Source organism: Onychostoma macrolepis, chromosome 04 (assembly GCF_012432095.1).
Source record: "Onychostoma macrolepis isolate SWU-2019 chromosome 04, ASM1243209v1, whole genome shotgun sequence".
NCBI lineage: Eukaryota > Metazoa > Chordata > Actinopteri > Cypriniformes > Cyprinidae > Onychostoma > Onychostoma macrolepis.
Genome location: NC_081158.1, coordinates 25874472 through 26145983, shown reverse-complemented (window position 1 = coordinate 26145983; position 271512 = coordinate 25874472). Strand labels below are relative to the sequence as shown.

At 36.5% G+C, this 271512-nt stretch overlaps 5 protein-coding genes across 9 annotated transcripts; 2 read left to right on the top strand and 3 right to left on the bottom strand.

Moving 5' to 3' along the window:
• Positions 1-1576: 1576 nt before the first annotated feature.
• nell2b (neural EGFL like 2b) lies at positions 1577-50537 on the bottom strand. The gene is made up of 20 exons (XM_058774213.1): positions 50231-50537; positions 49462-49590; positions 39220-39370; positions 38523-38696; positions 38325-38421; positions 38146-38218; positions 37970-38052; positions 37140-37268; positions 32423-32525; positions 31783-31874; positions 30731-30833; positions 29412-29546; positions 25520-25645; positions 19680-19802; positions 18749-18844; positions 9053-9193; positions 8710-8903; positions 8448-8624; positions 4586-4813; positions 1577-2277 (listed from the first exon to the last, which is right to left on the bottom strand). The coding sequence occupies exons 1-20, from the start codon at positions 50280-50282 to the stop codon at positions 2236-2238; spliced, it is 2448 nt and encodes an 815-aa protein (XP_058630196.1). The 5' UTR covers positions 50283-50537; the 3' UTR covers positions 1577-2235.
• A 19331-nt stretch (positions 50538-69868) lies between these two features.
• Positions 69869-73559, top strand: prl2 (prolactin 2). 2 transcript variants are annotated; one of them, XM_058773865.1, is made up of 5 exons: positions 69869-69918; positions 70121-70299; positions 71245-71346; positions 71716-71895; positions 72928-73559. In XM_058773865.1, the coding sequence occupies exons 1-5, from the start codon at positions 69897-69899 to the stop codon at positions 73117-73119; spliced, it is 675 nt and encodes a 224-aa protein (XP_058629848.1). In that variant the 5' UTR covers positions 69869-69896; the 3' UTR covers positions 73120-73559. The 2 variants fall into 2 exon arrangements, with proteins under 2 accessions (XP_058629848.1, XP_058629847.1); XM_058773864.1 differs by having other exon boundaries at positions 71239-71346.
• Positions 73560-77100: 3541 nt separating this feature from the next.
• nuak1a (NUAK family, SNF1-like kinase, 1a) lies at positions 77101-90103 on the top strand. Its single transcript, XM_058774196.1, has 7 exons — positions 77101-77625; positions 81910-82030; positions 83420-83571; positions 85249-85314; positions 85386-85505; positions 86902-87034; positions 87127-90103. The coding sequence occupies exons 1-7, from the start codon at positions 77392-77394 to the stop codon at positions 88161-88163; spliced, it is 1863 nt and encodes a 620-aa protein (XP_058630179.1). The 5' UTR covers positions 77101-77391; the 3' UTR covers positions 88164-90103.
• Positions 90104-124912: 34809 nt separating this feature from the next.
• Positions 124913-144841, bottom strand: si:dkey-261e22.4 (overexpressed in colon carcinoma 1 protein homolog). Of its 4 annotated transcripts, none has more exons than XR_009270538.1 (7): positions 144770-144841; positions 134684-134764; positions 133181-133205; positions 130039-130154; positions 128773-128807; positions 128182-128220; positions 124913-127620 (listed from the first exon to the last, which is right to left on the bottom strand). XR_009270538.1 is itself a non-coding variant. In XM_058772148.1 (6 exons), exons 2-5 carry the CDS (start codon positions 134721-134723, stop codon positions 128803-128805), a joined length of 186 nt encoding a protein of 61 aa, XP_058628131.1. In that variant the 5' UTR covers positions 134724-134764; positions 140709-140797; the 3' UTR covers positions 124913-127620; positions 128773-128802. The 4 variants fall into 4 exon arrangements, 1 of the variants encoding a protein (XP_058628131.1); XR_009270537.1 differs by lacking the exon at positions 144770-144841 and adding an exon at positions 140709-140797 and having other exon boundaries at positions 128182-128223; XR_009270536.1 differs by lacking the exon at positions 144770-144841 and adding an exon at positions 140709-140797.
• A 106-nt stretch (positions 144842-144947) lies between these two features.
• plxnb2a.1 (plexin b2a, tandem duplicate 1) lies at positions 144948-253831 on the bottom strand. The gene is made up of 37 exons (XM_058772146.1): positions 253464-253831; positions 198787-198862; positions 168510-169636; positions 168233-168421; positions 167807-167935; positions 167068-167168; positions 166566-166698; positions 165615-165771; positions 164753-164864; positions 164554-164665; positions 164309-164410; positions 163680-163775; positions 163285-163372; positions 162370-162530; positions 161711-161859; positions 161443-161578; positions 160539-160675; positions 160278-160457; positions 159978-160089; positions 158481-158690; positions 158198-158377; positions 157978-158114; positions 157322-157422; positions 156743-156972; positions 156440-156621; positions 153682-153748; positions 153457-153603; positions 152829-152985; positions 152319-152419; positions 151357-151441; positions 150922-151073; positions 150666-150826; positions 148357-148504; positions 148198-148262; positions 148040-148115; positions 146953-147027; positions 144948-146859 (listed from the first exon to the last, which is right to left on the bottom strand). Exons 3-37 carry the CDS (start codon positions 169632-169634, stop codon positions 146755-146757), a joined length of 5598 nt encoding a protein of 1865 aa, XP_058628129.1. The 5' UTR covers positions 169635-169636; positions 198787-198862; positions 253464-253831; the 3' UTR covers positions 144948-146754.
• Positions 253832-271512: the final 17681 nt, after the last annotated feature.

The window sequence follows — 271512 nt, the reverse complement described above, 5'->3', positions numbered from 1 at the left end:
AATTATTTGTAATTCATTTTTAAATTAATATAAATTAATTTTAAATGAAAAAATGAAAAATAAAATAACACCAAAAATAAATACAATAAATAGTAAAAGTTTAGCGTGTGACACTGCAGCACATCAATTTTCCGAAAGTATTTCATCCCAAGATCCCAAATGCTGATTCTATAGCTACTTACATTAGACATGTATTTCACCAAGAGAAAACAGAGCCATACCCACACCCATATGTCCACACATACAAGCATACACTATAGGTCAGATAAAGGTTGGCACATGGCGAGGCTCTCAGAAGGCGAGGGCTGGCACAGTGACATCAGATCTGCAGTATGGTCCCTAATCTGTGGGATCAGTAAAATCACGGAAATGAGAGGCATCACACTGCAGTAATCTCCTGCATCGGGAAAACTGTGTGTGTGTGTGAAAGAGATGAGAGAGGCTGTAGAGGCCAGGAAAACAGAACCAGCCACTATCAACCAACTATTAAAACCAAGAGTAATTGCATAGGATTACTGGCACTGAAATAAACCCAAGTTCAGCCTGCATGAGGAGAATCCAGACACCAGACTGATGAAAAGTGACAGAAAGCTCTATTAAATAGAGACTTGAAAGGGAAAAGATACATGGAAGATGACACTGAATCAGCAAGGATGGAAACAAGTGGACAAAATAATGATGTTGAAAAGAAAACAACATTATTCTGATGTTCCGTTGTCTATTTCAAACCCTCAGCGGCCTCAAAGATCCCAAAGCCTGTCAAAAAATATCCTTAAAGTCAAGATGAAATCAAAATCTTATCTAGTCTTATTGTGAAAGATTTATCTGTGCATGTTATTCCAAAGAAAATAAATCTTTGTAATCTGTAATCTTTAATCAAAATCTAATCTAAGTCAAACTATAATAACACTCTGAAATACTTGAAATACTCTGAAGTAAAATAGGTTGCAAACTGCAAGTCATATAAAATAAATTATACTTTGACTTTTACAAATTGTATTACTTACTATAGACAAAATTTCAACTTGCATCAAACACGTGTGATCTCTATTGAAGTCTAATGTGTAAAACATTAATAAATGTATTTATACATACTAACATTTTCTGATATACAGCTAAATAAAAAATAAATAAAATAATTAGTAAATGGCAACAAAAATGTTTCAGATGGAGTTCAGCATGTGAGATTTTCTGATAAACAAATGCCAACTGTTCAATTAGAGTTGTTATACTTGTGTGTGTTAAAGGGGTCATATGACGTTGCTAAAAAGAACATTATTTTGTGTATTTGGTGTAATGCAATTTGTTTATGCGGTTTAAGGTTCAAAAAACACATTATTTAGCAACAACAAGAATAAAAGTCCCGCCCTCTTTCTTTGCGTATACATTTGGGCGGTGTTTTGCGTGGTCGAGTCTTAACTTTTATAAAGAATATCTCTTTGGTTTTGAGACTTTAGTCTTTGCAGCTTCAGGGATCTTATCTATAACAGCTTGTAACACTCCAAAGAGAAAGGAAAACTTGAAATCGATATATGACCCCTTTAAATAAATAAAAAAGAACAACAATGCATCTGCATATTTTTCAATGGAAACCTTTTATTTCACCATGACACAATAGTGCACCGAGCCATTTAAGGAAACAAAACATCAATTTGGCAAGAGGTGCAACATAAAACATCAAAGTAAAAACAGAATTCAAAAGACGTGAGAAACAAACACATTAAATAAACTATTCACAACATCAAGATCATATTTGCCCTGGAAGGGAGCGGAACAACCATTAATACTGAAAGAAGTAAACACTGTAAGGTAATTTACAAAGGATTTTACCATGTCTGCAGTCTGTTGAACCCATCAAGCACAAAACACTGCGATCACTGACAAGTTAACCTTTATTTTTTCAACATAGTTTTGATATTGAAACCTGAAAATTGAATGGAATTCGCAAAACTTGATCTGAATATTGCATCATGGTTTCCGATGATTGATAAATGCCAAACATCTTATCAAATGCATCAAGCAAATCTGAAACACCGTTCAAAGCTAAAACGATTGGTTGCTTTATCTTTTGTTATGTATGATTGACCTATCTGTATATCGTTTATGTTTATAATACATGTGAGGATTTGGTATAAAATGATCTTCTGAAGGGGATGAAACTGTACAGAGAGACGAGAACAGACAAAAGGAGAGCGAGAAAAGGAAAGTAGTCAGACATTTTGTCTTTCAATAGGACTAGAGGCACAAAGGGTCCACAGAGCAACAGATGTGACCATTCTGTAGAGAAAAAAGAGGGAGGGAGGGAAGGAAAAGGAAGGAGACATTAGTCAAAAAAGGAAAGTAGCCAATTTGACACTCACTCAAGAATTTCCATACTGTATGTGTGTAACGCATTGAAAAAGCATCAGAACAGCCTCTCATGATTCATCGCTCAGCTCAAATGATGCTGATGACCTTGGCCAGTCACATAAGGTGCTTTAATAAGTAGATGAATTCTCTCCTGTCCCTGAGCTCTGTACTTTATTCCTGCATTCATCTCACACAGACAAACCTCACAGCATCCGGGACCGTTTTCTGTGTACTGTCTATGTTTCTTAGCTATTTATCTATAAATGACTTGACACATCATTTAGAGAGGGGTCCAAATGTCAGAGACCACTAGTGAAAATATATCTTATTTATTCATTATAAAATTCAATTATTAATACATTTTTTTCATTACAATTTATAAGAAGCCCCAATCATGGCATGCTAAAAAATATGTATAGAAGGCCATTTCTCCAATAGAACACTGTAAAAAAAAAAAAAAAAGTTGGGAGAACTTAAAAAAAAAAAAATGTTTTACCAGCTTCAGCAGATTTTTGAGTTTTCTCAACTTGTCGTTTTAAGTTTATACAACAAAAATGTGAGAATCTCCCACAAAAATAAGTTGAGCAAACTCAAAAATCTGCTGAAGCTGGTAAAACATTTTTTTTTTTTTTTTAAGTTCGCGCAACTTTTTTTTTTTTTTCTATTGGAGAAATGGCCTTCTATACATATTTCTTAGCATGCCATGATTGGGGCTTCTTATAAATTGTAATGAAAAAAATGTATTAATAATTGAATTTTATAATAAATAAATAAGATATATTTTCACTGTTTCACTAATTTTAAGTTGGCTCAACTTTTTTTCTTTTTTTTTTTTTTTACAGTGAATGAAAAAAAGTTCTAACTTTCTAGAAAGTTCTAAGAAGTGTGACTTTAAGCTTTTTTCTCACAGTTCTGACTTCTGAGTTTATATTAAAAAACAGAATTTTAAGATATAAACTCAGAATTGCGAGATATAGAAAAAAGGTCCAAATTGTGAGCTAAAAAGTCGCAAATACCTTTTTATGATTTTTTTATTCAGTGGCAGAAAAAAATTCTGTTCCGAAAAAAAGATGTGAATTTGGAACTGCAAGAAAGTCAATCAGAAATCTAAGATTATATCTCACAATTCTGAGTTAACATCTTAAAATTCTAAAACTCAGAACTGTGAGGAAAAATTATGAATTATGAGATAAAGTCACAATTATCTTTTTTTTCCCATTCCATGGGAGAAATGGGTTTCTATACATAATTTTTTAATTGTCATGAGTGGGCCTTTGTAGAAAATATAAACTGTAATGAATAATATATTAATAATTTCATAATTTATAAATTAACAAGATGTATTTTCACAACTGTGCAAAGCTGTGAGAATCTCACAATTCAAGATTTTTTTTTTCTCACAACTGCAAATTTTTCATCTCACAGTCAGAACTGTGAGTTATAAACTCGCAATCGTGAGTTAACATTTCGCAATTTTGGCTTTTTCACAATTCTGACTTTTTTCCTGCAATTCTGAGAAAAAAAAAAAGAATTGCAAGAAATAAACTCCGAATTGTGAGATATAAATGCTGAATTGTGAGAAAAAAGGTTGCAATTAATAATAATAAAAAAAAAATAATAATAATAATCCCGTGGTGGAAACAAGCTTCTATAATGATAGTTTAGTTTTATATAATTTAATTCTAAGACATGAAAAAACTAAGTATAGTGTTATAAATGTGTATTTAATTTTTAAATAAAAATATAAAAACTTTGCTAGATTTATAATGCTAATAACCGTGGAAACATCTCAAAGTCTGTGAAAATGATCCATTAATGCTAACTTATCATAAAGTTCCTTTGATTTCTTTGATCTTTGTTTTTTTCAAGGTTTAAATTACGTTCTAAAGGTCTCTATTCGATGGGGTCTCAGATTTTTGGATCTCACTGTTAGTGTTTTATGAATAATATTTATATGCACCAAAACAATAAAATCAAAGCTGTGACTGGGCGCACCACCAAAAGCCTTTGCCTTTGACTGAATTGGCATTAAAATGTTTAAAAATAAATTAGCCAGATGTCCATGAAACCCTTAGTGGGCCTGTGGAAGCTGCCTTTGTTTTATGTGAAAGGATCCAGCTTAAAAATAATGACAAGCACAGGGGTTTGCATCTAAATACTCAATAATAAATAAACTGCTTGATCTTGGTGATTTGCAACATGTGTGTCTGTGGGTGGTTACGTAAGTGTTAAGTACCTTGCACTGGCAGAGGGAACACTCCGTGCCGTGTTTGGTCCAAGCAGAGCCGCTGAAGCGAGTGATCCCGTATTCATCCACACAGGTCTTGGTAATGTCATTCCGCACAGTATCGGCCAGACAGGGGTCCGTGACGCAGCGTGGACAGCACTCGCCCTCCGGAACCACTGTAAACTCACAGTCAGCCACCGGCGCACAGGATATCGGCCAGCAGTCCACTTCACCCCTCTGAGAAACACACATACAGAAACATATTTCAATCCTATACAGAAAAGAATCAATATTTTCACAATTGCGTTTGGTGAGGCTAGTAGTATATAAATTACACACTTCCGCTTTAACATGCTGCAAATCACAAATAGTGTGTTTGCGCTCACTGATCCAGAGAGGAGCGTGTAATGAAGGATCGATACGACACTCCTAGGTCAGAGCTGGTTTAATATAGTCACACATGGGGCTCTGATTCCTCCAGCATTCTTTAAAACTTCGTGTAACATCTGCTGGACTGCAGGTGAGGTGTCAAAATATATCAAAGCTTTGATCCTGTCTGGATGCTTTCCACAGGTGCAAGGATAAAGTGATGGTGTACTTAGAATGACAAACATAAAAGCGTGTGAAGGTCAGTCCGAACAAACACTGCACGGTAAAAGTGTGAGTAAGACAGACAGAGAAGAAACTCTTGTGTGTGTATCTAGGGAGAGTATGAGGAGATCATTTGCTTAATATGGAGGCAGGAAGTCCAACCACTTTGTGAGGTATCACTCACACACACATATATATATATATATATATATATATATATATATATATATATATTAGTGCTGTCAAACGATTAATCGCATTCAAAATAAAAGTTTTCATAATATATGTGTGTATACTGTGTATATTAATTATGTATATATAATACAAACACATGCATGTATATATTTAAGAAAGATATGTTAAGTTTATATATTAAATATACTTATATATAATACAAAAATATAAGAATATAAATATATAAATGTATATACATGTAAATATTTTTAAAATACATTCATGTATGTGTTTGTATTTATATATACATAATAAATATACACAGTACACACATATATATATATATATAATGTAAACAAAAACATTTATTTTGAATGCGATTAATCGCGATTAATTGTTTGACAGCACCAATATATATATAAGAATATATATATATAAGAATATGTTTTCGATCAAATATATTTATTTGATCGAAAACACAGCAAAACAGTAATATATTATTACAATTCAAAATTACTATTTTCTATTTCGATACATTTTAAAATGCAATTTATTCCTGTGATATTCCTGCAATTTATTGTATCCTTGCTCAATAAATGTATTAATTTCTTTCAAAAAACAACCATCCAATCAAAACAACAACCAAACACATACTTCCAAGATGGCCTGCAATTTTATTAGAGTTCATGAATCAAGTAGTCAATCAAGGATGAATAATTCTACTGAGTCAAATCATTTTAATGAATCTGTTGATCAGTTGTTCTGGTCTAAATGATTCGGTTACAGATTGGATGAACCCCATTCTCGAGTTCTACTCAATGACTCAATGTTTTGGTCAGTAAATAATGACTTAAATTTTGACTTATGACCATTTAATGGACACTTTTTTTGGTTTTGAATCATTAAAGTCTTTATATTATTTTACAGTTGATCTGTGCATTATTAAAATCTTAATTCCTTTTGTGTTTCAGAGAAGATACAAGTTCAAAACCACATGAGGGTGAATAAATGATTCATTTTTGGTGAACCGATTGTTGTATTTCGCTGCAAGACAACATATTTTTCAGATTGCATCCTTAATCAGACTGAGCAGGTTACGTAGTCCTTGATTACAAAGGGAATGCAGATATTTCTCTGAATGTCTCTCTCTCCCCTCCTGGAGTTTTCCGTTCCGGAAACATTCTTTGTTCTTTCACTCCTCACACTTTTGTATTTTTAAAACACAAAGCATTCTTTCCTGCCCCATTCTCTCTTTTTCGGTGTCTCTTCCTCTCTTTCAAGTTCTGTGTTCTTTTTACTTCACAGGGAACAAGGGAAAAAACTGATGAGAAGAGGGATTCGAAGAGTAAAGGGGGTTGAAAACGGCTAAAAGAAAGCACTGACTGAAAGAGAATGTGATAACAGTATAAGAATCACATAAAAGAGACAAACAAAAAGCAGCTGTACTGAAACCTAATAAAATTTCAATATGGCCATGTAAAACTGGCTCTGTTTGATCATGTTCCTTTCTCAGACCCTGATTACACTTATTGAAAAGTAAGTTATTGAGTAATTAATCCAGAGCCGGGCTTTAGCATTAGCCTGGAAAACAAGCCTTTCGTTTGTTAAACCATCCACAACTGTCCAGAAGTCTTTAACAGAATTCATTACAGACCTACAGCAGTCCTAAACTCTGAGGAAAAGGTTTCATTCTCTGTGAGCTAAAAAAAACCAAACTCTCAAACATAGAAAATGTGAGCTGGGAGCCTGGCATGTCATATGAAGATCCTCTGACAAGTTTAGGAGCCCTGTTTGAACCCATTGTCAGCTCAGCAAATACTGTAGTAAGGATTTTCACTAGAGAGAAAGATAGAGTTAGCTGGACTTTATAATTCAATTCTTCACAGAGTGAAAGAAGTTCTGCATGAAGAAAGAAAAATGGCTTCTAGATGAAAGTTCAGTGCTGAACCACAGCACACAGGAGGGAAAAACACCAGAGGGGCTGAAAACTGCATTGTTCAAGGTTTTGGCACAAGGCTTCCTGACTGAGATATTGCAGAAAGTTCCACTGTGACCAGCAGTTTCTCTGAATCTGAATCTAATACACAGGGAACAGAATGACAGAGGAGTTTATTCTGAGCGTTGTGCATGTGTGAATGCATATACTGTTTGCTAAAGGGGACATATTTCACACTTTTGCATCATATTCCTTCCCTCGAGTCCAGTTATAACGGTAGTCAAGGTTGCTTGAACCAAAAAAGCTGCAGTTCAGTTTTACGTGACCATTTTCACTCTGACTCTCGGGCTGTTTTTGCCAATGTACTTGAAAGACTATGACAAGTTATGCTATGATTAGCATGAGGTTCATACAATTTTTCCTGTATGAAAGTCCTGCTGAATACTGAACAGCTGTTGATATATTAATGTGGGTGGTCATCAGTTAAAGTGCTTTAATTTCACTGATGTTAAAATGTTTTTATATTTACCTCATATTAAATAATTCAATTATAATTAAATAACATACAAATATATTCATATCTAAAAGTCTAAGAATATAATTTTTTTGACATCTTTTTTAAATTTAGATTTTGAAAAACAAAGCAAAAGTATGATTAAATATTTAATCATTTTAAAGTTTTTCTTTTATTATTAAAAAATACATTATTTTAAATATTTAAAAATGTGTATATACTTGTGTAGATTTTTGGCATTTAATATATATAAAATAATACTAAATATAAAATATGACATTTAATAAATTTCATTTGTTGATACTTCCATTGAAATACACAAGATGCTATTTCACATCATTTTAAGATCATACTGTATGAACCACTAGGTTATGAGGTTCATTAACATATTTTATAATGACAAACAAATATATAGAAATGTATGCAAAATAATTTTTTTTAAATAGATTTTTACTAGTGGTTTTTAGTTATATGGGCCCCACTGTTTATCTCTAAATGCTGAGATATTTCAATAATCATTTAACAGAATCTTTTGTCATGTTCTTTAGCAACAGCTCTTTCTAATGTCAACCATATACCACATACTAGTTTATAAATAAATACTGGCAATCATAATGCATTACCACATCGAGTTGGCGTAACATGCTGCCACTCACCATGCACTGGCACTGCTGGCAGTTCTCCACCCAGGTCTCTCCGTTACTGTACGCCAGCAGACCGTTCTGATGCAAACACTGAGAACTCAGACGAGGATCGCATTCAGGACAGCACAACACATCCACCGTGGGATTCTCACAGTCACACACCATCCGTCTACACATCACCAACCCCGACTGAAAAGGAGAGAAAGACAAGATTCTGAGTTTAAAAAAATCATGTTTCCTTTGACTACAATTCCCATCAGCCTCTTCGGCTCACCTGACAAGAGCAGACCGAGCACCTGTCGTCATCCAGCACCCAAATCTGCCCGTTGTGTTTCACCTTCCCATCATGGGCGCAGTCGCCCGTGCAGTTCCTACCGTGCGGACAGCGGCAGTCATAACCTCCGTCCACGTTAAAGCACACGGTGTCATTAGCACAGCTGTGCCGCCCCATCTCACATTCATCAATGTCTACCAACCAGAAACAAAGAAGACACCAATTAAGTCACTTGTTAAATCCAAGGGGTCAAGGTTTAGCTGGTTAGCATGATCTAGTTAACTACAGCAAAATACATCTTTCTGCATTCAAAAGAAGCACAGTTTCATTCGAAACAAGTTACCTTCACATGACTCTCCATTGGCTGAGAACATTCCGTTGTCATGGTAGCCATCGCGACACTCGCAGTGATACCAGCCAGGTAGGTTGACGCAAGTGGCTCGACTGTCACACTCCACAAATCCATCGGAGCATTCGTCGATGTCTGAAGAGATAAGGTGGAAACATGCATGAGAAAACTCAAGAAGTGTATGGAAAAAGCACAGTGTCACTCTAGGTGAGCACAACTGTACCTGAATGATGCCAAAAGTTGTCACATATCATGAAAAAAATTGGTAGCACTTTATTTAACAGTCCTGTTACTCCTGTACATACTATGTTCTTATTTTAGTACAAATAGCACAAAGTTTCCTGTAAAGTGTAGGGTTAGGTGTAGGGTTGGTGTAGGGCAATAGCACATGCAGTTTGTACAGAATGAAAACCATTACGCCTATGGGATGTCCCCACTTTTCACAAAAACAAACGTGTGTGTGTGTATGTATGTGTGTGTGAAATATGCTCACAAATAAGAATTACAAAGCAGAAAATGTTCAATTACTATGTTAATCTATCACCATAATTTCATTTTAAAAAATGCCATAAAGTGCATATTCCAATGTTGAGCATATTCCAATTCTAGAGTGTATTATCCTGTTTCCACAACCTTTTCAAATTCCTAAATGGATACAAATCTACATAAGTATATTTGATGTCTGTCCTCACACCAGGCACAAAGAAAGGGAGACAAATAGAGCTTCTGCCATGGGTGTCTTGAAAGGAGCGTATCAACAGCTGTTGATAATGATGCTCTTCACAATCTATTCAACTTTCAGTGCTTGTCCTTGGATTACACTCTCGTAGAAAGCTACACTGAGCATCCCTCAGACCCAGTCAGTTCAATGACAACTTCAACCACAATGGCATACTGGGAGAGAAATGATTTTGTGACTTTAACCTTAGGTTACCAAATGTGTTTCACCTCACCCATCTCATTATATTGTGTATTATATTGAGTTTCAATACCAATTGCAATGTCTGAAGTGAAGGCAAGGCTGAGTAGAAAGGGTAAAACAAAAACTGACGAATACTGTGTGTTTGGGGGTGTGCAAGCGAGACAGAAAAAATGTATGTAGCCTTGAGAGTCTTTGTGAAAGAGCACACAATATGAGAAACCGCCTAAAGGAGCTTGTGAATTAGGTTTGCAAGTGTTGCATGTTAGTATTGCATGGGCTGAGAAATCTTTAAAGGGATAGTTCCCTTAAAAATGAAAATTTCGACATCACTTACTCACCTTCATGTTGTTCTAAACGAACAAAACACAGTACAAAACAAGCAATAAAATAGTCAGAAAAGTACAAAATACAGTAAAAACAATAATATTGTAAAATACTGAAGATAAATGTGAAATTTTAAAAGATTTTTAAATGTAATTTATTCCTGTGGTGGCAAAGCTGAATTTTCAGTCTTCAGTGTCACATTATCCTGCAGAAATCATTCTAATATGCTGTGCTGTTTACTTATTATAATAAATGCTGAAAACATAATATTTTTGATGAAATCCAAGAGCTTCTTGTAGCTTCATAACATTACAGTTGAACCACCGATGTCACATTAACTATTTTAACAATGTCCTTTCTAGGTTTCTGGGCCTTGAACATGGTAGTTACTTTGCTGTATATGGAGGGTCAGAAAGCTCTCGGATTTCATTAAAAATATCTTAATTTGTGTTTTCCGAAGATGAACGAAGGTCTTACGGGTTTGAAACGACATGAGGGTGAGTAATTAATGAAAGAATGTTCATTTTTGGGTGAACTATACCTTTAATGCATCCTTGCTTAATAAAAGCATTACATTTTTTCAAAAAAATACGGATATTAAAACGTTTAACCTTGACTGTCACATTTATTCAAATGTTGCACATTAAAATGCTTAACACTGAACATTTGCACATGTTACAAAATTCATGTTATATTAATTAAATTTGTCGTATAGGGTAATTGTTAATTTGGGTGTATAAATGATAACAGAACATTCTTTTTTGGGTGAACTGTCCCTTTAAGAGAACCTTCTGCGGAACATTTGATCAGAAGCGGAATGTCTGATGTGAGAATTTTTCATGCAAGGATTCTGAATATTTTTCACTCCTCTGACTAAGATTTCCACACTTTTTCTAAAGATTTCACTTGCCTAACACTAAATCCCCCATCCCTCCAAAACAAAGAGCGGCGAAAATAACACAAACAGTGCTGAATAATACATAGATGTAGGCAGTGCTGATGACATTTATTCATTTTCTTCCTTGAGCACAAACACACACTGCACTCATCTCCCTCAGAGGAACGGCTGGCATTTGTGCTGTCAGTAAGCAGTAGCAAGTATTGATTGACTGTGTATTCACGGGCAAACCCCCAGGGTTCCCGCTGTCCTGCAGCCTTGCCACTAATTTGTCACGGAATGTCACAAGTCAGCGGCACAACACACAGTCTCCATCTCATTTGTTCCATCTTCAACATTTGGGATCCTCATATATTTCCATTTGTTTGCAGCAGTGAGTTTTGGTCAAGGTCAGTTTAAAAGGAATAATTCACTCAGAAATGAACATTTGCAGAAAATGTACTCACCCTTGGACAGTCCAAGATGTAAATGAGTTTGTTTCTTCATCGGAATAGATCTGGAGAAATTTAGCATTATCACTTGCTCATCAATGGATCCTCTGTAGTGAATGGGTGCCGTCAGAATGAGAGCTCAAACTGCTGATAAAAAACATCACAATAATCCACAAGTAAACTCCAGTTCATCAATTAATGTCTTGTGATGGAAAAAGCTGTGTGCTTATGAGAAACAAATCCATGGTCAAGGCCTTTTAACATTAAACCATCAAGTTCATATTTCATAATATTGCTTCCTCCAGTGACAAAGTCCATTCCCTGTTGTTCTCTCACTCCAAAATCCAACAACATATTAGATTTGATCTGTTTTGGATGGTTATAAATGGTGCGTGACCTGTGCATATTTCTCTCCTGATTCAGATAAGACTCATAATTATTAATATTATGGTTGTATTTGAGTGGGAAACAATGGTTTGAAGATAAAAACGCCTTAATGATGGATTTGTTTCTTTCAAACACACAACTGTTCACCTCACATGACATTTATGAACTGGAGTCGTAAGGATTACTTGTGGGTTATTGTAATGTTTTTATCAACCATCTGGACTCTCATTCTGACGGCACCCATTCACGTCAGTCAGCAAGTGATGTAATGCTAATTTTCATATGTTTTTCATTTTAGGGCGAACTATTTCTTTAAGGGCGCAATTTCTTTTGAGATAATCAAGAGGATCAGGTTGTATAATATACTACTTAAACAGGCCGAACACTTCCCGAGTCAAAGTGCCAAGTAAAACAGATTATCCAATCCCATGAGTGCAGACGGGAATAGTTATGGGTCCACAGTGGAATCCTCAAGTCAATTTCATCAGGGACGATTCTTCAAACGGTAAGTCATCAATTCACTCAGTCCCTTAACGTCCCGGCTGTTCCCACCCCAGCTATCTCCTTCATCTGCCCTGCCCTTGTTTTTTTCCTCCTTCCCTTCATCCTCCCCCTCCATCCTCACACTAATGAACAGATTCACACCCACTGCTGGTTCTCACTGGGGAGCTCAGTACTGTAGAAGGGCCTCAATGCAAACGAGAGTGTGTGCATAAAAGCCTGGTCCCATTCTCAAACAAAGTCTGGCCCTTTTTTTGAACAGGAAGTTCAAACGCACACCTTTTCTTACTGAGAAGGCAGATAGCAGATTCTCAGAGCTTCCCCAATAAAAGTGGCAATTCAGAGGAAAGTATTATCTTTAAAGTCCATGTGAATTGCTGTTCGCACCCCATTTTATTGGAGATGGTGATGCATTTTAGAGATATTCAGTGAGAAAAAAAAGTTTCTTTGGAACAATACAAACCCTGTTCCTGTTTATTTTCCTGACCCCATTACCAATTTTTAGTTTTTTTTAATAAATTAAAATATATAATAAAATTTGACAAAAAATATAAAATAAAAACTTTTAAATTTACATTTCAATTTATTATACATTTTCATTTTAAATACTGTGTATATAAAACTATATAAAATATCAAATTCAAAATGAAAATATATTATTATAAAAGCTGAAAAAATAAATAATACAAATTATATAAAATAAAAAACGATATATATAATATTTTAAAATTTTAATAATCAAAGTACATTTATAAAAAATATAGGTCTTGTCAGGAATAAATACTTATCCATTACATATGGATTTAATAACATTTAATAACAAATATAATAATTCTGAAAAATATATAAACGATAAAATAAATAAATTAGAATATATATAAGAAAATATGAGATAATAAATACATTTAACAATGTAAAAATATAAATATATATAATAATTATAATGGAAATATTAAATATACTATATTGTAAATTAAAACAATACAAAATAAATACATAATACATATAAATATATAAAAAGTAAAAATAAATTAAAATTATTATTTTACATTCTACATAATATTATACATTCATTTTTCAGTGTTACGCAGGATAAATAAAAGAAAGATGCTCAACAACTAAACATATATTTGTTCAACCTATTTAGAGAATTAATTATTTTATTTAATAAACTCATTAAAAAAAGAAAATGTTGTATTATAAATTCAAATGCACAATAATATATGACGATATAATATGTCTAAAAATATAAGAGAAAAGTCTACATATTTTATTTCATATTATATACAACATTACATATTAGTTTTTCAGTGTTACTCTGATTGTGCTTAAACTGAGGTCTGTGTTGCACAGTAAGGGAAGACGCTCAACAGCTAAACACTAATTAGCTCCACCTCATTAGACAAGATGAGTAACGCCTTGGAATACACGAACCCAATGAAGCAGACATAATCAGAGCGCTTAAATAAACATGGAGGAGTTTTATCGGAAGACCCAACCAGCAGTTGTTTTGAATCTCTTTGTACACACAATGTTACGCTCCTCCCTGTGGGACTGTCTCACTAGAGCTTCTGAAGATATTCTCATTAAAATTTGATAGGGGTAGGGCTCCGTTCTAGCTTTATGAGTAAAGACTTCTCGAGAATCCCATCCAGGTGCAAAGACACAGTTAAAGTGTTCAGAGACAGACCGCAGCCATTTTTTCGCAAGACTGTAAGTTTACGCCCCCTTGCTATGCACCCATCACATAAAGAATTAACAAGTATAGCCTGCAGAAACGTCTTGTTTAAGAGGAAGGACTCCCGAGCCCAAGGCGTTTAACCCCTGAGGACCTGCTGTAATTGGGTTTCCTTTATGAACAGAGCATGTGTGAAGCATCTGAGCCAATCCGATGGATAATACACGCTGCCAATCTTCTAAGAGGTAAGAGCTGGAATATGAAAGGAAATGTGACTCCCTACAGCTTCCTTTTCAGAGGAAGATAAAAAGAGAGCGAGAGAGAGAGCTTCCCTCACAGCATTTTTATTCAGAAAGCATCTCTGCGACAGGATATTTGATGGAGAAGATAATTCTGAGTCTTTGTGCTTCAGTCGATTACTCTCATTAAAGAACAGAATAACAATAAAAACACAAAGCTCTTATCAAATCATTTCTCTATTTTACCAGGAGAACAATATCCCCTGAACTAATGGATTGCTTTGTATTTACAGAACTGGTGGGGAGTGTTACCGAAGTTGGCCATATGTGCCAACGTCAAGCTGGCATAGATTAAAAAAAATTTAAAAAGAGAGAGAGAGAGAGAGATGCTTACTGACAAAGACGGAGAGTTTAATAATGCAGTTCTTTTAGTGGAGGGATAGGAGGTTTCAAAGGGACGGAGAACAGACGTTTCTTTGCCTCTCATGTTTGTTTGTGCAATATTTATCCTCTTTGCGCTTTTGTCATAACATTATATTTCCCCTCAGAGGAAGACAGAAAACATGAGGGAGAAACCGTGAGGGATTACAGACGGCTGAGCGCACAAAACAGGCATAAAGCGCATAATCTATCGCTCATATAAACAGGAAAATACCACAACACACAAAAATTATGAGACCTCTTTAACATACAGTACAAGGTGTCCAAAAGGCAAAGCACTCAATAAAAATGTGGGTTTCTGAAAAGAAAAGAAAAAGAAGAAGAAGAAATTTTATGATGTAAAATTAATAGGAAATATTTATGATTTTTTTTTTTTCTAAAATAAATAAATTATTTTCTGAATTATTTTGGTTTACTCTTTTTCTTTGTAAAAATCTTCTTTTGGTAGTTTATCTCTGTAATTCACGATTTCATGAACAAATTAATGTTGTATGTACAAACAAACAAATGAAAACAAACAAACAAACAAAAATATTTGTCATTGTTGTTGTTTTTGATTTTGTTGATTTTTCTGAAATAAATAAATCGGTATAAATAAATTGGTGGTTTATTTTCACTGAATTATTTTGTCAATTTTGTCTTTGTAAAAAACTTTTTTGTCCTTTTTCTTTTGGTAATTGCTTTCTGTATATCACGATTAAATAAACGAATGAACAAATGAACATGCGTACAACCAAACAAATAAACAAATAGAAAAAATAGTCTGAAATTGCAATAAAAAAGCAATTTGGGTTTCAAAATCTTTATAAATATTTATAGATTTTATAAAATATAAAAATAAAAATAAAAAGCTGGGTTTCACAATCTAATTTAAATGTGAAAATATAGATTAGGATTAAATAAATAGGAAATTAATAATAAATATATATAATTTTTTATCATATTGATGTATTGATTTTTTTATTTTTATATATATGTTTTTTGTTTTGGTTTTAAATTGTTTCTCTCAATATTTTGTCTTTATTTCTCTGTAAAATATTTGTATTTATCTTTGTCATTTTCTTTTTCAAATTTAGCTCTGTAATTCACAATAAATAAAACAACCAAAAAACAAACAAACAAACAAACAAATAAATAAATAAATAAAGCTGAACATTTGAAATAACATGTTTATTAAGCTGTTTTCCTATGTAGATATTTTAAGCTTTTTTCATTCTTGTGGAGACATTTGGTCCCCGCAATGTAGGCAAAACCTGACCCATGTAACATAGCTGTGAGTTTGTCTGTGTGTCAGCCAGTTCTGCCTCCAAGAACGGTGAGTCAGGCGTTCAGCACACACACAGTGTCTCGCAAACCACACCTCACTCTATCTTCTCTCTATCTCTCCACCAGCTGTCTCCTTTAGTCCCCATGCCTCCTCATTTCCTCTCTCCTCACTCCTCTTTTTCTCTTTCCCTTCATCATATCTCTGTCACTCACACATAGGAGCGAGTGGGTGTTGGAACGGTTTGTAAAAAACCACCGGCAGATGCCCTGCTGGGTAACGTTGAGCAAAAGGTTCTGAGGTCTCTGACTTTCTATCTCTCACTCACACACACACACACACACACACACACACACACACAGACGCACTGATCCCCAGAGCCATAAAAAAGCTTCATGTCCATCTCTTTTCTGCTGTTCCAGAGTTTAGAGGCTCGCTTGAAATTGTACCTGCCAACAGAAGCCTGCACTGCGAAACATCAATCTCTTAATCAGTATTTTGGGTTGTTTTTGCCTCAAATTTTAAACATCCTTTGAACTACATAGAAATAAAGTCGGTGAAGAAACAATTTTCAATCAGAAATTGCTAGTAAATTTCACAGATAATTACAAAGAAACTTTAGTAAAATTTGTAAAACCTAAGTAAAATTAGGTTGTCAAATTGGAAGTGTGTATTCTCAGAGAAAAAGTCTTATTATCTTACACAGATATGCTTCTCAAGTAAATGTTTTAAGTTTTTTTTTTTTTTGCTCCAGTGTTCATTTCTGCATGCACCAATCCAGGGACATGACAAGTTTTCAATGTCAAGTCATTTTCCTGTTAACACTAAGAATGCAATACCGTGTGAAGCCACAAAATCACAGTCCTGCAGAACATATTTAATGTTTAATATAAAGCTATGAGGTGTGGGCAGAGCTTGTTGTGCAGCATGACAAAACACCAACAAGATGTCTTGGCGTGTGTCACTTGTTATGACTGATTAGGACACAAACTGAAATTACACGGAAGAGATGTGATCTATATATCTTCACACTCTAATGTCGCATTTGGTTAAAACATGGTGTCGGAGAAACAGGTGACATCTATCTTCAGAATCAGACATGTATTTAAACTGCAATGACACTTGGTTCACTTGTGTATACAGTATGTGGGGTTTCATGAATAAAAGTTGCACTGATGACAGAATATAGCACATATATGAGGATAAGCTGCATTGGATAATGTATCACATGCTTGAAATTGACCACTGAATTTTGCTGATAAATAAATAAATAAATAAATAAATATTTTTGGTCTTTTTCTCTGATTTTGTCGTCTTATTTCTCTGTCACTTTTTGTCTTTGTCTGTATTTTTGTTTATTTAGTTCATTAACAACATAAAACAACCAACAAATAAATAAGCATACAAAATATTCAAAAACATGAAGCTCATTGTCATTACAATGAATAAACAGCACAACAGACTGAAGATGATTAGTTTTGTCAATTTCAACATTCTATCTATAAAATAATAATAAATATTAGTAACAAGCAAACGTTATTCATATTCATATTAAATATTCATATTCATAAATATTACATTGTATCATATTATTAATCAGCATATAACAATTATTAATATTTATGATAATTAACTAATTAACTAATTGTCATGAATAATTTCTATTAATATTTAACTTAAATTTGAGGTTTACATTGTTATCAGAAATCTAAGAATTTCACTAGCATAGCAACTACTGAAAAGCGTCTGCTAAATGACTCAATGTAAATGTAAACGTAAAATATTTTAATATTGAACTTTTATTATCATTTGAATTTTTATATCCATCACTATTATTACATTATTATATTTTTATTTTTATATTAATATTACAATATATTTAAAAAGTAAAATATAATAATATTTAACTTTACTATAATTCAAATGAATTATTTTTCTATAATTTACACGATTATAAAAAGTAGTTATACCAAGTAATTATATTTTTCTTTTTAAATAATTTATAAAATGACTATAATTTATCATCAAATTTGTTACATTTAATTATTAATTTGTTGTTATCGAGAGTAAGGTTTCAACTAATGAAAATAACATTTTGATAATAATCTGTATTCTAACTATAATAAAATAAATAAATTTAATTAGTTTATATTTTGTATTGTAACACAGAACTATATTCTTCTGTTATGCAAACAGCAAAATATAGAGAATAATCTTATAGCAACACTTAAGTGAATAAGTTTAGCAGCACTTTATATTATTCTTAAACATTAATCATCAAATTTATAGCAAACATGCATATCCGCAGTGTCATGAAATATCGCAGAGTCCACAGAGAGATATCGTCGATCATGTTCACATTCTTGGAAATAATCTGAGACAAGTATCTCACTCGCCTGGAAAATATCAAAAATAAATCACCTCACGGCTTCTGCAGCACTACATTTCTACCAACTCACTCCATCACTATAATATGAAAACACTTGAGGGGCAACATCACAGTATGAGAATGTGTTGTACACTTTTCTCCACTCCCAATTTCTTGCCCTGACATCTGCTGAAAGGTTACAGGAAATGTCCTTCCACTGGCCTAATTGCGTCTTACCTGTCTCACATCTCTTTCCAGTGAAGCCCTGCTGGCAGACACAGGTATCTGGAGAGACACAGGAGCCTGCGTTGAGACACTGGCCCTCACACAGCGCTGCATATCAAAAACAAGACACAGGGGTCAACACACATTTCAGCAGGATTACAGCATAGCAATAAAAAACTGCATGTGTGAGGTAATGCATGTGTGCAGTATAGCCACGTACACCGTAAAACAAATATTTTTCATCAATAAAATAAAGATTATTAGAGTATGCTTCACAAGAAAATACCATTTCAGCCTTTTTACTTCAACATTTCAAGTTTATTTGTTACTTGCCATTTCTTTAATTGTGAAATTTACTAGCAATTGAGAGAAAAAGTGAAAAACGATGAAATTTTTTTATATGCATATATATATATATGCTGTAATTGTTCCATTTGCTGTATGCATCTATATGTGAGAGTGAATGGTCAAGCACACTTCTCTGTCAAAATGTTGGTCTTGGCAAGAAAATGTAACATTCTGGTTCATGCATTAGGTCAAGCAGCTCAAATGCTGATTATTGTTCTCATTAGTTGCTTATTAGCATGCCTATTATTAACATATTGGCTGTTTAGTATTACTTATAAAGCACATATTCTGCATAATCATATTCTACATCCCTAATCCTATCCAACTTAACCTTACTAACTATTAATAAGCAGCAAATTAGGAGTTTATTGAGGGAAAAAGTCGTAGTTAATGGTTTGTTAATAGCGAGAATTAAACCTTCAAATAAAGTGACCCAATTTTCTATTTTAACCTTACAAAAACATCCATATTATTATTTACTCTGACATTAATTAAATTATTATTATTTATTTTTTTTATAGAAAATCCCAAATTTTTACTGTAATTTTGGTACCAAGACTAATGTGTAGTGTAGAGTTCAGATGTTTGCGCTTACCTCTGCAGACGGTTCCGTTACCGACGTACCCTGGTTTACAGGAGCAACTGTGCCCGCCTACCGTATTGAAGCAAAGAGCGTTTTCGTCACAGGTATTCAGTCCATGCACACACTCATCATGCTCTGAAATCACAAGAGGAGTGTGCATCAGTGTGTGTTGCACACTTTCCTCAAACTTTTTGCACATTCGGCACTTTCCATCTTCCTTGCTGCTGTTTTTCTCGGAGGGCATGCAATTCCGTCTCAAAGATGAAAAACAGGCAGTAGGAAAGTGAAAGAGACAGAAAGAAAGAATAAAACAGGGAAAGGAGTAGGAGTCAGATGCGCATGAGCACGGTGCTTAGGGAATAACTGACACTACTGTACAAAAATAATATGCCACAGTCTTTGTTGAAGGTTGTCTGCACTTTTGAGATGCTGTCAAAGAGTTTTTTGCACTTAGACATGCTCTATCTGGGAAGCAAAGTCTCAAAAAACGGTAAAAGGGCTATAGTTTATGATGTTCAGATAAATAAATAATAAATAAATATCTAAATAAATTCAGGATTCTTTGATTAAGTAATTCAAAAGAACAGCATGTGTTTGAAGTAGAAACATTTGTAATATTAAAAATGTCTTTACTGTGACTTTTGATCAGTGTAATGCATCCATATTGAATAAAGATATTCATTTATTTCTTTTTTTTAATGACTTATTCCAAAATTCTGAATGGTACTGCTTTACGGCTTCCAAAAAATATTAATTTATAATATTAATATTAATTAATTAATAACAATTAATTGTTTTCAACAATGATAATAATAAATAAATGTTTTGAGCACCATATAAACATATCAGAATGATTTCTGAAGGATCATGTGACACTAATGGCTGGAGTAATGATTTATTTATTTATTTGGTCACACTTTATTTTAAGGCGCAATAACAAACCATCTTGCTAATAACAAACCATTATTAACTATGATTTTTGCCTCAATAAACTCATAATTTGCTGCTTATTAATAGATAGTAAGATAGTTGTTAAGTTTAGGTATTGGGTAGGATTAGGGATGTAGAATATGGTCATGCAGAATATGTGCTTTATAAGTACTAAAAAACGGCCAATATGTTAATAATAGGCATGCTAATGAGAAACTGGTTAATAGTGAGAATTTGGTCCCTATACTGAAGTGTTAACTTTTATTTATTTTTTAAATTTAATTGAACATAAACTATCCATTTTCTGTTTTTTGAGCCTTTGCCTTTTTATTTCCCCCCGATTTCGCTTAAAAATCAAATTTTTATTTCTTTCTTTTTTTTTTGTCACAAACACTCAAACTTTAATTTTTAATAGTCATTTTTCATTTTCTCATAAATTACTAAATGAAATAACTAAATTATTGGATTGAAACATATGATTTATAATAAAGACAGCAAACCAGACCATATGTTGTTTACAATATAACAACAACAATAATCAATTTTGCATTGAAATTTCTCGTGAAGCGTTCAGAAATTATCTCACAATGTTAGTCTTACAATGACCTCCAGATGACCCCCATACTAAAAGAAAGGCTTCACTCAGCCTGCAAGAAATGTCAAAGAAAGGTCCTCCGCTGCAGAGCCTCTGTCATTAATATTTCTCTTTGGGGAAAAATGTTCCCACAGCAGCCAGGAGTTAAGGAGAACTGGACAGACACTCACAGAGAATAGTGAAGTTACTGTGAAAATGTTGGTGAAACTTCAGTGAACTTTTTAAAATATATCATACCGACCAATCAAAAGAGAGAGATCTGTGTAAAACAAAACTTAAAAATCTAGCCTTATATTTGGTATCAGGGATGCACAAATGATGCTGATACCATATCGGTTATCTGCCGATATTAGAGTTTTTTTTTTTTTTTATCGGTTTTGGTCAATGCATATGTTGGTCTATATTAGATATTTAACAGTTCATGCGCAACTTCCCTATTTAATATTAAACTCATTAAATATAAATTTTTTTTTAAAAACACCAATGACTGCAATGCAATTTTTAGCTAATCTAAGACTGAATATTCATTTTTCATGCACATTATAATGCCGTGATGCCCAAATTCAACTGTAGCATTTAAAATGATTGATTTAGTATTTTTTTTTTATCTCATGTGAAGTTCCAAAACAGAAGGATGAAATCAAAGCCAATAAACAATTTGGTCCAATATCAGCTCCATTGGCTCCCTTGACGCAAACTCTGTTTACCTCAGTCAGTGATATTACAGTCATGCCAAGCAGCGTTTGACTGAGATGAATCCCTCACAGTGGACGTGTTTGTATGGTCTGATTTCTCATCTGCGTTGACTCATCTGCCCATGACAGCTAAAGCGACACCAATTATCCTGCTAATTACTCATATTAACAAAGCTTTTCTCTCCTTGCCTCACACATATTCATTTACCTTCTATCTTCCAGATGGGCAGATCTATCAGTTTCCACCAGGTGAAAAATGTTTTCTCTACTTCTCAGAGCAATGCAAGCAACAACAGACTCATATTGTGCTTCTATATATATATATATATATATATATATATATATATATATATAGAAGAGAAGTTCCTCCTCATGTTTTCCTTCTCTTCCGATTTATCTCTCCAAATCCCAGTGTTTACACCTGTCTGGTGTCTTTTTCTTAAACGCGTCACTTTCCGGCTCCTCAAACCCATCCTCCAGTGAAGCGAAACTGCCTAATCAACTTTAGTCATAAATCTTGCAACACACATCTTTAAATCACTCTCATTAAAATGTCATTAAATCATCTCATTAAAACACACTTTAACTGATAAATGATACTGATTGGTTGTGTTTTTATGCTGCGGTTCCTCATCTATGAACACCTCAGGATGCATTTGCAGCTGAATTAAGGAACCTTCACCAGTGCAATGCAGATCACATATTCAGTCCGCATGCTTTAATATGGTGTCAAAAATCATATTCGTTCTTACTGACAGAAATGCTATTTCGAAATCACATTTGCAATAGATGATGGTTTGTGTTTGTGCATAAAAAGGATAGTTCAACCAAAAATTTTAATCATTTACAAATCCTTGTGTCTTTTGAAATGTGCATGACTTCTTTATTCTGTGGAACATAAAAGACGATGTTTAGCAGAATGTCCAAGCTGCTCTTTTCCACAATGTAAGTGAATGGTGACCATGGTTGCGGAAAGGCTTTAAAATTTCAGTCAGTTTCTCACGCAAATATATCACGTGGCTTTAGAAAACTTTGCATATAGTGAATGATGCATTTTTGGATCACTTGTAGAACAACATGAATGCTCTTCAAAGCTCCTTCAAAATTTCCTTTGGATCAAAGAAAATCACAGAGAATTGAAACGGCATGAGTGTGAGTAAATGAAGACAATTTTGCGATGAGCTATTCCTTGAAAAATAGAAACCTAATGAAGTGAAATCTCTCTGATCTTTGAAATAACATTTACATGGACAGCTCGGTCCAGAAGAGCACATAAATGAACTGATAGGAGACTAACATCATTTTAGGCTTAACATCTGCTGACTGCTCAAGGGGAACTAATGAAGTATTCTGTGAGAGACACAGAAAGAAAGGAGAAATAGAAACCCCATAATGTCCATAATTAACGCCATATATTCTTTTCTTCGTTTGACAACAAACACTACCTAATGACTGGTACTGTTCATGTAACTGACAAAACCTCTTGTGCCTACAAGTTTGTTCATTGCTGAGTAAAGGATGTAATTAGGAAATATCAGTGAGCCGATCATGAAGGCAAGACAGAGCTTTAATGAACAGATATGGGAACAGTGGAGCGCAATTAAAATAATTACAGTAATTCCAATAACTTCTGATGTTTTAAATTAAAATAAGATCGGCTGATTAAAAGTGCTCTCGTTTTAAATCAGGTAACGTCTATTGCAGCTTCATATGAAATGAATTCCAGTTTCGACTGATGTGACTGCAGCCTGCAGATTATCTCATAATAATCCCACAGGCAAAATACGCCATATTTTCCTCTGTGTGACTGCACACATGAATAATTGAAAATAATAATGTTTTGCCATCAGAAAGCCAGCCTCAGTAATTACAGAAGCAGACACACAGCTTTGAGCCAATCAACAACAGACGCAAAGCTTTCAACCAATCATCAATGGGGAACAGATCCAGAGGGAAGAACGAGAGATTAAACACATATAATTAACCTGATAACTGCTGCAAGTAATAGTTTCATTAAATGGATATGAAAGCAGCATGACTTGCATTTAAATGAAACGACATCTCTTACCTTTACATTTCAAGAAAAAGACACACACTTTGAGGATTGACTTTAAAAATGACAAACAAAATCAGATTCTGAACCATTTCTGGGATTCTAGAATAGAATTTCAGCCATTTATGGATCAGTTTCTAAAATAATTATCTAGATATGCAAATGTAACCATAGAATAATTGTCTCCGTACCTCTACATAAGTTTGGGGCTCAATTCTGTTCAATTTATACAAGCTTTTTCATCAACCACTGAGCATAATCATATTACTATGTCATTAAAAGTTCGCTTTCAGTCCAGCCCTTTCCATTTGAAAACAACCACATGCAGCATTGCAGACTACTTGAAAAATAATGAAAATAAATAATAAAAATGCAGCTGGCCTTGAGCACACATGGCTTTCTAAGTGATCAGCAGAAAGAAAAAAAAACCTTGAATAGTTTCCAAAATAAAAGCTGAATTGTTGTTGCCCATGATTGCACCTTGCAGCCCAGGTGCAGTTTTTTTGTGCTTTTGTGTATTTATTGAGACAGAAACCTTCCTGGCCTCTTCATTGTAATTAATTCACTTTTAAAGTAGGTCACAGAAGGACTAAGGCTCATTTATCGCGTAGCTGTTCCCTTGCGTTGTGTTTTGCTTCCTTATCCTGCACTCCTGAAGAGATTTAATTGCTTTTTTAAGTTAAAGATCAGGAGCATGTACCATCTGTACTTTCCATCAGTGAAAACTTTCACATATGCTGTCTTTCTTTTTTTCGCCAATTCACTTTCTCAAATTGTTCTCTCCTGTGTGTAATTATTATTCCACTAAAGTTGTATATATATATATATATATATATATATATATATATATATATATATATATATATATATATAAAATAACATTTTATTTGTTCAAATATTAATAATTAAATGAAATCTTACAACACAAATGAAATATTAATAATTAAATGAACTTCCATTTTTACTGATATTAAAATTATACAATAAATAATAAAACAGCAAAGATTAAACTAAACACTACAGAGAAACCAGTGGCTCCTAGGTTTACTTTTATGTTTCAGATAAAAGTATATCAGAATGTAACTGTAATAATATTTTACAATATTACTGTTTTACTGTGTTTTTCATCAAATAAATACAGCCTTGATGTGCTTAAGAGAAGGAAAAAAAAATGGGGAATATTAAATATTAAAATATGTATTATAATAAAATATTAAATATAGTGTATCCATAAAATATGAATTAACATATAACATTATTAAAATAATTGAATTTATTTCTATGATTTATTGTGTTTTTTAAATTCTATCTATCTACTTATTAACAAATGTGAATCATTTTTAATGAGTGAAAAAAAAAAAAGTTTATTTGAGGGAACAAAATCTGATAATAGAAAATATGCCAAACGTAGCACATTAGATTAATTTATGGGGTCTTTAAACATATTGGAGCTATTGTACGTTGACCTAATTATAAACACTTCAGACACATTAAGCCATGGTGCTCATCTGAGAGATTCGGGTTTGAATCCTGCCTGCATTATGGCCCAAAAGCACATTTTAATGACTTCTTTACTCACCTGTGCAGGAGTAATCATCAATCCGGACATAGCCGGTGTTGCAGACACACATAAAGGAGCCGGGTGTGTTCATACACATCGTGTTCTCCCTGCAGTAGTGTTTCCCCTCCGCGCACTCATCGATATCTGCAACCACAGCAGAACACAAGACACACTCTGTACTGTGACCCGAACACAACACGGTTTTCAAAACATTTGGGAAGAAGCAGTGCCGAAAACCACCATTCACACTGCAGCTGTGATCAATTAGCAGCATTTGTCAAGGGTGCTGGAAGATCCAGTCATTACATCATAAGCGTTCTGTTGTACGAAGAACATTACTGTTCACACTGCTGCAGGAAACTGTTAAGACTGCAAAATAGCAGGAACACCAACACCATGTTTGAAAGTTTCAATGAATTTTTTAACTATTTAATCATACATTTGTCGCCTCAAAACTCATATGACTCCCTGTCTTCAAAAAAAAAAACTTGAAACTTTTTGTACATCTACCTGAAACTTTAGCAGCCTTGATAATTTAAAGACTACAAATACATCTATAATAAAGAGAAAGAGGTTTGAATATCTTATACAGTACTGTACGTGTGACTCAATTCAGTCCTTAAACTGCATTAACTAAACACAGAGCACTTCTAGACCTTTCACTTTCTGTCCCTTTCCTCCACCCCCTTCACTTTCTCAGCCTCCAGCTTTTTCTCTTACACTTTTCATAGATACACACTTGTCCTTCGGTCCTCCCACACTCTCCTCCTCAAGAACACTTTATATAATCTTCCTCACATTTCTTTTCTCTGTTTAAATCTATACAGCACAAACTCATGTTTTTAATCAGCATTTTGTCGTATTTCCAACAAAAAATATCTTTTTATTATTCTTAGAAGATATAATTGGTAAAGAAACAAAAGTTGCTTACAACTTGTTCTAAAAAAAATATTTTGAGGTTCATCTTTATTTACCCCATTAGCAAATGTAGGCATAAAACTGATTTTTGTGAGGTTCAGGCTTAAAGCAAAAATCCATCCATCCATCCATCTTGTCCTATGTAGGGTCGACAAAACAAAACAAAAAACAAGTTGTCCTAAGGGCGCAAAGGGTAAAAAAAAAATAAAATAAAAAAAAAAAAAAAAATAAAATAAAATAAAATAAAATAAAATAAAATAAAATAAAATAAAATAAAATAAAATAAAATAAAATAAAATAAAATAAAATAAAATAATAAAATAAAATAATAAAATAAAATAAAATAAAATAAAATAAAATAAAATAAAATAAAATAAAATAAAATAAAATAAAATAAAATAAAAATAAATTAAATTAAATAATTTACAATATACTCTCCAAAAATAATTCTTATTAACTTATGCAGAGGCATGACAACCACTTTTTTGAGAAGTAATAATTATAATAATAGCCTTTGCCCACCACTTGCTTTAGCAATGAACTGATAAAGCCAAGTTTTCTTTTTAAGATGGTGTAAACATAATATAAATTCATCAGAGCAGTGTGTTTGGTTCAAAACTAAATAGTGGAGAGAATGTCTGCAAAGTCTTATCTGTCCCAATATGTCTTCTGTGGAGGATTCAGCGCTTAAAATAAGGAGAAAAAACTCACTCATCACTTCTGTAATTGAAAATGTAATGCCTTTTTCAGCTGCTTTTGTTCTAGAAGATATGAATCCCAAATTAATAATTTAAAGTTTATTTCAGAGCTGCACTGGCACTGGTATTATTCATAACCCTGAGGCTGCTACAAACTATCGACTGCACAGTACATGCAAACATACAGAATTTTTCACAAGCTAACAAGGCTTTCACTAACACAACTTTCATATAGAGGCCACTGTCAGTTATTTAAAGCTGATTTTTGATGTTCAACTATAAGTGAACTAAAATTAATTGGTTAATTGCAGCAAGAAGCATAAACACATAAACAAAGAGTTTCCCCCGTTTCTGTGGCTCTTTCCTAACTGTTATCAAAACAGGGAAAATCAACATACTGTATTTCCAAATGCTAAAAGAGTCCAACAGTGCTTGATAAAGAGTGCTATTATGACCCAGCAGGTCCTCTCAGATGTGTCTCAGATTTTATCAAGTCATACTGAGTCTTGGAGCCACATTACTGTAACAACTGTGTTCTTTCAGACACTCACAGAAGCTTTCAGGGCATTTCAGGTGAGTAAAAGTCCTTCTGTCACTTCCCCCCAAATTTTCTATTGATTGTCTATGCTGGAGGCGTCCTACTGTGACTCACAGTGATAAAGGTGAGAGTCACATTAAGACAAAGCAAGTTGTTCACCTCCACATCACTTTAAAGCACAGCCATCACAATTCATTGTTCACAGTTTAAGGTTTTCAATTAAGATGTTTTCAGATAACTGCCTTCAGAGGGAAGTTCAAAACTGTTAATACATTTTACTGCAGGGCAAAATATGTTTTTGACCCCATTGTATGGGCAAAACAACTTTCAATATATCTTCTTGTCCATTTCACGGAAGAAGGAAGGTTTGGAACAACATGAGGATGAGTAAATGACAACAGAATTTTCATTTTGGGGAATTAATTTAAACAAATAGTACACCCAAGATGTATTTAAGATATAAATGAGTTTTTGAGATTTTGAGAAATTTATCATAACATCACTTGTTCAAGCAATGAATCCTCTGCAGTGAATGGGTGCCTTGATCAAAATGAGAGCTCAAACAGCTGATAAAAACATCACAATAATCCACAAGTAATCTACATAACTCCTGTCCATCAATTAACATGCTGTTAAGTGAAAATCTGCATGCTGCATGAAACAAATCCATCATTAAGGTGTTTAAAATTTAATTAGTCACTTTTGACCATAGTACGAGTCTATAATCCATAATAATGCTTCCTCTGGTGAAAAAGTCCATCCTCTGTTGTCCTCTCACATCAAAATCCACTGACAAACACGGCTGTTTGTTTAGAACTGTTTTGTAGTGTTTTTGTTTGTAAATGGTACTTGATCTATGCATATTTCTCTCAACTTTTTCATTAGAGAAAGCAATATTATGGCCGAAGTGATGGTTTGAAGGTAAAAAAAAAAAAATCTTGATGAATTATACAAACATGAAGCTTTTTGCTTCACAAGACAGTTATTGATGGACTGGAGTCGTGTGCATTACTTGTAGATTATTGTGATGTTATTATCAGCTGTTTGAACTCTTATTCTGACGGCACCCATTCACTGCAGAGGATCCATTGGTGAGCAAGTGATGTAATGCTAAATTGCTTCAAATCGGTTCTGATGAAGAAACAAACTCATCTACATCTTGGATGGCCTGAAGGTAAGGTACATTTTCAGCAATTTTTCATATTTTTGGGTGAACTATTCCTTTAATAGGACGTAAAAACCAAAAGAAAACCACAGAAGCACGTTTGCAGGTAAAAATATATAGTCATTGGACTTATGTGTGAAAAGAGATATCTATCACATTCTCACTGGGCTGCCGTGTATGTTTTGTTTAGACAAGGGTACAGCCTATTAAAAGCCAGCGAGCCACAGGAACCCTCCTTCACATCTGTACACACACTCGCACAGCATGAACTCTAGGGTTTACAATGCATTAATTACAGCTGTAAGGATAATAGCGGTGCTGAAATATTCATTCAGCGAGACACTAAGTAATCACCAGTCAACAGCTTTCGTTGGCACCTCCTCCATCTGTGATTGCGGGCAATTTGGTGATTTGTGAAAGCCCAGTTATTTGCTTATACAAAACAGAAATTTCTAGCGAACAAATCTGTGGGGGGTCAAATAACAGGTGCTACGGAGGGTTTGATGGATTTAGAGTTTCATTTGTTTGTATAGTATTTAGAAACATACATACATCAACGATTGGCATGTTTGCCAACGGTAATTTTAATACCTTGGCAGTAGGCGCTGTCGTCCCTGAGCGCATGGTAGCCTTCCTTACAGCTGCAGAAAGCTCCTGCTTCTAGGTTAATGCAGTCCGAATTCTCCACACAATTGCGGCTGTGACCCTCAGCACAGAAATCATGCCCTGGGAGTGAGACAGATAGAGTAGAAGTACGATGCAATGCATAAATCTTGCATTTAAAATTAATGCATTATATTTACGCAATTTTCCCAATGTGGACAAATTTCCAGCTTGCACTAATAGTTGAAAGACACTTTACTTTGAATTGGGAGGATTTCTTGTACACCTACGCCTGGCTAGTCGATGTGAAATACTTGAGGGACATTGCATATCCTGCGGTGTGACAGGCTATACACCATCTAAAATAATTTTAAATAGCATTTTACTAATTATTTTATAATTGTTAAATAAATGAGTTCTTAATGAGTTTTTAATTGTTTTTTTTTACTTCTTTTCCAAAAAATCTCCCTTAAACAAGCTCAGTTTACTTGAGAAGCAACTTTGGATAAGGTATTAAGATTTGTTTTCATATATTATATCTTGATTATCAGTGCATTTTGTCCTACTTGGCTTGTTTTTTTTTTTGTCTTTTTTTTGTTTTTGACTTGTTTATACTTAAAACAAGTGCAAATAATTGATTATGCAGTGCTGTTTGTACAAAACTGATCTTATTTCAATGATTTAAATGAGAAAGACCTTTATCTTTAATCTTTCTTAAAAGAGTACAAATAGGCTGTTTGTGGTTTTAAAAATGTGTCACACCACAGGACCCTTCAAAAAACAGTGAAGGCAAAAAGGTTAATAAAATGTTCCCAAGGAACCAAGATGTATTGTTTTAACTTATATATTCATGTAATTAAACAAAACAATTAAATTAAAGACACAATTAAAAAACAAAACAAATCAAAAACAAAAAGTCAAACAAAACAAAACAAAGCAAGCAAAACCAAACAAAGCAAAGCAAAAAAACAAAACAAACAAACAACAACAACAAAAACAAACAGCAAAACAACCCTAATAAAAAACACAAAAAAATGCTGTGGCTCAACTACAGTATGAGGTGCGAAAAAGTTGAGCATATGTTGCCCTTTAAATTATCACTGTTAAACTGGGTGTTATGTGTGTGCAGTTATATGTGTGAAGGCGGCAAAAATAGATGAGTGCTGTCATGCACAGTCATGGCTTGGTGTTGAGCACAAATCTAGTTTGTGTGTGCAGTGGTCAAAGGTGGCTGCCCTTAATATGACTCCAATCAGCGGAGTGTAGAGGGTGTGTGTTGTTTCTGCGTGTGTCTGAGTGTGTCACACCTCTGCACACTTTGCAGCAGCGGTCTGTGAGCGTGATCTGTTCTGACTCCGGGCAGTTTAACTCTGGACAAGAAGTGATCTCAACCCTACGCATACTTCGATCCTGCAAACATAAAAACACGTTTTTATTCAATTTATCCTGCAAGTAAAACATATGATTTTGAAACATGGTAGCTGCTTTAAAACTGGTCTAAGCTGGTTCAAGCAACAAAACAACTTCCATGATGGTCTAGATGGTTTTTGGAACATTTGGACAAACCAGTTAATGACCAGCTTGGATGAGCTAGAAACCAGCTATCATGTTCCAGAACACTGTTAGGAGTTTAGGATGGATTTTCAAAATCAAATGTTGCTTGGAATTCAAATTTATAGATGGGCTCAATTCAAATTTTGCCTGGAAATCTGTCTGAATTCATAACCAGGCCATATTCTGCCTGAACTTCAAATTCATAACCAGGCACAGAATTTAAATTCAAAATTAGCTTGGAATTTAATCGCTTGCTTGGAATTCTAAAATTCATAACAAGGCCGAGAGATAATTCATATTCTGCCTCAAATTCAAATTCATAAAAAGGCACAGACAGAATTTGAATTCTAATTCTTCTTGTAGAAAGAATTCAAATTCTGCCTGGAAATTAAATTCATAACCAGGCCCATACAGAATTTAAATTCAAAATTTGCTTGGAATTCAACCCTTGTTTGGAATTCAAATTTGTAACCAGGCCAAGAGAGAATTCTTATTCTGCCTGAAAATCAAATTCATAACAAGGCCCAGACAGAATTCTAATTCAGGTTCAAATGCTGCTTGGGACTGAAACTCATAACCAGGCCCAGGCACAATCTTCATCAGTAGAATTCAGATTTCCGCAGAATTACCATCATACATCATTCAGACTTCCATCATTCAAGGGAATCCAATTAAAACATCCACCCAACAGACTTCAGAAGATTTTCTCCAAAAATAATTGCAAAACGAAAATGCGGAAAAAGTCAGATTCTGTCTGGGTCTGTTGAAAATCGTCAGACCACTGGCCTGCAGTTACACTACTTACCCTGCATTCAAACAGCAGACAGTTTCCCTCAGAATCGTGTACGCTTTTACGATCACCTTCTACATACACTCTTCCTCTGAACAGACACACGGCTAAAGCCGAAAAGATATAAAGAGAAAAAGAAGCAAAAATTAGATCCAGACAAGAAATTAATAGGACAGAGCCAAAACAAAGCACTTTGGAATGTGAACCAGTAAAGCATCGATCGGACAAGCATGTTAGATTAAGCCTACCAGAGCACAGTGTTAAATAAAGCCCTGGTCATCAGTCAAACTGCTATTAGCTTCTGCACATTAGCTCTGCTCACTCAAACACAACACGCTGCACACTGCCCTTGAATTATTAATGATACCAGAGAAAGCGTGTGACTGCGTTGTATGTGTGTTGACATTCACATTTGTGGCAGCGGTAACCTAGCAACAAAGGGATGTGGTCAGTTTGTCATCAAGACCGCGGCACGATTATATAAAAGATTTTAGTGGAAAGGAAGATAGCGAAAAGAGATGCTGGAGATATGAGGGAGCAAGCATGAGACAAAGGGAGAGAGAAGAAAAGTTGACAAATATATGCACCTCTATAGACGCATGGCCTCATTTGTGTGTGTGTGTGTGTGTGAGTGTGTGTTTGTGTGTATACTCACGCTGGCACTCTTTACAGCAAGCTCCAGGCATGTAGATTGGAGCTGTATCAGGGGGACACTGAGGTGGTGGGCAGAAAATACTCTCGCACTCCACCGTACCATTCTGTAGGTGGAACACACATACACCATCATCATCAATAAAAGACCTTCACAATTACACCGATTCTGCAACATAAACTGACAGAATCAGAAAGTGACTGTCATGAATGCTGATGGCAAATCAGATTGTCACCTTCAAAACATCTTCAACATATTCACAACTAAAACAAAGCCCAACAAATACTCTGGTGTGATGCAACTGATCTTGAGGGTGCATTCCCACACTGACAGCGACAAAACAGCTTGACTTGCCAACTTTATGTACTGTTAATTACTACAAAATTAGTATTTTTGTTTTCTACAAAAATGCAAAAATATCTACAAAAATGCAAATGGACTAAGACAAATAATAATAAAAAATAAATAAACATTACTATAAATAATATTAATACATATAGATATTAATATCAATGCATATTACTGTCAAAATTCAAAAATTAAAAAATCTAATTATAAACTGAATTTTTAGCTTATATTCTGGGGAACATAAATGATTTCACAAGAGAATGCAAATGTTTTGCACACAAACACAAAGTTTCTCAGGGGAACACAATACTTTTGTGACAGAATACAAGAGTTTTGCAAACAAATGCAAAGTTTCTCTGGGGAACATAATAGTTTTGTGAGCGAATGCAAAGTTTTAAAGGGGAACGTAATAATTTTGCAAGATAACAAAGTTTCACAGGGAAATTCAATACTTTTGCATGAGAATACAAATGTTTTGCGAGCGCATGCAAAGTTTCTCTGGGGAATATAATAGTTTTGTGAAAGAATGCAAATGTTTCGTGAGAGAACACAGTTTCTGGGGGGAATGTAATAGTTTTGCGAAAGAATTCAAATGTTTTGCGAGAGAATGCAAATGTTTTGTGAGCAAACAAAGTTTTTTGGGGGAACGTAATAGTTTTGAGAGAATTCAAATGGTTTGCGAGAGAATGCAAATGTTTTGTGAGTGAACACAAAGTTTATCTGAGGAACATAATAGTTTTGCAAGAGAATGCAAATGTTTTGCGAGAGAATGCAAATGTTTTGTGAGCGAACACAAAGTTTCTTGGGGGAACGTAATAGTTTTGTGAGAGAAAACAAATGTTTTGTGAGTAAACAAAGTTTTTGGGGAATGTAATAGTTTTGCAAGAGAATTCAAATGTTTTGTGAGTGAACACAAAGTTTCTGGAGGGAATGTAATAGTTTTGCGAGAGAATTCAAATTTTTGTGAGTGAACACAAAGATATTTCAGGGAACATAGTAGTTTTGCAAGAGAATGCAAATGTTTTGCGAGAGAATACAAATGTTTTGTGAGCGAACAAAGTTTTTGGGGAATGTAATAGTTTTATGAAAGAATTCAAATGTTTTATGAGAGAATGCAAATGTTTTGTGAGCAAACAAAGTTTTTGGGGAACGTAATAGTTTTGAGAGAATTCAAATGGTTTGAGAGAATGCAAATGTTTTGTGAGTGAACACAAAGTTTATCTGAGGAACATAATAGTTTTGCAAGAGAATGCAAATGTTTTGCGAGAGAATGCAAATGTTTTGTGAGCGAACACAAAGTTTATCTGAGGAACATAATAGTTTTGTGAGAGAAAACAAATGTTTTGTGAGTAAACAAAGTTTTTGGGGAATGTAATAGTTTTGCAAGAGAATTCAAATGTTTTGTGAGAGAACACAAAGTTTCTGGAGGGAATGTAATAGTTTTGCGAGAGAATTCAAATTTTTGTGAGTGAACACAAAGATATTTCAGGAACATAGTAGTTTTGCAAGAGAACGCAAATGTTTTGCGAGAGAATACAAATGTTTTGTGAACAAACACAAAGTTTCTTGGGGAACGTAATAGTTTTGCAAGAGAATTCAAATGTTTTGTGAGAGAATGCAATTGTTTTGTGAGCGAACACAAAGTTATTTCGGGAACGTAATAGTTTTGTGAGAGAATACAAATGTTTTGTGAGAGAACGCAAATGTTTTGTGAGAGAACACAGTTTCTGGGGAATGTAATAGTTTTGAGAGAATGCAATTGTTTTGTGAGAGAATACAAATTGTTTTGTGAGAGAACGCAAATGTTTTGTGAGAGAATACAAATTGTTTTGTGAGAGAATACAGTTTTTGGGGAATGTAATAGTTTTGCAAGAGAATGTAAATGTTTTGCGAGAGAATTCAAATGTTTTGTGAGAGAATGCAATTGTTTTGTGAGCGAACACAAAGTTATTTCGGGGAACGTAATAGTTTTGCAAGAGAATTCAAATGGTTTGCGAGAGAATGCAAATGTTTTGTGAGAGAACACAAAGTTTTTGGGGAATGTAATAGTTTTGTGAGAGAATGCAATTGTTTTGTGAGAGAATACAAATGTTTTGTGAGAGAATGCAATTGTTTTGTGAGAGAATACAAATGTTTTGCAAGAGAATTCAAATGGTTTGCGAGAGAATGCAAATGTTTTGTGAGAGAACACAAAGTTTTTGGGGAATGTAATAGTTTTATGAGAGAATACAAATGTTTTGAGAGAATACAAATGTTTTGTGAGAGAATACAAATGTTTTGCGAGAGAATACAGTTTTTGGGGAATGTAATAGTTTTGCAAGAGAATTCAAATGTTTTATGAGAGAATGCAATTGTTTTGTGAGAACACAAAGTTTTTGGGGAACGTAATAGTTTTGAGAGAATTCAAATGGTTTGCGAGAGAATGCAAATGTTTTGTGAGAGAACACAAAGTTTTTGGGGAATGTAATAGTTTTGCGAGAGAGAATGCAAATGTTTTGCGAGAGAGAATGCAAATGTTTTGTGAGCGAACACAAAGTTTATCTGAGGAACATAATAGTTTTGAGAGAATACAAATGTTTTGCAAGAGAATGCAAATGTTTTGAGAGAATGCAAATGTTTTGTGAGAGAATGCAATTGTTTTGTGAGCAAACATAATAGTTTTGAGAGAGAATTCAAATGTTTTGTGAGAGAACACAAAGTTTTTTGGGGGAATGTAATAGTTTTGCGAGAGAATTCAAATGTTTTGTGAGAGAACGCAATTGTTTTGTGAGAGAACACAAAGTTTCTTGGGGGAACGTAATAGTTTTGTGAAAGAATGCTAATGTTTTGCGAGAGAATACAAATGTTTTGTGAGAGAATGCAAATGTTTTGTGAGCAAACATAATAGTTTTGAGAGAATTCAAATGTTTTGTGAGAGAACACAAAGTTTTTGGGGAATGTAATAGTTTTGCAAGAGAATTCAAATGTTTTCTGAGAGAACGCAATTGTTTTGTGAGCGAACATAATAGTTTTGAGAGAGAATTCAAATGGTTTGCGAGAGAATACAAATGTTTTGTGAGTGAACACAAATGTTTTGCGAGAGAATGCAAATGTTTTGCGAGAGAATACAAATGTTTTGCGAGAGAATACAAATGTTTTGTGAGAGAATACAAATGTTTTCTTGAGAGAATACAAATGTTTTGTGAGAGAAAACAAATGTTTTGTGAGAGAATGCAATTGTTTTGTGAGAGAATACAAATGTTTTGTGAGAGAATGCAATTGTTTTGTGAGCGAACACAAAGTTATTTCGGGGAACGTAATAGTTTTGCAAGAGAATTCAAATGGTTTGCGAGAGAATGCAAATGTTTTGTGAGAGAACACAAAGTTTTTTGGGGGAATGTAATAGTTTTGCGAGAGAATTCAAATGTTTTCTGAGAGAACATAATTGTTTTGTGAGCGAACACAAAGTTATTTCGGGAATGTAGTAGTTTTGCAAGAGAATGTAAATGTTTTGCGAGAGAGAATGCAAATGTTTTGCGAGAGAATACAGTTTTTTGGGGGAATGTAATAGTTTTGCGAGAGAATTCAAATGTTTTCTGAGAGAACGCAATTGTTTTGTGAGCGAACACAAAGTTCTTTCGGGGAATGTAGTAGTTTTGCAAGAGAATGTAAATGTTTTGCGAGAGAATGCAAATGTTTTGTGAACAAACACAAAGTTCTTTCGGGGAACGTAGTAGTTTTGCAAGAGAACGCAAATGTTTTGCGAGAGAATACAAATGTTTTGCGAGCGAACATAATAGTTTTGAGAGAGAATTCAAATGGTTTGCGAGAGAATACAAATGTTTTGTGAGTGAACACAAAGTTTCTTGGGGGAACGTAATAGTTTTGCAAGACAGCGCAAATGTTTTGTGAGAAAATGCAAATGTTTTGTGAGAGAACACAAAGTTTCTTGAGGGAACGTAATAGTTTTGAGAGAGAATGCAAAGTTTCTTAGGGGAACGTAATACTTTTGCAAGAAAGCACAAATGTTTCGCAAAGAAATGCAATATTTTCATGAAAGAATGCAAAGGCACTGAAATATAATTCTTCCTCCCGTCTCATATTTCATCCCCATGTCCCCTTAGAGGCTCTGAAGGATATTGTGGAAACAAGCTCCCACAGCAGCAGTAGTAGTAGTAGTAGTCACATCACATCATTGCTCATTTGCATAATTTGTACTGTCACTCATGTCTTCTCAGCTTTTACTGAAAAGAATGACTTCCAGTTGCTTTGTCGCTGAAAATTGCTGTCACTGTGAATGGCCCTTGAGCTTGTAGTTCGAAAAGCCATCTCTTGTTTGAATTCCTACCCCAAAAAAACTAAGTCATTCCGTCCTGGCAATACATAAACTTACTGAACACGTGCAGTTTCTGCATCCATCTATCCAAGCATCATCGTCCCTGTATATCTCTCCATTCAGGGAGCATGTCCTCTCACAGTAACAACCATCCAAGTACTTCATCTTCTCTTCGGCAAGTGCCAACTACAGCGCAATGAAGACATGAGGAAGAAGAGAGGGTGAGACTGAATGATGAATCAATATAGAGGGAAGCGATAAAAAAAAATGAAGAGCAAGCAAAAACAATAAATGTCAGAAAGAGAGGGAAATAAAAGATTTACGATGAAGGCAGCATTTGTGGTATTCACTATTAAGGCCATTAAATAGACCTACTGACATCCAACACAAACACTATAAACTTTGTGTACTGGAGAGAGAATTGAGTAAGTCTCAATAAAATGAGACACATCAAATTAACGGTTTTACTTGAGTATGGCTTTCAGGTACTTTATACACCACTGCTAACAGTTAATAATAGCAACATTAGCATGCTAAAAGCAATATTTTTTCACCACACAGGTAACCCGAAAATTTAAAAACTAACTACTTAAAATCTAACAAAATTTTGTCATTTTGCTCAAAACACATAAAATGACACTTCATTCAACATTTAACTTCTCATCATGCTAAACATGGTGGGAACTGAAAATTCTCTGCTCAAATGATTTATTTATTATTCATGTAGCCCAAATGCAAATGGATTTAAAAACCTTCAATATTACACATTTCATTGAACAGATTGAAATTAATGAAACTGTGACAAAATTCAACAGCTGTTCTGCATTAAAGCAAAATAATTTTTAAACACAGGATACCACAATGCTAAACATTTTCTATGTACTTACCTTGCTTGATGTTTTAGCCAAAATATCTTGAAGTTCCATGATTTTCTGAACCAGCCCATGGAAATCATTACAAGTGGGACAAGCTGAAAATTGGTGGATGTACATTAATGCCATTTCCAGACCAGTAAGTAAACAAAGTGCAAAGGTTTTTTTTTTTTCTGAAAGTATGCACTTACTACGGTTGAGATCTGGACATTGGATGACATATCCATGGGGTATGACAACCAACTGAACATCTTGCATCACTCCCTGACAGAAAGACATGACAGAAAGAAAGTCACAGAGATGTAGAAAGACAAACATGCAATTTTACATGTTTTATGGGCTATTTTTAATGTACAAGATTATGTTGTACCTTGAAGAACCCATGGGCATCATTTCTTTGACCAAGCCAGATGTTTGTTCCTTTGGGAAAGTCCATAGATGGCATCTCCACAATCCTTTCGTAAATTCTGAAAGCAAGTATAAAATAAAAAGCAACACGTGAGTGAACATTGATACGGACTACTACATGGCATTAAAATCTATCTCTGGTGGTTCTCAAGCCATTCACCTGTTGCAGTCAATATGGAGCACCACTTGGGTGGCACTGAATGCCAGGGAGACTTTGTGCCAATGTCCATCTGCTAGACTATAGGGGAAGACCTCTCTCTGCTGCCGTTGGTCTGAGGTTTGGAAGAAGAGACGAATCTCATTACGCAGACCGCTGCTTTCTACCTCCAGAAACCTGAGGAGAAAGCCAAAAAAACAGATTTATCCTTGTGAAAAGTCATAATCATGCTTGAAATCTAAGAACTGCAGGAAATAACTGCTGCCAAAATGTTTTCTGTTAGTTCTAATGTTCCCGTGCACAAGACTTCTGCAGGTTAAGCTGCCAAGCGGTCGTTATTAAATTCTGGTATGTGCCAAAGCAGCAGGGAATAATGCGGCTCAAGGGAATGTAGGAGTTTTGAATGAATGTGAAGAGGAGCAGTGATCCGTGAATCTCTTGGCCTGGACTCCGAGTGCTGACCTTAAAGAGATGGTAGAATCAATACTGTGTGTGTTTAAGAAATGTCAGTGGACACCCCAATCAGAAGTGTTACAGACATTCCATCAGGAGAACTGATTATGTGTTCCTCTGAGGAACAGTGAATTAAACAGAAAAAAATAGAAAGAAGGTTCTACTGGAGCAAAAGCCTACTGGAAGAATGGATGCACAGACAGCCCAATAGATAGGCAAGCTGACAGACAGACAGACAGACAGATACCTCTGTTCTCCATAGTGGATGGACAGCAGCACTCCGGAGCTGAATTTCTCCTGTTTGAGGGTCAGTAAAAGAGTGAACTCAGTTCTTCCTCTCAGCTTCTGAAGAATTCTCTCTGCTGCCTTGAGGGAAGCTCTTGCATTCCTTGATGTGCCTGATGGAAAGAGTGACAAAATCAGTGAAGGAGAAATTCTGAGGCATTTGCTTATTTAACTTGGATCAACTGAATATATGATCTTATAAGCTTTGTATATTAAAAGGATCCCAGAACAGGTCACAATGATGTATTTGATCCATCCATCACTGTGTGTTCAAGCTATGTATTCAACACAATCATCAGCTTTTTCAGTAATTGATTTTGTTAAACATTTACACTACTGGTACCAAGCAAAAGTGGCTTTGAGGCAGAAACAGTCTTTAGCTTCCAGACCATGATGTAGCTATGGAACTATTATGGCCGTTTTGAGCCAACGGGAGCATCTGGTGATATTTATGTTTAAATATCCACTCTGAAGCCGGTGTGAATACTGAACTAAGCAGAATAAATGAGCATGATAAATATCAAGGGGTCAAAGTTTGACTAGCTAGCATAAACCAATTAGCCTCGGCAGGTAAACTACACCATCTGTAATCAAAAAGCTTCTCTTTTTTTTGCCATTAATGCAATTTTGTGCATAAAAACAACATATAAATTACATATACTTTATTGAATTGCTGCCTTGTGACATCAAAGAAGGATAGTTGCTAAAGCGTTTAGGAATAAAGAGCAAAGAAGGCAGTCGCTGAGCAACAACCATTGAAATGAATGGGAATTCATTTAAGTATTAAAGATATCATTGGAGCATACAAAGAACAATTTTAAGGAAATGAGGATGGTAGACTGACATGCAGGTCATGTCGTGATATTGATGTGAGTGGCATTGAACAGATATTAAAAAAAGAGACAGAAGGAAGGAGGAAACACACTGCGAGAGCTGATGAGTTGGAGGAGGACACAGGAAGTTGACTGTCTCCTCAGGGATGATTGTTTAAATCAGTCCTGTCAAAACATAAGAAATGTCTGGGTCTGGTCCTCTCACAGGGTAAAAATCATACAACACACACACACACTCACACACACACACACACACACACACACACACACACACACACACACACACACATAAAGCCAACCGGGGAACACTAATGTTCTGTAGCTATTGTCAAGTAAAGCTCAGGGGAGCTGTAAGCTACAGCCGTGAGCCTATTGTACGCCAGGAATGAGGCGGAGTTTCAGCACCTTCATTAATCAAATACACTGTATGACAGTGAGCTGAAGCTAACCTGGTAACCTCAACAATCCGCAGAGGACACCGCAGCTGATCTAATGGATTCCAGGACAGTTCACAAGTATCAGCATTAAAGTCCTCTGGGGAAGTGCTAGGAAAACATGTTTTTTTCCTGGACACCTCTCCAATTAATTCCCATTGGATCGACACTTCGTCTCAGATGTGCTATTCTTCAATCCATCTCATCATTGAGGGTTGTATTAACGTGCTGTAAATCAAAGGCTAGTCGTAAGATGGCAGCATTTAAAGGTCAGAGAGCAACTAAGGACTGCTGGTGGCTATCGTCTTGGAAATTATGCAGATTACCATTAATGACTCTTTAAATAAATACATTTAAAAATATACAAAGTAAATAAAAAATAGTTACAAATCTGTACTGATAAATAGTTAGCTATACATAAATAAATATGTGCAGAGAGTTAACAAAATATTAAATATATATAAATAAATAAATCTGAACAGAAAAGGATTTATCTAAATATTGAAATATAAATAAATAGTTAGCTAAATAAATAAAAGGTTAAAAATCCGTAAAGCAAATCATTAAATTTAAACAAACAAACAAGTAAATTACAAATCTGTGGAGACAGTTAGCAAAATATTAAACATAAAAAACTACAGAAAAAAAGTAAAAAAATAATAAAAGAGCCAAATAAAAAAAAATGGTTACAAATCTGTACAGATAGAGTCAGCTAATCATTAAATATAAAGAAACAAATAAATAAGTAAATTACAAATATCTGCAGACAGTTAGCAAAATATACAGAAAAAAATGTTACACATAATAAAAGAGCTAAATAAATAAATAAATAGTTACAAATCTATACAGAAAATAGTCAGCAAAATATTGAAATTTAATAAATAAGAAAACAATTTTGTTAGCTAAATATATAAATCATAAATAAAAAATGTAAAACACATATCAAATATATTTAATAATATAATATAAACATTATATATCAGTTTTTAAATAAACATAAAAAATGCTACTATTCATCTCATTTAAGGAACATTTAAGTTCCTTATTTCCAGGCCATGAGGACACAATCACCACCGAGCAAGGAGGTAATCAGTAATCTGAATCTGTAATCAATCGCTCCAAGTTATCAAACACCACAGCCCTGCTACGCCTCAAGAGAACCAATAACTTCAATAACGATAAACGAGAACTGGGCTCCTGGGAGCGAGAAACTCAGTGTGATGCAAATTATGTAACTCGGGTGACACTATTCTGGCAGAATTGAAATTAAAAACCTTCAAGAAGATTGCTGGTGAGTTTTCCTAATGATGCTGAGTATCAATGCCACCAATAATATGAGCAATTACATGTAAAAAAGCACTTAAATTGATCACGAGTCAGGCTACTTATGATGCAAGTGCTTAAAAGTGTGTCCTAACGTACCTTAATGAAAATTTAAAGCCAATGTAAAAAAACTCATTTACAACTGATGAATTATTCAAGGCCTATTATAATGACAAAACGAACAAGTGTCTCTCCTCAAGTTAACATCGCATTAATCAGAAGACATAGGTCCATTATTCAGTGCCTCAAAGCAGTGGTTTGGTTGGTAGAAATGTCACAGATGCATGTATTAAAGGAACAGTTTGCATTTTTTGGTCACATTTTATATTAGGTGGCCTTAACTACTATGTACCTACATCAAAAAAATAAGTACAATGTACTTATTGTATTGCAAAACACTTTTACTGCTATTGAGGTGGGACACAGGTAAGGTTAGGGACAGGTTTGGTGGTATGGGTAGGTTTAAGGGTGGGTTAAGATGTAAGGGATGGGTCAACAGAGTAATTATAAATGTAATTACAGAAATGAATTACAGATGTAACTACATACAGGTATTTTTAAAAATATAAGTACAATGTAAAAACCAGCATGTACTCAATAAGTGCATTGTATCAAATTATTAATTCAAATGTAAGTACATTGTAGTTAAGGCCACCTAATATAAAGTGGGACCCATTTTTTCCCCACATTTGTCTTTGCAGAGACTTAAAGGGTTAGAGACTTAAATAGTTCACCCAAAAATGAAATCTCCATTTGTGTTTTCCATAAGAAAGAAAGTTAGGTTTGAAATGACATGAGGGTGAGTAAATGATTTCTGAGTGAACTATCCCTTTAAGCCTCTGCAAAAAAATGTCATCGTACTGGAGACACGAAGTCGAGACATGGAATCTCAGCTGGGGAATGTGGGATACGAGCGACGTAGAGTATTTGTCTCGTCCAGACGGCATCAGTGTGCACAGGAGAAACACTTAGCTGATGTCCCTCTTGGCAGCTGCATGCTCAAATAGCTGATGAATGAGCAGGAATCTGATCCTGGCATTTAAAAGATCCAGTCTGCACCAGGTCTGGCAGAAGAGGTACAATTGTGCCAAACTTCTTTCTTTTATTGTTTGCTTCCACCCTGCTCCATCCCTTTGCTCATTAATTCATTCAGTCAGAACAAGTTATTCAGCGAAACACACTCACACTCAGACTTACAGATGCATATTAGGCATTTTGATGTTTAACGTCATGTTAAAGGGTAGAGATTCAGCTATAGGTTATTTTTGCGCTTTTGTCCATCAGATTAAAATTAAAAGAGGAAACAATTAAATAGAAATAACAAAGTAATCTTAATAAAGTATCTATCCAAAAATTGTAATGTGAATCATAATATTCTGTGGGACATAAAAGGAGACATTTTGAATGCAAAATCACTATATAAGTAAGTATATTAACAGTGGACCAAACATCTCATGAGGCCAAAATTTAAGTCATTATTCACTGATAATCTTCCAATCCAGTGGGCTGTAACTGATTCAGTCAGTGAGCTAAAAATGATTACCTGATTAGTTTAATTCATGAATGAATCATTCAGGATTTGTGAACTGAATCAACAGATTCATTGAAAAGAATCTCATCATTCTTTCATATGATTCTACAATGTATATGGACCACTTTTATGATAGTTTTGGTGCTTAATTTGACATTTTGGAGTTTGACAGCCTAGGTCCTCATTTACTTTCATTATATTGAAAACAATGTACAGGATATTTCAAAATTCACATTTTGTGTTCCAAAAAAGTCTTATTGGTTAATAATACTGATAAGTAAAAATTGACAGAATGGGTTTATTTTTTGGTCTATACCTTTAAATTTGACCTAAAATATAAACTATTTTTGCTGAATTCCCAACAAATATGACTACACTCCCAGAAAAAAGGTGTGAAGCTGTCTTTGGAGTACAAAGCTAAAAATGTACATCTTTGTACCTTATTTACTTATTAGTACCAATTTAGTACTTTACAAGTACAAATAGAAAAGGTCGTAGCGCCAAACACTCGTCCAAAAATCCAGTAGGCAAATAACATACTGTAGGGTGCGTAGATCCAAAAAAAAACATGATACAAAGATGAAAAAGATCTGCACTCATCCAGATTCAGCCCAAAAGGCTTATTTCGATTATTGCTCAGAGGTCACAAAAATATGTGCAAAAATGTGCAAAAGTGCAGAACCAGGGGCGTAGCGTCTGGATATGCAGAGTATGCAGGTGCATAAGGGCCCGGGCAGATTGGGGGCCCACTGAGCTGAGGAGGAACTTTTATTGAAACAAGGAAACGAATATAGATCCCTGCACGGACCCGGCCCTTGTCTGACAGCTTATCAGAATTCTCCGCCCGAGTCCGACCCGAGCCCGTGTCTTTTCTCTCTCTCTCTCTCTCTCTCTCTCTCTCTCTCTTCCCCTTTACACAGCTGCTGTTGCAGCCATGAAAAAAGTTCAGTTTTGGTTCTTAAAACCAAAAGTGGTTGTATTTCATAAAGTGGTTATATTTAGTTTGGTTCTTTAAGTTAATTTAGAAACATGATTGGAGCATTTTCAAATGTTTGTTAAATTCAATTTTTTTTTTTTTTTTTTAAATACCAAGCAGCCAGTGCCAGACAGTGAGTTGAGCATATGTTTGATCAGTTTAGCCTTCTCAAATAAACACGATTTGAGACATAAAAAACTTCATGCATTTCACAATATAAATTAAAAAATGTAAGATAAATGTGTGATACATATCAAATCGTTTGTGCTAAAAGTGGAAGCTTTAGCGCTTTGAAGGACATGGAGGCGCTAGCGAGATCACTTGCATTTTTTTTTCTTAATAAGATTGGAGAATTAAAATACGCCGTAATTTTTCCTAATAAAGGTAAGAGTGTATATACATCATTCGAAGCTGCAAATAGTTAGTTTCATTTGTGTGCAAGAAAACGTTTTGCTATTGTAAAATAAAGAAAGCAAACAGGGTGGTCTTGATCTTAAGCAGGAACACTTCACAAAAACTGAACTGAAACTCAGCAAATACTTGCTTCACTGACATGATAAATATATTTATAGAATGCTATAAATTACATTTACTTTACAACTAAATAATTCAAATCAAAATTAAAAACTCTTTCATTAGCCTATATAATCCTAAATATGCATTTCTCTCTAAAGGCGCGTCCAAATGAGGAGATATGGGGAGTCAGGGTCGTCAACTTCATACTATTTTATTTTTATTTATTTATTTTTTTGTTTTGTTTTTTGGGGCTTTGTGCCAAGATTGTGTTTGCAGACAGTACAAATACCCTACAACGGCATTTTAACTAAATAAGATTAACGTCATACTATTTTAAGAATAAAGTCAAAATTACAATAATAATATCATGTTATTTTGTTTGAAGTTAATGTGAAAATTACACTCTGCAAAAAAAAAAGAAAAAGAAAAGTCTGTAGCATCCAACCTATCATTCTTAACATGAAAAACAGCAATAAAACGTAGGCTTATAGATGGTTTTGAAACTCTAATTGATCGATTTCATGAGACATTCGTTTTTAATCAATTGTTCTGATTTTTTTTTCAATGTGCATTCAAATATTTATTCATTTATTTCGTGCTGCAAATATTAAAGAGGTAAATATAATTGATTCACATGCCGCTTGAACTGAGGCGAAGTTACCTCACTACAAATAAAAGAGCGTAAACACATTTATTGTTTATCTGATCTTAAAATTTACAGAAGGATGAGACTTCGTATTATAATAAAAAAGCACAAAGCTTATTGGGGGGGGGGCCTACAAATTTTTTGCATATGGGCCAAGGGCTGACTTGCTACGCCACTGGTGCAGAACGTTTTCGGGTATTAACCCTTCCTCAGTGCCATGTGCTACCAAGCAGGAGTAGAAAGAAACATAGAAATATATACCAATAAAAATCTCATGACTCCAGCAAAAATACATGGCACTGAGGAAGGGTTAATACCGGAAAACGTTCTGCACTTTTGCACCTTTTTGCACATATTTTTGTGACCTCTGAAAAATAAATGAAATAAGCCTTTTGGGCTGAATCTGGACGAGTGCGGATCTCTTTCATCTTTGTATCATAGTACTTTACAAGTACAAATTAGTACCTTTTGAGGTACCACCTCAGTGACAGGTCTGTACTCTTTTTTTCTGTGAGCATACTGTGATAAATATGTAACTGTGATTACTCATACCAAGATATAAGATTTTGTTCATACCGCCCACCCGCACTTACTCAATAGCACAATGTCTGGCTACAGTGGCACTATAACATGTTTAGCCTTGAATTATCTTTAATATCTCCCCCTCCTCCTCCTCCTCCTCCTCCTCCTCCTCCTCCTCTCCTCTTCTCTTTTCTCCTCTCCTCTCCTGTATAAACAGCACAGCATGGATGTCATTGACGGACATTGATAGGTCTCTCATCTGCATTCTGCACATTTATGACCTTGTCTCGAAGCCTGTCTGTTAGATCCCAATTCCGCAATCCCACTGGCATTTACTGGAGCGCCAATCAATACTGTGGAGGTGCCATCTTCCCAAATTAGAACAAGACTATTGCCTCCACAGATATCAAATGCTTCTGCTTATCATAAAATGTCAGACTTTTTTCCCCCTACCAAATATGCATGCATCCCTAAGTCTGTCTAATGCAATGTGGATGTGGTTATGGGTGTACAGTTGCACACGTACAATGTATACAGTATGAATACATTCCCCAGAGCAGCAATGTCTCATACACCATTCATACTGCAGTGCGGAACAGAAGTGATGACACAGATGCTGGCTAACTGCAAACCTAGAACGTTACTGCACGCATAAAAATCTGTCATCATCAGAGGTCATGGGAGTGGTGACAGCATAGCGCTTAAGTAACTAAAAGGTTGGTGGTTTTGTCCTAAGGTGCCGAAGAGCAGTTGAGCCAGAAAGCAGAGAATGACCATCACCATTGTGCCCTTGAGCAAGACACTTAACCCCAAACTGCTCAAAGCGGGATGTCAATCTGGATAAACAACCAGCTATAAATCACCAGAGGGACACCGATGCTATAGACAGATCTGCTAAAACAGCCTTCCAAATACACAGAATGGAATGAAATAGAACAGAACAAAGAACAGAAACAGTATAATAGAGTGAGAGAGAAAAACGAGAAAAAGAATTGAATAGAAGAGAACAGAACAGAACAGAACAGAACAGAACAGAACAGAACAGAATAGAATAGAATAGAATAGAAAAAATGCAGCAGACAGGATAGTGTAGAATAGAACAGACAAAGACAGACAAATGGAACAGGATACAGTAGACCAGACATATAATAAAACAGAATAGAACAGAGTAGAGTAGATGTAGAAATGGAATAGAATGAACAGAATAGAATAGAACCAAACAGAACAGAATACAAGAGAAGACTAGAATAGAATGGAATAGAATAGAAGAGAATAAATATTCAATAGCATAGAATACACAAATAATACAAAAATAGATTCATAAAGTAGAGAGAACAGAACAGAACAGAACAGAAAGGAATAGAGAAGAAATAGAATAGACCAGGTGGAGAGCAGGTACAGACTACACAACGAATAGAGAATAAAACAATATAATACAGCAGATCAAACAGAAGAGAAGAGAAGAGAAGAGAAGAGAAGAGAAGAGAAGAGAAGAGAGAAGAGAAGAGAAGAGAAGAGAAGAGAAGAGAAGAGAAGAGAAGAGAAGAGAAGAGAAGAGAAGAGAAGAGAAGAGAAGAGAAGAGAAGAGAAGAGAAGAGAAAACAATGAAGAAGAGCAGATATAGAAAAGACAAAGAATGGAACAAAACAGAACAGAATACACTAGAACAGGAATAGAATAGAATAGAATAGAATAGAATAGAATAGAATAGAATATATATATATATATATATATATATATATATATATATATATATACACACAGTGTATATATATATATATATATATAGAATAGACAAGGCATAGAATAGATCAGAGTAGAACAGAATACACTAAAGCAAGTACAGACTACACAAAGAATAAAGAAAAAAATTATAGAACGCAGTAGATCGCATATAGAACAGAACAAAACAAAACAGAATAGGATAGGATAGAATAGAACAGAGAAGATATAGAATAGACAAGGCGTAGAATACATCAGAATAGAAAAGAAAACACTAGAGCAAGTACAGACTACACAAAGAATAGAGAAAAAAGGGTAACACTTTAGAATATAGAACACTAATTCACTATTAACTATGACTTTCCCCTCAATAAAGTCCTAATTTGCTGCTTATTAATAGTAAGGTAGTTGTTAAATTTAGGTGTTGGGTAGGATTAGAGATTTAGAATAAAGTCATGTAGAATAAGGCATTAATGTGTGTTTAATTAGTACTAATAAATGGCTAATATTATAGTAATATGCATGCTAATAAGCAATTACCGAAAAAAGAATAGAATACAGTAGATCACACATAGAAAAGGACAGAACAGAAAAGACAGAATAGAATAGAATGCAGTAAAGCATATATAGAAAAGACAAAGAATAGAACAAAATAGAACAGAATACACTAGAGCAGTAATAGAATACAGTAGATCACACAAAGAACAGAACAGAATAGAATTGATTGCAGTAGAGCAGATATAGAAAAGAGAAAGAATGGAACAAAATAGAACAGAATACACTAGAGCAAGAATAGAATAGAAAAGAAAAGAATAGAATAGAATAGAATAGAATAGAATAGAATAGAATAGAATAGAATAGAATAGAATGCAGCAGAGCATATATAGAAAAGACAAAGAATAGAACAAAATAGGACAGAATACACTAGAGCAGGAATAGAATAGAATAGAATACAATAGAATGCAGTAGAGCATATATAGAAAATACAAAGAATAGAACAACATAGGACAGAATACACTAGAGCAGGAATAGAACAGAACAGAATAGTGACCAGCAATCAATAACAAAAAAATTCTGCAAAATTTAGCAGAATACTTTAGTTGGTAACTAATACTTTAGTAATACTTTAGAAAGAGTACAGTAGAAGAGAGAAGAAAAGAGTATACAATACTGGAAAGAAGAGGAGTCAATGACATGAAAAACTTAATTTTAAAAGCCCTAGAAACCGACTTCTTTGGTAACTGGTTCTATTTATCATACTGTAACTCTAGAGCCATAAACAGCATCATCCTGGCATTCAGAGTGAGCCATGGAGCCAGATGTTATTCCCTTCTCTACTCGCTGTCCTCATTAACTATATCTCTTGAATGGGATGACAGTTCTTTGATGGGCAAGAACTTGCTGCTTAACACAGGAGCCTGTTTACTCCTGGGATTGATGCTTCACTGTTGGGTTGATCCATTTTTCATGAGAGATTAAGTGGGATCTGGAATTATGCCATTCTAAACCAGCTGTCTGCTTGGCTGTTTCCTCTCACCAGATGTTGACAATGGATTCCAATTTCTCTAAATTGATGAAGCTCACAGTGAATGCGTTTTTTTCTGAAAAGCTTCTGTGATGTCAGTTACACTCTGATACTAAAACAAAAGTAAAGAATCACGTGCCAGCTCGATTGACTTGTTAAATGCCAGTTACACGCACCTTCGAACAGATACGCTCTGCTCTCATTGTGGAACCCCTGGACCTGGGAAACTCCAGCACTTGACCTCACAAGATCAAACTCCTGGAAGATATCCACATGTAATGCTGGATCAACCCCCAAACCTGAAGCTAAAGACAATAAACATAAGGAATCATTTACAAACAGAATCGAATAAAAGCAATTAAATATAGTCAGTCATTGACTATAAAGACACTTTAATATAAATATCTGCTTTTGTATATTTACACATAGAGATGACCACCATAATAATACATCTGGTCAAATAAAAGACCGCATAATATATTAATATACTTTTTTTTTTTTTACTTACAGAAAATATTAATTTAATACATTTTAAATATTTTAATATATACAGTATATTAAAATATGCAGTCTTGGTTAAATGATGAATAAAATAGGCTACTAATTAAAAACTAAAGTTTTACAGTATCTGACAGTATTACATGCATAACTTTTTTAACATTTATGGTAAGCTAACTTACAGTTAACAGGTATTCACAGTTGCATTTTTATTCTTTTTTTATTTTTATTATACGTTAAATATACACATTTTAAATAACCTAGAATACATTTATATATAATATTTTCATATTTATACAAAAAAAATTTCACATCTCAAAATTTCGGTTGCTCAAACACTAAGTGTAACCACCCACTATACAAAATATAAGCATCCCATAACCATATAAGCACCCATCCCGTTGCCGAAATTCACCGGCAATAAGACGTCTGCAAATACAAGCTTACCGCAGAAAAGTCCGAGAGTGCAAAGCGCAAAATAAAGTTTGAATAATCCCATTGTGAAGGAGGTGAGAGATACGCCTATTCCATCATGCTGATGTTCTGCTGGATACTGAGCGAGATGCGCATCAGTGATACATCTCCAATAAACGCATCCTCAAATCTTCATTACACTTGGCCAAAACTTTAGCAAATTAACACGGAGATTTAAAGCAAGAATGAAAACTCCATCAGACGAAAATTCAGCTTCTGGAGATGTAGAGTACTCTAGTGAATGAACGGTCAGTGGAGAGATGCAGGTGCGTCTGTCCTCCCTTACGACCAGAGAGAGAGGGCGAGCGAGCGAGAGAGACAGAGAGAGAGAGAGAGCGACTGAACAAGCGTACCTGCAGCTCAAAAATCCTGCCATCTGCTGGTCATGCACATGAACATGTTTAGCCTATAAAAATTCACACAAAATTTGAAGTTTGCAGATACAGTACGCATACAATACCACAATAATAGCTTTTATTAAAGACGTTAACATTATTACATGCTCAAGTAGCTCAAATAACCTTCATTCACAATCATTCATGAATTTTCCTATGGGAGACAGCTCGTTGGCTTTAAATGTGTATTTCAGTTTCATTCATTTTATGGTTCTTACAGATTGTTTAAGTGTTTATATTTCGCTAAAAAGCATTTAAAAAATCTTATTTTGTCTGAAATGTATGAAATCATCCACCTTTTTTCTTAACGCTTAAGTAGGTTAAATTATTTCCTTTGAATGTGCGAGACTTCCGATTCATTAGCTGTTAAAGAAGAATAACAAATAAACGGTAAAACTATCTGCGCTACAAACCAGTGTGTTTCTGATTACGATAATAAATTACAGTAATATGATAACAAATACCAGTTTGCAATATCAAGCAGCAGCATAATGTACTGTTCACCTGTCTTTGCCTAAAATAAATGGAAGCCAATGACACCGGAAGTCTCGCACATTAAAGATAATGGCCGCGTAACACAGGTAAGAACAAAGTTATAAGATATCAAGGATTCTTAAAATTACTCTGATAATTTTATCAAATTTATAATAAGATAGCACACGTACGTCTGCAAGATGTCTCTTAAAGATTGAATGATCTGGAAAGCATCTGCTGTCTACAAACATCTGATCTGACAGACGCCTGTAAGATGTCAGTGTTACACATTCTAAATCATAAACTCATTAAAGACATCTAATAAACGCCTATTTGACATATAAAAAGGAAACGTCTTATAGATGTATTGCAGATGAGCAAACACTTTAATAAATTCGTCTTGCAGATGTAAATTCAGACGTCAAATAGAGGTCTTCGTGATGTAGGCCTACGTGTGCCATCAAGATCTTGACTTAGTTAAAAATGTGCTGCTTTGATGATTTAACTCCTCCCCAACATGTTAATAAACTAAAAGAACTAATGTAAACCAGTGGCAGTGAACTGATTAAATATTCATCCACTAAAGGCATATGGACAATATTTTGTTGCTTGGATATCCAGAATTATGGTGCTCAGATAACTAAGACACGTTGCCATGGCATCTGCAGTGCATTTGCATATGGAAAAGGGTCAAAGAAGAAGGTCATGTGAGGCAGAATTAATAATTGCTCGACCAATCAAACAGATCATGCATCCAACGTGCATTTTACGATGCGTGTGGCAGACTTGCAGCAGTCATACATGTAGCTCAGCACTGTATTAAAATGGCTGGCTTTCCGAAAATGTTAGTTGCATCTGTTAGCTGTCCATGTGAATTCGGCTCCAACACATTGCATTAAAAAAGAAAAAAGCAGGGAGTTTGTGTGTGCATGCCTATGCTGTGATAGCTCATGCATTATTAATGAATCATTTGGATGCCGAACCTATAAATCTGATTACACGATCCTACCATCACTTATTATTTATTAGAACACTGTAGCTATATGCATTATAGTAATCTAAATGCATATAAACCAGAAACCAGTGGAGAAAACAGAGAGAAAGAGAGCGAGAAACTGCTGGATGTCGTTGCACACACCTTTCAGTTTCCACAATGACAGCTCAAGGCATCAGTTAGACAGAAGGCAGCCTAAAAAGCGATGCACAGGGAGGTAGCTGTCCTCCATATCAGTTCAGTCACTACATAACAACAAGTGTTTCAGACAACAGCCTGTCTGCATGACAATTTTTGTGGCCTCCAATAAAAGCAGCAGTTGGGGACTGCAGTATGAGTTCTGTGATCATTCTCTTAACTAGAGAGAAGAATACAAACCACATAGGACTTTATTCGATTAAGGGAGTGCTTTTTAAATATATTTCTTATTAATATCCCCAATGGTTAGGGCTTGTAAATGCTTTATATTTTATTTTGATCCTTTCAACCTCTTCAGTCCCCTTTGGATGGTGGTGGTGGTGGTGATGTTAGCTAGTCACTCTGTAGCCTTCCTGATACTCAGCTAACAGGGAATGTTCTGGCAAGGTTCTCTCAAAGTTATGAGCACACATTCTTCCAGTAACTTATCAGGTCTTTAATAATAAGGTTCTAAAAAAACTTTAGCACAAAAATGTGATTTCTACATTGTTCAGGGAATGTTTTGTCTACAATGTTTTAGTTTTGAATCATTTTTTGTAATGTTAATACTTAATGTTAGTTAATGTTATTTTAATGTTAGTGTTTCAGAATGTTCTAAGAACATTCAGAAGTAACGTTCTTAAGTTTGAAAAAAGACTTTATATAAAAATACAAAATTATATATATATATATATATATATATATATATATATATATATATATATATATATATATATATATATATATATATATATATATATATATATATATAAACGGGACATTTTGAACATTCAGAGAATATTTGAGAACACTTATGAGAGTGCCAATAAAATGGTTTTAGAAAATATATTTGTCAGCTGAGTAGAAAAAAGTTTAAACCAGTCTAAGGTGGTTTGCTGGTCTCTTGACCTGGTCAGGCTGGTCTTTTAGTGGATTTTATAGTGGCAGCTTAAACCATCTAAAATCATCTTAAACCAAGACCAGTTTAGGACGTCTTTTTTCTCCCAGATGGTTAGTAATTTGTCTTGGTGACAGAAACAACAACAGTCAGACAGTAAAAGAGTAAATAAAAAAAGTATCAAAAAAGATAGCACAATATACCCTATGTAAAAAAAAAAAAAAAATCCACACCTCATAAAAATGACTAAAATGCAAAAATTCAGTCTTATATGTTGCTAAGAGCTCGATAGGTCATGTCTGTGTTTTTAATTAATCAGCACAAAGCCACCTAACTTAATCAACCACTCAAAAACGACTGCAGATCCAACATGACTACTCTTCACCCAAACAACCACTCGCTGCTGTCTCCACTTCACTAAAGAACGAGACTCTCTAAACCTGTGAGAGGCACACACGGCTCTGCAAGTGCAGCATGAAAACACTTATCTGATGCACAAGTACAATCACAGAGGATGGAGTGTTATCCTGATATCACAGGGTGGAGTATTTCTCATCTTCTAAAGCTTAGTGCGTGTTCCTCAGCAGTTTGTGTCATTATGATACAAAGACAAATTGCACTGCGACTATTAATGACTTAGAATGCAGGCATTCATAAAGAGTACAGCATAAGAACATAAAAGTGCTTGAACTGTATACTATTTAGGGTTCAGACATTATCATACACTGCAATAAATTATAAAACATTCTGAATGTACCCTAGTGCAAAATAAATATACTTAAATGTATTTCTAATATACAACAAATACATATTCATATTTTTGTACTTAATAAAATACCCTGCAATTGTACTTTTAGTATACTGATTTGTATACTTAAAGTGTGCTAAATTGGAACAACTAATTTTGTACTTAATGCATTTTATTTGAGTGGAAATAGTGCTGAAGTCCAATTAAAGATATACTTTATATATTTTATTGTGCTAAAGTGGAACTACTGCAGGTATGCTTCAGGTACACTTTAAATATTTTGCTTTAAAGGCCGATATTATTCAAAAATCATACAATCCACATCAATAGTGACATTAAAACACATTTTAGACTTAATATTAAGAAAGTAGTTTGCCAAATAAAGTTTAATAATAATTTTTGTATCATTAAGTCTCGGCCTATCTGTCAGTAAATATGTTAATAGATTATGTTAGAATATGTTAATAGAACTATACTTAGTATGAAATAAATGTATTTTAAAGGTATTACTTTTTTACTAGGGTAAGTTACTACCCATATAATAAGATAACAACAAAACCAATCATTTTAATTTTAAGATCAAAAGATAATATCAAACAATACTGTATATAGAATAAGGGACAAATATTCAAAACGATTTGTTTGTTTAATGCTTGATAAGCAACACCTAAATAAGAAGCAAAGTTGGCTGTGCAACAATAAAAAGACATACAATGCTGACATCTAGTGGAACAAACACAGACACACAATTTCTTATATATCTAACTGTATATTTATGGGACTAAATGGGAACACACACACACACACGTTTGTTTTTGTGAATTGTGGGGACTTTCTATAGTCTTCTATTACTTATATACTGACCAAACTATATTTTATATCCCCTAACCCAACCTTAACCCTAAACCTACCCCTTACAGAAAACATGTTTGCATTGTTACACTTTCAGGTAAACATCATTTACTATTTCAAGCTAGAACCACCAAACTCGGCCCAGACCTTCAGACTAGTCTGACTCGGGTTGCTATATCTCTTCAGACTGATCCGACTTACGGTTTTCCTAAAAGTGAGGATTAAAACTGCAAAAAATCCCATAGACTTACATTGACGGAATGTTCAAATGAGCCAAGACCTTGCCAGCTCCAACAGACAAACATTCAAATGTAAACACACTGAAGCCCATTAGACTCAATCAAGCTTCCCTTCTATGTACTATTTCTAATCTATCTAAATCATGCTATGTACTATTCTAACCCATTCAAACTCATATAAGCTTCCACTCTATCTAATCATGCTAGCAACATGCTAGTAACATGCTAATCATGCTTGAAACATGCTAACATCATGCTAGTAACTTGCTAATCATGCTTGAAACATGCTTGAAACATGTTAACATCATGCTAGTAACTTGCTAATCATGCTTGAAACATGTTAACATAATGCTAGTAACTTGCTAATCATGCTAGTAACATGCTAGTAACATGTTAATCATGGTAACAACATACTAGTAGCTTGCTAATCATGCTAGAATCATGTAAGAAACATGCTAGCATCATGCAAGATACCTGCTGTAACTTGCTAATCATGATAAGAACATGCTAGTAACATGCTAATCATGCTAGAATCATGTTAGTAACTTGCTAATTATGCTAGAATAATGCTAGTAACATGCTAATCATGTTAAAGACATGATGGTAACTTTGCTAATCATGCTAGAAACATGCTAGCAACATGCTAGTAACTTGCTAATCATGCCCCTCCCTGCTGTGTGCACCGTGACAAGATTGACACTGAGTTGGTTGCTCTCTAAGTTCTCTCTCTGAGTTCGATTGCTTCAGTCTGTTGTGCTGCTGAGAGGTTTGTGTTTGTAGCTCCGTGTACCTTCGCTTTTTATTGAATCTCTACCTTACTTTCAATCCCTTTTGTCTAAAGTGATAATATATAACTTAATTCCCACCATATTTCTGGTGTTATATTTCACAAAAGACTGCTTTATAAATAATCTTCCTGACTTATCTCAGTTCCTCGGCATATCCAATAGCTCAGAACAACTTGATGATGTAACAGGAACTATGGACTCTCTCTTTTCTAGCACTTTAGATGCGGTTGCTCCTTTACGCTTAAGGAAGATTAAGGATAAGAGTCCAACACCGTGGTATAATGAGCACACTCGCGCCCTAAAGAGAGCAGCCCGGAAAATGGAGCGCAGCTGGAGGAAAACTAAATTAGAGGTATTTCGTTTAGCTTGGCGGAAAGTACCCTATCCTACAGAAAAGCATTAAAACTGCTAGATCTGATTACTTTTCGTCTCTTCTAGAAGAAAACAAACATAACCCTCGGTATTTATTCAATACAGTAACTAAATTAACGAAAAATTAAGTATCAACAGGTGTTGGCATTTCCCAAGAGCATAGCAGTAATGACTTTATGAACTACTTCACTTCCAAGATCGATACTATCAGAGATAAAATTGTATCCCTGCAGCCGTCAGCTACAGTATCGCATCAGATAGCGCACTATAGATCCCCTGAGGAACAATTCCATTCATTCTCTACTGTGGGAGAGGAAGAATTGTATAAACTTGTTAAATCATCTAAACCAACAACATGTATGTTAGACCCGATTCCATCTAAACTACTAAAAGAGCTGCTTCCAGAAGTCATAGATCCTCTTTTGGCTATTATTAATTCATCATTGTCATTAGGATATGTCCCCAAAACCTTCAAATTGGCTGTTATTAAGCCTCTCATTAAAAAACCACAACTTGACCCCAAAGATCTAGTTAATTACAGACCGAGATACTAGAAAAGGTAGTATCCTCACAATTATATTCCTTCCTAGAGAAAAATGATATCTGTGAGGAATTCCAGTCAGGATTTAGATCGTATCATAGTACTGAGACTGCTCTCATTAGAGTTACAAATGACCTGCTTCTATCATCTGATCGTGGTTATATCTCTTTATTAGTTCTACTGGATCTTAGCGCCATGCTCAACACTATCGACCACAACATTCTTTTGAATAGACTACAAAACTTTGTTGGCATTAGTGGAAGTGCCTTAGCATGGTTCAAATCGTACTTATCTGACCGCCATCAGTTCGTAGCAGTGAATGAAGAGGTATCATATCGATCACAAGTGCAATTTGGAGTACCTCAAGGCTCAGTACTAGGGCCGTTACTTTTCACGCTCTATATGTTACCCTTGGGAGATATTATCAGGAGACATGGTGTTAGCTTTCACTGTTATGCTGATGATACTCAGCTCTATATTTCTTCGCAGCCCGGTGAAACACACCAAATTGAGAAACTAACGGAATGCATAGTCGATATAAAAAACTGGATGACGAGTAATTTTTTACTGCTAAATTCTGAAAAAACAGAGGTGTTAATTATCGGACCTAAAAACCCCACATGTAATAACCTAGAACATTATCTAACACTTGACGGCTGCTCTGTCAATTCTTCTTCATCAGTCAGGAACCTAGGTGTGCTGTTCGATAGCAATCTGTCATTTGAAAGTGTAGAGGATTTTTATTGATATTAATCAGAACTATTCAGACATAATCAAGGTGAATTTTGCCTATAAGGTATCTGTTGAATCTTCCAATATATTCTGAAGGCCTTTGTGTCAAAATGTGTACGTGGCAAAGCAAGGCCTTTGTGTCAAAGTGTGTACGTGGCAAAGCACATCTGGAAGAAATGAGGAGGGGACTTTCTCCCCCATACCAAAAAGTCTAGAGGGTCTCTTCTCCTCTGGGACAGATAGAATTACATACACAAGTGAAATGTATGCAAATGACTTAACATTAGAATCCGCCTTAAATGGCTTGTATATAAACCAGAGACAAAGAACAGTCGAGAAGCTTTTCTGAAGAGAGAGCTTCGGTTTTATTTCGGCCGAATAAAATCTAATTTTTCTGGCATCAAAACTCAAAGTCTTTGTTTCATTCTTCGAACTGCGGGGCGCGACACTTCATTTGGCGTCACGAACAGGATCTGGAAAAGAGCCACAAAGTGTACTGCCGCTTGGAGCAGATTTCAAACAACACGTAAAGGTGGCCACCTTTTTTAATCAGGTAAGCATTTTTGCTTATATAAGATTGTGTTGTTTGCTAAATCTGTTCTTGGTGGTAAGGTCACTTAAATTTTGCTCTTCCAAAATACTAAATTTAAAGATGAGAAGATTTAAAAAGAGGAGTTTTTATTCCAGAAAAAATAACTGCATGCATTATCTGGTTTATTGTTTGAGGTCTTGATGAGTAACTTAAACTGAACTGAGATGATGCAGGTAAAAATACATTGCTAGCAATGGTCTGTGTTTATTTGGGCTGGGCCTGAAGAGACGGAGATAGACGTGAAGCAGATATAGTATAGAGAGCACGCAAGACCTACGATACCGCCCTGATTAAATTAAAAAAGACAAAAAAAATTGTAAGGTCACAGGGGTCAGCTTGGGTGGGTTAAAATTCCTGACAGAATCTTGTTCTTTTACTGCGAAGAGAGATTAAGGAGAGGTTACAGTAACAGAACCAGTATTTTGGAGCAGGTGGTAACTCGAGAGAAAAAAGCTTTGTTTTGTTGTTTTGTTTTGGAGAATGTTTGAAACTGTGTCCGTGTCCGTGTCCGAATGCATGTGTGTGTGAAAGACTGGGAGTGAAGAGAAAACACATAAATTCCGATTGGGTTTGGGGAGAGAAGTGTGCCTTTTTCTAAATGGAGAACGGCCGCAGCTCTTGTCACACTCAAGAGGGACTTAGAGGTGTGCATGTTTCTAGGGAAATAGGGTCAATAAAGATTGAATTGTAACAAGATCCTATGTTGGGTGTCTGTGTGAGAAAAAAAGCAAGAGGGAGAGAAAAATTTCTGAGAGCAGCGCTGTGGAGAAGAGATATTAAGTGAGGAAGTTCAATAAAGAACATTAAAAATAATAAGTGCGCACTAAATAAAACGATAGAGATGAGAGATAATTAAGAAATGAATAAATAAAAATCATTATTAAAGATTTTATGAATACTATGTGATCATAAAATAAAGAAAAAGCATATAGAAAGTGTACATGCATCAGATATAATAAAAAGGAATAAAAAATTAATTGAAAAATAGTGGCAACATTATTATAAAAAATTAATAGATTAATAAAAATATTACACATGCTTATAACTGAAGACTTCCAAAATTTGTATCTTGTTGTCCCTGGGAGACAGTATGAAGGTTAATCCATTACAGAATATGACCATATTAGCCCGGTTCTGTCAACACTGCACTGGCTCCCTATCAAGCATCGGATAGATTTTAAAATCTTGTTAATTAATTATAAAACCCTGAATGGTTTAGCTCCTCAGTACTTGAGCGAGCTCTTATCGCATTATAGTCCTCCACGTCCGCTGCGTTCTCAAAACTCCGGCCGTTTGATAATACCTAGAATATCAAAATCGACTGCGGGCGGCAGATCCTTTTCCTATTTAGCACCCAAACTCTGGAACAGTCTACCTAACACTGTTCGGGAGGCAGACACACTCTGTCAGTTTAAATCTAGATTAAAGACCCATCTCTTTAGCCTGGCTTACACATAACACATTAATACGCTTCTATTATTCAAATCCGTTAAAGGATTGTTAGGCTGCATTAATTAGATCAACCGAACCGAACACTCCCCATAACACACGATGTACTGTTACATCGCACGTAGAATGGCATCTACGCTAATATTTGTCTGTTTTTTCCTAGTCTGTTTCTCAGTCCGTATCCGATCAGATGGTGAATCAGCACCAAGAGATGATGTCTACAGCCCTGATCGTCAGCGGAGACCAGGACACCCAGATGACCCCCAGAGATATATCCCCAGATATATCAACCAAAATAACAAAATAACTAAAATATAATAAAATACCTAACTACATAATACTACTATTGTTAGAAATTGCAACAAAATTAAAATAGAAATATAAACTTTTGAACTGCGGGTTTCGTCTGGTCAGAGGAGAACTGGCCCCTGACTGAGCCTGGTTTCTCCCAAGGTTTTTTCTCCATTCTGTCACAGAGGAGTTTTGGTTCCTTGCCGCTGTCGCCTCTGGCTTGCTCAGTTGGGGACACTTAATTTCTAGCGATTATCGCCGATTTGATTGCACAGATACTATTTAAACTAAACTGAGCTAGACAATGACATCTCTGAACTCAATAATGAAATGCCTTTAACTGAAAATTGAAAATTGAGTGTTTAATCTTATCATTATACATTACTGACACTCCAATTTGATACTGTTAAGTGCTTTGACACAATCTGTATTGTAAAAACGCTATATAAATAAAGGTGACTTGACTTGACTTGCTAATCATGCTAACAACCTGCTAGTAACATGCTAATCATGCTAGCAACGTACTAGCAACTTGCTAATCATGCTAGCAACACACTAGTAACTTGCTAATCATGCTAACAACACGCTAGTAACTTGCTAATCATGCTAGAAACATGCTAGCATCATGCTAGATACCTGCTGTAACTTGCTAATCATGCTAAGAACATGCTAATCATGCTAGAATCATGTTAGAATCATGCTAACAACATGCTAGTATCATGCTAATCATGTTAGAGACATGCTGGTAACTTGCTAATAATGCTAACAACAAGCTAGTAACACCTTAGCAACCACCCCGAGTACCATAGCAACCACCTAGCAAACCACCCCGAGTGCCATAGCAACTGCATAGCAACACCCTAGCAACCGCCCCGGGTACCTTAGCAACCGCATAGCAACACTCTAGCAACCACCCCGGGTACCTTAGCAACCACATTGCAACACCCTAGCAACCACCCCAAGTACCCTAGCAACCGCATAGCAACACCTTAGCAACAACCCCGGGTACCCTAGCAACCACATAGCGACACCCTAGCAACCACCCAGAGTACCCTAGCAACCGCCTAGCAACACCCTAGCAACCACCCGGTACCTTAGCAACCGCATAGCAACACTCTAGCAACCACCCGGTGCCTTAGCAACCACATTGCAACACCCTAGCAACCACCCCAAGTACCCTAGCAACCGCATAGCAACACCTTAGCAACAACCCCGGGTACCCTAGCAACCACATAGCGACACCCTAGCAACCACCCAGAGTACCCTAGCAACCGCCTAGCAACACCCTAGCAACCACCCCGGGTACCTTAGCAACCGCATAGCAACACCTTTACAACCACCCCAAGTACCCTAGCAACCGCATAGCAACCACCCTGGGTACCTTAGCAACTGCATAGCAACACCTTAACAACCACCCCAAGTACCCTAGCAACCACATAACAACACCCTAACAACTACCACAGGTACCCCAGCGATCTGTTCTTCTGATAGACTGTATTGCCTTTGAAACATTCAAACTTTAATCTTTAAAACTATTTTACGTATTTCAAACTACTTCAAACTTAAAACCTTCAAACTTAAAGCTTTTAAAACTTTTACAAACTTTCTGGCTAGGCTTTTTCAAGCCAACTTAAAGTTTGTATCCAAACTTTACTATCTAGTTATAGGATATAATCATAAGACCAGCTGTGTTGCACAACTGACCAAGACACACACACACACACACACACACACACACAGACAGACAGATATGCCAGTACAAAGTGTTATACTGCTGGAACAAAAACAAAAACAAAACAAAAACTGTGAAATGTCAACAAAAACGCCTCAATTTATTTATTGCAAAATAATTCAGTTGCAAAGCATAAAGTTTTCATAATTTTCCTTGTTGCTAAAAAGTAAATAAGAAACAAAAAGCATAATTAGGCGCTCAAAGCCCAAAATGATTCACATGCACATAACCTCAGCAATGACTGCTCATCTGAAAATCACTGCACAAAATCCACAACTCGACTCTGTAATGAATGTCCAGCTGTTGCGAACACTGTCTCTAATATTTTTCCTGTCCATGTTTGTTTACATCAGTTCACTGTACGCCATCATGATGAGCCATGTGAGCCAGTGCGAGCGGTCAAAGGTGAGTCTCATTGCTGCCACAACATTAGCGTGATTCAGTGATTCAGCAGCATGCTGCACACTACATGAACATGCGGCCAAATGTGAAGACCTCTGCCACCCTGTGTCATGTCATATTAACTAACTGCTTTGCTATAATACATTTTCCAATCACTTCGGAGGCATCCCCTGTGGGCAGGTTCTACGTAAGATCACATATGCAGCCTGCCAGATCAGCTGTATGCATATATATGCATATTTTTTTGGCCCACCAGCAGTGTTTTCACTGCAGACCCTGTAAAAAGCAATGTTGCCTAATAAATCTGAACTGTGTACAGAATGCTATGCTGGACTGTCCACCCACAACCTTTCTGGGTGATGGAAATGTCAGACAAAGGCCACGCTTGTCTGCTGAGACATTTCTAATAGTATTTGGACACTATTAAATACGAATTTAATATTTTGTAAAATGTCATCACATTAGCTAAATTATCAAAGTGACTGGCATTTATTTACAAGAATTATAGCCTTTCAAACAAAAGATTTCACCAAAAATAAAGATAAAAAAGTATTTTAACTAGAGATTCACAGATATTAAAATTCTAAAATTAAAATTCAGAAACTGTCCATTACATCCATTATTTTCATGTTACAGTATTGCTGATAACATTATAATGTTTGTTACCGTGATGTTTTTTTTAAATAAAATGTTTTCAAACCCTAATGTACATAACTAATAAGAAAAAAATGAAATAAAAAAAAAAGAACACAGGGAATTCTAGGAATGTCAATTTACAGTTTTTCACTGAAAAAATTATAAGAATTTGATATTTTACTTCCAAATACTGTAATTTTAATTGTATTTTACTGTAAAATTACAACCCAAATTCCGGAAATGTTGGGACATTTTTTAAATTTGAATAAAATGAAAACTAAAAGAATTTGAAATCACATGAGCCAATATTTTATTCACAGTAGAACATAGATGACATATCAAATGTTTAAACTGAGAAATTTTACAATTTTATGCACAAAATGAGCTCATTTCAATTTTGATGCGGACGGGGGCGTGTTTACCGTGGTGTAGCATCTACTCTTCATTTCAAAACAGTTTGAAGACGTCTGGGCATCAAGGTTATGAGTTTCAGGAGTTTTGGTGTTGGAATTTGGTCCCATTCTTGCCTGATATAGGTTTCCAGCTGCTGAAGAGTTCGTGGTCGTCTTTGACGTATATTTTGTTTAATGATGCGCCAAATGTTCTTTATAGGTGAAAGATCTGGACTGCAGGCAGGTCAATTCAGCACCTGGACTCTTCTACAACGAAGCCATGCTGTTGTAATAGCTGCAGTATGTAGTTTTGCATTGTCCTGCTTAAATACACAAGGCCATCCCTGAAATAGACGTCGTCTGGAGGGGAGAATATGTTGCTCTAAAACCTTCATATACCTTTCAGCATTCATAGTGCCTTCCAAAACATGCAAGCTGCCCATACCGTATGCACTTACGCACCCCCATACCATCAGAGATGCTGGCTTTTGAACTGAACACTGATAACACGCTGGAAGATTGTCAAATTTGGACTCGTCTGACCATAGAACACTTTTCCACTTTGAAACAGGCCAATTTAAATGAGCCTTGGCCCACATGATACGACAGCGCTTCTGGACCATGTTCATATATGGCTTCCTTTTTGCATGATAGAGCTTTAGTTGGCATCTGCATATGACACGGCGGATTGTGTTTACTGACAGTGGTTTCTGGAAGTATTCCTGGGCCCATTTAGTAATGTTAAGGACAGAATTATGCTGATGAGTGATGCAGTATTGTCTGAAGGCCCGAAGACCACGGGCATCCAACAAAGGTCTTCGGCCTTGTCCCTTACGCACAGAGATTTCTCCAGTTTCTCTTAATCTTTTGATGATGTTATGCACTGTAGATGATGAGATTTGCAAAGCCTTTTCAATTTGACGTTGAGGAACGTTGTTTTTAAAGTATTCCACAATCTTTTTACACACTCTTTCACAGATTGGAGAGCCTCTGCCTCTCTAAGACATCCCTTTTATAGCTAATCCTTTTACAGACCTGATGTCAATTAACTTAATTAGTTGCTAGATGTTCTCCTAGCTGAATCTTTTCAAAATGTCTTGCTTTTTCAGCCCTTTGTTGCCCCTGTGCCAAGTTTTGAGATCTGTAGCAGGCATCAAATTTGAAATGAGCTCATTTAGTGGATAAAAGTGTAAAATCTCATGTGATTTTAAAGTCTTTTAGTTTTCATTTTATTCAAATTTTAAAAAACGTCCAAACATTTCCGGAATTCAGGTTGTACTTTAAATGTCTCATTCGATATATTTTTTTTTTTTTTTTTTACCATATGTAGTAAGTATACTTATTGTTAACCAATTAACGGGTTTTTAACACAGCATTTTTATAGTTTTTACTGTTAAAATGATGATCTTTTTTACACTGTACAGTATTAAATGGGAGTGAATTATTACTTATTATTAAAAGCATGATGAAAGAAAAATTAAAATAAAATTGGTGTAGAAACAATTTTCACATGTAAAGATAATTAAATGTGATAGGTTTTTTTTGAGTGCATTAGAATTAGATACAATTAATTAGTTTTCATATTTTATAAACACACTGTAGTTCCAAATATGCATCTGCTCTAGCCATTCATTTTCATTTAAAGGTTTTAATAGAACACAATTACACCATGGTGTCATACCCAATTTATTGTAATATTAAACCTGACTCATCATTTTTGGATAGATATATAACTTTTAGAACTTACAGCTACTGCCTATGAAAGACGGCAAAGGAGGCATATAGGCGAGGATGTTGATCTATTATGAGCCGGACATGAGCCTGGCCTTCAGTACATGTGCAGTTTTCAAGAGGTCGGGAAACAACATTGTGTAATTAGCCGGATAATTCTAAGAAATCGTTCCAAGTAGTTTTTGGAATGTTCTCATGTCCTTCAAAATGCACTGATGCTATTTATGTGCATATATGGACTATACTGAGAGTCAACAGTATACTTCAAAGTACATTTGTCCATCTTTTTGCGTGTTAATGGGTGGAAATATTACTCTGGCATTTAGCCACTCAATGTATGATTCATAATGACTTTTTTAAAGTACTTTCTTTGTGATTGAATCATGACTGAAGTTCCCATTTAGACTTCTGCAAAGTATGAACGTTTGTCGTATTAAATGCTTCATAATTATCATTAGGTCATTGGTAAAGCATATGATGGCACTGACTTGGCACATATTTACATTCACTTCAAATGGACATCAAGCAATGATGTTCACGTTTTCAAGAGAAGGGTCCACATGTACTGTCTCGAAGAAGTTTACCAAAACAAATTGGATATGGACATACAGTTGCTGTCCATGGTGCTGGATCCTCTTAGCCTTCTGCATTTCATTAGAACAGAAAAACCTGAAAAATATTCCTTAATCAACCCATTTATTCTATTTTTACGGTGACAGCGCTAATGACCTTTGGGAATATAAGAAAGGTTTGTGTTCAGTTTGTCATTATATCAGAACTGAATCCAACAATCTCTGTTTTGTAGCATTTGATTTCCCTGTTGAAGTGTTATTTTAAATACAATAATAAATAAATACTCCAGTAATTCTAAATGGGACTTGTCTGGTTAATTTGCCAAACCCTTTCTTTGCTTTTCAACCTCCAAACCATTTGTCCTATGTAGGGTCATGGGTAAAATAAAGAAATAAAATACTGCTAAAATGAACACACAAGTAATGCTAAAAGGGAATTTCTGTTTGTAAGTTAAACAATTTGCTAAATAACTAAATAATAATATATTCTTTTCACTTCTGCTTTTGTGATGTTTTTTATTTTTTTTTATTTTAACAAATGTACAACTTTTAGTGCTTCTACATAATCAAATGCTAAAACATTCATACTTGCAGGATTAATCGTTAACTAATGATGAAAAGGGACTGAGAGAAACAGACAATATGTGGAATGTTGTCTTGCATTAAACAAACGTTGCATAACATGAATAGACCGTGTGGAGCCCCGCCGGGTGTTTGGGTCTGATTTTACAGCCACGTTGTGTTGTGTGTGAACAGAGACTGACTCATTACTTCTGCTTAACCTCACGTGGAGACAAAATACCTGAAATATACACTGCTTTGACCCCTATAACTTCCACCAAACCCAACAACAGTCAGCATAAAAAAGACTGGGTAGGACTTTTCAGCATAAAAAAAACAGATCTTTTATGAAGTTGTCATCAACCTAATTAAGAGATTTTTTTTTCTCCCACAGGCAAAAATCGTGTTTTGTGGATCAATTAATGAAACACATTAATGATGGCAGAGCTCATTTCTTTCATAATGTTCTTGAACAGCATTGAAAAACACTATATAGTTTGGGGTCAGAGAGATAGTTTTATTCAGCAAAGATGCATTAAATAGCTCTAAAATAAATGCTGTTCTTTTGAACTTAAATCTACCCCTTCCTGCAAAAATATTTATCAACACAAACATTATCAACACTGATAATAATAATAAATGTTTAAATCAGCATATTAAAGTGATTTCTGAAGGATCACTGAAGATTGGAGTAATGACGGCTGACAATTCAGCTTTGCCATCACAGCAATAAATTATGTTGTAAAATACATTAATGTAGAATATTTCACAATATTACTGTTTTTTGTTTTTATTTTATTTTTACTGTATTTTGGATCAAATTAATGAGACTTCTTTTAAAAACATGAAAAATTAAATTTTTTTCAATGGAAGAGAAAATACTTTAGCAACAAAAGAAAACTATTTTTAGTTGTAGATAGAGTTTTATCCAGTCACCTGATCTCTATCGCTTCTGTCAGCATGTTTCACGCATATCATCATATAAAGTGGCATTCTGTCCACATACTATTTTCATCCCTGAACATTTGAGAGAACAACTCACTGTTTTATGACAGTTTGTAAGATTTGGTATCTAATAATAGTCCCCCTGTCTGTGTTTGACCCATATCCAGCTGTCTGACGTCAAAGTTCCATCCAGTTTAATGTCGACTTGTCATAGCCACACATATCGTGCCTTGAGGGTCGGGTGGCGTATGATGGTCGTCACAGTGGTACTGAACATTCAACCACACTAACACAAATGTCTGAGGTCAAATGTCTCTTATCGAGCACATGCAGCAAGACATGCTGAATTCAAACACAAAGGGATAAAGGGGAAAAAAAGCAAGATCATATTTGCCCCATCAAACATCAAATTCCAATGGTTGTTGGCTTTTGTCAGATCAGTGTGTTCACCCCAAGTGCACTGGGCCTTAAAAAACAGAAAAGGTGTTCACTGTGACTCAAAACTACGTTGCCCGCTAGGTGACATGGCCGGTTCACTTAGTTTTGTCGTGGGAACGTGATATTAAGTCGTGGCCACGAGATCATATTGTCGAGGTAACGACATCCTTATGCCGTGGCCTCCAGATATTATGCTGAGGGAATGACATCCATTTCTTGTGGCCACGACTTCTTATGTTAAGGGAACGACATATTTTTCTCGTGGCCATGAGTTCAATGCGTAAACAAACCTGCGTGACCATAGCAACCCGGGATTATCAGATATTATCATAAAACATTTGTATTAACATTAAACATTTAATTTAATATTTGTATAGGCTATTATTATTATTATTATTATTATTACTACTACTACATTAACTTATAGGGTTATATATATTTTTTTGATTTGTTATATATGCTTATTTCCCTTTTCAATTTGTGTATCGCTTTACCTAGTTAACGTTTTGTGTAATTATGCTATATTTGCTAGCCTACCATATATTTTGCAAATACTGTGAACGCTTGACAATTATGCCAATAAAGTTAAGACTTTATGATTGTATTTATGCCCATGTGCCCATAGAATTAGATTTAGCAGAAATAAAATGAAGTATAGCCTATGTTAAATTTGAACTGCATTCCAGTAAAAATTCCAGTCAGCATAATCAAAACTTTATTGCATGTCGAGCATTTACAGTAGGCTGTTATTTACAATTCAAGAATGCTAAGTAAAGAGATCGAAATGAAGGGGGAAAACGAACATAAATATCAAAATATAACCAATAATAATAGGCTAATAATAATAATAATAATAATAATAATATACAAATATTACGGGAAAAAGACGATCAGTTAATGGATTTACAAGACTGTGGGATGGATAAAAATGTTTTCTTGTGGACCTATTTTATGCACTTTATGTAACATTTCATGATAAACTGTAATAATCATAATCAAGTGTAATCATAAACTGATAATGCTGACTATGGCACATAATACAGTCCGGTAGCCATGGTAATAATTTAATAATGTAATTTCTATAATAATTAATATAATAATTTCTTAATTCTAAATAAAATATTAATGAATCCATCTCTGATAATCCTGGGTTGCTATGGTCACTCGTGGTCACTCATTGAACTCGTGGCCACAATAAAAATATGTCGTTCCCTTAACATAAGAAGTCATGGCCACGAGAAATGGATGTCGTTCCCTCAGCATAATATCTCGAGGCCACAACATAAGGATGTCGTTACCTCGACAAAATGATCTCGTGGCCACGACATAATATCACGTTCCCACAAATTAATATCTCGTGGCCACTACATATTATCACGTTCCCACGAGTTATGATGTCGTGGCCACGACAAAACTAAGTGAACTGATCATGTCACCTCGCGGGCAACGTACAAAACAACACTCAAAACAATTCTATTTTCACTCTCTTCCTATTTCATACCTCATGAACATTCTCTATTTTTTTGTCAGCATATACATAGTTAACATAGTTTATATACTGTAGTTCTCTTATCCTCTTCTCCAAAAATTTTTATAGAATGCTCATCAATATAATATAATATAATACAGTATAATATAATAACATGTATATGTATAAATGTATAAAATATTTAATTTTCCCCCCTAACTACTTCATTTAATGGTAAAACACAAAATATGCAATAATTTATAATAATGTCATCTAATGAATAATATAATATATATTATTATATACACATATATATACATATATATAAAATAAGTTTTAAATACGTTTTTCTAAGTACTTCATTTAATGTTACAATGCAAGAAAAATGCATCTATTTTATTTACTATATATTATATATTTTATTTTTCTCCCAATAACTTTTTATTTTTATTGTTTTAATTAATTAATGTAATTATAATATTTAATATAATATTTAATTAATATTTTGTATTTTACAGTTATTGTTTTAATTGCAAAATACAAAATATGCAAAAGATAATATAATGCAGTAATAATAATAATATAATTAATAATACAATAAATATAATATAATATAATAATTTTAATTATGTATATAAATCTATATATCTATCTATCTATATATCAATATTTAAAAAATTCTAACTAATTCATTTAAAGTTACAATGCATTTATTTTCATGCATAACATTTTCCAGTGTTTGGAAGTACACCAATGCTTCACTGAACACTGACAGGGCAGAATTAATTGAAAACTCTAAAAGCAACTCAGTCCATTTCTGTAAAGCACTTATTCCTTACGATGATTATTTAAAGTGCACGACTTACCGGCATTTCGGGTCATGTTGGGTCAGAAGTCAAGAGCACCAATCACCCAGGCTACTCTGGTGGGGCAGATGACAGGACAGAGAGAGGGCTAAAAAGGTAATGTAAAATCGAAGCGGGCAGCCTGCAGGGACTTGGGTGGGGGGGTAGAGGCATTAGTCACCACCTGATTGAAGGAACGGACACAATGGACTACGACAATCACGCCATCATCACGCACGCACAATTTTCATGCCCACCCCCTCCGTTCTTCCCTTCGCTTTAATGGGCAGATTCGTCCCTCAGCACCTAAACTCTGGGCACTTTAAATAGCAGTCCGACCCCTTGCTTTTCCACAACCTCTCCTCTCCTCTCAGAATGTCCAGGAGCCTGAAGCAAGGTATTTCTATGAACTGACAGAGGCTCTAATTCAAGGAGACCCGCTAGCTTTTGAAGCCCATGTGGCTGTCTACAGTTAGAAATCAAATCTCTTTCTCCATCTGTGGATGTACTCTCCTGTTTTTCTCGGAGGAACTCAGATTTTCTCTAACCCTCTGCTCCTTTATTTCTCTCTCTGTCTTTGGGTTTGTCTCTGCCGGCAGTGGCTGTGCTGCTTGTGGCACTTCTGTGCCTGGATCCTCATGGTCGGGTCGGCTCCGCACCCATCTGTGCACACGGGCCATCAGGATGCCACATCCCGTCCCTGGCAGATCTCTTCGACAGGGTCATTCAACACTCTGCCAGAATGCACAGCCTCTCCAACGATCTGCACTCAGAGTTTGTGAGTCACGTCTGTCTCTTCTTCTAATTGTGCTAATGCAACTGTCTTTGTAAAGTGAGGAGGTTCTGCATGAGCTACAATATTTCTAATGAATGCATTAAAGAATGTATTTTTTTGGCTAGATAAATCATATATAAATAAAAAAAATTTTTTATATGAATTGCAAATATGTATAACTATTACCTAAAGCTATTATCTGAAGTAATCTACTTATCTCAAAAGAGGGGAAAAAATTACCAACTCGATACTTACACGAAAAATGCATAAATTGCATAAACTAAACTTTTTTCTTGATAATACAGATAAAATCATCTCTTTTTGCTAATATCATGTGTGAATTCTGAGATATTTATTTACATATTTAGCATACTAAAAATGCATAGAAACAAAATTCATTCTTTTTAATGAATATTAATTCATTAAAATAATAGACTATTTATGTTTAAAAATGCATAATAAAAGTGCATAGAAGCATAACAGTATGAATTTAAATAATAATAGACATTTTTAGAAATATTTTAAAAGTGCATCAGATCATTTTTAGATATTGTATAGTGCATAAAAATGTCTAGTATGAATAAAAATAATATGAATATCTTTTCAGATATTTAAAATGCAAAATAAAAGGCATAAATTTGAAATGATCTACTTTTGCTAATATAAAGCATGATTTAAATACTAATAGAAATAGATATTTAGATATTTTAAAAGTGCATCAGATTATTTTTAAATATTGTAACTGCATAACAGCATTTAACTAAATGTTAAATTATTTAAATGTAAAATCTATATGATTAATACATACGATTTAAAAGTCGACTAAATTATGATTTTATTCTAACATTTAAAATTGCAAAAGTAATAAACTCTCTGCAAACTGAATGTGGCTTCAATTTCAGGTTTTTCCCTCTCATCTTCTCTTTTTCTTTTTGTTTGAAGGAACAGTATTTCCTGCCCAGCAAAAACCATATTGGAAAGATCTACCGCAAGTGTCACACCTCCAACATTTTGACTCCAAACGGCAAAGAGAATGCACAGAAACTAGCTGTGAGTATAACATCCTAATCAGCCAACAACCCCTTCCTAAAAAAACATCCCCAAGTTCAGCTCTATTCATCACATCGAGCATCTGTGATTCTGCTGCCATTGCTTGTCATTAATGGACTGTATTCTCTGATCCCACTGCTGTCTTATCACCTCTGTGCCCTTGAGCAAAGCACTTAACCGCAGCCCGTCCCCAGAGAACTGTCCCATCAATTAATGCACTTAAAGTCACATCTGCTAAATTAAGTAACCCAGCAACCATCTCCTCAAACTCTCAAACCTCATTAGTAAATTATATATAGTGTCAGACAAATCAACACTACTGTTCCTGCATACCTGTAGCTTTTAACTCTTTAAACTCTTGTGTGTCAGCGTGAAGAGTTAACGGAGGTGATTCTTAAACTGCTGATGGCCTGGAGGGACCCCCTGTTCCAGCTGCACCAGAGCATGGCTCACCAACAGGACTTCAACAGCTTCAGCAGTAACAAAGCCCTGGAGATGGGGGACATGGCCCATGAGCTGAGGAAAGGGGTGGAGAAAGTAGCTGAGAAGGTGAGTCACATCAAAGCAGCGAATAAGAAAAGGTGTGAGACACCTGTGTGATTGTATTAATGAGTTACTGCAGGCACTATCCACAAAGATCTTTGGTTTTAAAACTATTCTAAGCGTTAGAGATGTTTTGAGTATTATCTATTTGCATATGTTTTGAGATTGTTGGAGTATTAGATTGGATCAACTATCACTGAACATAACATTATAAATAGTAGCTGGCAACACATTTTATCTGTTATTATGTTCATGCAGCAACAGTAAAAGTGATAAATGAAAGTGAAAAAAAAAAAAATTATAGCTGAATTTTGTAATGCAAATATACATTTCCACATATTTTTCATATATCATAATAAGTATGATCACATTGCAAAATGAATGAAATATGACTTGCAAATTATAACTATTACCAGAATCTTAAGGGGAGAGAAAAGTGCATTTCTCAAAATATTTCATTATAGTAAAAATTACATTAAAATTGTAATATGTATGTATGTATATAGATATGTGTGTGTGTATATATATATATATATATATATATATATATATATATATATATATATATGCCACCTGACTTATTTTTTTTTTTTTTATGTAATTTTAATTACTAAAAACTTGTGGCATGAATGTGACAAAAATGCGACATGGAGAAGAAAATAATTAAATATTTTGCCTATTGCATTTTCAAAATTTTAACACAAATTGTAGTGTTTGCTGCATTTCCCAAGCTTAACCGTTCCGCTTTACTCAAGTTATGGCAAGGACTTATGAATATAATAAATAGTTTCTTTAAGTAATGGGAAATGTATAGTTTATCCAGTAACAAAAGCAGCACTTGACCTCAAACTATTAGGTTCCTACTAAGTGATATTTTTAGGAGAAACATTGGAACAGGGTTGCAAAAAGTAAAGTAAAATATTCCATTAGACCTGCTGTGGTTGACGATAAACTGTTTGTGAACCTTCTGTACCCTGTTTGTGGAAAATGCCTGAAACGCTGTGATTCATTCATTGTTTCTCTCTTGTCCTCTGTCAGATGCGAGTACTGGGAATGCTTGGCAACTCTGTGACAGGTCTGTCAGCAGCAGAAGCCATGCTGCCTCTCTCTGACAGCGGAGAGGCCATGAGCGACTACGAGCTCCTGTACTGCTTTCGCCGTGATTCGAACAAAGTCCAGAACTATCTAAAGATCCTTAAGTGCAGAATTGTACCTGAGCATGACTGTTAGGAAAAGAAAAAAAACAAAAAACATTGGCCTTTCACCTGCACTACTGGACAGCACAAAGGACACATGCTGGTCCACACTTATCAAGCATGTTTGACTCTGCACCATCAGTTAAGACTTCACCAGATCCCAGTAAATAAACCTGACTTTTTGCATCTTTTTGCTTCATACTCTAGCACTCCAAACCAATTCATTGCTGTAATTATCAAAAACATACATATAGTATGAGAGCGGGAAACTGTTTCGCCTTTAAATACCTTAAAAGTCAATTCATTCTTTAAAATATTTTTCTATGTACCAAGTGCTTACTATTTATAATTCCACATAAGTTAAACTCCTCTGAATCATATTTTCATTTTATGCTTTCAAATTTTTGCAGTGGCAAAGCAAATTTTCGCTGAATGAACTGAGCTGACAAAACAAAATTACAATAAAACTGTAGATTCTTCAGCACAGATGCAATGTTTGCTGTATTTATTAAAGAATTTGAATGAACAACTACAATTCCCACCACACAACATATGCAATATTTTTAATACAAATATATTCTGATTTCATAATCTCTTATTTTTCTGATTTCATATCTTTATGTGATTTCATTATCGCTGTTTTGCCCATAAAACAAAAAACAAAAAAACAATGTGCTGAGCAAACATTTCACTCATGACTAATTTGGGCTGGGCAAAACTACACGTGTTTTGGGATAAATAATTATATTCTTAAATGAAATTTGAATGGGAGTTGTGTGTGTTTCTATCTTGCTCCCTGCATGTAATGACAGCTTAATCTTCATACAGTAGGACAGAAAGGCATTCAGTTACGCTAGAGTTCAGTCTCAGCCTGGGGCCAATGCTTCCGCCTGAACTTTACCATTTTACCAGACCGTGTGTCACAGAATCAGGTGCGCTGTCATGTTCAAGGAGGAAAAAGCTTTGAAACAACAGAATAGTTCTTCCTTGAAAAACAGTATTATTTGTAAAACACAGTAAAGACTATGAGAACCCAAAACTGGACTTTTGTGGCTTTTAGTCCATGTCTTTTAGTTTTAAGATCATGTACTGTTGTATATGCATGACACTTTTAGCAGATTTTAGATATTCGCTTCTGGGATCATTTTGTCATATAAAATGCTTTTTAATACCATCTAACAGCTAGTAGCATATCATGGTTTGTGGCTGTGACGTAACTTGAGCCTATTGGCCATCTATAAAAAACAGCTTTTTGACATGCACATTTCAAAAGGAAATACGTCACACACAGGCAAGAAAAATTGCATTTGACAAGTCATTTCAAGTGGAATTTAAAGCGAGATGCAAGATTGCTGACGTATGTGAATGATGTATGAGCGATGTTAGAAATTGTTTTAAATCTAAGGACAGAAAAATGTAGATCAGCACATCTGGATATTGCTGTGTGTCTGGAGGGTGTGTGAGTGTGTTTGGTGCCTGTGCGTGTGTATTGCGCAATGTTCATCCATTCGTCTAGAAGATGGCAGACTGCTCAGTGACTCAAGGGTCTGTGGGTCAAAGGGCAAAACACAGCTTCCTTTTAAGGGTGAGGACACTTCCTACAGTAACACTACAATACTGATGCTGTTATACAGTATGACAATTTTGTACTGATCAATTTGATTATTTCATATCTGAAAATGTGAGAAAAACTTTCTCATAAAACTTAATGTATATATGTATATATATATATAATGATGTATAATAAAATAAAATAAAATGATGTATATATATATATATATAGATGTATAATATAATAATATATTATAGCTAATATTTCATACATTCTTGACCATTTTTCAGAATTTTTCATTCATTCAAGTACAGTATGTCCAGTTTTTTTGACTGGTAGTGAAGGAAATCTGATAATTACTACTATAGAGGGCATTCCCATTCATAACACTGTCAGAGATAATATATGGTTATACTGTATATATGCAATCATGTAATTTACACTAATATGCAACTGAATACTTCGGCTTTCATGTCACGTCAAATAAAATGACGCAACTCCCGATTGCCTGATTGTGTGGCTAGTGTGTATGACACAAACCACTAATCTAGGATGACGGAAATGAAAATATAAAGGAAAATCAAGAATGTCATAGTAATGTACAGTACAACACATGCCACTACACAGGCAAGACAGTATCCGACAGTCACAGTACATTCAGAAACCATGATTATTCATTTCCTGTACACCAGGATTGACTCATGCAGATCTGACTAATGTCATATGAGCTAATGACCCCAAAGACTTTTAACCAAGGACTTTTCACTAACCTTTTTAGGGTAGAAAAGATTTTACATACTCGTCTTTTTGCTGTTGGCTATCTGACTGTCAATCCCAGAATGCTAAACTCTCAGATTGACTCTGGTGGTTAACATCAGCTGCACATCTCCATCATATCTGATTTTAGGGCCTGTCCATCAAAACATAGCCCAGAATACCAGAGAACAATGATACACTTCTATGGCAGAGTAAAGACTGCAAGCATTTACAATATAAAAACGGCCCTAAAGGATTGCTTTTTCAGATCTGATATTTATCTTTAATGCAAATTATAAATAATTGACAAATGAAATTCCCTGAAAATCTATGGCTATTGTACTACTCTAAATATTGCTGAAGCATATAGTACGGTATGTATATACTATTGCATGCATATAATATCAAGGTGACTTACTTGTTAACATGAACAATCCTTGAGCTAAACTTGACCTTCCATTTAGTATGATGGACGATGGTCATAATATCATGTGACAAATACAGTAAGATCATATGACAACAAATACTTTTTTGTACAATGTCTTCATTTACACTTGCTTTTTTTAAATAACAGGGCAGAAAACAGTATATACATGCAATACTACTGTTTTGTGTAAAATGTCTAACAGAAGGCCAATTAAGATCAGTTTGAACTGTTGCATACTGAACGTTTGGCCAAATGTGAGTATGCAGTACAGGCTACATACTTCAGAAACAGAATGAGTGGTATAGCGTTATGTTATGAAAACACAGCCTATTTTAGTGCTACTTTAAATTCTCCATATGGTGGCAGTACATCCCAATGATCTCAGTATTTGACAGCCGCAGAAATATCGTGCTGTTGCTAGAGGGCGCTGTTGAGCCATATTTTGCTACTGTCCTGTTTAGGATCACAACGCAAACAAAAACAAGCCTAGTGGATTTCAAGGAAATAGGAAATAAAAAACAGAGATTCTTCATTAGAAAAGCCATTACTGCACCTGCCCAATGCAGTACACAAAATATCTATCTACACAGAGCTTGATTACATAGAAATAAATATAGTACAATGTGCTTAAGTTCATTAATGTATTTTTATTTGTTTGTTTGGGCTATTTATTAATTTATGCTATATTATATTTTATTTGTTTATTTATGCAATAAATCCATTATTATTATTATCATTATTTTGATTGTTTGTTTGTTTTAAAAATCCATTAGATGACATTATTATTAGCCTAATAATAATTTGCTTTGAAGCTTACTCTTTTCACTCGTTTTTTTTTTTTCTATGTTGTCTATTTTTGTACTTTAGCACTTAAATACTTAAAATACTTTCATGTCAATGACATCAAGCTTTTAACAGAGATAATAAGCAATACTCAGCTGAATCATATTTTTAATTATTGTTATATTGTAATCATTTTAACTATAAATTGCTGCAAAACGCATGTATGGGCTATTACATGCAACTGGAAATGCTTTAGTCCTTGAAATGTACAGTTATTCGTCATGCCAATAAAGCACATTAAATTGAAGAATAATTGAGAGAGAGTGATGAAGGGAAAGCACTGACCAAACCTAATAAAATACAATTAAGTGTTCTCCATTACGCCATTATGCCATTATTCCATTAGGAGAGAGACAGAGAGAGGGAGCGAGCGAGAGACCCGCACTTATAACTCCGCCTCCGGCTTCATCCGGGCTGCATTCTTTATTCCTGTAGTCTTTACTCTGGAGAAAAGGGAAGAGGAGGGGAGGAGGAACACGCGCCGGTAGTGGGATGGACGGGTAAAGCATGGAGTCGCGCATATTTGAGCTGCCAGAGGCGAGACGAGCACTTCACAGATGAATGACTGACGGGTCGCTCTTCTCAGACGCCCCCCTACAAATCCCAGACCCCATTCATTACCTTAAATAACGACTGAACTCCGAGTTCGGGATATTTCTGACTTTCTGTAACGGGTGAGCGCAGCTCTTAAGATTTTTTGAGCATCTGGACACATCGCTGAGGAAACCATGGAGACGGATTCATCCCAGTTAGCGAGTAACGGAGCGAATGAAAGTGAGCCTCTACCGGTGGACTATCCCGGAGGAGAGATGCCAGCTTCTCTCGGTGTCCGGAGAGGCTCCAGCGTGAAGAAACATCACCACAAACACAACCTGAAGCACCGCTACGAGCTGTTCGAAACCCTCGGGAGAGGAACATATGGAAAAGTAAAGAAAGCCATAGAGAGGCACACTGGACGAGTGGTGAGTCGACCAACACGCAATGACCCAAAAATTGCTCTTTCAAAGCTCAAGAGATCTTATTAAGTCCTCAGATAGGTATCAACTTCGTTTCAGATGTTTCTCCTATTCTAAAATTCTTTCAAACACAGAGCTATAAAATGCAGATAAGCTGCATGAACCAGTTCATTTGGTTTTGGAAGAATTAAATGAGTTTTGCTTCTGGAGCTTCTTGAGTGTTGAAGTCTTGAAAAATGTGGTGTTTTTCCCCCATCACTCTTAGAAATAAAGGTTCCAAATGGGGATTTTCACAGTGATGCCACAGAAGAAGCATTTTGGCCTCCCCAAAGAACTTTTTTTTCTTAGTGTGAAGAACATGTTAATAATCTAAACAACATTTTCTACTATAAAGAACCTTTTGTGGAATGGAAAGGTTCTATGGATCTTGTAAGTTCTTTATGGAACCATCAATGTCAATAAAGAACCTTTATTTTTAAGAGTGATCATGGAGAAGCGAAGACGAGATAATGTTTCTGTTTCATCTCATTGTCCTATTGGATTGAACAGAGATATTAAAGAGATCTCGTTTGTGATTATCCTTTCATATGGGAGATGTTGTGTGGGTTTCACTTGATATCAGTTGACCTGATTAAACATTCCTTTGAAACGTTGGTGAAAGTAAATGTGCCCTTAATGGCCATCATTACATGCGTAATTTCACAGGGCAAGTGCTGTCTTCCGTCCCTTAGTAACAGGGGTCAGCTCATTTAAATCATCTAGAAGTTGAGCAGGTCAAAGGTTTCAAAGCATGAGAGGTATGTTTATGTCGCAAGTAACCTAAGCTCCTTTACATATCGCTTTGGCCTCGCCACCATTGCTAAGAAATGCATAACATCTGTAGAGCAAGATAAGTTGGAAAAACTAGGATAAACCACTTCTGTTTTGGAACTAGGTCAATGCATTAATCCCGAGACAGATCTGCATCTTGAGTGGGGCAGATATGGACCTAGTGGGTCAGAGCTGTGGGCGAAAAATGTGGCCTGATGTCGACAGCTGCTTGAGCGCAGGATGCTCTCAGAGTCACGTCCGGGACTTGGTAACCTAATAACAGAAACCACTTATGAGCTTTTCCTCAGAATTAACACCGTCCGACTAAACAGAAACATTAGACAGTGTGGTTCTGTGGAGACCAACACAACTGGTTGTGTTCTCAGTGTTGATGTCCAAGGGTACAGATAAACTCGAGTGTTTGTATGGTGATGACTTTGGCACCAGTAAAGAATGTTCCAGCATATGCATTTAAAAGCTTTCCCTGCCAACACGTGTGAGTGAGCTCTAGTTATTTGCTTTGTTATTTAAATGGGGGTTTGGTGATGGAAAAAAAGACAGGTAGACATTGTTGTCTGGGGCAGATGATAAAGTAGCATGTATGAACTGAAAAAATTCAATGGCTGAATCTAGGAATGCATGACTCACACTAGTAGCAAAGGAAAGAATTCATAACTTTGTGGGATGAGTTAAACCAGAACATATATATTGACTGTGCTTCTTTATAATTGTGAAGTGTTGGTTCTTTCTCTTTAGCCGATCATATATATTTTATACAGAGAGACAGGCATAAACACTTTCTCTCATGCATAAACCAGGATTTTACCATATATAAAGGAATATTAGGAATATTCCAGGTTCAGTACCAATTTAGATGTTTAGACAGTCTCCAAAAAATACAAATAAATAAATAAAAAAATTAGGTTAGGTCATGGCATGAGATAGTTACAGAGGAAGCAAATGGGGCCAAAATTTAGATGATTTAAAAGCGGAAATGTAAATTTTGTGAAAGCACTGTTAAAAGTTATTTTTTATATTAAAAATATTTAAAAAATGTTTTGCCATTTTTATAGTCATTTTAGGGGTTTAGGCAATTAAGTATGGATTGGATCCATAAACTGAATATTGGATGCATTTTTTCACACACTAAAATAATTTTTACAAACTATACTATTGAAACAGTCAGTATTTTAGTGTTTATGGATTGCTTGCTCCATTCATTGAAAAAATTACATTTTTCCTTTTTTTAAGAAAACAAGAGTTGTGCTGAATTTCTTTTTCTTTTTTTTTTCTTTTTTTTTGAAAGGACACTGACATATATGCTTGGAGACATAGAAAGAAGGAAAAGGCAGAGGAATTTGCAAAGAAACAACAAATGCAATGACTGGTTTTCTTTTTTTGCTCCTTCATTGTGTTCAATTTTCTATGACGCATTTTTCCAAAACTTTGTTCCGGTGAGTAAAGGTGCTCCCTTAAACGGCGGACAGGTAAAACAACACAGCTGTTGTGTGAGGCTCAGACAATGATCTGGTCTATGTCTAGGAGACAATAAGAAGGCTTCAGTTTTAGCCAGGGGTTAGAGAAGAGCAAAGCCTACAGCCAGCTGGCAAAGGCATCAAACGCAGGTTGGCTTAATGATCTGTAGCCACAGGCTGGGTAACAACACCACTCAACCATGTGCACTTCTTCAGTGAGGTCAAAAAAATCACCTGCGTGGCCATCTGCTGCGATGCAATTTTAATGAGTTTATGCTTTCACTGTAATTAGGGTAAAGTTTGAGAGGATAAGACATTAGATCACATTGAGGTCCTAAAGTGGCTCTTAACACATGCACTCACACTCGTTCTGGCTCTAACTTGCAGTCTTTTTAAAACCATCCACCAGCCTAGTAACAAACGCCAGACTGTAACCAGACAGATCATATCCAAGTGGCGCGTTAAATACATTTATCACAAGCACTGCACTATGAGTCTTACATAAGTCACTGATAAGGCTGTAACATGCAATGCATGCATTGTAGATGTCATCTGACAAGAAAACAATACATTGCATGAACACCATTTTGCCCCTAAAAGGCTTGGGTTGGCAGGGTTGTGAACTGCACTGGGTGGACAGGAAGTCAGCTCTGTCAGCACCACTTCCCCTCCTTCATGTTTTATGAGTCAGTGGAGGAACATGCTGCAAACTTCCTGCAAGTTTAATCCCTCCTCATGACCACTCATGACCAGAAATCTTCTGAGCATCCTCAAGCATGCGTATAAAGGATAAGACTTTAAGATATTAAGTAAATTACTTTAGCCACTAAAACTAAAAAAAAAAGTATGCTCGAGATAACATTGCATTATTAAAAATATATATATATATGTAAAAATAAAAAAAGAGGTTCTTTGAAAGCAGGCCTTTGAGCGCTGACACATCTCTGTGACAGAGCCTGTTTGGGAGCTTTTAAATGGGACGTTTAAAAATAACTCCTGTGGTGCGCCTTCTCCCAAAAAAGCCATTCACCTTCACAGAAACCCATTTTCGCTCAAGGTTAAGCCGTTAACTCCAGAAGTTTGAAAGTACTGGAAAGTACTGAAATAAAGTTTATTGCTTTATAGGGAATAAAATAATTTAGATGATTTATGCGTCTTTTAAATGACTATCTATAGTTCATAATAATTAGAATATCATATTACATTATTTATTTTAATTACTTTTATTGTATTTTATCACACTATTTTAAAGATACTATGTTGTTTAGCCAATTATTTATTGGTGAAAAATCTATATTTTATTATAAAAGAGACACTATTGTAGTTTTTGTTAATAATTCAAATTAAATTTTATTTGAATTTTCTTTTTATAAATTTGCTGTGTATTTTTGTCATTTTTTTAAATAGGTCTATATAGATTTTTGTTTATTTTAGTACTTCAAGTTAAACTAAATGAAATGATAAATGTTGACGTAGCAACTATCTGAAATAAAATACATTTTATTCTATTTTATTTTAACTCATGTATTGAAAACTTTTTTGTAGTATTTTAATTTTAGTTAACTGTTATAATCCAACTCCATGTTTAAACCCGCTATATTAAACTGCTCTGCAGGTTAAATGAAAAGAGTGCTGCTGCTGCTACTAGATTTGTTAGTTCAGCAAATTTGTGGGTCACCTGACCGCCTAAGACAGGAAGTTCTTTTCCTGTGAACTCCTTGACACCATAAAAGGGAGTAGGCTCTTCTGTTTCTATGATCTATGACCCCCCAAGCCAGGATGCCACCGGAACACAAATATAATCAATCAGAGTTTTTTAACCTTTGACCCTCATCTTCATCAATACTGTTCAATCAAACCGAAAAAATCGAGCTACTAAACCAGAAATCCATCAGTGTTTTCTAGTTTCTCCAATCAAAAGAATAACTAATAGTACTTTGCCTAAACGCTAACGTACTACAAATAGGATTCAAGTAGTTGATTCTACTTGTTTGTTGGTTCTCAGGTGGCGATTAAATCCATCCGAAAGGAGAAGATTAAAGATGAACAAGACATGGTGCACATCCGCAGAGAGATCGAGATCATGTCTTCTCTCCGCCATCCACACATCATCTCTATATACGAAGGTAGGTCTTTTTCTCACTGCTATCACTGAGACACCACAACTCTACTTAATGTATTCAGAAACCGAGCACACATCAAAAGTCTACAAACCCCTTCAACTTTGATTCTCAACATGTGTAAACTCCACACCCTTCGCTGCCGAGTGTGGTTTTTCTCAACATGCAATCATCTTTAGATCAGTTGCCCTCACGTTTTATTTATGCGATCTGACCGCACCCTGCTAGCCCAAGGGTGTTGATCAGGCAACAACGTTGTTGGGGGTGTAAACTCTGTAATGGAGATGAAGCGAATGCATTGAAGTCATTACAGTCCTGCAGCAATCAGCATGTTTGAAATGTCCCACGCATGTAGCGTTGCCTCTCAGAACATAAATCAAAAACCTATCAAATTAGGCCCCGAATTCAGCGATACTCAAAGCAAAGCTGCTTTATCTCCACGCTGACAGAGGGAGACGCCACGGCTGTGGACTCACGCTGCGCTCTCAGCCAGGGGTCATTATTACTGACCCTGGATCGGTCTGAGAGTCGGTGCCAAAACGGAGAGCGCTCAGTCTCCTGTGTCTAATACGGATTAGCCGAGAGAGGCAATTACTCAGTGCTAGCTTCTAGCACTGGTCTGGATGTCTTGAACGTGAACTTAACTGGTTTTCGAAAGGTTATTCCAACAAGCTTGGTTAGTCCTAGACAGTCAACAGGTGTCCAAATACACATGCTGTTGAGAGTGACACCAAGAGAGTTAAAAGAAACCCACCTTCATTTTCTATTTGGTCCACTGACCATCACTGTGACAACCAGCCTCTGGGAGGTAAACAATGAAGGGTCACTATGGAGATGCTCCTGCTGTGTCAGCAGAAGGTGGATGAGGATCTGCATGGAGCAACAGCTTCACTCCCCTGCAAAATAAAAACAAAGATTTGCTGAGATCACATTTTTTCCATCGAGATTTGCAAGATAAACACTTCTCTGATTGGCTTAAATGATGGCTATTAATCTAAGAGCTGCTACTAAGAATACGCTGTTGTGCAAAACACGTACCTTTTCTTAGAACGGGAATGTTTACGCCCCCATCCAAGATCACGTACACCAAATCTCGCTTCCTCTCTGCACTTAACACCTGTTAACAGTTGTGGCCTCGCTTGCAAAGACAGCTCCTAATCGCCATGACCCTGACTAAAGCCAGACTCGCTGGCAATTTTGACTCCTGGCAACAGCCCAACGAAAGCTCGAGCCAAACTGTTAACAGTCAATGACAGAGAGATTTAGCTAGAGAGTCGGATATAATGGAAATATGCTGTTTTCATTTCCATGCGCCATCGTTAACACGCATATGCCTATAATGCAATGATGTTGAGTAATCTAATCAACTGCTGTTGTATTTGCTTCTATTCGCAGTGTTCGAGAATAAGGATAAGATTGTGATCGTGATGGAATATGCCAGTAAGGGCGAGCTGTACGATTACATCAGCGAGCGCCGAAGGCTCAGCGAACGGGAGACCAGACACTTCTTCAGACAGATTGTCTCTGCTGTTCATTACTGCCACAAGGTGAGGGTGGAGCTGGTGGAGCCGTGCAGTGAGATAAATTAAAAACTAATTTGCTGACCTTTATATCATTCTAAACCTGTATGACTTTCTACTGGGAAACACAAAAGATGATATTCTGAAAATTGTTGTTTTTTTGGTCCATACAATGAAAGGTGTTAATCTGGACACCATTGACTTTCATTATATAGGCAAAAACATTTGAAACATTCTTCTGAATATCTTTGTGTGTGTGTGTGTGTGTTCCATTGAAAAAAAAAAAAGTCATAAAGGTTATACAGGTTTAAAATTACTTGAGGGTGAGTAACTGATGGTAGAAGTGTCATTTTTGGCTGGACTATATATTCATACAGAAGCAGAGAGCAAACTGAATTGCATATGCAAAATGTATGATCTTTCAAACAAAAATGAAGACAAAAGTTTTTCTGTATTATGGAAGAACAAGAAATAATAAAACAACTAGTTTCAGCCGTGGATGATAATCAGATACTACTATAAATTTTATATTCTCCATTATGTTTGATCACAAAAATAAATTTTAGTTTACATTTTTTACTTAAATTATTATTTTTAAAAAAGTGTCCTTAATACTTATTTAATAACTGTTTGGTGAAAGAAAAGGGAAAAAAAGTCAGTTCGCTGGTCTTATTTGGTCTAAGCTGTTTTTTTGGTTGGATTTAGAGGAATAGAACTGTTAAACATTAGCTTGGCCAGCCTAGCCAGATCAGTTTGGGCAGGTTTGGGGACTAGCTTTAACCAGGCAAACTAGCTTAAACTGGTTTTCAGCTGGAATATTGTAAAAATAGGCTCTATTGCATTTCTTGCCTTTAACCTTATGCAGCTAAGGTGCTTTAGCCTTTAACCGTGACTACAATTACATTATAGCAGTGTCTCATACCTTAAAGCCTCTCAAACTAAACAACTGACATCTGTGATCTGTGCAATGTTCACGTGCAGCCTCGCATGAGCTCTCTATAGAGTAAATAAAATGATTTACTGCATGAAGGAGGACTTGACATGATATGAGAAGGATAAACTAAACTTCCAAGAACGTCTCGATGCGAAAGGTTGTGGAGCCAGAGAGCAGCTGTGTTCTTCTGTCCTGGTGCCAAACCCCTCCTCATCTCCCATTTTTCCCACTTTCCAAATGTGATATACTTCAAATTGACCTTTTGCATTGATCCAGCACATATTTCTTCATTGTTTTCCCTTGTATTTCACATTTTAGAGCATATTTTTCTAGTTTTATAAAGATTAAGGGTAGGCTTAAAGCAGAAGATCCCGTTCCTAGATCAGTACAAAGGGTCAGCCGGTACCCGGGGCCGTGTCAGCTGGAAAATGAAACGCCCTGGGGGAATTCAGCCTGGGCTTGGCCTTTGTTTCTATACAGCTGGGCTGATGATGTCATCAACTCAGCTGGGGGATTCCAAGGAGGTCGTCCCGGGAATGAGGGAGGAGATAGACAGATCAGGCCATTTGACAGTGGATGAAGGGAAATGTCATTTTTCCCTTCCATTAAATATTGCTGTCTTTAAAGAATAGCAATGTATTTATTGTTCATTACAGTGTTTTGTAGGACATCGATTATGACAAAACTAGGTGGCAGATGTTTCTATGATGCCTAGGAGACAGAAGTTGATCTAAAAACTATTTTGTTGATGTTTTGATGATGTCTTACAGAACGGAGTAGTACACCGAGATCTCAAGCTGGAAAACATCCTCCTGGATGACAACGGTAACATTAAGGTATGTCCTGATTTTCCTCTAGTGATTTATTACTCAATATCAGCCTGTTCTGACTCGGTTTTTTCTCTCAGATTGCAGATTTTGGTTTGTCCAACCTCTACCACAAGGACAAGCTTCTTCAAACGTTCTGCGGCAGTCCGCTGTACGCCTCCCCTGAGATTGTGAACGGACGACCGTATAAAGGCCCGGAGGTACATTATGAACTAATATTCTCCAACTTATGCAACCCTGTATTGCCATTTAAGAGGCCTTCATTTTTCACCTTTAAAAAATGTGGGCTAGGAAACACAATCACATATTTCCTGTCTCGAAATGATAAGAGAGAACAAAACACAGATAACAAAGAGAAAGAGAAAGCGTTTCCACTTATATCTGAGGGAGGTGAGACCACCCCTCATTCCACATCCAAACTCAGTCACTCCCCACAGGAATCGCTTAACAGGCCAAGTCAGTGAGCGTACCCAACATCTTCCATAATCCAATGAGAAACAAAGACTTTGCCAAAAAGAATGAGGACTAATCTCAAAGCTATTTTCAGGATATCAAGCATTCTTATAGCCCCTTCATGGTTGCTAATATTTAATAGCCAAACACTAAGACTGTCTGGAACACAGGAATATATCAAAATTCCCATACTTTTTCCGGTTTTATTATACGATGACACATGCAAGACTCTAAAAGCCTCTAGACATTCAATCATACACACTCACAATGATCCCGCTGGTCCCTCAATCATCCTTACATAACTGGAGACCATGGGAAAGGCAGCGTTCTTCTTCTTACTGGTCAGAGATCAGTGGATCAAGGCCAACAATCACAGAGCTCCTCACATCTACTCAGGGTCAGACAGGTCTGGAGTGCGGGGAGTGGACGTTTCCTGCGCTGTAATCAGCCATTGTTTCCCCTCGATACCTCCTCAATTCCTGGCCTGCACCCTTGGCTAATCAGCAGAGGTGCAGCAGGGTCAGACAAGGTCGGCACGAGAAATGATTAAATAATGAGCAGGAATTATGATGGCAGTTACTGCGCAGATATATGTGAGATTACCTATTGTTCTTATACATTAGGTGTACAATGACAGCTTGATTAAGTGTTCATAAATATAGGTGGAGTTGACTTTGTGGCCCAGGCAGGAAAATAAAATAACACAACCTTTTAATCTATTGCTAAATGACGACAACCGTTTACCGGCAAATGTTCAACTAGTACAAAGGTTAACCAGTCTGTGAAGCTGTTATAGAACAGAATTATAGAAAAACAAGAGCATCATTAACAGTTTTAATTAAAAGTTAATGTTGATGAAAAATTACGAAAAAGATAAATGGTATATGTTTTTGAAAAATGTTATTTATAAATGTAAAATATAAATTTTTAATATATAAATAATAAATTTATGTGTAATATAATCATTTTTATTTTATTTATATAACAAAAATTATGACAAAAACAAACAAACAAAACCCTGTAAGAATTAACACTGGTGTTTATTTATTTAAATGCAACTTTCATTTTAAATGTTCCATAAACCATTTTCCAAAACTGTATCTCCCAGTGGACCAATTTATCAGTGTGGTGTTGTTTTGACAGGTTGACAGTTGGGCTCTGGGCGTATTACTATACACTCTTGTGTACGGAACAATGCCCTTCGATGGAGGAGACCACCAAAGACTCATTCGCCAGATCAGCAACGGAGAATACAGAGAACCACCACAGTCATCAGGTATGTCTCTTCTCACTAGACATTTCCAAGTCACCCAAGCCCAAATCTCTCTAAGTTACCTGACCGAGTTCAAATCTCTCCATCTCATGCAGACGCTCGTGGTTTGATCCGCTGGATGTTGATGGTAAATCCAGATCGCAGGGCTACAGTTGAGGACATTGCAAATCACTGGTGGGTGAACTGGGGCTGGAAGACCAGCGTTTGCGACTGCCAAACGCAAAGGGAGAACAGCTCACCCATGCTGGCCCGCTTCATTGACTGGCAGAACCGCACCGAGGTCCGTCCAGGCAAAGTTCAACGCCCAGAGCCTGGTAACACTACTAATGGCACTAATACAGCCATGACTCCAGCCCGGCGTCTGAGAAAATCCATGAAGGAGAATGATGGTGGGATGTGGGGTGTTGCAGAGGACAAGCCAGGCCTCAAGAGACCAAAGAGCATCCTGAAGACTCGGGCGACCAGCGGAGACCAGCGATCCCAGAGTCTGTGCGAAGTAGAACTCAGAAGGTCCATTTGCTATCAAGATGTCGAGTCCGGCTCGAGTCCAGAGCGAGAAGACACTCTGGGTGGCTCGCCAGCCAAAATGGTGTCCATGTTACCCAAGAAAGGCATTCTGAAAAACAATCAGCAGCGTGAGTCCGGGTATTACTCCTCGCCTGAGCGCAGCGAATCCTCCGAACTGTTAGGGGGCGCTACTGTGCAGCCTCCGAATAGCTCCCCACCCAAACGGACTGTCGGGAGGAAAGGTATACTGAAGCGTAATGGGAAATATTCCACGCACAGTGCCGTGGGAATCCATGGAGAGGCCCAGGCAGACTCAACTGGCTCGCGGAGCCAAAGCAGACCCTCCAGCATCTTGTACGAGGAGACGGGTCTTTCCAGCATGGGGTTGGACTGGCCGCCCGCCTCTCCGAAACCCAACATCCGGGGCTCGCTGTCGGCCGAAGACTTGCTGCAGATGGCTGGGTACAGGGGCCTTCAGACCGTGCCGCCCCTTCCCGGTGGAAAGGGCATCCGCAGCCCTCCTGGTTCCCCTGGAGACAATGGGAGCTTCTCCTTGCTGGGTGATCTGGATGATGTCACCCAGGTGTACCAGAAAGCCCTGGACATCAGCAGCCAGCTAGGCTAGACTTGGACAAAAAGGCGGAGAGACTGGAAGAGTGAATGATTCCTAGCTTGTCCTTCTCATCACAGTGCTGCTGGGTAAATGTTTACAGGTCGAGAAGCGGGACATTTCAAATCTCCATTCACCAACTCGTGTTGATGAGCATTTCTCATGATATTCTCGTTTTAGACTCGACAGTCGAAGGGGAACAACGGAAGCACTTTAAAGCGGCTGTTCTCCGACATGCAGCACGTAATGACAGCTGGGATTGTGTTATTGTATAAGTTACTGTATTCATCTGTCATTCATGGTTTGGACATTTTAAAAACACCAAGGCCATTTCATAGTTTATGGGAGAGCGTTTTCATCGATACAGGTCATGCATTATAAGAAAAATGTTAGATAAAAGCCATTTGAACATCTGTATAATAAATTCTCATTGTATAATACCAGCAATTTCAGTGAAGTACATGCACAGCAGTACATCAGTTGTGCTAAGACTTAAAGGAAAGGAATGTTTTTGAGAATTTGAAAAGGTGTAGGGTTAATATACAAAAAATAAGAGCATTTTGTCTTTATTAGGTTATCTTCTGTAAACTGTTTTGACTACACTTACAGAAAAGTACCAAAAGGTACTACAGTACTACCATGTTTTTTTTTTTTTTAACATGTATCATGGTACTACCATGGTATTGTTGGGAAAAAAATGCTAATTTATTATTATTATTTTAAAATAAAATAAAAAAAAGTCCGTTAACTTTGGCAGCCCTAAAATACTACAAATAATGACTACCAATTAACTAAAAAATAAAAAAACGAGGGGAAAAAAACTAAACGAATATGAAAATTCAAAATACAATGAAATTCCAAGTTCTAATAACTCTGTTAATTTCAGCATGTACTATGGTATATATCAAAGTGCGGTGATATTACCTTCACTGTACCATGGTACTTTTTTTGTAAGGGAAGTAATAAGATGTTTTAAAGGGTACCAAAAATACATTGAGAGGATATCATGATCCCAGAGCTCATTTTAACATGTTGTGACAGAGACAGAGCCATGCAAATGTTGACATATCTCTGAGATCAGCTAGAGAGCAACTAGTGCAACACAAAGCACAGGAAAGGTCAAAGGGCAAAGGTTGTATCAGTGTTATGATACCGTACACTCTCTCACACACACAGACACGCACACACAATGCTAGCACACACGAGCAATTATATGAGCTCCCTGAAGCATGAAAGTGTGGAAAGACAAGCTTTGACCAACGGTGTAATTCTGGTCCAGAAATGACCCACATTTCAACACCACATGGCTTTAAAGACAGGAAAGAGATGCCAAACTATTCTTTTCACAAGGTAGAGTGTTAAAAGACACATATTCATAAGGCAGTAGATTATGAAAAAGATTAAGACTGAAAAGGTTTCACTTAAAAAATGGGAATCAAAAGGTCACGTCTCGAACTATAAAATCGCCAGGAAGTGGTATATATTGTGCATACAATGGCATGTCAAGATAAAATGAAGATTCTGTTACATTGTGTTCATTTTTGGTTGTTCCTGTACTTTAATTTCCTAAATTGTTCACACAGGCTTTCAGAACATTGGTTGCATGAGGCATTTTTTACTGTGGGTTAAGCGTGAACTATAATAGTCTAGCTTTAAACTTTAAGTATGTGCTCAATATTAAAATCTGCATTAAGATATACAGTACAAGGCATTTCTGTCAACCTAAGCGTCAATGTGGCAGTTTTATATGAAGTACAGTGTAACCATTTAAATATATATATATAAGAAATTAACTGGAAAAGGAATGTTTATCCTATAGGATATCTGTTATAGGTCATTGAGAAAACTTGACTGGATATACTACATATTTAAATTTAATGTGTTATTTAACGCGTCTTGTATTATATTCTGTACGTTGCCATGGCTATTTGTTACTCTGTACATTTTTTTTAAAACTCTGACTTATGATTGTCTTGATTTGTGCCTTTATTGACATAAGATTGTCCTGATAATGTTAACGTTATTCTCAGTTTAAATAATTTGCAGTATTGCATAAGTGTTTTTAAGTAGGCATTCATGGAAAAGAAGTTTGTCTGTATGGGTTGTTATGAGCATAGTTAGGTGGTGTATTAAACCTTGTGCTGTTTGTGCTCAGTGCAAAACATTGTCACTTCTTCTAATAAATGTCTCGATCTTAATAAGACGTGTGTGTCTCCACTCATTCAATTAAATGTAGAACACAAAGTACTCATAAAAGTTTAAAGACTCTCACTCAATAAACCAGCTGTTCCAGGGTAGGATCAGTACTATAAATAAATAAATTAAGTAATTAAATAAACAAGTGTGTGTGCTTTTATATATATATATATATATATATATATATATATATATATATATTAAAAAAACAAGATTGTTGGTCTCAATGGCTGTGTGATGTACTGCAGTGTGCTGACCTTGTCGTGTCAGGCCACATATATGTTTTTTTTTTTTTTTTCGTTGTTTGTTCCTCAGCCCGCATGATCACAGTGCAATGCAAGCGCATATTTCACAAAGTAATGCATACTTCTCATGTGACTTTTTCAAAACAGCTACATCCCTCACACACATAAGTAAAACTAATTTTAGCATGAATAGCTAATGCCAACTTTTACTATGTTTTACAATAGATATTATTCTTAATCAAATTCTGTCACACACATGCATTTCATATAAATTATTCTTTGAAATTTTGGGGTCGGGAAGATGTTTCAAAAGAAGTTTCTGTTGCTCACCACGACTGCAGTTTTTGAATAAAAATACAATAGTAAAAGCAATATTGTGAAATATTACTACAAATTAAAATACATGTTTTCTACCTTGATGTATATTTTAAAAATGTCATTTTGTTGGCAAAGCTGAATTTTCACAAGCATTACTCCAGTCTTCAGTGGCACATGATTCTTCAAAAATTATTCGAATATGCTGATTTGCTGCTTAATATTGTTGTGGAAACCGGATACATATAATATAATTTTTTAATAGTGTAAAAAGATATTTTAAAATAGATAATATAAATTACATACTGTAGAATGAGTGAAGAGAACATTTTCATATTTCATCCAAAACTACACTACTGCCTAAAAATAACTACATAAAAATAAAAATACAATAAAATAAAATACACAAATATAAAGCACACATAGAGGGAATAAAGGAAAAATGCTAACATTTTTTCCCATATTTTTCCAAAACAAACAAACAAACAATAAATAAACAATACTTTATTTATTTTTTAGTTCTGTTTCATAACATTTCCAAATGTTTTATCCAAAACAAACAAACACACAGAACTACAGTAAAAACTACTGTATAATCAGCAGGAAAATGCACTCAATTTCAAAACAACCCAAAAAGACAGCTGATGGTTTGCAGAGGATTTTAGAGTGGAAAAGCAAGCACAAGACTGTATTTAATAGCATGGGCTAGACTAGGCTGAAGGAACACTGGGCTGTCTCTTCCTATGGCAGGAAAAATAATCAACAACCAGAGCACAGTTGGTGTGTGTGTGTTTGATTGTTTTAGTGGACACTCACCCTGATGCATGGTGTGAATCATTATTTACGTTATAATGCCTCCCGTCTGTGACTAAGTAGGTGTGTGCGTGTTTATGTTTGCGGGTTTGTGCAAGAATCTGTGAAAAATCTTCCGTGTCGGCACCTCCTCAACATACAAACACACATCCCATAAATCTCAACTAATTTTAGCTTAGCGTCTGCCCACATTTTGCATCAATGCATGAGCTGCTCTGGAAGTCTAGGCTACTTGTCTCTTAGGAATGTCTGGCCTTTGTGCAACAACCACTACAAAGCCACAGAAAGAAAAGGAGAAAAGGGATGGAAAAAAGAAGGAAGAATAGACAAAAAAGGTGAGAGCGCTTCCAGTCGGACAGCTGATGTCAAAGCCTCACTTTGAATCTTGACCGCATGGAAACCAAGGCTATGGCAGCACAGAATTATACAAAACAAAGGCCAAGAAGAGCAGAGATTCACTCTTTCGCGTTTCCTTTTGTGAAAATGTGTTGTTTAGGTTTGTGTGTGGTCCAACCAAACAGAACATCTAAATCCAAATAGGCCGTAACAGGATAGCTTTCTCTTTCCTGAAGGAAGAAAAGCTTTTTCTCTCATTCCAGAGAGTGCTTAACCCATCTGGTCTTGATTGAAAACAACCCCCTTTTGTTTTCAAGGAGATGCCTTGAATCACTGCAACATGATCAAAGATAGATGTCCGTTATTGCTGAATTAGGATCAGCTTACTATTTTAACACAAACCCGAACCACTGGAAACAACAACCTTGGCAAAACTGTTCTCAGATCAGCCCTGATGCCTGACATTCACAGACACCCAGCCGTCTATCTGAAACCTCATGAACCATGTCCTCTTAGGTGAGAAGAAAGATGGGGGGACGTCATAAGTGCTTCCATCCTCTCTCCTATCCCATAATCCCCTCTCCCTCTGTCTGCTTTCACACCAATATCAAAGCCCGCCAAATATTTTTCCTCAAGTTCCTCTCATTCTTTACTCGTCCTGGAAGAACGCTTACATTCTGGAGATGTTTTCACTGGTGAAAGGAAAGAAAAGCTGGGGAAAATTCACCTGAGCTTAAATATGTAAAAGAGGTTGATGGATGGTGGCAACATGCCCACACATTCAGTCAGAGAGTTGTATAGGTATTGTCTGTACGGTTCGCTCCGCATATCTAAAGTCCTGATCTCTGTTGTTTTGACTGCTGATAATGTTCCTATAGGTGTATATCGTACATGTTGTACTTTCTCACACAGCCTTATCTTCAGACACCTAATGAACCTAAAACACAGAAAGAGACGTGTGATTTAAAGCAACACATATACTTTGTTTATGCTGATATATACTGTAATGTTACACACATACATATAATACAGAGACACACAGGACTGAATATAGACATGTGAACATGCATTTACAGATTCAGTGTTCTTCACAATGAATAAAAACAGTGAAATGCAAACTTAAAATATGACAAATTATGAAAATTGTGTTTAATCCAATTTTATTAACCAATGTCTTTGCTGCTTCAATGATTCCATATTAATAAGCAAAAATGACTTTACACACATTAGTGTTTCTTTTTTTTCTTCTTCTTTTTTTGTTGTTATTGTTGAATTTGCCAAAAATATAACTTTTTTGGATTTAAAACAAACAAGCAAGCCCAGCCCAGCCCAGTTGAGAAAAATTAATGGAGAAGTAATGCAATGCATTAGTTATATTTTTAGAAAGCATCAGAATATTGTAATTCATTACTTTTAAAAGTAACTTTCCCCAGTACTGATATCAACCAGTATATTTAAATTGTGCAGATTTAAATTTAAATTTGTAAAGATTTATATTACATTCGCTATGATTTAATAGTCAAGAATTTTGTAACGGATTGTTACTATGCACTATGCAATAGTCAATTTGCATGGTGTGATAACTAACTTTCTAATATTTTTTTTATTTTATTTTTTGAATTTATTCAAACAAAATAGTATTGCATTAAATGTAATTTATTTGTATCAAGAAAATAATATTGATTGAATGTTACAGAATTTCTATATTTTTGCAACCCTAATTTTGTGGTTAAATTCCAAGATATTAATCAGCTGATTAATGAGAAGAATTACTCTGTCTGAATATTTTCTTAATTCCTAATACAAGACAAAATTCAAAATATCGTTCAAAATGTGTAAAACACTTGGGAAAAATCAATATGGAAAATTTCTTCAAATGAACATGATATATTTTTGCTCAATCTACTTGGTGTACGTACAAAAGCCTAGAAAAAGTGTTTATTTCATGTGCAACAAATAAAAAGAATTTAAAACTAAATTTTTTTGCCCCATTAATTTCTCGAGAGGTAGTATAGGATTTAAGCAAGTGTGTTCTTTCAGAGATTGCTCAAGACTGAATCAAAGCCCTTGTTTGTCTCCAAATACTCCAAATACAGTACATTCCACCTGATGAAGACATCTCATATTAAACAGATGACAGCTTGGTGAGTAAATCATCACAATGACTGAAGAAGACCTAGTAGACCTAAAATAATTAGACAAATACAGCCTGGAGAGAAATGAGCTGGCGCTGTGTGTGGGAATGATAATCGGCACAAATAATTGTGCTAACACGCAATAAGCCTAATTTAGCTCCGAGCAGTGTGGAATATATTGAGCATCAAATCAGCAGCTCAAATTATAGAAAAAAAGCTACAAACAAAGGGCCAGTCTTCTTATCCTAATCAAAGATTAACATTTAAAGGAATAGTTCACTTAAAAAAAAAAAAAAAAGAATTGCTGAAAATTTACTCACCGTCCAAGATGAAGATGAGTTTGTTGTCAGAAAAAATTTATTTGAAAGCATAGCATTACATCACTTGCTCACCAATGGATCCTCTGCAGTGAATGGGTGCCGTCAGAACGAGATTCCAAACAGCTGATAAAAACATGACAATAATCCACAAGTAATCAGTCCATCAATGAACAGCTTGTCAATTGAGGATAAAATCCATCATTAACATGTTTTTATGAGTTCTTTATTCATAATACTGCTTTAGTGAAAAAGTAATCTCGTCTGAATTAGGAGTGAAATATGTACAGATCAAGAACAGTTTACAAGCAAAAGCCATCCAAAACAGTTCTAAACAAGTATGTTGGTGAATTTTGATGTGAAGCAAAATGGCTTGATGTATTTGTTTCTTACAAACATTCAGATGTTCACTTCACAAGATGTTAATTAATTGATAAACTGGAGTTGTGAGGATTATTGTCATGTTTTTATCAGCTGTTCTCATTCTGACAGATTTTTTGACTTGGTTTTTTGTATTTTTCTTCGACTGACTGAATCTACGCATCCAATTACAAACATTATTTTTGCTCTGTGTAATTGGCGCAGAATTTGTTCATATTTTTTGGCTCATTCTGATGGCACCCATTCACTGCAGAAGATCCATTGATGAGCAAGCGATGTAATGATAAAATTCTAATCTATCTTGGCCTTGGATGGAGATTTTGAAGTGAACTTTAGAAAATTTTCATTTTGGGGTGAATTATTCTATATATATATTTTGAGATATATATAGAAATATACTGCATGGTTATGTCAATATTTTCATGTAATGTCTATAAAAAGTGACCCATCTTCTTAAATTTGTCACTGTTCTGGACTCTTTGAATTAGTCTAGACTATTAACCACTGCACGAGGAACTCAGATTTGATTTTAGACCAATTATTTTCACTCAAAGGCATTAGATGATAGAAATCTGTTTAACCATAGAATTGAAATAAAATAGAATAGAATAGAACAGTGCTATGCAAGAATGGAAGTCCGTTCATGTCTAATGACGTTGCATACCGAGACTGAACGATGTAAGGAAGAATGTAATAGAAAGGAAATAGTTCGTCCTCACGTTCCTGGTCACCGTGCAGCACAACTCTCTCTCAGTCTCTCATAGCACGGAGGACGACTTATACTGCCAAAACAAGCAACCATGAAAGGAAAATCTCTTTCAATATCCCTGCCCAAACTCTTTCATACTACACCCTTCTTTTCCCTTTTTTGTTTTCTTCAGCAGTCTTGGATCCGCAAACATTTCATTGGTGTGTTTTCCGATCCATGCCATACCTAATGGATATTTCAGCTCCGTATCGGCCAAAGACAACAGTGGGCCGACATTCTTGGTACTTGACATCAAAGATGCAAACAATCATATAGTACAGAGTCCACATATGGATACTGAACCCTACCAGGAGCAAAAGCCTCAGAATTGCAAACAGGTCTGAGGACACATAGAGGGGGGTGGAATTCCAAGACGTTTAAAGATAGCTCAGGATGTATGGGAGTTGACTTAAGATTCCCAAGCCAATATATTGCCCCGCGGCGATCAGAGAGAACACACATTCCAGACATTCCTCTGTGACCAATCAGTAGGTCAGTCTAACGGCCTAGTGCCTGAACTCAGTGAGATGCATCAGGGGATGAAGAGCATGACTCTTAAAGAATCTGACTCTACAGTCTCTTCACTTCTTAATCTGCCTCTACAGATTCTAATCAAAGGTGTTTTGATTCTGCATGACTGGCTGCATCACAGAAAGTGGTGTCTCTACACTGCACAAAATCATTGACTTAGTATTTTTTGCCTTTGTTTTATATTACAAATATCTAAACATTCTTGGATCTTTTTTTTTTTTTTTTTACTTGAGAATCAAAATGACTTAAGATAGACTTAAGACTTGTTTTCTGAAAAAAAAAAAATAATAATAATAATAAAATAAAAAACAAGAAAAAAAAATATATGCCAATGAGGCCAAAGGGAATTAAGTTTTGATTTGGAATTGTTTGCTTTTGTTTTGTTTCAGCAAAAACTAACAAATAAATTTTCAGAAAACGTCTTAATATCTTAATTCATTTTGCTTCTCAAGTAAATATATCTAGATGCAAGAATGTTTCGATATTTGATATTAGAAAACAAGACAAAAATACTAAGTAAGAAAAAAATAAAAAGTTTGAGGTCAATAAGTTTATTTATTTATTTTATTTTAGAGTGAGAAATTAACACATATTCAGGGAGAATGCATTAAATTGATCAAAGACTTTTACATTGTTACCTATTTTATCCATTTCAAATAAAAGCTGTTATTTTTCCTCAGAGAATGAAAAAAAGCAGAACTGTCTTCAACTTTGATAAGATGTTTCTGGAGCAAATTAGACTGATTTCTGAAGGATCATGTGACACTGCTTTGCCATCACAGGAATAAATTCAATGTTTTAAATATATAAAAATATAAAACTTTTTTATTGTAATAATATTTCATAACAAGTGTTATACTGTATTTTTAATCAAAGAAGTGAAGCCTTGGCATAGGAGAGTTTTTCAAAAACATCAATTAAAAAAATAAATAAATAAAAAACTTACAATTTACCAATCTCAAAATTTGGAATAATATATACTGTAACTATAACACTTTGTACTATTTCTTATATCACTGGCAGATTTATTTATTTATTTAAAACAACTTTGACATTTACTTATAGCTCTAAAAACCTAAAACTAGAAACTAAAAACTAAACAAACAGAAATGAAAAAAAAAACTCTCGGAAACAAACTAGGACTTATGTACTAATGTAATTTTTTTGTTGTTTTGTTTTTTTTTTTACTGAAAAACGAGTGAAAGAAAAAGTCTTTTTGCAACACACCCAAAGCAGGTAAACAGAAAAAGAGATCTGATTCTGGACCCCAGAATCGCCATTCTCAATGTTCTACAGTACAGTGGAAATGATGTGTTTATTTTCTGTTCTTCAATGCAGATTTAATCTAGAATTGCCAGGTTTTTGCACAATACCCTAGGAATGAATCTTTATGTAATTTTATACACATTATGTAACTAACTTAAACAGTTTCAAACAGCAGTACGCCACATTGCTGTCACATGATGTCATTATATTGTATCTGTAGGAATTTAGATATGTTTCCAGTTTACATCTTTGAAACAAAATAGTCATGCTGCTGTTTCCAATTTTTGTAAAAATGCTACATTCAGGCCTATGGTCAGACACACTTACACTAAATGAAGGTCTGATGTCACCTGTGCAGTTCTCTTGTAAGATGCAAGACTAGAAAATATGTGATTATTATCAAAACAACTAAGAGTGCAGTTATTGAACCACAGTGTTAATCAGGCCATCAGGTGATCTGAATTAAGCAACCGATTACTGGTTCAAACAGTCTCAATCAGAATCCAACTTCTCCAATCAGGAAGGAAATGAGTGCAACCATGAGAACCTGACTGATTATGTTATGCTAGCGTGGAATAGAAAACAAATAATCCCTGCTGTTTTCACGTCTGCACATTCATCTCCGGTTACTTTATCGGTATTTCTTTATCACTTTATCTCCTGACCATCATGCCTGCATAACCGCAATTCCACTAACAGGGCGAAAGTCAAAACATTGGAATGTGGTTGTTCTACATGTGCTATTTTTATTCGGCTGTTATGCTAACACTTCCACAGTCTGTGCCCACTGACTTGGCCATTAAAGGAAAAGCTAAATAGATGTTTTGCACACAAACTCTGAGGCAGGTCAGAGTCCATCGATGCCTGCCAACTCTGCCAGACCATCACACAGAATCTGGCCAAATGGGTGCATACCATTTCACGTTAACAAATACTTGTAGTTTAAAGGGAACTCATGAGGGATTTTTCCACTATCAAAACACTCTGTTTCTTTGGAGTATTGAGTAATTATATAACAAGTGCAACCACTGTGTTGATAGCAGGTTCATATGCTGAATGGCAAAATATTGGAAACAGCATGAGCACATGCATAATTTGTTATTGCACAGCATTAATGATGTTTCAGGGCTACAACAAAAGGAATATTAAGATAAGGAAAACAGCAAACATGATGAGCTTCAAAGCAAGACAATCTTAGTGTAAGAGAACATTTACTCATTTACTCATTCCAGTGAAAGACTTTTCTTTATGTATTATTAATGGTGTTTATTTCTTCTGTGGAACACAAAAAAATATGGTATTTTGAATCGTTCTGAACTGTGTTGAACTCCATTCAGTGAACAACCCCCCAATGAACAAAACAAAGCAACATGAAACAAAACAAAACAATAAATGAAACATGAAACAAAATAACATAACAAAGGTAAAACAGGTTTTGTATGTATTACGAATGGTATTAATAGCAACATGCTAAACAAACTCTAAAACTTTTAGCAACAACTTAGCAAACAAGGGACAGTTTGCACAAAAAAATCAATTCTTTCACTACTTATTCACTACTTATTCAAACCTATCTATCCATGACCCCTTTTTTCCTTCTGTGGAGCACAAAAAAATATTATACTTTGAATAGCTGTGAATTGGACAAATTGAACAAAAACAAAATACAAAACATGAAACAAAACAAAAACATAAAATGCAAAGAAATTAAACAAACAAAAAAACAGCATAAAGAAAAATAAAACAGCATAAACACAAAACACAAAAATATGATAGTTTGAATAGTTTTCAACGGACAAAATGGACAATAACAAAATACAAAACAACATGAAACAAAACAAAAACATAAAATGCAAAGAAACAAAGCCAGCATAAAAACAACAACAGCATGAAATTAAACACAACAAGGGCACAACATCAACAAAACAGCATGAAACAAAACAAAAAGAAGTGAAACAAAACAAAACTAATAAAAGAAAGAAAAAAACATCTTGTTTTGTATTTCACAGAAGAAAGAATGTAATGTAGGATATGTTTGGAAAGAGATTTAAGCGTGAGTAAAGGATGAAAGAATTTGCATTTGTGTCTACTATCCCTTTAAGAAAGACTATATTTGGGTTACAGTGTCTCTCTATGGCTAATGGGGCATGAAAAGTCTACTGTCAGTGACAAACTGTTGAAAGTTTCAGTCAGATCTGAGATTAGAGTTATGAGCATCAGTCTGGGTTAACATCTAGACCAGAATTATGCTGTATGTTCACATGTTGAGAAGCTATTTACATTGTTTCGCTGCTGATAAGAGGTTATTGCTCTGTAAAGCAACAAATGCCATTCAAGACAACAAGCAGTTTACCTAATGGTGTTATGTGATTTGTCACGTGAAGACAGACATAGTTGGGTCACGCTGAGAGTTTTATGAACTAACATTCAAATGACAGGAACAAAGAACAAAGCAAATCTAAGTCTGTTTTCTCTGAAAAGAAATGGAGTCAACTTTGAAAGAGGCCTGAATTAGATTACCTCATAGTAAACAAGAAAAGAGAACTTCACTTTGAGAATCTATGTCAAGTATAACTACACATCAACATTATATAACATTGTGTCGAACATTAGTAAAACAGGGGAGCCTTGCTTAGAGGCACATCACATTTTTCAGCAAAGTTTGCACAATTAGGTCATCAAATATACACAGGTGCCCTCTACTGGCAGCTTGGTGTTTATGCAAGATAGTCAAGGGACATTTGATGAAATGCAGAACCCAGGAGGTCCCATTTCTAACAAAATAAATGATTATGAAAACAGAAGTTTTAGGAGAAGGGTGCAGAGAGGGGAGTGTTTGTTTTCGTTAGTAATGAGCTGAAATGTTTTTGGACCTAGAGCAGTTTGCCACCTGGTCTTGAGTAATAAAGAATGATTGTGTGAGGAGGAGAAAGAGAGAAGGTGAAAGGGACGAGTATGTGTGTGTACAGTATGCGTGAATTTGAACATTTACATGCAAACAGCCAAGAAAAATTCCTCTTCCACACGCATTTCCTTCATGTTAATGTATACAACCCCTGGTGGTTGTTGGACACGTTTTGGCTGGTTTCTGAGAAACGTGTCAATGTGAGTCTGGACTTTGTCTGTTTGTTGTTGTGGCATAGTTAACTTAAAAATGAAAAATCTGTTATTATTTACTCATGTCGTTCCAAACCTTTATGATTTTCTTTCTATGGCAGTGTTTAATATACTTATAATTTATATATTATTATACTTATGTTTGTTTTATTTTTAGATTAAACACTGTATTTTATTTATTACATTTACATTTTAATTTTTGTTTACATTTTGTTTTTTAGTCATTTTTTATATTTCTACAAAGCTTTAATTTATTTTTATTTCAGATTTAATAGTTTTAGTATTTAACAAAAATGTGCTTATTTCAGTTGCCAACAGTTACATTTTTACTTTTTTTTTTACTTTTTTTTTAAATCTATTATTTATATTTCAAAGTAGTTTTAACAGTTTTAAACAACATTTGACTCCTTTGACTTGCAAAGTATGGACAAAAAGTCAATCAATCAATCAATAAAATCTCTTTTTCTCAGAATATACAGAAGAATGAAAGTCATGTGGGTTCACAATGACATCAATGAAAAAACAACACAATTTACATTTTTAGATGAGCTATCCCTTTATTAGTTGCCATGAAGTACAGGCTGTTCACTTAGTATGCATGTAACTACTAGACTTATTCTATTTTAGTATCAACTGTGCATAGACATGTGTGAAAAATATTTTGCCTGTCTTCCCTTTCCATCCTCAAAAACGTTGCATCACACTAAAGCATTGCAACTAATACCACACGGTATTTTAAATAGCTGTAATCACTTCCAGGTATGCAAACACACGCATTCATACTTGCAAAAAGCTTTGCCAAAGCTACACACTTGAACTCCATCAGGCTTCCAAAACAACCACGGTTGAACAAACAACTCTCCCTTTAGTTTTCAAGTCCACTACAGCAACATCATCCCAAAGCCTCACGTGAGGGACTGATGCGATCGCGATCTCGTGTCTGAGAGGAGAACTCAAGGTCACATTCAGGGTTTTCCCCTCATTAGAGCCAGTGAAGGGCTTCATTCAAAGCATCCGTGTCCTGCTGAGACTGAGCCTGGATGGACATTAATTGGGTCTGTGTTTAGCTTTAATGAACTATGAGCTTCTGGCCCTCCCACACACAAAATTCATGGTCAGACTTGCGTCAAAGGCCAACCTGGAACAGTCGTGACGGGGCTTGTTCGGGCCCTGGGATCAGAATGCACGTGCTGGAGAAATATAATGCTAAAGCTATTGCAAAATATGAGAGGAAAAGTTTCAACTGTAAAATCTGAGTCACGTTTAACATTCTTTTAAATAGCTGATATACACACCTTCTATAAGCAATGAGTAATAAAATATTCAGCTGGAAATCTCCATAGACTTATAGTGCACCATATCATTCAAGATGAATCTCTTGCTGTATTTAAGGTCACTTTGAATAAAAACGCCTGCTAAATGAATATATATAAAAGCAAAAATCTACAGAACAGAATATATGAGAGGTGCATGTCTACATACATGTATAATTATATCTATAATTTTTATAATGCTATTAACTTTATAGAATTTTACATTATTATATGTGAAATTTATATATTTTATAATAATTTAAAATAATAATAATTTATATAATAATATTTAGAATTTTATATCTGTCTATACACAAACATACAATTAATGGACAAAATAATGCCAAGTTCTGTCATGAAATTCTAGATGGCACAGGCTGATGGGTCGTTAACATACATTGATGATATTCACAGCGTTAAACTACTTGGTACAAGCTGATTTGCTCATGTTGCATACACTTGCTGCTCTACATTTAAATGGCTGGTTAGCATTTACTAGAGCAGTTTGCAGCATGCTTTCAGAATTCCTCTGAAACCCTCCACTTCCCCAGCTCCACCTGTATAGATCTGCTATGGGTTATTACATATATGCTATTTTTGCAGCAGCAGTATGTCTTAAATACTCACAGCACCGTATCGGCATATGTATTGGCAAATTCTACGGTGGCCGAGAGAACTCAATGCGCTGCAACTTCAGAAAACACATGCAAATAGAAAAAGCACCAGCAAATCAAGAAAACATCATCAGTTTGACAGCAGGTGCTGCAAATGCTCACAACGCAAACAAATAAAGAAACGCACTGCAAATGCTCACAACACAACCAAATAAGGAAACGCACTGCAAATAGAAAAAACACCTGTAAATTAAGAAAACAACTTAATCAATTTGAGAACACATGCGCTGCAAATGCTCACAACGCAAACAAATAAAGAAACGCGCTGCAAATGCTCACAACACAACCATGACACAATTGTCATATCCATTACCATGTTAAAATCTATTCATGCGTTTCAACCAAACCATTTCCACAGGTGTATAAAAACAAGCATCTAGTCATGCAGTCTGCATTTACAAACATTTGTGGGAAAAGGGGTCATTCTGAAGATCACTGCAACAAAAGCAATAAATTTGCAACTTTGCAATAAATTTGAAATTTTTTCCCACAGTCCACTGTAAGCAGTATTATTGTAAAGTGGATGAATTTGACCCTACGGAAGACCATGTAAAGCCACAGAGCAGGGTCACCGAGTGCTGAGGCACATAAAAGTCACCAATGCTGTGCTGATTCTATGAGTTTCAAACTTTCACTGGTATTAATACCACCACAAAACCTTTGCAGCAGGAGCTTCATGTAATGGGTTTACAAAGCTGCATGGAAGCTTTACCACCAAGTACAGTGCTAACGTCAAATGAAGTGGTGTAAAGCACACTGGACTCTGGAGCAGTGGAAACCTATATTTTGTGGAGTGAATTATCACACTTCCCTGTTTGGCGGTCTGATGGGCGAAGTAGAACTTTACCTGTATGACTGCATTGTGCCAACTGTAAAATTTGGAGGAAGTTTTTTTTTTTCATGGGTTGGACTAGGTTCCTTACTTCCAGTGAAGGGAAATCTTAATGTTTCACCATACAAAGATATTTTGGACCCTATGCTTGCAGCTTTGCAGAAACAGTTTGGGAAAGGCCCTTTTATATTCCAGCATGACTGTGCCATAAGCGCAAAAAAGCAAGGTCCATAAAGACATGGTTGGATGAGTTTGGTGTGAAAGAACTTGACTGGTGTGCACAGAGCAGTGAGCTCAACACCACCTTTGGGATGAACTGGAACGAAGATTGTGAGCCAAGCCTTCTCATCCAATATCAGTGCCTGACCTCACAAATGCTCTACTAAATGAATGAGCAAAATCTCCCTCAGAAACTTCCCAGAAGAGTGAAAGGCGGGGGATCAACTTCATATTAATGTCTATGCTTAGAATGCAGTGTCATTAAAGTCTCTGTTGGTGTAATGGTCAGGTGTCGCAACACTAAACATTTTGCTTCATAATTTAGCATTGCATTGTGTTACATTGTAAACCGGAGTGCAACAAAAATGATGTTCTGGAGTGTGAACCCTTACTTAACCTAGGGGGTTTACCCATTTACCCAGGGTTAAGCATAGTGTGAAAAGCCCTTAAGAGTCCCCTGCCATTCACCCCCAGTGAGTAAATCATCCGGGAATCACTAAACAGCTTTGAGCCTAAGCACCCCCCATCTCATCTTTGCCTCAATTGTTTTTTTACAGGCCTATTGGAATGTCAGGTATGTCTCTCTCTGGCACACCCACCACACCCAGAGACCAGAGAAAGCCACAAGCCAGGGCAAGCAGGTGAAGCTTTATCTTCAGTGCGTGAGAGGCCACGGTGTCTGTTTCCCGCTTTCTCCCCCACCCTCATCTTACATCTGCCGGCCCGCTCACTTTCTCTCTCTGGCTGGAGTCAGACTGGGAAAATTCCCATGTGTGGAACAAGGACGGAGGAAGTAGGAGGTTGATTTCAGGACAGCAGGTCTCAGTGACTGTTGGAGGTCATGACTGCTCAGGTATCAGCTGAACGAAATGAATAGAATGTATCTGTGTGTGTGAGAGGGGAACGTGTATATGTGTTACTGAGATGGTGACAGTGAGAATAATACGTGTGAATGGCCATGTGAAAGAGAGTGTCTGTCTAGGCAGCTAGAGAGCAGAAGTTTTGCTGGGCTGAATGGGCAAACTTGAGACTGCATTTGAAAAGTGTCACTGGTTCTCCACCTGCTGTCCGGTTTCCAAATGCTCATCTATACAGTGTAAAACAGCTCACATTACTGCCAAAATCAGGTATTGTCTCAGGCCAGCAAACAAGATAAGACCAAATTAATGTCTTAAACTGTAGTGTGTGCGTATATGTATATGTATATGTATATATATGTATATGTATATGTATATGTATATGTATATGTATATGTATATGTATATGTGACCCTGGACCACAAAACCAGTCTTAAGTGTAAATTTTTTCGAAATTGAGATTTATACATGATCTGAAAGCTGAATAAATAAGCTTTCCATTGATGTATGGTTTGTTAGGATAGGACAATATTTGGCTGAGAAAATCTGGAATCTGAGGGTGCAAAAAATCCAAATATTGAGAAAATTGCCTTTAAAGTTGTCCAAATTAATTCTTAGCGATGCAAATTACTAATCAAAAATGACGTTTTGATATATTTACAGTAGTAAATTTACAAAATACCTTCATGGAATATGATCTTTACTTAATATACTAATGATTTTTTGGCATAAAAGAAAAATCAATCATTTTGACCCATACAGTGTATTTTTGGCTATTGCTACAAATATACCCCAGACTGGTTTTGTGGTCCAGGGTCACATTATATATATATATATATATATATATATATATATATATATATATATATATATATACACACACACACACACACACACTACAGTTTAAAACATTTTTTGTTTTAAGTCTATAATTTATCTTATATATATATTATTATTATTTTACCAAAAATGCAGTAAATGCAGTAATATTACACTCTTAATATTACACTAACTAATATTACATTATTAAAAAATGCAGGGTTAAAAACAACCCAAGTTAGGTTAAATATGCACAAACCCAGCGACTGGGTTAAATTTAACTTAAATTTATTTAACTTAAAACTTAAATTATATTATTACTATTATTAAATTATTACTATATGGGTAGCTTAAAATGAACCCAAAATAGTTTGGAAATTAAAAACCAGACACATAATTACTAAATGCATCAGTAATAATCAAAATGTGACCATTTATTAATAAGCAATTATTATTAATTAAACTTATTAATAAATGTTAATTTCCAGCCTATTTTGGGTTTATTTAAGCAAGAAATATTTAGTGAGTTAAATAAAACTACACAGCAGGTTGGGTTAAACACCGCTGGGTTTGTTCATATTTAACCCAACTTGAGTTGCATTTTTTAGAGTGTATGAAATATTATTTTCATTATGTTTTCTGTTTAAATAGATTTCAAAATGCATTCCTGTGATGGCAAAGCTGAATTTTTAGCAGCCATTACTCCAGTGCCACATAATCCTTCGGAAATCATTCTTCTATGCTGATTTGGTGCTCAAGAAATAATTTGAATTTATTTTTTTACTTTTTTTTTTTTGTTTGTTTGTTTAAATGCTAAAAAACAGAACACTTTGATAAATAAAAAGCTAAACAGTATTTATTTGAAATTCAAATCTTTTGTAACAATGTAAAAGCCACTTTTGATGTGATTATTCAATGACCTTTGCGTCCCAAGTTGGTAGAATGCAGTGGTTTTATTATCTCTTTCATAGGTATCATTTATGCTCCTACAGACATGTTACAAGTTAAAAAGAAATCCACTAAGCCCAAGTATAAGCAAGCAGTAGAGACGCCTGCCATAACAAGCATCAATAAAAGCTGATCTGATGAAGCCAGTTATAATGAGAAGTCGTAACCTAGCAATTAAAGATCTGTGCTGCTTATTAAAATGCTGATGGTTTGATTCCACAGTCACTAAGGAGCAACGGGTACATTGCTGACATAAACCTTCTTTGACACTATAAAAACTGATAAGTTGACTTAACTTAATCACTGTAAAAAGTGATAAGTTGACTTAACTAAAAAAAATTGAGGAAACTCATTGCCTTAAAAATTTTTAAGTAAATGATAATTTAAAAAAATAAAGTTAAGTGAATTGTCAAGTTCACTTAACTTTTATTATTATTATTATTATTATCTACTTAATAATTTTAAAGCAACGGGTTTCCTCAATTTATTTAAGTTAAGTCAACTTAGCACTTTTTACAGTGAGAATCTCAAGCAACACATTGCTAACATTTACCTGACATAAATGAAGCATAACGTACCATTACATTGTTACATTTTTAATAAAAAAGTGTGTAATGTTTGCTTGTGCCAAACTTGTGGGCATTTTTAAAACCGAATGCATTCATTGCGGATGATTAGAAAGATTTAAAAAAAAAAAAAAAAAGAAGAAATTAGTCATTTCATTCAATTACAAGGACACATTAAATTGATCAGTGTTACGGTGAACACAGCGGGGAGGAATGAGGAACATGGAGAAGTAGAATAACTTAAATAAACAGTCTTTAATCAAATCCAAAAGGACAAGACAAGGCAGGGATGAGACACACAGGAACACAAGGAACGTAACGAGTAGACCAGACCAAAACTAACTGAACAGACAGGAACTTAAATACAAGGGATAATTTCGTCCACACACAGCTGAACAAAATCATAATCAAACTAAACAAGGACAGGAAAATGACCAAATTTTTAAGGGTAAACAGGAACAAACACTGGGGTAAAACAAAACCAACACCGACCATAAACGTGACAATCAGAAGTGACTCACTGCTCATTTGAACTTTCTGCTCAAAGAATCCTGAAAAACAAGAACAATAATTGTTTCTGGAGCAGCAAACCAGCATATAGAATAATTTCTGAAGGATCATGTGACACTGAAGAGTGGAGTAATGATTGCTAGAAATTCAGCTTTGCCACCAAAAGAAATAAACTACATTTTAAAATATATTAAAATAGAAAATATTAGAAAATATTTTGAACTGTATTTATTATCAAATAAATGCAGCCTTGGTGAGCATAATAATAAAAAATAAAAAAAGCACCCCAAAATTTTAAATGATAGTAAATAACCCTCAAAACATCCCACAACTTGCCTGCAAGACACTGTGTAAGAGTAATTAAGGAAACCATAAATGAATAACTTGTGTGGACAAAGAACATGTTATTGATGATTAGGCAGTTAGAGAACAAAAGAAACAAGGATTTCTCCGATGGTTCCTCATTCCTTCATTTGTCATCGATGTAATGAGTCAATAAAAATACCACCATGTACAAATATGTAAATATAAAATATAATTGCCTAATTGTAAATGTAACCACAAAAGTTTCTCACCAACACAATAAATCATGAACATTACTTTTGTTTTTGTGATTTAAATGAAGAAAATCATGCTTTGTTCTTTGATGATTAAAAAAAAATGTACAAAATGTTCAGGCCAGCAGCTGAAAACTGTGCCACATGTAGGACTATGACTGATGTGTGTGTCAGAGAGACTCCCAGACTGTCTGAACTCTCTGTGATTGTGTGAGTGTGTGTTTGTTTGAGAAAGACAGTGAGACTTTTCCTTCTTCATGGGTGGCAATCAGAATAGAGAAGTGCAGTTAATAATGAGCATTGTCGGTAAGAATCCGCCCTACTCAGAGAACATTTTCAGACAGAGACTAATACAACAACCATGTACTCTTGCCGTGCAAAGATAAACATCTCGCGGTCACAAATGCACACACATGCACTCACACACTGATTGAATGGCTCCAGTTTGTTCAGGTGGCTTAAATCGCAGACGGCTTTTAGTGAAAAATCGCCGATACCAGGCTAAAATGTTAAAAAGTGGTGGAGGTCAGATGAAGCCACAATAACTCAGCCCTGCTCTGGGAACATTCACATTAATGGTCATCCATTACACAATCCAGCATTGCTCAGACAGAGAAGCTAAACTGGAAATTACCAGTGTGCACCAGTATGCCTGAGAAAAGTTCCTTTCAAAGTAATTTTTTGCCTTACAACACCCCTTAACAATGGTAAATTCACTGTAACACATGCCTATTTCCTTTTAATGAGTCATATCAAGTACATGCATACACGAATCCTATTTTGACATTTTAGATAATTTTAAATAACTCATATAAAACTATTATAACAATTTGTTTATGGAAGCTTTTTTCCACCATGGAAAAAATAAAAAATAAAAAAAGATAATTGCAACTTTTTCTCTGAGATATAAAAGAAAGAAAGTAATAATTCTGAGTTTATATCTCACAATTCTGCATTTATATATCACAATTCTGAGTTTATATCAGTCCAAACTGTGAAATAAAAAGTCATAATTACTGTAGGGGAAAAAAAAGAAGAAGAAAAAAATGAAAATTCAGTGGAAAAAAGTCTGAAATGCAAGATGCAAAGTCAGAATTCAGAAATATAAAAAAGAAAGTCAGAATTGTGAGTTTGTCTTGCAGTTCTAAGGTTATATCTTGCAATACGGACTATCAGAAAGTCTAAATATAATTATTGTCATAATAAATGAGGTAATGGGATACAGTGATGTTTGGGAATCAGCTCTCCCTGTTTTCCAGGGGAAACTCAGATTTTAATGACCAGATTCTGATAGACTGCAAAGAAGAGTAAGTTAGGCAACCAATCAAAAACTTAAGATGCCTAAATGAATAAATGTAAATGTAACTGTGAATAAAAGGCCATTCAGAAGTCAAATAAATATGCACAGGCCCTGAATCTGAAAAATACAGAATCAGTTCAGTCAAACTGTAAGACCATTGTCCAAAGTGATTAAAAATCGTAACAGGCCAAAATGCCTGTTCTGCACATGACAATATCATAGAGGACACAGCAGCTGTCAGCTTCCAAAACCATTAAAACAATATATTTAAAGCTCTGACCTATTTATTACACAAGACACATTTGGTTCAAAAGTGCAGAAGCCCTGATAATGAGGTTTTGGTGTCAGTGTGAGTTTAGAAATCACTGTATAGAGGCATATCAAAGAAGATCAGAGCAACTTTGCTCATCCTTGAGGTCAAACTAACATCTGAGTCCAGTGTGTGTAAGACACACAAGAAGACACTCATCTTCTCGTAAAGTGGGTCAGGCCGGGAAAGTCTTGAATGAAGTGAACGGTAGTTCATATGTGCCGACCTTAAAATGCACGAAAGTAATAAAGGCTAGAGGCTAATTAGATTTTATGTAACATGGATCTAATTTCAGCTCTCTGGAATCTCTGGCCTCATTCAGGTAGATTTTTAAATAAAGTAATGATGTGTCCCGTGCCGTGAGTCAGTCGTGTATATATATATATACACACACTCGCACTAAAGCTTATCTCAGAGAAATTCGGCAAGGCAGTTAGAATTACACTTTTAGTGTGAAGCCAAATGAAAGTCTAACCACACTTTCAGTCGACGGGTTTAACGGTGGGAGGAGGTTTTTAATCAGCTTAGGTTGAAATCATCTAAATCACTGAGGGCCTTACATAAGTGCCAAAAAATTCTCAAAATAATCAGAATCTGAGAGAAGTAGTTGCTCTTTACATTAAAAAAAAACAGCTTGTCAAAACCACTGAAAACTACTGAATAAGCTTAAAAAACAATGAAGTGCAACTGACATTTTCCTCCCTGCAGGCATGAGAGACTGTGTGTGTGTGTGTGTGTGTGTGTGTGGGTGTGGGTGTGCGTGTGTAAGCTGATCTCTGACAATGGCCACCCAGAGAAAACGGAACTCTACTAGCCTGAAGGGTCGCAGATATACCCCTGTTTGTTCAGGGTTTAGTGCCTTTCTTTGGCCCGGAAAGATCAGGCCCGTGGAACTAAATTTAGGCCTTTACATACGGACAAAGGACTCAAGCCAATGTGCCCTGACAGTGATGCTGAGCAGAATTTAGCATTCATTCGTTGTCCTGAAAACTATCAAAAGTCACACAAATCTGAAAGTAAGCATTACAATGTTCTTGAAAAAGTATACAGGTGTGCCATATTTTTTCCTTTTACATCACAGCTCAGGATAGTTGCTAGTGAACAAATGGAATTGTTCTTGTGTCGTATTTTACTGTGGATTTAGGTTGATTAATCACATTCATGGTGTCATAAACAATGCGTTTCAGTCCGTTTAAGAAATCTGTTGGTATCCATTAATGCCTGATCAAACAAAAACATATGCTGTAAATGAACACTTTGTGTAGGGTATACGCTAAGCTAACAGGCTAAATGGCTAAGCTAAGCTAGTATTCTGAACAGCTACTTTCTCAAAACGTACTGTACATACTAATAAAAACCACTATTAACTTCACTATTTATATGTTACATATAATTGAAAAGACATGAATAGTCATATTAGCAATTTATAACAACAAACCGTACATAAAATTATGTAAGATTTAACTGTGTACCCATTAAAAGTTCCTTCAGCCAACAGAATCACATTGGGGTCCTATAGATGGTCTTGATTCAACAACAGACTAAATTTACAATGTCTTAGATGACTGAATCTAAAGCACTTGCATTGAGAACTGAATGTCATGAGCAAAGGCAAACAGCATTTCAAACAGAGTATAGTGCCAGTATATACCTAATGCATACATTGGCTGCAAAGTCACTGTGGGGGAGAAAGTGTGTAAAGAAAAAAAAAAGTAAAGTAACTGCCACAGGGATGCTAATGGATGGCTTCTTCCAGGTATTATAAAGCTCTTCAACTTCAACAACATGCCTCTGCCTATTTGAGCATCACTCAAACACACACACACTAAAAATAAAACTTCCTTCTTGCTTCCTTCCATTAGCTCACATTAGCCTCACGTGCAGAGAGTAAAGCCTCCGTCCACCCGTGACCATCCAGAACACGAGGCAGTGAAGGCAAACCTCCCAGACCTCCCATGAAGGCAAATCATCAGCAGCAAGCCTGCAGGCCACAGACTCCCACAGAGAAGAAAAACGCTCGGACTCTGAATCCAGTGCAGCAGAGCAAACCCACAATATGGCTTTTCCACTTTAATCCATTACTCATTTATTTATTTTGTTCTATTTGTATTTGACATTGACAGAGGATAACCAGTGGTTTGCATGAATGTAATACAGTGATGCTAGGAATGTTAGCATGTGACTGGATAATAGGCTGTAGCTTCCATTCATGGACATTTTATTGCATTACAGCTAATCGTGGCAAGCCATGCTACTGACCATTCATACAATCTGTGCTGTTTTTAAAAGTTGTGTTATTTGGGCAGATGTGTTACATCTGGTACAGTGCTGTTTCTTTCAGTATCATACAACATACGCATATAGCCATAGGTTAAAAGAGTTCAAATTTAATGCAAAAATATGAAGAGCTCATGAGTTTTGTGACTTTTGGGCTGTGTGTTACGATGTGGTCACATTCACCGTTGTTCTGCAGATATTTCTACGATGAACCCGATCATTTAAGTTGAATCCAATCTGGAATTTCATCTGAGGGTAAATAATTTCCAGATACAGATTTCGCAATGGGTTCAAGTTGGTCACCATTTAAGAATGAATGAAATCAACAGTGTTTTATGACTTTATGACGTCTGTATTTTAAAGTGTGGGATGTTTACCGTTGTTCTGTGAAATTCCAAGAGCAAAATCCAGACATTAAAATTAGAATACATGTGATCTGGAATTTCCACATGCAGATTTCGCAATCACACATTTGCATCGACCAACAGAAAGCTGCTTGGTTTGAAAGTGAATTCCGTGCTTCACACAATGCTACACTATGGATCTTTTTTCACACCTTGAGGCCATTTTTGTCAGGAGTCCGGGTCCTGCGTTTCTCCCTCTCACCACCAGAGGTCACTATCTCCCGGATTCTATTCCCTAAACTCCACTCACCTCATTATTGATTAATTTGCCCCAGCTGTTTTCCTGATTGCCTTCCCTACTTAGGCTCCCTGTGTTTTCTGTTCAGGGCTCGTTCATCTCACTTTTGTGCCAGGTAATGCCTGTGATTTCTGTCTGCCCTGTGCCCGTGTATGTCGTGTTTTCAGTGGATGTGTTTGCTCTGGCTTTTTCCCCTTCGGGATGGTTTCATTTGTGTTTTGGTTTATTTTGTGATTTGTAAATAAAGGAAACACCATTTGCCAGCATTTGAGTCTTCGTCTCTCTCGTTTCGTGACAGTACAAATGAGCCACTTGAAGACTCAGCGGCAATGGGAATTTTCTTGTACCCAGCTCCTGGTCAACAGAGAAACCAAGCCCCAGCCAGTGGGCCGCATCCCTGCCCACAAGATACTCGCCCCTTCGGGCGGTACGCCGAAGACCTCTTTGAGGAAGGCCAGGGGCTAGGGATTGGAGGGAGCACCCTCATCCACCTGTTTCTAGCGGGCCTGGATGAGCCTGTCAACCGGGAGGAGCTGGGGGAGCTAGATATGTGGTCCTATTGGGAGATGGTCGACCACGTCATCTATTTGAAGGAGGTGGAGCTGCGGGAGGGTGCCCCCCTCCCAATCTGGGCTGTTGTTCCAGAACCTCCTCGGATCGTGCCAGCCACTTCCAGAATCTCGGGGTCTTTCTTTGGGCGCCCCAGACTGAGACGCAGTGTGGAGGATCCTCCGCTGATGTCGGTGAGGGGAGCGGCGGTTCCCGCTCACAAAGCTCCCGAAGCGGTGGTGTCCGCTGAGCTTTTCTCCGAGGGGGTGGGGCTCATCTCAGGCCTTTCCGAGGCGGCGGCGCATGCTCACGATCCTCTCGAGGTGGCGGTGCCCGCTTACGATCCTCCCAAAGCGGCCGCTCCCTCTCACAAAGCTCCCGAAGTGGCGGTGTCCGCTGAGTTTTTCTCCAAGGAGGCGGGGCCCATCTCAGGCCTTTCCAAGGAGGCGGGGCCCATCTCAGGCCTTTCCAAGGAGGCGGGGCCCATCTCAGGCCTTTCCGAGGCGGCGGTGCCCTTTCACGATCCTCCCGAGGCGGCGGTGCCCTCTCACGGTCCTCCCGAGGCAGTGGTTCCCGCTCACAAAGCTCCCGAAGTGGCGGTGTCCGCTGAGTTTTTCTCCAAGGAGGCGGGGCCCATCTCAGGCCTTTCCGAGGCGGCGGTGTCCGCTCACGGTTCCCCTGAGGCGGCGGTGTCCGCTCACAAGGCTCCCGAAGCGGCGGAGCCAGCCATTGCCCGTTCCAGGGTGGCAGCTCCACACACACCGCTGTGGTGGCCGCTGATTCTGCCCTGGGTCCCCATCCCGCCTGCGTTGCCTCAGTCCCCAGGTCCCCCTCCAGCACACGGATCTGGCCCCCCCATCCCTCCCCCCAGCACACGGACCTGGCCCCCCCATCCCTCCCCTTCCCCCCCCATCCCTCCCCTTCCCCTCCCCTGCTCCGTTCCCGCCTTGCCATCTCCCTGGTTGGGTGCTCGGGAACGTCTGGAAGCCATTCCTTAGAGGGGGGGGTACTGTCAGGAGTCCGGGTCCTGCGTTTCTCCCTCTCACCACCAGAGGTCACTATCTCCCGGACTCTATTCCCTAAACTCCACACACCTCATTATTGATTAATTTGCCCCAGCTGTTTTCCTGATTGCCTTCCCTACTTAGGCTCCCTGTGTTTTCTGTTCGGCGCTCGTTCATCTCACTTTTGTGCCAGGTAATGCCTGTGATTTCTGTCTGCCCTGTGTCCGTGTATGTTGTGTTTTCAGTGGATGTGTTTGCTCTGGCTTTTTCCTCTTCTGGGTGGTTTCATTTGTGTTTTGGTTTATTTTGTGATTTGTAAATAAAGGAAACACTATTTGCCAGCATTTGAGTCTTCGTCTCTCCCGTTCCGTGACAATTTTTATGCTAATACTCCTAATCAAGACTAAAATCACTTCAAATTTTCTTTCTTTTGTAAAAGTTGAGAAAAATATTGATGACTCATCCTGAACTAAATGTAAGAATCTTTGACCTCCACTGCTGTGTTTTCATGTGACAGACATGAGCCTTCACTGGTTATGAAGGAGTCCTTATCACAGGTTTATGAGCATGTGTGAGAGAGAAAGTGAGTTGGAGGTCTCAACTGACTATCGCCACTGTTTAATTTGTTTAATCCATGGAATGCAAAACATTTTACAACTCAGGGGCCACACACAGATGCACAAGCTCACTCACACACTGCTGACAAAAAAAAATGGCCCCACCAACAGCTGTTTTTCCCCAGATTTCTTCATCTTAAGATAAAGTGTGCAATAAGGTTGTCATGATTCTATAATCACATCCTACATTACGATGCAAGTATCACAGTATCACACTCTGTAACAAATGTATAAATGATTAGGTAAAGGATAAGCCTGTCATTGTGGCAAAATCAGGATATGTTATAATGACATGGCTAAATGTTAAATTACGAAATAAAACTTAAGATAAAGAAAAGGTCACACGGTAGAATATAAAGTTGCAACTGGGAAATATTATGTTGCAAATGCAAGATTGAAAAGTCACACTGCGAGATATATAGTAAGTCATAATTGTGTGAGATAAAAAAAATAAAAAAAACAATTAGCTTTTTATAATGTTTTAGTCTAAAGTGGAAAAAGGAAATTCTATATTATACCTCCTATTACACAGCTAAAAAAAAAAAAAAAAAAAATGACCAAATAAATAAAAAAAAGATGAAATACTGATTTAATTCATGTTGTGTTCTAGTCATTTTGACCTGTCCTGGAGATTATTTTCAAATTTTGGATTCATTCTTTTTTTTTCCCCATGAAAACCTGAGGTGCGTAAGCTTATATCAGTTCCAAAAAGAAATACAAAACCTGTGCTAATCGAAAGAAAACAAGATTTGGTGATAATATAGCATAATGAGGAATTTACAAGTAATTTTTTAAAAGGCCAGTCATTTTTGATCAGGAACACCAAATTAGGTTAAGAATTTTCAGCACAACACAAGGGTAAGGTTAAATTATTTTACACGAGAAGAAACAGACAATACAGCCTTGAGAGTGATACGAAATATTGGTCAAATACACATTTACTGTGCAATACTAGAGCACAATGGAACTAGTTAGACAAGTGGAACTTGAGCACCATTATAAGGCCCTTGACTGAAAAATGAGAGGATGAGGGAGGAAAAAAACTGGAGATCCTGTTCATCCACACCACTTTAGGTCAGTGCTGTACATTCATACTTGTCTATGACCGGATTCTCTCCTAATTTAACGGATGAGAGATACAGGAAATCAGATGTCAGAGCGGTGGGAGAGAGCAGCCACCAACGCTTTCAATTTCCCACAGAGGTGAGAAGGAAATCCTGTAGTGCTGTCGTAAGGAGGAACAAGGAAGGATGTTTGACCTTTGAGAGACAATCTCCGGCCAGCTCATCCTCTGGTATAACCACACCCTAAGCTCGCACATGGACAGCTTGACGTCAGAGCGATCGCGCACACACATCTCAGTGCAGTGCGAGTGAAGTATGCGTCTACTGCCACTCCAAGGTCAAATAAAACAGGCAAAGCGAACAAGAGGCCAGTGTCCCACCCCGACGAAATCCCCATGTGACGTAAAAATCAAGTTAAGGGTCAAATTGTGGTGAGCGGCCGGGTTACAGGGCTGCCAATGTGAGAAATTACAAAGTCGCCTCTTGGGAGGACTTGTGGGGTCTTTTGGACCCTCAGATGATTGATCTTAAACTTATAAAAATGTAAAAAAAAATAATGAAGAATAGAGTAAAAACAGTAATGTAATGTATTATTACAATTTAAAATAACTTTCTTTTAAAATTATTTTAATTTAAATGTAGGTGATGTTTTAATGGCAAAGCTTCATTTTAATGTAGTTTAAGCTTAAATTTCAGCAGCTATTACTACAGTTTTCAGTGTCACATGATTTTTGTGGAAACCAGGATAATTATTTTGGGATTCTTTGATGTACAGAAAGACCAAAAGAACAGCACTCGTTTGAAATAAAAAAAAACCTTTGTATTATTATAGATGTATTTACTGTCACTTTTAATCAATTTACCACATCCTTGCTAAATAAAAGTATTGATTTCTTTCCAAAAAAAAAAAAAAACACCTCACTGACCCCAACTTTAACTGTTAATAAAATGTAATATTACTAATATATATATATATAGTATCATACTGTAGATATATAAAAGCAAATGTTGATTACCTTTACAGCATTTAGCCAAACAATAATCCGATTTTCTTGTGAATTAGATTTGAGATGAATAACCATGAACATAATAAATATCCATTGTAACCATCTAAAATAATCTGTCAAAGTTTGCAAATTAGGCTTTGGTTTCCGGTTTCAACACAAATCTCTGTTTATGGAATGAGGGATAATTTTCTGCTTATCTTTATCAACTGCCATTAATCTCACAGTTTAGTTTAACTGCTTTCCTTATCGGCTCTCATTAAAAGGTTTTGTGTTGTATGTCACATTTTAGTCAAACACATTGTATGACTTGAGCTGGCAGGCGTAGACATGTTCACAGAGCTATATGTACAGGTGCATATGTTCAAACCAAAGAATGTTACATAACATCTGCTGAAACAAGGTATTCGACAAGGCCAGCAGCACACATTTAGGTCAATCACTGGGGAGCGGGCAGTGTACATACCAGGTGTGATGCCATAGGGCTTTGTAACAACAGTAATGACATAAAAACATGACACACTTATATAACCCAAAGGGAAATGAAGGTGCAATAAACCTTTTTTAAAACAGTACATGCTGCTCAGCCTTTTCCTGGCAACACTGATTGCATCATCAGATAATGAAAAGAGAGTTTTAGGCATTTTTATGAAGATGAATCAGTTACTGGAACCACTTTTAATTTGAATTGAAATGTAGGTTCCAGTTACTGGAACCACTTTTAATTTTCAATAAAAAAAATAGGTCAGATTCTCGCTATTAACAAACCTACAACTTTTGCCTCAAACTCCTAATTTGCTGCTTATTAATAGTTAGTTGTTCAGTATGGTCATGCAGAATACCGTATTGACCCGAATATAAGACGATGTTTTTTTTTCTTGGAAATACATCTGAAAAAACGCGGTCGTTTTATATTCAGGGTCTAGACTTTGACATGTCAATAATACACCCACAATAATAGGTGGCGCCAAAAACGCATAAAACGAGTGTGCCATGAAATATGTAATGTAATGTGTGTTGTAAAGATCGCGAGTGAAAACTCGAAAAGCTTATGCGGCACGAGTCCTGACTATAATGTTAGCCTGATGGGACCAAACTTCATCTGTAAGTGATTTTAAAACATAAGACAGTACCCAGATTTGAAGACTACAATAAGATTTCACTTCTACTGTTACTAAAATTTTGGTAGGCTACTATGAGATGGGTAGCCTAAATGTTATTCAGATGGGCTACCTGTTATTTTTAAGGTATATCAAAAAGTGTATATTTTTCAATGTCATTGTTGGTACATTTTACCAGTATTTACCATACTTTCAAAAACATTAAAATAGGAAAAATATGCAATATGAAAATAATTTAAGGAAAAATGGGGGTCAATAAGGTAGGCTATGTGCTTTTTACAGTAAGTAGGCCTACTAATAAACATCCAATATGTTAATAATAGGCATGCTAATAAGCAACTATTTAATAGTGAGAATTGGTCCCTAAAGTGTTACCAAAGGAATATCCTAGTGTTATTCAGGATATCCTAAACTGAATGGATTTTCTCAAATCAATACTGGTCGGATTTCATTTTGGGACTGTGTATAAATGGAATTTTGATGAATTATGCAAAACTGTGCAAAAGTTTGTTTCGTTCCTCGAATCTGATTGGCTGATGGCATTCTAAACGTGACTGTTTTGCAACTTTTCAATATTTGTAACAGTTTGCTTGTCTGTGCTTGTAATGGGGATATTCCAGTGATTCTTTCTGCAGGGTGAGGCTGGAATATACTACACAATGGTTTCCTACATTTTTATCAACAGTCTGATTTACAGTCTGGATGAGTTGCTGGAAGCCATCGCCGGCCTGCAGAGCTTGAGCAATCGGATTTGACAAATTTGACCGGATGCATACTTCAGAATCTCACAGGAAAATGTACTTTAGGTCATCTGGGTTACTTTTTGTCTACTGTTTTATGAATACTATGAATTTAGACAAACTACTTTTTTCACATACTGTTTTTTGCTTACTACGGTGTAAAGTAAGTTCGTACACAGGCAATTTTGCGTGTTGCTCAGAGTTGCAAAGGGTGATTTTTTTTGGAATTTGTTTGGAAATATTTTCAGTGGCATCTAAAAAAAAGAAAATAATATAGACAAAGAGCAACTGGTAGGTTTATACTGAGTCAAAATGCTACTAAATTAAATTCCTGTTTACTGAACTGTTGTATAGAATTAATGGCACACTCGGAATCAATCCGTATACAGCCAAATCACAACTGAGCTGATATTCGACAACAAATGCTTAAAAAGTCATTTCTATTCTTTATACCATTCTATACAAATTTCATGAAATTTAGTCATGCATAACTACTGACCTTATCTCTCTTTTTAACTTGCATACCTGAGAGTGGAACGGCTTGTAATAATACTGTCAAAGAGATTATTACCTGGCCCATCAGAGCTGTTATCATCTTTAATAGCTGCTGTCCCAGTCTCTCTGGTTACATAAGTGCCCTCATTCTGGCCTTTTTCTGTAAAGATGCAGTTGTGCCAGCTGGCACTGGATTTTGGGTGCCAAACGGACCCTGTAAGGGTCAAACTCAATTAATACTAAACAGTCTCAAACCTGTGGAAATACTGAGGGGGACTTAATTGAGATGCCAATCAGCAAACACAAAGTTACATAAGAAATGTCTTCGGATATGCTTTAAAAAGCCTGAGAAACATTTAAGTCAGTGGCCTGCAGATACAGACCTGGTTTCTGGTTTGCATTAACTGGGATCTCGGAGGAATGTGCGTTATGATAATATCTTAACTCAGGAGGAGACAGATAAATCATGTAACCTGATAAGCATCTTTGAGATTTTCACTTTTTTATTAAACTTAGTTTCATTCCATTTCATGACTCTACTGTGCATCTCACCCTCACCCATAATGCAATACTGTGATGTAAGAGCTTGATAGCCTATGTAAGATACAGAAATAATTCCTAAACTAAACCTTCAAGAGGCTTACAGTTCACACAGATTACACAATATTAAGGCGGTGAAACAATTAGTTACTTTACCAACCATAATCTCACACAAAGCTTTATACTTTTCGGTTCAATGAATCAAAGACAAATAAGGCTAATAGTAGTTCATTTGTGCAGCTAATATAATCCTCTGTACTCCTTATTGACTGTGTAGGATTGGCAGAGAGACACTAGCTTCTGAAATAGGCCAAATTACTTATTTTAGTTAACAAATATATATATATACACATATATACACATACATATATTTACACAATACTGTTCAAAAGTTTAATTTTTAACCACTTTAGTTGCAGCCTGGAGGCCTGAGTGGGTGAGAATGCTGTAAATTTCAGCTGTAAAGTTCATGACAGAAGAGCCTAACCCTATGACCCTGTAACACTTGCCATTTTCTGACCGTTACTGATCGCATATAATTGCGTCAATGACTAAGTTTGTTTGCTTTTGCAGTGATGGAGAGACAGGAGAAAGAGAAAAATTATAGCAGGTTGCAACAAGACATGACCCCTATATGTATGCATAACCTCCAACATATTCATACACACACTTTCACAGGCATGGCTAATGGGAAATTCACTCATCACTTCGTAGCCGCCCTACACACACACACACACACACACACACACACACACACAAGCACACTCACACTCACACTCTCTCTGAATGTGGGAGGCCAGATCAGATCTTCTGCTGTGATCTTCACTGACCTGTGACCCTTTGACACCTGTGATATGTGTGGGCAAGCCCTCGACAACTCATGCGAGTCTGGTGTTGAAAACCACTCACGCACAGTCTCTTTCACACACACACACATACATTTTCTTAAGTTTAAATGGCGAGATACCATAGATCGCTGTTGTTTTATATAGAAAACTAATTACAATGACCATAAACTATCCCTAAAACTCGCTTTTTCAAAAAAGCTCACTTAAGCTAAAACTATAAACTAAACTTAAGATAAAACTATAGCTGTGCACGCGCACACACACACACACACACACAAATCATGCACAGTCATTTGCCCTTCAGCCAAAATCTGGATCCAGCTCTATCATCACTTACAGTTGGTGTTTGCATTTTTCCTAATTTGTTTGACTTGAAGCCAGATTATCACACATACCAAGTCATTTCATTTTGCAGCCATTTTTGCAAAACCCTCAAGCTGCTATTTTCTAGGTAATACAAAAAAGCACACACTTAAAATCTACTTGAATAAGAAAGACCAAAATATGTAGTTCTGTTTGCCAAGATTACATTCCAATGAAATATTTCAAATCAGCAATAAAATCAGACAATGTTATCACACATTTAGCTTCTTTAGCAAAATAATAAATAAATAATTATACACTTTATACTTCATGTTTCATTCTTATACTTAATTTTCACATTTAATTTAATGTTCTTTGAAAGCATTTTTTAAATTTAGAAGCAATTTTTGAGTGACCTTTTTTCAGTGTGTCTGCACATACACAAATGACAGAGACAAATAAAGTGAACTTAAATACGTAAAACATTAGAAAATATTTATTTAAAAAAAAAAAACATATAGAAATGGATCATGATAAAGTCTGTTGATCTGAAAGTTGTTTTACCAACAAAAACAAAAAATCCTAAATAGCTATTTGGCTACTGGTTGACCTTTTCTAATAGCTTGCACTGCCTTTGATGAAAAGGAAATGCTGTCACACAAAATAAGATCAGTATCATGCTTTAAGAAATTAAATAGAGGCACTTTTGATTTCATGTTGACTTTCTAAATAACTCCAGTCACCGGCATGAATATCAGATTTAGAATAAAGACATTAGTAGCAGAGCATTTAATGCTATTTATAGCACCTCGACCCATTAATTGTACATTAGTGCCTGTTGCAGTGGGTTTATACTTATCCTGAATCTCTTCAGCCTGATCCTCATTTTGTACACAATCGCCGAGGCCCATGGGAGCTCTACTGCAGCCTCATTAGGCACAGGAAACAGGCCAGATTCCAGAGTTATGAGTTTGTGGGGACCCAGACAACACAACAGCACAGAATCAGATATATCTGACCTGCTCTTATTTTCCATAGTCTGTCTGTGAATAGTCTAGCTATGAATGCATAGCATGCGTTATGCTCCCTTTTTATAGCAATTTGGGCCCAACGGAATATTTTTACAACTTATGTTATACATGTGCTGGTGTCCCCATAAAGGAACATTCTGGGATCAATACCAGTTAAGCTCAGTTTAAAACATTTGTGGCATATTGTTGACTACGACAAAAAAAAAAAAAAAAAGACAAAAAGGATTCATGATGTTATGTTGTCAAGTCAACAAAGTTGTAAACTTGGATAAATCTTTACAATTATTTCCTCACGCTAAAATTATGTTAACACATATATTGTTTACATCTTCTGTTTATACTTGTGTTAAGTTTTGCACAGCTACCCAGTTTGTTGCCATTTTGAAGGAAAACAATTATAACAATGTCACAAGTGCTATCGATTGTATTTAACTTGTACTGAACCGAGAATATTCCTTAAACCTGTGATATTTCATTGGTCAGCTTAGTCTTGTTAAGTTCTGTTAAGTCTTAGAAAGTCTCATGTTTTATTGTAGTATTATATACTATTACAGTTTTTTTTTAAATAACTTATTATTTTCAGGTTTAATTTTAACATCAGTTAAATTTTTTTGAATTTTGCTATGTTTATTATTTTGTTTATATATTTCCCTTTACATTTTATTACCGTAATTTATTTTTATTCCAGTTTTAGTACATCAGCTTACACTTATTTTACACTGTGACGCTTATTTTAATTCATTTAGTAGCCAAGACAGCATTTATTCCTTATCTTTCAAGTTTTTTCATCCAATATTTATATATTATTTAGTTTTATTATAATTAATGGGAAAAACAAGGTTTTAGTTTTACCATAACCAACAATGACTAACCAAGACTAACCAAACAAGCCGCCTTTTTTTTTTTCATCATTTTTTTTTAGCATAAATATAACATGATACACAATATTATCCTTCAACATGCTTTTGGCACCATCCATCACACACATTTCACTCTCCATCAGCCCCTGCACATTCATCTGACTGATGATCATTCAGCCCAAAGATGCAACTGCTTTAATTCGTAGAAATTTATCATCCACTCTTTCTTCCTCTCTCAATTTCTCCTCTTCATTAAGCAGGTCATGGGTCACATTTGTAATAATTCTGTTTAAAGAATGCACAGTTGCATGTGCTTTTTGAACTCGACTCTCTGCTTCCTCAGGAGAAAATAAGGTTTTCGAAAAAATGAGAGTTTAAGGCTAGTCAATCAAGATCTGCAGCGAACAGGACATGTGTGTGTTTGTGTGTTTAGCAAGAGTGGCTGTTTTGAGCTCTGAACATCTTAATAGCCCATAATGAATGGTTTCCTGAGAATAGCAACAATGCAAAATGAACTCAGCAACCCATGTTTTCAAAAATGCAGGAAGGCTCTTTTTATTCCCAGACAGACATAGATCAGCAGTGCTGGGGGGGGGGGGTGATGCTAAATAGGCCTACTAATAAAAACAAAAAAAATGCAATTGATTTAATTATGACTGGATAGATAAAGCAACTGGATGAAGTTTTGTTTATTTTGAGACTTTAGAGCCCCCTACAGTTAAGTGAGTTCACTGTCGTAAATACACTATAGTAATTACAGTGGATAGCTGTACAGGTGCATGTGTTGCTGCTGTAAAGCAATCCACGCTTTTCGCGCAATTTCGTACCCGGTCTAATTACGTCCTTCAAAAACAAACTTTGGCGGCGGGGAGTTTTTAAATAAACAGAAGCCATTCGCCTAGAAGTAAGTGTGCCATCAGAATGAGATTAATATTTCAAGGTAATAAACTTAACTATAAAAAAGGAGGAATCCTTTCATAATTGTTACTGACAAGCTGTGCATACAACTATTTTGGTGTGTCATTGGCTCTAAATTAGATAAATACTTTGGTAACATGTGTATTATAATGTCATTTTTGGCGCATAGTGCGCAACATCTTTTGTAATAGCTTAACAACATGTGCAATGTTACTGAATGCATTTTAAAATAAGTTCTTGCTATAACTGGGTAAACAGAACAGCCCTGCCGAACCTCACTATCTCCAGCCATGTCTGCAGCAGTGTATTTTAATCAGGAAGCACATAACCTGAAAACCAAATTTAACTCTCCGTGTCTATTTCGAGGGCGGTATGGCTCTCGCCGTCTCTTGGGCCACTGGTGCACTTCTATGTGGGTTAGAGGAAAAAATTACATCTGTACTCAGGACACTGAGAATGGCCAATTAGTGCCCAAATTTGACATATAATACTCCACATGTTTACTATTCCTTAACAAGCACTTAAAACTTTCAGCTCATCCTTCAACAACCAAGCAACTGTTCAATAATTGAAAAGATAACTGTCTATCATAAAATATACAAACGTCCATAGCAGCCCATAATGTAGCCTAATATTAATCAAGGTCAATGAAGAAATTGAGACGCATTATCATTTAAAATGGCACTATGGCACCACCTTATGGTAGAAAGGCGTAATTGCATAAAATGTACTCGGATTATATCACTTTAGATAAATATATTAAAGCTATACAACTCATAGATGAAGCGTATACTTCCTTATATAATTCCTTAATCACGTTAGACTGTGTGAGATATTTTCATTTCTGCCAGTCACACTGTTGGGGGTTTTCTAAACCCACAGGGATGCAAGCATGTGAGACTAATCTATGTGAAATGTCAAGAGATAATGCATGGAAAAGTTGCCTTTAAAGTGCCAAAAACAGCCATGAAGAAAGGTTACGATGCCTGCCACTGCTGCTGAAGTCTGGGCTTCACTGGATAATCAGGAGCACCAGTGAGACTCGAGTCTCCTTACAGACACAGAACCCCTGCAGAACTCAGACAGACCCCCCGCCTCACATCTAACTATAGAGCTAACCAGCTCTCTGATGAAAAAAATAAAAAATGTGAAACTGACAAAGAGAATGAGTTGAAAAATGTATGTAGTCACACACAAGAACAAATAATACATATATATGCTCTAATTTTTGCCCTGCAATAATGACATAACAATAGAATATATTTAATACAATACAAAAATAATTTTAAGTATTATACTAGTATTATTAGCAAGTGTCTCTTTAATCCAACATAAAGGGACTGATATAAAAAGAACAAACTGATATTGGCAGCAGTAATGAAATGCAGCACCGGAAACTGCTTGTTCGCAATCCCTTTCTAATGTTAGATTATAGAGCACATTTGAGAAAGAGAGCTCATTGTGACAGGTTCTGGCAGAATGAAATAGTCCATTATGAGAGCGTACAACCATTACAGAACAAGTACAGGTGATAGAGATTCATACTGATTCATGCAAAACTGAACCCAGTCACTTGTATGTGAGAGACTGCTACAAATATGGCAATGTTTAACATGACTTGTACTGAATAATAACTCTGTTCAAATTCATAATCACATTAATTGAACTTTTATTAACATCTTGTTGAAATGAAAGACTTTTTGAGATGACAGTATCTTGTAAATATAATTTATGCTGCAATGAATGACCAAAAATTAGTATTTTACTATATATTACAGTGTTCTGAGAATTCCTGAGTACATAATTGGCTATACTTGAGATTTGAAATGCAATTTGTAATCGGTTTCTTCACATTGATTCTTTACAAGACACATTAAAAGCTGTGACACCTTTTCCCCTAAAGTATACGTATAGGGAAATATTAAATTACCAGATTGTTTTTGAAATTTTGTTAGATATTTTTATTTAAAGATGTAAGGTGGCACTAGCAGCTCCAATTACAACTACAATATAATAAGAAGAAGAATTTACTGTTTTCAATCAGGTTTTAGTAACATTCCTGCCTAAACTCACGCCATTGGTTGAGTCAGTGTTGCTGCTGGGATGCTCAAACCAAGAGTGTTGTTTTAACAGAGCAGTGCTACACCTTTCTTGGGGGAAAAGCCTATCTTTAAAAAGTCTATTCAATTTTTCCTTTGAACGCTCACTCAGGAGAGTCGCTGGTGGCACTGTAGCCACTCAAGAAGCAGAAAAATGGGTTCGGAGGAAAATATTTTCCAAGAAACTACTGCTTTACATGTGAGGTTGCTGGTGAGAGCTGCACCTGAGAAACACACTCATTTTTAGAATCTCTCATCTGTGGTGTGTGAGAGGATGGGTGCAAATGTACTTCATATTTATGAAAAAAAAGAAGAATTGATTCCCTTATATGTCTAAAAATAGGGAAAAAGGTTCATACATTCATGTATGCTCTGACAATTTGTTATTATCTTACAATATATGTGTATATGTACATAAATATAAAAATTTGGGGTCAGAAAGATTTTATTTTATTTTTTGAAAGAAATTAATACTTTAATTCAACAATAAATTGACACATTAAATTAATCAAAATGACAGTAAAGATATACTAAAGATTTCTATTTTAAATAAATGTTGTTGTTATTGTTGTTGTTGTTTTTTACTTGAACATCAAAGAATCCTGAAAAAAAAAAAAAAAAGGATCACGGTCTCCACAAAAATATTAAACTGTTTTCAACATTGATGATAATAATAAGAAATGTTTCTTGAGCAGCAAATCAGCATATTTGAATGATTTCTTAAGGATCATGTGACACTGAAGACAATGACTGCTGAAAATTCAGCTTTTCCATCATAACAATGAATTCCATTTTAAAATATATTACAATAGATTTCTTTTAAATTGTAATATTTAATTACTGTACTTTTGATCAAATAAATGCAGCCTTGGTGAGCATAAGAGACCTATTTCTTTAAAAAATCTTATTGACCCCAAACTTCAATTTAAAATGCTAAAAATGTAATGATGCTTTTATAGTCCTTAAAATGACCAGTGCATTCTTCAAAATTCTTCCTTTTGTGTCACACAAAAGAAACAAACAAAAAAAAAGTATACAGATTTGGAACAAAATAACAACCACATTTCTTTCTGGGTCTCTTTAAGGAGTGAGGAAAGTGAGTTCAGCTAGAACTCGTGTCACAGTGTTGGCTCACATCCTGCCGTCCCTCAGGAATCGGTGTCTCATTCAGCACCCACTGTGACACAGTCTGGCTCAAGCGCTCTCTGTCTTTCTCTCCTCATCTCTTCTCCCCTGTGTCACAGGAGTGAGCTCCAGCTGACCTGACGCTGAAAAGTGCGAGCGCTGGCCTACTTACACAGTCCTCGGAGTTCTCTCAGGTCAGGCGCTGCTAGCACAGATACCCTCGTTTTAAAACTCGGCTCTCACTGGGTCACTCTAATTGGATTAGCGAGATGGAGGGACCTTAAACCCAATCACAAACACATAACCCTTGATTTCACCTCCAGAAGACAGTGCAGGGCTTGAAGAAGCACTAAGGGGACTCACCTGACAGACCAGCAACGAGCTCCTTCAAAGGCACTTCATGTACCTCTAACATTACATTATCACAAAATGGATTTTTTCTTAAGACTAGAGAAGAGTGTTTGAAAGGATGTGGATCATGTTGAAAGAACAAAAACAGACTCGTGAGTGCATAAATAGTGCCTTAAGAGTCTAATTTCCCCCTTGAAAACCACTTGACCCTTGTGAAACCTCTTAATAAATGCAGAGCAACATTGTGAGGGAATAGGTTTGAGCTCAGAGACACGTTTTTAGCATCTTCGTTGCTCTGTGATTGTCATTAAAACCTGTGTGTCATTGTCCTGAGAAGCAAGGTGCTGGTAGAACTTGCCCTTAAAAGCACTGAGTGATGCTAACAAACTCAGATTTGTCTTTGACCTCTGACCTTGTCAGCAGAACTAATTCCAGTTCAGTTTCCAGAGAGTTCAATTAGATGATTGGCTCTCAGAGGATTCTGGGCGAGTCCCAACGAGCCAATCAACGATGAAGAAAATTGCGTCCTGTTGAGATTATTACGCAGCAATTTTCAGCCAAGATTCCCTCCGGAAAGCCCTGCGAGGTAAATAAGAAAGTGAGCAGTCAATGTACACACAAATACATTTTGTATCTGTCCAAAAAATATTTCTCTGATCCAAAGGTACAGTTAGTGGTTCCATGAAGAACCTTGAATATCCATGAAACCTTTGCAGTCCACAATATACTATATAAAAATAAAGGTTCTAAGAGGGGGGTTTCGTAACAATGCAATAAAAATAAAAACCAAAAGGACATTTCAGTAATCAGTTTTTAAAAGAACCACTTTTTTTCTTACTGTGAAAAATATTTTAATAAACTAAAAGAACATTTTTCCACTATAAAGAACTTTTGTGCAATGGAAGGTTCCATGGATTTTAAAGGTTCTTCACGGAACCACTGATGCCAATAAAGAACCTTTATTTTTAAGAGTGTACAGTGGGAAAATGTTCTTTGCACTAAGAAAAAGGGGTTGTTCTTTTAAGAACTGTTCACTTTGGGGAGCCTAAAATGGTTCGTCTATGGCATTGCTGTGAAACACTCCTTTTGGAACCCTTTAGCACTTTTTTCCAACATCTGTTCCATATGGGTGTCAAATACCTTGTTTTAACTCAATTTTTAGGCAGAATCACATACATCCTTCTTGGAATAAGAAAACCCAGATTGCATTGCAGTAGTTCAGTGAAGAAAATCCAAGATGGTGGATGAAGTAAGAAAAACAAAGTTTAATTTAGTGTTGCTTAAAATTAGTTCAGTATAATTCAAAGTGGGCTATTGTACTCAATATGTGTGTTCTATGTGTTTTTATGCCTTTTAGAGAGTTGCGCTGTTAGCTTAGCGACATGCTAATGTCAAAATCCATAGAGTCATGTCTCACAGAGTTGCTGCCTAGCATCACTTATTACACTCTAAAAAATGTTGGGTTAAATACAACCCAACGCTGGGTAAAACATGGACGAACCCAGCGATTGAGTTGTTTAGACCCAGCATTTTTTAAAGTGTACAGTTAGGTTCCCTTAGAAGCTGGTTGCCTATGTAGACTGTAGGCAGCTCTTGTTTCATGATTTGTATTGTTTGCTTTGCTTTTTTTAAAGATGTAAAATTAAACACTCAAATGTGTAAGAATTTTAATCCACAATGCTAATTGATCAATAATGATTTAATTGTGTAAGAAAGCAAAGATGGGCGTACCTTTATCTGTGCCTTCAGCTCTGAATATCATTATTCTGTTGATGAAAATATGTATTAGTTACATACATACATAAGTGCTATTTTAGTATTATTTATATACTGTTATAATATTTGTTATTTTGTAAAAGCATTTTTATGTTCAGTTTTCACTTTCATTTTATTTTTAGTAATTAAGTAATTTTGTTGCACTGTTGTGTTTTCCCATTTTTCTTTTTTTCTAACCTTTTATTTATATATAGCTTTAATTAGTTCGTATTTCAGTTTTATTTATAGCAGGCTAATTTTAGTATTTCAAAAATAGTTTTTCATCTAATTTGAGTTTCATTTCATTTCAATTACTGAAAAAGATTTTAACAAATTTAGCTTTAGCTGCCTATAACAACACCGATGATGTGTTTCCCCTCACACACACACCTTTAGCTTTGTTAGCACTCTTTTTGGCACTCAGCTCTTTCCGCTTTCCCTGCGGAGAGATGTTTCTCCAATTAACACATCCCAGAGCCTCCAGGAACAACTCACCCAACACATACACACACGCACACACACACACACACACATAAAGTGTCTCAACTCACACTACAGTCCTAAATAGAATTCATTGCTTTAATTTAAGATTTTTTTTTTAAAGAATTCTCCATGTCTCTGTTAATTCTTGACATGAGACCAGAGAGAATTGCGGAAATTGGTTTCCATTGTGCAAGTAATGAGTTTCCAGAAGAGGAGGCCGATTCTTAGGACACTGAAGAAGCTTAATTGTGACTGCATTCACACTTACACTTACACTTCCTCTAGCCTTCTTTCTCTTTTAAAACGTGTATGTCTCATTGGATTAACAAGGTAAGGAGAGAAAAAAAGTACAGAAGTCATAAGTTGATCTATTTTCGACTCACGCCACTTTGTAAGTTCACAGGTAAGCACTGTTCTCGTTTAAGGTGGCATTTATTTAACACATTAACATATTGCGCTAACTATTACGACAACAGATATGCATGCTGGATTGTGCATCTATTTGCACTTAATTGTAATTACTCTTTTGTTTCTTGCATCTGTTTAACCTTCATTAGGCACATTTTCTCTGTTTTGATTGTCTGACACTGACTGTCAAAAAAGGGATTTACATTTTCTTTCATTAGCTAAAACCTAAAAAAATACAGAAAACACTGTTATTTTGCTGTCTTGCAAGCACTTCTGGACATGCATTTGAGAGGTGTTTTCTTTTTTTAAGATACACGTGGAAGTGCATGTGAAGCTGGATTTGTCTCTCACCTTTGTGTGTGGAGGGTGTTTGTCCGGTGGCCACATTGCTGAGGTCTGCAGGTATGCCCACATACACTCCACCATAGTTCCTCCTCTTCTCATCATCCACAGACGATTCGTCCTGCCTGTGGGCCCAGAACCAGAACAGAACCAAGAGATGATCCGATGGGCTGATGTAAGAGGCGAAAAACACAACTTAGAAAAGTGTGTTGCTTTATTATCTATATTACTGTGAAAGACCAAATAGCAACAAACCTTCAGGGTATGAGTGATTACAATTGACTGAAAAAATATTGACCATCATATCTGGCACATTGTGTGATTCATTAAGTCTTGAGGGGTCATGTGTCGAGTTTTTGAAGAGATTATCCTACAGAGAACCTTGATTAGAAGCTCTGAGAATTTGATTAACAGAGCTGTTAGTATTAACAGTATTGTAAATCTCACATTATTCTCAAAAGAGACTTGTGAACATGTATTATGTATCAGTGATGGTGTGTTATTGTGGTGAGTGTGTGTGTGTGTGTGTGTGTGTGTGTGTGTGTTTTAGTGGCAGTCAAGGCCCTGATATGTGTGCACAAGACTCTCTCCTGCTGTGTGGATGCCTGTTGTTCAGATGTGAGAATAATTCCAGGAACTGTTTGGAAAATGACAGGCAGTGTTCAAAACCCCACTATGTTTTTTTCTCAGAAGGGAAATTGATTGACAAGCAGTTCCAAAAACTGAAGGACACTGCAAGGATTACTAGCATCTTCCCTCCTGTTTATCTTGCTTTCTCTCTCTGAAGTCAGAGCCTTTGAAAAAAATCAAGAGATTTCAGAAACATTTGTCACCCCAATACCAGAATACAGTTATTTTCAGTTGTTAATACTGAGCACACACTCAGTGCTGGGTAGTAACTGATTACATATAATCTGGAGTATGTAATCATATATATATATATATATATATATATATATATATATATAGTGGGTACGGAAAGTATTCAGACCCCCTTAAATTTTTCACTCTTTGTTATATTGCAACCATTTGCTAAAATCATTTAAGTTCTTTTTTTTTTCCTCATTAATGTACACACAGCACCCCATATTGACAGAAAAACACAGAATTGTTGACATTTTTGCAGATTTATTTAAAAAGAAAAACTGAAATATCACAGGGTCCTAAGTATTCAGACCCTTTGCTCAGTATTTAGTAGAAGCACCCTTTTGATCTAATACAGCCATGAGTCTTTTTGGGAAAGATGCAACAAGTTTTTCACACCTGGATTTGGGGATCCTCTGCCATTCCTCCTTGCAGATCCTCTCCAGTTCTGTCAGGTTGGATGGTAAAGCGTTGGTGGACAGCCATTTTAGGTCTCTCAGAGATGCTCAATTGGGTTTAAGTCAGGGCTCTGGCTGGGCCATTCAAGAACAGTCACAGAGTTGTTGTGAAGCCACTCCTTCGTTATTTTAGCTGTGTGCTTAGGGTCATTGTCTTGTTGGAAGATAAACCTTGGGCCCAGTCTGAGGTCCTGAGCACTCTGGAGAAGGTTTTCGTCCAGGATATCCCTGTTCTTGGCCGCATTCATCCTTCCCTCGATTGCAACCAGTCGTCCTGTCCCTGCAGCTGAAAATCACCCCACAGCATGATGCTGCCACCACCATGCTTCACTGTTGGGACTGTATTGGACAGGTGATGAGCAGTGCCCGGTTTTCTCCACACATACCGCTTAAAATTAAGGCCAAAAAGTTCTATCTTGGTCTCACCAGACCAGAGAATCTTATTTAGGTGTTTTTTTAGCAAACTCCATGCGGGCTTTCATGTGTCTTGCACTGAGGAGAGGCTTCCGTCGGGCCACTCTGCCATAAAGCCCCGACTGGTGGAGGGCTGCAGTGATGGTTGACTTTCTACAACTTTCTCCCATCTCCCGACTGCATCTCTGGAGCTCAGCCACAGTGATATTTGGGTTCTTCTTTACCTCTCTCACCAAGGCTCTTCTCCCCCGATAGCTCAGTTTGGCCGGACGGCCAGCTCTAGGAAGGGTTCTGGTCGTCCCAAACGTCTTCCATTTAAGGATTATGGAGGCCACTGTGCTCTTAGGAACCTTAAGTGCAGCAGAAATTTTTTGTAACCTTGGCCAGATCTGTGCCTTGCCACAATTCTGTCTCTGAGCTCTTCAGGCAGTTCCTTTGACCTCATGATTCTCATTTGCTCTGACATGCACTGTGAGCTGTAAGGTCTTATATAGACAGGTGTGTGGCTTTCCTAATCAAGTCCAATCAGTATAATCAAACACAGCTGGACTCAAATGAAGGTGTAGAACCATCTCAAGGATGATCAGAAGAAATGGACAGCACCTGAGTTAAATATATGAGTGTCACAGCAAAGGGTCTGAATACTTAGGACCATGTGATATTTCAGTTTTTCTTTTTTAATAAATCTGCAAAAATGTCAACAATTCTGTGTTTTTCTGTCAATATGGGGTGCTGTGTGTACGTTAATGAGGAAAAAAAAAATGAACTTTAATTTAGCAAATGGCTGCAATATAACAGAGTGAAAAATTTAAGGGGGTCTGAATACTTTCCGTACCCACTGTATATATATTTTTTATTGAGTACTCGTATTTGGAATTATTATATTTTAAAATGCTCATAATCAGATTTCAGTCGCTTTTTATGGATTACATGATTGCACATTATTCATAAAATGGCAGTAAATTATTCATAATTAATTGATTCTCTCTAATTCTCCCTAATAATTTTCTCTTTAAAGAAAAATAATAATGTTTAGTTTCCAAAAATCCTACTGTGTCAGACCATTTAGCTTCATTTAGGCTTCGGAATTTGGGTGGAAAAGTAATGGTACTGTAGGTTTAAATCAAGTTAGGTAAAAAAAAAAAAAAAAAGTAATCTAAAAATTAGTCAGAATACATTACCTAAAATAAGTAGATTACATCACTAAATACAATTTTCATCATGTAATCTGTAATCAGTAACAGACTACAATTTGTAAGTAATCTACCCAGCACTGTGTATGTTCTGTGCATATTCACACATTATACATATTTTACTATTATTTATGTTTTTCTTTAAGTTACAATAACTGCAGTGGCGTTTTTGTGAAAACGGTGGGTTGCACAGTATATTTTTGCTGTTCTGGCAATACTCACACATCTTTGGCTGACTCGGATGGACCTGTAGAAATCAACAAACACACAAATTAGTTACGCCACATGCTCCTCGATCGTTAAATACACAGTATATACACTGAGTAATTGTAAAAGAACATTTATTGCTCTCTGGAATCTGATTTATCTGCTTAACCCATTTAAAAACACAATCCCACATTTTGTTTGAAAGAAAACGGATTAAAAATAAGTGCAATTAATACGTCATTAATATGTTATTACAATGTAATAAAGCTATAATAAAAGTGTCGTCGGGCAGATTTTTGTTTGCTGGTAATGGAGAGACCGCCGTCCAATGTCTGGTCAATCAAACTATGAGTCATCAAACGAACACTAATGTGTGCAGTTCTTAAAGTTAACTGACAGGTGGTTATGTGTCTATTAATAGCATACTGTTTATGAATGGAAAAATACATATTGGCTGGCTCTCCACAGAAATATTAGACCAGGGCTATTCAACTAACTTCATTTGAGGGCCAGATTATCGAATTGAACATTTGAAGGGGTCCCGATCTTTTTCTGGGCGGCCAATAAAAATGGAAATTAAATTTATATGCATATTCAGCAGTAAAATTAACTAATATTACCAACAGTAACATCTATAAAAGGTTAACATTAGTGCTGTCTGCCATTCAGTTAATAAAAATAATAGACTATAGTCTAATATATAGTCTTTGCATACATCTTTAAATTACAATCAATCATTAGATTACATTCTGTACTTTATAAATATTATAACTTGAAATAAATTTAAATTTAAATCTAAAAAGCCATGAATTCCTGCAGACACAAATCTGATTTACAATGCAAATAAAATCTCTTCATCACCCTTTAATGCTCAAAATGCTATTCAAAATGACAGTGTATTTGATGACTCCACTAAGACCCTCACAAAGCGCTTCATATCGATTCATGCCCATTCCTGCTTGTTTGTGTGTGTGCGTACCCATGTGAGATGACTCATACTGAAGCGCTGTTCAGATTGCCGTCTAACTCTGCTGATTTTTGAAGAATGACTGAGGACAGAATGTTCACACACACATACACACGTCCAGCCGAGCGAGACACGTCAGTCCTGTAAGTGGTTCACGGATCATGCAATCCCCTCACAGCGGTGTAAACAAACACCATTCATGAATATCATTTAGTCTCAATGGACCTCCAAGCACAAAACACCTGACCACACTCAAAGAAAACTGTCTAACTGTTAAGCAACTGTTAGGATATATTTGATCCAGTTAAATCTTCAAGGACCGGGTTGAGTGAATCTTGATGTGTGAATGATTCAGTCCTGACAGACACTCAGATCTCCCATTCACAACATGAGAGCGTCTGGCCAGCAGCCAATGGTTAGTGGAGGAGAGAAAGATGACTGGATGGCTAAACTCACATGAGCAGACATGGGTTTGTTTACAGAGCCCACACACACCAACAAACAGAATGGCACACACACACTGATGTGAAGGCAGAAAGCAGCACACTTACCTGCAGCTGTGCTGGCAGAGGTGGAATTCCCACAGCCCATGCTTCAAACTTCGTCAAAGTCAATCAAAGAGATAGACAGTGCTGAGGGCAATGAGAAGGGAAGAAGAGACCAAGATTACTGGAGTTAGAAGGGAGAGAGATGAATGGAGGGATGAGGAGAGAGTGAGGATGAGGGAAGTGCGGTCTGATGACTGAGTCTGAATGTGTCTGAGCTGCTATACTTCCTGCACTTCCCTTGAGTCTCTGAGAGAGAGAGAGAGAGAGAGAGAGGGGAGGAGGGAAATGTAGGTGGTAAGAAGTATTCCTCCACCCTGGCAAGGTTTCCCAGGTAACAGAGATTGTGTGTGTGTGTGTGTGTGTGTGTGTGTGTGTGTGTGTGTGTGTGTGTGTGTGTGTGTGTGTGAGAGAGAGACAAATGAGGGCATCAATTTGTATAATGACAAGAGTATGACATAGGTATTACAAGGAGAATGTGACTTTTCAGGACATTACCCCATGTCCCCAATTTTCAAAATGCTTATAAATCACACAGGATGGAGTGTATTGAAAATCTGAAATAGCACAAAGTATCCTGTAAGGGGTAGGGTTAGGTGTAGGGTTGGTGTAGGGCAATAACACATACAGTTTGTACAGAATAAAAACCATTAAGCCTATGGGATGTCCCCACTTTTCACAAAAACAAACGTGTGTGTGTGTGTGTGTTGGGAAGAGGGCTGATAACACTGTTAGGAAGGCAATGCTAATTAAAAGAATAAAATGCAATGTGTGCAATTTCATATTCATTTTAAATCAGTGGTTCTTAAACAGGTGCCAAAGCAAAAAAAAGAAAAGAAAAAAAAACAAACAAAAAAACTAATTAATACATGAACATGTTAATTTGCTAAAATATTTAAAAAAAAATTAATACATTTATTTCTAATAAGACATTTAACAAAATTTGCATTTTGACAGTGGAAATAATTAAAAAGAAAAATATTATGAAAAAGAAAATATATGAACGTATAATATATTAATATGTAATAACAACAACAACCTTTTAATTTGAATAATCTTAAGACATTTTCAGCACAATTTTTGCACATAATTAATGATAAATATATTAAAGTATATTAATATTTCATAAATATAACAACAACACCACTAATTTTGCAGCACAATATATTTTGCATTCTGCATTTTATTATGATTATTATGATAATCATTAAACAATTAAAATTATTAGACATATAGTGCAAAATGTAAACCAATGTTTTTTGTATGCTTTACAATTCGCACATTATTACTATGTCTAATCATAAATATTAACATATATATTAACATACATATACATATACATATATACACACACACAGTGGTGTGAAAAAGTGTTGGCCCCCTTCCTGATTTTTAAATTTTTTGCATATTTGTCACACTTAAAAGATTCAGATCATCAAACAAATTGTAATATTACACAAAGATAATGCAAGTAAATACAAAATGCAGTTTTAAAATGATGATTTCATTTATTAAGGGAAAAAAGCTGTCCAAACCTACCTGGCCCAACGTGAAAAATTAATTGCCCCCTCCTATTAAATCACGAAAGAATTGTGATTAACCACATTATTTTAGAAAGCTGAGTTAAATTTCACTAGCCAAACCCAGGCCTGATTACTGCCAGACCTGTTGAATCAAGAAATCACTTAAATAGAACCTGTCTGACAAAGTGAAGCATGTTTAAAGAGCAACACATCATTCCGCGATCTTAAGAAATTCGTAAACGGATGAAAAACAAAATAGTTTACATGTATCAGTCTGGAAAGGGTTATAAAGCCATTTCTGAGGCTTTGGGACTCCAGCAAACCACGGTCAGAGCCATTATCCACAAATGGAGAAAACTTGGAACAGTGGTGAACCTTCCCAAGAGTGGCCGGCCTACCAAAATTACTCCAAGAGCACAAAGACGACTCATCCAGGAGGTCATAAAAGAACCCAGAACAACATATAAAGAACTGCAGGCCTCACTTGCCTCAATTAAGGTCAGTGTTCATGATTCAACAATAAGAAAGAGACTGGGCAAAAACAGCATCCATGGGAGAGTTCCAAGGCAAAAGCCATTGCTGACCAAAAAGAACACAAAGGCTCGTCTCACATTTGCCAAATAATATCTTGATTATCTCTAAGACTTTTGGGCAAATATTCTGTGGACTGATGAGACAAAAGTTGAACTTTTTGGAAGTTGTGTGTCCCGTTACATCTGGCGTAAAACCAACACAGCATTTCATAAAAAGAACATCATACCAACAGTCAAACATGGTGGTGGTAATGTGATGGTCTGCGGCTGCTTTACAGCTTCAGAACCTGGATGACTTGGCATAATTGAAGGATCCATGAATTCTGCACTCTATCAGAAAATCCTGAAGGAGAATGTCCGGCCATCAGTTTGTGACCTCAAGCTCAAGCGCACTTGGGTTCTGCAGCAGGACAATGATCCAAAACTCACCAACAAGTCCACCTCTGAATGCCTCAAGAAAAACAAAATGAAGACTTTGGAGTGGCCTAGTCAAAGTCCTAACCTGAATCCTATTGAGATGCTGTGGCATAACCTTAAAAAGGCGGTTCATGCTTGAAAACCCTGCAGTGTGGCTGAATTACAACAATTCTGCAAAGAAGAGTGGGCCAAAATTCCTCCACAGCGCTGTAACAGACTCATTGCCAGTTATCGCAAACGCTTGATTGCAGTTGTTGCTGCTAAGGGTGGCACAACCAGTTATTAGGTTTAGGGGGCAAGCACTTTTTCACACAGCTATGTGGGTTTGGATTTTGTTTTCCCTTCATAATAAAAAACTTCATTTAAAAACTGCATGTTGTGTTTACTTGTGTCATCTTTGATTAATATTTAAATGTGTTTGATGATCTGAAACATTAGTGTGACAAACATGCAAAAAATAAAAAATCAGGAATGGGGCCAACACTTTCACACCACTGTATAGTATAATAATAATAATTTAAAATGATTAAAATTAAAATTATACAATAATTTTAAACAAGTGTAAATGTGCATTGATATTTTTTTCTTCTCTCTCTCTTTGCCATTTTTAATTTGCCCGTACAGCAACTGTCAGCAGAAAATATTTGTATTGGCATATGCGGAGGAATTCTTTCCACTCTTCATAACTACTGAAGTAAAAGTGACTAGTTGGTTTTAAATGACTAAGAATATCCATAATTGCAAATTCTGCATCCGAAAAACATCTGCACCATCAAGAAAATAGCTTTATTACATATATGCAGAAGTACAAAAAACATAAATGGCTATATAGAAATACTGTCTTTAAGTGACAAAGGTTGACTACCACTGATGAACACCACAATAATTACAGCGATGTAACAAATGGTAGAATGACAGATATAGATGGAGGGTAGCTTATTAGGAGCAGCATACGCCACAACACACAGTAAATGTCTCAGTATCCATGTTCTCAGCCTTTTCCCAGTTGTTTTTGCAGGCAGATAAGGACATTAACAAATTATACATGCTGTTCTGGGCTGAAATGGGTATCTGAGTCATGTACAACACAGAAAAAAGAAGAAATAAATAAACAAAAAACAAGACATTTTGCTGATAAAATGGCCGGAGGGTCTGACCTATGCCACATAGAGTATTAGAAAAGATTCAAGACTACAGCACACTGCATATTATGTTATATATGATATATAAGATTGTTCGTATTTGCAAGATTGTCAAAATTGAGAGATAAAAGGTCACTTAAAAAAAATTCTGTGGTGGGGGGAAAAAAATTGTGAGATGTAAACTCAGAATTTAGAGTAAAAAACAAACAAACCAAAAAAAAAAAAAAAAAAAAAAAAAAAAGAATAGCTCTGTTACGGGGCTGACGAGACGTGAGTCGTGCGGATCCATCTGCAGACTTTTATTGACAAGAGACGTGGTCATAACAGGCAGGGTCAAACAGGTATAACATGGGCGAGACAGAGTAAACAGAGACAAGTATGGGTCGACGATCGGCGAACAGTATCCAGAGGGGCGAGACAGGAGAGGTAATCCAAAACGTCAGCGATAATCCAGGCAGGGGAAAACACAATCCGACAAAGGCAAGGCTAGGCGAGACAAGGCAAGACTAGAAAAACTAACGGGGCTCTGTAGGGCAGCGATAACGCATACAATACTCGGCAACGAGGGAAACAAAGTCCAGGGTTATATAAGGTGTGTGATCAGTGTGTGCTCGGGATCAGGTGTAAGTGCAATGAGTGATTGGTGACAGCTGTGTTCAGTGTTGGATGATGGGAATTGGAGTCATTGTGATGTGTGGTGTGAAGTCCATGTGGTGAGCGAGTGACCTCTGGTGGAGGGTGAATGGAAGTGCAGACCAGATTCGTGACAGAGCCCCCCCCCCACACGGTGTAGCGGAGGCGAAACAGGGGGAGGGATGGAGGGCCAGGTCCGTGTGGAAGTGGAGTGGTCTGGAACCGAGGTAGAGCCGGCAGAGCAGGAAACCTGGGCAGAGCTGGCCGGACTGGAGTCCACCAGGGAGGAGTCGACGGACCTGGTGCCTACCAGGGCGAAGCAGATGAGACCGGAGCCCACCAGGGCGGAGCAAACAGGACTGAAGCCCACCAGGGTGGAGCAGAAGACCACCAGAGCCAGATAGTGGACCACCACAGCGAAGCAGACTGAGCTGGAGCCCACCAGGGTGGAGCAGACGGAGCTGGAGCCCACCAGGGCGGAGCAGACGGAGCTGGAGCCCACCAGGGCGGAGCAGACGGAGCTGGAGCCCACCAGGGCGGAGCAGAAGACCACCAGAGCCAGATAGTAGACCACCTCAGCGGAGCAGACGGAACAGGTGGAGCAGAAGACCACCAGAGCAGAGCAGAACGAACAGGCGGAGCGGAAGACCACCAGAGCGGAGCAGACGGACCTGAAGACCACCACGGCGGAGCAGAAGACCACCAGAGCCAGATAGTGGATCACCACAGCGGAGCAGACGGAGCTGGAGCCCACCAGGGCGGAGCAGAAGACCACCAGAGCCAGATAGTGGACCACCACAGCGGAGCAGACGGAACAGGTGGAGCAGAAGACCACCAGAGCGGAGCAGACCGAACAGGTGGAGCAGAAGACCACCAGAGCGGAGCAGACCGAACAGGCGGAGCGGAAGACCACCAGAGCAGAGCAGACGGACCTGAAGACCACCACGGCGGAGCAGATAGAGCAGGAGCATACCATGACGGATCAGGAACCCACAGCAGAGACTGGGACCTAAGGGAAACTGAGACACAAGGAGGAGACAGAACATGCACAAACACAAGGACTGAGGTAGGGAACACATGAAGTTCATAATTAGTCCCCATAGCTGTGACAGGACAGAACGAGAGTTCATTGACGGCCTCCATAGCCGTGACAGGACAGAACGAGAGTTCATTGACGGTCTCCATAGCCGTGACAGGACAGAACGAGAGTTCATTGACGGCCTCCATAGCCGTGACAGGACAGAACGAGAGTTCATTGACGGTCTCCATAGCCGTGACAGGACAGAACGAGAGTTCATTGACGGCCTCCATAGCCGTGACAGGACAGAACGAGAGTTCACCGACAGATACCACTGACACCTCTGGAGGTTCTGCAGCAGTTGCCGCCACCTCTGGAGGTTCTACAGCAGTAAACTCAGGACACAAGGAGAGTTTAGTAATGGTCTTTTCGACCACAACACAACAGGTTGAGAGTACATTACTGAGCGCCCCCACCATACAAGGGGCTGAGATGAGCCCTGCTGCTTCTGGAGGTTCTGCAGCATATGCCACCACCTCTGGAGAAGCTGTGGCAGCAGTCGCCACCTCAGACAGTGCTGCGGTGATGTACGCCGCCCAAACACAACATAAAGCGATCCCCATCATGGGAAGCACTTCAGACAGGGGAATCAGTTCAGGAACAGGAGGGCTAAAGTGAGTGGGTTTGGGGACACCAGCTGTGTGTGCAGACACCAGCGGTGAATCCCTCACACTGGATATCAGACTGGGATAATGAAAGACTGACCTTGATGATCTGGGTAGGTCAGCGGAGACGTGACCCGACTCTGGAAGGTCAGCGGAGACGTGACCCGACTCTGGAAGGTCAGCGGAGACGTGACCCGACTCTGGAAGGTCAGCGGAGACGTGACCCGACTCTGGAAGGTCAGCGGAGACGTGACCCGACTCTGGAAGGTCAGCGGAGACGTGACCCGACTCTGGAAGGTCAGCGGAGACGTGACCCGACTCTGGAAGGTCAGCGGAGACGGGGCAAGATTCTGGGAGATCAGTTGAGACGTGATTCGGTTGATGACGACCAATTGTGACTTGATTTGACTCTTTGACATTAACTATGACTTGACTTAGTTCATGAAGATCAGCTTTGACTTGTCTTGATTCGTGAAGATCAGCTTTGACTCGACTTGATTTGTGACTATCAACGGTGACTTGACTTAGCTCATGACGATCAGCTTTGACTTGATTCATGACGATCAACGGTGACTTGACTTAGCTTGTGAAGATCAGCTTTGACTTGGCTTGATTTGTGACCATCAATGGTGACTTGACTTAGCTTGTGAAGATCAGCTTTGACTTGGCTTAATTCGTGAATATCAGCTGCGACTTGGCTTGGCTCTTTAAGATCAACGGTGAATTGACTTGGCTCCTGTAGAGTGACTATGACTTGACTTGGCTCATGAATGGCAGCAATGACATGAGGGGTTGTTGTGGCCGCCCTCTTGTGAGCGCGCTCCAGTGTGACCGCCATTACAGGCACAGACACGGTGTTATTTTCTTCCTCCGCAACACCCACAGTAAATGAAGAGCCAACACACAACAAAGCATAATCCAAAAACTGACTGAGGAACGTGGACCCTCACAAATAAGCTTAGTCTTGAGTGGCTGATTAATGCCATCACAAAAGAAATCGATCAAGACATCATCCGGAAAATCCGAATTATTAGCAACGTCTAGATATTCTAGAATAAAGTCCTCGAGTGATCGCATACCCTGCTTGAGGGCTAATAATAGTCTTGCAGTGTACATACCAGGCCAGTATTGTTCATGAAAGCCGCTGGATCCTTGTATGGCCGAGTATTCTGTTACGGGGCTGACGAGACGTGAGACGTGCGGATCCATCTGCAGACTTTTATTGACAAGAGACGTGGTCATAACAGGCAGGGTCAAACAGTGGCAAACAGGTATAACATGGGCGATACAAAGAGTAAACAGAGACAAGCGTGGGTCGACGATCGGCGAACAGTATCCAGAGGGGCGAGACAGGAGAGGTAATCCAAAACGTCAGCGATAGTCCAGGCAGGGGAAAACACAATCCGACAAAGGCAAGGCAAGACTAGGAAAACTAACAGGGCTCTGTAGGGCAGCAATAATGCATACAATACTCGGCAACGAGGGAAACAAAGTCCAGGGTTATATAAGGTGTGTGATCAGTGTGTGCGTGGGATCAGGTGTGCATGTGATTAGTGCAATGAGTGATTGGTGACAGCTGTGATCAGTGTTGGATGATGGGAATTGGAGTCATTGTGATGTGTGGTGTGAAGTCCATGTGGTGAGCGAGTGACCTCTGGTGGAGGGTGAATGGAAGTGCAGACCAGATTCGTGACAAGCGGGATGTAAACTTAATTGTCTAAATCTAAATTGTAAGATAAAAGGTCACTTTCTTTCTTTTTTTTTTTTTTTTTTTACTTTTTTCTGTGAGAAAAAAAGAAAAGAATTGAGGTGTAATTGAAAATTCAGAGAAAAAGAGTTAGAATTATGAGATGTAAACTCAGAACTGCAAAAACATTAATCAGAATTCTGAGTTTTTATCTTATCCAAGTTTATATCTTGCATTTCTGTCCAAATTGTGAATTGTATATATATATTTTTTTTTTTATTTTCATTTTTTTTTTTTTTAATCATGGCAAAAATAGGTTACCATAGTTATCTGACTTAATGTGGACAGAAACTACTGACTAAATCCATCCTGAGATTTGTACAGTAGCCTAATGTTCTTATAATGGAAGCCCAAGAACCAAATACGCTGGAGGGTTTAAAAGCATATATGTGAAGCTTTTAAACTTGGGAAGCACATCAGTTATTCATTAGAAATGCTAATTATTAGATCTGTAAAGTTGTCTTCATCCTTTAAAGGTGGATAGATTTTAGCTTCTAATTTATTTTCTTCTTCTCTCTCTGTATTCAGCCGGTAATGAGTCATACACTTGGCCTTTACACAAGCCTTACTTCTCTTCACCATGTGCCTCCACTCACATGTAGATTAAAACTAGCTGAGAACGCTTAATGCTTTGCAGTCATTAGGTCAGTCAACTACTCCATTTAGACCTTGGAGTAGTCAGCGTTATTCTTAGTAACGGAATAAAAAAAATTTTTTTTTTAAAAATGCTGTTTTTATTTTGTACTTTCCCATTAAATGAGCAGCTGATGATATGGCAGGAACATATTTAATTGATTTTTCCCTCCCTTTTTAGTCTAGAATGGGTGTAATGAGTGATTTGGGCAGCAGAGGGCAGTATATTTACATTGTTAACAAGTGTTTATAGCTCATTTATGCTACACTGACCTTCTATTTCTGGAAAAAAACAAAACAAAAAAAACCCCAGTATTCAAAATAAACCTCACAAAATGGGAGGGGAAAAAAAAGAGGTTGAAGAGGCAGAACCTGAAGAGGAAAGCACTTGAAAATAGCTGGAGAGTGAAGCGAACAAACAACTGCAGCACACAACAGCTAATTTAATGTCCTTTATCTTGTTGTCCTTCAGTAAATGGCATCGCAGCCTCATCTTTATGTTGGAGTTAACTCATATATGTCCATGTTTGACTCACTCCAGGGACGGGAAGTTATCCGTGTCCCAGTTTGCCCTGGAAGCAGGCCTCAGGCAGGAACATTCAGGAGAAAACAACAATACTTGAAAATAAAGTGAAATAGTTAATGGTGTGGAGGGGGCTAGAAGGAGAGAGAAGGTTGTGCAAACCTCTCTTTATCTTTTTTTATTTTATTTTTTTAAACTTCTTTACCATAATTGCTGTCTTCACATTAATCAGCAGATCAAGTGCACAAACAATTAAAAATGTTCTCATTTATCGCTCCATTCACATACTTAGTTCCAGACCAGATTTCAGTCAGTCAGTGTTCCTTACCAACGTGCAAAGAAAAGAAAAACGGCTTCATATGGCACTATTTTGTTGGCAGAGCAAAATAAATAAATAAATATACAAGCAAGAGTGCTTTTATACTGAAAATGAGCTATAGTGCAACACCAAGTGCAACTACATTTGAGTTCCTGTAAAACAGTGTTATTTTACTTAAATTTACATAAATTGCAACTGTAATAGTTTTTAACAATATTGTGATATGAGCTTTCATTTGTACAATTTCATTAGTTTTTGTTATTAGTCTTCATAAAATATATTTCTAAATAGTTTAAAATTAGTTTGATTTCAGTTATTTTAGTCATTAAAAATCTTTAGTTGCCAAAGCAAATTTTTTTAAATTTATTTTAGCCTTTTTTCAATTAACAAATTTTAGTTGCAGTTTTAGTTAACGATAGCACCACTGTGAAGTTTCTTGTATACATATTCATTATTTTTGACTGGTGCATTCATTTCCTGGAAGACACATCCAACACATTAACATTGACAGTAATGGCTTGGACATAATACAGTACAAACCATTTACAGTCACTCCCACCTTCTGCAGAAAGTTAATGTGATGCATCCTAATCTACATACATCACAGCTACAATTTCCTCCTTTAGTATTGGTCTCTAGACCAAAAAAAATAAATAAATGCTTTCAAATGCACTTTTTGTACTTGATTTATTGACCTTGTCGTCTCTAAATCTCAACATTTGGCCCATCAGTTGTCTATTGTTCCTACAAAACAAATATTTAGTGCGTTGGCCACTGAACAAACTCTGACTGCTAGGTTACTTAAATATTAAGGGGCATCAAATGGACTATACAATACTAGTTAGTATGAATGAGTTCTACCATCTACATGACAATAAAACAACTGTTTTAAACAACTGATTAAAGCAAATTAAGAAAACAACTCACCCCAAGTCTTACCTCATTTCTGAAGCCATCTTATGAGGCTAAGTGTGGGACAAACATCTCTCGGTTTGGCCCTGGAGAGATTTCAGTTTTCAGACAAGGGCTATATTAGAAATGATTAGTGTTTAACAATTTAACAGGCCAGCAATTAAAGAAGCAGCAAAGAGTTCTCACAAAAACACAGAAACATAACTAAGGTCCCTATTGCAATTTTAATGCAGACACAATCACCACACAATTGATCATTATTACTCATATCTGTAAGGCACTACCTGGTAAAGAAAGGCAAACAAGAAGCTTTACAATAAGCCATTTACACGGTCATAGCGAGACAACACAGAAGAGCTGGCAGGAAGAGCGAGAAATAGGAGAGAAGAATATGAAATCTTGGCAGTTGGGCTATATTTACAGTTCAAAGGCATTTCCTGCTGTGTCCATCATGCTCAGAATGGGCAGTGCCAGCCTCTGATTGGCTGCAGTGCGACTTTGTCACCGCCTAGCAGAGGCAACATGAGTCACACTAGTAAAGTTCGTAAAGAAACAGTGTAATCCTCATTACCCTTTTGTCATTAAGCGTGTGACGTGTTTGGCACATTTGAGTCAGAACATACAGGTAGGAAAAGCGTACCATTTACAAAAAAATTCCGTTAGATGACTTACCATCAGCTGCCTTACCATTATATCTTTTTTATTAATTAAATTACACTTTAAACTAGATAATTTCATACACATAAAACAACAGAAGCTTAAGATGGTTGCGAACAGCTGCGAACAATTTATTTAAACTTTGGTAAGCTCTAAATAAAAAATATAACATAAAAAAAAAAAAAAAAAGAATTTTAGTACCAATAAACTAAATGAAAACTCTATGATTTCATGATTTAATTGGAATACCAGTCGCTCTCAGTCCATACTATTGCTGTTAAGGCAAAGTCACGATCGTCCGTATTTCATTATCACATTCAAGGAAATTCTCTACCATACGTGCATGTTAAATATTTCTTAAGAAAGGCAACCAGCAATGCAAATCAAATATTGATTTAAAATACAAAATTATAACTGTCATAAAATAAGGCAAGCCATGTGTCGAAGTGCACATATATAAAAGCAAAGATGGTACAAAACATAAAAACGCAACTGCTGGATCAGACACCAAAGCAAAGGGAGATAAAAGCTTCCGTGGCCTTTGTTCTGAGTGTCTGTGTGTCACTGATCAAATGCGCTTTCACTATGTTTCTGAGACGTGGACAGTTGCTTGACAATCATGGCCTGTTCTTTTGCGCAGTGGCTAAATTAGAATCTGACTTGACATTTCTGTACGCAATCACTGATAAAATACACTAAAAATACTTGGGAGGGACAAAAGAAGCATTGGCTCGGACGTCAGCATCACAAACACCTACACAAACCGATAGTGGTACCACAAACTGAACCGTGAGCCAATGGCATCAAAGAACCCACAGGATGTGACATCATCACTGCACAGGAATGAGAGTGGCACTTAAAATACACAGGAAAACAAAATAGTGGGAAACAATAATCAATCTGTTTTGTCTAAAGCCTCTCGCGACCTTAAGTGTAAAAATATATTTACATGTAACACTATTTTAATTCATCTACACAGGAAGAATATACTGAACATCTGATTATTGGCATAACAGAACACAAAAATAAATGCTGGGTTTTCATTGTGCAGGTGCTGATCTGAGAAGTACCATAGTGAGTTTTCCTTCTCCTCGACGTTTGTGATGTTCCCCTCAGGTCAGAGTATATTCTATTGGTCCCTCTGAATCAAAAGCGAAGCTGAAAGCCGTGTGGAGAGGAAGGGTCTGCAATTAGTCTGTGTTCCTCCTCGCTTTATCTTTCACTCGACGGAGCGGAGGCTCCATCAACCAGAGTCCTCCAGAAGGGCTGTTCGTATTTTTGAGCCCATTAAATTGAGCTCTGTCTTGGATTTAGTGGCACTTCCGTCTGCTTTCTTGAGTCTGGGCTCCTGGACACTAAAGATCGGTCACTTTATTCTCCAACGCGGCGGCGATCTGCTGCAGTCTGAGGGTCAGCTGTTTGCTCTGGGCGGCAGGGTCGTCCTCCAGCGATGAGATGATCTATTGATGGCATGGCAAGAAATAGAAATTTGTACCTGTTATTTGTTGATCTCATCGTTCAACACACATACTCTGATGTGTAACAACACCTACCCCATCGTAGTACTTGCTGGCATACTGGTAAAGCTGGTGCAATGCAACCTGGGTATTCAATTTATCTGTATGAGACTGGAGATAAGATAAAGGGTTAAATTTGCTGTGTACAAAAACATGCATGAAACAAAATACAATACAATAAAAAAAACTAAATACAAATTATATTAAAAAATAAACATGACAAAATATGAGAGAAAATTACATAAAATCTTAAAATAAAACAAAAACTACTGAAATAATTAAACAAAAAATGAAATAGATATGACAAAAATAAAACAAATAAAATAAAATTATATGACATTAAATTAAAAAAATAAAAATGACAAAAAATTTAAATGACAAAAAAAATTAACTATAAATGGCTAAATTAATAAAACAAATACAAATTACATTAAAAACATAAAAATGAACAACAAAACAAATGAGAAAATAAATGAAGATAAAAATGACAAAATACAATTTTCAAAATGTAAAAATAAACACGAAATAAAATACAAATTACATGAAAAATTAAATAGATAATAGATAGAATAATACAAATAAAATAACAAAATAAAACAACATGACATTAAATAAAATACAAAACATGAATAAAAATGAGAAAATAAAATAAAAATGGGAATGGAACAGAAATGGGAAAATAATAAAATAAGATAAAAATGACAAAAAACGAAAAAAAACGAAAAAACGAAAAAATGAAAATGCAAAATATAAAAATAAACACCAAATCAAATACAAATGACATGAAAAATAAAATAGATATGGCATAAAAATTAAAATTAAAATAAAACAATATGACATTAAATAAACATGAAAAAATATAAAAATGAGAAATAAAATTACATCAAATAAAATAAATTAACTAGAAATGGCCAAATTAATAATAATACAAATTACATTAAAAAATATAAAAATAAAATGAACAACAACACAAAACAACAGAAATGGGAAAATAATAAAATAATTTAAAATGAAAACGCTAAATATAAAAATAAACACCAAATCAAATACAAATTACATGAAAAATAAAATAAATAAAATATAAATTACATGAAAATAAAATAAATAATACACTTAAACTTACACGTGAAACTTCTGCAAGGTGTGTGTTCATGTCTTGGTCACTGACTGGAACCATCTGACGGATGCCTTTGTAATAACTGAAGAGCACAGAGAACATCAGTGTTTTTTTTTAAACTGAGATTACACGCATACAAACTGATGAACAGAATAGAAACCTACTCATCAACCATCTTCTTGTAAGTGGAGATTTCCTTTGCATAAAGCAGTTTGTTGCTGGGGGACTCCTGTGAATGTGAGATCAAGAGAGAAAACATGAGACAGAAAGTCAAGACGAAATGAAAGGATTGATAAATTACATCTTCAACTCTTGCTGCTCACCCGGGTAAGTTTGTGCTCAGTCTTGGTGCAGGCGTCCATGAAGGTCTGGGCGATGACGGACAGAGAGGCGTCCACCACTTCAGTCACATGAACGTCAAAGATGAAATGAGGGTTTTTCAAAATGTTTACCCAGAACCGGAGAGGCAGACTGAAGAAACAAACACACATACATTTATTTATTTGCAGATGCATTCTTATTAAGTGACTTGCAAGGACAAAACCATACAAAGCAAAAACAAAACAAAAAAGAGAAAACAAAACAAAAACAACACAAAACAATTGACAAGCAGAGAGAATTTTTATTTTAAAAAAGGATTGTTAGTAATCAACATTCATAAGTGGAATTCCAAAATAAAATAAATAAATAAATAAAATAAAATACAGGACTGCAAAAACAAATAATATATAAAATATCATATATAATTTAAATAAATATAAATAATCTGAAGGACAGTCTATCGCTAATTTCTTCAAATTACATTATTTTAAGATACTCAGGGCACAAATGGAGGTAAAATATCAGTATAAAAATTGCCCAAATTTGTCAGTAAAAAGCTAAATGAATACCCAAGGTAAAACTGTTTTTATCTAAAGTCTATCTGTTAAATTAAGCACAAAGTACCAATCAATTTAACTTAACAAAGGCGACCACAATAAACCCTCTACAGAACAGAAATGGCATTGTTTTTTAGTTTAAAAGGAACGTAATAGCTTTATCTTCATTCCTCTAGAGCTGTTTTTAATCCTTTGATCTAATGCCTGTATCAGCATCCCCTCATTCAATCACAGAAAATCATTTTTCCGAGTTTGGAGTAGATTTTAATATAGCAACGTCCCGGCGGTTCCTTATGGGAAAGGAGCTGTGAGCGATCCATACAGAGTCAATACCAGAGTCCCGCTGGCCTTGACTCAGAACAAACCCTTGAAAACAAATCAAACCGTTTTTCGTGACTTACCCAGCAGTCACGGTTCTTCTGCAAAACAATAACGAGAGGGGTAATTTAATGGGCCGCTGATGGCAGCGGATGAGAGTGGAGATGCGAAAGAGAAGTGCACACTTGAAGCGCGCTGATGCAGACTTCACCTGTCAATCTCTCTGCTCATCGAACAAGACACACTGTGAATATTTTATCAGGGCTCAACAAAGCCTGCATAATTTAATCTGCTAAATTAAAAAGAGTTTGGAGCATTTGCCTTAAGAGTTTTCAAATTTCGGCTGCACAGGACGATTTATTATTATAGTTGTGAAAACTGTAAAGTTGTGGTTAGTTATACGTGTTAGTTATAAGTACCTAGTTATAAACAGATACTTATTGTAGGCCTATTATAATTTCTCCCAAAAGTTAGGAACTGTGTTTTAATTCAGTTCATTCAAAATGAAAGTTAACTTTTTAATCGCAAGAGCTCATGGGTCCAACCAGCATAATATTCAGTACCATAATTGATAATGAAAGACAAGTAAAGACAGATGGCTGCCATGTCTGTACATGTGCACAGCTGCGCTTGTGAGGATGCATGAAGCAGAAAGCTGGCTTTAAACACAGAAATGATGTCTGTCACTTTAAATAACCTGTTGTAAACTGTTTAAATAATCTCCCGTTGTGCACACATTTGACTAAATAATACTGGCATCCTACGCTATATGATGCATTCATGCACAACACAGGTTTAACTGATGTAAAGACACAATGAATTCATTTAGATAATGCTGAATCAAAATTTTAGGCTGCACTGATTATTTGTCATTAATCTTTATAATATAATATAATATAATTTAAATTTACAATTATTATTATTATTACTAATAATATATTTACATGTATCTACTTTAATAATAATAATAATAATATTTATACAATATAATTTTTAAGTAAATACAAGTATTTGCTATTTAACTTCAGAATAGAATAGAATATAGGCAGCAGCAAATTAACTTTTTTAAGGAATCTTTTTAAAAAGTAATTGCATTTTTCCCATACAATGAAAGCCAAAAGGGTGAATTTACAGTTAATTATTATATTAAAATGTAAATAATATATTTATAATACTATACAATAATATATATTTTTTAAATATACATTTGAATTCATTTAACTTGAATAATAATAATATAATATAATTCCAAGAGTCCAATGTTGTTTCGTACTCCACTGAATTTCATTGTATAATAAAAAAAATAAAAATAAAAAAAAAAAAACCCCAGCTAACACTTTCTTCATGAAAATTTAATTTTTTAGTGAACTGTCCCTTTAACTCTCTGGGGTCGACTGTCTCGCCAATGTTTTTCAGAAGCGTTAAGTGTTTCATACCTGTTGGTCTTCCATATGTGGATGGTCTCTTCATCAACGTTGTCATGTTTCTGTGCTTGTTCATCCAGGAAGTCAAAGAAATACTTGACCGCAGGAGGAACCACAGTCCCAGAACACAACACACTGCGGAAAAAATCATCCACAAACTGCTGCAGCGTGCCCTGTAACACAAGTACATCACTTTCTAAATTAATTTCTATATGTGAATGAAGACAACCATGTAAATGTGTACAATCAAATGTTCAGTCTAACCCACCTTCATAGAAAGGAGTCTGGTCAGGTAAATCTCAGTGATGGCTTTCGTCGTGGCCTTGTCTTTCATACTTCCTCTCTTTGATTTCACTTCGTCCAGCTCGTCTGCCGGTCTCACCAGGTGAAATACTTTATCGTCCTCCAGCAAAGCATTTCCTGTTCATCACAAAACAAGCACGTTAGAAGGACTGATTGCTTTTCCTGTTTGGAGAACAGTTATTTTAGACATACTTGAGCGGCCCGTTAGTTTGGGTTCAGTTCTAGTTTACTGTTCATTTAGTGTGCCAGCAGATTTCAGTCATTCTGTGTTTTTCCTTCATTAAGGACTGTCAATATGTTTAGACTATTAAGGGGGATCAATAAGAAGCAATGCACTGCTGTCATTCAAATACAATTGGATGAGTAGCTTAAAACTTCAGTATAATTGTAAGTCACTGACTTTCTTCATGGTTGTCTTGGTTCTGGTCAAAAGACTGCTGGGTGTGCAGAACTCGGGACAAGACCAGGGTGGCACTATCTCTCACCTAATACACACAAACAAAAAAATAGAACACAGAAGATATTCATTTTAATTAAACAAGAAATTATATGACATCACACAAAATGATCTACATACAAGCAGAGAGATAAATAATTAAATAAATCTACATTTATGTGTGTACCTCCCCAAAACTAAACTAAACTAAAGCTAGTGATTGAATAAAACATATAAATATATGAATATATAAATAAAAATCTGTGATGGAATGAAATAAAATATGTTTCAGATACAGTGGGAATAAAGTAAAACATTAATAAAAACTGACAGGCTTGTCAGTAACACTAAAGACCAGATGAAAACCCAAGGTGAACTGGTTTGCATATAACTCAAAATGGTGTAAATTATACTTAATATTGCATTGTTTATATGAATTTTTTCTTTCTAAATAATGAACTGACTCTGAAATCCCAGTCTACTTGTCAAATTGAGCACCACTATAATTTACCAGCCACTATAAACTAACAAAGAAATAAATCCCTGTGATGAAATAAAATAAATGCATTAACTATAAGCTTTAATCAAAATCAAACAACTTTAATTAACTGACAGTAATAGGGTGACCATACGTGCCATTTTTCCCGGACACGCGTCCTGGCCAGGATTTCTATATTGCTTTGATTCTCAAGTATCTCGAGAGCGTATCAAAACATAAGGAACCGATGTCATACACCGATCGGTCTGCACATGCAAACAAAGCCAAAACCTAGATATTTTAGACAATATAGAAATCCTGGCCAGGATGCATCCGGGAAAAATGGCATGTATGGTCACCCTAGACAGTAACAATAGCACAGTGGCATATGCTCTTCAAATATCGAGTGTTTATGTGTGTATTCTTGTGTGATTATGCAAACACTCACATTGTAATGGGCCAGTGTGTTAATTCGTTTCCACCTTCCCTCTTTCTGCGATGTCAAGTCCAGATCGGACAGGATCTGCCCTGTAGAGCCAGGGCGCCACTCTGTGGCAAGAAAAGGAAGTATGTGTTACAATACAGTCCGAGAAAGAAAAAAAAAAAAAAAACTTGGCACATATTACACTTGACAACCTGAGAAAAGAAAATCCCTGGCTGGTTTTTCCCTACACTCCTTCTTTTAACCAGATTCATCTGTCTGATGGATGATGTGAGACATCGGCTTTAACAATTCAGCACATTTAGAAGAACAACTCATTAAGAACTGCAGGAGTGCAGACCGACATGCACAAGATCCCGCCATTAATCAAACCGCTATCTGTTCAAAAGCGAGTCTTCCCCCAGTACTTTTAAATGCAGCGCATTGTTAATAAAGAGAGCTATTTATGCGTGTTACTTTCATAAAGTTGGAAGCTTTCACATTCCGGGTGGTATGAAAATTCATTCCAAGTCTTACCGAGTGCAACGCTGTCCACCGTGGGTCTCTGGGAGTGCGGCAGATTCCTGTACACCTGCTCGATAATCTTCTCCTTCACTTGGGAGATGGTGTCACAGTTCAGGACTTTGACAGGGGTCACATCGGGACCCTCGCCGTGAACCAACACCTGTAGGGTCTAGAGAGTTCAAACAGGCTTAAGTCTACTGATACAACTGTACAAAGATCACCACATCAAATAAACAATCAATCAGACTGAGAATCACCAATTACAAATTCACTAACAAAATAAGAGTGCATGTTTTCCGAGATCTCATGAATCGTTTTCCGCCGAGTAGTTTTCTCCAGTGGATAATGGCCATTCAGTCCCTGAGGAGCAGTGTTACGCTCATGAATGAGATTACAGACTCAATGCTAGCCAATGAAATGGTGTTAGGAGAGCAATGATGGAACACATGAATGCAGTCTCCGCTTTCCTGAGTCTCTCTTACAGCGAGACCCATTCTGTATAAACAAGCTTTCTCTTTAATGGGTCCCTTACCGACCATTTTTGCTAGGAAACCATCTTTGTACAGACATATAAGGAGTGAACAGACACGCCACACACTTCAAAAACAAGTCCAGATGCTAAAATATGTCTAGTACTCACCAAAACAGAGTACTCAACATCATCTCCCAGAAGTCCGGTGTCGTTCAGAGTGTACTTGGCTTTCTTCATCTTGGCATCAACTGGACCTTTTTCCACCTGGTGTTTAATGGCCTTAAAGAGCTTATAGAGCGGCTCCCCGGCTGAGTCCTGTGAAAAACACATTAGTCAGACTTCAGAGCTAGAATTTTTTTTTTTTGCAATTCTATTCATAGCATAATTGCTCACCTTTAGGAACTGGTAGAGACATATGGACATCCAGTTGCACAACATCCTCTCTACAACAGTCTCAGACCTAAACAGGAAACGCAGGCCGATAGTATCATTTGTCAGTACAGGCAATACCTTAAAAAATGGGTTTAACTAACTATTGTCTTGCGTCCTGATAAATTGCAATCTTCATTTGAACGATCCTGACATTGATGCTTGACATCCCAAAAAATATCATTTCTCAATGTCTAATTTCAGTGGCGGCACTAAACCACAAAACGTTCTATGGATTCCTCCATCACAGGATGCAAAAACATACAATTCACTCTTCATTTGAACAATCCTGACATCGATGCTTGACATCCCAAAAAAATCTTTTCTCAATGTCTAATTTCAGTGGCGGCACTAAACCACAAAACTTTCTATGGACTCATCAAGAACCGCATGCAAAAACATACAACGCAACATGATAGTGTACAATTCAGAAACAACTGACTCTTATGAGCGGTTCTGTTTAATGAATGGTTCTAAAAGACATGTTGCCAGTCTGAAACACTGCCCTGTATAATTTACAGCATGAGCATTAGAGAACATTTCTTTCTATGTAAGTATACGTAAGCAAAATGGACATTAGAACTAAAATATACCTAATCAAATCAAAACAGAATCAAAATGAATTAAGAGCTTATGCATCAAAATTAAATCGAATCAGGAACTTTCTACTAAAGTATTCTGAATGGTTTCAGCAATAGCCATGCTGTTTATAGGGTGTTTAGTGTGGTTGTTTACTAGCATAAATCAAAAGGGCCAAGACTATAATATTCTGGTCCAAAGTCCAAGAATTATTCATCTTTTCAGTCAACTGCCGATAAATTTTTAAAGCATGACTGCATGGAAATATTAAAGGGGACACTGGATGCAAAATTCACTTTCACACGGTATTTGCTTATAAATGTATCTTCGCAGTGTGTAGACACAACCACCCTTCAATGATAAAAATCCATTCACTCCGTTTTTTTAATTCCTAAAAAACCAAAAGTCTCAATTATCAAGCCGTTTTGATTTTCTGAGCAATATGATGTCATACTGCTCAGGCCCCGCCCACAACTGCTATTAGCATATTTCTGTCCTCAGCTAGTTGTATGTTGTCTGTATTTACGTCATGCCAGATGAGGCATGCACAGCCTGAGTGAGTGTGTGAGAGAGACAGCACACACAAAGTAACTCACAGAAATGTAAAGATGCATACTGCGGTAGAAAAAAAAAAAAAGATATTTACAAAATATGATTTAGATAAGCAACATTATACGGCCATGATGTTTCCCCGAATATCAATATCAACACGATTGCAATGTGACACACGATTGCAATGTGATTTTATACAATAGTATTTCAATAAACAAGAGGTTAAAATTAAGTGACTTAGATTGTAGACAAAATATTGACTGTTTTTGCTCAATTTCTCTGACGAAAATAGTTCCGATCAAAGCCACAGCAGAAGTGTTTTGTGTCTCCGAGCAACACACAGCGATGTTTCGTTACTGAATGAATCCACGTTTTTGAACGAATCGAGTTGAATCAGCCGTTTGAATGAATCGGTTGAACGAATGAATAAATGACTCACTCATTAAAACAGACACTTGCCGCCACCTACTGGTGGTTTAGTCATATTTAAAAGTATCATTGCATTTTTTTCAACATTTATTTATGTTTAAAAAAATATGTCAAACATTAATCTTATAAAATTATTTATGCATTTGAAATTTTGCAGTGTAAATGTATTTATGGCACCTCAGCTTCATCAAACTGTCTGTGTAAATGCATCTGATGCCACTTCAGATGCAGCTTCTGTTTCCTTTGCAGTGGAAAGATAGAGTTTGTTAATACTAATTTCATTTGAATGGTAACAACTCTACAGTTTCTTATTATGCTAACTGAATTAATTCAAACAAAGTAAGAATTTGATGTGAAAGATGACACATTTAATAAGGTTAGGGGGAAACAAATGACCATTTATGAACATAGTGGGAAATGACATCTGTTTTGTTACATACAGCAACTCATTTTAAGTTAACTATTTCTTCCTCTTTCCAGTCACAGAGCACTTTATTTTGAGAGCTGTTTAAGTGTGAGAAAAGCAGTAACTTAGTCCAGATAGGGGGAATTGTAATGTTTAATAATTTATTTTATTATGTAAATAATTTTTGCATTGAAATTTGCATAGATATTTGTTTGTATATGCTGTCAATTATAGTTCATAGAAACATAATCGGAATCGGCAAAATCGGTATCGGCAGGTCACACTTCCAAAAAAAAAAAAAATAAAAAATAAATCGGAAATCGGAATCGGCCAAGAAAATTGCAATCGGTGCATCTTTAGTAGCAATGACACTCTCTTGTAAGCAACGCAAGTGTTTTGTTGTTGGATGTAAAAGTGAACAGTCACTTTCTCCTGACATTTGAGGCACTGAGGACGCAGTGGTTTATTTTTGTTTTTGATGGTAATGCACCACCAAATACACAAAAAACAGAAGACAGGGATGGAGTGAGCAGTAGCTCATTATCATTTAAAGAGACATGCACCGAAATGGGTCGCTGTGAACAGAGCTGTTTTTTAAAAAGATAAAAAGGTTTTTGTTTTACACGGAAGTATTTTGCAGACATTTCATGAAGACCCTAAAGAATCATACCAACTTGTGGAAAATGGGTTTCCGATGTCCCCTTTAAAGCCAAGTATGAGCAACAATAATAGTGAATTATATGAATTTGTTCTGACCTGCGGAGCATGAGTTTAGGGTTCTTGCTGTGGATGTATTCCTCCATCAGCTCCAGCAGGAGGGTTCTCATGATGTCTGTGTAGTACTCCAGCTTTCCATGGAGCGCCACCGTCAACAAGGAAGCAAAGTAAACCTTATTCCTGGCATTGAACTCTTGCCTGCCCTCCAGGGTACGAATGAACTAAAAAACAAAAGACATGAGTACACAAGTCAGCTTACACATCAAATCCAGTAGTATGAAGACATGCCAACAGAGCAAACTCATCCGGCTGGAGACTGGAAAATGACGTTAAGGGTCTCACATTGATGAGAAAGGTTTTGCTGTTCAGGAGATTGGAGAATTGGTTGAGCGCCTGGTCTACAATGGCTCTGCGGGATTCTGGGATGTCTAGCTTGCCAGTGATCATGACATCGTTGGCTCCATCTTTGGAGGGCAGGAAGAAAACACGGTTGGTGTAGTTCTTGTAGTCCAGGAATGGGATTCGAGCTTCATTCAGATCACTAGTGTGGTCCTCCATCTCTATCATAAGATCTAAGAAACACAGAGGGTAAAGTGTAATATATAAGCTGAAGCATTCAGAATAACAAAACTCAGAATCAGAATCAGAAAGCGCTTTATTGCCAAGTGTGTTTACACACACACACACACACACAAGGAATTTGTCTTGGTGACAGGAGCTACCAGTGCAGAAACAAAAAGTACAGACATAGTCATCCCTGTTCTTCTAGAAAATTATCTAGAAAGCAAATATTTGCTGAGGTGACCAGCAACAAATAAAAATACCAGGAAATGACCTGCAATCAATAGTTTATGACAGAAAGACTCATCATTCAATTTTTGTACAAGAACATAAACTATTTGAGAAGCAGGAACATCTCACCTGTGAACTCTTTTTTACAGCGATCACGGACACTCTCCTCTAAATTTGCAAGCTGATTTTTGATTTTCTCATACTCTCGTTCTGCTTGCTGGCTTTTCCTCCTGCACACATACAAACACAAACATTATTTATATTTAAATTTTCTTAAATCTAATTTACTGCTTATTATTTTGAAATTTTTTATTGAAAGTAGAGAGGAAGAGGGCAGGAAATACAGATCACTGGTTTATTTGATGTTCTAAATATATGAATTTTAATTCATGGTTCGATTATTTTTATCTGCTTAATTTAATTTACTGCTTATTATTCATTATTAATTCAATTAAATACAAAACTTTTTTTTAGAGAGGACATCTAGATAATAGGTTTATTTGCTGTTGACAATCAGACTGAATTTTAATTTGTTTTGATAATTTTTTATTTAATTTACTGACTAGTCGCGTAGTCATTTGTTAACTTTAAAAAAAAAAAACTTTTTTTTATGGATGTTAGAGAGAGAGGACAGGAAATGATAGATAGAAGTGGAGGGAATGAGACCATATTGGAAAAAAAAAATTGAGCAATATGTCTGATGCGCTACTCACTAGACCACAGCTTTGAAATCAAAGTTATTAAGTTCACATTATTACAGTCTGGTGCACTCCGAGGTTTGTTACCTGTAGCAATAGATCGACACTGCAATGAAGAGGACCATGGGAATGAGGACAGCAGGAATGATGATGTAAAGAGGAACCTCGTATTTCCTCTCAAAGCGAACAGAGCCGACATTCCACTCTCCGTTGCCAAATATGATCTAAAAAAGACAAGAAACATTGAACGCAGGGTAAAATTGGTGAGAATAATTGTGATTAAAACGTGAGCAGAGCAATTTCTAACCGTCAGCTCCATAGCCTCTGAGCTGGTGTCTCTGCGATGGCGTCTGGAGGTGGATTTAGGAGGGCTGGAGGGGGCCACGAGGAACAGCTTATCGTCCTCCAGGATTGTCACCGGGCATAACACATCACCCACAAACGCCTGGGCCTCTTTGGCAGTCATGGCTTTGGAAAAACCTTTACCCTGCATCACAGAAAAGCAATGAAGCGGTTACTGAAACCAAAGTCCATTTAAGGCATATTTTTCTATGCAGCATCCAAAATCTGTCGTTAACAAAAATACTTGCATTAACGTTGATGATGCTATTTTCCGTGATGGCTTTATCGGTCAAAGGAACGAACGAGGGGTCTTGATGGTAAACGAACTCTGTCAAGTTCTCCACCAAGTTGTCCAGCTGGATGATCGTTCTTAAGAACTGGTTTATGTAGGTCTTGTTCACAACGGGAGAGAGGAACTCCAGTACGGTCTCGTTCTTGTAGCTAACTTCTTGAACGAACTGTAGGAAAGAAAACAAGTCAGTTTTTCTCTGCATAAAACATATTTTACAAACGTCTGAGCACTAAAAAAGAAATAAGACAGCAGGATGTCAGCTGCGTGATGAATGTTGCTTATTAACACTAAGAGAAGGGAGACGGAGGAAAGGAAATATTAGGTAGATGCAGACAGAAGAGAGAGAGAGGAAACTCCTCAGCTTGAAACTGAGCAATGGGTTGTGATAGCCAGACATTTGATCAAAAAAAGAAATTACATAAAAATGAAATGCTGACATTTCTTAAGAGCCGATCAATAACATCTGACAGAACAAAAATAAGGAAACCTGAAGATTTAAAATGAAAGCACAAGCGACACGGAGTAAAAAAGCTTTCAATAAATAATAACTTACATTTTAACCTTCTCAAAGTTATTGTATGGCTTCAAAAGGCTGCATATTGAGCACAATTTGTTTTAGCTACATTTATGGTGCTTTTTAAAAATCCATTATGGAGCCTGTGGTCACTACGAACTAGAAAATATGAGTTTGCTTTTTGAGTTCTATGGACAAATAACATCAAGTCAGTGTTATTTTAGTATTAATTTTAAACTATAAGAGTAGTTATTAATATTTTAAATGATCTTTTGTTTTTTTATTTTTACATTTTACTCTTACTTTTTAGTCATTTTGTCATTTTTAGTAGTTTTAGATTTTTTAAATGTCTATTTAACTTTAATTTATTTTTATGTCAGTTTTAGTTTTAGGAATTTTAGTACACTGTAAAAAGTTATAAGTTGACTTTACTTAAAAAAAATTAGGAAACCCGTTGCCTTAAGTAAATCATAATTAAAAAAATAAGTTAAGTTAAGTGAATTGTCAAGTTCACTTAACTTTAAAAAAAATATATATTATTTACTTAAAAATATTAAGGCAACGGTTTTCCTCAATTTTTTTAAGTAAAGTCAACTTATAACTTTTTACAGTGTACTTAAACTTATTTAATTTTAGATGGTTGCTAAGACAAATATTTTTTTATATTTTACATTTATGTTTTATTTTAGATTTATTTCAGTTAACGAATATTATTTTTAATATTTTTAAATTTTAGTTACCAATAACAATACTGCATCTATTAAGTTTGTATGACATAGAGGACTTCTAAAATTAGATTTTTTCATTTTTAGGTGGACTATCCCTTAAAGGAAACAGAATGAGAGTCTTTACTTCAAATCCCTGCCTTGCTTATTGTAAGAGACCGTTGACTTCACCACAGATGGGCCAAAAAATGATCACTAAAAACATTGCACGCACCTCTACATCACTAGACTTGTGATTGAACTCGTCAGAAGAGGGCAGCACTCGCATGGTGGCACTCTGCACCTGATCAAATCCAGATCCCGTCACCACGATCTTACGACCTCCGCTGAAAACACACAAACATACACAAAGACATGTAACACTTGTGTACACAGCCATATATTTTCACCCCTGAACCTCGAAATACATGTTGACATCTTAATTGTGATCAGATTTTCAAAGCCATGGCATTCAAAATTTGAAATGCCCAATAGCGAGACTGTATATGTGAGCGAGGCTTAAAAACAGACTTACCAAACAAAGCTGGCCCGTGGGGCATAATCTGTAACTTTGGGATTGGCTGAGTATTCGAATCCGCTGACTTCTCTGAATGTGTCCTTGCCATACTTTACAATAACATACAACCTATCTGAAGGAATCTTCTGTCCTTTATATGGGCCTGTCATGCAGGTGATCTCCTTGCCAAATGTCAACCTGCATGTTTAAAAACATAAAGACATGATCAGAATTGGACTAAGATAAATCACATCTGCTTTATTTCTCCTCGTCACTCACACTTTACAAGGCTCTCTTTCCACTGTGATGCTGATGTCATCTATGCTAGCCGTGTCTAGGTTTTCTCCCGTGATAGTGATGACGGTTCCTCCAGCGGCTGGGCCTTTCGAGGGGGACACAGCATTCGGGACAGGATCCTGAGAAAACAAACAAACAAAAAAAACACTTTGTTAACATTTGCTCACTCACAGCTCTAATAATCGCTCTCTCTTTTTTTTTTTACATCAGCCTAGCTTAATTAAATATTGACAAGGCTATGCTCACACAGTCAGTGGAATAAAACATAAAATTAATGTCTGAAAAGATATAATAATAACCTACACATACACTACCGTTCAAAATTTGGGCTTAGTAAGATTTCTAAAAGATCATGTGACACTGAAGGCTGGAATAACAGTTGCTAAAAAATTCAGCTGTCATCACAGGAATAAATGACATTTAAAAACTATTAAAACAGAAAACAATTGTATTAAATTGTAATGTTACTTGGAGATGCAACTTGGAGAACTTAAAAATTCAAAAATAATGTATCAATTACAAACTTGTGTAAAATAAAAGTGGTCTATCCTTGTGTTCTAAATGCTGGTTTGCTAAATTCAGAATTAAAAACCCATTTGACTTTGAAAACGTGACTCAATTCTGACTGAAACCTAATATTCTGCTCAAAAACAAAAGAAAAAGTCCAAAAAAATCAAGATGATCATCAACCATCCTCACTAGATCCATTTGTCTGGTTAACATCATGACAATGCTAGTTCACTAGCTTGACCAGAAACAACTACTGGATCAGCAAGGGAGTCTAAGCTGTTTGTTTCGGGAGTTCAATCATTTAGAAATTTACACAGAAGGCGGCAAACAGGATACTAAACAGCCACAAAGGTTTCATCATAGAGAAAGCAGTTACCCTATAAGTGAAATACACGTCCGATTGTCCTGTTCTCCCTCCTTCCACCTCTACTTCCACTGGACCGGATTTGCTGTGCCTATTGGGCAGGTCTTCAGGGGGTGCTACGGGGAAAGGCCCAATCTCACACACAACACTGAAAAAACATGGGTAGAAGAGAATGATAAGCTCTTTCTAACATGCAGCATGTGTTTTAAATGCTCTATACAACAGCGGTACAGTATATGCAGTGATACTGCATTCATCTAATAAGGCAGTCATGCTGTACCTGGTACTGACGGAGTATCTCTCCGGCTGATGAATACATGGCACTCCAGCCACGGTGATTCTCTTAATGTCCTCCTGCTTGATGCCCAAGTTAGAGCCTTTTATTGTGACAGAGATCTGTCCATTCATCGGCCCATACCGGGGAACAATCTGGAATGAAAGCAGAACAGCACAGTTAAAAGAGGCCTATAATACTCAAAACCATAAACTATAGAGTTACAAAGATCACCCATAACCATTGTGCCCTTGAGTGAACCAGCTGCTTTGGAGAAAATCATTTGCCAGATGACAAATAATAAAACACCATCAGGCGCAGGCGGCGCGATCATTAGAGTCTCAGATGGATTCAACAAAACACTAGAGTGAGAGACTGAGTTTGTGACTACCAGCGCAGCCATCTATATATCATTTAGGCATAAAAAATGGAGAAGAGGATGAAAAGAAATGGTGTTTTCTTGAGAAGATGAAGAGTAGAAATTTATGAACTGCATTTGAACCGGGAATAGCGAGATTAGTAATCGCTGACGTCGACGCCAATGAGATATTCTTGGATGAATTTTGAGCTTAGCTTGAAGCGTGACTAAATTTAGCATTAGCAAAGTTTAAAATAATGTTGAGCGACAGTATCGTGAAAAGAAAGACAAGAAGAATTGTCCTCACGTCAGTGATCTTTGGAGGAGGACACTGCTCCAGCTCCTGGTTGCACAGGTTTCTATAGATGCAGGATTTTGTTGCGTCGCACCACACGCAGTTATACTTCTGATCAGCGTTCTTACACAAACTGCAGTCCTCACGTCTAACTGAACAGTTGTAGAGCACCACTGAGTAGAAAAAAGGAGGAAAACAAAGCAATTCAGAGAACTGAACACTAAATTCATTGTCTTTCAAAATTATGCTTCAAAACTAAAAAATAAAAAGTTCTTCTAGTTTTTTTGTTTTGTAGAGGAATAAACATTTCATTAAACACTGCTGTTTATCACTATGTTTTCGGAAATTGTGAGTTATGTAAATTAGGCTGTTTATTGTTGTATGTGGTGATTTATTAGTCAGTCACATTAAGCACAAAGATGTTTGATGCTCATTGTTTTTGTGGCAGATAAACACCACTCAGAATATGCAGAATATGCTGGCAGTATTGGCTTTGATGTTATGCAGATAACTGCTGTACATTTAGTTAATACCTTGCAGAATAGCTTAGCGTAGCTTAAAGGGATAGTTCATGTTTAGCAGATGAGCACTTACAAAATGACATCTTCCAGTTAAAAAAATGCACATCAAATGGACACCTGGATGACATAAATGTGCTTTTATATGTAGTTGAAGGGATAGTTCTCCCCCAAATATGCAATTTTCAAAGTGCTCATCTGCTAAACATGTATAAAACAGTCCTAGTTGGATATGAAAACAAGATTCGAAAGATCAGTCTCTAAGATGCCAATGATACATAACATATGTTAATCTGCTTATTTTATAAGAGGTTTATCAGATGTTCATACACAACCTTTCCATATCTTGACGATCCACGTTTCTGCAGCTTCTGTAAGCTATGATGATGAAAAATTAATTTAAATGTACCTCTGAGGGTGCTGTCAATCTTCCTGTCTGTGACTTTATCCTTTATGTAGAACGTCACATTCACCTCTGGCTCTTTGTCATATTCAAACTGGCAAAAAAACAGTAGAAAGGAGTCAGTTAAGACACAGATAACAGGCAAACACATCACTGCATCTGGAACAACTGTGTGCCGCAGTAAATTCTCTCCTGCCAACATGACGTCTTTGTGAACTCGATCACTATGTGTTTGTTACGCCCACATAGGACTGAGCCCTACACACATGTGCAGCTCAATAGCTGTGAAAGCCATATTGGCTGGTGCTCAAACTCCAGAAACAAATCGATGTGTGAACAGAGAAGAAGTAGAAAGTGAGGGAGACATAATAGGAGGAGGAATATGAGTAGAGAGTACTGACCACATATCCCTCAAATCTGTACTTTGACCCATCAGCCTCCACAGTCACCTCGCCCACCTGTTTCATGAGCTCGGTGCCGATCTGAAAGGTTGTGCCCTGAGAGACATGAAGAAAGAGTATTGCTGTTTATGCAGACTCTAAAAACAGGCATTTTACTATAAAAATCATGCTGACAAATAGCCTCACGGAGATATTGGGTAAATATATTTTTTATTGCATCTTTATTGCTCTCTGAAATACTTGATTCTGATTGCTCAATGGTTATGGTTATGTGATAAATTATGTAGTTATTGCTAGTAATATATGAAGTGATAAAAGAAAAATAACACTAGAAAAAAATATGGAAATTCCTTAACAGTACAAGAAGCCCTAATTTTAAAGACTTTTTTAGAGTGTAAAATAATTTAATTAAATCAATATCTCATAAATGTATGCACAGTATTTAGTAAGCATAATGCAACTGATTATACATTATTCTTTACATATGTGAATAAAAGAATATAAATTAATTAAATAAATAAATACATAAAAATCTTCAAGAAAACCTCAGGATGCGCACATTTTATACACTAATATACTGAACATAACAACCAAACTATGTACAATAATAAGTAATGCATGTATTTTACTCTATATTCTTCCAAATTTTTTCCCAGAAATTCAATGGGGGTTTTAAATCCAACAGGAATAAGCAGAGGTTCCGGGATCTCAAACTGAGGACACCGGTCATCCTGCAAGAACCATAAACAACCAAAAAAAAAAAAAACTGTTATTAGTCCTGTTTCGTCACCAAAAGACGATCGTTCACCATATATTAAAGCACAAACAGGCATATTAATTTATATATGCATGCACTCTTCCTAACATGACTCACCTCCATGTGTTGTATGATATGATCACCCTTGACAGTGTCATCTCTATCACTGCATGTGTGATCCTGAATGTTCCACTGGCAGCCCCACTTACTGGTTACACATGCAATGCATCTGCAGAACACACAACTGGCCAGTCAAAAGACTAATCTTAAGAAATGCTATATAGAAGACATTTTTTAAACATTGCCTGATACTCACGGTGTATTCTCCGATCTCTTCACCACTGCTGCACAGTTGTAAAACTCAAACGCACTAGATGCCACTTCAATGCTGTCATTTACCGTGATCTTCACAGTCACTGCCACAAAATCTACACACATGCATATGAGAATCATATGAGCTTTTAGGTAGTAGTAATTCATATAACCAGTTCTAAAATTCTAGAGCTCAAGGTGCTAGATACACCAAGGTCATGGGTTTGATTCCCACAGAAAGCACAACCTGATATAAGCTTTTGTAACTACAGAATCATTGCAAATGGGAATCACATCAGCTTTTAGGCAAGAGCATTTCATACAACCAAGTTTGAATTTCTAGAGCTCAAGAGGTGCTAGATACGCCAAGGTCATGGGTTCGATTCCCAAGGAAAGCACAACCTGATAAAAGCTTTTGTTCACATGATTTTCACATGATTTTTTTAGAATCATGTGAAATGGGAATCATATCAGCTTTTAGACAGGAAAATTTCATATGAACAATTCTGAATTTCTACAACTCAATAGGTGCTAGATACGCCAAGGTTGTGAGTTTGATTCCCAAGGAAAGGAGGACCCAATAAAAGTTTTCTGTAAGTCTAGCATCAATAAGTTAAACTTCAAAATCTATCTGCTAACAGATTTAGCTTCAGTGTAATGTTTTCATGTGATCAGTCTCCAAATTAAAAATCACAAAACTAACAAATTACAAACATGAAGAATTGAAAAACTTTTCAAGCCTGACATAATTTTTAGGCATTCTGCAAGACAAACACCATCTGTTTGTTTTGTGAGTAAAGGAGGCAGCGAGAAGACAGCTTCACAGTAGGTGATTATTAAGTTAAAGGCAAACAGGATGGCCTCACCTTGTGTCTCAGGTGTGGGTGGTATGTTCTCAGAGGTCGGGAGATAACAAATGACCTTTGTGCCTTCCATAGTTGCATGACATTTGTAGCCATCAAACTCACAGTTAAGTCTATCAGGACTGCTGATACTGGGGAGGGAGGGGATGCCAATCATCACCTGCAAGTTTAAACCAGTAAATGGATTTAGGAAATAACTAAAATACAAACATATATGAATGAATGAATGAATGAATGAATGAATGCATGCATGAATGAACGAATGAATGTACGAATATGGAAAAACATCAGTTCTCACATTTTGAACAGCGAATTTAATATTAATATTAAGTTTTCTAATTGTTTATGATTATTGGATGATGATTTGTTTAATACTGAACAGTGATGAACAAGCAAGAAAAAAAATTCAAAATATATTATTTTTATTATTTACTTTTTAAATTATATTTTCAATCGCTTAATAAGGTTTTATTGTTTACCATAAATTTGTGTTGTGAAAAACACAATGTTAAAATTCCCTGACATTTCTAGGTTTTGCACAACTGTATTTCCCCTGAAATACGCAATTTGAAATATGAAATAATATTGATTTCAGCAAATAGTAAACAAGTTAGAAGTATACTGCCTTTATTCATTGCCACTGATCCAGGAAGTTAATTACGGTATACAGGAAGCCTCTTCAATCAACCATGACCACTTGAGTTTCTTCTGAGACGTATTAGAAATGCATGAAAAGTGCTCTGTGCATTCATGTGGTATGAAATGATAGTTTCAGATGCCTTGTTTAGTAACTTCATCATGTCAGCTCATGAAAAAAGGATTAGACTCACAGACTGGATCTGTTACAGCCAGTAAATATCAATCCTGAGTCAATCCTTAAGAGGTTAGGGTTTGAAATAACTCCAGACTGTATCACAGTGTGTGTGTGTTTGTGTACGTGTTATGCTTTAGTACCTGTGTACGCGCCGTTTTCTTGCAGCTGAAGTTGGGGGGCTCGAAGGACTCAATATTTACACATGTCTGTTTTGGACTCCACAACCAGGCATTCCTTCCTTTTCCTTTGCGACAATCCTTTTTCCTAGTACAACTGCAAGAGCAAAGCAGACAAACATGGCTAATGAGCCATACTGCTTTCACTTTAACTAGACTGCACACAAATATATACCACATACTGCTGCTAAAATGTAACAGGCAACTCTAAGACTTCTCTTACACCATATTTTAGTTTAAACAATTTCAAAATGAGATCGCTAAACTGCTTAGTATTCTAAAACATACTTTAATAAGGATGTTAGTCACATGACCCACAGGAGCCATGGGTCTTAGTTTATTTGACAGTAGAAATACGAAACTCTGTTGTAGTATGGCAGTGTTATTACTTGTCCTGTCCTTTACTGGACAAGAATGCCCAACTGATGGTGTGCTTTTGTTAATAAAATGAGTCTAAAAGACTTACCGGCCTTCCAACACACACCAGCCACAATATGGGTCCCGTTGGGACACACATGATTGACAATCATTCTTCTGCTCACAGGCCTGCACTGGCACTTTGGTGATCTATGCAGAAGAGAAGCAAATAAGACAAAAGCCACAACCTTTAAAATACCAATTTGTTTTAGGATGCCTAATAACTTATGCACATATAATTGAAAGCTTTTGTATTAAGAGTTTGAGGTGAGATCACATTATTAAAAAGTTCCACTGTCAAGCACTTTTTGCCATACCTTTAGGACCCAAAAGTCACTAAATGTCATAATTGTAAAGCAGGACAGCTGCAGCATATTATTTTAGCAATATCAGAAGAGTTGCCTTGCAAAATAACATTTGTGTGCAACAAACTGTCAATTTATGAATCAGCTTATGGCAGTTAACTTAAGTGATCCACTTCAACACTCTCAGTTTCCTGCTTCTAATATATGGGCCATGTAAACGGGCCAAATGACTGAATGGAAGAGAGAGTTAAGTCTTCTGGTAGGCTAAAAGAATATGACAGCCGGCTGTTATATTTTTGTGGCAGATTACAGAGTCTAGGGAGGTCATATGCAATATTTCAAGTTCTCTATATGTTTACGGCACCGTTTCATAAAAAATTCCTTCAAGATTAGCAAGCCAACATCATTCAAACAGGTTTTAACCAGTGCATGATCTCTGTTGACTCTATGTGATATGAGTTGTGGATGTGTTCATAAACAAACCTTTCTGCCAGTGGTGATGTACAAGATATCCAAAGTTGAATTAAAAAAGAGGTTTTTGTTCACCCCACCGTCTGTGCGTTCCCCTTGAATCTTGTTATAAAGATTAGGCTGACTGGGGTCAAGATGCACCTGCAAGCAGAAAGTTAATTCATTCATGCATTTGGCAAATGCATTTATCCAAAGCAACTTACATGTAAACACTGTATTATATGGACAGTATAGCTAGAGCAAACCCTAGGGTTAAGTCTATTTCTCAAGTGGTTGTAGCTCATACTGTAAATCACCCATTCTTGGGTTTGAACCAACAACGTATTGGTTACCAGCCCGTATTATTAACCACCAAGCCAGACCATCACAGCAGTCAAACCTCAAGGACTTTAGTGAAATTTAAAGTGGACAGAAACCAGGCCCTGGAATGGGACTCACCTTTAAGACATCTGCTCCACTGGTTCCCAAAAATGCCACAGTGTGTTCATCCTCCACCGCCACAGCTACAGCTGTCAGCATGTCATTTCGGGTGTAGATGGGTTCGACAGCCAGAGCGTACTCAGGTTTACTGGCTAGTGGAGATGGCAGGAACTCTGCACCACATTTATATATCTTCACCATGTTCTTCTGTTGGATGAAAAGACACGCCACATTCAGAGGGGTTGTAAAGGCCCACACAAAACGGAACCAGAATTGAAGTAACACAACAACTCACGTCTCTTATGGTCTTGCAGATGGCCTCGGTCTTAGAGATGTAGGGTGAATAAACAGTCTTTGGTTTCTCGTCCTCCAGAACTTCTCCTATGTAGCAGGACTCAATCACCTCTACAAGCCTGGCGTTAATGCTGCTGAGCGGGTACATGCACAAGGCAGAACCGCCACCATCCTCATCCGCGCTGAAGACTGCAAACAGAACCTTATCATTGGGATTCGAAGGGATGATCTTGCTAGCCAAAACTTCTCCTGGTCTGGCCAGATACACCGCTTGCACCTTGTTGAATGTGTTCTCCTGTCCGTCAGTTTTGACGGAGCAGTTGAGTTGGAGCTCGGTGTAAGAATAATAATGATGGTCATTCTCGCACAGGCGCGCTATAAATGTGATCTTCCTGCTGTCGCTGGTGCCTGGAGTACGTGAGAACAAGAAGTAGATGTAACCGTTGTCTTTGAAAGCATGGCGAAAGTCGTGGAGGTATCGCTGGACAAAAGGACTAGCTTGCACAGTGGAGGCTTCAACCATGTTCTCAAAGACATCCATTTCTCCATGCTCCTGCAGCAGTCGGGTGCTGATGAGTTTTGAACTGTCTGAGCTACCATAGCCCTTCCCCACTAGAAATATGCTGAGGTTTGCATTATTATGAGCATCTATAAAATAAGAAATTACTCCCACAACGGCAACAGACTCCTCTGTGCTGGCTACGTACGTCTTCTCGCCTTTAGTGTCACTGTAGTACACCTGTTTGTCCACGCTGTTGAGGTTTACCAAAGAGCAGATGCCCCTGAAAAGGCTTCCGCAAACGATCAAGGTGCCGTTGGCGGAGTTAACCAGCAGGAGTTTGTTGATGTTGTCCATATCTTTTGCATCAGTGCACTGTGCAGTGATTGGTGGAGTGCAGTGTGGGTTGTCTTTCTTAGGGCCTGTTGTAGCACTGCTTTCCTTCAGCAGGTTATAGTTTAGCTGATAGATGTTATTAATGGCACCCACATAAATTCGGCCGGTTTGAGGGTCCTGAACGACATTGTTGATGACGGTATCAGACAAGAAATAATCTTGAGTATCATCACAGCAAGATGAGCCAAAACACAGCAGCAGGGACAACGCTGCCAGGGCCCTCCACGCCATTTCTTGAAGAGAGAAAACAAAACAAGACATACATCAATTAAGAGGCCAGTGACCAAGTTACATACCTGTGCAAATGTTGTCGCCAAACTGCTAGGGTGTCTACATACAATTCATACATACAATGAATGCACCTCTAATATAGTGTGTTTTTTTTGTTTCTGAATTAAGGGTGATACAACTGTCCTACCATAATGGCAAAATCTTTTTTTATTATTATTATTTTTAGGGGGAAAAGAAGAGAATCAGTTTTGTTTTAAAAAATCTATATTAATATATGAAAAACCTTTGTCTGCTGAAAGTCATGTGGTGCCACCAACACGCAGAAAAAAATAAAAACACTAAACAGGAAATTATATCATATGTGACCCTGGACCACAAAACCAGTCTTAAATCGCTGGAGTATATTTGTAGCAATAGCCAAAAATACACTGTATGGGTCAAAATGATACATTTTTCTTTTATGCCAAAAATCATTAGGATATTAAGTAAAGATCATGTTCCATGAAGATATTTTGTAAATTTCTTACCATAAATGTATAAAAACTTAATTTTTGATTAGTAATATACATTGCTAAGAACTTCATTTGGACAAATTTAAAGGCGATTTTCTCAATATTTAGATTTTTTTGCACCCTCAGATTCCAGATTTTCAAATAGTTGTATCTCGGTCAAATATTTTCTGATTCTAACAAACCATACATCAATGGAAAGCTTATTTATTCAGATTTCAGATGATGTATAAATCTCAATTTTGAAAAATTGACACTTAAGACTGGTTTTGTGGTCCAGGGTCACATATAGGAATCTACACAGACCTTCAATACTTTGAGGTCAACCTTTTTATGATATAACGGGTTTTCAGTTCCGGTCTTAAAATGTCAGGTGGTATAACTTCCCAAAACGTAGTATTATTGAATTCATGAAAATAATTAAATTTGTAAAAGTGTATTTTAAAACTTTTTGAAAATAATTTGTCATATGCATACAGTCTCGTGTATTGAGGATTTTAAGGAAGATGTTTTTTGGCTTGATGGCAACACCATATAACATTATTCATTGAAAGAATTGCTGAAAATAGTTTTTCGTGTGTTGCTTTTTCAAAGGTACATGAATCCAACATGAATACATAGAACACATTTCTACGAACTTGGAACATGAGCTTTAAACTAAATTAATAAAAGGCTCCTTCATTTTTTTTTCTCTCATTTGTCATTGACCCAATAGAGATGCTCGCCTTAGCAGGCAGCACTAATAAATTCACACTTGAAAAGTGACGTCTTTCTGGAAGCTGGAGAATTTCTTTGGTATGCATCATTATACTATACTGAAGTAAGCACTAGTCAAAAGTGCTACCAACAAAGACTAAGTTAAAAGAAAAATCGATCGCGCCTCTCAACTCTTCCCTCAAAGGGGTTGCAGATGGCTGCGTGATTTGACACGCTGATACAAGCGAAGCATTTCTAAAGAAGCTCGTCCTCCACCCCTGCACTTTCATTCTCCTTTTCATCCATCCCCTCAGCACTTCAGCAGGTCCTAAAAACACTGGGGCGGAAGTCAAATGCTCATCAAAGCAATCACAGGGCAGCCTGATTCCAGCATAACAGAAGGTGGCTCAGTGAATTATGGGTACAACCTCAGCAGGTGGGCCAAACAATCCTGTCCTCCTTCCTGTAAACAACCCCTATAATAACCAGCGTGGCATTCAAAGTTATTGTGTTAGACAGGAAGATCTAATCACGGTCATGAACATTCTTGAGCTAATTTTAGATGTTTATAAGGTTGCAAAAGTAGTTGGGGGGGATGAAATATTAACCATATTCGCTCAATATTCCTGACCATTCCATCACTCCGCAGAAGTTCACAGGAACTCAGTCTTATTTGCCTAAACATGATGACAATCCTCTGGAGTGGACTTCCACATAACTGACTGCGATGTTTAGATTTCTAGAGCAAATACTTCACTGCAAATCGAATGGCAGGAGTCTCTCAGACACCATGATCCTGAGCCCAGAGCTCATAAAGAATTCATGCTAAGAGTTTAGCGGATATTACAGCTCTTATTGGCTTTAATGACGGGACTCCAGAGACACCATATGAGGCAGGGCAGAAGTGACGGGCTTTTTCTCTTTACTTAGTGTCTGTCAGAGCTCTGGCATGCAGGGTTTGCAATGAGATTAGAGGTTACTGTGGGGGGGGAGTGTGTTAAATTTTACGTGTGTGTACAGTATGTGTGTGTGAGAGTCTAGTGTTAACTGTTAACAGGAGGCGGTCTTTACTGCTGATTCAGAGCATATGGGTGATTTGTCTGGACTGTACAGCTTTAGAAAAAAGTGACAGGAAGGATAGGTTTTGGCAAATTGTCAAGTTCCATTATGAATATTTAGACTGACGATCCCCCTCTTACCCTCAAACACAAGACCAAATTATTAACAGGAACAATGATGCCAGTCTCTCAGTATAGACTTGATATTTGTGCTGAGTGTGCCACACGGCTCTGACTAAGCAAGTCATGTGATCACAAATGAATGCAGTGTGCCTTATGACACACTCCTTGATTTGCATGTTAACACACACAACATTAGTCACTGGAGGCACTAGCTAAGGCAGGCTTTCCTGTTGCTAGCACATTCTCAAGCTTAGCCCTAAGTATAATGTTCAAAAACCACTGTTCTTAAGAAAAGAATTTAACTAGGATACATTTAGGATCAATTCTGAAAAGTTCAAAAGATCTTCTCTAATTCCACGGAACAATTTAAAACAGTTCTTTATTGGAATCCATGGTTTCATGAAGAACCTTTAAAATCCATGAATGCTCCACTGTACAAAAGGTTTTTTATAGCAGAAAAAGGTTCTTTGGATGTTCTTTACAATGGTTCTTTACTGAAAGGTTCTTTGGGGAACCCAAAATGGTTCTTCTACGTCATGACATTGCTGTGAAAACCTTTTTCTGGAACCTTTGAAGACAGTAAGTCATACTGGTTTGAAACAAGCAAATGACAGAATTTACATTCTAGGGCAAACTATCCCATTAAGTGAGAAGCTATAGTGACTTTAAAAGGTAATTTAAGATCATTTTTAGAATGTTTTTTGTTATGGGCAAACGTAAGGTTCCAGAATATCACAGAAACCTATGGACAGTGGAACAGTCAGCACCACCATAAACACCTTAGCAAGCACCCTTAAGACAACCACATAGCAACTTGCTAAAAAACACTTCTTAGCATCATCTTAGCAACACCCTGGCAACCACCCAGAACACCCTAGCATTTTGCAGTGACTTCTCCAAACACCACTTGCAATCTTCAAAAAATCTAGTTTTATCAACCCTCATACACAAACAAGCACACATTGCCAGAAAGTCCTGCCTACATGTGGCTCCACTGAGGCCTAGACACGTGACCAGCACTCACCCTTCAAAACGTCTCAACAAGAATGAGTAGGAAGTGTGTTTGCATGTTTCTGTATGGCTGTATTCCTTGGATTTACAACTGAGGGCATGGCTCAGATGGTATTTCCTTCATTTCTCAATGCTTTTGATCCAGAGCCAAACCAAACACATTTCCTTTAAATTACTTTAGGGCTATCTCAACCTGAGCTGCCGGTAAATGAACTCGCAATGCAGCAGAAGTATGAACAATAAAGGATGCCTGCGTTTGATGCTCATGTTGTGAGTGGGAGTGTGTATTGCAGTTCGGATCAGCAGCACCAGTGTGTTATTCCTTCTCTCTGTGTTAAGAAACAACATGACTGGTAGCTCAGTACACAAGCAGACAAGTGCTGAACCAGCACTACTCTTACCGCAGGGCATTACGCTGAAATTTGTCAGCCGAGTTAATAGTAAACCCCACATCTTCTCTCAAATTCCCAAGCAGACTTCTCCTCTCGCATACAAACTTTGATTGACCCTCCGTAGCAGCTTGTTTCCTCACTCTATCCGCAGCTAACTCATGTATCATTTACAATATTCCCTCATATTTTTCTCATTAAACTGGGTCTTACTTTTTCCTGTCTCAGCTTATGTGTATTATACATAGAGACAACATACAGTTTGCCAACTGTAGATAGGTTGGTTGGTCATGGTTTGGTTGGTTAGCATGGTTCAGTTAGCCCCTACTGTTAGATGGATGTTACTACATTGTTCTGCTGACAAAAAATTAGTAAATTAAACAATTTATTGTACTTCAGGGCTGCACCGTATATGCTAAAATAAAAAACTATATTATGACATGGCTTAATGCTATAGTCAAATTGTGAAGGTTGTTTTAATTTTTTTTAAATAGTTTTAAATAACCTTTATGCCAATTTGACTGATGATGAAGCACTTTATAAAGAGCTGTAAGAGTGTAAATAAACAGTGCTGCGCTTCACTCTAAAACTGGCAGCACAGATGTTTATTTGGAAAATGGCCAAATGTTTAATCATTTAACATAAAAAAATGAATAAAAAATAAGATTTAAAAATTACTATAAAATAAAAGGATTTTCATTATTTTGATTAAATACTTAATTTTATATTTTTCTTTATTATTCAATTTCTTTTATACTTTTATTGTTCAACCTAAAAAAAAAAAAATAAAAAATGTTTGTTTTTTTTTCAGCTTTTTCATTATTTTTTTCTGAGCAGATGCATTCCTACACAAAATCACCCAATAATACAGAATGATTAATTATTTCTAAATAAAGCTATGTAAGTTATCTTGAAAAAAATTCCTTTATTTTGTCATAAACAAAATTTCCCTGTCAGTTTTTTTTCCAATATCGTGCAGCACTATACTTTACTCTAGTAGAAGTTTTGCTCAATTTTTTGGAGGGCTCTTCAAAGTTCACATGCTGACCAATGCTAACAGATTGATTTCTCCAGGTGTTCTAGATCTACTCAGACTGAAAATTGCCAGTATTTTAGCGATTCTGTTTGGTGATGCTATTGGCATAGAAATCACACACTTCACCTTTAAAACTTGCTGTTTGTTAATGCAGAGTGGGATGCCAGGTTCTGCCCTCCTGTCATGGCCGCCTCTGCCTTTGCTTTTCAATGACTGTCTCCACGGACGGCTTGGAATGATTGACGGGTGAGACCGGCAGACTAATTAAGGCTGGGATCAGAGGGACCACGAGTGGCTGGACACGCGCAGGTAAATTCAGGCCAGTATTGAAAGAGCTCTTTGAATGTGTAAAATGGAGAGATTTAAACTCTCCCAGTCTCTTGGAAGATTTGCCTCTCACTTTGGCTCTGTCCCAAATGGCACATTCAAAGTGGACTTACTTCATTGGCATGTGTCTGTGAAGTCAACGAGACCGTACGGTGTCATAATTATAGTTTAAAAGGACCCAACGTATCATCTTAACCAAATGTATCAGATAGCAGCGAACAAGATATTCAAATGTGAGTTTAAAATACACTCCATTACTTTGTCAGTGACCTGAATTTTGTCAATGTATAAATGAAAATTAAATAAACAGCTTACATTTTAATTCCTTCTTCAGAAAAATCTAACATTTTATTGAAGTTTTCTCCCATAAAAGTTGATAGCATGTGTGTGTGTGTGTGTGTGTGTGTGTGCATCCATAAACACACACATACGCACACACACTATATAGTTTCTAAATAACTATAAAGATTTCTAAATAAATCTTTAAATACATATTTTGTAATGAAAATTGTTCACATTAACATTCAACAATGTAACCCCAATTACTTTTTTTAAATATGCAAAAAACACATATAGAGTCAAACTATTTAATATGATTAAATAAATGATTAATATATAGAAAAACTTTTATAATAATAACAACAACAATAATAATAACAATATAATTATAGTTATATGATAGTTTTTTCACTGTTTTAAAGCTTTTTTGTGTGTCTGTAAAGTCATATTTTGAAAAAGACCCAGCTAGGAAATTCCTCTACATGTCTCCTTTCTTGTTACTTGAAAGAGTAAATGACATTGAGTGAGTAAATTATGACAGAATATAAATATATAAGTTTAAATACACATCTCATATCCCTTTAAAGTGTTTGGTGTTTGACTGGAAAATGAAGGGGAATCGGGACAGAGATGCAGGACGGACAATTAAAGTGTTTACGACTGAGCAAAGCTGCACTGAGGCACTTACAGATTGAGGTTAATAGCAAGAATGCCCTTGTCTAACATGCGTGTGCGTGTGTGTGTGTGTGTGTGTGTGTGTGTGTGTGTGTGTGTGTGTGTGTGTGAGGGATGAAGAGAGAGTGAAGGAGAGTGTGTTCACTACCCAGCTGGTCCCAATCAAGTAAGAGACGAGTGCAAAGGTTAAGGTAATTACTCTGGCTGGATATGAACTAGTTCAGGGCTCTGATGGTCAGCAAGAGGACGAAGGGGACAAACAAACAGATAAAGAGCACCTCACCCTCTCCTCTAGACAGACCGTCTGTATTTGTGCCTTCATGAAGCTGCTGAATTTACCCTCTTCCTCATTAGCGTTCCTGAAACATCTCTATCACAATCTCTGCCTATTGCTTTCTTTCCCTCTCGCGCTCCTGCTTTTTTGCGCTCAATCACTGGTGCTGCAGATAATCACTCTATTCTACAGCTGTCAGCCGCAGAGAGAGAGAGTGAATGGGAGATGAAAGTGAGTGAAACACGTAGCCCAGGCTTTCATAAGCCAGGTTGGAGTGCAGAATGCCCAAATGCAGTTTAGTTTCATAAATCTCCTCAAAAACAATTTTGATGCAATTTGTCAGCAACACATCAACTGCTGTTACTCGGGCAGGGATCAAAGCGGAGCGTGCATGTGCGCGAGCGTGACGTGCATGTTGGAAGATCGAAGGATCGACGGAGCCATGAGGATAGAGAGTCTGTGTTATGCTAATGTAATCTAAACGACTCTTGTTAAGGACAGAGTTCATTAATGTCCTGGTATATCAGCCCATCCACATTAATCTCCAAAAACGACAGAGATATTCAGGCTTTCATGCTGCATTCTAGGCAATTTGGAAATATTACACCGGCTACTTGAAAATAACCACTCGAATGATCAGGTCACACATCAAACTTAAGTGAGATCAACAATTTGGCATCATTTTCTAGCAACTTGGGAGACCAGGAACAGCAAAGGTGCTGGGGGTCCACAGAAATGTATACACAAACACAAACAATATATGTTTGGCACAATAATTAAATAACAAATAAACTAATTAACAACATTAATTGTGAAAAGCACATTACAAATAAATTAAATATGATTTTTTTTAACTGTACTCTCATAGTGGATAGAAAAAATACTTTTCCAATAAATTTAAAATTTAATAATTTGTTTTGCTTCCATTACAGTGGCAATAAAAGGCAATTAATATAAAAAAGGATGATGTCTTTATTTCAAAACATTTTTTTTAAGTTGATATGCTTTTATGTGTTTTTAGTTTCTATTATTATTGCTATTTTTCCATTTTATTATTAGTGTATTTTATGGCTTATTATACAACTAATGGTTAACTTGTGTTGTTTATTTATTTATAACATTATTTTAAGATCCAATGCTCACTATTAACTAGTTGCTTATTGGCATCCATATTACTAACATATTGGTTGATTATTAGTACTTATTAGGCACATATTAATGCCTTATACTGCATGACCATGTTCTAGATCCCTTAACCAGACCCAATACCTAAATTTAACAACTACCTTACTAACTATTAATAAGCAGCAAATTACGAGTTTATTGAGGGGAAACTCTTAGTTCATAGTGAATGTGTGCTTTAATCTAAAGCGTCGCTAAATTTTCATAGACATTAATGCCATTAATATCAAACTTATTATTTTTCTCACAGTATAAATGGGTATTTTACATGAAAATATAACCTTATTTTACAAGAGAGAAGTAAGCTACTTCCAGTGAATGTAGTGAATTAACCACAATACAGTAAGTGCCGTATACAGCAAAACTATTTGCATGAGTGTTTATGATTATAGAAATAAATATAACAAATGTAATTTTGCAATATCAAATGGCATAAATTCTTTTGTACAGCTAAAGCAACTGGAACCAGCACTGGAAGCTTTTCATTCAAGTTAAAAATAGCCGCACCTACTCCTCTATGTTTAATATAATGTGTGAATAGCTTCCATTATATTTAGAAAGTGGGTGCCTTGCAATGGGACATTATTTGTAAGTCTTTGGCATCACTGAATTCGAAAACCCCTTCCTTAAAAGGTCCAGTCAGCTAATGTTCATCATTAGGAATGCACCAAGAATTAAGTAAGAAAATAATTCTAAACTGCTACATTGGCTTGATCCTTCTCCTAAATGAAAACCGATCTATGGTCTGTGGCGACTCATCCACAAATCCAATTTCACATCACCTTATTCACACCTGAATAACTCAAACACTAACAAATGTTGACACGTTAGGTTCCTTCGCAGTCTGCTACACAGAAACAAACTCATGGCATGCACGTATGCGCACAGACATGCGCAGGCAGTGGCGTGGAGCTGTGTCATCTCTCCCAGTGGCTCATGGAGAACAGCAGGCATGTTGATTAAATTTGACTGCTCATTGTGCCGAATCTATAATTCTCTCCACTTCAGCGCCTTCAACAAGCTAAGAATACAGAGAGGATCCCCCGAGCCATTACCTCGAATATGCACGCGCACACACAAAGTTAAGGGAATGTCCTCGCACCTCCGTGCGCCTCGACTTCGCCCGAATGAAACCTTGACGTGAATGTGAATGGTTTACAACGTGCGCAGCTGTACTCAGTGTCATTTTAAGTACTTTTATCTGGCAGGTCCGTGATAATATAACAAAATTGAATACTAAAGAACCATTTGCTTCAGAGTGCCCTTGAAGTAATGCTAGGGTAGATGGTTACCACTTAGCGCTAGCTGTGAGCGATTGTGTGCGTGTGCTAGCATGTTAACAAAAGACAGAGAGAGACCGCTGGAAAGGAAGAGGGAGACAATTAGAGACAGAGGAAGCCAAGTACGACTCGGCACCGCCACGACAAGGCCGTCTTTGTGTGTGTGTCCACTGGTGGGATCGTGCCCCTGATGGGAGTGTAAAATAACACAGCGATCCACATTCCAGACTATCGGCAGACTAACTTGGCTTCGCTTGCCAGCTAGAAGAGCAAAAACAAGCATTTAGTCCTCCGGAAGAGAACAAAATGAGTGAACAGATGGGTGAATAAAGTACATGGACAAAAGTATGTGGACGGTTCTTTCTAATTAAAGGGAGAGTTCATCCAAAAATTATTTACTCACCCTAATGTCACTTCAAATCAAAATAAATTTATTTTGAAACCATTCTAACTCACAAATTGCTAGTAAATTTCACAAATAATTACAAAGAAATGGGAAGTAACATGTCGATTTAAATACAAAATTAGGTTTAAGGATTGGAATAGCCTAGTATTATCTGTTGGAATTGTTTTATTTACAACTTTGAATAAAGTACAATGTACGACTGTGACCTAACTCAAAAAAATAAAGCAACCTATCACAGTCAACTTAAGTTAACTCAACTAGCAACCAACAACTTAAAAACTTTAGTTCATCTAATGAATAAATGTCAGTGTTAAAAGATCTGTCAGAGCAACCAAAGATTTTTTAGCATTTAGCAATGTTAATCTTTTTTAACAATCCTCTTTCTTTTAGATTTTTGTTTATTTCCAAAGCCTTCTACATAATATGGGTAGTATTTGCCTCTTAAAACTAAATGCAAACATGCTGATAGATAAATGTATTAAACAAGTTGTAATGAGATGCACATATCCAGTACCTCAGCACACAATTCTCAACCATGGTGAGGATCAACAAATTTTGAATCAGTAAAAATATGAACTCTGATCCACATGATAGCTAACTGACAGTGACAACAGCAGCAGCAGCATAAATTAAGCCAGTAAAATTTAAAACAATTATAATATTTTAATAATAATTAACATAAAATGTTTTCAAGCTGTAATGCATGCTGGGGACTTCTGCAGTATTATTCAATGTAAAACTGTTTGTTCAGATGACTCAATTTGAAAAGTTGGGAGAACATTTGGATATGTTGTGAACAAATACTTGAGTATCTAAGTAAGGTAAACTAAAATACTTTTGCTAGCGACATGTTTAGAGTATTTTTGTTCAGTTCACACAAAAAATTAAACTGACTTCTCCTACTAAATATTCTTTGTTCAGGCTCCTTTTTTAAATTGGTTAGTAGAACTTTTGGAAAAGTTGGATTTTTTACAGTGTGTGAAAAAGTTCTGGGTTTTTTGTTTAGTTTTTTTTTAACAATGTTTTGTGATAAATGTTAAGAGGTGATATTTTTCATATGTTTTTAAGTAGTTGAGGGGCCAAATACTGTAGATAAGTCCACTTACAAAAAACAAACAAACAAAAACTTAATTTTAAATTAATTTGAAACAACCGAACTGCGGTATTTTATATATATATATATATATATATATATATATATATATATATATATATATATATATATATATATATATATATATATATATATATATATATATATATATATATATATATATATATATATATAATATTATGCATAATAACAACCATTTTATAAATGTTTTGATTGAATGACTGAAATATACCATATTTCTATACTGAAAAAGAAAAAGAAAAAACTAGTTGATATGGTGAAATCGTAACATGTTAAGTTGAATAACAAATTCTGTAAGTTTGCAAGAAACTGCAAGTTGTATCAAAAACTTTGAAACAACTAAACTGTGAAATGAATGTTGTTTTGGTCCCCATTGACTTCAACTAGACCAAACAGTTGCAGGTGCATAAAATCAAGCATACAGCCAAACAAAACATTGATCGTACAACTATGCAGTGTAATCTTGCAGTTAAAGAGTTAAAAGAGTGGAACAAGAGTTTGTTGACTAGTTTAGGGGCGAAGAGTTTTCTCGGAAGCAGTGAAGCAAGGAAAAGCTTCCTCTGTTATCTATTCCTCCTCCTCTATCCCTCTCTCTCCCCATTTTCCCTCCAGCTATGGAGTTTACTGCAGAGATAACGTATCTTTTCCACTTGATAGGTTTCCTAATTGCTCTCACTTAAACACACAACCGGCAGCTCCATCCAGAACACATTGTATTAATAAATTACACTGGGGTTTAATTAGCCAAGACTCTAATGCCGCAGGCCAACACACACGCACACACACACCTTATTAGGTGTGACTCCTAGAGTCTTTCTACAGAAAAGTCTCCCTTTTGCACAGGATTGTGGGTAAAAGTCGATAACTTTACCAGGGCTGACAGATTCAGCAGTCTTCAGAGAGATGGGGAAAGAGATAGAGAGAAAGAGAGCGAGAGAAAGTGATTATTACTGCTAAAGAGGGGTTTTGGGAGCAAATAATACAATAGAAATCTGTCAGAAAGATCACATAGGGGTCAATTCAATTTGCCCAGAGCTGAATTTATTTGTAAAATCGCTGACTAGTGATAGAATGACATATTAGGCAGGTCAAATAAGCAGTGGATATTTTGACATTATTGATATTGTTTGACAGTCTTTACTCAGTTGATTAAAAAAGTAGTAGTTCCACCTGTGTCAGTCACAAAACCTGCCCTATCGATGGATACTAAACATTTTTTAAACTACACAGAATTTTCAATCTGAAATTACTAGTTAATTTCACAAATATAATTATAAAGAAACAGCAAGTAACACACTGAGTTAAACATAAAATTTTTAAGTATAAAAAATATAGTATTTTCTTGTAAAATGTACTCCAAATGAATAATCTTTTTCATTTGTAATTGTATTTACAACTTTGAAAAATCTTTTTAAACATGGAACAATAGAAATATTTCATTTATCTGAAATTATGCAATATTCTGTGCATCTTATTTGCTATGATTTTATGCATTTATTTCAGCTTTTTTTTTTTTTTTTTTTTAATGTCCAATGCCGATGCAGAGCAGGCTGATATACAGTAAATCTAATATATATAATATTGCATAACTGGATATATATGCAATATTTTATGCATCTTATTTGCTATGATTACATGCATTTATTTTAGCATATATGTTTTTTTTGTTTTTTTTTGTCCAGTGCCGATGCAGAGCAGGCTGATATACAGTAAAGCTAATATATATAATATTGCATAACTGGATAGTAAACAAGATGCATAACATTGCTGCAATAAAAGAACATATATTTTACATAATATTTATACATAATTAAAATTATTTTTTCCAATACTGAAATATTAATATTTCTATACTGAAAAAAAAAGAGAAATTTTTTTCCAGTTAATTAAAATTTATTTTAGATAGCAAAATCTTGATTTAGTTCTGTCATGCAAACCTTGTGTTTCTAGACTTTATTTAGTATTTTTATTGATTTTATTAAGATTTTCTCCTGGCTGCTACTCATAATGATCGGTTTCAGGTTTTTATATCCTTATGGGGACATCTGGGCCCCAAAATGTAATCGAAATCTGACCCCCACTACACTGTGGCCTACTTTACCCTGAACTGCACTGCTTCAGATGATCAGGTGGACTCTGTGGATTATGGGGGATAAGATAACATTTTCAAAGGGCAAATTATTCGGCCTAGCCCTCATGAATGGACTTTAGCCATCAGATTCATAGTTCTTGTACATGGACAGTAGAACATGCAGTCAAAACCCTCATGCCACTACACTCATTACAGAGGGCTTAAAAAGCCAACATAATTTCCATAATGAATAAATTCCAATAACCACAGCTGCAAGCATTAATACTTCATAAATCCTCTATGGCTAACCCACTGCATGACCCACTTAATGCCAAAGGGGCTTTATACAGGAAATCCTACTAATAAGAAGTATTGTGGTCAGTTCTCACTCTCATGGCACGCATGGCCGTTCCCAGCTAAACCTTGTTCCTGCTGAGCTACTTCGGTTTGACTGAACACCCTGAGCATATTGAGTTCTGGAAGATGAGTTTACTTTCTATTGACTGTAATATATTACTATAAGTGAGGTGACCATTTACTGTTAGATTAGAAAGTGGCACATCAAGGCTCAATAATAAAGATGAGCCAGGTTTTAAGACAGCAGATGGACTGTTCCTGTCCATCTTACGCACGCTGATCCTGTGCATGTGTTTTTTATGACTTGCGAGCTTAAATATCTGGATTTCTATGATATATTGAATGTGCTGTTGTGAATCATGCTGATTTAAATGTCACCAAGTTAATGTATGTAGCTGGCTAATATAAATGAGGATTTGTTGAAATTGCAAGAATGACTTGTGATAGTCTTGGGAGCATCAGTTAGAAAGGGTTGAAAAATTATAAACAAATCAGTAATGTTCTGCAGCATATGCCTTCGTTTTTCATCACTTAGGCTACTCAGTGTAAAAAGATAAACATAATTATTCACAAGTCACATAACATTGAACATTTACATTATGTTAAATGTATAACAATACATGTAATACACAAACTTTTTTTACTTTACATTATGAATTATTTTAATTTTTTATTATTTAAAAATATTTTTTTGATTAATAGATAATGTATATCTCTTTTCTGACACATAAACATGTGCTGCTGAAACAAAAATCTACTGGCCCAACTAGGTCAGTAAAAATAAGTGATTGATTGACTGATTGACTGACTGACGGATTAAATAAAACTATTATTGTGCCTTGAAAGACATATAAATAAATCATTTGTCCTCATAGGAGTGCTGAAACACAAACATAGAAACATCACAATGGGGGTTTTCCATTGATTTCTATTGTTTTTATGCCAAGTTGATGATGTTTCCCATCCTCTACCCCTAAATTTAACTCTCACTGTATCTTTGTTGCATTTTTACATTTTTTAATGAAAATATTTACTGTTTATGAAGCTGTTTTCCTCATGGGACCACATAATGTAGTCGATCTGAGGTTATACTATCCTTGTGGGGACATTTGTTCCCCTCCACGTAGGCAAAAGCTGACCCTCACACACCTTAATCAGTCAGCTCTACATACTCAGAGCGCTGATTCTGATTTTCAAGTGGTTCATAATTGGACCAGCAAAAACCACCCACGAGCACATTCACCACGGCATTCTGGAAGAGCCTTTCCGAAGCCCTTTTAAAACAAGCGATGAGCATTCACTGAGAGTGTGTTTGCCCATGTATAAAACAAACAGCGCATGATTGATGTTGAGCAGTATTAGGAAGATGTTTGCTGATTTATGGTCCTCTAAAAGGTGAACGGGCTACATTATGAATGCAATACCAATTACAGCATTTAGATGCAAGCGGCTGTGTTTTGAAAGATAGAGTGTGTGTGTGTGTGTGTGTGTGTGTTGCAGTGCAGGCAATATTTTAACTAGTAGACAGTAGACAGACCAGAACTTTTCTGTTAGCACTCAAGTTTCTTATGCAATCCCCATATTTACTGCAGAAACACACACTTTTTCTATCAGGGAGCTATCTATTGACACCTATTGCTTTCATACTGACAAATATGTTTTTACCCTTAACATAAACTTCAAGCACTTCTCAGCCTTGCTTTTGCATGTTGTGTTCTGGTCATTTTGACCCAGAGAGGATATTCTTTTCCCCAGAAACACTAGTTAATATGATCACATTGGATTAAAACATACTAACTTAAAAAATAAACTAAAAAATATGATAATTTTCATACTTTTTGGGGATTTTTTCCCACCGTGTTACATTTGCAGTGTTCTCAGTCAAATATAACCAGCCAAACATTTCTCAATAATCTATATTTGATCTTTTATCAACTTGTTTTCTTTCCGTTAGTACAAGTTTTGCATTAGTTTTGGAATTGATTGATCATTGGACCTTACTTATGAGTTGACGGTAGCCATTGACTTCCATAATATTCCAATATACGATGGCTACAGTCAACAGTTTGGTTACCAACATTCTTCAAAATATCTTATTTTGTGCTCAACAGAAAAAAGAAACTCATACAGGTTTGGAACAACTTGAGGTTTTGAGACACAAAAAAGACAAAAGAGGTGAAAAATGCATGGATTCAAGACCTGATCCATTTAGTTCAGGCAAAAGCTAGATGCATGCACACACACACACGCGATTTGTTCCCAGAAACTTCTGAAGACCCATGCCACTGTTTCAAGACGCATACACGCACTCTTTCAGGATGACACACACGTTTCATCATCCAGAGAGCACATTGCTCTTTTCAATCTCCCAATGTGCCCTTGTTCTCTGTCTATCTGTCCATCTTGCATTAAGTCTTGCAGACTATGTGTCTGTATCTTTTCTGTGTCTTAGTTTTATGCCCTCCAGAGTTCCTCTGAACTGTAAGAGGAACAACAAAAGCTGAAATTAAAACTGTATCAAAGTGCATTTCATTCGTTCATACTCATATAATAACAAGCAGGAGATTGTTTTTGTGGTAGGAGCAGGTCGATGCATGTGGCTTTAAGGGCTTTGTTCTGATTATTCAAGAAAAAGTCATTTATAGAAAACCAGTTGTGTACACAGTGACCGTTACGTAGGTGTTTTTGTGAATGTTTGGAAAAGCACGAACGATTTAGATGGAGTGATTTTGAAGTTATCAGCCAGAAAACCGATTGAGTGTTGCTTAGAACTTTTTTATTTTTGTAATAACATTGTGGGGTTGAGTGGCCAGGGAGTCTAGGAATTAAACAATACACTCTTTACGCACTCTCATTTTATACTTGAGCAAGATAAGCAGACGGTTGTATGAAATGCAATTTCTTAATTTATGACTCGCGAGCATGAATGGTTTGGGGAAGAACCGGTTCAGCCAGCAGGATGGATTACACAATCAGAGAAACTGACATGTTTGGAACAGGAATGCAGAGTTGCATTTTGTTTTGTGTGTGCATTTGAATATGTATATGTGTTTGTAAATATAATAATGTCTGTTAGGAGAGAGAGAGAGAGAGAGTTGTGTGGTAGTCCTAGTTTGTAAGGAAACACATCAACATAATTAAAAACATCAAACAGTAATCTATAACGTGTCACAAACATTCACGGAGATTGAACAGAGAAAAAGTAAGAGAGTAAAATAGAATCTTATAAAATAGGAAATTTTTATAGGATAAATTATATTATATATAGTGCTGTCAAACGATTAATCGCATCCAAAATAAAAGTTTGTTTACATAATATTTATTATGTATATATATATATATATATATATATATATATATATATATATATATATATATATATATATATATATATATATATATATATATATATATATATATATATATATATATATATATATATATATATATATATATATATATATATATATATATATATATATATATATATATATATATATATATATATATATATATATATATATATATATATATATATGTATATATATGTATATATGTGTATATATATATATATATATATATATATATATATATGTGTATACACATAATAAATATTATGTAAACAAATTTGCTAATTTCAGATAAAGTTTGTTTTCAAGTAACTTTCCAATAAATCCAAACCCTGACTTAGGATACGATTTTAAATGCTTTTTCTCAAGATTTGTCGCTCAAAACAACTCATTATGACAGTTCATATCTGCACAAAAATGTATTTATTTGTGAATTCAGACTTCATGATTTATTTAACCTGTAGTACAAAGGGTTCATGAAATTCAACCCCAAATGTAACCATATTTCAAAACACAGCTCGCACTATTTGACTAGCTTGACCACCTTAGGCTGGTATGACCTGGTTTTTCCAGCATTTCCCTTTCACACACTTCTAAGCAGAAATGAGGAAAATCAGCTTTGGCTTCCCAAGTGTGGATGAGTCAACGTGATTTAGACAGCAAAACCAAGTAAAATTCCCCATGCCAGCTTTTCTCTTCAATAACATAACCACACGCATCTCCAAAGAGCTGGCCAGAACCCACACGCCATATTAAATCAGTAATAATATCTGCTGCATTTAGCTGTAACTGTAAAAGGCAAGTGGTTATTTTCGTTTGAGCCATTGTGTGGATTAAGCTGGTGTGAGTAGGCTAATCGCTAATGCTAGCTCATGTGATGAAGCAAGGGGAAAATCTCTAATCTGTATTACAATACAAATTCTTTTCATATTCCCCAAACGAATGGGAGGAATAATGTGGCGTTCCATTCAAATCGGAAATGCAATATTCTTATTTGATATCTACCACACAGCATTCATTTGTACAACACATGGCAGATGTGTAAAAAAACAAAATGGCAATGCTAGCACTTGCTCTGCGGGTGTACAATTACCAAAAGTGAAGATTCATTTAAAGCTTTTTTTTCAATTTGTTTTCTAAATAGGATATAAATGTATTAACTTTTACTTTTTGATGTTTTTTTTTTTTTAAATCTGCTTAAAAGTGAATGTTTAGCTCCCTGAGTGCTGCTATGTTTGCTTAATGGCATATAACCACATCTAAATAAATTTATGATTCCATCCAAATCTCCATGATGGAATTCTATGGAATTTCAACTTCAAACAGGAAGCTGGTAATTGCAACTTTCTGATGTGAGCAGAATCCAGCATAAGCAACAAACATGTAAACAGACAGGACCAAAGAAGGTTTCAATTTCAAGTATTTGAGTAATTTTGACCCAAATAATCTAGAGATAATGAGAAAGAGCTAGTTTGAGTCACAATTGCCTACTTTATGGTCTAAACACCCTGCTGCTGATCCGTACAGCAGATATAAGAAAGCAGGGCATTTTCAAGCCGCCTGGAGCTCTGTACCGGCTGCGTGGGATTCTGTTCTGGCTGCAATGCTCTGATAATTTCTTAATAGGCTGTTGAGAAACCAATTCAGCTTATGGGGAATAATGCAGAAACAACTTAGCAAAAAGAGCGGGAAAAGAGAAGAGAGAAGAGAGAGAGAGAAAGCGAGACATTTTAGAGACAGGTACAGAGACCCGTGACTCATTGCACCAGAGATTAGGGGTTGATGACTGCAGTGAAGTTCAGACTGGTGGTGGCAACGATCTCCATTAGTGTACAATTACTATAATCAGTATGTGTGCATATTGGTCTGCCTCCAAACACGCACGCACGCACACACACAGCCCACAAGTTTCGATCGCGGAGAAATCTGGCCTGTGATCTCATCAGCAATGAAAACATGCATGCAGAATCTCCATCTGGTTTTGACCTGTGGGTTTACGTTATGATTTGTGCTCTGTATATGGAGCATTATAGAAATTAAAATTGAGTATGGATTTAATTGAATTAAAAGCATAACATGAACACACTTGACATGTGATCACGGCTACACACAGAGCATAAATGAATAAAAAAGACGCTCTGATTTAAAGGAACCTCAGGAAGCAGGTGGACGGTTTAACACATGCAGCCTGCAGCACTCAGAGAGCAGCATCATTTTTTTAATAGACAGTCAGAGGAAGTGAGGGAGGTTACACTGGCTTGCTCTTTCTCCTCCTACTGCTATTTCAGAGAGAGATTTCACAATTTGGGATTTGTAAAAACTCCTGTGCCAGTGTTAATGGGGATTTGAAAGTTTGATAAGGGCAAAAAAAAAGTGAGGAAAGAATGAGTAATGCATCACACACACACACACACACACACACAGGACAGAACCACTGAGCTACTCTGATGATTAAAAAATAAATAAAAAATAAAAAAACTCAACCACTCTTTACTGCACTAGTCCTCTATATTTATGTGCTAAAAGTAGATACAGAGGCAAAACAAAAAACAAAACAAAACCAAACAAACTGCCAAACCTGTACACACACATATTATATTATATTAGATTAGATTATACACACAGGATAAAACCACTGAACAAAACAACAAACAAAAACAAAAAGTAAACCAAACTAAACAAAAAACTGTGCCAAATTTGTACACATATATTATATTATATTTTATTATGTTATATATCATATCATATCATATATTATGGCCCATATACAACAATCTAAGTGAAAAGTTGAAGTGAAAAATTCATATGAATTTCAAAACTACTTTGTATTGGCAGTTTCCCCTTTTGCTTTAATGACAGTTTGCAGTCGAGCACTCAGACATCTGTCAAAGCCCCGGAAATGATGACTAGCGGAATAACTGTACTTCTGTCGAGTAAGCGAAAGGATCCGTCTTCCTCTGGTTCTGCTCTCATAACTTTTTCTTTTAATATATCTGACAAAGTGCCCGAATCACACTCTCTTTCCCAGGCTAAGAAAATCATTTCTAAAGAAACAATATATCATTCCAGAGAAAGTGAGACAGAATAAGAGAGTGTACCAGAGAGATTTGTCCTCCCTTCTGCAGTTTTAACTTTGCATCCAGTGGAGAGAACGGAGGAGGGAAGATGCACGTCTGAGATAGCAGGAGGAAGAGGATGGTCGAGGAAGGAGAATCGATACTCTGTCAGAGCTGAAACTCTTCAGCGGGTGGCTTGGGACACGTCCAGCCTCACTGTATCTGACAGCTAATTGTTTCTCAGGAGCTTCCAGAAAGACATTGTCACAGCAAGGGAACACAACCGTATTATTATCAAAATACCAAGTGACATAGTGAAAGGTCAACAGAATCGTTACGTGTCATACCTGTCTGTGTCTGTCAAAGACAGAGAAAAAAGGGGAGATGGGGGGGGGGGGAAGCACTTGTCATAACGCCAAGACCTGATGTGACCTCGAGTCAGAAGAAAAGTAAAAAAAAACCTCAACAAGCAAGGAAGAATTTTACAAGTCAATTAAAACCTCATTTGGAGGCCAAAGCCTGTGTCAAAACAACCAATGGAGGCCTGCCGATTTCCTTTCAGAAGCTTGCTCTCACGACCTCTGACCTCAGTGCTCTCTGTTATCAACCCAGTTGTAGACGGACAAGAGGCTGTTTACTTAGAGAAGTCATATGGCCTGTAAGGATATCATTCATTAGCAAATTTTTGAAATTAAATAAATTGTGCTTGCTGGTGCAAAACTCACTCCCATGATTCAAAAGTGCTGCTAGGTGGCTTTTAATGTGTTCTTTTAATGTGTAAAAAGCTCAAGAAATTTTAAAGTCAAGTATATTCTGATTGGCTGTCAATGTTTTTATCATTTATCAGCGGGAAAGAAAACAATGTTGTTCTTCTACATCGTTACAGTTGTGGTGTGGACTTCCATATACTCATAGAATTAGAATGATTATCAAAACTTTAGAGTTACAGTTATCATTATATTTATCATCCTTGGTGTGAAGGTGAAACTTGGCATGGTCTCAGGTTGTGGTATTTTTTCCCCTAAATATAGCATATATTTGAAGTATAACTCATGTCTGTAGCACAAAAAGCGCAGGATATATTTCAAATAGAAGTTTAATACTAAGGGTTTTGGGTAATGCTTGGTAAATGCATGCCAATGTGTAAAATAAATTTCCAAATTTTAAATGAGAGGATCAAAACTGGTATATTTGTTGTGGTAAATCCACTAGAATCAAAGATGACTGAGGCTGCCACTGTGAATATGTTTTACCGAGCAAATGCTCAGACAGAAACCAGCTCTAATTCATTTACCCGTTCATCCCCCTTCACTTATTCACCTCACTCTCGCTCGCTCTCCTTCCAATCTTTCAGTCAGCTCCTCTGGGTCAAATTACCCCTGCCAGGCATGACGAGATTTTGATGCTCTCCCTCCGTTTGGTGCCCTGAAAGCTTTAAATCGAACTATGATGCAGGATCGACTCCAGAGCCAAATACAGGTCTGAAACTTCATGGAGGCTGAACTCAGATCAGAAAGCAAAGAGTATTACTTTCTGTCGGGATCTCAAGGAAAACAACTTCCCCTCCCCATCCATAACCAGTGAAGCGCTCCATCTCCTCCGCTGGCATGCCGTGTCATGGCCTCTCTGCTAGATCATGGATCGTGGGATAGATTACAGCAGTGCAGACTTCTGGGATAGATCACAACTATTACTGCTGAGAGAGCAAATATATCCATCAAACTAGAAACTCTCACTCTGCTCCAAAACCTAAAGAGCTGCCTACTGAGGCACCATTTTAAGGCATCGGTTTTGCAAGCTGTTCCAAAAGATAGAGATGTTAATTAAGATGCCTCCTAAGATACCTTGTTTTAGCCAAATGTAGATAGAGTCAGAATGCACTGCAACAATCTCAGTGAAAAAAAATTCAAGATGGCAGACAAGGCAAGAGAGATACTGACTATAAATAAAAGTTGTATTTTATTTAAACATTTAAAAACTGTTCAAAGTAATTAAAAGTGTTACATAGTACCTAATATTTGTGTGTACTGTGCATTGTTATGCTTCAAACATCCTGCCGTTAGCTTAGCAACATGCTAACAGCAAACTCAACTGCAACCAAGTCTCCTGTGAGGAGGCAAATAATTTGCTGCCTATGTACATGTATGAGGATCTATTTGAGTTAGGATTCTGTCTATGTAGAGAACAAATCTGTTGACTAAGTTTACGAACAGAGCTTCTGAAAAGAGAGGAACATGCGTCTTTCCTGATACCATCTTGGTTTGGATCTATGACCAGGCTTTGGGTCTATTTCCTGCAAACTGCTAGTTTTCTCTCTGTCCCCTCCACTCTGGCTTCCCTCTCTCACAGATTATGAACTAGGGGGGAGGACAGGTGAGACCGCCCATAATTCTTCCACAGCAGAGGGTCGATAATTTCAGGAAGGGGCTATATATCTGACTCCATCGCTTATTATTTCACAAGGGTCGTAATTCTCCAGCTCTGGATGTATAAGACTGCAGAGTTTCACTTTATCAGAGTCACTTGGCTAAACTATGACTTCCAACAACGCGACTGGGCCCCTAACAAATAGAGAGTGCTGGCAGAAATGCATACTCACACACGGTCCAAAATGAACTTTTTGCCACATCTGCTAATGGAAATTGAGAAGATTTTGAGTTAATAGATATTCCTTCATAGTCATAAAACTGTACTTTGCATGGTTTGCAAATAAAATTAAATAAAGCAAATAAAAGAAATGTGTATGAATAACAAAATATATAAAATAAAGAGAAATGTAAATAAACATGAATATACTAGGGGTGGGAATCTTCAGGCACTTCACGATCCAATCCCGATTCTGGGAGTCACGATACGATTCCAAAATGATTCTTGATCTACATTTTTTCCCCAATTAATTCTACTGCTGTTAAAATACATCTTTACAAACAAAATTGCAGTTTCTATGCTTTTTGTTTATAGTTAGAATCTCTGTGTGTCAGTACTGCCATCTTAAAAGTAGGGGTGTGAATCTTCACTGATTTCACGATGCAATTCAATTACGATTATCATTATCAACTCAATATCACGATGCGTCACATTCTCAGTTTTCAATATTACTACACACGGCTACATTTTCATATAAATTTTATATCAAATTTATTTTGTGCAAAATTTACTTAATTTTTTTTATTATATAAGCAGGCTACATTTTTTTTTTAATTACTTCTACTTATAAAATAAATGTTCTTTAAGTATCCGAAAGTTTACAGACAATAGTTATGGGTTTTTCTTTTTTCCTCAGCATTATTGCTGTTTGATTATTACTGATGAGATCATAGAAAGTGGCAGCTTTAACAGGCTGCATTCAGACTAATGCACAGATCTATTTCGATATATCAGATGTTTTGTCCTGCTCTGAAAACATAACTGACTGTGTGTAGCCTACATAAATTTCGTATAAAAGTATTAAGTAAAAAGTATTCAAACAAACACAAAGTGCACGTGAAAGTCAATCACAGCGCGCGAGTTTCGTGCATCTAATAGTACTGCATTTCAAACGGCATAAATGAAAGCATATCTAAAGAAAACACAGCGGGTTGAAGCACACAATGTCAAGCAATGCGCACGTGTCTCACAGCGCAAATTCTGTGCAATGAAGCCCGTCGCGTCTCTAGTGCGCACACGTGCCACTTGCAGGGGGGGAAAAAACAAGCTCAGAATTGATTCAGAATCGTTGAAGAGAGAATTGCGAATCATTGGAGAATCAATTTTTCTCCGACCCCTAGAATATACACATGAATACATACAAATATATGTAACAAATCTGTAAATAAATGAATAAAAACAAATAGAAATCAATGAATAAATAAATAAACAAACAAATAAATAAAAAGTAATTATATAAAGTATAAAGTAAACAAAGAAATTTAAGAAAACATAACTAAATGAATATATAAGCACAAAGTGGACAAGTATAATATAATAGCACAATAATAAAGTATAAAAATAAATATAAATAATTACATAAAGTAAATAAAGAAACAAGTAAATAAATATAGTAGTATGAAGTGGATAATAAAATAATAAAAACTACATAAAGAAGTAAATGTAAATAATAAACAAATATTTAAATAAATGAAAAAGTAAACAAATATAATTACATAATTAAAACTAAATAAGTAAATAAAAACAAAGTATATAAAGTAAATCAATAATAATTATAAGTAAGTATAAAGAGATAAAATAAATATGTAATTAAAGAAATTTATATAGATGTAACGATTGCCGGTTTGAGATCAATCTTGATAAAATTACCCACGGTTATTACCGTTTCATATTTTAATTATCATTAAAACCATATTCGATTACCGCGATTTGAACAACTCGCGATAGATAAATAAATAAAGCACAGTTTTAAGTAACAGTCTCACGTGCGCACAGCACGCAGAGAAGTTTCGTTTTGAGTGAAAATAGGGCGGAAAAGCTGGGAGGTTTTAAGAGAGTGCTAAGGAAATTATACACATTAATTAATTAATTATATGAATGTACCTCTGAAGGTTCTGACTGTCTTCAGAAACGATTCGATGACATTTTGTTTTCATCTTCGCTCCATGTAATACCTAAAGGAAGTGTTTTTTTAGTCGCAATGCTGCTTTGTCCACAGAGTTTACGGGAAACAGCTGTAATTCAGCTTTTCTATAAGCGCCACCTGCTGTCAGAGAGTGGATTTACAGAGACTTATATTTACATTCAGCCTGTGTGTAGTTTCTGTCTGGCCAAAAACGGACCGAATTTGCGTGCCCTGCTGTAATGTGAGGTTTACCTTTTTATGACACTTTTTCAAAGCTTTATTTGAACATTTACATTAGATATTTGAACATGCTATTAAACTGTTGTCAGTCAAATTATCATTTAAAGTCCAAACATCATTGGTAATGTTGTTTTAGTGATTATGCAAACGAAAAGTCATTTTATTTGTTGTTTGTTGATTTTTAAATATAAAACTCGGTGAAGTGATTTATGTGTCGGTACTTTTTGAACATCTCCAGCACATTTTAAGAATACCGTGATAATACTGATAACCGTGATAATTTTGGTCACTATAATTGTGATAAGAAATTTTCATACCGTTACATCCCTAAAAATAAACAGTAAATAAGAAAATAAATATATATTAATAATAAATAAAGTATATAAAGAAGTAAACGTAAAACTAATACATATAAATAAGTATGTAAATAAGCATAAATAAATACAACCCAAATCTCGAAAATTAATTTTGAATCCTGTTAATACACATGCAAAGCACAGGAGTGTATGGCACTGCTCCAAGCACAACACACCAGTCACCGCATCTCCATCACATCCTGAGTGTGTTTGTGCGAATCATCGCTAGTCTCCCAGCACTTAAGTTAACTTAATGTAAATTTGTTATTACTTGGCCTCTGGGCTCCAAAATCTCTTCAAAAAGTGGACTTCTGATCAAATAGAGTTCCCTGACATTTAAACTCCAAGAGGGGCCCTGAAGACCTTACGTTCAACACAGCTGTTTGAATAAACCATTAAAACTAATAACGACAAGACCTACAGCAAATAAGCATGTTGGACAGGAGGTGACGGTGGTTTGACCTCTCCGTAAAATGATGTGAGGCCCGGTGGCTGACGAGAAGTAATCACACAAACCCACATCATTTCTCTGCACTTACACAGGCACAAATACACGAGTGCACACTAAAATCTTTGAGACTCCAGAGGCACTTCACAAACAGACCTCATCCAAATCTAGAGGCGAACGGAGACATGTTTGAAATAATCACTTGTTCTCTCATACGTCAGCAAGAGTATTGATATTCAAAACGCACTGTTAGCTGTTAAACATTCATCAAGACAGGGCAGACTGAAACTTCTTAGCTTGCAGTAGGGCAGTTTGGGCTATATGGGGTTATGTGATCTGGTTCACAAACAAACTTTTTTTTTTTATGGCCATCTGAATGATAATTGTATGCTAATTGACTAGTGCATAAATACTACATTTACAATTAGATTTACACTGAGCCTGATTCATAAAACATGAGCAGAACAAATTTCTGCATAAACTGCTCAAGGCTTTTTGGCCAACTGAATTTTTGTTTGTTTATATTAGAAGGTGCAATTGGACTAGGATAAAGTTGTATTTACAGAAACATTCTACTAAGGCTTCCAGAACACCTCCTCTGTCTGCTATTGGTTGAAAAAAAAAAATTTTTTTATAAATAATAATAATTTAATGCTTCAGTGCTGAACAACCAGATATACAGACTTTATATAGCTATTCATCTCGTATGGTAAAAATGTTATAATCATATAATTTTTAAGGAAATTACATTTATTTTCTTGAATGTTTATGCAGCAAAGACATATTAAATTCAAATTGTGACATTTATAAAGCTGCAAAAAAAAAAAAAAAAAAAAAAAATCAGTTTCAGTTTCCACAAAATATTAACCAGTAAAACTGCTTTCAACAATGATAATGATATGTTTCTACAGCAGCCAATCAGCATATTACAATTATTTCTGAAGCATCATGTGACACTGAAGTAATATTTGGCACTAATGGCAGCTGAAAATTTAGCTTTGCAATCACAGGAATAAATGGCATTTTAAAATATATTCAAATAGAACATTGTTCATTTAAACTGCAATAATATTTTACAATATTACTGTTTTTACTGCATTTTTGATCAAATAAATGCAGCCTTGGTGAACATAAGAGACTTCTTTCAAAAACTTTACCAAAAAAAAAATTTAGCTACTATTAAAAAAACTTCTGATTCAGCTACTTTTGATTCATTCCGGTCACATCAATACCACTGACAGTACAAAACGATTTTATGCCTCAGGAAATGGCCTGAAGCAATGAGTTTAGCTCTCTGTAAAGGTGAAAGTTTAGCTGTGAACATGCATTACTATAACTTTCCAGCAGTGCAAAAGACAGAATTTACACCCAATATCGCACACTTCCTGGGTGTAATCACCTATTGAGAAACAAATGCATACACACACTTATTATCATAGTGACGTGACTGACAGGAGCTATTAATCACTGTCAGTGACTGAGGCAAAATCCGCATTGAGGCTTTATGAAAAATGGTTTGCGATAGCAGAGCAGCATTTACCAAGGTCTCGCTCTCTCTTTATGTATGTGAAGCTAATACGTTCTTTCTGTAATAGGAGCTCAGTGTCCACCGTTCCTGCTTAATAACCGGCAAAAAGAAAAACTAGGTGTCGGGATCTCATAGCAAAATCAAGTGCAGCTCCTAATCTGCTTCGCAATCAGAATTTCCTCGCTGCCTCTTGAAAAAAAGCAGACTGCCTCAGGCTTCAATATAAATGCAATAAGGTAAGGGTGGAAAGACAGAGTGTGTTTAGAGTATTGAAAGCGCCTGCGTTTTTTCTGTGGTTGGAGGGTCTGGTTTCATGTTTCATTGACCTTCTTTGTATAAAAAGCATGGATCCAATCCTTTATTGAAGGACAGCAGAGACTGAGGCAGCCAATAGCAGACGTGAGTCAAGAGCGGGAGATCAGGGAGTAGCTAGAGAAACCTTCAAGACAATCTCGTGAGAAATTACCGCTCTCAGGCGCCTTCTCTACTACTTAGTTTGATTCTCAGATTGTTAAGTAGAGAAAGGAAAAGCAATTTATTCTATTAAATTACTCCCTTTTTTCCACTGCACCTCAAGAGGAATGTGGAAATCTACATTTTTATAATCAACTTGGTCGTGAGTTCTTAACAATTACTTGACAAGCCCTATATAATTAAACCACGATGAGGTCAGACACATTTATTTTTTCAGTATGTGCATAGGATGCATTGTTTGCAAATGATGAGAAGTTAACAAAAATAACTGATGAATGGTATCAAAATTCTGTAATATTCTGTCTATCTGCATTACCGTTCAGTTTGAGGTCTGTGATATATATGGGTAGTTGACATATCAATGTGTCCTATGGTGTGACGGAAAAATGTAAAAAAATAAAATAAAATAAAATAAAAACTAACACTGAAGATAAACCTCTCTCATGCTATTTGTTATATGTTAAGTTTTTTTTTTTCAACATTTTTGCTATGTCACACCATAGGACACCGTCCAATTTTTATTTGTCAACTTCCCATATATATGTGCTGTCAATCGATTAAAAAATTTATTAAATCGCACATTTTTCTGAAATTAATCGCGATTAATTCCACCTAACATTAAAGTTTTTAAATATAGTTTTACATTGCAATAATTTCACATTCAATCTTCAAATTAAATGTACAAACAACATAAAGACAGTATATTTTTTAATATTTGTTTAATGGCATCTTTATTTTTATGATTGAAGGCCAGTATCACTGATACCAATACTGATTTCTCTATAAATGACTATAGCCATTCAACAGTATAATTGAGAGCTATCAATATTAAAATGTATTAGACTTTTAAAAAACAACAACTTCTAATTTAAGTGAACTTAAAACAATATTCACATAAACCCATTAAAATAAATGTCATATTTACCTGTGCCCTTCAGCAGAAATATACAGTAGCTATAAAAGTAATTTTTCCTCTTTTTTTTTTCCTTTGTCCTTTGATTAATAGACATCACAGCAGCTGGTTATTAGGTTATTTTGGCTGTTATTTCTTTAAGAGCTGCCGCTGCTGAACATCCGCGGATCTGACACTCATCATATTTTCTCTCAACTCTTTTTACCTTTTCTGACCCACTTCAGGTCTTAAAGTCTCTATTAATGAGCTGACGAGTTGAATCGAGTGTGTTAGATGAGTGAGACAGTGCTAGGATGCTCCAGGACAGTTTTGAAAACCATTTAAATGTGACTCATATAAAATATATTACATGCATGGGCAGTTTTAAGGCAGCTTTAATTGCCTTTTTGGTGACTTCGTGACTTAACTGACCACGACATTGCATGCTTGTAGTTTAGTTTGCGCTTTGATATGCAATGATACCGGCTACAGCGCGCGCCGGCGCTGCACACACTATGAGCACAGTACCATTTCCGCACTCATTTGACTCGCGCCTGCCGCTGAAGTGAAGCTGGAGCGCACATCTGAAACGTCTCCCATTTGATTTGGTTGTAAAGACATTCTGCGACTGAATAAATGCACTTCTTGTCAAGAGAAAAAGTGACAGAAGCAGCAGTTGTGAGTGTGATTATACACACACCCACACTGAACAAAATTATAAACGCAACACTTTTGTTTTTGCCCCCATTTTTCATGAGCTGAACTCAAAGATCTAAGACTTTTTCTATGTACACAAAAGGCCTATTTCTCTCAAATATTGTTCACAAATCTGTCTAAATCTGTGTTAGTGAGCACTTCTCCTTTGCCGAGATACTCCATCCACCTCACAGGTGTGGCATATCAAGATGCTGATTAGACAGAATGATTATTGCATTTTGTGTACATAGAAGAAGTCTTAGATCTTTGAGCTCAGCCCATGAAAAATGGAGGCAAAAACAAAAGTGTAATAAGTGTAATTTTGTTCAGTGTATATGCAAATTTTTAAATAAACATACTATAATACTTTATTGCACAAAACGGTCACAGTCCTCACATTTCTCACAGAAGGCAATTTTAGGTCCAAAAAACCGGTCTTGAAATTCATTCTTGAAGATGATGAATGTGTGTTAAAGTGCTTTTTGGATGGACGCAGCAGTGATGCTTGAAAGGGTGATGTTTTAAACTTCACTGTGAGAGTTTACGCCGCTGACAGTCTAACTGCGTGCTAAAGCGCATCATGCTGTCAGCATGCCAAAACCCTTTCTGAAAAGTTGCATCTTGGTATTTATCCCTTTTAAAGCACACAACAGTAAAGCTAAGAGAGAAATTAGAAAAAAATGTAGATTAACTCGCCCTTCCCCACTCCTTACTGCCAAACACAGTCCTACATCTACTTATTCGCCACTTACTTTTGACTTTCCCCCTCTCTCTGCCCTCCTCTGCCTCTTTTGTTTCCGCTGATCCTCGAGTGCGGCTGCAGAAACACTACAAGAAAAAAAGAAAGAACAAAGGGCATTATTGCAATGAAATGGACGGAGCAGCTCACACAAAAAAAAGCCAATGAGCACATTCCCAATTCTGTGCCAGGCACTCAGACGAGGCTAAAGTCAATTATGCCTCGGCTTAGCCTATTCTGTAACCCGATTCAATGATTTAAATGTTAAATTTGCAAATGAAACCTATGAGAGAATTAAAAAGGCATCATTTGGACCACAATAGACTTTAAACAGCTGAATATTGACAGTAAACTGAACACAGTTAAATTCTGGGCGTGTTGTCAATGAGTGAGCAATACTGAAGGAATGATGACGGCTTGTCTGTGATACTTTCAATACCTGTGAATGTGTTTATATCTGGGTTGAATCACATGCACAAGGAACTTTGATCGGACATGGCCTAACAGTGGGTGTTGTAAACAGAAAAGAACAACAGAGACAGGCTTTGCCAAAGCGAGTCTAATAAGGCTCGCAGTGTAACCGATATGAGGTAGAATTGGAACCAAGTCGACACTAAAAGAAGAATTATCGGACTCAATTTGGTACCAGACTCTTTGTGGTCAAGCCATCTGTGAGGAAAATATTGGTGTGTGGCTGTTACGAAAATTACAGTAATCTACAGCAAGAGCAGAACAGCCTGACTTAACCTAGAGAGAATGTGGTTTACAGATGAACAACATGATGAGGGTAAATGCCAGACATGTTACATTAGTGCTAACGTCACAGATGAAGAGTCCCTCAAGAGTCTTAAACACACTCGCGCTCACTTCATCCATGCATCAGCGGAAGAGCATTTATCCGTGTATGCGGACTCACACACCTGTCTCTCTTCTCTCAGAGCGATCATTGTGTTAATATGATGAGATCACATACGCCAACTCCTCTGAATCTGTGACAATAATCTGAATCAAATACTAGTAAACCGAGTACTATATATGTCTAATATTCTTTTTTTTTTTTTTTATGAAACAGCAGACAACGTGAGTACCACCCAGTTACTATTATATCATCTAGGGAAATCATTTAGGGAAAAAAATTACTATGGCATTGTGGAAATATACTTTTTTTGTGAAATTGAACTATTATTTTTTGAAGTAATGGAAAAAAAAAAAACCTTACAAGAGAACAGAGATAATAATAATAATAATAGCAATTATATATTTATATATAATACATTTTAAAATGCTCATAATCAGATTTCAGACACTTTTTATGGATTGCATGATTGCATATTATTCATTAAATGGCAGTAAATTATTCATAATTTATTGATTCTCCCTAATTCTGCTTTTTTTTCTCTTTAAAGAAAAATAATAATGTTTAGTTTCCAAAAATCCCATGTGTGTCATACCATTTAGCTTTGACTAGATTCACAATACAGAATGGCCATGTAAATGTCATGTAAATAATTTTCCAATCCAGGCTTCTGAATTTGAGGAAAAGGGCAATGGTTGGTTTAAAACAAGTTAGGTAGTCAGAATACATTACCTAAAAGCTACCTAGATTACGTTACTAACTACAATTTTCAGCATGTAATCTGTAATATGTGTGTGTGTTTGTTTCACTCATGTGGTAAATCATGACAGAATTTACATTTTTGTGTGAACTATCCCTTTAATATGTATATTATTTACTAGAACATCCACTCATTTCTATTCTCATTTCATTTCGCTGTTTTGAATATAATCTGTGTCTGCCAACATCATCCCATCAGAATGTGTGTGTGTCCATTCATTCTGATGTCTTTCACATATGCTGAGGTTGCCCTGGGCTGTTTTATGATTTCAGAGGCTCGGTGTCAGGGGTCAAAGCGGATTTGGGTGTGGGCAGAGAGGTGGGCTTGAAACATCATGCTCCATTTCACTGCTGCCCCAATGTATGTATGTTCTCATTCAGTGTGTTTCAATGCGTGTATGTTGCCAGTCACAATCATTATTGGCTCCTTTGTGGACTGAGCAATGAGAAGCAGATGTGTGTAGTCGGGTTTCTGAATTCTGATCTCTTTCTGTCGCTTTTCTCCTCAATCACACACCCACATACATGCATGTACAGGTTCATGGCCAAAAGGCAAGTCATTGTTTTTTTCTCCAGCCAATCTGCATGATCTGATCCATGCATGCAGACAAAACACACACAAAAACTTTTATCAACAAACTGCACAAGTCCAAAAAGGGGCTTTCCATAAACTCAGTGTCGAGGCATTTAGGAGCCAGTGAGCCAGAAAGGAGGAACAAAGGCTGTCCATAATCAGAGCTTTTAGGCGTAAGTTGTCCAAAACATTCAGAATTTTGTTCAAAACTCAGGAGGCATGACGTGCCAGAACCCAAGCGTTCCTAAAAATATTTTCCAGAAGGAAGCGGAGGGCTGTTTCGGTAATCTGTCCCGCAGCTAGAGTTGGTCCGCTCCTGGCGCACAACAGTGAAAAACCCACCAAAAAAAACTGGCAAAAACTTCAAAACCTGCAGTTACCACTCATTAAACACACACACACCGCAACCGCGCAGCGCTGATCGACAGATGAAAGAAACGTCAGGGTCGGAAGTTAAAAATGCAGATCCTTTGCTGGCGTTCCCTCATCCGAGCATCAATCCATCCAGATCCAGAGGGAGGAGGAGGGTGAATTGTGCTGAATGAGGGTGAGCATGATGTGATGTTGGGAAAGATCTTCAGCCAGAATGGGCTCGGAGACTCGGCTGGGAAAGTTTACGGCTGGAAGTAATGAAGAAGCCATGCACACATACAAAGAGGCACAACACACTGTCTGGAAGCAACCACCGAACCACAAGATGACCTTTATGATCAAGAACACACGCACACAGACGTAGTCTGCAAACAATTGTAGACCACCAAACGTTCTTTATAAACACACAAATGCATAAAAACGCAGATTTAAGGTTGACTATGGAAGCACTGATGGAGCCACCACCGTCTGTGATATCACACACACACAGCCACAATGATTTGACAGAGAGGTGCGTGTGAGTGAGAACAAAATGGGCAGGACATCAGGAGGTAATGTTACAACTGACACCATCAACAATTAGCACAATACTGTCAAAGACGAAACTCAAGTGTGCTTGAGCTTCAGACCCTCACATTCAGGGCATTCCAGAGATTCTTCCAAACAGGACTTTGACCTATTGTGAGTGAACTCTGACCTTTCAGAGTATACGGTTACCGCCTTTCCATTTTTTTTAAACACCCAAAATGATCTTTCTGAGGTGGCTTTCATTTCACTTACTTATGATATAAATACCGAGTACACTACTGTTCAAAAGTCAAAAACATAAAACTATTTTATGTTTTATATGTATCAGACAGACAGATATTTTTATAATAATTAAATGAATAAAATAATTATTTAACATTTATTTTAATTCATTCATTTATTAAAGTAAATGCATGTGTATTTACATTTACTAAATAATATATTTCAATCTATAAAATTCATTCAAATATGTTAAATGTAATAAAGCCTAAATATTATTATTATTTTTTTTTTTAAATCAATTCATGCATACATTTTGGATCAGGAAAATAAAGTGGCTGGAGTAACTGCACTGTGTCAAAAATAGGCAAGCGTGCCCATTAACTGAATGTGCGTCACATTGAGCTATTCCAGTAGCGCTTGATTATAATCGAGGCAATCTAGTTTGGTTTTGAATTGAGTTGTTTCGAAAACTACAGAGTGAGAACATTATCAATAATAGCTCCTGGGTCAAGACCAGCAGGTGTAAGGGGAGGGTGTAGAGACAAATTTTACAGCCTAGAATCACATTTTGTTCTATGGACATTCACTGGCACTGGCATGTTCGGTGACAAACAGGTAACCTATTAATTGGATCTTACAGCATCATGTAAGATCCAAGTAATACCAAAATGCAGTCTCAGTCTCTCTCACATCTAACAGTGTAGGAATGCAGAGGTCCATGAACCAAAAACCAGCCTCACATACAATCACAGAGCTCCAAGTTTCCTGTCTCAACTAGCCGCTCCATCTCTGGGACTTATGGCTCCCAGGCACTGAAACCCTAAGCCACAAACACACACACACACACACACACACACACACAGTGATAAATGTGACCTTAACTGCAGCAAGACTTCACGAAGCTACCGCATGGTTCAGAGACCATGTTTTTACAGGTGGGTGTGTGTGAGAACGTGATAACAGTGAGCAGCACACATATTCACAGACCCTGTTGACCTGTGAGGACACGACTGAGCATGTAACAGCCGACGGCTAGCAATGTATCATTTTGCACTTTTAGTCTTGTTTGCCAGTAAGTACAACATCCTACACACTCTTAAAACAAGATAAACTTGTATTAAACATTATTAAGGCTTTTTTGAAAGAAATCAATTCATTTATTCAGCAAAGATGCATTAAAATGCTCAAAAGTGACAATTATAAATGTTAAGAAAAGATTGGTCACACTATATTTTAAGGTCTAATTCTTGCTATTAACAAACCATTAACTACGACTTTTGCCTCAAACTCCTAATTTGCTGCTTATTAATAGTTAGTAAGGTATAGTTGTTAAGTTTAGGTATTGGGTGGGATTAGGGATGTAGAATATGGTCATGCAGAATATGTGCTTTATAAGTATTAATAAACAGCCAATATGTTAATAATAGGCATGCTAATAAGCAACTAGTTAATAGTGAGAATTGAGAATTTCTATTTCAAATAAATGCTGTTCTTTTGAACTAATTCATCAAAAAAACAACATTTTTACACAAAAATATTAAGCAACACAACTGTTTTCAACATGAAGATGAAGAAGAAGATGAAGATGAAGATGAAGAAGAAGGTGTTTCTTAATGAAATCAGCATATTAGAATGATACTGAAAATTCAGATTTTCCATCACAGGAATGAATTACATTACATTTAAATAATATTTCAAAATATTACTGTTTACTGTATTTTTGATCAAATAAATGCAGCCTTGGTGAGCCATACTTTTGAACAGTAGTGTTGTCAGTTTTTAATGTAATAAAATATAACAAGTATAATATAAATGATTTTTAAATACTACTTATATTTAGAAATTGTTTTTATATATTCAATTATTTTTTTGCAGTGTATGGCGTACCATTAAGAATCTTTTACTGGAAGGAATAGTCTGACATTTATTCTCAGAAACAAACGCACCATAAAACAACATTCTACTGACTAAGCAACCCCTAGACACAAACATCAATAATAAGCACTGTTGATCCATGGAGTGTGGTTTCTGTATGCGAATATGTGAGGGCACAACTCCCATGACAAAATGGCAAACATAAACTGGTGGCATATGGGAACTGGGGCATTAAAGACTCATATCAAGACATGCCATCTGAGACTAAAAGAGCGGGAGATGGAAAAAAGAGAAGAGAGAGAGAGACTGGGCAAGGCTCCAATGATACCCACTTTCTCACACACCCACTGCAAAGCTCGAGGCTGGAAAGAGCTGGCAGCATCGCTCGGGAACCTGCTCCCATGGCAACAACAACCCAGAACCTTGCGACTCTAGCGCCTGAGCGAGACGACACGGTTTAACACAAGAGGACAACGAGCCTGAGACCTGGGACTGGTGCGGAGAGAGTAACCGACACAGTCAAACGCAGTCAAATTCCACTTTTCAATATCGCTTGTGTGAAGATGAGGATAAGGAATAGTGTGAGCGTGTGTGCTTTTTTAGAGGGCATTCAGAAAGCAATTCTGAAAATAAAACGCTTGATGGTACACATGGAAATGCTTCACAGCAGAGAAAGCAATTTAATTTCATATGAGAGACAGACAAACTGAAAATTGAGCGAGAGAGGAGTTAGTAAGAGTGTGCGTGCGCGCGCGTGTGTGTAAAAGGAATTATAGGGCCGCAAAAAACTATTTCACTATCCATTTCTCGTGAAATGGCAGCTGACAGCGCTTCACACGGGTTGACTAGGTGAGGTGTCTTTGCTTTTGTTTAAGCGGTGACACCCAACCATGGCTCATAGCACACGCTAACCACTATCCCTGCTCTGCTGTCATGCAACGGCACACCGCATACTATCTGTTAAACACATGTTCTCCTCACCGCGCTTGTTAAAAAAAAAAAAAAAAAAAAGCAGAAAAGAAATTTAAAAGAGAGAAAATGTCAACTGGCACCTTTCCCTGGCACAAAAGGGCTGTATTAAAAACGTGTTATAGAGACATTCTTTCATTACTCATTCACCCTCATTTTATTGGAACACTAAATGAAACTGCATTGTAATCATATTGCATCAGAAAACTTTAAATACAGCAAATGAGTCATATCTGTCGCTAAGGGCAACCGATATGACCTATTTTTGCTTTAAATATGGTCTTCAGGATATCAAAATGTTTGATAGCATAGAAATTTCAATTCTATTAAAATCTAATACTAGCCTAAATAATAATAATAATAATAAGAAGAAGAAAATTCAAGCTCTCTTAAGACAAGTAAATAGTGGGGTGGGAGAAAAAAAATCAATTCACCTAACTATCGCGATTCTTTTTAAAATAATTTAAAAATCGATTGGTTTACCTCAGATTATTATTTCATTATTTTATTTTTCCTAAGAGGTGGTGGGGAGAAGTTAGCGCCATGTAATTCCAACAGAGGGCGAAATGTATAGGCGTGTTCGACTTGAAGCAGCACCGCGCAGACGATCAGCGTACGACATCAAAGTACCGCGAGAGCGATTCGAAAGCATGCGGAGCCGTATGTTCTCAGTAGCTCTCGCGGTGCTTTGATGTCATACAGCGATCGTTCTGTGTGCGCGGTGCCGCTGCATTAGATGACGTCATATATATTTATACATTTATTCGGCGCGAGAAAGCAAAACCATGAGGGGCGCAGAGGATCAAACCTCTTCCTGAATTCTTTCTGCACATTCACGTTTTCAATCCCTACTGCCAGGAAAACATGACTAAAACGGTATGCAAAGTAACATTTAATTTCAGAAAGTGTTTTTTCTGCTCATTTTGTTGAACATTTGACTATTATATTCATGTGCAAGTTCAGGGTTTTGGAACTTTAAAGTTTCATGGTTCAAGGTACTTTAAATATACACTGTGTATGTGTATGCTCCTGAAATAAAAGTTTAGAAAGATGTGATTCATTGTTTTTGTTAATATGACTCATCATATACAGTCTCTTTTAAGGGTATAATCAACTATCTTCCATTGTCTAGTCTTTAATAAGCAAACAAAAATCACAATAAATTGTAATATCGAATCGCAATAAGATGTGTGTGTGTTTTTTTATTGTGACATTCTGTATATTATGTGTATCATTCAACTTTTTCCCATGGTCTAGAGTTAAAAACAAAAATCGCAACACATAGCGATATCGCAATACTTGTAGAATCGAAATTAAAATTGAAAACAAATTAAAAAACAAAAACGCAATGCATATCGTATTGGCATCCAAGTATCGAATCGGGTGGTATTTGTATCGTCCCATCCCTAGTCCCATCCCATACTGTTACACATGTGTTTTCTTTCTCGAGTGTTTGCTTTCACTTAAGACCTAAATTACTGCGATTATGAGGATACTTAAAAAGACAGGCATTTTGACACATACAAGTGTGTGTATTTAACCATTCAAGACCTATAAATTGGCTAAAAAAAAAAAATTTCCCGCGCTCTATGAGCAGCGTCTTCACATGCACGCTCCTCTCCGACAGTGCTCAGAAATACTCTCAGACAGCACACGCATATAGCGAAATGAGCTCTCTTTTGCTGCTAAATGCGTTTCAGCAGCTTAAAATCACTTGTTTTGAAACTGCAATGATTAAAAAGTGTACAAACCTTACATTTTCGTGACCACGTAGCACAGCTACGTCACGTGAGCGTGTAACCGCGAGAGAGACGATAGTCCAAAATCTCTACCGGTAATGTCTAACCTAATGTCTACCGGGATATCACCCACTCTTATCTGTCTCCATAAACAATCTTCATGGTGTTTATTTGTCCCATTTTGAAGGTTAACAGACCACAAAAACTGACATTGTATGAAAAAAGGGCTACGTGAACATTCTTCAAAACATCTCTTTTTGTGTTCCACTGAAAAAAACACATATGGGTTTGGAATAGCACAAGGGTGAATAATGACTGAATTTTCATTTTTTTGGGGGTGAACTGATCCGTTAAGGCTGGTAGATGTGGGAATTTGAAGCAGATGTGCTTTCATTTCCTGTATTTTATTTTCATTGGAGAGTTTCATTTCGAGATCCTGATCGGGATCCAACACACACGTTCGGTCTTGCTTGACAGGTATGCAGAGTAGAAGGAAACCCAACAACTCATAAAAAGTCTATTCCATCAGCAGGTACTCCATTTATCTTTGAAATGAGCTGGAAAAGAATCATTTGTGGAACTGATTGAGTGAAATTTGAGAGTAGGTATGTTTAGACTACTAGCTAAAACAAACTGGCATTCGGAAGCAGTTTTTAAGCATGTTTATTTGTACATCGACAGAACAGACATGTTTCTAGTGCTTGTCAATCGGTTATTTCTGGGGTGGAAAAAACATAGGCAGCCTGTTAGCATTCGTCTGAACTCATTTCTACTTCCACGGTTTAAAACAGTTCATGACAGTGACACATTACTGTCAGTGTTCATATTTAAGTGAATGAAACTGTTGTTCATAAGTGAATGTGATCTGCAATGTCATATTTCCAGAGGCATCAAATAATATTTAATCATATCATATGCTAACATGAACCTCCCTCGGGCAGTTAAGACTCTGAAATGCTGTTTGCAGATCAGCTTTAGATCAAAACTCTGACTAGACAGTTTACTTGGCCATCTAAACTGATCTTGAACATCAAAAAAGGCCTAGAGATGAAAAATCGTAATGCATTCCAGCCCTTGAGACCCTTGACCTAGTAATTTTGCTTGGAAAATCTGATCTATATCTGAGTAGAGTATGTAAACAAGTTAGGGTGGCCATGAGAACATTTCTGTCATTTTTGTGGGCGGTTTAGTTTTAAATATGAAACGGGCTGCCAGTACAAAGTCAAGAAAGTAAAAAAAACAAATCAATCAGGAAAAAAATGCGACATTAAGTTATACAAACTCTGACCTTTTCGTTTACAAAGTAAATATTCGGAACAGCCATATGAACTAAAATAACACGGCCCATAATGGATTTCACATTGAACTCTTAACGTCTTACAAAATCACTCTGTCGTTTCACTAGATCTCTGCATGACTTTCCAGAAATGTCTACTGCGTAAGGCCATATGCTCTAGAAACACACACACACAGATGGCCAATAGGCAGCAGAAGGGCTCGCTACCCTTTTCCCACAAACTATGTTCTCTTCCATCTGCCGCAAAAAATAAGGTTTACAGGTGGCACCATTTTCTAGCCAGCTCTATTTTAGACCATGCTCGGTGAATGATCATGTCTGGTGTGGTAATGCCCTCTGAGCTTTCCTGTGGTGCAGAAACAAGCCTTCATCATTACGATAATTTACACAGAACAGGCACAAACTCTCTCTGTTTACTCTGAAGCCCTATAAATCTTTGATATTTGCAGAGAACACCCTCATCCGCCTTTTTCAGTTGACAAACAGAACAAAGCAAACACAGAATAATCCACTTTAAATATAGAAACTGGTATTCATTAGCACCTTTACCTGAGACGCACCATGGCAGAACTCAACTAAATCATAAAGAGAAAGATTCCACATACAACAATTCATCCCGAGCAGGTAATATGTGATCAATCCACATAAAAATATTTTTATAATCACAATAAGAGCAATTTTGTGTCACAAAAGTTATTTTTACCACACATTCAACACAATAATAAGTAACAATACTCAGATCACAACTTTAGCACCCACAATATCCATCTATACTGGAGCTTTAATGGGTGCGATGAACCACAAGAATTTTAGCAGTGTCATAAACCTACAGCTAACAAAAAAGAATATGATTTTATTGAGTAATTTTATTTGGATAAATATACGTTTTAAAATATAATAATAATAATAATAATAATAATAATAAACCAAATAAGAAAAAAGTACTATTAAATAAAAGCAAACAATAAACAAATAAATAAATAAAACAAAATGAAAAATAAAATAAAATAAACTGTCTTCCCATTTGCACACACATACCGTAAAGACAAGCTCTGCTACTGATCCACATTCTCAGAGTATTCCATGGACCATGTACTAGATACTTGAATAACTCTAGCTGGAGGAAAAGCCTCAGGCAACTGAACAGAGGCTTCCAGGAAGGTCAGCCCTCTGCTCTGCACATTAACTGACCTGGATTCTCTGAGCACTGATGGCAGAACTAAGTCTGATGCTCCTTAGAGACTTTTTTGGGGTTTATTGGTCCAGACTGGAGCATAATAACGCTTGGCCTAACCCTATTTTAGGCCAGACACTGAAGAGAGTCTGGAATTGGAAGCCACGGCCTTTAAAGGGATCCTTACCTGGTCATATTTCCTGTCCCAAGGGGGAAAGGCATGTAATACATTTGAATTGAGTGAGGCACAGCGAGGAGATGTGGTACCTGACAGAAAACAATCCAACGGCCTGGGGCCTTAAATGAGTTCAGCAGACACTCGTGGAAATAAAATGTGGCTCCTCGTGTGCTCCCTGTGTGCAATATGCTTTATCACAGAAAGGAAATGATCCTTGTCTTCATTTCCTGCCTGGAGTGTAGCTCTCACCTCATACCTAGAAGTTGGTGCGGAATAAATTGGGAAGTTGATCTAAAATCATTCTGAATGTTGTCCTAGAATAAAAAAGCCCACTTTGGGATGGTGGAGATATGTCAAATATTTCTATCAATGCAGAATGAGCAGTAAGTGATGTCATATTTGGAATTTGGAATTTTATACAGAAATTAATGCCAGTTTTGTTTATATACGTGTAATTTAAACTGCAACACAAAATTCAATATAGTAACCAGCCAATTTAGACACTCGATAGCACAAAACAGAAGCATTAAGCAGCAAAGTTGTGTTAGCATGTTCCACACGTCCTTTGTGTGTCTGGAAAATGACTGTACACAAGAGAGGCGGGAAATACCCCTGCTGAAAAAAACAATAGAACCCTGCCCAAAACACAATAGAAAATGTGATGGATTTAATGGTTACAATGGGAATTATATTGGTTTTAATGGAAACTATAATAGGTATGTGATGGATTCTATTGGGCTTCTATTGTATTTTTTTAGCAGGGATATAAAATGCCCTCAAGGTTTCCATGAATATTGTTTAGTCACAGATGTTTTGGATATTACACTCTTTTCTAATGAAGGGTGTGACTGCTCGTTTCTTGAAGGGGAAGGCTGTGTCTCTTGATTACAGGCATAATTATAATTACTGAAACTTTAGAAAATCGCAAGGACGAATTTGACTCTTAGATGGACATTTTAATTAGACCACACTTTTCTTGCTGTGTAAGTACAAACTAATGAGCCACCTTGCTGTTTACTGCCTACATAGGTACGACAACCTTGTATGGCAACACGCTAAATGAAAGGTTCCTCATACTTGACTGATTTCAAACACTTGACATTGGCAACAACTCCGCATTCTACATAAATACACACAATGCCTTTCACGAAGCGCACAAGAGATTCAATTCACAGTTGATTCCATTTGTTTACTGTTAGCATTTTGCTAAGCTAACAACAGAGTTTTCTAAGCACTGAGAAAGCACTGTGTTGCAAAGCATACTGAGATTTTCTAATATGCCAAGGATACATATGATACTGCCTCTGAATTGTTAAAAAATCTTACAAGGCATGAGCTTTTGTGTCATAAGTATCCTAAAATGCTAAGTAGGCAGCTAACTAGGTTTTGAAACAAATCCCACACAAAAGGACATTAAAAATCAAGTAAAGCACCATATTATGAACATTAACTTCGCTAATGACCTTTTTAAGCAACATTTTGCATAATTATACAAGAGGCTAATGTCAATGTGCATGGGTGGGGGTGAATGAAGAGGTGTAAACATACTTTACATACACATGTATAACAAATACACCAACATTTACAAACTCTCTTAACCACGGTAACCAACAAGTCTCGATGCCATTACGCTCTGCTGGGCATGACAGAGCAGAGTCACTGACACACAGAAATGTTCACACATGCCTTGTCACAGAGAAAGAGAAAGATGATAGAAAGGAAAATTCACCATCACGTGGCTCTCAACTCCAAGAACAATAGTTCAGATCTAAAACAAGACTTCAAAGAGGTCTTGGGGGTTTAAATTAGAGATCTTAAATGTATTTGATGGCACCATGAATTAAAAAATAATAATAATAGTAGGCCTATACTGATATATTTACTATATAATTTAACAATCTGAAAGTAAATGTGAAGTTAAGGCATTAAATATAAACATAACATTGGGAAAACCAATGAAATGTGATGCATTTGCATATTTTAAAGAGTGCTGGAGATTGCCTCGGTACGACGACAGTCAGTCAGCCCTGTCACGCAACACCGGCCACGGCGGTCAGCCCCTAACCCAATTAATTTTGACTTCACTTTCATGTTCCAAACATGAAAGAACTTGAGTGAAAGAGAGAGAGTAACAGAGCTCCATAACAGACATACTGGAAATGTTGAGGAGTATGACAATGACACAGACTCACTTCTGAGAGCCAATATATAGTGGGGTCTGAAACCAACATCTGAGACCACTACAGAAAATGCTTCTATTTTGCTATAATATAATATCATTTAATTAATGTAATGTAATATAGCATTATTTATTTAACATCATAATGCTTTTTTTTAATTATTTACTGATTATATTAAATTATATTTAATTTTCAAATTATGAAATTGTATTAAATTATATTATATAGAAATTATATATTGACATTGGCGATATATATATTAAATATTAATATATTAAATACAAACAATTTATGTAAAATAATTTAATATTGATGTAAAATTAATATTATGTAATATATTATATTATAAATTAATATAACTCTTATTCATATATTCTTATTCATATTATTCTTATATTTCTTACTCATTTAACTTTTCAATTTACATGTACACTATGCCAAAATCCTAAAACCACACATTTCCAAGTTTAAATTACATTTTTCTCTTTTCCGCTTTTCTCTATTCAACTTTTTTTTAAATCACCAGATAATCTCTGTTAAATGAGCAGGTCTGTGTCGGACAGCTGGGGAGGTAGGTCAGTTTCTGACTCTGTGTTGACATCAAATCAACAGCAGCAACCTGAATCCGCCCTTCTCCTACCCAGAATTCTCTCCTGCACTCAAGAGTTAGTTTGTGTGAGGCCTTTTTGAGATGCTTTAAAATCAATAGGTCAAGGTTTTGGTGAGCTGGATGTTCAGAGGAAAAAGCCTGTCATGCCTGAAAGGACAGGAAGTGCAGAAATGATCCGCAGCATAATGCTCATGGCCCAGTGAGGAGTGAGAGAGAACTCTGCCAGAGAGAGAGCAATGACCACATGGCTCCTACAAAACCCTACGAATTACAGAAAACTAACCTTACTAAGATTGGACTTTTTAGAGGGAGAGAGAAAATGAGAAAAGGATTAAGAACTAGGTGGACTGTTGAAAAAAAAAAACTATAATAAATAAAAACATTAAAGAAAGAGAGAACAAAAGGGCAGATTATAGACAGGGTATTATGCCAGCTTTAAACTTTTATTTTCAGACTGAAGACCTTTGTTTTGTTTGGTTTCATTTACTTCTCTTGCTTTAATTTGGTTTCGCCCAGTTTCGTTTGCTTTTGTTTCTTTCAGATTCACTCAGTTCATTTAGTTTTGTTTGGTTTCATTTGGTTTTGTTTAATTTGTTTGATTTCATTCGGTTTTTTTGTTTGGTTTCATCTGGTTTTGTTTTTTCATTCTGATACGTTATATTTCATTTTGTCTGTTTTCGTTTGGTTTTGTTTGCCTTTGTTTGGTTTGACTTGGATTCATTTGCTTTCATTTGGACTCGTTCAATTTAGTTTTGTCTGTTTTCATTTGGTTTTGTTTGTTTTTATGGTTTCACCTGGTTTAATTTGCTTTCATTTGTTTTGCTTGGTATCATGTGCTTTCATTTGTTTCACTCAGATTTGCCCAGCCCTACAGCAAGGTACCATCAAAAAAATGCAGCCAATAGTAAATATTTACGCAATAAATATTTACAATTGGTAGTAATGCACCAAAACTATGTGTTTTTAATCAAACCACAAAATAAACTTTTGGTAATTCAATTTGGGCAATTGAACTCTTTATGCTATTCAGGGTGTTGTGTCTTCAAGTGATAAATCAAACCAGTCATAGTTCTTTGGCAGTAATGTTCTTTAACAATGAGTCACCTCATTATTTCAGCCAACTAGATATTGCTACTCTAGAATTATTTTTGGTCACAGTGAAATGGGTTTACACTGCTTGCACTTGCTTGTTATAACTTATTCACGTATGCATGAATTACCCACTGATATAGTCAAAAAGTAATTGGAAAAGTACTAATGAAACATCACTGTTTCGGTCAATGACTTTGGGCCTCCAAGACTATTTTGGCTGAATATTTTATTAGGCCCCTTTCTGGATTGTTTGTATATAGTTGTTAATAGAATTAATACAATGGTGTGATTACCACTGACGTAATTTTGAGTACTAAATTTGATTATCTTAACCTACCAATAAGAATGTAGTACTTTAACCTCCATTTAACACAATTTACTATATCTATTCTGCATCATTTTGTAGCTTTACACCTAAAAAGCACATAAAATGCAAAAAATAATGTCCATAGAATCTTCCTGGGCCAGCTCATCAGTCACAGATCAATGAAATGTGCTTAGAATCCAAAAGAGAGAAAAGAAAAAGAAAGGGCAAAAAAAGACGGAGCACAATGGTCATACTGAACACAGCAAAGATTCAGAAAGTCCAAAGAGTAAGATCAGAGATCACATCAAACCTCAATGCACTACAATGCCTTAAAGCACCAGTGACCTGCAAGCATCACTACTACTCTATGGTTTGTTTTTATAAGAGGTCCAGAATTGTAAGGTCAGGCCACAAATAAGAGGAACAGACTCACTTGAGAGGAAGGAGAGAGATGGAGGGAAGGAAGACGAGGGCTGGGGGTTGAGGTTACACATCTGGTTGTGTTCAGGATGTTTGAGATTCCTCTGTGGTCTGTTTGGGGTCTTGGTGCCAAGGGGAGGAGGGGCAAGGAGACGGGTCTATTCAGCCTGAACACTTCAAGTTAAAGCATCTCCCAACCTGATTTCTCCAATACATCGACATCAACCATTAGGGGTTGGATGAGCAGTTGACTAGTCATTCAAAAACCTGACCACAGTTGTGGTTGTTTCAGTGTTGTGGATATATGCGTGTTTAATGTTCATTTCAGCACATTGCCTTGCCACAGTGCTTTACTGCAAAAGCAAGTAACTCTATTCATTTTTTAAAACTAATAAAGAATCATTTCTGCGACAACAAAGCTTGAACCCGGAATAGTCCTATAAAATTCGAGAACTTTAAAAAGGGCAGAGATTTGACAGGCCATGTCTGACTCGTCAACAGCAGAAGACAAGGACCGCAGGGAGTGCAAAGGTCAGATTTAACAGTGTTTTCCACTAAAAAAAGACTGTTTTCCCTGGTGCGTGGAGATCTGAGATAGTACCACATTTATAAACATCAAATGGAGCACTTTCTTGGCTAGGAAATTGTTTGAAGGCAGCAACAGGGAGTGAACTCATTCAAACGTCTGGCCCTCACACACACACACACACACACACACACACACAAAAACACCCACATTCCCTCCTCAAAGAGCAAAAATTAAATCACCAAGAATAACAACCGGTCTTTAGTTCCCAAACCAAAGCGTCCGGTTCCTACATGCATCATTTGGTTTGCATTTCAATATGTAGTTGTTCAAACAAGTCAATCTATTCAAATCACCATTCATTCATTGCCTTCAATGCAGAAACATAACCACTTAAACAGTCATACCTCAAAACCAACGCTCCTGACAGCCCAGTGCCTTTGTTGGATCTAAAAGAGGCAAAAAAGACACTAAAGAAAAGCAAAAACAGCTGCCATCGCAGCCTACAGCTCTATCTATGTACAATTTATTATGAGGCAAAATTGAAATGGGGAGATATTCATCTTTATTACAATGTGGCAGATCAGACGATGATTTGAGACATGGGGTAATGTAATGAACCTGTCTACGGTGCTGTCGCTAGAAAAGAGGGCTGAGGGTAGTCATTACCCCGAGCTGTCAAACGCTGCCTCCCTCATTCACCTCACTCATAATAGAGCTTTTCTCATTGCCTAAATGAATACAAATGTCTTCGTCTGACATTCCACCTGACAGCCAGGTGTACATGGGCGGAGAGCAATTTGTTTCTGAAAGTGAGCGTTAGCTATTGTAAATGTGTGTGAGTGCTCCTATGCACGGGACAGGCTGTAGGTGTGTGAGATTGTACGTAGGTGTGCATTAGATTAAACCGTCCCAAACGACATGTTCTCAAAAGACAGCTGCATGTGGATGTGGAGGTGTAACTATTGTGCGTCTGGTTTTAATATTGTCTCCATTTTGTCCGCTAGTATCTATGTGTGTCGGTCACATCTCAATGGAGTACTGCAGCTGTAGGACTAACTAGCTGGCTTGTAAAAAGAGCTCCTCCTGATCCCTAGAGACCCGAACACCCTGTGACTGAATTGTCCTCAATCTAAATGTCTTGCATGTAGACTTGTAAAATAAAAGTAAAATAAAAGTAAAATAAAATAAAAGTAAAAGTAAAAGTAAAAGTAAAAGTAAAAGTAAAATATAAAATAATATAAAATAAAATAAAATAAAATAAAATAAAATAAAATAAAATAAAATAAAATAAAATAAAATAAAATAAAATAAAATAAAATAAAATAATAAAAATTTTATACTTCAAAAATATTTTAGGTTACAAATTATGGGGAAAAAAAAAAAAGTTAACAGACAAGTTCTGTGTCAAAAAGGAGAATTGTAAATTTACTTAACAAATGTGACAGATGTTGTGTTAGCTGCAAACTTGGTAATTACACAACAGCTTCCCAGATAATGTCACGCAAAACAACAGATGAGAGGGAAGGGGGTGTGGAATCACTGGAAGCAATTTTCCGCCGTCTCAGAGCGTGAAAAGCGGCACGTCCGGGCTGCAAGATGCCCTGCATTTCGCTGATCTCGAACCGGTTTGCCAAGTCAATATCTTGCCATTGATCCATGTCAGAAAAATTATAAAACTGATTTTAGATTAGCACCTGAAAGAAAAAAATGAAGTCCGCGGAAGAACTGCAAGAAAGTCATCAATCATGCTCAAAATAAAAAAGCCCGCCATAAAAGTTTGTCCGCCATCTTGGATTTAAGAGAGGAAAGTATCCAAAATGAGACAAACCACCTTTAAGGGTTATGTCAATTATTTACTTTATTAATATATTCAGTCCTGTAAACACAATGCTAGAAAAATGTATTTGTAGGACAGCTGAGATCAGCACTACCCACTGTGCTAAGGACACTCTCGGGACGGGATGCGGCAGGAGTTAGCATTTTTATTAGTGTGAAAAAGACAAGAGGGCAGAGCTAAAGTCAATAATCAGATCATTTTCATAATTTAATATCCCCCTTCAGCTGATTGACCTCAAGGCTCCATTCAAACTGCACAGTATGTAAAGGTCGTCTACAAGCGTCTGACCTCACTTTCCCTTACATCTCGATATCTTCCTGTGCCTAACATTGAGTCTCTTACTTTCTGACCACATTCTCAAGCGTAACACCTATATAAATGACAACATCCTGTGCATACAAATGCAGCCTTACTGACCTTGTTTACAGCACAACATTTAGCTCAATAACACTTGACAGTAAGGACTATGAAAAGGCATGGACTGAGACACCTTAGGCTTCCTCATACAGTAGGACTTGAACACCACACAAATCAAATTAAACAGAATACAGAGCTTTACAGCTATTCTTGGGTCAGATCAACCAGTAAAACTTAATATTTGTCATCAAATACTAATAGGAATTATTAAAAAGGATTTATTAACGATTTTTAATACTTTTGAGGAGGACATGTTTGGACTTGTAACTTACATTTCGGTGATCGAGTCAGATTAATTCAGTAACCGCTCCAACTGATTCATGAGTGATTCACTAAAAATAACCACTCAAAGTCATCTGTTTTTGAATCAGACTACACTGGTTGCGCTGTTGCATTCAGTAGAAAGATGAGCTGTCTATTTGCTATCTTTCTAATATTTTCGCATTCAGTTCAGAGTGAAACATATAAAAATTGAATTTTAAAAAATCTTATGGGAATATCTTTGGGAATCATAAGGATTTATTAATGATTCCAATTATTTTTTTAAATACTTTTGAGGAGTAAATATCTGAAAAAACAAAACTGAAACTAACTTACATTTCGATGACTGAGTCAAATTTATCACTCCAGATGATTCAAGAATAATTCATTAAAAACAACCACTCATAAGAGTCATTTGTTTTTGAATCATACTACACTGATTGCACTGTACGTGTGTTGAAAATGAGCTGTCTATTTATCACCTTTCTAATATTTTCACATTCAATTCAGAGTGAAATATATCAAAACTCAAAAAGTGAGCAAATGATTTGAAGAGCAAACTTTTGGGTCGCATATTCCTTTGACATATGTGTAACATTACAATGGAAAATGCTATTGGGCCAGAAAGTAAAGTAAAGTAAAATTTCAAATAAAAGTAAAAAAGTACTTTAAAAGTAAAGTAAAAAAAAATTGAATTTTTTTTCAATTATTTAAAAGAAACTGACCTAAACTGGTTATAAATAAGAACTGGTCCTCAGTTCCCCACCCTATTAACACACATTTTATACAAATCACAAGTGTGATGGAGCAGAATTGGGGTCTCAGGAACACTCAGCCGGTGTATCTGAACCACTGAAACTCCTACCAATGGCCCAGATTTGTAACTATTATGATTCCAGCTCCTAATGAACTGAACAAGCTGATTAGAGTCATTATGCACCAAGTGATCCATGCAACAATTCCAACAGCAGTTTTAATCAGTGACATTTATGGACCAGAGAGATTGGCTCGCAGAGCGGGAACGTTACAACCACGGGTCTATAATGCAGCTTATAGATCGAGACCGAGAAAAAGCGGTAAAACACCCGCCAAGAAACACAATACTCGATATTGATTGGCAACTACCATGAAGAACCCCTCACAAGCCTCAATGGAAATGATATTTGTAATGAATAATTTTTTTGTGGTAACAAAACCAATCAAGAAATCCGAAGCTTTCCTATTAGATTAAGATCTTTTCTCTCATTGTTTTGTGTACGGAGGAATGTGAATGGTGCTGTTATGTATTTCCTGTCAGTCAAGGCTTTTACACATGCTCCTTTACAAACAGACATCTGAATTCTTTTTGGAAATGGTATTGAAGCATAAATAGTTCTGCCGTTTTTGGTTACATTTGAAATAAAATACAATAGGAAATAGACTGCCAGTGTTTGTTATAGAGACAAGCAAGATGACAAAAGAAAGCCTTTTTAAACTCTCTTTTTAAACTTGACTTCTTTTCAATGTTTGTAGGAACTCCCCACACCCTGTCCTTTAAACTATTTGAGTGAGCAACTGTTTTTGAAGGTGTATTTGTCTGTGCACCCGTCCATGTGTTGATTAGATCAGAGAACATGAGCGGTACGCAGTTGAAGCAGAACAAAGTTGCATGATTTTGCCTGGAGCAAGGAGAAGTTTTTTTTTATCACTCCAATATGAGCATTACGCGTTAACGGCTCATAAGGCAATTTCATGTTTTTGTCCATACAATGAAAGTCAGTGGGGACCAATGATGATTTGGACCCCATTGACTATTATATTGTAGACAAAAACAGTTGAAACCTTCAGCTAAATGTCTACGTTTGTGTAAAGTAAGTCAAACAGAGGGTAAGTAGCCAAAATGTAGCCAGGTATTCCTTTAAAAGATGTGTAACTTTACAGTGGAAAAATGCTACTAAGTGAACCAGAAAACAGTTAAAAAAAAAAGCTTTTAATTATTTAAAAATGAATTATTGATAAAATAATTTTTTTGTTTAGTATTCCCTTGAGATATGTGTAACTTTACAGGAAAATGCTACTGAGCGAACCAGGAAACACAGCAAAATGAATAAATAAAATAAAATAAAAGTCAGAGTAAATGACAAAATTAAAATTTAAACTCATTAAATTTAAATTACATTTAAATTCAAACTCATTCAATTTAAATTAAATTTTAAATTAAAATTAATTTAATACAAATAATCTTTTTATTTTTTATTATTTTGTTTTTGGGGGCTTTTATGCCTTTATTGTATAGGACAGTAGTAGAGAACAGACAGGAAAGCATTGGGTGGAGAGAGGGGGCGGGATCGGCAAAGGACCTTGAGACGGGAATCGAACTCGGGTCGCCGTGAGCACAGTTGCGCTGTATGTCGGCGCATTAACCACGAGGCTGTTGGCGCCGACTAATACAAATAATTTCAATACGAAAATAAAATTCATCTAAATATCCAACTTTTGTGTTCCAAAATAAAAAAAAATAAAAAATAAAAGGTCATACAAGTATGAAATAACATTAGGGTGAGTAAATGATGACAAAATTTAGATTTTTGAGTGAACTATCCAAGAAAGAGCTTTTACAGTGGTAAATGCTATTGAGCGAACCAGAAAACCCGGAGTGGAGTGATTTCTAAATAATCCTGATCAGATGGCTGGTGGTGACTGACGTGAGAGCCTTGAGTTTCTGACAATCTACCAGTTAAGACGATGTCAATGCATCTATAACAGTCCCCATTTCAACACACCTGCAACGCAATTACCTCTTCACTTCTGTCACATCTACCTCCCGTCATTCTCCCGTGATTAATCAAGGGGGGGGGTGAGAAAGATAAGGAGGAGGGGAAGGGGTGTAAGTGAAAGAAAGGAGAAAAAGAAGAGATGTGATGAAATCTAATGAAAAGCATTGTAATCACACTAAGAGCCCATCTGTGCACAGGAGGCTAATCAAACTTCCATGCCTCGGATTAGACTGTAACAATACACCTCACACAGATATCTCTCTCTCACACGCACATTTTAAAACAACAGAACTGCAGTATTTAGGTGTGGAAATCAAACTTCCACCATTAACAGCTCGTTTGTTCGGCAGAGACAAAAATTGAAACGTTTTGGAAAGCACATTTCTTAAATCTTACACTCCATTACACTTTATTAAATCTCTAGTAAACAGACGGCAGGAAGCACACGCAACAGATCAAGTCTGCTTACCTGCTGCTTCTAAAATGTAAAAACCGCACCAAAGAATCAAAGCTCAAAAACAAAGTTTTAAGAAGCCATTCTAAATTAGCTAGCATACCTGACCTACATAAAGATCCTGAATTGTGAATTGAAGCTACACCGGAATGCAGTGAAATTTTAGGTACTGAACACAGTAGCACTGCAAACCAGATACATTGTAATGCATTTTTGTGCACAATGTTTTTGAACCTTGTATGCCTGTTGGACTGTTACAGAAACATTTTTTCCCCAGTAGCACTGTAATCAAGAGAGAATACTTCAAAAGGAAGTTTATTCGCCACATGTTGCTCCAAACTGGTTTGACTTGAGTTTCTACCACGGAAGGAAGAAAAATTCCATGGAATTACAACAAATAGTGACTGAAGCATAAAAGGGTGCAAAAGCACCATACAAGTTGTTTCATGTACAGAAGTCATACTTTTTTTTGCTGCTTATCAAGAAATCTTTTATTTATTAATTCACCTAAAATATTGAGAAATACTGTGAAATATTTTTAGATTTTGAAATAATGATTTTCTATTTTAAAATATGATTTATTCCTGCGATAGAAAAGCTAATTTTCAGCAGCCATTATACATGATCATACAGAAATTATTCTAATATGCTGATTTGGAGCACAAGAAACATTTCTTATTATGTTGAAGACAGCTGTGCTGATTTATAGTTTTGTGGGATTTTTTCATGAAAGTAAAAAATAACAGCTTGGCAGAAATCTTTTGTACAAATAAAATGTCTTTTGCTCAATTTAATGCATCCTTGCTAAATAAAACCATTAAACAATTGAAAGTGTAAGTTATTATTCACTGATAATCAAAAACTTCAAACATTCAAACCAGTTTTTTGAAGAAAAATTATTTAGCTTCAGAAGACTTGGGATGTAGTGCACAAGTACGGACCACTCATATGATAATTTTATGGGGTGTTTAAACTAATAAGCTTCAATTGCCATTCATTGCATTTACATGCAAAAAAGTCGTATGGGTTTGGAACAACATGAGGGTGAATAAATTATGGCAATTTTCTTTTTTGGGTGAACTATTCCTTTGAAGTCAACATGAAACTGCATTCATAATCCATTTTACTACTATAATGTGATGGGTTTTTTTTCTTTTTCGTTGTATGTTCAACAAAGAAAGATTATTTTGGATTGACTGACTAAATTATGAAAACAATTTTTAGTCCTTTGGAATACTGTGCACTGATGAATCATGCATAATAAGCCACATGCATTAACACTGTAGTGGAAGGAATGATGGCATTATTGCTCTTTTGAGAATTTACATCAAAAATAAGACCTGGATATGCATGAAAAAAGCAGCTACCCAAAGCTTGCATCAGGAAGAGGTACTATGGCAACACTCACAGCTTTTCTTCTTACAAAAACGCTCAAGTCCCACGCTTAACTAGCCACATGTGTGTAAACGCTGGTGAAAACGAGCGGTCAATTTCAAAATTTTAGAGCACTCGATGCCGTCTGAGCAAACCGCTGATCATGTTTCCCTCAGGCCAAAACAACAAGTCTGACAGCCTGCTGTAGCAAGATGCTGCCCTTTAACACTGATCTCAGACCAGCTTTGACGTTTTTGCTATTAGAGTGAGTAAGAAGACCTCGGAGGGCAACATCAACTTGAACAAATGAGTCTAGAACACTGACTTCACACAAACATAATCCTTAGACTTCAGACTAGATGCCACATTTAATCTGAAAAGAAAACAAGATTGTAAAGTCACTAGGGGTGGGAGGAAAAAACGGTTATTCTCCCTTCAATGTTTTTGAATCATTCAGAAAACTGTTTTTATGATGCAAAATTAATGTAAAGTTAGTTATGTCTTAAGGACAGGATATATGATATGTTAAAATGAATCTATGCACAATATATATAAAGAAGAGAGAGATTTTGAGTAATTATGTGACCCTGGAGCACAAAACCAGTCATAAATAACATGGGTATATTTGTAGCAATAGCCAAAAATACATTGTATGGGTCAAAATGATTGATTTCTCTTTTACGCCAAAATTCATTAGGATATTAAGTAAAGATCATGTTCCATGAAGATATTTTGTAAATTTCCTACCATATCAAAAGTAATTTCTGATTAGTAATATGCATTGCTAAGAAGTTAATTTGGGCAACTTTAAAAGGCAATTTTCTCAATATTTAGATTTTTTTTTTATTGTCCGATCCCAACAAATCATACATCAATGGAAAGATTATTTATTCAAAAACAATTGACCCTAATGACTGGTTTTGTGGTCCAGGGTCACATATAATAAATGGAACTGAAAAACAGGTAATTTAGTTACTGAATCTTATATATATAATATATTATCAGATTTTCAGTTCCATTTCAGGAAAGAGAAAGAAAGTGGATGTGCGCATATATACAATTTCACAAGCAGCAGAGCTTGTGGGTTTGAGCCTTTCGGTTTAAATGTAAACCATATCAAATGACAAGCAAATGTTCTCCTTCAGATTTTACTCCAGGTTTGAAAAAAGCAGAACTCAGGACTGATTTGATTGTGCCGAGGTTTGAGTAGGAGGACTTGATTACAGAGAACAGGACAGACTCCATGGCTGGAATTTTCTGGAATTACGTTCTCTGTCAGATTTCATGTCTGTACGGTCTGCATTAGAACGGAGGTAAACAAATGACGACAGAGAGCGGGAAACAGAGATAAAGAAAACAACAAAACATCAACATCTCAAACTATGAGACTCGCATGACCACATTAATACATGCCCAGAAAAACAAGCACACACTTTAATAGTGTTCTTCTCTAATTAAACATTGATTGCATCCTGTAATAGAGGTAGGTGGTGGTTATTATTGCCATTAGTGAGATGATGGAACCAAAACACTAGTAACTGCAGATACAATAGAGCATAAACACCAATTCTTATCCTTCAATGTGTGTGTGTGGGTCACGTTTTAGCCCACAACGAGAGACTAAATGTCCCCACAAGGATACTAAAATTTGAAATGATCAACATCACCAGTGGTCCCCATGAGGAAAACAGGTTCATAAACATACTAAATAAAGTCTTCATGAAAACGCAAACGCTTTTCATGAGAGTTAGCGGCTAAAAAACACCATTAGCTCAGTAGAAAATCAACAGAAGTCAATGAAAAGTCCCCAGCATGACAGAAAACAAATGTGTGTGTGTTAGGCAGATCTCAAAAAGCCACCTATAAGGGAGCCTCGAGCAAAACTTGCCCAATTAACCACCCAGAGAGCCCAGTCTCATTTGAGAAGTACAGAGAGAATGTGAGAGCGAGAGATTCACCCCACCGCCTGAGGACTGGGGGCAAAAGGTTGCGACAAAGAGGCCTGAGTGAGATTCCGACACACACATCCCGCTCGCTTTCAAGTATTCAAGCACACACACATAGAAGCACTATAACTCTGAACACAGGCATCACAGTTTAAGATGTAATAATTTCCTGGGAGGGATTCTTTTTTTAGACAGACACCACAGAGAGTGAAAATTACTGGAGATGGAGTGATAATGAGATTGGAACACGTTGCAGGCTGGATACGAACTTGCATAATCCATGTGAGCACTGCAGGCACTTTTACTTCAAAATGATTCTTAACAACAAATATTACTGAATCTGTTATTGCATATAATATCAGATCAGATTAGTCATTGTTTTTTAATAAAATGAAAATAATTAATGGCTACAACAATAATTAGTATCATCCAGAATTACAATATCAATGCATCTCCAATAGAGATGCACCAATATATCGACCAATAATCAGTATCAGCTTATAAAAGCAATTATCGGCCAAATTGTGTAAAAACAGCCGATGATCAGTATTTTTTCCATGCTATTTAATGTAAATGGCTACCGTTGACTGTTAAACATTCTTCAAAATATCTTCTTTTGTGTTCAACAGAAGAAAAACTCGCACAGGTTTGGAACAACTTGAGGGTTAGTAAATGACGACAGAATTTTCATTTTGGGAAGAACCATCTCTTTAAGAAAGTCAAAAAAATCTGTATCGGCAAATGTCATTCCGAATAAATTGTATCGGCATAGAATTTAATATCGGTGCATCTCTAATGTCCAATTCACAAGTTGATGAGAATAGTCTGTCAATAAGTTGCTAAGTGCTGTAACTCACGGAAAACATCTTCAGCAAATAGAGAATGTCAAAACCACATTTATCGCTTTGACTGTATCATCATACCTCAATTTTTAGTGCACACCCATCCAAACACTCCACTGCGGCGCTGGTTATCTCTATTCCTGTCTCTCTCTGTATTTATCTGGCGCTCTGACTGAATTATAGACTGATAAATGTGGTGACTTCTCAGACAGATAAAACCTCCAACACAACCAATAATACACACAGGAAGTGTATTTGCCCCTATCGCGACTACATCTATCTCTCTCTCTGCGTGTGTTAGTGTCGTTTGTGTTCCACCTCGTTGGGAATGCTGGGGTTATTAATTAAAAACAGCAGTGCAGTCATGTCTAACACTAAGCGCAAACAACTTATTAAAAATTCTGTTTTTATGAACTTGAGTTTCAGAAAGAACAAAAACAATGACACAGAAGGATAATGCATGAGCCGGGTATACGTGAACAGATAGCAAATTGCATGTGTCTGTGTCATGTTTGTGCGTGTTATATACATGTGTTTTGTGTGTTTCGTTATCTGCATCTGATTTAGCCATTATGCTTTGTGCAATGCTAGCAAAGCTACTTTGAAATCGTAGCTTGCTAAAATAGTACAAAGCTAATTTAAAAAAGGTAGTTAGCTATAAGTAATTAACAAAAAAGTAGTTAAAAAAAGATAGTTAGATATAAGCTATTAACAAAAAGTAGCTAACTACATTAAAGCATTGTTATATTCTATGATTAAATAATAAAAATAAATAAATAAAAAAAAAAAAAAGAGTAGAATATCAATTAGCATAAACTAACTTCAAACTAAAGCCACATTTTCACTGCTAACAGTGATAGCATTCGAGTAGTTAGCTAAATAGAAGTATTTAACTTTTTAGATATTAAAAAGACTCTAGTAATCTAGTAATGCACATTTGATTACTACCTCATCTCACTTGGTAGCGAGGTTGTGTGTGTAATGCATCAAACGTTATGTCATGCTACATTGCTAATTATTTAAAAAGTAGCTTGTTACTGGAAGTGTGATACCACTTTGAAAACATTAGAGCTACTGATTTTTAAGTGGTTCAAATATAGTCAAATTAACTTTTGGAAAAATTAGTGGTAAAGCTTTATTTTAAGGTGTCCTTGTTACACACATCGCATGTTCTTACTATTATAATAACAAGAAATTATGCATAATTACATGCATGTAACCCTTAGCCAAACCCTAACCATATAGTAAGTGCATATAGTTAATTAGTATTACTCAGTACTTAAATGTATAATTACACTGTAACAAGGACACCTTAAAATAAAGAGTAACCAAATTAGTTAGCCACTACGAAAAAAGTAGCTAAATAGCTTAAAAACATCAATTAGCATAAACTACAACCCGAATTCCGGAAATGTTGGGACGTTTTTTTTTTAATTGAATAAAATGAAAACAAAAAGAATTTCAAATCACGTGAGCCATTATTTTATTCACAATAGAACATAGATAACATAACAAATGTTTAAACTGAGTAATTTTACAGTTTTATGCACAAAATGAGCTCATTTCAAATTTGATGCCTGCTACAGGTCTCAAAATAGTTGGGACGGGGGCATGTTTACATCTTTTCAAAACAGTTTGAAGATGTCTGGTCATCGAGGTTTGGTGTTGGAATTTGGTCCCATTCTTGCCTGATATAGGTTTCCAGCTGCTGAAGAGTTTGTGGTCGTCTTTTTAAGTATTTTTCTTTTTACAAGTTTTTTTTATCAACAGAGCGCAACAAATCATTTGGACCCTCCAAAAGCCTTGATCAAACATCGCTTTTCTTCGTCTTGTATAATTAAATGTAATGCCATTCACGAAAAGGGCTAATATGTAATGCGTTTTTACAGTTGGATTTTGAAAAGGTTTGAAGCTATTTTTGTCGAGTTGATATAACTCCAGACAAAGCTCTGATTTCTGAGAGACTCGCATAGACCCCAACGCGGCTACTGATTTGCGCTCAATTCATTCATATAGGCTGTAGTTTACACTCATTCACTTCACACATCCAGGCCCATAGCCAGCTATGAGGTCCAGACCTCCGTAAATGTTTCATGTTCAAAAATAAAATTTGAAAAATTATTTAATATGTCGCTGAATAAATTCACGTGGCTGACTCGCAGCAGCTGCGAAACGCAGGAGTGAAGGAGCTTGGCGCAAGTGCAGCCTCCACTCTGCTCCGTGTTGCCAGATCTAGTTATTATAAGCATCACTGGACTTAATTAATTAATACTTAATGTAACAGCGTTAATAAAGTAATTAGGGCATTAATAAAGTGGGAAGATGAAGGTTGAGGTTAGAGATTCTGTATCCTATTTGTATACAAAACACAAGATTTAAACTTATTTTGGTGCATTTTTCAGGAGATTGGCTGTGTTTGTTTTTTTTTGTAGCAATATCTGGCAACACTGCTTCGCCGGCACTGACAAGCAGCAATCAAAAAAAGGAGCGTGCGGATAGTTTATTGCTGAGGAGACCACATTCGTTAAAGACAAACGCAATGATCACCATGATATTATCTGTACGAAACTGTGTCAAACGCTATCAAAGCAGTACTAGCCATTATTATTGCACAAATCTTAACAACCGCAGACCTCACTAATGTAGTGCTGTTCCAGCAAACATGTGATTGTGTCTGCCGAATATGTTTTCTGTTATTCGGATAAATACGTTATTCATTTTGAAGCCATTATCCGTGCCTGTCCGAATAAGGTATTCGGCTTCGGGCACATCCCTACTATGATTATGATCATGAATCTTAATCGATACTTCAGATTTCCTGATGGCTTGTACTAAGGGTTCAAGAGATAAGCAAAACAATAAGGGGGAAAGCGGACATCACTGCCTCGTTCCTCGCTGTAAAGGGAACGGGGAGGAAATAATATTACCAGTCAGTTCCATTGTGAATAAAATATTGGCTCATGTGATTTTAAAGTCTTTTAGTTTTTTTTTTTTTGTTTCAAAAACGTCCCAACATTTCCGGAATTTGGGTTGTAGCATCAAAGCCACCTTTTCTTTGTTCACATAGTGATAACAGGTAGTTACTGCTAAATAACAGTTAGCACGTACTGCTAAATAGCAGTAGTTAACATTTATTTTGCTTCAAAAAAAGATGAAGGAAAATGGGTGATGATTTAAATGAGTAGAGCGTGTTTGATTATTGCTTCATTTGGCTGGTTGCGAAATAAAACAAAATTATGTCGCTGTGCTAACAGCGATAACAGTCAAATAGTTAGCTAATATTTATTTTGCTACAAAAAAATATTCCAAACAGAGTAGATTGAAATGCTAAAGAGACACTCAAGTACAGCGCATTTGATTATTCGCTCATCTCGTTCAGTTGTTGAACTGCTTGCACAATCTGTCACAAACGTTGTTGCGCTACTTGTTAGAAAAAGTAGCTTGTTACTGGAAAAGTTACACCACTTTACAAACATCAGAGCTACTGTCACGCTGTTGAAAAATGTAGTTAAGTCAGTAGTGTCGTTACGGTCTGTGGTGTAGGGTGCAAGAGCGTTCGTGTTTGTGTCTGAATTTCCTCATTACATCTCAAACTGCAGTTTTCCATCTTGGCTGTCATAAAGTATATGAGTGTGTGTGCCCCTGTTTTAGAGCAGGGCATTCAATCAAACCAAAGCAGAGAGCATACACACATTCATCACTGTTTAGCCGCGACTCCCTGATGAAGTGTGTGCCGCACCGATGACAACACACACTCATAAGCTGACACTATGGTATGACGTTCACTTGACAAACAGCACATACACACCACCACAAATAAATTCCACACACGCACATGATGGAGAACACCCATGAGGAACCCGATTCTTCCCTCTCTCTTGTTAATTCAGCGGGATAAGCGAAATCGGTCTGTAGCTGGAACAATCTAATGGATCTTTCCTTTTTAAGAAGTAATGATATCAATGATGTTTTTGATCTCTATGAAATACACCATGTTCAATTGCAAAATTAAATGAATTAAGCATAAGTGTCCCTACCAAATCCCAAATTTCCAAATATAATTCAGGGGAGACCATCTAGACCCGGCGATTTGCCCTTTTGAAGGTTTTTATAGAGACGTGGAGCTCCTCCAAACTTAATGGGGCCTCCAAAGATTCTTTATCCACCTGTGAGATCCGAGGCTACTCCAATTTATCTAAATACTGCTTACAAATTGGTTCATCAAATTATGTTTCGGCCTTATACAGATTTGTGTAAAAACCTTTAAAATGTGTTGTTAATCGCCGCAGGGTTCGTGGTGACCTGACCATCCAATGATTTTATTGCGCTAATATATGCCTTAGACTCACATTCTTTCAGCCTAAGGGCCAATAGGTGACTAGGTCTCTCTGATTCGAAAAATTTTTTTTGCCTTGTAAGATAAATTCCGCCTTTGAGTGTGAAAGTAAATCATATTCTTCTTTTAAAGAGGACAGCTGTGTAGCATGTTGCTCAGTAAAATGTTGTTTTTGTAGATTTTGAAATGATTGGATTTTATTTTCTAATTGTGTAAACTGGTAAATTTTCGCTTTGGCAAGAGTAGAAGAGAAAGATATACAGAATCCTCGTATAGTACACTTTTCTGTAGCACGTTTCCCACAGTATTTGAGGATCCACATTAGAGGGCATATTAATTTCAAGAAATTCCTTTATATATTCTTTTAGAGAAGTAATGAAGGTCTGATTGCTTAATAATGATATGTTAAAGCGCCATCTAGGGGATTTGGCTTTAATATTGGAAAGAGGAATATTGCATAACACAGCAGAATGATCAGATAATAAAATTGGTAATATAGAGATGGAGGAATTAGACGAAATTAAAGATGGGCTGAGAATTATGTAGTCTATCCTAGAGAAAGTCTTATGTCTATTAGATAAAAAAAAAGAGAAGTCCTTAGATTTAGTATTCTGAATTCTCCAAAGATCGATTAAGTTGAGCTCAGTGATAAATTTATTCAGTAATTTAGAAGACTGTTGTATCAGACTGAGATTTATCCAAAGCAGGATTTACGACAGCATTAAAATCACCACCCAACACTAATGGGCAATCAGTATGCTCAAGTAATGTTTTGGAAATATTTGTAAAGAATTCACTGTCTGTCTCATTCGGACCGTAAACAGAGACCAATGCTAACCTATTATTATGCATCTTGCAACGGATAAAAACAAATCTACCCTCCTCATTACTTCCGATATGTAAAATTGTTAAATGTAGCTTCCTGTTAGCAAGGATAAGTAGTTTCTCTGAATCTTTTGATGATGTTATGCACTGCAGATGATGAGATTTGCAAAGCCTTTGCAATTTGACGTTGAGGAACATTGTTTTTAAAGTATTTCACAATCTTTTTACGCACTCTTTCACAAATTGGAGAGCCTCTGCCCATCTTTACTTCTGAGAGACTCTGCCTCTCTAAGACATCCCTTTTATAGCCAATCATGTTACAGACCTGATGTCAATGAACTTAATTAGTTGCTAGATGTTCTCCCAGCTGAATCTTTTCAAAATGTATTGCTTTTTCAGCCCTTTGTTGCCCCCGTCCCAACTATTTTGAGACCTGTAGCAGGCATCAAATTTGAAATGAGCTTATTTAGTGGATAAAAGTGTAAAATTTCTCCATTTAAACATTTGTTATGTTCTCTATGTTCCATTGTGAATAAAATATTGGCTCATGTGATTTTAAAGTCTTTTAGTTTTTTTTTTTTTGTTTCAAAAACGTCCCAACATTTCCGGAATTTGGGTTGTAGCATCAAAGCCACCTTTTCTTTGTTCACATAGTGATAACAGGTAGTTACTGCTAAATAACAGTTAGCACGTACTGCTAAATAGCAGTAGTTAACATTTATTTTGCTTCAAAAAAAGATGAAGGAAAATGGGTGATGATTTAAATGAGTAGAGCGTGTTTGATTATTGCTTCATTTGGCTGGTTGCGAAATAAAAATTATGTCGCTGTGCTAACAGCGATAACAGTCAAATAGTTAGCTAATATTTATTTTGCTACAAAAAAATATTCCAAACAGAGTAGATTGAAATGCTAAAAAGACACTCAAGTACAGCGCATTTGATTATTCGCTCATCTCGTTCAGTTGTTGAACTGCTTGCACAATCTGTCACAAACGTTGTTGCGCTACTTGTTAGAAAAAGTAGCTTGTTACTGGAAAAGTTACACCACTTTACAAACATCAGAGCTACTGTCACGCTGTTGAAAAATGTAGTTAAGTCAGTAGTGTCGTTACGGTCTGTGGTGTAGGGGTGCAAGAGCGTTCGTGTTTGTGTCTGAATTTCCTCATTACATCTCAAACTGCAGTTTTCCATCTTGGCTGTCATAAAGTATATGAGTGTGTGTGCCCCTGTTTTAGAGCAGGGCATTCAATCAAACCAAAGCAGAGAGCATACACACATTCATCACTGTTTAGCCGCGACTCCCTGATGAAGTGTGTGCCGCACCGATGACAACACACACTCATAAGCTGACACTATGGTATGACGTTCACTTGACAAACAGCACATACACACCACCACAAATAAATTCCACACACGCACATGATGGAGAACACCCATGAGGAACCCGATTCTTCCCTCTCTCTTGTTAATTCAGCTGGGATCGATATGGGAAAGCTGCTAATTGTAGTTATGTTCTCTGCATTGATTAAAAGACAAAAGCGGCACAGAGAGCTAATGAGAGCGAGTGAGTGAGTGAACGTACATGTGCGATTCAACTCCGGGAGGGAACTCTTTGTTCATTCTGTTACTGCACCTGAGCGCACTCATTTCACTCCATTATAAAACAAAACCGGCTAGCAAGAGAGTCGTCTGTGAAACTGATAAAGGAGGACATAAATTGGACTTAAAAGAAAAGTTTGTCCGCAATGGCTGGCTCCATTGATTTCCAATTGGCTCTAAGAAACTTAATGAGCTCAAATGCGAGATCATTGGATCCTGAGAGCGTGAACTGGCTGTGTATAAAGGAGATTTACTCTTAACCACTTTTTATTAGGTGTGTGTGTGTGGTTTGCATTCACGCAGGGCTTTTTGTCAGGTCACTGAATCGGTGCGTCTTGGGTTACAGAACAATAAAGCCAGCATATAAAGATCAGTCATAATTGCTTGATCTTAAGTGTCAAATTAGATGCAAGGTTAGCTGAGGCTAACCATTTAAACTTGCGAATAATCTGAGAAGTCGCTGTTTTTAATTAATTAATTTTTTCCCTATTTATTGCATTTATATTCTTACCCCTTTTTCCCTCTGTGGCATTAAGTTTTTTTGTTGAAAAACAACTCAAAATAAAATAAAATATAAAAAAAAAAAAAAAAAAAAAAATCACACACTTGAAAACTTTGAGCATGCAGTCCTTAAAAGTTTGTGCCTGCCTGGCTGTCAGAAGCCATGAGAACCCGACCACAAAAAGTTGCAGAATCTATAAATATCCAATCAGATCATGCGGTGCACTGTGATGTCATAAAATGAAGTATATTCTAGAATTCAGTCTGCAGACATGATAAAGATATGTGGACACACTTGTGGAACTGTCAATCAAATTCCCCAGAGGCAGAAACCCTCTCTCACAGAAACAAGACTTGACTGGGATTCTCTGGGGACTTCCAAAAGAACCGCCACTGTTCCCCCCCCCCCCCATTCCATCTCTGTTTTATTACCTTCCTCTTTCTGTTCTGCCCACAATCTCCCTTCATTTCTCTTTCTCCCAAGTCCCACTTCCCACAGTCCCTTTCTCTGACTTCTGCTTGACCTCTCCATCCCTCTCTTTCTTCTATTAAGCCTGCTCTCTGGACCTCAGATAGCCCTCCAAATGGTCTAGGTGTTGCACGGTGTCTTTTCTGCACATTAATCATTGCGCTTAAACAGGAAAACTCTCTTTAAAGCCCTGTCACTCAAACTCCAGAACTCCTGTCCTCTAGCCAATTAAAAGTTGGTGTTTATATCCAGTAGGTTGCGGGGTCACTCCGAAGGCAGGATAATGGAAACTGGTGTGTATATGTACGTGGGTTCAACGTGGAGACTCAAGCTTTGCTCCTAAACCTAGCGAGCTGCTCCATTCCTTCTATGGAAGCATCCTGACTGAAATAACTGAACATTTTGGAGTGTTTTGGAAATGCTCTACATTGGCAGGAACTAAAAATCAAACACTGCATTTATAAAACCCACAGGAGACTCAAATTGATTTAAAAACAGGCAATGAGGCAGGAATGTTGCAATATGTAAGCATAATCAGCATTTTAGAATGATTTCTGAAGAATCATGTGACACTGAAGACTGGAGTAATGGCTTCTGAAAAAAAATCCATTTTAAATCATCCATTTTAAACTGATTTACTGTATTTTTGAACAAATAAACGCAGCCTTGGTGAGCACAAGGGACACTTTAATAACTTACAATTTATGTAACCAAAGTATAACGCCCGTGTTGTAGCCCATCAGATGATTGACAGGTGAGTAGGCGGTCCTTTAGCACACATAGGTCACATGCGTACTAACTCCAAATATGGGTTGAATGATTGGATCACAGACTATTTTTGGACTCTGTTTACACCTGTATTTAGCTGCCCACTTGTGACTGGCCCCCAGGCGGAAGTTAATACCAGTTGTAATTGGGTTCATATCAGCAACAAGGCACATATTAATTACTAAGAGGGTAAATTAACGACAGTCACATTCATGAAGACACATAATCCTACATTCTTCTGCATGTGGAATATTTGGCAGCAGTGGGTATTTCCCACTCATGTACTTGACCATGCAGAGAGATCCCGGAGATTTCTTCCGGAGGATATCAAAACTTGGGGATTTGGCTGTAAGCCAGGACAGTCCATACTTGCAGTGTTTACTTCTGTTTCCGCTCTGCTTTTTCAGCCTTCTGATCATCCACAGTCATTGTTTGGCTAGTGAATCCGGTAGCTCAAGAGGTTCATATACTCAGTGGCTATTGTTAATGAACAAAACCGCATCACGGGCACAATGAGCTTAATTCACCAACATAATATACTCAGACATGCACGCACACGCAGGGATAAATCAAGCATGAATTGAACTCAACAGCTTCCTCCACGTTACCTCAATGGCTCTGTCGCAGAATATATTTATTCATATATATCGCAAACGTGTATATAATATTTCATACCCCTGAAGTAAGGTCTCCTGAGAGCTGACGATACTGTTGATTAAACATGCTCAGCATTAGACACGGATGGAGGAGTCTGATTCGCTCTAGCTAGCTGTGGTCATGTGATCTTCCACAGCTTTAGTTGCTCTGCCAACGTGTCAACACACCATTTGTCATTTACCTGACCTTCAACAGCAATCAGGTGAGCGGAGCCAAAAATGTGCACGTGTTCAGTTACATACCTCAATACACAATATGAAAAAGGCCCATTAAGTTTACCTGCATATTGCTTGTCGGCCTATGATCTGTCTGAGAATGAGGAGCACTGGGTTCATAAAAGGAAAAAAAACAACAAAAAAAAAACAGCATCTCTGATTCTGGAAAGTGATATGTGGCTGTGCTCCACTTCATATACTTTATATACTACACACTAAAAGAATGTAGGTTGTTTATCACACTGCTCTGTCAAAAAATACCACAGAGCCCCTTATCTTTTACTACTTACATGTGCATAGCAGCATTAGCATCCAGCTAAATGTATTACCTTCAAAATTATTCAATAATATGATGCTACATACTTGCACACAATATTGCTGTTCATCATGACTGAACAGGACATGAACGCAAGATATGGAAGATATTTCTTGTATTGTGTCACATCTGGATAGGAATAGGGCGTTTAGTTAAAAACAGCATTGGAAGTTTTCAGGTCTCAGGTTTTCAGTCAGGTCTCGCATTCTTGTTCAGTTACACAAAAACTCCTCCTATTCAGTGGCCCAAAGGGTTATGGGCAATAATAGCCCAAAAAGCATGCTTGGCACTTCAAAAATCTACCATAAAAGTAGGTTACATAACCCCGGCAGCATACTAGCTTTAATATACTGCAATTTGGGATGTACTAACTCCATACTATTTGGTGTGGATAGTGTGCGAATGAACAGATAAAGTGAGGTACAGACATAAGCTGGTCAGCTGACCATTTAGAATGACATACACACTAAATTAAACCTTACAAAGTGACTTACAGTGGTGTATCACACTAGGGAAACTTGATTTATTGGATTCAGAAATGCAATGTCATGCATTACACTACTCATTGGCCTCTCTCGTCCTGTCTCACTTCTCCTCCCAACCAGTCTCTCTCGCACACACACAAACACTCCAAGTTCATTTACATAATCAAGTTCACGAAGCCAGTTTAATAATTTGGCCTCCTGGCCAGCTGCCTGCCACAAGCGCCATTCCATTGTTGGGTTCTTATTAAATATCTCACATTCCGTCCCGGGCTGTGAGCCGGCCACTAACTAATTAAGGCCAAGGCATTGCAGGAAAATACACACACACACACACACACACACACACACACCAACTCACTGAAGAACATATCTAGTTATCCTCAGTGCTGCTCATTTCCATTTGCTGCATATAAGTTTGTATATTTCTTTGCTATACAAGTGCAGTAACTTCTCAAGTCCTTATATTTAGTTTGTCATTACACAAACACTTTATAGCATTTGCTCTCACTTCAGGGTTAAATATGGCTGGCAGACAACATTTAGCCTCTCTGAAATAACAATACAGATTGTTTTGGCCTCTGGCTGTCAGATACATATGGTGGTTGCAACGGAGCAGAGTATTAAAACGAGGCGGTTAAGCAGAGATGAGTGTGAAGCTGTACAGTAATGGACATGGGGAGCGTCAGCATGCTGGGACATGAATGTTGAAAAATCGTTGCACGGAGCAGGGAAATGTGCCCGGTGTCTTTGTTTGTAGGGTGTGTGTGTGTGTGAGAGAGAGGAGGTTAGTGTGAATTCAGGTCAAAAAAACATGTGACCACACGTACTCATGTACATGTATCTTTTGTATAAATGCACTGCTCAGAGAATATGAATCTGCATAAAAGATTTTTTTTATGTCCAAGTCATATTTCACCCCATTATATTAAGTTGTGAAAAAAGTTATTCTATTAACATTTCATTAATTTATTAAAAATTAAATAGTTATTAACTTATTAATGAATGATGAACTTAATTAATTTATGAAGCATTCATATGTTATTGTACATTACACATTTAAGGTACTGCCTCTGCACAGATTTAAAAATTGCTTCTCCTGCAATATAAAATAAAATAAAATATCCATTATTGTAGTAACTGACTTAATACATTTACATAGGAAAGTATTAGCATTTTTAATGCAGTTAAAATACAGTATAACAATAATTAGAACAAAGAATTAATATGAATAACAGTGAATTAATAAATGAAAAAATGAATAAATAAAACAAATAAACATTCATGAAACAAATTACAGACTTATTAAATGTCACAAAAATAATTTCACAATGCAAAAAATCTTTGCATTTGCAAAATAAAATAAAATAAAACAAAACATGCATCATTGTAGTATACTGCCTTCATATATATTTAAATAGTAAAAAAAAATTTAATAGTATTTAAATATTAATAATAAATATAATAATAGCTATATTTAAAAAGAAAAAGAAAAAAAACTTTGTGAAATGTGACCTGGGCATGTTTTTATTCACCCATTAGGGCAAAAAAAAAAAAAAAAATGAAGATGAGGAAAATCAAAAAGGACTCATAAACATCATGAGGAAAATATAATAACCATTTAGATGCTTCCCCAAGTGACACAGGTAATGGTAAAACATTCATAAATACATGCATATAAAGAAAACAGGCTGTCATTTATTTCTCAATGGTCCATTAAAGTAGTAAGGCATAGTCGCACCTGCTAATGGCTTCCACCCACATCCCTGTTTAAACAGGGTCGTGCGCAGTACACACACACACACACACACACACATATACATATACATATACATATATATATATATATATATATATATATATATATATATATATATATTTACACGCACGCAGACATGCACACACTAGAGCAATCACGCAAGCTATCATAGCCCCTGGGGAAACATGATTCACAAAGTCATTAACGGCAGTGACATGAATCAACCTCAATCAGATGTACAGTAGAGCAGCACACCTAATTGTATTTATCAGGTGTAATATCTGACAGCGGGCCGGACTCAGCACGTTTGCCTCTCAGTGTGTGTGTGTGCTCTGAATCTCTTATTCTTGTGATACATGATTAGCTCTGCAGGTGAACGGTTAAGACCTCACACTCTGTCTGCCACCCCGAACACAGACGTGTTGATTCGTCTGTGAGCACTCGTCCGTTCTCAACTTGATCATCAGTGCCAGGTTCCACTCGGAGTCCATAAAACTGTTCTCAAAGTGAAGGCTTTTTTTAATTGCTATATCTGGAATAAACAGTTCCAGGCCTGTTTTTCCTAGCCATTGTGTTTTATGTTAACTCTGAAAGATAAACAAGAAAGAAACTAAATCGCTGCTTGTGTAATGGGAGGAAAGACGTTCTGTGGTTTCAGTCCGTTCAGGTCAGAACTGAACACAATGTACTTGATATCAAGTCTGTCGACAGTTTGTTTCAATAATATGCTAAACAAGCACAACACGTAATACAGAATCTGTTTTAACAATACAAATATAACACAAAATCCAGCATCAGGCAGGTCTGGCGGATTTGGCAGCGTGTTGAGTAGTTTAGTGCCGTTCAGCCGGTTCTGTTACTGGAAAGCTGCAGAAGTCATTTTTAGACATTGAACTCTTTCCATAGTTTGTGAAACTGACTGCTGCTTAAGCTCAACAAAGACAGACAGAGAGAAAAATAACAGTGGGTCCATGCTGTAAAAAACTGATTAATGTTAGATTGTTAGGAATTCACTGTAGAAAATATGGTGTTTCAGCCATGACTGGATGGTATTTTAACTATATATTTTATTCACTGATATAACCTTAAAGGGATAGTTCACCCAAAAATGAAAAGACCCGTAGCTTCATAACATTACATTAGAACCACTGACGTCACATGGACTATTTTAACAATGTCTTTACTACCTTTCTGGGCCTTGAACATATCGGTTGCATTGTTGTATACGCAAGGTCATGATGAAAGAAGATGAACCAAGGTCTTATGGGTTTGGAACGACATGAAGGGGAGTAATTAATGACAGAATTTTCATTTTTGGGTGAACTGTGCCTTTAATACAAAGCCTATTTCAAACTTAAAAATCTACTTGCTTTACCACAGTAAAAGAAGTTGTAAATGCAGACTGAATGTGATGATGCAAAAATTGCATACTGCAAATGACTGGATTCATCTTTAAATCATATGGCATGAATTGTGTAGTCCGATTCACCAGCTAATAACTCTTATGAGTCAGTTCTTACAATGAATCATTCAAAAAGACCGCCTGTCTGAATAAATCACAAAACACCATTAGAGTAACACAGATATGAAACAAAAACTAAATAACATAAAATGCATAAAGCGCCCAACAACTGATCTAAACTGAAGTAAAAAATAAGAAATGGAACAACCAGTATTCAAATAAAATATAATCAAATATGATGCATCACACTGGGAATTACATCTGACTGTTTTTCACCATGCATAAAATGATTTTCATTCACAAATTAAACTTTTTTTCGTCTTGTTAAATATAATACAGATTTTCACCTAAATTATTTGTTTATTCATACACTATCATTCAAATGTTCGGGGTTAATACGTTTTTTTTATTTGGGGCGGGGGGAATTAATACTTTTATTTAGAAAGGAAGCATTAAATTGATTAAAAGTGACAGTAAAGACATTTATACCGCTAAAATATATATTTTATACTTTCTATTCAACAAACAATTCTGAAAAAATGTATCAACATTTCCACAACAACTGTTTTCAACATTGATAATAATAAGAAATGTTTCTTGAGCATCAAATCAACGTATCAGAATTATTTCTGAAGAATCATGTGACAAAAACTCAGCTTTGCCATCACAGGAATAAATGATATTTTAAAATACTTAAAATAGAATAAACAGTTAAAATAATATTAGGCAATATTTCAGTTTTACTGTATTTTTGATCAAATAAATGCAGCCTTGGTGATCAACAGAGACTTCTACCAACCCCAAACATTTGAACGTACAACTAACACTTAACCAACCTACAGGTTTAGCATTTATACATTTTTTTCCATTAAAATTTCTGAACATTTTTACAGACTAGAGTGGCAGACAATGAAAAACAAGCTCATATCCGAACCCGAAACACTAAAGTGCATGCATGTGAATGTATAAAAGGGAACAGGCTGGCTTTAATGAGAGAGATGAAGTTGGTGAAGGTGCGTGTTTGAGTACAAAAAGCTTCAATGACACCGGAGAGGAGAGTTAAAAGCTGTGAAACGCAGCTTCTCTGTAAAGAAGCATAATTGCAGGAAATGACAAGTAGGACTGTGGAATGCAGCCAGTGAACGCACGCCATTCAACAGAAGTTCACGGCTCCTAAACACACCTCTGCCTGCGTACCTCTTCAAAACTGGACTTATATGCACAGAATAAACAATAGTGTGGGAGTGATCCGAGCTGATCGCATTCCTCAGAAGTCTATAAGACAACCTTCTGCCTCGTTCGGAGAGAAAAAGACAAGCCCTGTAATTACAGAAGGAACACACTACAATTGTGACCATCAAAGCAACAAAAAGAGACAGAGAGGTCAAAGGTTAAACCCGTCGGCCCGGAGGAGGCGGAGCTAGAACCCTGCTGAGAGTTTCAGTACAGACGGTCGTCATGGTGACAGAATAGCTGCTGGTCTAATGGAGAAGTTTGAAAGCTGACAGCTCTGACAGGCGTGGAGTCTAATCTCACTGCCCACTGGTTCCAGGTTCACAAAAATATATTGAAATTTCTTGAGTGTGGGAGACGTTTAAATATGTCTGGAGAGAAGAAAAAAAACTCAATGGAAACAAGAAATTTCTTAAACTAATCTCTAAGAGGTCTGACCAAAATGTTGTTATGGGTCGGAGGAGGATGATGACGATGATGAAGGTTTTGAAAGGTATGGGGAAGGAACTCGAGTGAAGAAAACGCTGCTCTGTGGTGTGATGAGACAGACACCATCATCACAAATCCGGTTAAGGCTCCAGTTGGTGTGAGGAGAATTGATTTGTGTGTGTGTGTGTGTGTGCCGCTGAGGTCAGTGTGTATAATGGAACAGACAGGGTACATCAGCCTCTAATCACTTCAGCACTCTCGTCCTCCACTCACACACTCACACCTCGTACCTGCAGATGCTCTTATCTCAGCAATTCTAGAGATGGAGAAAGAAACACTCTCTCTGTGCTAATAAAGTTGAGACTAACTGCATATTACTTATGTCACAGTGCGAGATCATGAGAAGTCGAGATGGTCTCCACCCACAATGCACTGCACAAGTGCTTAATGTAAAGACAAGTAGAATGTGTTCCTGGATCAACATCAGTGTTATTCCTAGAACAACATTCCTATTAAATAATCATTTTCTGAGTGATTGTTTGTTAATGCATGTACCATTACATTTTGATGGATGCTTACAATGACTTCTCTGTCTAGATCTATTAATTTATTTATAAAATACTAAAAATGTAATTAATGCATACACTGATTTGTATATTTTCCTTTGATGAGCATATTTTTATTTTTGTATTTAAACAATTAAATTACTTAATTGAATTGGGCTGACAAGAAAAAGGAGAAATTGTTGAATAAAGTCGTTATTTTTATTTTATTTGTGCACAAAAAGTATTCTCGTTGCTTCATAAAATTAAGGTTGAACCATTGATGTCACATGGACTATTTAAACAATGTCCTTACTATCTTTTTGGGCCTTGAACGTGGTAGTTAAATTGCTGCCTATGAAGGGTTAGAAAGCTCTCAGATATTATCAAAAAAAAAATGTAATTTGTGTTCTGAAGATGAACGTAGGTCTTGCAGGGTTTGAACAACATGAGGGTGAGTAATTAATAACAGAATTGTCATTTTTGGGTGAACTAACCCTTTAAGTACTTTGGCAAAATCCTTTATCAAAATTCTCTCTTTTTTACTTTTTATCCTGAAAAACTATTTTTTTAAACCCATATTTTTCCCAAAATTAAAGTGTTACACAACCAATATTAATTCAAAATAAAAGTTACAAACTTGGTACATGTGCTTTAAACTAAATTAAAACAAATAAAATATTATTTAATCCTTGCACAAATGCATATTTATTCATTTTTTTGAACCAATAATCTGCTCTGCCTTTGTTGGCACTTTTCATGATACAATTAATTTCCCACCCTGCAATTTTCTTGTTGTATATCTTGCATTACTTCTAAATGTGCCATTAAAACAGTAAACTAAGTTTCAGATACAAAATGTTGTGCCTGCACAGTGCACCCAACCCGAGCTCTGCTTTAACACCCAACTACACTGAAAAAAAAAAGTGTGTAATGGAAATGCATTAAGAATATCCAAGTGTTTGTGTGTTTTGGGTGATTGTCCATTACAGGGTTTGCCATATCACAGGTCTGCGACTACAACTGAAGTATTAATGAGAGTCTGCCCTGCTCTTGTTCTCCCAATCCCACTCTATATGTCCCACACACACATATATCTACACGCATCATGGCTCAAGGACACCACAGAAGAACCTTGTTAAGCCGGGGTGGAGCGGGTAAGATTGGATTCAGACTCATACCAAACACACTGAATTGCATTATTGATCACAAGACAGAAAGGTTATGAAAGAGCCACGGGGACTACACCAGCATCCAATCTGTGAAGCAAGAGTATCAGTGAGTCCCAATAGAGCATGGGGTGCTCTGTCGGACAATTCATAGCACACGCACACACAGTGTGGCTCTATAATTGATTAAAACTGGCTCAGAGGGCAACTGGTGTGCTGACCCTCATGCATAATTCCTGATCTGTGCCTGGGTTGCACTAAAACACTCCTTATGATAATCTCCCATCAGCCCTCGGAGACGTAGAGAGAGACGAGTGTAGGGCAACAGGTCTGTTTTCTTGCGGGACACAGTGACCGGTGCATTTATTACATAGGAAGGCTAACTAGGCCATGCTACAAACGAAGAGAAGTGATCGTGGACACACTTGCACGCACTTCGTGTTGACAGAAGCCGGCTGGAGCTCTTATCTCGGTGGAATGCGCATCGGCCACAGCCTGATAAGACCCGGTGTTCCAGAGGTCGTTCGAGCGCTTAAGCAACGGCCAGGCGGAAAGAGGGAATGGCGCTGCAAAGCAAACCGGCTCAATATCTTGGGTTTTGTTATGCGTTTGAACACGTGCGCTAGCGCTAGCATTGTTTCTGGCTTTGGCGTTTGTTGTGTCATCCCGAGTAGCTGTCCGAGGTTTGTTTGACATCTGAGGGATGTCTTTCCTAAAGGCGGTTCAAGAGATGAGAGATGCTTTAGATCTTCTGGCCCTGATCCCAGGTCATGGTAACCACATCATCAAACCGCTATGATGTCAAAAATGAAAGCAAAACCTGACTCGAGAACATTTGGGAATGTTTCTCCGTAAGGTTCTTTCCGTTATTTGGGTTATGCAACCAACTAGGATTAATTACGTATATTAAACTGAGGAATTTACAGTCAGCTCTGGTCGGTACGGCTCACTAGAGAGACAGCATGCTGAGAAGAAAGAAAGCAGAGAGAGGGAAAGAGGGGGTAGGGAAATATGGGACATTCCAACAAGTGAATACTTTAAAGATGGAAACGTACTCTAGTTTGCAAGACGTGATTGTTTTGCTAACAGAGGTGGTTCAGTTTACAAGCTTGATATACTTTGTGTTACTGTCACAGTAACAAGTCTCAGTCTTCATAGAGCCATCTTCAAATGTGCCATTAAAACAGATGTGCTATTATCAGTAATAGTAGTGTATACACACTATGGACAACTTGTATAAAAGTATTTGGGCAAAACTAACAATTACTGTGAAAACGCCGCCTTTCAGCTAAAAGAGCCAATGGATTTAGTGATAAAGACAGTGTTTGTTTGTTTAATCTTAAAATGGACTAGCGTATTAGTCTGAATGACTAGCCGTTTAGCATAATTTAAACTAAACAATACTTACTGCTGATTTGAAAAATATCGGTATGAGTTTTAGCCATTCCTCATTCTAATAAACGGGTATTTGCTGCCCTTGTATGCCTATTATCTTAGAAATAGGCTATACTTATCATAGAAAATCAAGATGGCCTAGTTTTCATTTTCAGGAAGCTAGTTATAAACATACTAACAAGATTCTCTACAATAAGAGACTAGTAAACATGTCCAACATAAACTATAGAAGAAGACGACAGAAGACGCCTGCTATTGCTCCCCGTGTGACAACACTGAGAATTTAACACATACTTGTGTAACCTTAATAATAACGATTTGACATTTTAGAACAGCCCTTCAGAACACACTTTACTTGCGCAAAGTGTGAAAATTACAAAAAGGCCTTAAAATTCTGTCATAAAAATATGCTGTTTCTTTAACCATGAAGTGTTATTTCTGTGTCTCATCTACGCTGGGAAGCAAGAGCAAAACAGAGAGGACGAGACAGAGAGGGCAGCCAAAACTAGCTAAGTGTTTTACCCCATAAGTGGCATGAGGTACAGACTACGCAATGAAAAAAACACTGATAAGGAAGGAATGGGGAAACTAGAGAGAATGACTATCTTAAGCTTTTTTTTTAATGAGCTGTAATTGAAGCCTGTAGGAGTTCAGTACTACCAAGCTTTGTTTGTAAAATTAGAACTTTACACTTTACAGCCCACAATGTTGCAGTGCTTTTGCTGAATGAGTCAGTCAAACAGAATCTCGTCTAAGCATGTGTGAAGGAAGAGATGAGGTCAGGCCTACGAGAGCAGGACTGTGACATTTGGTTCTGTTTAATAGCTAGTGGTGCAGTGGGCCACTTTGATGAACGCTGGGACGCTGTCAGGGAATTCTGGGAAAGCTGCTGTGGTCAGAGCTGGAAACAAGCGACGAGAATGAGAAAGGGGAATGACAGAGAGCAAAAGTGAGGGAGAGGGAGAGGGAGAGGGAGAAGGAACGAGAAAGGCATCCAGCCAACATCAGGCAGGCAGCGAGCCAACACACAGGAAATTAAGCTCATGAGCTGAAACAGAGACTCCGACCACACAAACATACACAGAACACATTCACGCAACAAAATTATACCATTTATGTATAAGCATTTATACGTGAAATCGGTTAAATCTCCATTTTACGCATCGACTCGTATTTCTCCCCCTTTCTCACATGCATACGTGGACACGCTCTACATTATCTGTTCACTGCATCTTTGAAGCCGATGGGAAACAGACAGTGTGTAAGTATGTGTCAAGAACAAATTTTCCCATCCAGCTCAACTTGGAAATGCCAGAGAAGATTCAGAGCCCAACAGGGCAGAGATCGCAACAACATAAATGCATCACTACTAATATTAGTCATACTTAGGGTTAGAGATTTGAACAAACCTCAAATGTTAATATTAAACTTCAGCATATAACTCGTCCTGCACCATTTGTGCTTTAAACATGAACTGCTACAATTATGTGATTTGTTAAGAAGTTGTGTGCTATTACTTGTATAACTAACCATATCTAAAAGACATGAATATCATATATTTTGTTATAAATCGACTCTAAATGGCTGTGTTTCGTGCAGCCTGAAGAGCATAAAAACACAAAAAATCTGATCTGAACTATATCCATATTATGTTATCCAATTAATATCTGATTTTTTGGAACGAGACTCTGTCTGAATGGTGAGATTGGATTTCAAATAGTTTTTTTTTTTTCTTGTCTGGGATGCAACATATGCAATATCATAAAAAAGGTCTCAGTTGTTGTGTATAAGGACGTCTCATGGCAACATGATGATGGCAATATCACAACTATAGCAACCAACAAAATATACCCAATATTAATTACACTGGCTCAACAAACAGATTTCACTTGCAAAATGACCGTGCCATCAATGAATTGAAAGATCAGATTTGAAAAGCAAACCAGATGTGTGTGCAGTGTAAACAAAGACATCAAAACTTGGCCAATAAGAAACCACTTAGCAACACCTCAGCAACCTCATAGCAACAGGCTAAAAAGCACTCAGAATACACTTTAACAACCTTAGTTATTTTACCAATAACAATAAATAGGTTAGACCGCACATAACACAAGTAAAATAGTCCAGAACTTTATTACAAAAATTTAAAAAATAAATAAATAAATAATAATAATATACCATATATAATAACAGTACCACATATCATCACTTCAGTCAACTTGTGCAAATTTTTCTTCAACAGAAAGTGAAAAATGTATTTTATGTAACTAGTCTTAAATTTTGTAAATAGTCTGTAAATTTTATACAGTTATGTATAATTTTTTATTTTTATCACTATTTTATTCACTGAATATTTTGTTGAAAGCGAATTATTATGCATTTCTCTTTTTTGTTGCTTTATTTTTTTGTATTTTATTCCTATATTTTATTCACAACATTTTTGGGGGGAAAGCAGGTGACTTTGGTAATGCATAATCATCTCTGACCAGTGCGTAACCGCTGTGTGTGTGTTGCACTGATGTGTCAAAATGAACACTGCAGCACATACTTATCACACACTCTTGGAAGTCCATAACTGTGCTTGTTCACTCCGCGGGGAGCATGGGGTGATTTACTAACCATTAAATACAACTGGAGGCAAGTGGAGGTCAATCAGTTAACAGGTCGTTCACTTCCCAAGTTAGCAGCGCTCTGTCTCTCTTGCTCTTCCTGTCTGCCTCCAGAAAATCAACAAAGTTTATAGACAATCAGTGAAGATTCACAGAAGAGATGTGGAAAACAACATATTTTCGATATTGATTAGTTGATATCTTGTCTAAATGACTAATTGGTCTTAAAGAAGCCATGTTTAACACTCATGTTTACCAAACCCTAATCAGGAAGATGACATGTCTCATGACTCATGATAACCAGTGACTGACATGACTGCATCAGTTCCTTTTCCAAACTTCCAGAACTTTAGAAGTGACACATTCCAGTCAGGAATCTATGGGAGTTTCCAAACTGTCAGCACACAGTGATAAGATCATCTGTGACCATGAGAACCAGTCCTGCTGTGACTCCGCCCCTTCAATAATTCATGATTTGACAGTTGAGGTTTAAATGACCTTGGCCTCCAGCTGTTACTCATGTACCCTCCTCCCTCCACATTCGCCAAGATAAACACATGTAAGAACACACATTTAAACAAACACTAATCCCATCATTCCTTGCCCGCAACATGCTTGCGGTTATTAGCGTCTCTCATAGTCAACAGGACAAAAAAGGCCAAACTTATAAAATCTTTTCCATTCACATATCATCACGCCTTCAGCCCCAGAAGCAGCCATTCTCCGTAATTAATATTACTGATCCCGGGAAAAAAGGGAAGAGGAAATATCCTACAGCTCAGGGCTATTGGCACAGCACAGCAGGACGAAATATTAGCAGTATTTTAAAGATGATAATTAAAATTAAAGCTCAGTGTGAGGAAATTGGACTGTTTGAGGATTAACAGCAGCACCGCTGATGCCCATGGAGGAATTAAATCCCGCTGTGTCAATGTTATCGAGGAGCAATTCACCAGTACATATCGTAGACACAAAAGGCCAACTAACAGGTCTTTTAAGCAGCTTTTCCGTTCAGCAGAAAAAACAAACAAACAAAAAGCAAAATAAATTTGAATTGTTAACATACGGCAGCAGGAAGATGAATAAAAATATCCAAAAGAGGTAATGGGGTCGCAATAAAATCCCTAGTAAAAGTTATATTTAAAATGCATTTATTTCGTATTAAATTAAATCTATTAACATATTTACTGACAGATATAAAAAGTATAATTAAACTTTACTTTGCATATTACTTGTGCACAATGCACTTTTCTTAATATTAAGTCTAAAATGTGTTTTAATGTCACTTTTGATGAGAATTATATGATCTTTGAATAATATCAGACTTTAATGCAAAATATTTAAAGTGTACCTGAAGTATACTTGCAATAGTTCCACTTTAGCACAATCAAATATACTAAGTATATCGACTTCAGCACTACTTCTGCACAATTAAGTACAAAATTAGTTGTTTAGTCCAATTTAGCAGACTTCAAGTATACTAGTTTAGTATACTAAAAGTACAATTGCATGACATTTTATTAAGTACATAAATATAAAAATGTATTTGTAGTATACTTAGAATGAAAGAAATGTATTTCAAATACATTTAAGTATATTTATTTTTCACTAGGGACGGGGGACATTTGTGTCCCACGTATAAGAAATACAGCAATTGTTTTGTAAATATACCACAAATTTCATTTTAAAAAAGGTTATTTTTATATAACACCGTTAATTCGATCAAATAAAAATAATAAATATATACGCATTTGATAAAGAAAAACATCAAAGACATTGAAGAAGTTACCTCAAATAAAATTATGTGTCACCTCATTATTATCAATTTATCTTATACAGGTTTGCATTTCCTACATTACGATCTCAAAATGTCAACCCTGTTGCTATGATTTTGTATAACAAGTATCTGATAAAGGGGATGTTTGTCAAAATGTTTGCATTACATTCTCTATGAAGCGCTTAGTAGAACCGCTACCTTGAGCTTGTACTGCAATGTCAAATTAAACTGTACAATATCAACTATGTTAATTTTCTGAATCCATAATTACATCACAACACACTGATAAAGCACAAATTTATTTGACAGTGTTGAAAATGACTTTATAAAACTGGAAAAGCCATATGTCAATTCACATGGGCCTCATTTTTGGCCAGAGCCTAAGACCATGGGACAGTTCCAAGTGTTTTTGTGTATTCAAGATTTAGACCTACATGAGTCAAAGGGATGTGTTTATATAAACCGTGCATGCCATTTTGGCATGGCTGCAGCTACCATTGAGTTCCTGCACGGTTCATCTAGTCGCACCGTTACGCAAGTGCATTCATCATCCAAATCAGATGGAGCTAAATGCAGAAAAGCAGCGTCTGCTTTGAAGTTCTGAAAATGAGAAGCACTTGACTGACATTAGGGCAGAGCTGAATAGATGTTGCCACCTCTCTCTCGCTCTCTCTGTCTCCTGGCAAGCAGCGAGTAAAACATGTTCTTGTTTTTTTCAGGACCCCGAATAAAAAGCACGCTGGAAGGGAGAACTCAGTTGGAGGGTCTTCAAAACAGCAATAGTTTCAATCTTGGAGGCCTCTTAAAGCAGAGCGAGTCTGTAAGGACAAGCACCTTGTTCAATAACCGCTCAGTCAATGGACTTTTGTTAGGATTGTGTAACGTTGTAAAACCCGGGTCAAAGTCCTCATGTTTCGGGCTGAAAGAGATTTAGCGTTCATAGAAGCGTAACCTGACCCCGAAGAGCTCGCCGATTGAATTCAAAATAAAAGACGCTGGACGTTTTGCTCTAGAAAACAAACAATAAACCCTAATGGCGATCGTGATTACATTAGAAATGGTCTTTTGAAGTACAGATCATCGTGGCATGATGTTAAATACACTTTTTAGGCTAATAAAGGTGGTGAATAGATGAATGAATGAAGCAATCAATCATCTTAATGGCCATTTCGGTTCATTAGGAGCTTTTGTCAGACATTAGCCATGGAGGAAGAGACAGCCAGACAGGACGACAGGTTGCAGGGTTTGTGGGGGGCTCCGTATGTGTTGTGAGACACCGCAGGAGATTGGGGGATGTGGCATTGTGTGTGTGTGTGTGTGTGTGTGTGTACCCAAGAGACTTACAGCTGTCACTCAGATGTTGGAGAAGAAGTGTGATCTCACCTCACACACTTATTGACACCTGCTGACACCACCCACATGTTTGGCCACACACACACACACTTTTCCCAGTCTGACAGAAATGAACACACCTGCCAAAACAGCACACAAGGAAAGCTAATGGATCTGCTGTTGGCGACAGGTTCCTAAACAAATCGTTTAAAAGCCGAGAGGCCGTCTCAAGCAAACCCTGAAATGCACCAGAGACATTACTGTGACAATTCGCTCCGTCACCCTCGGCGTGATGCTGATACTGAGTTACTAATTAATACGATCAACTAAATTTAAACACACTGCCCACCCTCACACAAACACACACTAAAGTCACACCCACAGACATGACAAGCATGGTCAAAAAACGCAGAGCAGACATGCCTATTCATTGAATCATTGTAAAGAGGACGGATGGCTGTCAGACAGATCCCATTTGTCAGAAACTTGCACAAACAAAACAGAAGAAGTGTTAATGACTCTGACCTTTACACAAAGTCCCAACATCATCAGACTTTCCGCACGTTCAGAACTAATGTAAAAATTCACTTTAAAATAAAAGTTAGAGGAGCTGATATCCTCATTTCTGTCAATTTAAGTTCCTTAAAAACATCAACTATATTTATCTCTAATAACCTTTTATTTCATTCTTAGACCAGCACTGCGCATTGATTTATCTGCCAGGCTAATTATTCAGCCGATACTTGGTCAATAACGGTGCCCACTGGAGCAATTAACAAATTTGCCAGTTTTTAAGCCTCGTCAATTAAAAAAAAATGAATAAACAGTTTTTAATTTCTGCTAGTTATGTACCACAGATCTATAAATACATAAAGAACAAAACACTTAAAAACTTGTAAATTTAACAACAGCCTTAAACAAAACAAAAAAAGTCAATAATGTATTTTCAGAATTTTAACCGATAAGTAGCCAATAAAAAAAATTCTATACTAAATAAATAAAAACAAATTCAATTATTTGAAATGGAAAATGCTAACTTAGGCATCACAAATCTATTACAATTAACAATATTATTAAATTATTAGTGTTTAGGATTAATCTTGTCATCATCTTATATAGAGTTCTAAATGTAACCTAAACGTAAAAAGAGTGGAAATTAAATATCCAATCAGCTGATATAGATAGATATATATAAAATAAATTTGAATTTTAAAATTTTTTTTATAAAATTGTGAAAATCTGTGAATAATAGATATGGCACCAACATTTCTAGTCGCAATTGCCATCGTACTGTATTGGCATTACATCAGCTACCCTGCTCTCTAGGTTTCAGCTGATGAAAAACCCATATTGATCGAGCACTAACTCTGAGCGAAACAGCTCTTATATCATAGAACTCTCTCAGAAAAGCAGGTCTATGCCTTCTCAGTATGGAAGGACACCTGTACGGTTATCTATACACAAATCAATGACTGCTGAAGCGTGTGAGTGAATATAAACAACATTTAGGAGAAGCACAGGCACAAATTCCCATGATCCTACAACACAATATCTCTCATGATGAGCATTAATGCACCAGGCATTCCAGTCCAACAGCTTAAACGGAAGTCTGAAGTAAACATAACCTTTGTCCCCTGATAACGCACAAGAGGGCCGATGCAAGCAAATGAATCTGATGCTCCAACCCCAGAAGACGTGAGCTCTAGGACATCATAACATGCCCTGGCATGTCTCCATCTCACACTTCCTCTCCACCTCATTCCCAATAATTAAATATGAGGCCCAAAAGCCACATTCTGATTTAAGTAAAGCAGAATGGAGGGGGGAAACGAGGTTGTATTAGGCACTGTGGCGGCTTCTCGATAGACATCGGCCTTTGTGCGGCTTTTTCATTATTCTCAGCACAATCTACCAGTGCAGATCCATTAGCGTGACATAGGCCTAAATTAGCGCCCATATAAATCCATTAGCGTCACTGTATATGAGGATTCAGAGCTGAAGTGCTTTTCACAGACTGACAAGGTGCTTGCTTCTATTGCAACAGCTGACAGAGAAGGGCAACCAGCAGAAGGCTGTTCTGGGGCATACAGGACTACAAAGGTTAGTTGACCTCAAAGGGACATCAGCCTTAAATCACAGCTCATGAGTGAATCACTCTTTTGAGTCAAATCTTTTTAATGAATTGGTTGATCCAGTTCACAAAACCAGCCTGAATGATCTGTTCATGAATCAAACTGATCCATTTCTCAAGTTCCACTCACTGACTCAATAACATCATTTACCAATTTTGTATGTTGTCAAGGTGACTTTTTGAAGAACATCCTCCTGGCCAATCTTTTTAATATAAGACAGAGTCAACGAATGAATAATTCTTTTGAGTCAATGAATCGGATGATTCTGTTCATAAACCAGCCTTAATGATTGAATCAAAATCTATTGCATGGCTTCAGAATATTTCAAATAAAAGCACAAAACTGATTTTATGACACATTAATGATGCTTTTGCAACATTCAATCATTCTTTGTAACTAAATGAAAAAGAGCAACAACTACATTCTTCAAAATGTTCCACTGAAGTATCTCATATGGGTTTGAAAAAGACATGAGGGCGATTAAACTATCAATTTGTATCTTTAGGTGAACCTTCCCTTTAAGATAGACGTGCTGTTCCGAGATCTGTTTATGCATGACTAAGCATATTATTTTATATTATTCAAAAATCGTGCCCACAACACGAATAGAAAATTAATCATTGGAGTTACATAATTATGAGCAACAGTAGAAATACCTTCACAAAAAAAGAGAAAACGTATTCAAATACAATTCTGAGAACGCCAAGAGTGTTCTTAAGAAACATAATGCAGAACAGCAGAAAGAAAAGCCATTGTGATTAGCTCATAACTGAGTGGGCTGTTCAGGAAGTGAGAATGACTGAGTGAACATCCAGACGACCACAGATGGGCTTATCCAGGGGGACTGGCAAAGATGTACGAACAAGGACAACAAAACCACAAACACAGATACATACTGTATGCACTTTCAACACACTCTCTTTAATGCCAATTAATCATCATTATCACTCTCATAACAATCAACACTCTGATATCACAGACCAAAGGACCTGTTGAGACACAAGTCAGTGATTCAAAACAGGAAGATGAGGGTTTCACATGATTATCATGATTTTTTAATCAAGCCAGCTCCATGTTCTATGGGCGACATGAACAAACAAACACACAAAGTCCTCAGGAAGTGCATGAATGAGGCCACTGTGTACTGGGTGCATTTTTCTCGACAAGAAACACAAATAAACACAGTCATTGCTCATAAGAGATGAAGAATGGAGGAAGAAAGAGGGGTAAAAAGAGCGTACTCTCTCTCCACGCTCTCTGTTTTTGACCATTGATCTTTGACCTTGAGGGGGCCGGATTACTTCCTGCTATGAATCGCTCAAGCAAGAGGAACGTTCTCATACGGAAGAATCAAAACGAAGTTTTGTGGCTGTTTATATATATATATATATATATATATATATATTTAGCAACTATAATAAATACAACTTATTTAAATTATAATCAGGGCAATTTAGGTTTCCAGTTTCTGAATACATCCACCTAGTAGTTACTCAGATATCAGGCAACAAATGTTACTTGTTAATAATACCCATTACAGAAGCTAATATTCTACTGATTACAGTCATCAAATCCATGCAAACCCACTGAAATGAATGCAATCAAAAACACTCCAGGTTTTTACATTACATGCAGTGGTTGGGATTCTGTTCGAAGGGCTTAAGCACACAATGGAGATATTTCCCAGAAACACTGTGTATTTGTACTTGTATTTGTGTAAAAAATGTGTTGCTTGCCATTACTTTTTAATGAATTGCCAAATTAACTAGCAATTTCTGAGTAAAAATTGTTTCTATGCCAATTTTTTCACTGTATCATATGATGTTTGTCGTCAATGTCCATTTGGAATAGCCATCCAGATGAGCTTTTCTGCGGAGCATCACTATAAACGTAAACTTGGACTTGAACTTCCAAGTAAAAAGGTTCGCCAGTTAAGCAAAGCTTCAAAGTATGCCTTTAACTAATAGACAAACATTCAAAGTGATCAGTTGTGTAACACTGCCAGCAATGAACTTCACTGCAATACAAACAGCAACGCAGCCACCCAATTACAGAGCAGAGAGAAATTTGATTACCTCATTATAGTTGATTTTATCACAACAGCTTGTATAATATGAGAGCTGGGTGTAATTGGGGAAATAAACAAGCCAGAAGAAAATGAAATGAAGGTAAGTGAAACTCATCAGACGATGACAACAAGAACAGAGATACTGTAGCTCTGCTTTCTGCTCCATCCACAGTCTGTGGCAAATGGTTCACGGTCAATCAAACACAACAGGTATTACTAAATATCCCATCATTAATCCTTGTTTTACATCACGAAAGTGCATCTTAGGTGGCATAGTGCTAGTTACACTATTAAGACAGCATATGTCAAACATCAGCACAGTGTTAAAGAGGAACAAACATCCGGCTAAAGCAAACAGAATGAGCAAAGGAGAGTTTGAGTTATCAACAACATGCTAACATGTCATGTGTAAACCCGAAAATCTTGTTCCTTCAAGACTTTACAGGATTGAAGGCAAATATGTGTTGCATAAACCAACCGATCTGAAGCCAATGTGGCACTTATAAATGTCAAATCATGGTACTACGATGTTTTTCTCTTCACATACAGTAATTTTTTAGGTATGTACCATTGTACTACTATTGTGCTTTGCACCCAGTGCCATGGTAATCTTGGAAATACCCTGGAATACCATGTAAACACCATGGTAAAGAATGTCAGTACTGGTACTTTATCTACGTCGCGTATCTTTCCAAATTCTCGCGACCCCCGCGCGTGCTTTTATGGCTTATTTACATATTTAAACAATCAACGAAAGCTGAAACAATACGTTACAAAAGTTGCATGTCAATGAGACTCGTTGTTTTTGTTGTAAGTGTTACAAAGCTTCAAAAGCGGTGACTGCTAATCCACTTAATTCTATTGCTTCGATCTGATTTAATTTAAGAATTGTCACAAATGTAGCGATAACAGTTAAAGTCTGAAGGAGGAACGCGCGAGACTCAAGAAAATAAAGCGATTAGACGTTGTTTTAAACGTTTAAAAGCATTCGCGGCTAAGAAATGTAAACCACGCAGTTGAAACAAACAAAGTTGAACGCTCACTCACCTTTCTGAGAAACAACTCGCGACGGCAGATCAAGAATTCTGTTCGGAAACTGCCAGAGAGCGCTCGCGATCAAAGCTTTACATTATTCGTCTTCCAAGTGGATCACTGGAGCTGGTAGAAAAATAGAGTATTCCACGCGAAAAGCCGGGGAGGCAGGACACTTTGTTAGGGAAATCCGAAGAAGTATGGGCGATGTTGGGAATCCAGTGTCGAAAACAATTCCTGGCTTTTCCACGCCCTGTAGGCTGAGCTTCAGATAAACCGCCAGGTGCGGGTGAAGTATGAATGTTCAGAGGTACCTGTGTGAGTTTTGAAGGAAAGCCGGTGAAGTAAAAGTCCCCACAGCTGATGAATGAGGACACAAGACTCATCTGGACCTGCCCCGATTGACCAGAGGGAGCACTCGCGCTCCCCCCAACCCCCCACAACCACCCCTCTCTCTCTCTCTTACACACACACACACGCTTTCGGTTTCAAGTTTTTAAATACAGTGACATAATACTATAAAATATACTATACAATATACAATAATAAAATATGACAGGTTAAATTAATTTGAATTTCATGGCATGCAGTGTTGCTAAAGCATCAGTAAACAAAAAGTCACACAATAAAATAATACATGGTACCAGAAAATTTAAAATGACAATTTGACCAATATTAAAATGACAATGTTATAAAATAGTTGTTCAGGAACAGTCGTCAATGCTTCAATACAATGGCATTTAAATAAAATAAATATTTTTCAATCATTTTTAAATAAAATAATATCTGCAACATGCAAAAATGAAATACTATACATAAAATAAATTTCAATTGTATGGCATACATTGTTGCCAAGGCATCAATACACAAAAATAGTGACATGATAAAATAAAAATACATTACCAGAAATAAAAATGAGAATTTAGTTAGTTTTTATTCAGGAATCCTCTTCAAGGCTTTAATGCAAACAATCAAATAAAATCAAAACATAATAAAATAAAATAGCTATCAGTTGCAAGTATTTTTTTAAATAAAATAACAGCCTAATTGCAATGATAAAAACTATTATTACAAAATAAAATTAATTTGTATTTTATGGCATACAGTGTTGACAAAGCATCAATACACAAAAAAATAGTTAAAATAAAAATACCTTACCAGCAATGCTAGTTTCAGTAAAGTTAATAAATTAAAAAATGCACACGGTACAATAAAAAATGCATTTAAACAGACATTGTCACAGTTTTTTCAAACTATATCAATTCAATTCAAATGAGCTTTATTGGCATGACTTGCACAGTATTGCCAAAGTATATCTCTCTGTTATATCTATTTTTGTTATATCTATCTTTGTTATACTTTGATAACTGTAAGGACACTGTGATTACTGAGTCTGTATTTAGTAAAAATCTGTTTCTATTTTTTATCTCTGATGATGAGGAGACATTCCTCTGGATGATGTTTAGACCCTGTAGATCCATCCTGCCTGTTTCAGTCTTCAAAGGTGTTCAAAAAGAGCATTTTCCAGAGTGGAAGTATAGGAATCAGAAATAGTTCTTTGCTCTAACCTTGCTTCAAACACCCTTAAGGCCCCCCATAGCCCCTGCTGTGAAGCCTGAGCTGGAATAAAAGAATGATCCTTTCCTCTCCCACTTACAGTAAATCTGAGATTTGCGGTAATCTGGCTCATGCTGTGACTGAGATTAAGGCCAAACCAATTGTACATCATAATCAAAGGACAGATATTGAGGATGGATGCAGAAAATTGTGTTGTGACAACATATTTAAGCCCACATCTTTCATTAGACCAATGTTTTTGATCCTGCCTGTTTATGGATGCTTTTTTGAAGATTAATGTTTGGCTGAGTAGGAGGAGGATTGATGATAATACAGGTTTAGAATAATGACATATATAATGACAAGTAATGTTTGCAAAAAAAAAAAAATAAATAAAAGAAGAAGAAATAAAATAAGATTACAAATAAAAAACAAAATAATAAAATAAATAATATACAATAATAAAAATATAAAATAAAAAGGTGTCAGCAATGTTAACAAAATAATAAATTCAATATATAAAATAAAGTGCAATAAAATAAAAATAAAAAATAATAATAAAAATACATTTGCATTAAAAAAAATTGACACGAAATTTCATCTTAATTTTTATTATTGAAATGTATAGGCTTTAATCTGGCCAGATTAGAGCTATTTAACAGACTGACATTCATAAACCCACCAAATTCCACAGGTAGTTGAGGTCTTTGAAGTAAGCAAGGTGTTTTGCGGCTTTGCCTTCAGAGGACAGTCTGGGTAACATGAGCAACATCATTAATGCAGTGTCTCTTTAAAATGTTGTTTTGGACCCCAGTGTGTTATTGCAGCGAAAGTGCACTTGCACGTGTGTGTATGTTGTAGTTGGACTGAGTGTCAAAGCTGAATGATTTGAATAATTCATGACTATGGAAATTAGTCTGTCTGAAGGAAAAGAGTGCGGTCTTTGCCCTGAGGCCTGTAGGGACAGAGATGCTTTGCTTTTTCATTTATTCCCTCTCCCTTCCTCCCTGCCTCATTCTCTCTCAACCCTCCTAAAATGCCTTTCTCAATTATTTTACAGTGTAAAATGCAGCGAAAAGTTGAGCAAAACATGAGAAATATAACAGGAGCAGCGATGAAAAGACAGAAAATCAGAGAAAAAATCATAATAATGATAGCTGTCAGGGGGAATGAGATGGCACAGTGTGGAACACAGAGCCGGCTGTCATCTGCAACCATTGTTCTATTTTCTCTCAAATAGTCCCGTACTTATATTGCTCGGAGTGGATCTGTCACACCTCTTTTACTAAATGCTAAGAAATAGATGACTGAATCATCTGGCAAATCATGAACAAGGGCAATACAGATACAGAGCAGGTCATTTTATACTTCACTGGCCATGTTTTCATTGACTCTGATGTGAAGGACAGATATTGATTGCGGCTCACATGTAGTTTCTTCCGCTTCCAGCGACGATTCAAGTCTTTTAAAGATATTTTGAGGCACATATTGACTTCTAATAACTTGAGTTTGACATCTAGACACTGCAAAACATAAATAAATCTCTTGGGAACGAATGAAACGGTTTCGTGATGCATTCTTGTGGCGCCCTCTACTGTTTGAAATCATAATATCAACTCAAAATATAAAATCTCAGGGGGACTTTTGAGCTGTGTAATCCCCACCAAGAGACTACCACACCTCGAAAACCCATAAAGGAACCATTTAACGTCAGTAATTTCTCACTGTGTCCGTGTTCAACAAGAAACAGACGTTATTTGCATCCGTCTGTGAGCACCTGAATTTGGCACATCCAGAATGGCGGCAAAGACAGATGAGCAGAAACAGTTACGCTGTCAGTTGGCAGAGAAAGACAATATGCTGTGAGACAGCAAACAGAAGGAGTCGTGAAGAGGGAGGGGGGATAAACATGAACAAAAGTGAGCGAGAGCGAGAAATAAAGGAGTTATTTTTAGCGCGTGCAATGATTAGATTTGCTTCCCTGTTGCACCGAGCCAAGTTTGGTCGGGTGGCTGTCAATATGAGTTATTACATAGACCTCGCTCTAATCAAAGAGGTGTGTATGCGTGCATGTGTGAGTGACTGTGTGTGTGTGTGTGTGTGTGTGTGTAAATGAGTGCGTGGTCCATGCACGTATCTGTGTGTGCGCGTGCATGAGCTTTTGTGATTGTCTGTGTATAAACTGCATGCACTCCTATTACTTAGCGTCTGGAGATGTTGGTTTAGTTTTGTGGATGGTATCCGGTATTCCCTGCAGTGCCAGTTTGGTGCAGTGCCACTAATGAGCCATCTGGTGCTCTCACCATCAATCCCACAAGTCCTGGGACCATCACCCAGAATTCTGCACCCCTGTGTTCAGCCAAATGATGAGGCTGCTGTACGGAACACGATCAAGATGAAGGGCAAAGATTGCTCACTTCAAAAGTACAAAATACTTTATTTTATTGTTTTTAATAATAAAAATATTATAAATATTTTATTTTTATTATTTTTTTAAATTATTTTATATTTTAATTTACATATATTTAGAGATATTATGTATTTTATAACAGTGCAAAATACTGCAGATTTATTAATATAAAAATTATATATATATATATATATATTCAGTCTTGTATACTAGTATATTATTCTCTCTCTCTCTCTCTCTCTCTCTATATATATATATGTAATATATGTATATGTGTTCAATTTAAATTTAAACGGGCCAATTATATGGTTATTTTATCTTTTTTTTTTTTACAATCTTTATTTTGTATATCTTCATATATGTGTGTGTGTGTGTGTGTGTGTGTGTGTGTGTGTGTTTGTGTGTGTAGATGTACAATATAAAGTTTGTAAAAAAAAAAAAAAAAAGATAAAAGGTCTAAGACTCCTAAATAGGTATTTTACCACGTTTTTTGTTAAAAAATTATGTAGGAAAAGTAATAGATTAATTTATGACAAGAGTGGACCTGAAAAATCTACATCATAACAGAAGTTCTGACCTTTGTCACAGAAAGTCTTCTTAGTTGCCTTTTTCTCTATTATGTATTAGAAATCATAAGAAATGATATATCAGTTGAAAACTTAAAATCTCAAAATTCATCCTTTGAAACCCAATTTTAAATCAAACATTGCATTACCATGGAAATGGTACATCAAAATCACGTTGCAAAATATTTTCATTCATGAATTATAAAAATGTAAGTTTGGATAGTGCACTATAATGTCTATGTTCAAAACTGTGAGTGACAGTTAAGGGGTTAAAATGTAAATCAAACACAATTTAGTGAGGTTTGAATGATTAAAATAAGAAAATTAAATTTGTAATATTTATTAAATATTACAAAAACTGTAAAAATACTTTTACATTTTTACCATATTTTAATTAGTATATATTTATGATTTTTTTTTTATGATCAAATAACTGTATCCTTGGCCCATGAAATGCTTAAAAAATTGCCATTTGGTTAAAAAAAAAAACTTCTTTTTTTTTTGTAAACTACTCATCTTATAGGCCTATGTATGTATCTTACTTAGATATGTTTATTAAAAATGAAGAGAAGACAATCCTTAATTCTTTCGTCTGGCAACTTGAGCTGTGAAATACCCAGTTCTCATCATCAACCTGATTGCAAGTGATCAGAGATGTGAGAAAGCTAATGAAGCCACTAATGAAGAATGAGAGCCACTCTTTGAAGGAAGACATTGTGCCAGAGCATCCAATGTGGTTGATCAGATTCCCAGATTATTCCCAATGCAAACAATGTAAATGTTCTCAACATGCTCAAAGGACAATTATTTAAATAATTACTTTGAAGCTCTTTCAAGAGCCACATCCATTCTTGGCTTTCAATAATCCCGCTTTGATTTATTAATTGCCTGGAGTGTTGCTTACACACACACACACACACATATAACAGGAAGCTCTTTGTTTTTTCTAATGATTAAAACTTGATTCTATAATCTATTACATCAGTATGTGATTACATCAGATCCATTCATTTCTGTGGTTTTACGGCTAGTTGGTATCAAATAATAAGCTTCACGGAGCGGAAAAATGCAATAGGAACTTCTGAAATTTTAATTGGGGCAACACTCTTTCAGATAACCTTCAGAAGTTGGAAATAACAGATTTTTTCATAATGGGTTTGTGCTACTGTCCCCAGGATAACAAATTGCATTGGCTATGGAACACTGAATAACCAGCTAACAAGAACATTGGTTTTTGTGAGGTAATGTGAGCAAATAATTGCACTTTTGGAAACTCACTTTTTGTCTCATTGCTAGTATAATTAAAAGCGACCTTGGTTTACCAGTTACTCTAAAGCAGAGCTTGAGTGTCAAGGCTTTTCAAGAAGGCTTTGGAATTAGTGTTGTAAAAATAAATCAATCACTTAATAATCGTTTTCAGTAATTGAAATAATGCTTAAATAAATAAAAGAAAAATCTAATAAAATAGAAATATTATATTAAAAAAACAATCTGAAAAAAAAAAAAAAAACTTCAGGAACGTTGCTTTGAAAACTAACTGAAATAATAAAAATGTAGTTGAGGTAGCCTACTAAAATTGCTAAAACTGAAAATGAGATAAAAAGTAATTAAAGCTATAGAAATATAATTAAAAACACATAAAATGAGAACTGAAAATATGAAAAATCTAGTTTAATAAATTTATATTTAATAACATCTATATTAAATACTATATTTAATAAAACCATGGTAACATGAGATGTTTTGTTTGCAACTTAAGTGTGCTTTGAATGTCAAACCACTAGGTGACAGTGTGTTGACATTTTAAAAATGTCACAATGCTAATCAAAGTACCACAGAGATCCATAATCATTTATGTGAAAGCATCTTACGGTTATACTGCATAAGAGAGACAGTGTGCGAGGGAGGTTGTTAATTTAATGGAGGTACGTCTGCAGTTTCACTTTCCCACTCTTTCACTTGTTGCCTTCTCAGCTTCCCCCTTTATCTGTTTTACTGCATTTCTGCTGATTATTGACTTTATAAATACCCATGATGGTTGAGATGTGTAAAAGGCTTCCTGTCAGTACCTCACTAAATGTGTCAAGGAGTCAAGTGACAACACTGAGTAAGCTGAAGCATTACATGAAAGATGAAGTAAAGCCTCATTCTCAGCTTAGTTATGGGAAACAGAAACTTTCTCAAAGAGGTTGTGTTTGACCCCCTGGCCTCTAGAATCCTTCAGCTTCAAGTGCATCCCTGTCCCCAGCCACAGCACCTCGTCCCAGGCTCTGGGTGTCACCACAGGGCCTTTGATGGCTCACACGTGGGCTGCTTCCTGTACTACTTCCTGTGGTTAATGGGGGAGAGGCTGGGTTAGGGCTGCCCAATTCTGGTCTCTAGAGAAACAAAGGGGATTTATATTATACAACAACATTTATATTAAACAACAACATGTATGTTAGACCCTATTCCATCTAAGCTACTAAATGAGGTGCTTCCAGAAGTCATAGATCCTCTTCTGAATATTATTAATTTGTCACTGTCATAAGGATATGTACCAAAAACCTTCGAACTGGCTGTTATTAAGCCTTTCTTTTTTTAAAAACACAACTTGACCCCAAAGAATTAATTAATTACAGACCAATCTCGAATCTCCTTTATCTGAAGTGCTTTGAGAGGCTTGTCATGAGGCACATCAAGAACCTGCTGCCCCCCACGCTGGACCCACAGTTTGCGTACCATCCAAAACACTCAACAGATGATGCCATCACAACCACCCTTCATCTAGATCTCACTCACCTGGATAAAAAAAGACAAATATGTCAGAATGCTGTTCATAGACTTCAGCTCAGCTTTCAACACAATCATTCCTCAGACACTGATTGAAAAGCTGAGCCTGCTGGGACTGAACCACTCCCTCTGTAACTGGATCCTGGACTTCCTGTCAGAGACCTCAGACAGTCCAGATCGGAAACAGCTTCTCCAGCTCCACCACACTGAGCACTGGACACTGGAGCTCCCCAAGGCTGCGTGCTTAGTCCATTGCTGTTCACTTTACTGACCAACGCCTGTGCAAAGTTTGCTGATGAAACGACCGTGGTGGGTCGTATAAGCAAAAGCGACGTATCAGCATACAGAGAGGAGGTGTATCGGCTAACGGACTGGTGTAAAGTAAACAACCTGTCCCTGTACGTGGACAAAACAACAGAGATGGTTGTTGACTTTAGATCACATACCAACCACTCTCCGCTGAAAAGCGACGGCTCCTCTGTAGAGATCGTAAAGAGCACCAAATTCCTTGGTGTTCATCTGACACCAGCTCCATAGCAAAGAAAGCTCAGCAGCGTCTCTACTTTTTACGCAGACTGAAGAAAAAACATCTCCCACCCCCCATCCTAACCACATTTTACTGAGGGACTTTAGAGAGCATTCTGAGCACCTGCATCACTACCTGGTTTGGGAATTGCAATCACAGATTGCAAGACCCTGCAGCGGATAGTGAGGACAGCTGAAATGATCATCGGAGTCTCTCTCCCCTCTATCACAGACATATACACCACTCGCTGCATTCACAAAGCCACCACGATTGCAAGTGACCCCACACATCCCTCACCAGCTCTTCACCCTCCTGCCATCCGGCAGAAGGTACAGAAGCATTTTAGGCCCTCACGGTCAGATTCTGATGACAGTTTCTTCCCCCAAGTCATCAGATCCTCAACTCCATATGAACTGACCTGACAACTACATTCACACATATACACGACCACACTATAAATACCTGAACACAAACACTTGAAACACAACTTGCATACTTTGCACGTCCGCACATTTGCAAAATCAACCTCGCTATTGTGCCTTGTCTATTAAAGGGGTCCTATTATGCTCTTTTACAAAGTCTTGATTTTATTTTGGGGGTGTACTAGAACATGCTCTCATGCTTGGTGATTCGAAACTCGCATTGTTTTTCACATAATTTACATGATTACAATACCTTTCTCCCCAGCCTGGCATAAACTGCTCGATTAGTTCGGGGTTTGATGAAGGCCCGCCTTCCTAATAACTAAATGTGTTGTGATTGGTTAGCTGTCCCAGTGCGTTGTGATTGGCGAACAGCTTAGACGGTGTTTCAGTACTGCCCCGCCCCTTGCCAGAACAGCAAGTTCGTCAATATTGCTATATCAATTCAGACCCCGAGAATATTGAACAAGAGGATCGCGCAGAACCTTTGCACGCACGGATATTGCAAGACATATTAAAGTGGTAACGTTGTTGTTGTTGTTGTTTTTTGGCTAAATCAAGTTTTGGATAGGATGTCAACAACAGCTTAAAAATAACTGCATTTACTATTTACAGATAAGTGCAACGGTAATATGCATTATGTTTATTGTTCTTTAATTCTAACATTATAACATGAATTGCAGTGAAACTGCTATACAGTTGAATTTATTTATACCTTAGTCAAAGAGATGGTTTCAAGGGCAACAACACAAAAAACATTACTGCACATGTGCGCTTTTGTGGCCCTAACTTAACTTCTGGTAGACTTCCAAATCTAATCAACAGCTTGAGTCCCTCTTGAGTAGATTATGTTTGATAACAAGCAAAATATGTTTGCTGCGTAAATCAGACGGATTTATTGAAAATGCAAATTCATTCTCTGCCAGCAGGAGGTGCTTTAAAGCTGGAGAAGGAGATGTTTCCCCGGTAACTGTACACAACGCAGAGCTCCGCTCACAAACGCTGCTTTATCAGGCATATAACATGCAAGATGAAATGAAAATGACATCGAAAAGTTCCTAAAGACAGTATTCCTTCAGAAATACAATGATATAAAAACACCAGCGCCGCGTTTTGATTTTTAAACGTGCAGTACGTGTTTATTCAAAAAAGCCGGTTTTGATATCGTGGCAGCTCGCCAGAAATAAATAAATGTATGGGAAATAAAACCCACAGCCCAACTTCATTACTCATCACTTTAACTTTAACTGCGTTTGTAGCCAGACCGATAACCAAACACAGACCGGAAGTTATAGAGCCAGGCGCATGCGCCCGGTGAAACCGATGAGACCAAGGCGAAACTCCGATGCGTTTTGGGTTACAACCACTAAGTGGCGCTTCGGTAGCGCGGCCACTTACTATATTATTATTTACTATTAAATAATAATCTTCCTTTAACGGACATTAAATACTGCAAAAACAGTTTACTGTCAAGCTGTTATATTCCTGTTATATATTTATTGTCCAACATTCCTAATTTATTATTATTAGTAATTAATTTAATTAATTTCATATGTCTGTATTAATTCAGTGTTTATAATGCGAACACTTGAACTTGAAATATTTCAGCCGAAACTACATGGTTTCTAGAGAGCAAAAGGTTTTGTGAAAAAACAGGGAAGACTTTAAAATAAGGTCTGTAAAATAAACTGTTAAAAGGATTTGATGATCACTAGTCTAGTGATTTTACGTTATTGTTGTCATCGTTCAGGCTGTATTTCAGCTTTAATGCACGGTTTTTTTAAACAATCAGCTGATATTTGCCATAGTGACAGCTAGAATCAGTGCCGACAAAGAGTATATATACTTTAAATGTGTTATTGTAAGTTGGTCAAGCGCAACTGGCTCCTATTATCAAAGACTATAGAATAGTCTTAAAGTGACTTTGCTATTATTCTACAGCGTTTCAGTGTAGTTTTCAGTCCAAAACGGCGTCGGCACAGTCACGTCATGGGGGCAACTGTTGCTATGGAGCGTTCTATTGAGTTTTGCCTCTTGGGCTTCTATACTCTTTGCCACCAAAGTCTCTTTAAGGTATTCTATAGTCTTTGTTGCCACAGAGTTGCACTATTATTGGCGGCATATATATGCAAATCAATTCTCTGCCAGCAGGAGGCGCTGTTGGAGCGGGAGAGAGCGAGGTTTCCCCGGTAACGCTGTACACAAAGCAGCATTCCGCTCACAAACGCTGCTTTATCAGACATTACATGCAAGATGAAATGAAAATGACATCAAAAATTTCATATAGTGATATAAAAACACCCGCACCAGGTTTCGATTTTGAAACGTGGAGTGCTCAACCAAGCATTCTCTCCACCCGCCAACCATTCGAATTTCAGTAGGAGGGATTTATTTTAATAATATTCTAATGGGCCAATTTGTGATATCACAAATACAAGAAAACAACTTTGTAGTCCAAACGAGCCTTTCTTTGTAGTTCTTGAAAAGGGATTTTTTTTAAACGAAATATCTCCCTTTGGAGTGGATTTTGAGATTTGTAACTCTGTAGATCTTTCTATGCCCAAACATACACACTATACACTAACATTCAAAAAGTGAAAAGAGTGAGAAGCATAAATGGGAGGAACGATTCAGAGCTTCTTTATTTATACAAACTGAAGGAGGACTTTCAATGGTAAGTTCAAAACTGAAACATAACTATAGCTCATCCAACTGAGGATTGAAGTCCTTATCTTAATCTTTATAGGGAGATCCAGCAAGACGGCGGGAGACACAGAGCCACGGCGATCCAGAGAGGTGAGTAGAAGCGTGAGGAAAGGCAACCTTGAGACCAGCCGAGGAGGGACTGAGGTGAGTAGGCTGATATAGTGCCAAGGTAAGTGGAGTCAGGTATTCGTAATCAGTAATCTGGCGATTGTGAATGGGTGTAGGTGGCTGATGTGGCTGGTGAATCTGTGACACCCAGGTTGTTGCACTGTTTCATTCAGGTGCACACACGCACTTTATGTAGTCTGTACTTTGTGTTATGTTCAACTTTTACTTTCTTCTTCTTCTTTCCAGTTTTATTATTATGTTAGATTATTTAAGATAATTTAATTATGTATTGTCTTTTACTATACATAATTAAAAAATTATGTATAATTTAAACATTTAAACAAAAATTTAAACAGTCCACTGATGTCACACTGATGTCGATGTCCTTACTACGTTTTGGGGTCTGGGAACATTTCAGTTGTGTTGCTGTCTATGGAGGGTCAGAGAGCTCTCAGAATTCATCAAAAATATCTTAATTTGTGTTCTGAAGATGAATGAAGGTCTTATGGGTTTGGAATGACATGAGGGTAAGTAATTAATGACAGAACATTTTTGGGTGAACTAACACTTTAAATGACTTTGACTACTATGTACTTGCATTTAAGTTAATCATTACAATGCACTTATTCTGTAAATACATGTATTTACATTTTTTATGTAGTTACATCAATAATTACACTGTTGACTCTACTTCTACAACTTAATCCACCTACTCAACGCACCAAACCTGTCCTTAAACTTAAATGTATGCCACCTCAATAGCAAAAAATGTGCTTTGCAATACAACGTGAACATGATACATTGTACCAAACAATTAATCTGCATGTGTTGGTTACAGGGTTGTGTTCCATGAAAAACTTCTAAAGTGATATATCATACCAACATCCTGCCGACAAATCTAGTCTCCACGTCAAGAATATTGGATCCAACCCCGGACATCAGACCCTTACGAAGCAAAAATATATGTGAATATATTGGAAGATATAATATGATGTATGAAATAATATATTTTGATATATGGGACTCTAGTGCTTATATTTTTCAATATTCTGCAATATATGCATGAACCATGTGTAGCCATATATTGATATATATAAAATATATATTTAGCAATAAAACAGAAACAATACAGTACTACATAGCTTTATTGAAACACTCATTCCTCTTTATTAACACATGGGTTTACATACAAAATTAAATGTCTCAAAAATACATTCCCAATATGTCTACAAAGGTCCCCAATTCTATACAGATTCAGGCAAATTAACGTCCACATTTAATCATTCAGTTCAAATACACACAATAAAGCTTGCCATAAAGCTCCAGCAAAAGTAATTACCATGAATGTGTCTGGGGGAAATTGTAATGATCCTGATTCGCCATCTCCTCATTAGACGCGCCTTTAGAAAGAAGTGCATCTTCACGGATTATGTATAATGAAAGAGTTTTTGTTTTCGATTTGATTTATTTCGTTAAGTAGTAATTTAAAACTTTCTATAGATATATTTATCATATCTGTGATGCATATATTCACTGACTTTCGGTTCATTTTTGTGAAGCGCTCATGTTCAAGATGAGACGGCAGAAAGTGCATTGTTTATTTTATAAAAGCACAACGTTTTGTTGATATTGTGAGTGCACACAAATAAAAGTAGACCCTTTACAGTTCCGAATGATTTATTACTCTTACCTTTATAAACAAAAATTATTTTATGATGTTTCCATTGAAAAAAAATGCAATTGATTGCACTGGTGCCTCCATGTCCTGCGCTTTAGCTTCCACTCTCCGCACAAACTATTGGATGCAGCACACATTTATCTAGGTGTAACGTTTAAACATTGTTATATGCTTGAACTGTTTCAGTATATAGATTTTATTTTAGGCAAGTCGTAATGATTTGAGAAGGCTAAATTCATCAAAATAAATTATGATCAGCCTGCCGGTCTGCCGCCGGCCGCCTGGTCATTACTTTAAGAAAGAAAAAACTTATTTAATGAACAAAAAATTGCCCCAAACGTTTTTCTAAATGAACTTAATAAAAAAACCAAATGAAATATAATCACTTTGCCATTACATACAAAACTGAACTATTTTAACAGCTGAAACATGAGCCGTTTTGGGAGAAGAAAAAAAAAAAAAGACGGGCTTGGATCGGACTCGGGCCAGTAATTCTGATAAGCTGTCGGACACAGGCCGGGCTAGGGCCTGAGTGTCTAGGGCCAGGTGCCGGGCTAGGGCCTAAATTTGAGGCCCGTGCAGGGCTCTATAATACAGTACACGTAGCACGTTATATATCTATACACACAGTATCTCACAGAAATGAGTACACCCCTCAGATTTTTGTAAATATTTTATTATATCTTTTCATGTGACAACACTGAAGAAATGACACTTTGCTACAATGTAAAGTAGTGAGTGTACAGCTTGAATAATAGTGTAAATTTGCTGTCCCCTCAAAATAACTCAACACACAGCCATTAATGTCTAAACCGCTGGCCACAAAAGTGAGTACACCCCTAAGTGAAAATGTCCAAATTGGACACATTTTGTGTCACAATTGTGTGGCCACCATTATTTTCCAGCACTGCCTTAACCCTCTTGGTCATGGAGTTCACCAGAGCTTCACAGGTTGCCACTGGAGTCCTCTTCCACTCCTCCATGACGACATCACGGAGCTGGTGGATGTTAGAGACCTTGTGCTCCTCCACCTTCCGTTTGAGGATGCCCCACAGATGCTCAATAGGGTTTAGGTCTGGAGACATGCTTGACCAGTCCATCACCTTTACCCTCAGCTTCTCTAGCAAGGCAGTGGTTGTTATCATGTTGGAATACTGCCCTGCGGCCCAGTCTCCGAAAGGAGGGGATCATGCTCTGCTTCAGTATGTCACAGTACATGTTGGCATTCATGGTTCCCTCAATGAACTGTAGCTCCCCAGTGCCGGCAGCACTCATGCAGCCCCAGACCATGACACTCCCACCACCATGCTAGACTATAGGCAAGACACACTTGTCTTTGTACTCCTCACCTGGTTGCCGCCACACACGCTTGACACCATCTGAACCAAATAAGTTTATCTTGGTCTCATCAGACCACAGGACATGGTTCCAGTAATCCATGTCCTTAGTCTGCTTGTCTTCAGCAAACTGTTTGTGGGCTTTCTTGTGCATCATCTTTAGAAGAGGCTTCCTTCTGGGACGACAGCCATGCAGACCAATTTGATGCAGTGCGCGTCGTATGGTCTGAGCACTGACAGGCTGACCCCCCACCCCTTCAACCTCTGTAGCAATGCTGGCAGCACTCATACGTCTATTTCCCAAACACAACCTCTGGATATGACGCTGAGCACGTGCACTCAACTTCTTTGGTCGACCATGGCGAGGCCTGTTCTGAGTGGAGCCTATCCTGTTAAACCGCTGTATGGTCTTGGCCACCGTGCTGCAGCTCAGTTTCAGGGTCTTGGCAATCTTCTTATAGCCTACGCCATCTTTATGTAGAGCAACAATTCTTTTTTTTCAGATCCTCAGAGAGTTCTTTGCCATGAGGTACCATGTTGAACTTCCAGTGACCAGTATGAGAGAGTGAGAGGGATAACACCAAATTTAACACACCTGCTCCCCATTCACACCTGAGACCTTGTAACACTAACGTGTCACATGACACCGTGGAGAGAAAATGGCTAATTGGGCCCAATTTGGACATTTTCACTTAGGGGTGTACTCACATTTGTGGCCAGTGGTTTAGACATTAATGGCTCTGTGTTGAGTTATTTTGAGGGGACAGCAAATTTACACTGTTATACAAGCTGTACACTCACTATTTCACATTATAGCAAATTGTCATTTCTTTAGTGTTGTCACATGAAAAGATATAGTAAAATATTTACAAAAATGTGAGGGGTGTACTCACCTCTGTGAGATACTGTATATCAGGGGTCTCAAACTCGCGGCCCGGGGGCCAATTGAGGCCCGCGGGATGATATTTTGTGGCCCCCCTACTTGACATCAAAGTTTAGTGTTAGTGCGGCCCACACGTTGTTCTCAAACGCACCTTTTTGCTGAGTCTTGCCGCGCTTTTATTTTTTTATTTTTTTATCACTTACAGTGTTTCCCCTACCATTATTTATTAAACAAACTAATTAGCCTTGTTATGTTATTTATGTTATTTATCTTATTTACACGACGGCGTGCCATTTCTATATTCTAGAGTAATAAAGGTGTAAAGGTATTCACGGCAACCCGTCAAAATAAAAGTTCAGTTTTACTTGAAGACATTGGGCAGAACGTAATAGGCTACAACTAGTAAAACTATTAAAACCTCATCTTTAAGGAATAATCATACAATGCCCCTTTATTTTTATGTCCTCCCCCCCCAAAGCATACTTAATGCGGCCCAGCCTCACCCAGACTCTACCTTCAGCGGCCCCCAGGTAAATTGAGTTTGAGACCCTTGCTTTAGAGGCTTGCGCACTCAACTGTTTGCGAAATGGAGCTTTGTGCTCAAGTATCCTACCCCTCGGCACAAATCCAAATATTCCATAATATTTCCATATTTGCGATGTAACGTATCTGAATGCTAAACTATTATTTATTATGTAAATGATAGGCTTTGTACTTCAGTCGCGTTCCAACAGTGACACAGAGGCGTGCGCGCTGATGTTTGGCTCACTATTTTATTTTGATAAAGTACCAACTGCGCTATCAAGTTAGCAATGCTGGAACTGATGTGTTTTGTGTGTGTGTGTGTGTGTGTGTGTGTGCGCGCGCGCTCCGGCGCGATCATTCAACTGTTTCCTTATACCAGCAGAATCAACTTTAAACACTTATTGTCTTATTAATAATCACTGTATAAAGGTCTACTTTTATTTGTGTACACTCACAATGAAAACAAAACAGATTTTATATATATAAATATAACATGTAATAATATTTAGTATATTTTAGATGGAAAAAATTGTAATTTGCACTACTGTCTGTTCAAAATAAATGAAAAGAAACCCCCCCCCCCGTCCCGTTGTACAGAAATCGTATCGAACCGTGACCCCCGAACCGAGGTACGTACCGAACCGTGACATCTGTGTACCGTGCCACCCCTAATATACACACACACACACACACACACATGTATAGTCATGCATTACGGGATATATACATACATATATGGATATATATTACAAAATATATTTGTCAGATTTGGTTACATATACAGTCATGGCCAAAAATATCGGCACCCTTGGTAAATATGATCAAAGAAGGCTGTGAAAATTAATCTGCATTGTTAATCCTTTTGATCTTTTATTAAAAATTCACAAAAATCTAACCTTTCATTAGATAATAAGAATTTAAAATGGGGAAATATCATTATGAAATACATATTGGACACAATTATTGGCACCCTAGAAATTCTTATGAGTAAAATATCTCTGAAGTATATTCCCATTCAAATTCACAATTTTGAGCACTCCAGGGTGATTATGAACATGAAATTATCCTGCCATGGCTTCCTGTTTCACAGAAATATAAATAGGAAGGAAAACAAAGCCCAAATTCCTTAATCATCCATCACAATGAGAAAAACCAAAGAATATATTTCTGATGTGCAGCAAAAGATAATTGAGCTTCACAAATTAGTGAATTGGCTTTAAGAAAAGAGCTAGAGCAGTGAAAATTCCCATTTCCACCATCAGGGCAATAATTAAGAATTTCCAATCAACACAAGATGTTACAAAACTGCCTGGAAGAGGCGCGTGTCTATATCGTCCTAATGCACGATGAGAAGGAGAGTTTGAGTAGCTAAAGACTCTTCAAGGACCACAGCTGAAGAATTGCAGAAAATAGTTGAGTCTCGGGGTCAGAAAACCTTAAAAAAATTGTCAAACAGCACCTACATCACCACATGTTGTTTGGGAGGGTTTCAAGAAAAATTCTCCTAGCTCATCCAAAACAAACTCCAGCATATTCAGTTATCAGACACGACTGGAACTTCAAATGGGACTGGCTTCTATGGTCAGATGAAACTAAAAATGAGCTTTTGGCTGCAAACACTCAAGATGGGTTTGGTGAACACTGGGATAAAAAGTACCTCATGTGTACAATGAAATATACTGCTGTATTGTTGATGTTGTGGGCCTATATTTCTGCTGGAGGTCCTGGACATCTTGTTTAGACACATGGCATCATGGATTCTATCAAATACCAACAGATAAAAAAATCAATAAGTGACTGACTCTGTTAGAAATCTTATAATGGGCCATGTTTGGATCTTCCAACCGTACAATAATCCAAAGACAAACCTCAAAAACAACACAAAATGGGTCACTGAGCACAAAACCAAGCTTCTGCTATGACCATTCCAGTCCTCTGACTTGAACCCTGTAGAAAATAAGTGGGGTGAACTGAAGAGAAGAAGCACCAACATGGAGCTGGGAATCTAAAGGGTCTGGAGCAGCGGTCTTCAACCGGGGTCCACAGCAGCACTACAGGGGGTCCGACAAATTAATGTTTGATCACAAATAATTTTTGTTACAATTTGAAATATAAGCACCACGAAACGAAAACAAAACAGATTTTATATATATAAATATAACATGTAATAATATTTAGTATATTTTAGATGGAAAAATTGTAATTTGCACTACTGTCTGTTCAAAATAAATGAAAAGAAACCCCCGTCCGTTGTACAGAAATCGTATCGAACCGTGACCCCGAACCGAGTGCGTACCGAACCGTGACATCTGTGTACCGTGCCACCCCTAATATACACACACACACACACACACACACATGTATAGTCATGCATTACGGGATATATACATACATATATGGATATATATTACAAAATATATTTGTCAGATTTGGTTACATATACAGTCATGGCCAAAAATATCGGCACCCTTGGTAAATATGATCAAAGAAGGCTGTGAAAATTAATCTGCATTGTTAATCCTTTTGATCTTTTATTAAAAAAATTCACAAAAATCTAACCTTTCATTAGATAAT

What these genes read in the sequence shown, in the direction of transcription:
- nell2b (XM_058774213.1), bottom strand. Translation starts at nt 50,282, where the DNA reads ATGGGATTATTCAAACTTTATTTTGCGCTTTGCACTCTCGGACTTTTC. An exon ending in CGACAGCGCCTACTGCCAAG is followed by an intron (nt 25,646 to 29,411) that starts GTATTAAAATTA and finishes CTGTGGTTGCAG; the next exon opens with ATATCGATGAGTGCGCGGAG. An exon ending in TAACGGAACCGTCTGCAGAG is followed by an intron (nt 18,845 to 19,679) that starts GTAAGCGCAAAC and finishes TTTGATATGCAG; the next exon opens with CGCTGTGTGAGGGCCAGTGT.
- prl2 (XM_058773864.1), top strand. Translation starts at nt 69,897, where the DNA reads ATGTCCAGGAGCCTGAAGCAAG. An exon ending in ACGATCTGCACTCAGAGTTT is followed by an intron (nt 70,300 to 71,238) that starts GTGAGTCACGTC and finishes TTTTGTTTGAAG; the next exon opens with GAACAGTATTTCCTGCCCAG. An exon ending in TGGAGAAAGTAGCTGAGAAG is followed by an intron (nt 71,896 to 72,927) that starts GTGAGTCACATC and finishes GTCCTCTGTCAG; the next exon opens with ATGCGAGTACTGGGAATGCT.
- nuak1a (XM_058774196.1), top strand. Translation starts at nt 77,392, where the DNA reads ATGGAGACGGATTCATCCCAGTTAGCGAGTAACGGAGCGAATGAAAGT. An exon ending in GACCGTATAAAGGCCCGGAG is followed by an intron (nt 85,506 to 86,901) that starts GTACATTATGAA and finishes TTGTTTTGACAG; the next exon opens with GTTGACAGTTGGGCTCTGGG. An exon ending in AGAACCACCACAGTCATCAG is followed by an intron (nt 87,035 to 87,126) that starts GTATGTCTCTTC and finishes CATCTCATGCAG; the next exon opens with ACGCTCGTGGTTTGATCCGC.
- si:dkey-261e22.4 (XM_058772148.1), bottom strand. Translation starts at nt 134,723, where the DNA reads ATGGGCTGTGGGAATTCCACCTCTGCCAGCACAGCTGCAG. An exon ending in CTCTGCCAGCACAGCTGCAG is followed by an intron (nt 133,206 to 134,683) that starts GTAAGTGTGCTG and finishes TGATTTCTACAG; the next exon opens with GTCCATCCGAGTCAGCCAAA. An exon ending in TCCGAGTCAGCCAAAGATGT is followed by an intron (nt 130,155 to 133,180) that starts GTGAGTATTGCC and finishes CTGGGCCCACAG; the next exon opens with GCAGGACGAATCGTCTGTGG.
- plxnb2a.1 (XM_058772146.1), bottom strand. Translation starts at nt 169,634, where the DNA reads ATGGCGTGGAGGGCCCTGGCAGCGTTGTCCCTGCTGCTGTGTTTTGGC. An exon ending in CCAAGACAACCATGAAGAAA is followed by an intron (nt 151,074 to 151,356) that starts GTCAGTGACTTA and finishes TGTGATGAACAG; the next exon opens with GAAATGCTTTGCTGGAGGAC. An exon ending in ACCTTGCAGAAGTTTCACGT is followed by an intron (nt 147,028 to 148,039) that starts GTAAGTTTAAGT and finishes TCTTATCTCCAG; the next exon opens with TCTCATACAGATAAATTGAA.